The 288,358-nt window shown below is 38.0% G+C and overlaps 3 protein-coding genes, 1 non-coding gene and 1 pseudogene across 8 annotated transcripts; 3 read left to right on the plus strand and 2 right to left on the minus strand.

Annotated features, from left to right (window-relative positions):
• Positions 1-7,605: 7,605 nt before the first annotated feature.
• On the plus strand, positions 7,606-131,274 carry STAT4 (signal transducer and activator of transcription 4). The gene is made up of 25 exons (XM_010379764.2): positions 7,606-7,840; positions 8,154-8,221; positions 10,938-11,066; positions 12,367-12,511; positions 84,535-84,633; positions 87,865-87,957; positions 91,245-91,323; positions 94,557-94,642; positions 96,117-96,268; positions 98,147-98,305; positions 99,254-99,346; positions 102,292-102,351; positions 102,860-102,877; positions 102,968-103,061; positions 106,810-106,854; positions 119,787-119,870; positions 121,618-121,716; positions 124,591-124,726; positions 126,303-126,352; positions 126,845-126,939; positions 127,227-127,363; positions 127,704-127,895; positions 129,335-129,401; positions 129,771-129,879; positions 130,984-131,274. The coding sequence occupies exons 3-25, from the start codon at positions 10,939-10,941 to the stop codon at positions 131,008-131,010; spliced, it is 2,247 nt and encodes a 748-aa protein (XP_010378066.1). The 5' UTR covers positions 7,606-7,840; positions 8,154-8,221; position 10,938; the 3' UTR covers positions 131,011-131,274.
• LOC115893438 lies at positions 37,307-37,413 on the minus strand. The gene has a single exon (XR_004053435.1). It is a non-coding gene; the product is annotated as a U6 spliceosomal RNA (small nuclear RNA).
• A 16,186-nt stretch (positions 131,275-147,460) lies between the features above and the next one.
• Positions 147,461-192,849, plus strand: STAT1 (signal transducer and activator of transcription 1). Its single transcript, XM_010379761.2, has 25 exons — positions 147,461-147,691; positions 148,029-148,180; positions 152,114-152,242; positions 153,001-153,145; positions 154,448-154,546; positions 159,587-159,676; positions 161,043-161,121; positions 162,523-162,614; positions 162,830-162,981; positions 165,614-165,772; positions 170,141-170,233; positions 171,789-171,848; positions 174,384-174,413; positions 174,505-174,598; positions 175,796-175,837; positions 177,055-177,138; positions 177,705-177,803; positions 178,918-179,053; positions 181,073-181,122; positions 181,876-181,970; positions 182,735-182,880; positions 185,322-185,507; positions 186,440-186,515; positions 187,395-187,497; positions 191,282-192,849. Exons 3-25 carry the CDS (start codon positions 152,115-152,117, stop codon positions 191,294-191,296), a joined length of 2,253 nt encoding a protein of 750 aa, XP_010378063.1. The 5' UTR covers positions 147,461-147,691; positions 148,029-148,180; position 152,114; the 3' UTR covers positions 191,297-192,849.
• On the plus strand, positions 166,335-168,693 carry LOC104675287 (annotated as a pseudogene). Its single transcript, XR_004053078.1, has 2 exons — positions 166,335-167,846; positions 168,144-168,693. The product of XR_004053078.1 is annotated as a ras-related protein Rab-1A-like (transcript).
• Positions 192,850-196,967: 4,118 nt separating the features above from the next.
• On the minus strand, positions 196,968-283,766 carry GLS (glutaminase). 4 transcript variants are annotated; one of them, XM_010379756.2, is made up of 18 exons: positions 283,124-283,762; positions 269,161-269,257; positions 268,686-268,807; positions 263,764-263,893; positions 261,778-261,857; positions 258,600-258,763; positions 253,253-253,311; positions 242,481-242,513; positions 242,337-242,395; positions 238,930-238,996; positions 238,318-238,368; positions 235,455-235,631; positions 232,157-232,288; positions 231,096-231,188; positions 209,156-209,217; positions 208,137-208,213; positions 207,978-208,041; positions 196,968-199,681 (listed from the first exon to the last, which is right to left on the minus strand). In XM_010379756.2, exons 1-18 carry the CDS (start codon positions 283,507-283,509, stop codon positions 199,525-199,527), a joined length of 2,010 nt encoding a protein of 669 aa, XP_010378058.1. In that variant the 5' UTR covers positions 283,510-283,762; the 3' UTR covers positions 196,968-199,524. The 4 variants fall into 4 exon arrangements, with proteins under 4 accessions (XP_010378058.1, XP_030771832.1, XP_010378059.1 ...); XM_010379757.2 differs by lacking the exons at positions 196,968-199,681; positions 207,978-208,041; positions 208,137-208,213; positions 209,156-209,217 and adding an exon at positions 227,441-230,006 and having other exon boundaries at positions 283,124-283,766; XM_030915970.1 differs by lacking the exons at positions 196,968-199,681; positions 207,978-208,041; positions 208,137-208,213; positions 209,156-209,217 and adding an exon at positions 229,614-230,065.
• Positions 283,767-288,358: the final 4,592 nt, after the last annotated feature.

Here is a 288,358-nt window from a genome sequence, read left to right on the forward strand (position 1 = left end):
TACTGGGTCTGGACCTGACCTTCTCTAAGCAGGCTGAGCATCACTGTTCTGCATACCTGAATACAGTTCTTTCATCCTTCACTTTTTTTATTAAACTCATCTTCTGGCTTTTTCTGACTACTTCAGTTCATTGTGGTCATTCTTCTGAATTCCTGTGGCATTTACATTTGGCATTGCCATTCAACTGAGCATTATTAATTTCATATGCTTATTTTGTCTTCTCTGCCAATTCAACCCTAAATTATTCTCATTGTGATGTATGAGCTCAGTAAATATTTCATACTGAATTGAATAGATTTCCAACAAGTACAAGCTCTAGCACCTAAAATAGTTTCAGGGGACTTCTGCCTTTGGACATAATAGATTAACAGGGATTAGGGTTGCCAGATAAAAATTCTGGAAGCCCACTGAAATTTGAATTTCAAACAAACTTATACTATAAATATGGGTCATATATATACTGAAAAAACTATTCGTTGTTGTTCTGACATTCAAATTTAACTGGCAGTCTTATTTTGTTTTCTTTTGCTAAATCTGGCAACCCCTCCATAGTGGATTACCCACTTATGTTAAATACACAGCTAAGCAAACAAACACAAACCGTGAAACAATGATTTTTCAGAAATTGACAAAGAGGCAGTGCAAGAGAAGTGAACAAATGAGGCAATCTTTATTATTCTCCTAGCTTACTTTCTAGAGAAAGTTTCCAAGCTCCAGCACAGAAAGAGGAAACTCGAATAGAGCCTGGCATTCTCTCAGAGTTGAGAAGGCAGAGTTGAGAGTTTGGTGAGGCCAACCTGGCCAGAATTTACAGGGCAGAGTACCAGGAAGAAGACTGCAAAAGGCTCCCCTTCATTCTTCAGCTGAGTACTGAATAGTCCATGTTTGCAAAGGAACTACTCAAAGATGAGGGGTGGGGAGGAATCACTAAAGAGGAGTAGGTGGAAAAATTTCTGGAGCTCACACAAGGCTAGGCATAATTTATATTCTCAACAGCCAGAGTGGAAAAAGCTCTTCATACATGATGAAAGCAGAAATTGTTAAATTGGATAAAAAGGCGAGACCCAATTATATGCTACCTACAAGAAATACATTTCAAATATAAATAAATAAGTAAAAAGTAAAAGATGGGGAAAATAATATATCATGCTCACACTAATCATAGAAAGTTGCTGTGGCTATATAAATATAAGATGAAGTAGACGTCAAGAGCAAAAAATATTAACAGGGATAACAAGGGTCATTTCATAAAAGTAAAAGGAAAATCATCAAAAGGACAAAACAATTCTAAATGTTTATGCACTTAATAGCAGAGCTTCAAAATATGTGACATGAAATGTGAAAGGACTGAAAGAAGACAGACAAATCCAGGATTATAGCTGAAGATTTAAATATTCCTCTGATGATACATTGAATAAATGGGAAGAAAATCAGGAATGATATAGAAGACTTGAATAATACTATCAACCAACTTGACCTCACTGAGACTGCAAAAACTCTTCACCCAACAGCAGCAGAGAACACATTCTTTTAAGTGTCCTAAACATTGACCAAAATATTCTCAGCCATAGAACAAGACTCAGTAAATTTTAAATAATTCAAATAACAAAAAAGTATGTTATCTAACCACAATGGAATTAAATTAAAAATGGATATGAGAAAAATATTGGAAAATGATCCATATGTTTGGAAAGCAAAAGTCACAATGCTAATTAATTAATTAATTAAAACCCAAACATCATAAATCAAAGAAGAAATCACAAGGGAAATTTTAAGTAGAATAAATGAAAATTAAAATACAACATATCAAAATTTGTTTGATATAGCTTAAGCAACGGAAAGGAAGAAATATATAGATGCTTATATCAGGAAAGAAGAAAGATCCAATCAATGACCTAGGTTTCTGCCTTAAAATATATAAGACCTGTAATCTCAGCACTTTGGGAGGCTAAGGCAGGCGGATCACAAAGTCAGGCATTTGAGACCAGCCTGCAACATGGTGAAACCCGGTCTCTACTAAAAATACAAAAATTAACTGGGCGTGGTGGTATGTGCCTGCAATCCCAGCTACTTAGGAGGCTGAGGCAGGAGAATCGCTTGAAACTGGGAGGCGGAGGTTGCAGTGAGCCGAGATTGCACCACTGCACTCCAGCCTGGGTGACAATGCAAGACTCCATCTCAAAAGAAAAATATATATATAATATATATATATATAAAATATATAATATATATATAAAATATATATATAAAAGAAAGAAAAGCAAACTGAAACAGAAGTAAATAAAAGAAAATGAAGAGTAGAAGTCAATGAAACAGAAGGCAGAAACACAATAGAAAAAATCCATGAAACCAAAAGTTTGTTCTTTGAGAATATAAATAAAATTGATAAACTTTTAGTACAACTATCCTGGGAGGAAAAAAAGAAGACACAGACTACCAATATCAGAATTGAGAGAGGTGAGATTATTACAGATTTTCTAGCTATTAAAAGAATAACTGGAATAAAAGGGAATTAAAAGAATAACTTGCTAAAAGGGAATATTATAAACAACTTTATGTCTCTAATAACAGCCTAGATGAAATATATAAATACTTTGAAAGACACAAACCGGCAAAGTTCACTCAAGAGAAAATAGGTAACCTAAGTAGTCCTAGATCTAATAAATTGAATTTGTAGTTTAAAAATTTCCCACCAAAAAACTCCATTCAGAGATTACTTCACTGGTGATTTTTTTCAAACATTTAAGGAAGAAATAATACCAATTCTACCCAAGCTTCCGGAAGACATTACAAGAAAAGAAAACTGTAGACAAAGTGTTTCCAGCCCATGGGCTGCATATGGCCCGGGACGACTTTGAGTGCGGCCCAACACAAAAACGTTATGAGATTGTTTTAAAGCTCATCAGCTATTGTTAGCTTTAGTGTATTTTATGTGTGGCCCAAGACAATTCTTCCAATGTGGCCCAGGGAAGTCAAAAGATTGAACCATGCACTGATCCTCTCTTTTTTGGAATTCATGTTTAAGTCATCAAACTTATTTCCTCTATAGCTCTCTGAGCAAGTTATTGCTTTTCTCATAAGAGCAGATAAGAGTTTTAGTAATGCAGAATGGTTATGGGCATTGTTTCTGAGTCAGACAGTCCTGCGTTTGAATCCCAAATCTGTCCTTACCTCTGATTAGCCTCACTAAAGCTCACTAAACCTCTGTCCCCTTATCTGCCAACTGGAGAAAATCTTGATATTTAATCCTGTGGAGTGCTATGAGGATTAACTAAAACAATACATGTGAAGTTCTTGGCACTATGTCTGGCTTGGAGGTATATGAATATGATTTGTAAATTGCAACGCTTCTGAGATGGCAGTAGAGGGAGCAGAGTCATTGGGAACTGGACTTTAGAAAATTAACAAGATTGATATTAAGCCCTTTTACAAGACAATGTTTCTGTTCTGATAGAGCTAGAGCAACGTGCACATAGATGAGTTGACGAGATTCGCACCAGGCCATCTTATCCCAATAATCCTTGCTGTCCCACTCATGTGGCACTAACATATGCAACCAGGGAACTCAACGCATCTTTCTGTGTGTGCATATTGTCTGTCCAACCTCCAACTCCAGCTCACCCCAGTTCCTCAGGACACTTAAGAGAGGAGAGGAGAAGTATGGTGATACCACAAAACTGAAACCAGCAAATGTTTATATTTTTTGTACAAAAATTGGGAGAAGGTGGAGCTGGTCTACTTCTCTTACAGCAGCAAGAGTGATATCCTCTCTCTTCCTCTCTCTGTTTCCCACAAAAGCAGCTCCACTGGGCAGAGTGGGAAAAGCACAGTCAGAACTGATTTTGAATCTACCCTGTCTTCTATTTACGACTGTCAACCTGCCTATCCCACCCGGCCTCTCTTTATCTCCATTTCCGCTCTGTACAGGAAGGTAGCAGAGAAGTTGGAGGGTTAACCTGGTGACTGCCAAAGTTACCCATAACTTGTTTATTATTCTATTATTAACAGCTATTGATTCAGCATTTAACCTGATCCCATTTCTTACATTATATCTTTGACTCTTCCCAGCAATTTCAGGTGGGATATAATATCCCCACTTTTATAGACAGGGAGTTTTGGGGTTAGAGAAGTTAGATAACTTATACAACTTTGTACCGCTAGAAATTGACACACCAGAACTAGAATCTACTTTTCAGAAAGTCTTTAATCTGGGATTTTCTTCTTAGGATGATGCAGCAAAAAAATGAGATATAGGGCTTATCACCAGGGCAACTGGGTGGCTGTTTTAGAAGGGAGACAGGAATCTGTGGGGGCCTTTGAATTTGGAAAACCTTACAGGGGTTTCATTTTACCATTTGGTTTGTTCTTCATTTTACTTCGAATTTCTTTTTTTTTTTTTTTGTCTTTGTCTCTGAGGGACTGACAAGGCCAGGGCCAGTGTAGGGCCAAGAAACTGAGGACCTGCTTATTTAGTTTTGATCCTAAAAAAGAGAAAAACATTGGACATAGAAGTGCCCTTTCTTAGATGTCTTGCTCCACTCATGAAATAGAGAAGGAACACAGAGGTTCAAGGCAGAAGCTTTAACTAAGAAAAAAGTGTGCATTTGGGCAAGTCCCTCAAGATGGACATCTCTGGCTAAACAAGCTACAGTTGGCAGGCATATGGCAAAAAGAGCAATGGTTCTTTAAGTGTTAACACGGATATCCCTGGGAGTGGCTCCCGAGATCTTTTTAGGGCATCTGCAAGGTTAAACTATTTTTATAATAATACTAATACGGTTTTGTCTTTTCACTCCTCTGCTAACATTTGCACCAATGGTACCAGAGCAATGGTGGGTAAAACTGTTGGGGCCTTAGCACAAAACAAGGAACTGGTGCCAAATTATACTAGCAGTTGTATCTTTCACCACCATGCACTTACAATAAAAATTTTAAAATGCCAGTTTGACTTAAGAATGTTTTTGATGAAGCGGTAAAAGTTATTAATTTTATTAAATCTCAGACCTTAAGTACATGTCTTTTTAATATTCTTTGTGATGAAATGGAAAAGGCACATATTAGAGGATGGTGATCATCTCAAGGAAGAGCACTTGCGTGATTGTTTGAGTTGCCAAGATGAGGCTGTCACTTCAAGAAAAACACCTGGCAGTATCTGTTGCCAATAATAAAACTGAGCTTTCAGGCTCTCAAAAATTAGAATTTGGAGAGCTTGTATCCATCATCATGAGCTTGACTGCTTCCCAGTATTTAAACTACTTTACATGATGAGATCAACATTGATATTACATGAATTTCTGAATATTGTATGATGAAATATGTCAGCATTTAGAAAATCTGCATACTTCAGTGGACTAATGTTTTTCAAATGACCAGTGTCTGACATTGCAAAATAATTTGTGGGTAATATTCAAAATATATACAACAAAATATTTGAAGGTAACAGTATACATAAAGTATATTGATAAGATTTCAGATTTCACAATGCAACTAGCCCTTCAGAAACTACCACTCGTTAAGTTTTGATGTGATATCAAAGAAGAAGAATTATTTGAAAAGGTCATTATAATACTCCCCTTTTCCAACTACATAAATGTGTGAGTCCATACTTTCTTCAAATATGTCAACCAGAATAATACTTTGCAGCAGATTAAGTGCAGAAACAGATATGAGAATCCAGCTGTCTTCTCTCAAACCAGACATTAAAGAGATTTCTAAAATGCCACTCTTCTCATTAAGTTTTTCGTGCTGGAAGATATATTTGTTTTTCCTAAAACATGTTTAACACATAGTGGGTTTATTATTGTCATTTTAAAGGAATAAATTAAATACAGATTTTCATTTTTTCTCAGATTTAAGTTTTAACACAGTAAACAAAAATTTCATCCAGAACAGTAATACACAAACATTCCTTGGGTTTGTCAACAATTTTTAAGGGAATAATGGCATCTTGAGAACAAACAGTTTAGGAACTGCTGTCGGAGCCCCAAGGTAAGGCCCTGAAAAGGAAGAAGAGAACAAACTCTCTGTTTTGTACAGCAGGCACTCAACAATTGAATATGATAATGATAAGGACATGTAAAACCAGTGTGACTAACACTATGAGGCAGGAAGTGAAAAGTGCTGAATAAGTGGTCTAAATGTGCACTATCCAACATGGCAGCCACTAGCCACATGTGGCTTGGAATGTGGCTAGTCCTAACTGACATGCCCTGTAAGAGCTAAATACACAGCAGACTTCAGAGATTGAGTATGAAATAAAGAATGCAAAGTATCTTATTAATAATTGTTTATATTGATTATATGCCAAAATGTTAAGATTCTTGTATATACCGGGTTATTTACAATATTAAAATTAATTTTACCTGTGCTTTTTTCCTTTTTAATGTGGCTATGAGAAAATTTGCAATTACATATGTGGCTTGCATTTTATTTCTCTTGGAGAGCACTGGTTTGGACAGGAAGTATGACAAGAGTTTGGAGCAGGGAAACATTGCTGTTGGTTCAGGTCATCGGGAAGTCTTCACTGAGAACTATAGGATTTCACTAAGTAGGTAGGCTCAGGAAGGAATATCCAGTTGAAGAAAGCATCGGTAGTGAAAAATGAGGTTAATCTTGGTAGCTGAGGTGACTGTTTTGGGTCACATTGTGGGCTCTTTATAGGAGAGAAAAGTTTCCTGGATAGGTCGGGACCAAACTGTACAGAACTTAAAGTGCCAAGAATTTGGATTTTTTTTCCTATAGGCAGTGACAGCTTCCCCTGAAGAAAATCAGACTTTGCTTAGTAGCTTATGGACTAGCCTGAAATTGGCACTTTCTCATGTAGGGTCAGAGCAGCATAAACTCCTGGAAACTGCCCACTGAACAAGCAGTGGGGACCAGGCCTACTTAACCAGGAAATTTAGAGTGATATGGGAAGTGTGACTTTGGGTTTATTGACCTGTTTGGGGGTGGGTTGTAAGTTTAAGCACATGATAATAATGTCACCTGTAAGAGAAGAATCCAGAGAGTGTACCTGTGTGATACTGGTCAGGGGAGAGGGAGGCAGGTGTTTTACCTTGGTATATTGCTCTAAGCATGTGTCTAATCAAATTGAGTGACACTTTCTACCTTTCTTTCAGTCTGTCTGCCTTTATTTTACTAATTTTACTTTTTCAAACATTTTTATTGATTTTTTAATACACAGTGGGGTTTTACTGTGTTGCCTGGGCTGGTCTCAAACTCCTGGGCTCAAGGAGTCCTCCCATCTCGGCCTCCCAAAATGCCAGGATTACAGGTGTGAGCCACCACGCCTGCACTTGTCTTTATTTTATTGAACGTTTATAGGGCCCCTACTGTGAATCAAGGAGTTAAGAACTAACTCCAAGGAGATGAAATTAAAAGACCACTGAGGTGGGAAGGGAAACACCTGGGCTCTTATCGGTCTCCATGGCTAACTTATTGAGTCATCCTGGTCATCTCACTGGGTCTCTTTAGATATGAAAGAGGATTTAGCATTAGATGGGACGAAGACTTCCTCCAACTCTGTGATTCTAGAACAGGCTGATGTCACAAAGGGAGAAGAACGCACCCTAACAACCAGGGGCAAGGCCACTCAGGGAGAGTAGGAGGAGGCTGGGCCAGGAAGGGCAGGCACTGGTGGCCTACCCAGGAGTTGGCCCAAACCTCTGGGTCAGGTCACTCTTCTCAGAGTGGGCGGGCCCCGCTGGAATTGGAACCCAGTGAGGTCTACGAGTTTGGTGTTTTAATCCTGGCTACCCACCCCTTCCAGCTCAGGGGTGGCTCACCAGGCTGAGTGGAGTCTTATATAAGGGAGAGAGGAAGCTGAAGAACTGAGTTCCAGGTAAGTAACTTTGCAGCGGATCTCCGATTGTCTAAGGAAACCACTGAAGAAAATGTGCACCCCGCCCCTCCCCTTTCTCCTGGCACTCCTGAGCCACCTGCAGTTGCGGGAGCGGCTGGTAAGGATAAGAGGGACGAGGACGCCCGATGAAGGGGCTCCAGTTTCAGCGTGTTAGCATTTCTAGAATAAAGAGTGGGTGGGAACCGACCCAAGTAAAGTCCCAGAGACTCGAACACTGACGCACAGGAAAGCCTCAAGTGGGAGGAGAAATGCAAATCCCCTACTGACGATGGCGTCAGCGGCCTTCTCCTAGGGACTGTGAGGGGCGCTTCTGACTTGGGACTTGAGCACCGCCTGGGACCTGTGCTGAGAGAGCGCTAGGTAAGTGGCCAGACCACACCTTCTCGCTCCCTCTCGCGAGGAGGACACGCTTATTATGCAGGGTGCTCTGAAGCTTTGCTTTCCCTTGGCGTTTTAACTGTTGCTTCATTTTAACCTGCCTGAGGAGGGTTATTATAGAAGGAAGCGCCCGACTCCACGACCCACAGATGCGCCCTGGTACGGGCTCTCCGCGGAAACCGCCCCGCAGGCCCGCACCACTGTGCCCGGGCGAATCTGCCAGCCGGGGCCGGGGAGCTGCGGCGGCTGCGGAGGTGTGTCCTCGTGGAGGCTGAAAGTGAGCCCCTCTTCACTTTCTTAGCCAGCTTCTCTAGAGCTGTGATGTCTGACTTTAGATTAGCTACCTGGGTTTCAGAAAAAAGCTCGCAGCTACGGCAGCCGGTGACTGTGGCTTTGATGGGCGCGAGTGACATTTTAGGGCAGGTCATCTCCTTTTGCAAGCTACAGGCCACAGAGCCAAAGCGGCACCACCAGCTCACAGACAGTGGGACAAAATGCCCCTTTAGTGGGTTCTTCTAGGAACCGCATGCAAAAAGAACAGACAGGCACTCAGTTTTCAGAAGCAACATACACAGTTTTCACGAGAAAGTAGTCCCTAGACAGTGAAAGCAAACAAACCTGCTGAAGGATGTCTAAAGGCGTTCCCAGAGGCTGCAGTAGAAAATGTCCTAGGACTATGTATTCCTCCTTCTTCCTTTTTTCAGCTTTGAATTCAGCTCTCCGAAAGACTCAGATCTTAGTAGTGATTTTTTTTCGGTGTTTATTTTTATTTTTAAAAATTTTCCTTTTATTTTTATTTGACACACAATTGTAAATATTTATGGAATATAGAGTGATATTTCAATAAATATAAACAATGTGTTATGATCAAAGGATAATCAGCATATCCATCACCTCAAACATTTATCATTACTTTGTGTTGTGGACATTCAAAGTCCTCTTAGCTTTTTGAAAATATACACTGTTACTGTTAACCATATTCATCCTAGTGTTACAGCACTAGAACTTATTCCTCTCATCTACGTGTAAGTTTTAGTTAGAAAATACATTTTCATCCAGATCATAGCAGGGGTTTAACAACAGTATGATCAAAAATTGTAATGCTATTTTCAACTCCTGTTCTCTGTTGTCATTAAAATAAATTGATAGCTAGGACAATGTTGATAGTAGCATGGGAACAAATGTTCCAATTTTGTGCTTTCCAGATGTCTCTCCAACATCTGGAAAGACGAATAGTTCAGGCTCAGGAAACCTCAGATTGCCCCTTAGAAGCCCCACACATTAGGCAGGCGTCATTTCGCCTATTTTATCTTCAAGTTTTTCCTTTTTAAAGTTGACATACTACTTATATCCACCTACTCTATTCATAGCAATGTCAGGAGTGCCACTCATCCTTCATTTAACAAGCATTGATTGAGCATTTACAATATGCTAGAATTGTAAAGTGTAAAGGTTTTCATAAACATAAAGTGATATGCAAATAAAACATTACCTCTTTTCCCACTTGCTTTCTCTTTAGCAAAACATTGGCAACATGTTTTTCTATAAATTTTAAGTCATTTACCAGGAGCTCAGGGAAAAGGTGCTCAAAATGATTCCATTTGAAATCTGAAGAATATGTATATGAAATATATGAAGTTACCCTGGTGTTCTACAGGCAAAAGGAAACCCTAGCCTATCTATGAAATGTGTTGAAATGTTATGGCGATTAATCACGTAAAAGGGGGTTTGGTGTTTTTATTTGACTTAGAATTGCTGACAAAATAATCAAAATTTTGACTTTGGAAAACATGAAATGCTGTAATTTCAAGCAGGCAGTGCCATACTAATTTTCCTAAGTTAGGAAATACTTCTACAGCTTCTAAATTGGCCAGAGTGGAGTTACAAGGGGGAAATGCGTACTTTTGTTTTATGATGGCTGCCAAATAGGTATCAAGTGTGGTTTCTTACTCCTTAAGTAATTTGAGGGTTTAACCACTATCAGATGTTTCTCAGAGACAAAAAGACTACATCCTTTAAGAGCTCTGCCCACCCATAGTGGATCCTCACAGAGAGAAATAAAACACATTCACTGGTTCAGAAATATTTTTAATTAAAAAAAACTGGAGCCCACGAAAATGCGTACATAAAATTCTTCATGAAGCTAAGACATAATTGGACTAGAAGTCAGGAACATAAAGCTGACTCTAGAAGCCAGACAAATCTGAAATAAAGAAAACAGAAATTTGGCAATTTCATATAAAAGAAGCCTTTTGGGGGATTGGTCCTCGCATATAAAGTCTTAGAGGGTTTTAGGAGGTATAGTAAATGTCAAATACATTTCCCTTCAAGTTGCTCCAAGTCTAAGTGTAGAGGGGACAAGAGATAGGGAAAGAGCTTGTTGGTAATAGAAATTCACGTAGATAGCTGTGGGCAGGATGTGGGCTGTTTGGGGGAGCGGGAGCGGGAGTGAAAGCTTCCTGGAGCAGGTGGAACAGGAGTTCATTTTAGAGCAAGGAAGGCTGTACTTTAGGGGCACAGAAAGAAGGCTTCTCCCTTCATTAGGGTTGAATTATGAAAAAAAAAAGTGAAATTTTTGTATCCTTGGATATATTGGAATTCAGTCATAACATTGACTAATTCTAAGGAAAAAAGAAAATATGTACTATAGGGCTATGAACAATATTTTAAAACTCTAATTCTACCCCTTCTTTTATAGCATGTCTCAGTGGAATCAAGTCCAACAGTTAGAAATCAAGTTTTTGGAGCAGGTGGATCAATTCTATGATGACAACTTTCCCATGGAAATTCGGCATCTGTTGGCCCAGTGGATTGAAAATCAAGACTGGTAGGATCAAACATATTTTCCCTAGAAGTTGATGCACAAATGCTTGATGCTCTATCCCTGTGAATTTATTTTATGGTCCACTTTTGACTCAGTAGATGCATTCTTTTCAGATAGAGAACTTTCTCAAGAATTTGAAAAGCCTTCCCAAAGAAAGGGAATCATTGTCCTTTCTGGTTCCATTCATTGTAAATGAAAAATTAATGGTTCTAGTGCTTTGTTTCTCTGTAAACAAAAGCTCAAATAATTTTTCATGTATTAAAAAGAGAAGCAAATCAATTGATTGTTCTGTATCACAGACTGAATGTAAGTCAGTATTTTTTCTCAGTAAGATTAATATTCTTCAAAGCTCTATTCACCTTATACCATTTAATTTTTTTTTTTCATTCGGCCGTCTTTTTTATTGTGGTAAAATACACATGACATAAAATTTACCATTTTTCTTGGTGTACGTTATTATGCAACCATCACCACCATCCATCTGCAGAACTTTTTCATCTTTCCAAACTGAAACTCTGTAATCTTTAAACAGTAACTCCCTAGTCCTCCACCCCCAACCCCTGACAATCACCATTCTATTTTATGTCTCTGTGAATTTGACTACTCTAGGTACTTTATATAATTGGAATCACACAATATTTGTCCTTTTGTAACTGAATTATTTTGCTTAGTGTAATGTTTTCAAAATTCATTCATGTTTAACAGGCATCATATCAGAATTTTCTTCCTTTTTGAAGTTCAATAATATTCCATTGTTTGTATGTATCACATTGTGTTTTATAAATTTATCTGTCAATGGAAATTTGGGTTGTTTAAACCTTTTGGCTATTGCTAATAACTCTGCTAGGAATATTGGTATGCAAATATCTGTTTGAGTCCCTGCTTTTAATTCTTTTGGGTGTATACCCAGATGTGGAATTACTGGATCATATGGCAATTTTATGTTTAATGTTTTGGGTAACTGCCATACAGTTTTCCACAGTGATTGACCATTCTACCTTCCCACCAGCATTGCACAATTTCTCTGTATCCTCACCAACACTTATTTTCTGTTTGTTTTTTTTTTTCCTTTTTGTAATAGCCCCCCTAATGGGTATGAAGAGGTATCTTACTCTGATTTTGACTTGAAATTCCCTAATGATTAGTGATGTTGAGCATCTCTTCATGTTTACAATTTAATGTTTAAAAACTTCTAAATGCTTATCACCATGTAATAGGTTTATTGCTTTAAAATTAGTATGGTAAAAAAGTAGACATTTTACCAAGTTGTTTTCTGTTGTGTAATAATCCTTTTTTTTTTTAGGGAGGCGGCTTCTAACAATGAAACCATGGCAACGATCCTTCTTCAAAACTTGTTAATACAACTAGATGAACAGTTAGGTCGTGTTTCCAAAGAGAAAAACCTACTCTTGATACACAATTTAAAAAGAATTCGGAAAGTCCTTCAGGTGAGAATGCATTCTACTTTTCGAAAATATTTGGATATATGAGTCTTAAATTCAGTTAAAAAATTAAATATGTACCCTTATATTATTTTCAAATGAAATTCAGGGGAAAAAATTGAGTTATCTTACCACTTACAAATTTTTTGCTCAATTTTATTACCCAATATTTTTTCATGAAATGTTGAAAGTAAAATACACTAAAAATGTAGTGTATAAAATACATTACAAGTATGTTGCAGTGGAACTTGCATGTGTCTTGTTTACTAGCTATGATCCAGTTCAACAGTACAGTTTCATGGCTCTCCAGCAGCCCTCCCTTGCCTTTGTCTCCTATGTAACAAGTTAGAGTTAGTATTGTTCTCATTCCTAAATGGGAGCATCATGAGTGAATGTATCCTTCCAGATTTGGTTCAGATCTCACTCTCCTTTAAAAGTGTTCTTTGGTACTCTCTGGTTCACCCAGGCAGAGCCCATCTGTGTGTGTTTCCTCAGCACCAGAACACATCAGTACTGTGGCATTTATATTCGATATTAATATTAGATATTATTGCTATTTCTATGTGTTCAATGTCTCCCCGTATCATGAGTTCCTTGAGGCAAGGACTTTAGTGTTTAACTTTGAATTTCTAGCACCCAACATAAGTCTGGACTTGTGGTAGATAAGCAATGTTTACTGATTAAGGGGTGAGTAAATGAAGTAAGTGAATCAGGGATCTAAAGAATTAAAAGCAGGCTAATATGGAGCTACACCCAGGAGTGCTAATGTAATAAACCCTGACCATGGACTGCTATAATACTTACTGAGTACGTATACAACATATTAGATAACAGAAAAAGTGCTTTGTGCCATTTTTCATGGAGATATTTTTAGAATCCAAAACCTACAATTAACACATTTTTAGAACATTTTAGCTAGACTGTAACAGAAATGTTCTTGGCATAACATTTGTGAGAGGGACAAATCTATTGTTTTTCCTATTGTTGTCTGGATTGCACTGAGCTATCTTTGCCCTTGTAATCCCCTACAAATCTGCAAGACTCTTGACAAGAAACAGGACAATAGCCATATAACAATATGTCAACCAATGAGTGTGGCTGTGTTTCAATAAAAACCAGGAATTTGAATTTCATACAATTTTCATGTGTCAGAAATATTATTTTAAATTGTATGATCTATTTTATTTTTATTCTTTTCCAATCACTCAAAATTATAAAAACCATCCTTAGTCATGGGCCATATGAAAATGGGCAGTGGCCTTTTGACTTGTGGGCCATGGCATGCCAATCCCCATTTTAGGTTTACAGATTAAAGCACTAAGCTAATGAGGCCACTGTTAAATGACTTGTCTCCATGAAAGACAGATTTCTGTTTGCTACCAAAAATCCTGTTTTGTCAGCAATATGCTATTGGCTGCTCTTACACTACAATGGCAGAAGTTGTGATAGAGACAGCATGACCTACACAGCCTAAAATAAAAATATGTGTGCGTATTATACATGTCTAAGTGTGTATATATATATGCCTCATATTCACGTGTGATATATATGTATATCATATTTATATGACCATTTATAGGGAAGTTTGCTAACTCTTAGCCTATTAGTAAAGCGTCTTTAGGTCACTTTGCTAGATAAGCACAGATGGGGAAAATATTAATAGATGATATATGGTCCTTGGAACCAAGAAGCTCTGGGTTAAAAATCTGACCCTCAAGTGTGGCTTTAAGCAAATCACTTTAATCTTCTGCCCTGTATCTTTTAATATAAATAAAGATGATTATTTAGCTTTTGGAATTGTGAGGAAGGCTGGTGTTTTTCTTCTGGCAAGAAGTAGGCATTGAATAAATGATTCTTGTTGTTGTTGGTAGGGAATATAGCAGGATTTCCTTAATGTAAATCAGGGGTAAGTAAACAGCCCATCTTTTGTGCAGGGTGGGAGGATAAGATTGTGAGGGAAGCTTCACTTCTGGCCGGTTATATCAGACGAACCTTGTTAAACCATCACTTCTATCTCATTACGCCGCTGCTCAAATACCTGCAGTTACCCCCAGTCACTCTTCAGCTCAAGCACAAACTCATCTGCGTGTGTCATTGGCCCTCTAGCATCTTTCCTCTTTAGACCTTTCCCAGCAATCTTCCTTGAGCTCCTCCACATCCCTACCTCAGAAAAATAGATCTACTACTTGTTCCTGAACACACCCCACACACTCTTGAATGACTCAGCCTTGTCCATGATGGCCCCATGGCCAGGAATGCTCTTCCATCCCTCTTCCACCAGTCTAGTTACCATCCATCCCTAAAGAATCTACGTAGGTCCCAGTGCAACAAGAAAACCTTCACCACATGCTTTAGTCTGTGTTCTCATCCTCCAACCCTCCAGCGACAACTACAAGGTAAGCATCATCTCCTTGTGTCCCTTTCATCTGTGTTGCACATGTGTCTAACGGGGTCACAGGGTCCTTAAGGGTAAAAGCCTGATCTCCTTTTGTGAACCCCCTCCCTCACCCTCAGTACTCAATATGGTTCTAGTGCACACTAGGAATTCAAAACACAGTTTGGTGAATTAAGATATTTGAGTTGAAAAAAATGCTTGCCCTTTCTTGTGCTTCCATATATATCAATTTTAAAATTCTGCTTATTGCGTATTTGTATTAACAACACAGTAGAAACTAGTAGTAAAAATCATTGTTAGCTATGGTTTTACACCTAAACAAACTTGCATTTTGTGCTTCTTTTTAACCTACTATACTCCTATTAAGTTGTGTGTGTTTTTGGGGGGGAGGGGTGTTATGATGAGTCTTTTTTTAAAAATAAGATCCTCTCTTCCCTACAAAAAAGAAAAAAAAATCCCCATCAAATGACTGTTGACACTATGCTTATCTGGTTTAAATCTTTTCATCCTCTGGAAGTTTAAATACAAACTATCTTGACAACTACAGCAAAAAGGAGTGAATAGTATGATACCTGGGGAACTAAGGGATGTATAAGGTAGATTAATTTTGGTTCTTTGTGGAACAGCTGAGATCTCTAGTTTCAGTATTTTATTATTTATATTACACCTCCTTCCAATAACAATTTGGAATGGCTTGTTATAAAGGACGAAACAAAACCACTTTCCCGAGGGTAAATTCAGGAAGCTCCAAGGTGGAAGTAATAAACACCATCACTCAACTGGCCTTGGCCTATTCAAGGGGAGGCAGACTCACACCCAGGAGCAAGGGTTACTTGAATCCTGGTCCTGCCACTTGCAGTGTGGCCCTGAGTAAGATATTCACACACTCTGGCATCAATTTCCTCAGCAGTGTAAGGGGCAATTACACTGGTACTTTCCTCACAGAAATGATAGGCGTATGGAGAGAATTGATTCTAAAACATACAGCAAGGACCATAGTCTTTTGCTAAAAGTTTGCTAAAAATAAATACGCCCCAGATAATTCAAGAATGTTTTGCTTTAAAAAAATTAACGGACCTTAAACAAATTAATGCAGTTTATTTTTAAGAGTAGTTTTAGGTTTACAGAAAAATTGAGCAGAAAGTGAAGTTCTCATATACTTCCTTCCAAGCTCCACACCCCAGTTTCCCCTAGTATCCATGTCTTGCATTGGTAATACACATTTGTGACAGTTGAAGAACTAATATTGATACATTATTATTAACTTACTTTTCAAGACTACATTAGGATTCACTCCTTGTGTTGTATAATTTTGTGGGTTTTGACAATGCATAATGTCATGTATCTACCATGACAATATCATGCTAGAGAATTTCATGGCCCCTGAAAATCTCCTGTCCTCCACAATATTCATTATTCCCTCCCTTCCCATGGAACCCCCGAACACTACTGATCTTTTTACTCTCTAGATTTTTCTCCCATGTGATAATTCTTTTTTTACTGATATACATATTTATGGGGTACATGAAATATTTTATTCCATGCATAGAATGTGTAATGATTAAGTCAGGGTATTTGGAGTATCCATCATCTTTAGAATTTATCATTTCTATGTTGGAAACATTTCAAGTCCATTCTTCTAGCTACTCTGAAATATACATTACATTGTTGTTAACCATATTAACCCTGCTATAGAATGTTAGAACTTAATCCTTCTATTTAACTGTATGTTTGTACCCATTAACCAGGCTTTTTTCATTTCCCTCCATCCACCTACCCTTCCCAGCCTCTGGTATTTATATTCTACTCTTTACTTCTATGAGATCCACTTCTTTAGCTCCCACATATGAGTGAGAACGTGCAATATTTGTCTTTCTGTGCCTGGCTTATTTTATTTAACATAATGACATCTGGGATGATCCGTGTTGCTGCAAATGACATGATTTTATTCTTTTTTTGGCCAAATAGTATTATATTATATGTGTGTATGTATGTATATTATATATAATATATAATACATATATACATATATATGTATATACATATATAATATGTCTGTATGTGTATATATAATATTTTCTTTATCCATTCTTCCATCAATGGACACTTAGGTTGATTCCAAATCTTTGTTATTGTGAATAGTGCTGCAATAAACATGCAAGTGCAGGCATCTCTTTTATATTCTAATTTTTTTCCTTTGGATAAATAACTAGTAGTGGAATTGCTAGAGCCCACGGTAGTTCTATTTTTAGTTTTTTGAGACATTTCCATACTGGTTGTATTAATTCACACTCCTACCAACAGTGTACAGACTTCCTTTTTCTCTGCTTTGTCACCAGCATGTTATTTTTTGTCTTTTTAAAAATAGCCATTCTAGACTGGGCGTGGTAGCTCACGCCTGTAATCCCAGTACTTTGGGTGGATCACCTGAGGTCAGGAGTTTGAGCCAGCTTGGCCAACATGGCGAAACCCTGTCTTTACTAAAAATACAAAAATTGGCCGGGCGCGGTGGCTCAAGCCTGTAATCCCAGCACTTTGGGAGGCCAAGACGGGCGGATCACGAGGTCAGGAGATCGAGACCATCCTGGCTAATATGGTGAAACCCCGTCTCTACTAAAAAATACAAAAAAATAGCTGGGCGAGGTGGCGGGCGCCTGTAGTCCCAGCTACTCGGGAGGCTGAGGCGGGAGAATGGCGTAAACCCGGGAGGCGGAGCTTGCAGTGAGCTGAGATCCGGCCACTGCACACTCCAGCCTGGGCGACAGAGCGAGACTCCGTCTCAAAACAACAACAACAACAACAACAAAAATTAGCCAGATGTGATGATGCATGCCTGTAATCCCAGCTACTCAGGAGGCTGAGGCAGGAGAATCACTTGAACCCGGGAGATGGAGGCTGCAGTGAGCCGAGATAGTGCCATTGCACTCCAGCCTGGACAACACAGCAAGACTCTGTCTCAAAAAAATATATTCATAGCAATGTCATATATACATATATACAAAATATATACATAGCAATGTGTATATATATCATATATGTATAAAATAACCATTTTAATGGGGGTAAGATGATATCATATTGTGGTTTCAATTTGATGTTGAGCATTTTTTCTTATATCTGTTGACTATTTGTATGTCTTTTAAATTTTTTAATTCTTTTTATTTCAATAGTTTTTGGGGTACAAGTGGTTTTTGGTTACATGGATAAGTTCTTTAGAAGTGATTTCTGAAATTTTAGTGCACCTGTCACCCGAGTAGTGTACACCGTACTCGATATGTAGTCTTTTATCCCTCACTCCCCTCCCAACCTTCCCCCACAAGTCCCCAAGGTCAATTACATCATTTTTATGCCTTTGCATCCTCATAGCTTAGCTCCCACTTGTGAGAACATATGATACTTATTTTTCCATTTATGAGTTACTCCACTTAGAATAATGCCCTCCAGTTTTATCCAGGTTGCTGCAAAAGACATTATTTCATTCCTTTTTACGGCTGAGTAGTATTCCATGGTGTATATATATATACCACATTTTCTTTATTTACTCATTGGTTGATGGTCACTTAGGTTGGTTCCTTACCTCTGCAATTGCGAATTGTACTGCTATAAACATAGTTGTGCATGTGTATTTTTTATATAATGATTTCTTTTCCTTTGGGTAGATACCCAGTAGTGGGACTGCTGGATTAAATGGTAGTTCTTCTTTTCTTTGAGGAATCTCCATACTGTTTTCCATAGTGGTGGTACTAGTTTACATTCCCATCAGCAGTCTAACAGTGTCCCCTTTTCACTACATCCATGCTGTTGTTGACTGTTTGTATATCTTCTTTTGAGAATTGTGTATCCAAGTCCTTTGCCTGCTTTTTGATGGGATTATTTGTTGTTGTTGTTGTTTCCTGGCTGATTTGAGTTCCTTGTAGATTATGGATATGAGTCCTTTGTCAGATACATAGTTTGCAAATATTTTCTCCCACTCTATGGGTTGTCTGTTTACTTGGCTGATTATTTCTTTTGCTGTGCAGAAACTTTTTGGTTTAATTAGGTCCCATCTATTTATCTTTGTTTATGTTGCATTTGCTTTTGGGGTCTTAGCCATGAATTCTTTGCCTAAGCCAATGTCTAGAAGCTTTTTCCAATGTTATCTTCTAGAATTTTTATGGCTTCAGGTCTTACATTTAAGTCTTTGATCCATGTTGAGTTGATTTTTGTATAGGCTGAGGAATCAGTTTCATTCTTCTACATGTGGCTTGCCAGTTTTCCCAGCCCATTTATTAAAGAGGGTGTCTTTTCCCTGATTTATATTTTTCCATGCTTTGTCAAAGATCAGTTGGCTGTAAATATTTGCCTTTGTTTCTGGGTTCTCTATTCTGTTCCATTTGTCTACGTGCCTATTTTTATACCAGTACCATGCTGTTTTGGTAAATATAGCTGTCTAATATAATTTGAAGTTGGGTAATATGATGCCTCCAGATTTGTTCTTTTTGCTTAGTATTGCTTTGGCTATGCAGGTTGTTTCTTAATTTCATATGAATTTTGGATTGTTTTTTCTAAATCTATGAAGAATGATGATGGTATTTTGATGGAAATTGCATTGACTCTGTAGATTGCTTTGGGCAATGTGGTCATTTTCACAATATTGATTCTTCCCATTCATGAGCATGAATTGTGTTTCCATTTGTTTATGTTATATATGCTTGCTTTCAGCAGTATTTTGTATTTTTCTTTGTAGAGATCTTTCACCTCCTTGGTTAGGTATATTCCCAAGCATTAAGCATTTCTTTCTTTCTTTCTCTTTCTTTCTTTCTTTCTCTCTTTCTTTCTCTCTCTTTCTCTCTCTTCCTTCCTTCCTTCCTTTGTTCCTTCCTTCCTTCCTTCTTTCCTTTCTTTTTTTTTTTTTCGCAGCTATTGTAAAAGGGATTGAGTTAGTGATTTGATTCTCAGCTTGGTGGTTATTGGTGTATATCAGAGCTACTGATTTGCATACATTGATTTTGTATCCTGAGAGTTTACTCAATTCCTTTATCAGATTTAAGAGCTTTCTGGATGAGTCTTTAGGGTTTTCTAGGTATACGATTATATCATCAGCAAACAGTGACAATCTGACTTCCTCTTTTCCAATTTGGATGCCTTGTATTTCTTTCTCTTGTTTGATTCCTCTGGCCAGAACTTCCAGTACTATGTTGATTAGAAGTGGGGAAAATGGGCACTCTTGCCTTGTTCCAGTTCTTGGGGGGAATGCGTTCAACTCTTCCCCATTCAGTATAATGTTGGCTGTAGGTTTGTCATATATGACTTTTATTACTTTAAGTTCGTTTTATGCCTATTTTGTTGAGGGTTTTTTATCATAAAGGGATGCTGGATTTTATCAAAGGCTTTTTCTGCACCTATTGAGATGATCATATGGTTTTGTTTCTAATTCTGTTTATGTCATGTATCATATTTATTGACTTTGTGTATGTTAAACTATCCCTGTATTCCTAATATAAAACCCATTTGATCATGATGTATTATCTTTTGATATGCTGTTGGATTTGGTTAGAAAGCATTTTTTTGAGGATTTTTGCATCTATGTTCATCAGAGCTATTGGTCCGGTAGTTTTCTTGTTATACCCTTTCCTGGTTTTGGTATTAGGGTGATACTGGCTTCATAGAATGATTAAGAGAGGATTCCGTCTTTCACTATCTTTTGCAATAGTTTCGGTGGGATTGGTACCAATTCTTTTTTGAATGTCTGATAGAATTCAGCTATGAATCCATCTGGTCGTGGACTTTTTTGTTGGCAATTTTTTTAGACAACTGATTCAATCTTGCTGCTTGCTATTGGTCTGTTCAGGGTTTCTGTTTCTTCCTGATTTAATTTAGGAGGGTTTTATATTTCCAGAAATTTATCTATCTCTTCTAGATTTCCCAGTTTGTGCACATAAAAGTGTTCATAGTAGCCTTAGCTAATCTTTTGTATTTCTGCTGTATTGGCCGTAGTTTCATTTCCCGTTGAGAAATGCGATCTTCTTATTTGGATCTTCTCTCTTCTCTTTTTGGTTAATCTCACTAATGGTCTATCAATTTTATCTTTTCAAATAATATGCTTTTTGTTTCATTTATCTTTTGTATTTTTTTGTTTCAATTTTATTTATTTCTCTGATCTTTGTTATTTCTTTTGTTATGCTGGGTCTGGATTTAGCTTCTTTTCAGTAATGTCTATTCATATTTTTGCCCAATTTTTAATGGGATTTTTTTTTTTAACTATTGAATTGAGTTCCTTTTATATTCTGGATATTACCCTTTTGTCAGATGAGTAGTTCGCAAATATTTTCTCCCATTTAACAGATTGTCTTTTCACTCTGCTGATTGTTTCCTTTGCTGTGCAGAAGCTTTTTAGTTTAATGTAGTTCTATTTATCTATTTTTGTTTTTGTTTTCTGTGCATTTGAGGTCATAAGGTCTTTGCCTAGACCAATGTCCTGAAGCATTTTCCTTATGTTTTCTTGTAGCAGTTTATAATTTTAAGTCTTACGTTTAAATCTTTAATCCATCTTGAGTTGATTTTTATACATGGTGAGAGATAGGGTTCAGTTCCATTCTTTGGCATATGGATATCCAGTTTTCCCACCACTATTTATTGAAGAGGATGTTTTTGCCCCAGTGTAGGTTCCTGGCACCTTTGTCAAAAATTAGTTGGCTGTAAATATGTGGATTTATTTCTGGGTTCTCTATTCTGTTCCATTGGTCTATGTGTCTTTTTATACCAGTAACATGCTGTTTTGGTTACTATAGTCTTGTAATGTACTTTGAAGTCAGGTAGTGTGTTGCCTCCAGCTTTATTCTTTTTGCTCAGATTGCTTTGGCTCTTCAGGCTCTTTTTGGTACCATAAAAATTTTTTTTCTATTTTTCTATTTTGTTTTTCCTATTTCTATTTTGCTTTTTCTATTTCTGTGAAAAACAGCATTGATATTTAATAGGGATTGCTTTGACTCTGTAGATTGCTTTGGGCAGTATAGTCATTTTAATGATATTAATTCTTCCAGTCCATGAGCATAGAGATATCTTTCCATTTGTTTGTGTCCTCTTCATTTTTTTTTTTTTCTTTTTTTTGAGATGGAGTCTTGTTTGTTGCCCAGGCTGGAGTGCCTTGGCACAATCTCAGCTCACTGCAACCTCTACCTCCTGGGTTCAAGCATTTCTCCTGCCTCAGCCTCCCAAGAAGAGTAGCTGGGACTACAGGCACACACCACCTTGCCTGGTTAATGTTTGTATTTTTACTAGAGATGGGGTTTCACCATGTTGGCCAGGTTGGATTATAGACGTGAGCCACCGCACCTGGCCCTCTTCAATTTTTTTAATCAGTGTTTTGTAGTTTTCCTTGTAGAGATCTTTCACTTTCTTTGTTAAATTTATTCCCAGGTATTTTATTTTTTATAGGTATTGTAAATGAGATTGTCGTCTTGATTTCTTTCTCAGCTAATTCATTATCATTGTATGGAAATGCTACTGATTTTTGTATGTTAATTTTGTATCCTGCAACTTTACTGAATCTATTTATCAGACCTAGGAGATTTTTGGTGGACTCTTTAGGATTTTCTAGCATAAAATCATATCATCAGCAAAGAAGGACAATTTTTTGTTGTTGTTTTTTCGATGCAGAGTGTCGCTCTGTCACCCAGACTTGAGTTCATCTTGGCCCACTGCAACCTCCGCATCCCAGGGTCAAGCAATTCTCCTGTGTCAGCCTCCTGAGTAGCTGGGATTACAGGCACATGCCACCACACCCAGCTAACTTTTGTATTTTTAGCAGAGATGGGATTTCACTGTGTAGACCAGGCTGGTCTTGAACTCCTGACCTCAAATGATCTGCCTGCCTCGGCCTCCCAAGGTTCTGGGATTACAAGTGTAAGCCACAACTCCTGGCCAAGAAGGACAATTTGACATCCTCTTTTCCAGTTTGGGTGCCTTTTATGTCCTTCTCTAGCTTAACTGCTCTGGCTGTGACTTCCAGCAATATGTTGAATAGAAGTAGTTGAAAAATGTTCATCCTTGTCTTGTTCCAGCTCTCAGAGAAAACACTTTCAGCTTTTTCTTATTCAGTATCATTTTAGCTGTAGGTTTGTCATGTATGGCCTTTTTATGTTGAAGTATGTTCCTTCTATGCCTCGTTTGTTGAGAGTTTTGGTCATGAAAGACATTGAATTTTACCAAATGTTTTTTCTGTATCTATTGAGATGGTCATATGATTTTTGTTCTTCATTCTGCTGATGTGATTGATCATGTTTACTGATTTGCATATGTTGAACCATCCTTGCATCCCTGGTATAAATCCCACTTGATCACATTGTTTTTTTGTTGTTGTTGTTTGTTTGTTTGTTTTCTGAGATGCTCTCAGATTTGATTTGCTAGTATTTTGTTGACAAATTTTGCATCGGTGTTCATCAGGGATATTGGCCGTAGTTGTCTCTTTGTGTTGTGTCTTTGTCTGGTTTTGGTACCAGGGTAGTGCTGGCATAGAACAAGTTAGGGAGAATTTCTTCCTCTTCAATTTTTTTGGAATGATTTGAGGAGAATTGTTGTTAGTTCTTCTATGAAAGTTTGATAGAATTTGGCAGTAAAAGCCAGGTGTGTTGGCACATGCCTGTAATCCCAGCACTTTGGGAGGCTGAGGCAGGTGATCACCTGAGGTCAGGAGTTTGAGACCAGTCTGGCCAACATGATGAAACCCTGAGGATGTGGAGAAATAGGAACACTTTTACACTGTTGGTGGGACTGTAAACTAGTTCAACCATTGTGGAAGACAGTATGGCGATTCCTCAAGGATCTAGAACCAGAAATACCATTTGACCGAGCCATCCCATTACTAGGTATATACCCAAAGAATTATAAATCATGCTGCTATAAAGTCACATGCACACGTATGTTTATGGCGGCACTATTCACAATAACAAAGACTTGGCACTAACCCAAATTTCCATCAATTATAGACTGGATTAAGAAAATGTGGCACATATACACCATGGAATACTACGCAGCCATAAAAGAGGGTGAGTTCATGTCCTTTGTAGGGACATGGATGAAGCTGGAAACCATCATTCTCAGCAAACTATCACAAGGACAAAAAACCAAACACTACATGTTCTCACTTATAGGTGGGAATTGAACAATGAGAACACTTGGAAACAGGAAGGGGAACATCACACAATGGGGCCTGTCGTGGGGTGGGGAGAAGGGTGAGGGATAGCAGTAGGAGATATACCTAATGTAAATGATGAGTTAATGGGTGCAGCACACCAACATGGCACATGTATACATATGTAACAAGCCTGCACGTTGTGCACATGTACCCTAGAACTTAAGTTAAAAAAAAAAAAGAAGAAGAAGATACACACACACACACACACAAAATTAGCTGGGCATGGTGGTGATCACCTGTAGTCCCAGCTATTCATGAGGAGGAGAGTCACTTGAGCCTGCGAGGCGGAGGTTGCAGTGAGCTGAGATCGCGCCACTGTACTTCAGCCTGGGCTACAGAGTAAGACTCCGTCTCAAACAAACAAACAAAAACAATGACAACAACAAAAAAGAATTCGACAGTAAAGTCATCCAGTCCTGGACTTTGTCAGGAGACTTACTAATTCAATCTCATTACTCATTATTAGTCTGTTTAGATTTTTTTGGTTTTTTTTCCTGATTCACTCTTGCTAGGTTGCCTGAGTCCAGGACTTTATCCATTTCCTCTAGGTTTTCCAGCTCGTTAGCATATTGTTCATAATTGTCTGTGATGATCTTTTATATTTCTGTGATATCAGTTGTAATGTCTCCTTTTTCATTTGTGATTTTATTTATTTGGGTCATCTCTCTTTTTTATGGTTAGTCTAGCAAGTGGTTTATTGATTTTGTTTATCTTTTCAAAACAACTAGTTTTTCATTTTGTTGATCCTTTGTATCTTTTTTTAGTCTCTATTTCATTTATTTCTGCTCTGATCTTTATTAATTCTTTCCTTCCACTAATTTGGGGTTTTGTTCTTTCTTTTCTGGTTACTTGAGGTACATGATTAGATTGTTTATTTGAAATTTTTTATCTTTTTATGTAGGTGTTTATTTCTATAAACCTCCCTTTTAGCACTACTTTTTCATAGATTTGGATATGTTTAAATTTTCATTTGTTTCAAGGAATTTTTTTATTTCCTCCTTAATTTCTTCCTTGATACAGTGATTATCCAGGAGTAGCATGTTGTTTAATTTTCATGTATTTGTACAGTTTCCAAAGTGCCTTTTGCTATTGATTTCTAATTTTATTCTATTGTGGTCCAAGAAGATATCTGATATAATTTTGATTTTTAGAACAATTTTTGAGACTTGTTTTTTGTTCTATGCTCTTGATTGGGTAGTACACTTTGGCTTTGATTCTGAGCGTGTGCTGTAGTGTAGTCTCTGTGTAATTTCTTTGGCTATAAACAGCATCAGTGGTGTCTATGATTTCCTTGATAGCTTAAGGTGCATTTGTTAGTGGAGCCTGTGTTGAAGTTTTTCTGGGCACTGGGACACCAGATGGGCCAGTATTTAGGCCCCAGTGGTGGCAACAGTGGGCTCACCATGTCTGTCCTTGGGACCCAGGGTGGAGTATGCTGGCATCAGTGTTAGCAAGTCCAGATGGGCCAATTATTAAGCCTCTAGGTGGCTTTCGTGAGTGCTGGATATAGCGACAGTAGGCCAGACAGGTATGTGGGTTCTTGGACCCCTGGGCAGGGAGTATGGCATGGGCAATGGCAGTAGAAGTGATGGGACAACCCTTTGCTCCCAAGCAGTCCATGCTGATGTTGGAAGTAGTTGTGATGGGCTGGGAGGGCCAGTCCCCAGGCCTATAGGTAGCACATGTGGGTGGGTGCCAACTGTGGTTGTAGCAGCAGATTGGGTGGGCCCAACCTTAGACTTTGGAAGGATTGCTCAGGTGTGAATGGTGGTGGACTGGGTTGTGTGATCCCCACTTTACAGTTTTGCCTTTTCTAGAATGTCATGCGGTTGGAATCATACAGTCCGTGGCCTTCTTAGACTGGCTTCTTTCACTTGACAAAATGTTTTTAAGGTTCCTTTGTGTCTTGCATGGCTTGATAGCTCATTTCTTTTTGCTGCTGAATAATATTCTTTTCTACAGATGTACCCCAGTTTGTTTATTCATTTTTGGCTATTATGAATAAAGCTGCTATTAGCATTCATAGGGATTTTGTGTAGGAGTAAGTTTTCAACTCATTTGGATAAATATCTAGAAGCATGAGTTCTGAATCATTATTATTGCATTTTCTGTTGCAAACCCCTTTTCCTTATTCACCTTCCATTTTGTCTTTCTCCCTCAGATAGAATGAGTTAGGAAAAATAAAAATAGTGCATATTCATAATTTTTAAAAATTAAAGCAACACAAAAAGTGCAAAGAAGAAAGTGTGAAAAAATAAAAAATCTATGGCCTAGAAATAAACATATTAATATTTGATAGATGTCATTCCAGACATCTCCTTATACATGTATATGTGCAGATGGAAGGTGGAATTGCTGCTGCTGCTCCCACCCCCTGCCACCACCCACTCACACACACACCAGGACCCACTCACACACACACCAGGACCCACTCACACACACACCAGGAACTCTCCATGTCTCTTACCTTACATTGTTTTCCTCCACAGCTTTTATAAACCTTTGACCTCCTCTCTATTTATTTGCCTTTTTCTTGCCATTAGAATATCATCTTCATAAAGGGAGGGATTTTGTTTGGTTTACTGCTATATCCCCAGTGCCTGGACAGTCTGCCTAGACACATACTAGGTGCTCAATAAATAATTTATGAATAAATGAGTACCTACATAGGAATATCAGATCAAAAAAAAGAAATCATATTATTAATAATTAGTTTTAAATAAAATTTTATTTTTATTTGAATTCAATTAAATATTATTTTAAAATATTAAATGTTTCCTTACCATAAGAAATATTTTTTCCCAAAAGAAATACCACTCAAGTTAATTTTTAAAACTATGAAAACCATTAAGAGATGAGATACAGAAACTACATATTTCACTCTTAGATAGTTATCTGTTCACTCCATGCTATTAAATATGAGGAGAAATTAAAGTTCTTAAATTTGCTTCCACTTCCAATTACTATCCCCACCTGCCAATTTTCATCATTTATATTATATTTTGTTAGTTACATTATCCTTGTTTTATCATGGCAATTCCACACATTTCTTTAATTTTGCATATAAGTAGATTCAGTGCTCATCACTACTTATTTCACCATCACGTCTCCATTCCTGAAGTTTCGAATTTTGATTCATTCTGAATTGCCTAGATTTCATCAAGTAGTTTTTCAAGAAGCTCTCAATGGTGCTGTAATCTTTGAGAACGGTGATGCTTATCTGGTACTGTAAAGGACACCCTGACTTGCTATAAAGTTCTTGGTTTACTTTTTCTTTCTCTCAACTATTTGTAGACATTGCTCTATCAATACGGAAGAAGTGTTAGGCCAACCTGCAGTTTTTGTTTACAGTTAGGAGTGATGTTGAAGCTACTTTACAGCCAAGACAGTATGAGCAATAACTAATCAGAAAAGACTACGATTGAACAACTTATTAGCCCAACTGATGCATACCCACTGAATATAAGCTCTGCTTGTAGTGAAAAGTCAAACAGAATAGAAGGATATAATGTGAAGAATGAAAGTCCTTCATTTCTTAAGCAACGTTTCTCTTCGGTTATGTTCCAATTGTAATTTAGTGTGGAATGAATGGCGTGCTTCATGCTGTCTTGTCTTCAGTGAGTAGTTGTAAATCTAGATAACACACCTCCACAGATGTAGAGAATAAACAGGCCTCTAATTTGTTCTAGTCTCCGGGGTTGACTACAGCACAGCTGCCCCTGGATCGACATGGAGAAACCTGTATTCAGAGATCCAAACCTTGCCCCTAGGACTTAACTTCTTCACCTGGGACATTCAGATGATACCAGTTGAGGAAACCAAGATACAGGAATTTAGTACCCATCTATTCCTTCCAATACAAAACATCGGAGAATTCTGGCTTTTGCAAACTGTTGTTGACATTTTATACCCAGATGTTACCATTACCTTTGAAGCCTCTTGTGCCTCCTCCCTGACTCCACTCTGCTCTCTTTCTACCTGGAGCAACCACTGACCTAAAATTTGCATTTGTCATTTTTTTTCTTTTTGTTATCATTTTACCACATAAATTTGTATCCCTAAACAATAAAGTATCTAGGTTTGAAAGCTGCTAAATCCGTGAGATCACACTATATTTCTACTTCAGCAACTTGCTTTCTTCACTCAACATGGTTCCTGACATTCATCCATATGGATATGTGTAGCAGTAGTTTATTCATTTTCATTGCTGCGTAGTATACCATTGGGTGAATTATCACAATTTATTCATTCTACTGTTGATGGGCATTTGTGTTGTTTTCCATATTTCTTCACTATTACAAACAATGTTACTATGAACATTCTTAAGGTGTGTCCCTTGGAGCACATATGTAAGAAATTCACTAGAACATACACCTAGGAGTGGAATTGCTGCATCATGCACTATGTACATCTTTAATTGTATTGCATAATGCCAAATTGTTTTTAAAAAGTGGTTATACCGATTTACACTTTCCTTATAGGGCTAGAGTTCTGACTCAATATTCTCATCCATACTTGTTATGGTCATGGACCATACAATATGGTGGTATAGCCACCTTATTTGCTCATTTTACATTTTATTATTTTTCTAACTTTTTCTAACTTTACTCAGATACTTAATTTTCATCGCTTGCTTAAATAAATGCATTTCCTTTTTGATATTTTTGAGAGGTGATCTTGTATACTTTCATATGTAGTGCTCTCATTGTTCATGTCTAAGTAGTCCATAATTCCAGTTTTGAATTCTATTTCTGGCTAGATAAATTAAAAAACCATTCCACTATAAGCACATAGAAATGCTATATAAATTATAACAGGCTTTTAAATGCATAGATAAGCTTACCACAAATTAAAAGAAATCGTAGAAACAAAAATTAAGAAAAACCTGTAAAACAAAATTTTAGTAGGAGCTGACATGATAGCTTCCATGCATTCTTAGATTTTAGAAATACGGGTCCCCAGCATGATAAATTTAAAAAGCAAACAAACTGCAGGACACTAGCAAGAAAATATTCTAAAAGTAACAGAGGATAATAAATATATTATCTATTTTTAAAAAAGGAGAGGAGATAGACTGAAAGCCAAAACAGTAACAAGTGAGAAGGGAGTAGAATGATTTCTTCACAGAACTACAATACACTATCTATCAAAATTCTATTCCCAGCTAAGTTATAATACAAAATTGAAAGTTCACCACAAGGATACCTTCATGGAAAGAATTCCTAAAGGAAATTAATTAGCACAGAAGCTAAGCATACTTGGCAAAATTTCAAAAAGACCACTAAAACAAGTGGAAATAGACTACATAAGAAATTAAAAGCACAAAATGTCAAAAAAAAACCCCAAATAATATATATTAAATTGACAAAACTCCTCAGTTATAAGACAAATTATTTTTTTTTGTAAGAATGCACCCAAAACATGAAGTAATAAAAGGGTGATGAGGTCAAAGAGATGAGTTGGGGCTGTCTCATAAAGAAACTTGTGGACCTTAATAAGAAATTTGAGACTGTGTGGTGGGAAGCCACTGAGGAGTTTGAGCAAGGGAGTAATATGAACTGATTTTTGTTTTAAAAAGCTCATTCTGGCAGTTGAATGAACTGTTTTGAGTCAAGAAAGAAGCAAGGAGATGTGTTAGAAAATTCCATTGACTTTTTTTTGGAAAGTGACACGTTAAAGTCTTTTTTTATGACCATGGATTTATCACCTCTCCGAATCTTCTCAAAGTTTTTGCTGTATGTATTTTGACACAATGTTGTAAGGGGCAAAAGTAGAAGTTAACATCTTATTGGTGAATTAAAAAAAATTTTTTTTTTTGAATTGAAACTTTTTAAGAGAGATCTTTTCTTTTCTGTTCTTTTTTCAGAGATGGGGTCTTGCTGTGTTGCCCAGGCTGGACATGAACTCCTGGGCTCAAGTGATCCTCCTACCTCAGCCTCCCAAGTAGCCGGGACTTCTGGCATGCACCACCATGCCTGTGTATTGATATTTTTAAAAGTCCATCTAAAGTGTCCTCTTTTGATCCATTTACTGTTTTTTATTTTAAAATTTCATTGCATGCTTTTATTTTTATTATCATTTACTAACTGGTAAATGAATTCATCTCTTCATTTTTATACTTTCTGTGTCATGCTTTACTGGGTATGCCTTTTGTAAATATCATGCAGCAAATTTTATTTAGTCAACAAATATTTAAAGAGCACTCACTATGTTATCAATCACATTTTAAGCATTAGGAAGACATGGAGGAAGTCATGAAGCTCACAGTCGAAAAAGTTCACATTTAATTGCTTCTCAGCCTTTCAGTTAGGAGCTACTGTAAAAAGTTCATGCTTCCTATATTCTGCTTTTTAAATTATGGGAACTTCTTTGGCTATTCCTCAAAACGTAGTGTTAGGAAAGTAGAGGGAAACAGGCATTAGCCATCTTGTCTGATATTAGAAAAATAAAAAATCTCTGTCAGTTAGAGAGCTCTGCCTAGGGTTTTGGTGTTAACTCTGTGGTTAGTAATCTCACTGCCTATGGAATATTTTTCACAAGTCAGGGTGATGACTATTAGTGAGAGTTTTAAACTTGGTGAGTGAGGGGGCATGGGCAAGTGTCACCTGCACCTCACATATTCTACTCTCTGAACCACCATGGCCTATTTCTTAGAGGTCATTTGGATATGGCTGAACGAAAATGTGTTAGAGCTGAAAGCACCTCAAAAATCAAGCCATACGTGAATTCCTTCTTGTTCAGTCTGTAAAAATTGTCTTTTTGGTTCTGAATATCCCACAAAGTGAGATTTTTAATATGACAAGGTAAAGCATTAGAAACACATTTTGCAATGCCAAAGAGGAAAGAAAAGTGGCTTGAAATGCGGAGCTGCTCTGAGTCTGTCAGATCCTCTCCTCTTACTCGTGTTGCTTTCTCAGTTCCCTCCTCTTCCTTCCCCTCTATACACCACATACAAAGAGAATAAAAGAGATGACCTCAACCTGAGACCTGAGAAAAATGTGTAGCCACTTTGTGTTAACTCTCAAGGAGTTCTCAGTTGAGGGATCAATATTCATGCCATTTTGCCACACATGGGTAGCAGTCGATTCATCAATCACTCCACAGTTATTTCTTCAACTCCCCAATGCATACCCTCAAAATCTGTCTCCCTTTAAGATAATAAATACCATGATGTCAATATCACAACACTCATATTTCAAAAGCTTAGAGAACTCTGTGTTGTGCTGTTGAAGATGAAATGTGAATTAATTGTCAAGACTTTGTTTGATGCATAATATGGGATCATGAACACAAGGTGGATGGTGTGCATCACAATTTGTGCATATCACACTAAACTGAAATCCAGTATGATCAATGGAAGACCCCAACCACCTGAAATTTCACTCATGAGTCATTTTATGCATATCCCTCCAAGCCTTTATTTTATCCTAGATTGATCTTCCTCTTGATTAAATCTTCTTTGACAATTTAATACTCAAGTCCATGACGATTCATCCTTTCCCTGATTTTTTTATTTTCTGTAAAGCTTATGCCAGAGCATGGGGCTTCTTTATGCAATAATTACTTTGTGGATGATGAAACGTCATTTTTATTCCAGCGACAGCTTCGATTTCTTAAAAGTAGAGCTCATATAATTTACTTTGGGGTACAATGGCTATCTACTCCACAGATATTTGTTGACTGAATATTGATAACATCATATGGATGTTAACATCAGGATAATATTGACTGACAAAGGCATAAAGTGAAGAGAGCTTAGATAAAATTCTTATGTTGGAAGAGTTTGCTACCTAGAATGGAGACAAAGTGCAAATGAATATTTATGATGTAGTGTGGTAAGCACCGTGGTAGAGGCATGTGCCAATGATAATTCACAGAGTTAGAAACATGTGGGTTGGTTATAAACGCATAGTTCAGGACTCTCTGAAAAGGAGTAGAGGAAAAAGAGTATCTGGTACAGCAAGAGCAAGAACATGACAACGTGAGATTTCCTATCTCACAGACAAGTGAGGCACTTTAAACATTAAAAGGTGATTGAAGACCTTGAATGCCATGCTAAGCAGTTTGAACTTCATAGGGAACCATCAAATGTTTCAATATATTTTTATTGAAAATATATCCAGAGCTGATTTTCTCTCTAGGAAGACCCACCCCTTGTCTGCTGTAGACAAAAGAATATTGGAGAATTCTGACACCGATAGGTTTTTTTTTTTCCTCATTCCAACCTCTGTTCTCCCTCTCATCAAATCATCCAGAGACTGGATGAATTTTACTTACCTAACATAAAAGTTAGCCTCCAGCCTGATCAACATAAGGAGACCCCCATCTCTACAAAAAATTTAAAAATTAGCCGGGCATGGTGGTGTGTGCCTGTAGAATCAGCTACGTAGGAGGGTGAGGTGGAGGCTTACTTGAGCCCAGAAGACAGAGGCTGCAGTGACCTGTGATCATGCCACTGTACTCCAGCCTGGATGACAGAGCCAGAATGTCAAACAAACAGACAAGATTAGCTGTAATATACCAAGATGAGGGGAAACTATTTCATGTGATGGAAAGTCAAGTCCAAGACCTATGTCATCCTGGGTACTTACAGAAGAAGCCCACCCAGTCTGTCCAGGAGCTGGCATGGAAACCCCAGCATGTGAATCTGCTGGCCTGACAGCTGTAACAGAAGCTTGCAGAGAAGCTGCCAACCCAGACGGCAGTCCAGGGGAAAAAAAATGAGATTTCTACAGCCTCTAGTGTGACAACTAACCATACCACTGAGGAAGTGGGCGGGGAGATACAGATGCTGGTAGAGAAAGACGACATGAAGGTGTTCAAAGTCATCTGTTGATTTTTACTATCTATTGCTTCATTGGTTAGGAGCATCATGGTGGTTGTTAAGCAAAATTTGAGCAGATAATCACCAAAAAAGTAGGATAATTGTATCTTTTAACTAACAGTTTTTAGAAAATAGTTTGTCTCCATTTCATGGAGATAAAGACTTGTAAGAAAGCCATCTACACTGTTCTAAAACCATTGTGATTTGGAAACTTTCCAAAGAGATACTTAATCAAAACCAAGACAGCCCAGAAGACTTTTTACCTTAAATAAGCCTCTGACATATTTTAATATAAATTTTGTTAAAGTAGGTTTAATAAGCTAAAAGCATAAAAATGGGAGCAAAAATAAATAGATCTGCTTGAAAACAAGTTCATCGATATAATCCAAATCAGTTCAAAATTAATTTATGTTCAGCTTTAAAACTGTGACTGAAGGGAGTAATGTCAAGTAGATATCTAAACTTAGTAGATCTCTAAATTTAATTTGTAGGCGTTGAACAGCTGCCTTTCATGGGTCCAAACGAATAACTTCAAATGTATCCACTTTAATTTACCGACAAGAAGTTCATGACGTAGGGAAGAAGTTGGTTTTTTCATCAAGTCACCAGGCACTCTCTGACATTTCATTATTGCCTTTCCTAGAGATGACCTGGGGACAAAAGATCTGCTCAACTTAAACCTAACTCTCCCCACACTCCATTTTGGTAATGAGAATCCAGGCCCGACATGGTAACTCACGTCTGTAATCTCAGCACTTTGGGAGGCTGAGGTGGGAGGATCGCTTGAGGCCAGGAGTACAAGACCAGACTGGGCAACATAGTGAGACCCTATCTCCACAAAAAATTAGTTGAGCATGGTAGCGAGCATACACCTGTAGTACTAGCTAGTTGGGTGGCTGAGGTGGTAGGATAACTTAAGCCCTGGAATTTGAGGTTACAGCAAGTTATGATTGCACCACTGTACTCCAGCCTGGGTGACAGAGCAAGGCCCTGTCTCAATAATAATAATAATAAATAATGAGGATCCAGAGCCAATGGCTCAGTAGATAGTCGATTTCCAGTTGTCTATTACCATATGCTGATTGTCTACTTTTGTTAAGAACATAGTGATCTCACCTCCAGTGGGCTCCTAAGTGCACAATGAGGCGTGAAGTTATGCAGGTACCCAAGAGCTGTGTTGGTGCCTAAAAAATGAGAACCTCGTAAATGCCTGTGACATCAATAACCTGCCTGTTTTCTATCATTTAATCTGTGACCTCTGCCTTCAGTAGAAAGATATGGGAATGGGAAGATAATCTGTGTCATATCAAACTTTTTAAAAAAAAACAGCTGCCTTTCACAGCTTACCAGGTTTCCATAATTTATATCTGTCAAGATTTATGTTAGAAATAACTAATATTTCATTGGCTCTCTGTAGCTGAGCAAATCAACTCACCAAATCTTTTCCCCTGGATTCTTATATTTCTATTCCTAACAAATAAAAAGTCTTCCTAGAGGTGGAGATATAAAACTATAGAGACAGAGACTTCTCTGGCAACAGTGTGAAGTATAGAATAGCAGTGGTGAAACTAGAGGCGTGGTGAGCTGTTTAAACATTATGGTCATAGTGCAAGAAAAAGGAAATTAGGATTCTGATCTAGGAAGTGGCACAGGAATGAAGAATATGTGCTGGAATTGTGAGAGAATTTGGTGAAAGAATTGACATGTAATGAGTAAATGTGAGAAAGTGAAAAATAAGAGATGGCTGAGGGTTTCAGCCTGGGTTATTGACATAGATAGACACAGATGTTGATGCACAGTGAAGATTAGGTTTATGGAGGGAGATGGGATAACAAGATGAGTTTGATAAACTCTATGTGATGTACAGTAGGAGGTTATTATAATAGGAAATAACTGGAACTAATGTGTCTACATATTTGCCTGCCTCCTGCATAAGACTGTGAGCTCCTTGAGTGCATTAATCTTTCCTTTCCAGTGCTTAACACAGAGCCCAGCATATGCCAAGGGGGCTCAGTGTCTTCTTTTTTGTTTGTTTGTTTTTTGAGATGGAGTCTCGCTCTGTCGCCAGGCTGGAGTGCAGTGGCACTATCTCGGCTCACTGCAACCTCCTCCTCCTGGGTTCAAGTGTTTCTCCTGCCTCAGCCTCCTGAGTAGCTGGGACTACAGGCACGCACCACCACACCCAGCTAATTTTTGTGTTTTTAGTAGAGACAGGGTTTCACCATGTTGGCCAGGATGGTCTCCATCTGTTGACCTTGCAATCTTGCAGCCTCCGCGTCCCAAGGTGCTGGGATTACACGCATGAGCCAGCGCGCCTGGCCTCAGAGTCTTTTTTAATAAATGAGAAGTTGAGCTAACATTGAAAATATGAATATTGCCTTTTGCAATGCATATTCCTAACTAAATGGATAAAATGTCATGTCATTATTGCAAATTCAGTTTAGATAGAGTTCATAAGGACAATTTAGATTTTAAGATTTTCCTTGCTGAAATCAGCAGTTTCTAAGGATGGAAGGAATTGTTTTTGCAAAGAAGTATACAGATGGTCTCTAACTTAGGATAGTTTGGCTTATGATTTTTCAACTTTATGATGGTGCAAAAGCAATACACACCCAGTAGGAACCATAGTTCAAATTTTGAATTTTGATCATTTCCGGGGCTAGCGATAATACGCAGTACAATATTCTCGCGATGCTGGTCAGTGGCAGCGAGCCCCTGCTCCCAGCTAGCTAAGCAATCATGAGGCTGAACAACCAATACTCTACAGCGTACTGTATTCAATATAGTACGTGAGATATTCAACACTTTATTATGTAATAGGCTTTGTGTTAGACAATTTTGCCCAATGCTAGGCTAATGTGTTTTGAGCATGTTTAAGGTATGATGTTCAATAAGTTAGGTGTGTTAAACACACTTTCAATTTAGAATATTTTCAACTGATGATGGGTTTATTGGGATGTAGCCCCCTCGTGAGTGGAGAAACATCTGTATTTCGAGAATATGCTACATGTGAGAGAAGGTCAAGCCAGAAGCAGGAAGGGTGGAGAAAACCTTTCAGCAGAAGGAAGGAGACACTAAACCTCTGGAAGCTGAAAGAAAAGGTACCCACTCTGGAGAGGAGTAAGGACTGAAGTGAAAGGGAGTCCAAGACACACCTAGAACTAGCCTTCACCTGGAGAGGCGGGGAGGTGGTCTTTCTGAACCACCCCAACTCCCCACGAGCTAAGTCAGGAGCTCTGACACTCTGGACTCCAGGAATACAGAGCATCTTGAAGTTCCTCAAACAAAATGCAGTACAATGACAAAGTGGTTGAGATTCACTTAGAAATTGTATAGGAGAGCTATTTCTTTTCACTGCCCACTCTGTTTCATGAGAAGGTTATACAATCAAACTGAAAGAGGTATAGACTGAGGTCAGTTATTATGTCATATTTTAATACAAGGCACTAAAGTGCGTCACTTTTTGTGCATCACTTTTTAAAGATGCTTTTATTGATGAAAAATAAGCATATGATAAAATACACAAAGTTTAATTGTATAGCTCAATGAATTTTTTATATACATCCATATAACTACCACCAGTTCCAGTTGTAGAAGTCTCTCCCATGCTTTTCCTAGTCAACATCAGTCACAAAGATAACCACTATTCTTATATCACTGTAGATTTGTTTTGGCTGTCTTGAACTTCATATGAGTGAAATTTCACAGAATAATTTTCTGGAGTTAGACTTTTTTCACTCTATGTTATGAGATTTATCTGTATTTTTCTTTGTTTTGTTTTGTTTTTAATTACAGCTAGTATGCCATTGTATAACTGTAGTACAATTTATTTATTCATTCTCATGTGGGTGGATACTTAGACTATTTCCAGTTTTTGCTTATTATGAATGAAACTCGGAAACATTTTTGTTTGTATCGTTTAGTAGTGGGTATAAGCACTCATTTCTTTTGAGCATATTCCCAGAAGTAGAATGGTTGGGTAATAGGGCATTAAGATGTGTGGATTTAGGAGATGCTGCCTCGCAACTTTCCATGGTGGTTGTGGTAATTAACACTGTCACAGAAGTGTGTGAGAGTTCAGTTGCTTTGCTTCCTAGTCAACACATGTTACTGCCAGTCTTTTTTTTTTTTTTTTTTCATTTTTATGAATTCAGGGTGTGTCTAGTAGCAAATCATTGTAATTTTAATTTCCATTATCCTGATGATTAATAATGTTGAGAATCTTATGCTTTAGTGGCCATTTTGATATCCTCTTTATTTTTTAAAATTTTTGTAGGTACATAGTTGGCGTATGTATTTGTGGGGTACATGAGATGTTTTGATACAGGCATGCAGTGTGAAATAAGCACATCATGGAGAATAAGGTATTTCCATCCCCTCAAGCACTTCTCCTCTGAGCTACAAACAAAAAATATGGAATGCTTTACAAATTTGTGTGTCATTCTTGATCAGGGGCCATACTAATCTACTCTGTATCGTTCCAATTTTCATATATGTGCTGCAGAAGCAAGCACTAATATCCTCTTTTTTTAAGTACCTCTTGAATTCTTTTGCCTGTTGATTGATTGATTGATTGATTGAGACAATGTCTTGCTCTGTCACCCATGCTGGAGTGCAGTGGCTCAATCACCACTCACTGCAGTCTCAACTTCCCAGGCTCAAGTCATCCTCCCACCTCAGCCTTCTTATAGCTGGGACCACAGGCCCATGCCACTATAACAAGGCAGGGTCTCCCTATGTTGCCTAGGCTTTTTGACCATTTAAGATGGTTTTGTCTGTCTCTGTTTTATTAATTTTTAATTCTTTATATATTCCAAGTGGGTTTTTGTCAGAATATGTATTGCTGATGTCTTCTACACTGTTCTTTACCTTTTCAGTCTCCTCTACATAGTGTCTTTTCACGAACAACAGTTCTTAGTTTTAATTGAGGTTCAATTTTTTTAATTTTTAAAATGTTACCACTCTTTGTGTCTTTTTTTAAAAGAAATCTTGCTTGCCTTGGATTGTAACATTCTTCTAGGTTTTCTCCTGGGACCTTTAGTGTTTTAATCTTTTACATTTAGGGCTATGATCCATTGGATGCCTTTTATATCTGGAAAGAGATAGGGGTAAAGTAGGCTTTTTCCATGTGGATGCTACACTGGACCTTAGCCAAAAGACTGAGAAGCTATCCATGTGGGTATCTAATTGACCCAGAGCCATTTATTGAAATGACCATCCCTTCCTCATTGTACTGCAATGGTGTTTTTGACATGAATCTGGGGACTTTTATTTATGTGAGTCCCTAGTATGTTAGTCTATTTGTCTCTCCCTGCACCTATAGCACATTATAGATAACTACTATAGATTTGTAGTCTTGATACATGACAGTAAAAGTCTAGAAACCTTGTTCTCCTTCAAAATTGCCTCAATTTTTCTTGATCCTTGGAATTTTCATATAAATATTAGTACTAGCTTGACAATTTCAACAAATAAACTTGCTGGGATTTTCATTGGGATTACACTGAATCTATAGATCATTTTGGGAAAAAATGACATCTTAATAATTTGACTCTTCCAATTCATAAACACAAAACATCTCTTTATTTGTCCAGGTCTTCAGTTTCTCTTAGCAATGCTTTACAGTGCTCTTAGATAAGTCTTTCACATCTTATGGATGTACCATAATTTAACTAACCCTCTGGAAATAGGCATTCCTTTTCCATTTTTACTCCATTCTATCTTTATAAGCACAATGAAATTAAAAACCTCACATGTATTTTAAATTATTTAAAATGCCATAATTGGTATTTGAAACAACTCATTCTCCTCTCCTATATTCTTATCGACCAGCAAGAATTCAAAGGGCAAAGAACAACCCCCAGGGTGTCCCATCCTTCGGTTTTTAAACCACAGCAGAACCACCTCAATCTATTTCCTCTTATTAAAATCTCTAGGGAACAATATTGCGTGAGCAGACTTGGTAGCCTTTCCAAAGCCTTACCAATATGATCAGGAACTTCCTTCTTTTGTCACTTGTGCTGTAAATTAAACACATTTCCCCATTGTTCACTTAGTGAGCAAAAGAATTTATCAATGAATGGAAGAACATTATCTCATCTTTTAAAAAATACTTATTTATACATTAGAAGACAGAAACTGTATTTTGGGGACTATTAATTTCCCAAGTCTATAATGTTTTAACTCTACTAAAAAGCTAGATAAATATAGATTCTAATCTCCAAGTTTGTTGATGAATGAAAGAACATGTACCTGGTAAATGTTCTATGTAAGGCCTTTTGATAAGCAGGTGAACAACTTTGGTTTCAAGTCTTCTCTCAAAGGTGGCCAACTCTAATAAACTATTAGGCATCAAACCACACGAATGCTGAGCTCTGTAGGGGGCTCATCTCTGAGTTCTTATGGGTCGTATCTTTTTGATAATGCAGCTTAGTATCATATTTACTGATTATTAAATAACTTTTTTATTACCAATGTGATACATACCCAACAAAGTTTAGAAAATATAGATGTGCAAAAAGAATCTGTAATTCTATGTTTAACTGAAAACCACTGTGAACATTATAGTGTATTTCCTGCCAATATTAACTTATTTTAAAATTAATACTGTTTTAGAGTCTCCTTCCTAAGCTCTATACATTCACTTAGTCAATATCTTTCCATGCCATTAAATACCCTTTTTAGCATATTTTAATTCACCTATTAATTGGACGTTTATTAATTATTCAGTTTTTCACCAGTTTACACAGGTGAAGTACACGTACCTATTATTAAAATTTCATTCATATTTGTGATTATTTTGTCAGAACCATAGGTCTTAATTCTGTGCGTCAAAACCAGTTGTGTTTGTCTGGGCATCGTGGCTCAAACCTGTCATCCCAGCACTTTGGGAGGCCAGCGTGGGAGGATTACTTGAGGCCAGGAGTTCAAGGCCAGCCTGGGCAACATAGTGAGACCTCATATTTACAAAAAAAAAAAAAAAATAGAAAAACTTAGCCAGGCATGGTGGCATGCACATTTAGTTCCAGCTCCATGAGAAACTGAGGTGGGAGCATCACCTGAGTCCAAGAGTTTGAGGTTGCAGTGAGCTATGATCAAGCCACTGCACTCTAGCCTGGTCTACAGAGTGAGACCCCAACTCATAAAATGATCATAATAATCCAAGTTTAATGTGACAAAGCAATTCCATTTCTAGATAATTATCCTACAGAAATTCTCACATAGATAAAGAAAAGGATATACATTCAAGAATGATCATCGTATTATTGTTCATAATAAAAATGCAAAAATGATCTTAAAAAGTCTATCCTTAAATGTCCACATTGATTAAATAAATTGAAGTATCTCCATGCAACTTATAGCGCTATTAAAAAAATTATATCTGAATATGCTGAAATGGGATAATGACCATATTATGTTATTGAATGAAAAAACACAAAACAATGTCTAGTATGATTACCTGCAGGGAATCAAGGGAGGAAGTGAAAGATGAAGATCTCATCAATTTTTTATTTTTCTGTTACTTGAACTTTTAAAAAATAGGCCCCAATTATATTAGTATTAAAAAACAAACAAACAAATAGGTTCAACAGATTCCCAGAATTCACTCCCAGAATCTCAAAGGAATGGGGCCCAGAGATCTGCAGTTCGTAAAGCTTCACAAATGTTCTAATAAACTGCCAAGGTTGAGACCACAGCCTTAGGATAAATTTCTAAAAGTGGAATTACTATGTCAAAGGGTGTGAAAAATGTTAAGGCTTTTTATAAGAATTGCCAAATTGTCCTTTAGTAACGTGCCAATTCACATTCCCACCAGCAGTGCATAAAATCTCATTCTATCATCAACATGAGTGGTATAAAGTGTTTTAATCTTTGCCAGTTTGATAGATGAAAAATGCCAGGTCTGATTTATTTTGATAGAAACGCTGATTTGTTGCATTTGGTTCTCTTTGGAGGACACTCTGTCCCATCTATCTTCCTGTTGAATGGTGTAGATAGATATATCCTTCTCAGTTCGTGTTTCATTACAAAACTCACTTGGGGAACTTGTTAAAAGTGTAGATTTCCAGCTCCCATTTCCAATTCTGATTGAATAGGTCAAAGGTGGAATTTGGGAATGTGGCTCGGAGAGATAGGATCCAGGGAGTTCACAAAGGAGGGATGCATCCAGGCATCGGAAGAAAAATAAGCAATGGTGGATTTAGGGTCTGGGTATTTTGTATTCTTAGAATCGACTCTTCTCATTGCTTGCAATGCCCTCTGCCCAGGATGCAGTTTCCTACTCCCCCAACCATCCTTCAAGTTGCAGCCCATGTCCTGCTCTATGTGTCATTAAAATCCACATCGAGTTTTCTCTCCTCTGCACTCCCACAGCACTTAGTGTCCGAACAACTCATCCTGACACTTAATCACACGCTGCAATTACTTTAGATAGATGAGAATTGACTTACAGTAATAAAGATAGAGTCTAATGAGAGTTGTAGAAGTATTATTTTAGGACAAGAAGAAATGCTCGAGGATATCTTGGAAGATAATCCTGCAATAAATTACATTTGTGTTGGCACTAAATTAGATGCAATGGCAAGTCTTTGAAATTTGAAGTCAGAACAGCCTTAAGCTATTAGAAACTTGTGCTTCTCTGCTAAAATAAGAGACTACTTTTTATCTTCCAAACTGGCAAAGATGAAAATCCCTTGATACCATTTTTGATTTGTTGTGGGACTGAGCAGCTCAGGTAATTCTAATAATCAGACAAGTTTGGGAAAGAATACCCCACACTCAGTGTTCTCAGCATTGCCTGCTTTATTAGAATCCCTAATGACACATTTGAAAATTAGCCATGCTCGGCCCCACTCCAGAGATTCTGTTCCTACTGGATTTTGTAAAGCTCCCCAGGTGACTGTAAGATGTAACCAAGATTGAGACTGCTCAAAGTAATGCAAAAAGAATCACATGGAGATCTCACATATATTTCATTATTCTTTGCCACTCCAACAGGAGGGATATTTGAGTTGCTTTCTTAGTGGAAGTGATGGATTCCCAAAGATTTATTTACTGCCCACCTCAAGAATCTTGTCATTTCTGAGACATTTGAGTAAATTTACTTTCAGTCATTTATTCATTCAACAAGTATATGTTGGGGAGTTTCTCTGCCAGGAACACTTCTGATGTTGGGATACAACAGAGGCAATAAGACAGAGGTGTCTCCTGCCCATGATGTATGTAATGTACCAAAGAGGACAGTAATTAAATAAGTATTTGCAAGTAGTTATACTGGAGCTGAGTCTTCAGGCAGCCTTCAGTGGTGTCCTGCTTTACCCAAGAAAGTTAAGTGTAATGGACTGTTCCCAAAGCATGCCACCGTTGTCTAAATTTCATGCAATATGCTTTAAAAAAATTCTAAATCTACAAGGTTATTCCTTTTAATTTATTGTATATCATAAGTATAAAAGCACTGTATTATCAAACCAGTTTCCTCTTGTCAGCATCAGTGAACAAAAGGTACGTATGTGATCTTAGCTTCACAATGGGAATGGAAGAGTACCATTGACTCTGTCCATCATGGCCTTTACCAAAGCATTCCATGTCATGAGCAGGGCACAATTCAAGCAAATGAAGTTTTTCTGACAATCCAACACATTCTAAGTTTTTTCTGTGGTCATAATGTTCATTTCAACCAAATGTACCATATGACTAATACCTTACTCCTGCAGGAAGTAAGCAGTAATATAGAATAGATACAGTCTTATCTGGCCTTCTGTGAGTAGCCCTACTTGAATAGTCAGAAAGAGGACCTAGTGTTTAGAATAAGAATACATTTTTGGACTCTTCTCTACGCACCAAATTGAAATGAATATAATCCTGGCATGACATACACAAGAAAATACACAGTTTATTCTTCACTGTCTATGCATTGAGAGAAAGTCAATATTTCTGAGGACTGAGGTCAGGTACCACCTGAATCACCCAGATACTTAATGTAACTTAAGATTCTCGTTGGAAACAAGCTATTGTGATTTTGCTTGTGGGAAGAGCATTCTGTCCAACTGTCACAGGTAACTAAGGACCTGATGAGACACAATGGAAATGGCTTGTCAGCTTTTGCAGAATCTGATAAGATAGCATCAAGACCAAAGCAGATGTTTTCAAAACAGTAGAGTTCTCCAAGGCATTGAAGTGTGGTTGACAGGTTATGTCTTGCACAAATGAACCAGGCAGAGGGACAAGTGGATGATGGAATCCAACCCATACCCCTCTTATGAAGCTATGTCTCCTAGTGTGAGACATCAAGGTTGCTTTATTTCATTGGATCCATTCCTAACCTCCAAAGAATTATTTTCCTCTCTGAGCCTTGAACAATAGCTTTGTTCATCACCAATGAAGCAGACATTTCATGGCTGCTTACATGTCTATGTTTTCTTTTAGCTTGTGAGTTTTTGAGAACAAAGGACCAGGAATCACCTTGACAAACGGGTTCTTGGTGAATGGGTTTTTGATGAAATGAGCTGGAGGTGGAATTATCTCTTTCAACTTTGAATTCCCAATACTCAGCACAGTGTGTGGCATATCACAGACACTCCATAAGTGTTGGGAGAATTGAAAAACAGATACTTTTTTTCTGTTAATAAAAGTAACACATTTTCATATTCATAAAAAAATCAACATACCAAATATAGAGGGAAAAAACAAATTTACCTTTTTAATCACGTAAACTAATGTGCAATTCAGTACATCAGTTCTGGAAACAAAAAAATAACAACAGTAATAATGACAATACACGAAAGTCTGTGAAATTTTGCCTGCGAGGGTAGGAACATACCTTCCCACTGCTTCAACAATACATTATGCGGCTGCTGAGCTGAATTGAAAGCAGAACTCCATCCTCTTCAACATTCATAATTGTTGTCTCTCCACTCCAAAGGCAACCCCCAGCTCTGTAGCCCGTAAAGAAGCATGATCTGTAGCAGTGGTCCTATGGCAAGTGAAATGACTTGGTAGGAGAGCCCCAGTGCTTTGATTATAGTCAAAAGTGACGTCACTTTTGATAGGATGTGTCATGATGGTGTTGTCACTTGAAGTGACTTCATATTTCTAATAAGTGCTCAGCTGAAAAATATGCAGAGAATGGAAAACACAAGTTATGCAACTGAGAGTTGTGACTTCCTGTTAAACTTAACGGAGGAGGTGAGAATAGAACAGTAAGAAAAACGATACTGAAATGCTTATTTTTTAATATATCATTTCTTCTTTTGCTTTCACCACTTTTCTATACTGCACACAAAATGGACCACAGTATCCATTTATTATATACCATATGCATATGGAAAATAACATTTTAGATATGCAAGGGACCTACATAATAATATGTATGCAACAAATAACCAGCAATATTTATTTTTAAGGACATTCTATTCATTTATGGCCTCATTACCATGATTTTGGTAAGACTTCAGGCTATAAATTTTATTCCTTGGCCAACTTTAAAATTATTTTAGCAGTTTAGTATTGAATACTATAACACTTAAGGGTTGAGCTTTTCATTACGTTCACTGGAAATTATTCTTGTCTCTATCACAATTCAGTTAGATACACTAAGTCTAAAAAGCTACCTAAGTTGTAAAACAATTATGGCCCAGATTAAATTATAACAGCAGCTTCCTGTGTATCACATCTTAGATCAGACCACAGTTTTCTTCAGAAACAATGTATTTTAAACATCAGATTTGATCAGCCATAAACTCTAGGGGAACCTCCTATCTGTGGTGGTTGAGCAGAAGGGAGAGGCTTATCAAAAATGATACTTATGTAAACATGTTCTTTATATAAATCACAATCTCTATTCCTGTAACATTTCTATAATGTTCTCTGCTGCTCTTGGGAGTACTCCCTGTACAAAAAGTGTACTTTTAAAAAATAAGGAATTTTCACAGATTTTCTTTATACTGGTTTCCATAATTATTTTTTCTCTATCCTATTTCCCTGCTCCTTTTGCTGAAACTCCAATTTGGAACACTCTTTAAATTTCATCTTTAACCTATTTGACCTTTCTTCCACATGACAACAAAACACAAATTTGGCCCTAGTGGTACCTAATTGCCTTCTTACATCTCCCTGTGAAGCCAAAAGTTTCCCTGAATCTCTTAAACCAATTCAACCTTCTTCAGATTTGACTACCTTGTATACGTTTCTGAGCATTATTTATATCCAGTGCTGTTTCATTCTGTCAAATGCAGCACTTTTCCTTCTCTTCAATCCAATAAATTTGAAAAAGTGCTTTCTCCTGTGTCCCAAGCTCTGAACTATAACCCTGTTGGAACTCTCAAGATCAAAGGAACAACTGTAATATAGGTACTAAGAGACAAGTTCAGATGCAAAGAAGGAAAAAATAGAGATAAAGCTTGTTCAGTGCGACTATTCAGCAGCAGTCAGATCAGGGCCTGGCAGTAATTGCTGTTCAGTCAAATTCGTGGAACAAATAAATGAATGGCACCAGTAATGTCTGCCAGCACTGGCTGTAGTTGTATGGGCAGGATCTTCATAAGCAAAGGTGTGAGCAGGTGTTACAAGTGGGTAACACCATGTATGCAAAGACACAGAGGCAGGAAAGCAATGAGACATGGGGAGCTTAGACCAGCACAACTGATGGGCCCACTTGTCCTACTCATGTGAGTATTCCCAGATGGGCAAGAGCAGCAGAGAACTATGGGAATGCCCTTCCTGCAAGAGAGCAGAGTGAACCGGTAGTACAGTGCAGGGCTAAGAGATTCTTTTTCTTAATATATTTGCTCTATTATAGGACTGAATATTTTATGCTTAATTCTGAGTCATAGAATAATTATTGCTTTCAAGAAATTATCCTGAAAATTCCTTCTATGGTTTGTCCAAAGAGCTCTAGACTTGAAGATAGAGCGTCATTGTTCTGCTTCCAATCTACCATTTGTAACTGGGCGACCTTCCCTTCCCTAGGCTTCAGCGTTCTTCACTGCAGAAATGGAGTAATAATAACACCTCACAAAGTTGTCAAAAATGAGATCATATTTGGGAAAGTAATAACAGTAATAACAAAAGCTTCCTTTTTCTTAGATTGATTCATTGCTTCTTTTGGTTTCATCACTATCCTATACCACATATAGATTGTGCCACAGAACATATTTTAGTAAAAAGTATATATACATACATATACCCATATGTATTCATCCATTTGCATATATGCAGCTTAGAACAATGATGACCATTTACTCTAGATACACTGGTACATACACAGTGCTACTTTCATTACCTCATTATATCCTCACAACAATCCTGGCAGGTATGTAATGTTATTTCCCCCGTTTTACAGATGAGGAAACTGAGGCTTGGAAAGGTCACACTGTTGTCCAAGGTCACATAGCTAGGAAATGAGAGAATTTGGATATGATTTTTTTTTTTAATCCAGAGTCTATGCCCCAAATGCTACATACATGTAGGTAATTTCTCCAAATTTTGTCTTTATATTTCTCCAAAAACATGTAGTTTATGATAATTTCTAACAACCTTAAAGAGGTATAATGATATATAATAAATACATATTTATAGTGCACAATCTGACAAGTTTTGACATAAGTATACACCCATGAAACCATTACTACAATCAAGATAATAAAAATATCCAGCACCCATAAAAGTTTCCTCATGTCCCTTCCTAATCCCTCCCTCCTACCTCTCCGTACTCTGTCTGCCAGCCCCAGGCAGCCATTGATCTGCTATTGTTCACTATAGATTAGGCTGTATTTTCTAGAGTTCATATTAGAATCATACAGTATGCACTCCTTTCTTTTTTTCTAACAGATAGGATCTTTCTCTGTTGCTCAGGCTTGAATGCAGTAATGCAATCAGAGCTCACTGCAGCCTCAAACTCCTGGGTTCAAGCACTCCTCCCACTCAGCCTCCTGAGAGCTGGAACTACAGGAGAGCACCACCATTCCTGGCTAATTTTTTATTTGTTTTTATTTTTCGTAGAGATGGGGTCTCACTATGTTGCCCAGGGTGGTCTCTAACTCCTGGCTTCAAATGATCTTCATGCCTCAGACTCCCAAAGTGTTGGGATTACAGGCATGAGCCATCACACTCAGCCCCATGCAGTTCTTTTCCTTCTTTCACGCTGCATAATTATTTCAAGATTCATCCACATTTTTGCATGAATCAAGTGTTCATTTCTTTTTATTACTGAGTAGTGTCCCATTGTATGGATATACTACAGCTTGTTTATTTATGATCATTTGAAAAAAAAATTATACTCTTAAATATTCAAGAACTGAAAAAGCAAATTATATTCTTAAATTGTTAATATTCTGCTTCTTAATTTACATTGACTTTAAAATTTGTTATGCGTGTCTTCCTAAAATGTTAACTATATCTCTAAATTGAAAAAGAATGGGATAAGAAGTTAAATAGGGCCGGGCGCGGTGGCTCAAGCCTGTAATCCCAGCACTTTGGGAGGCCGAGACGGGCGGATCACGAGGTCAGGAGATCGAGACCATCCTGGCTGACACGGTGAAACCTCGTCTCTACTAAAAAAATACAAAAACTAGCCGGGCGAGGTGGCGGGCGCCTGTAGTCCCAGCTACTGGGGAGGCTGAGGCAGGAGAATGGCGTAAATCCGGGAGGCAGAGCTTGCAGTGAGCTGAGATCCAGCCACTGCACTCCAGCCCGGGCGACAGAGCGAGACTCCGCCTCAAAAAAAAAAAAAAAAAAAAAAAAAGAAGAAGAAGTTAAATAGAAGAGAGGAAAAGGATAAGGCATTGTCCCTCAGATATGACATCACTCCTGTCTTAAATTAATTTTGAAACCTGACTCTTGCATGCATGCATATAAAATCTATATTTTTGCTTTCTATATGTAATATTCTACATTTGAAATTTTATATTTAAAATATAAGTCACTGGCCATGATGGCTCATGCCTGTAATCCTAGCATTTTGGGAGGCTGAAGCAAGTGGATTGCCTGAGTTCAGGAGTTCAAGACCAGCCTGGGCAACATGGTGAAACCTCGTCTCTACTAAAAATACAAAAAAATTAGCTGGGCCTGGTGGCACCCGCCTGTAATCCCAGCAACTCAGGAGGCTGAGGAGGGGAATTGCTTGAACCCAGGAGGTGAAGTCTGCAGTGAACCGAGACTGCACCACTGCACTCCAGGCTGGACGACAAAGGGAGACTTGGTCTCAAAAAACAAACAAAAATTTAAAAATAAAATATAATTCAATGTAGTGCTATAAATTTTAGAAACTCAATGATATGGTACTTCAGTTGTATCAACTGAAATTCATGCATTTTCTCCTTGGCAATATAGTTATAAGTGGCCAATAAATTCTCCACCTTGGATACATGTATACCATGAAACAAAAAGCACTTTAAAGAAAGACAAAAAATCTTTTTCAGACCTTCAGATTGGAATTAATATGACACCCAGCTCCAAATGTTGTGTTAGAGATACCCATGGATGTCAGATAGGCTAGAGTCTGGCTTCCCTCAGCCCATTTCCCTGCCTATAAAATAGGAATACTAGCTATCTTGCAGGGCTACAGTAGATTTTGAATGAGATGATATGTGTGAGCACAGGGCATATAAAAGGCATTTATAAATGTTATTGCCCAGTGCTAGCTCCTCCCATGTCCCCTTTTTTTTTTTTTTTTTTTTTTGAGACGGAGCCTTGCTCTGTCGCCCGGGCTGGAGTGCAGTGGCCGGATCTCAGCTCACTGCAAGCTCCGCCTCCCGAGTTTACGCCATTCTCCTGCCTCAGCCTCCCCAGTAGCTGGGACTACAGGCGCCCGCCACCTCGCCCAGCTAGTTTTTTTCTGTATTTTTAGTAGAGACAGGGTTTCACCGTGTTAGCCAGGATGGTCTCGATCTCCTGACCTCGTGATCCGCCCGTCTCGGCCTCCCAAAGTGCTGGGATTACAGGCTTGAGCCACCGCGCCCGGCCCCATGTCCCTTATTGTTAAGACTTTAGCCTCTCTGGGGAACTTTCATATGCTTCCCAACACTGATCACAGAGCCAGACACATAGCTGAAACCTGAATATTGCTGAATAAAGACCTTTTCTTCCTAGCTCTGGCATCAATGCAAATCTATGTTTGTGCAGACTGAGGAATGGTTTTGTGGTCATGTTTCCATAGGGACATCAAGTATTGTTTCTTCAAGTGGTTGAGGCTGCTGTGTGGCCAGCATCTGATGCAGAGCCCCATGGAAGGTGCAGTGGTTGGATCCTAGGTGGGAGGTGACAACTCATATTGGAAACCAGGAGTTTGCATATTGTGGCCTTTTTCAATGAATGGGGGCCCCTGGGAAACCTAACAGCCTTAAGGCACTGTTTAGACTAGCTAGAGCGTTGATATTCCCTCAAAGGAGGTAATTAGTAAACCAAGTACCATGCAATTGTGAGGTGCCCAAAGAAATTGCCAGTAAGCCCCATCAAGGGACCCTTGGAGACTTGAAGTGCTTAGAAAACTGACCATGTTGAATTAAAAAACAATCACAGAAAACCAACAGTGGGATCCTTTTTGAGGGATAGACTTGGGAAATAATAGAATGAAAACATTCTAAGTGCCACTGGAATAAGAGAAATCTAATGCAAGCTAAAACATTAAAGAAGGATCATTAAAATGTTTAAACTTCTCCCTTCACTATTGAAAGCCTTCTGGAGGGGCTTTGACCTGGTTTGAGTTCCAGGTCGGCCTTTAACGAGGCACATGATCCCAACAAAGCCACCTCATTTCACAAATCCTCAATTTTCCCATGTGTGAACTGGTGAATTCATAGCATCTATGTTTCTGAATTATTTGAAAGGAGACTACCTGAGATAAGAGTGGGAATAGACAAACCAAACACAGAGCCTTGGATGTAGTAGGTGTTCAATAGATACTTGCTGAATGAATGTCTGAAGGAGACATTCTCTTCTTAGCTATCCAAATGGTACTCATCACTCTGGCTTCCCCCCTTGTCTTAAAAAAAAAAAAAAAAACCTGTCATTATATTTTTATAAGTTTCTTTGAAAAGTTGAGAGATTTTTTCACCAAAATGAATAGAATTTCCTTTTGGCCTCTGTTTTTCGCTTGTAGAAATGGAGATAATTCCCCCTGCCTCCTAGTGATGCTGTACGACCCACACGAAATCAGTGAAAGCACTAAACAAACATCTAAAATGCTTCTCTTCTCAGTAGCAGATACACTTACTAGTGCATTGCTAATCCTTACAGTTGTGTGAACAATTCAGATAGTTGGCAAGGGCCTTTGATAAATAGGAAAGTAAATAAAGCTAATAATTTGTAATTTTTCCGGTAGAAACCAAGAGGCTTCTGTTTTTGCCAAGTGGAAAAAAGGTTTGTCACACAAACAGTTTTATTTTTCAGAAAGTGTAGTAGACATGGAAAATTCAATTAAGGAAAACTATTTTGTTAGTGAATCTTATCAAATTTTGAAGGGCATGTATACAGTATTTTAGAAATTTAGGGGGGTTTCCATTAGTGAATAGCACTTGTTTTGGCTGTGACCTTTTAGCTGGTTTAAATCTGTCAGGTCCAACCACAGAATCACGGTCCCAGATCATGCACTTGTTTTCTCCTTTTAACCTATTCATCACCGTTTTGCTGATGTTGACCAAAAGGTTTCCTTTTCTAAGTAAGAAAAATCCATCTGCTTTTAAGCTCTGTATAACTTGCATGCATGAAGTGCTGAAGTGAAATAAGCAATGTTTCACCTGTCCCTTTTCTTTTTCCCCCACCACCACCTCCTCTTCATTTCATATTTGACTTATTTGTCCTGAACACTTCAAAGTCAGTTTCTGAATCTGTTTCTCAATGCATCGTATGTGCAAGTGAAAGAATCTGTTTTCGAAAGGATGTTCATCTTCAATGAACAAGACTGTCACCATCATTAAGTTTATAGTTATAAGGTTTACTTTTTTCTCACTAAGTTCTCTTATTTTCTGTTACTTCTCTGTAAGGTAAACAATGATAATGTCTTTTTTTTTTTTTTTTTGAGATGGAGTTTCAATCTGTTGCCCAGGCTGGAGTGCAGTGTCGCAATCTTGGCTCACTGCAACCTCTACCTCCCGGGTTCAACAGACTCTCCTGTCTTAGCATCCCAAGTAGCTGGGATTACAGATGCCCGCTACCATGTCTGGGAAATTTTTCTATTTTTGGTAGAGATGGGGTTTCGCCACGTTGACCTGGCTGGTCTTGAACTCCTGACCTCTGGTGATCCACCCGCCTAGGCCTCCCAAAGTGCTGGGATTACAGGTGTGAGCCACCGCCCCCGGCCAAGAATGGATAATGTCTTTATTTCATCCTTGGTGTGCTTCAAGGATTATAATAATAGTTTTCAGAGATCATGAAAATTACTCCATTTTGTAAAATATGGGCGTCAATGAAAGAAATGTTCTATAGAAACTTTGGGCCCTTCATCCTATAGAAATGTTGGGACTTCCCATAATAAATACTTGCTGGAAAACTAAAGCTATCATCAAGATTCTCTTCCTGTGACCATACGTTAGGACATCAGGAAGGTATGGTAGTAATCTGGGTTGCAAAAATAAATTATGTCCTGAATGTTTTCACTTGGCCTGTAAACTGACACCATATTTGCTAACCCTACAAACAAAACACTACATCAAAACCAAAAGATGGACACAGAATTTAAGGAAGCCTAATGTTTAACTGTACATGGGTCTGCAGATCAGATACCTGGGGTTAAAACCCTGCCTCAGATTTATTAGCAACACGTTTTTGGGCAAGTTACATAACCCCAGCCTCCCCTGCACCTTGCTCTCTTTATCTTCTGTGTAAAATGGAGATAGTAATAGTATTATGCCCATTACTATAGGGCTGTTGTGGGGACCAAATGACAATTCAATTAGAGCTTAATGTGGTGCCTGACACTCAGAAAGTGCTCAATAAATGTTATTTTATAAATATTTTTCTTTAAGATTGTTAACAGGCAGGAAAATTATAAGGAAGAAATAAAGATGGACTTCGGATTTCAGTCAGTAAACAGGCCTCGAGTGCATATTGAGATCAGCATGCTGGGTTTGACCCTGGGGATAAAATAACTACTATCATACCAAAGACCTCACAAAACAAGGAGGCTCAATCTCTGAAGCTTTTAACCATTTTTCATTTTACTTATCTAACTGGACACTGGGTAAGAAACATCTATATTTCATTTCACGCAACCATACGTTTCTACTGCTGACATTCATGTGTAGAGTACTTGAATTTCATACATGTGTCTATCAAGTCCAAATATCACTTAACTGACAATCCAAATGCATCACCAAGCATGCAACATCTCACCTCCCCAGGCAGCAACATCCTTGTTCAGTTTACTTTATAGTATCCTTCTCACCTAGAGTATTACAGAAATATTTCCTTACGAAAATAGGTTTTCTCCACATACTATAAGATTCCTAACAACAGGATCTGCCCTGATGCTGATAGGGCTCACTCTTACAGGGTTGTGCAGTCTTCCTCTGTCCCTGAAGGCTGTATGTTTACTTTTTCTAAAATGATTTGTTGACTCATGCATATTTTTCCCCAGAGAGCTATTCAAATTGAATACATTTTATTTTATTTTATTTTATTTTATTTTATTTTATTTTATTTTATTTTAATTTATTTTATTTTAGAGATGGAGTCTCACTCTGTCGCCCATGCTGGAGTGCAGTAGCACCATCTCGGCTCACTGCAACCTACACTTTCCAGGTTCAAGCGATTCTCCTGCCTCAGCCTCCCGAGTAGCTGGGACTACAGGCATGTGCCATCATGCCCGGCTAATTTTTTGTATTTTTAGTAGAGACAGGATTTCACCATGTTGGCCAGACTCAAACTCCTGACGTCAGGTGATCTACCTGCCTCAGCATCCCAAAGTGCTGGGATTATAGGCATGAGCCACTGCACCCAGCCTAATTTTTTTTTTCTAAGCAAACACTACACCATGAAACTTAAACAGAATTAGGCATGTGTTTTGATTTGTCTTCTGCCAAGTTGGAAAAGTTCCAAGTACCTAGTGATTTATTTGCCACAAAAGCCACAAAAGCACAAATGAGATCCCAAGGGTTACAGTTTCTTTTGTAACATCTATATTCTGATGGATGCCTAATTTATTTTTAGCATGAGATAAGCTGACAACAGAGCAGAAAAATTAAGAGATAAGGAATTCTAATGACATTTAATTCAACTCTTAATATTACTGATGATTCAGTTGAGGTGATAATGACCTGAACAAAATTCCTTAGTAACAGAAAAGCCACCACAAGGTCCCTCTTCAGCCCCTGCTCTTTCCCCTGTCGTCTTCACAGCAAATTCCAGTGAGGCACCCACAATCTCAGGTCCTCCACAAGGCCCCTGTGCTGATGCCAACACACTCCAGAACTTGGGATTATTTATTTTCTGTTCATATCCATTGGCGAGGATAACTAAATACTAAGAAATCAGGAACAACCTAACTGCCCATGACAGAGAAATGACTTCATAGGTTCATCTGACCAAGCCAGGTACTTCAGTATCAAGAATTTATTTAACGTTGTCTTTTTGAAGACTAATGATGTGGAAATACATTAAGTGAAAACTACGGAATACAAACTTTATCGTGATTTCAAATTTTTAAAACTGGAAGGAAATATATTCAAATGTCACCAATGCTTTAGGGGGAAAATGAAGACTGGCTTTTTATTTTTCTATTTATGCTTTCGCTGTGTTTTATATATTTTATACAGTGGATATGGGTTTTAGTAATCTAAAAGACAATGTAATGTAAAAACCAAATAATACTGGTTAAAATAATCTGCTGTACTCATAACCAATCAGGAGAGAGGAGTCCATAGCTGTAAAGACCACCGTTTTAAAAAGAACAAGCAAACACGTGTACGTTGCCTACTGTATATGTCATCCCTCCATGAATTTGGTGTGGGTAGAACAATGTAAAGGCTTTGGCTTTTATTTTGAAATGAGAAACCATTGGAAGGTTTTGGGTAGAGGAATGGCATGACTCATCTTGGATTTCAATAGGATCACCCTGGCTGCCATGTCGAGAGTAACCTTCTGGTGAGCAAGAGCAAAAGCAGGGAATGAGGAAGATGGTGACAACCTAGGTTACAAGAAGGGTAGTGGTACAAGGGGTGAGAAGAGTTGGATTCCAGCTAGTTATCTATCACAGTGTTAGTCTTTGAAAACTATTTTCCCATGATCTGTTTTTTATTATATGGAGATTTAAATATGTCTTTTATTTTGTATTTTTATCCACAGAACCTGTGATGACTCTAAAAAGCCTTGGGTATAATAGGCCTTCTCCCTGAAAATAATACCAAGTCTGATTATACCTTTCCTTTTAAAACAGCTGCCCCTATTCCAGCAGTTACCCTGTCTCTGTGGAGCCAGATAAGATGGGCCACTGGGACTTTTTTCTGCTCGAGCAGCAGGTGGTCTCAGTCTTAGTCCAGAAGGTCTCAAACACCAGCCAGGACCCATCCTTAATAAAGTTTTTACCAGTTGGTAGCAAAATAAAAGAGTAATAGGATTTTTGCAAAGTCAAAATTCCCTTTAAAGGATCATTCTTTATTCTTTGACAATACATATCCTTTCAAATCATATGGGGAGGAGTGTTTTATGTTTTATAAAATGATGATGATGTATATGGTGGTTGTGGAGCTTTATTTAATATATACTCATTTAGCAAAATCAAAAGTTGACAATTTTATTTCAGCTTCAAAGACTTCTATGGCAGTTTTCTGGTCCATTAAATCTTCAAATTTAAAAACACAGTGTGAGTCTGTATGGCAAAATCTTCTTCACATATGCCTATTGTGAATTTAAATTTTGGTAATTGAACAAAAAATGAACCCTGGTTCTAAAACTTTTAATCTCTAATATTACCTCATCTTCTCCCAGAAAATAAATGTTAGTGAGAAGTAAACACGGGAAAAACTAATTCATTAGTTTAACTTCTTTATTATCAAAGCTTTGTTCAGTTAAAAAAGAGTGTTTTTAAAAATTATACAAGTAATGCAAATTAATTATAAAAAATTTGGAAAATGAAGAAGGACAAAAAGAAAAAAATAATTATCCATAATTCTATTATCCAGATTTGTAACCACTGTTGATACTTTAGTGTATTTTTTCTTGTCTTTTTAAATGTATTAGAGATGAATAGATATATTTTTTTACAAAATGGGGATTATATGGTTATTTCTTTAGTATTTTACATCAAAGAACTATCACAAAGGCCTTGATACCTAGAAAACTTAGCAACCTATTACTCATAGTCTCAAACCTTGGTTGCTCATCAGAAATGTGCAAATGAAGCTACATCTATTTTTAAAGACCAGGGTGATGATAAATATAGATAAGCTAGGGAAAAAACTGTAGATGTCCCATTGTCTGAGCAATTTCCTTCAAGTTAAAATAGAGAATAATAGACATTAAAGATATATTAGTAGCTCAATGAGACTTTTTGAAAGTCAAAGAATTAAAATAATATGAAAAAGGGAAATATAGAAAACCACAAACTGTGTTGTATGTTGAAATAGGGAAAATACTTGTGTATTCTTTTTATTTAATTCTCATGAGAATGAAGAGGACACCATAGATTAAAATCTAATTTGTTTTTCTTGGTAACCATAAATAATGACTGCCATTTTTATAAAATTAAATTATGCTTCACCTTGAAATAGGACCAACTCTATGATTAAGAGAATTTGGACTTTTAAATTTTGCTTTTATGGATTCTGATAAGAGATTTAGCTCCCTGAAGATATCCTTTTTCTGCCACAGTGCCTGGAATTCATGTTCTTGACTTTGGTAATAAGGGCGTCAGGTTTAAAATTGGATATAAAAAGTTCTCCAGACTTCTAGATACAATACATAAGAGGACAAAAAGACAAACACACACAGCATTGAAGTCTAAGATTACTGGGAATTTAAATGCCAGAACATGAGTGAAATCTACATCAATATCAGGCAAGTAAAACTAAGTCAGGAAGTCAACCCCACTTTCCTCTAATGAAACATTGCCTAAAGACACATGCCTGGGACCTAAAAAAAAATTCCACATAACAAGAGACTGGCAAACATATCTTAAAAATTAGAAGAACAGCATTCTTCTGAAAATGATCTACTCCATCTTATGAAGACTTTCCAGGAAAACGTGTGTTTAAAATAGGAGCAGAAAACTAAAAGGAGCAAATGGGTTAAAATGAAAAATTTTAAAGAGTGATAAGAAAAGAGATAGGTTGTGACTAGGATAGGAAAGGATTCTGTGGTGAGAAAGAAAGAAACAGGAGTAGAACTAAATCCATGTTGGGCATAGTTGATACCGTGGAACATGGATGATACATGGATGTCACAGTTAAAGCACATCATGTAGTGATATGAAAGAAAATAGTATATGGAAATGAGATACAGAAGCACCAACACACAGATCACTGATAGAGACAAAAGCAAATGGAAGGAACAAAAATGACAACTGAAAGTATATTTTAGAAGACTTTTCTGAGTTAACAAAGAAAGTCTCTCACTGTCGACTTGAGAGATTCTATTAAAGTATGCTAAATTCCTTATCTTGACATGGAGATTTCAAAAGCTTAACTTTTACTCCAGACAACAACAATTAGGTTTCAATGGCAGTTTCAGGCATTCATGGTGGATTGCGATTGGTGCAAGTGATAATGGTGAAATTGGAGACAGTGCAAGTGGGAATTGTGCATAAAGCAGAGCTCATTCTATTAGCACAGTAGCCCACAGTGGGAGGAGCTTGTAGTGAATGTGAGGTTATCTACCTGGTGACTGTGATAAAAACAAGGTTGTGAACCACTGGGTGCAAAAATACTTTTGATAAATTCAGTGGTAATTGCTATAAGCATAAACAACTATATAAATACCTTCCAAAATAGTAGAGAAGAGCAGAAGAGGAATAGACTATATAGCAAAGGACAAGCAAAGAAAATAATAATAAAAGAAGACAAAGTAAAACCAAATAAACTAAATATAGCTATGCATGTGAGTGGATTAAGTACTCTTGTTAAAAATAAGAAAATTCTCAGCCCATTTATGCCTAGTGTTCCTTTATTGGAACGGTAAGCATGTGGGAGTTATTTGTATCCTACTGCTAAAGGTCATCACCAATGTCTGATTGCCAAAATTCAAAAAATTTCAACCTTAGGCATAAATGGGTTAAAATTAAAACACAGAATTCAACCACATTCTGTTTATAACTAACCACCTAAAATGAGGTATTAGAAGAGTTCAAAAAAAAAAAAATGTTGGGCAAAGACATATCAAACTAATGAAGACAAAAAGAAAATATGGTCACTATATGTTATGTAATAATGATGTAATAATACAATAGAAATGAGATACAGTAGCTGGCATTAATTTAGTACTAAGGACATGTCATATTTCAGTTAATGCTCATGATAACTGTGAGGTTGTTAGATAATGTCAAATTCCAGCCCAAAGGCAATAACCAGAACAAATATTGTAATACTATAAAGTGACCATTTCAAGTGAACACTCATGGGTCAGTATGTGCCAAGTAATATTAACTCAACATATAAAGTAAAAATTATAAATACAAAAAGAAATGACCAGTAGTAGGACACTTTAACACATTTCTCAGTTTTCTGGCATCAAGTATGAAAACCATAAATGAATGAGATATAAATGCTATAATTTAATGAGATTGGGAATTTTTTTTTAGGTCCCAGGCATGTGTCTTTAGGCAATGTTTCATTAGAGGAAAGTGGGGTTGACTTCCTGACTTAGTTTTACTTGCCTGATATTGATGTAGATTTCACTCATGTTCTGGCATTTAAATTCCCAGTAATCTTAGACTTCAATGCTGTGTGTGTTTGTCTTTTTGTCCTCTTATGTATTGTATCCATCTAATCAAGAATATGTCATTGCATTTTGATGGTAAAAGAATTATAAGTAATCTAAACATTAACAGTGGAGAATGTATTAAATTAGACTAGGGCTAAAATATTGTTGGCTTATATAGTGGCCATTCTTTTACTCCTTTTAAACAAAATAAAAAAAATAGTGTGACATTGAAGTATTAATTACCAATTAAATGAAAAAGCAGACACATAATGATACATCGAGTATGCTTTGAATTTTATTTTTAAAGTGTACATAGTGTTTATAAAAATGCACACAGCGATAATAAACCAAATGGGTCCATATAAATTGTTAACATCAGTTATCTCCAGCTCTTGTGATTATGGGTGATTTTTTCTTAGTTATTTTTATCAGTCTTAGTGATTTTGCATTTAAAATTTTTTCTGCAAAGAACATTTTTACTTCCGCAATCAGAGAAAAATATAATTGACCTTTATTTAATGATATGATCTTATGAACATCCCACTTGTTTCTCACCTCTTAGGAGAGAAAGGCAGGGTAGAGATTTGACAGGAGCGGAAATCAAAGCTAAAAGAGGTAAACGTGGCTTTAAAAAAAATGTCATAGTTAATGACAGTACGTGGTCTAAAACTCTTGACTTTGGACCTCCAGTCCTGAGGACTTTCCAGTCCATTTTTCTGGGTAAACCATGTCACCACAAAGGCCTGTTGACATGCTGCTGATTCAAAGTGTCAAATCCATTATCAAGCCTAGAGGTTATAAAATATATAAAGTCACATATTTTATATAATGGGAATATAAAAATTTATGTGTGAATATAAAAATTTACATATTTATACAATCAAATATATAAATATAATTTTTATTCAAGATGATAGGAGAAAGAGGTCAATATATCCGACCAATTAGCTCCAAATGAACAAGGTACTGAGGGGATGAGACAAATACATTTTGATGGAAGCTGGAGGTAGAAATAGTCATGGAAGTCAAAACCATTCAGCAGAAAAGGCTCTGATGCTTGGGGAACAAATCTCACCTATAGGTGCTAGCATCTTTTCCAGAGTGGCCCTGAAAGAAAAGGTCATCTTAAATATAAGCATGATAGTGATTTGCATTTCAGACCAGCCCAAAGACTACTTTGCGGTATGACTCTGTGAACCTGCAGTCAAATCCAGGATTCACAGTTTTGGAAATGGTTCTGGGCCATCCTCATGGTCACAGTTGACTTATAGGTCATTTAGGCACTAACCTATTATTTATCAGCTATTAACAATCCCTTCAGTTTCCATTTCTCTCAGTAGTTGGATGGTATTAATACTTCCACCACATAGTTCAAATAGACTTCAGATGTTTGTTCCATGGAAAATGTACAGGGACACTTTGAAGGTTGCTTCGTAAATGTCAGCAATCATCAGAGAATGGTTTTATTTCTTCAGATTGGAATGATTTTTCCACTTCTTGCTTTAGGAGTTCTAACTTTCTAATTTTTGCACATTATGTAAATGAATTAAAAAATTTTTACCAATGGAATTTTTGTTATGATGAAAATAGCTTTATAATTTCTTTCTGATTGCTTAAATAATGCAAATCTTTGTAAAAAGTCAAATGATAATGAAAAGTCTGAGAGGAAAGAAAAAAAATCCCCTGAAATTCCACCAAAATAAGATAACAACTATTAACATTTTGGTCACCATCTTTTCATACTTTTACTGCATATACACTCTTGTAATTTTCCATAAAGTAGATCATAATATACATGTAGCTTTTTAATTACAAACTTCTTTTTATCCCACTTCTTTTTTCCTTACCTCCATCCACACCACTACCTTCAAAGACATCAGTGTTAACAGTCAAGTGTGCACCTTTCCATATGTGTATCTATGTTTACCTAATTCAATAAAAATGGAAAAGATATAATTTGTGTATATTTTTAAAAATATAATGTGTATATGTGTGTTGTTTATGAAGTTTTATAAATGATGAAATATTTGGTTATTTACAAAAATGAAGTTCTATTATTCATGTCTCTGCTTTCCAAATTTTATATAACAGAAATCCCTTCATTTTAATGATAGGAAATTGTCCATGGTGTGAATGTGTTACAGTTTATTGAACCATCCCTGTCAAGTGAGAAATTACTTCTGGTTCTTCACTATAAACATATTGAAACCAATAATCTTGTACATATATTATTATGGGCCAGTGCTTTTATTTTATTGGATAGATTCCTAGGCATGGACTTGCTATTCAAAAGTATAAGCATTTTAAATTCTGATATTGTGAGATTTATTTCCTAATAGGTTGTAAAATTCACATTTCCACCAGCAAAGTGTACGAGGACCCTCATCCCCATACTTTCATTAACAAAAGATATTATCATTCTTTTTTATTTTTGTCAACCTGACTTTTTGGGAAATACTATCTCTCTTTTTATTTTAAATTTGTTTTTTTCTAACTATTTGGGAGGTGGGGCATTCTTTCCCACATTTATTGGTCATTTGGATGTAATCTTTTGTGAATTTCCCATTCACCTCCTTCTATCAGGCATTTTAAATCAATTTCAAAGGTCTCTTATCTACATTAAAAATATTACTTAAAATAATATTTTATATATTAATCATTCTTTCTTATGAATGACTAGTGTTCTCCTAAGTCTATCATATGTCTTTAGGCTTTATGACATCTTTTCCACACAAAAATATTTAAATGTGGTGAAAGCCCATAATTTTTGTATAGTTTCTAGGGATTCTCTCCTGGCTTAAAAGGTCCCTCAACCCTTAGATGTTTTGTTTTCCTAAATTCTATTCTAAGATTTTTTTTTTTTTAATTATACTTTAAGTTCTAGGGTGCATGTGCACAACGTGCAGGTTTGTTACGTAAGTATACATATTCCATGTTGGTTTGCTGCACCCATTAACTTGTCATTTACATTAGGTATTTCTCCTAAAGCTATCCCTTCCCCTGGCCCCCACCCCATGACCAGCCCCCATGTGTGATGTTCCCTGCCCTGCGTCCAAGTGTTCTCATTGTTCAGTTCCCACCTATGAGAACATGCAGTGTTTGGTTTTCTGTCCTTGCGGTAGTTTGCCCAGAATGAGGGTTTCCAGCTTCATCTATGTCCCTGCAAAGGACATGAACTCATCCTTTTTAATGGCTGCATAGTATTCCATGGTATATATATGCCACATTTTCTTAATCCAGTCTATCATTGATGGACATTTGGGTTGGTTCCAAGTTTTTGCTATTGTTAATGGTGCCACAATAAACATACGTGTGCATGTGTCTTTATAGTACCATGATTTATAATCCTTTGGGTATATACCCAGTAACGGGATCGCTGGGTCAAATGGTATTTCTAGTTCTAGATCCTTGAGGAATCGCCATACTGTCTTCCACAATGGTTGAACTAGTTTACACTCCCACCAACAGTGTAAAAACGTTCCTATTTCTCCACATCCTCTCCAGCATCTGTTGTTTCCTGACTTTTTAATGATCGCCATTCTAACTGGGGTGAGATGGTATCTCATTGTGGTTCTGATTTGCATGTCTCCAATGACTAGTGATGATGAGCATTTTTTCATATGTCTGTTGGCTGCATAAATGTCTTCTTTTGAGAAGTGTCTGTTCATATCCTTTGCCCACTTTTTAATGGGGCTGTTTTTTTTTCCTTGTAAATTTGTTTAAGTTCTTTGTAGATTCTGGATATTAGCCCAAACCTGCATGTTGTGCACATGCACCCTAGAACTTAAAGTATAATTTTTTTAAAAAGATGGGTAGATTGCAAAAATTTTCTCCCATTCTGTAGGTTACCTGTTCACTCTGATGGTAGTGTCTTTTGCAGAAGCTCTTTAGTTTAATGAGATCCCATTTGTCAGTTTTGGCTTTTGTTACCATTGCTTTTGGTGTTTTAGTCATGAAGTCCTTGCCCATGCCTATGTCTTGAATGGTATTGCCTAGGTTTTCTTCTAGGGTTTTTATGGTTTTAGGTCTAACATTTAAGTCTTTAATCCATCTTGAATTAATTTTTGTATAAGGTGTAAGGAAGGGACCAATTTCAGCTTTCTACATATGGGTAGTCAGTTTCCCCAGCACCATTTATTAAATAGGGAATCCTTTCCCCATTTCTTGTTTCTGTCAGGTTTGTCAAAGATCAGATGGTTATAGATGTGTGGAATTATTTCTAAGGCCTCTGTTCTGTTCCATTGGTCTATCTCTTTGCTTTGGTACCAGTACCTTGCTGTTTTGGTTACTGTAACCTTGTAGTATAGTTTGAAGTCAGGTAGTGTGATGCCTCCAGCTTTGTTCCTTTTGCTTAGGATTGTCTTGGCAATGTGGGCTCTTTTTTGGTTCCATAAGAACTTTAAAGTAGTTTTTTCCAATTCTGCGAAGAAAGTAATTGGTAGCTTGATGGGGATGGCATTGAATCTATAAATTACCTTGGGCAGTATGGCCATTTTCACAATATTGGTTCTTCCTATCCATGAACATTGAATGTTCTTTCATTTGTTTGTGTTCTCTTTCATTTTGTTGAGCAGTGGTTTGTATTTTCCCTTGAAGAGGTCCTTCACGTCCGTTGTAAGTTGGATTCCTAGGTATTTTCTTCTCTTTGTAGCAATTGTGAATGGGAGTTCACTCGTGATTTGGCTTTGTTTGTCTGTTACTGATGTATAGGAATGCTTGTGATTTTTGCACATTGATTTTGTATCCTGAGACTTTGCTGAAGTTGCTTATCAGCTTAAGGAGATTTTGGGCTGACATAATGGGGTTTTCCAAATATACAATCATGTTATCTGCAAACAGGGACAATTTGACTTCCTCTTTTCCTAATTGAATCCGCTTTATTTCTTTCTCTTGCCTGTTTGCCCTAGCCAGAACTTCCAACACTGTGTTGAATAGGAGTGCTGAGAGAGGGCATCCTTGTCTTGTGCTGGTTTTCAAAGGGAATGCTTCCAGTTTTTGTCCATTCAATATGATATTGGCTGTGGGTTTGTAATAAATAACTCTTATTATTTTGAGATACATTCCATCAATACCTAGTTTACTGAGAGCTTTTTGCATGAAGGGCTGTTGAATTTTGTTGAAGACCTTTTCTGCATCTTTTGAGATAATCATGTGGTTTTTGTCTTTGGTTCTGTTTATATGATGGATTATGTTTATTGATTTGCATATGTTGAACCATCCTTTCGTCCTAGGGATGAAGCTGACTCGATCGTGGTGGATAAGCTTTTTGATGTGCTGCTGGATTTGGTTTGCCGGTAGTTTATTGAGGATGTTCGCATCAATATTCATCAGAAATATTGATCTAAAATTCTCTTTTTTTGTTGTGTCTCTGCCAGGCTTTGGTATCAGGGTGATGCTGGCCTCATAAAATGAGTTAGGGAGGATTCCCTCTTTTTCTATTGATTGGAATAGTTTCAGAAGGAATGGTACCATCTCCTCTTTGTACCTCTGGTAGAATTTGGCTGTGAATCCGTCTGGTCCTGGGCATTTTTTGGTTGGTAGGCTATTAATTATCTCCTTGATTTCAGAGTCTGTTATTGGTCTATTCAGGGATTCAACTTCTTCCTGGTTTAGTCTTGGGAGAGCGTATGTGTCCAGGAATGTATCCATTTCTTCTAGATTTTCTAGTTCATTTGTGTTGAGGCGTTTATAGTATTCTCTGACGGCAGTTCGTATTTCTGTGGGATTTGTGGTAATATCCCCTTTATCATTTTTTATTGCTTCTGTTTGATTTTTCTCTCTTTTCTTATATATTCGTCTTGCTAGCAGTCTATCAATTTTGTTGATCTTTTCAAAAAACCAGCTCCTGGATTCATTTATTTTTTGAAGTATTTTTTTTTGTCTCTATCTCCTTCAGTTCTGCTCTGATCTTAGTTATTTCTTGCCTTCTGCTAGCTTTTTAATTTGTATGCTCTAGTTTCTCTAGTTCTTTTAATTACGATGTTAGGGTGTTGATTTTTAGATCTTTCCTGCTTTCTCTTGTGGGTATTTAGTGCTATAAATTTCCCTGTACACACTGCTTTAAATGTGTCCCAGAGATTCTGGAAGGTTGTGTCTTTGTTCTCACTGGTTTCAAAGAACATCTTTATTTCTGCCTTCATTTCATTATTTACCCAGTATCCATTCAGGAGCAGGTTTTTCAGTTTCCATGCAGTTGTGTGGTTTTGAGTGAGTTTCTTAGTCCTGAGTTTTAATTTGATTGCACTGTGGTCTAAGAGATAGTTTGTTGTGATTTCTGTTCTTTTACATTTGCTGAGGAATGTTTTACTTCCAGCTATGTAGTCAATTTTGGAATAAGTGCGATGTGGTGCTGAGAAGAATGTATATTCTGTTGATTTGGGGTGGAGAGTTCTGTACATGTCTATTAGGTCTGCTTGTTGCAGAGCTGAGTTCAGTTCCTGGATATCCTTGTTAACCTTCTGTCTATTTGATCTGTCTAATATTGACAGTTGGGTGTTAAAGTCTCCCATTACTATTGTGTGGGAGTCTAAGTCTCTTTGTAGGTCTCTAAGGACTTGCTTTATGAATGTGGGCGCTCCTGTATTGGGTGCATATATATTCAGGATAGTTAGCTTTTCTTGTTGAATTGATCCCTTTACCATTAGGTAATGCCCTTCTTTGTCTCTTTTGATCTTTGTTGGGTTAAAGTCTGTTTTAGCAGAGACTAGGATTGCAACCCCTGCTTCTTTTTCTTTCCATTTGCTTGGTAGATCTTCCTCCATCCCTTTATTTTGAACCTATATGTGTCTCTGCACATGAGATGGGTCTCCTGAATACAGCACACTGATGGGTCTTGACTCTATCCAATTTGCTAGTCTGTGTCTTTTAATTGGGGCATTTAGCCCGTTTACATTTAAGGTTAATATTGTAACGTGTGAATTTGATCCTGTTATTATGATGCTTGCTGGTTACTTTGCCTGTTAGTTGATGCAGTTTCTTCCTAGCATCAATGGTCTTTACAATTTGGCATGTTTTTGCTTTGGCTGGTACCAGTTGTTCCTTTCCATGTTTAGTACTTCCTTCAGGAGCTCTTGTAAGGCAGGTCTGGTAGTGACAAAATATCTCAGCATTTGCTTTTCTGTAAAGGATTTTATTTCTCCTTCACTTATGAAGCTTAGTTTGGCTGAATATGAAATTCTGGGTTGAAGAATGTTGAATATTGGCCTCCACTCTCTTCTGACTTGTGGAGTTTCTGCCAAGAGATCCACTGTTAGTCTGATGGGCTTCCCTTTGTGTGTAACCCGACCTTTTTCTCTGGCTGCCCTTAACATTTTTTCCTCCATTTCAACCATACTAAATCTGACAAGTATGTGTCTTGGGGTTGCTCTTGTCAAGGAGTATCTTCGTGGTGTTCTCTGTATTTCCTGAATTTGAATGTTGGCCTGCCTTGCTAGGTTGAGGAAGTTCTCCTGGATAATATTCTGAAGAGTGTTTCCCAACTTGGTTTCATTCTCATCGTCACTTTCAGGCACACCAATCAAACGTTGATTTGGTCTTTTCACAGAGTCCCATATTTCTTGGAGGCTTTGTTCATTTCTTTTTACTCTTTTTTCTCTAAACTTCTCTTCTCGCTTTATTTCATTAATTTGATCTTCAATCATTGATACCCTTTCTTCCACTTGATCGAATCAGCTATTGAAGCTTGTGCTTGCATCACGTAGTTCTCGTGCCATGGTTTTCAGCTCCATCAGGTCGTTTAAGGTCTTCTCTACACTGTTTATTCTAGTTAGCCATTCATCTAATCTTCTTTCAAGGCTTTTAGCTTCCTTGCGATGGGTTCGAACATCCTCCTTTAGCTCGAAGAAGTTTGTTATTACTGACCTTCTGAAGCCTACTTCTGTCAGCTCATCAAAGTCATTCTCCATCCAGGTTTGTTCTGTTGCTGGCAAGGAGCTGTGATCCTTTGGAGGAGAAGAGGCACTCTGGGTTTTAGAATTCTCAGCTTTTGTGCTCTTGTTTCTACGCTTTGTGGTTTTATCTACTTTTGGTCTTTGATGTTGGTGACCTACTGATGGAGTTTTTGTGTGGATGTCCTTTTTGTTGATGTTGATGCTATTCCTTTCTGTTTATTAGTTTTCCATCTCACAGTCAGGTCCCTCAGCTGCAGGTCTGCTGGAGTTTCCTGGAGGTCCACTCCAGACCCTGTTTGTGTGGGTATCACCAGTGGAAAAGCTGCAGAACAGCAAATATTGCTGCCTGATCCTTCCTCTGGAAACTTCATCCCAGAAGGGCACCCACCTGTATTAGGGTGTCTCCTGGTTAGGCTACATGGAGGTTAGGGACCCACTTGAGGAGGCAGTCTGTCCATTCTCAGAGCTCAAACACTGTGCTGGGAGAACCACTGCTCTCTTCAGAGCTGTCAGACAGGGTCATTCAAGTCTGCAGAGGTTTCTGCTGCCTTTTGTTCAACTATGCCCTGCCCCTAGAGGTGGGGTCTACAGAGGCAGCAAGTCTTGCAGAGCTACAGTGGGCTCTGCCCAGTTCAAGCTTCCCTGGCCACTTTGTTTACCTACTCAAGCCTCAGCAATGGCAGATGCTCCTCCCCCTGCCAGGCTGCTGCCTTACGGGTGGATCTCAGACTGCTGCGCTAGCAGTGAGCGAGGCTCTGTGGGTATGGGACCCACCAAGCCAGGTTCAAGATATAATCTCCTGGTGTGCCAGTTGCTAAGACTGTTGGAAAAGTGCAGTATTTGGGTGGGAGTGTCCTGATTTTCCAGGTACAGTCTGTCATGGCTTTCTTTGGCTAAGAAAGTGAAATCCCCCGACCCCTTGCACTTCCTGGGTGAGGCAATGACCCGCCCTGCTTTGTCTCACCCTCCGTGGGCTGCACCCACTGTCCAACCAGTCCCAGTGAGATGAACCAGGTACCTCAGTTGGACATGCAGAAATTACTGTCTTCTATGTCAATCATGCTGGGAGCTGCAGACTGGAGCTATTCCTATTCAGCCATCTTGGAACCTCTAAGATTTTTTAAAATTTAAAAACTTTAAAAATAACATGGAATTCTTTTTTTTTTTTTTTAACTGTAGCATATTCACACCATGTACCATTTCCTACCATTAAAATGAAGGGATTTCTGTTATGTAAAATTTGGAAAGCAGAGACATGAATAATAAAATTTCATTTTTTTTGAGACAGAGTCTTGCTCTGTCACCCAGGCTGTAGTGCAGTGACATGATCTCAGCTCACTGCAACCTCTGCCTCCTGGATTCAAATGATTTTCCTGCATTGGCCTCCTGAGTATCTGGGACTACAGGCACATGCCACCATGCCTGGCTAATTTTTGTATTTTTAGTAGAGACAGGGTTTCACCATGTTGGTCAGGCTGGTCTCTAACTCCTGACCTCGTAATCTGCCCATCTAGGCTTCCCAACGTGCTGGGATTACAGGCATGAGCCACAGCACCTGGCCTTCTATATGGAATTCTTTATGTAAGGATCCAACTTTTTCTTCTGGATTGACAATTATACAAGCAAGATTTTAAAAAAATAAGCACTTTCTTGCTGAACTGAAAAACCACCTTCTCATATATTAATTTTCTTATTTATTATTTTATTCCACAACTCTCTATTATGCTCTGCTAATCTAGTTATATGTCATTATTACTGGATACAATGACTTTATAGTATATTCCAGTATATTATAAGACAAGTTCCCCTCCCTCCAGCTTGGAGACAATGAACTTGGTGGCTAATTGGTTAAAAGTAAGTCCATTCTGGAGTCAAAGTGAATACAGGCTTAAAGTTACTTAACAGTTCTTTATCTGTTTACCTAGCTGTATACTCAGGATGACAGCATTTATCATAGACAGTTGTGAGATTTCATTAAATGAAACTAAACAGAGCAGTTAGAAAATTCCCTGACAGGTTTCAAGCAGTAAGAAGTTAGCCTTTGTGATTGTCATAGCTGTCGTCAGACATTTTCTCTGACATATGAACTTTAAGATCACTTCATTGACTCTTTCCTTCAACACCAAACCCTCCAAAAGTTAGGACTCTAACTTTAATTGCATTAAATACACGTATTCATTTTGAGACAAGTAATATTTTTATAATAACAAGTCTCTCACATTTAGAATTTATGTTTTTAATGTGTGTCTTCTCAGATTTTAAAGTTTTCAGTGTGACCCTAGTTTAATTTAATTCATGTAAGACCTGTATCTCCTTTGTTAAATTCATTCCTATGTTTTTAAAGTTATTTTTCTTATTTTGAATCTATTTTATATTTCTTATTTTCTATTTCTAGCTCTAGATGGTTATTGCCAATGTAGAGAAAATCATGTCATCTTGTATATTCATTCTAGAATTTTTATGAGTCTCTTTTTTTCCATAAATACAATTTTATCATCAGCAAGAGAGATATGTGCATACCCCCTTTACCAATACTTACATTTACTATTTCATTTTCTTGTACTTACAATCTCGTCTAAACACTTTCTAATGATGATGAGATATCTGTTGTTGTCACAGAGTAAAGGGTAAAGGGTGACTAAATGATCCTACAGGATATAAGTGAAAGACAAGCTCCCTTTACCATACAGGGTCTGTCTGACCATGCAGTGAGCAAGTGATGCAAACATCACACCCATGAAGGGCCAACCCTCATGATTCAATTTTCCTTAAGGCAGCCTCACTACCAATGATACTGGTCAACTAGGGGGAAGATCCCATCCAGCCTTCAAGAAGCAAAATTGCCATCTCCAGGGGTATTTCATACCCTGCTGTCCGCTTCCAACTAATCTCAAGACTCTAGTTTCATATCTTTATTGCTAACTAGGGATAAAATAACTAATAAAAACTCCAAAAAGATTTAGAGACAGATCTTTACCAACACAGAGATTGAATACTATGCTTTTTATATTTTTCTTTCAGTTAGGAGGGGATTATTATAGTTTATTCACCCTCTCATTTGATCATTCAACTAGCATTTGTGAGGTACTTACGAGGTGACAGCTATTTCAAGATTGGTCTTAAAGCAGACCAATTCCTGCTTTTGAAAGATGCAGAGTGTAGCTAGGAAATCAGATATAGATTTAAATATGAGACCAGGCACAGTGGCTCATTCCTGTAATCCCAGCACTTTGGGAGGCTGAGGTGGGTGGATCGCAAGGTCAGGAGATTGAGACCATCCTGGCTAACACGGTGAAACCCCAACTCTACTAAAAATAAAAAAATTAGCTGGGCATGGTGATGGGCGCCTATAGTCCCAGCTACTCAGGAGGCTGAGGCAGGAGAATGGTGTGAACCCAGGAGGCAGACTTTGCAGTGAGCAGAGATCGTGCCACTGCACTCCAGCCTGGGGGACAGAAGTGAGACTCCATCTCAAACAAACAAACAAACAAAGTAGTAGTTTAAAAATAAATAAGGTAAGACAAGCTATATATACCTGCAACTAATTTTTATCTAGTTTAAGATAGATGTATTATTATTATTATTATTATTATTATAAATAATAATAGGGCATTGTTAATTTAGATCCATCAACAGTCTATGCCGTACCTTTCTTTTATCAAGAAAATCTTTGCGGTGATGAGAGAATTTAAAGCTAACTTTGAGTGAGGAGGCAAACAACGTCATTTGAATTCATTCATTTCTGTTGAGAGGAATAGCATAAAGAGGGCATATGAGAAGTGAAACTTTTTAGTAAGGCAATTTCAGAAAATAAAAAGGATTTGTTTTTTAGAGCAATCTTAGGTTTACAGAAAAATTGACCAAAAAGTACAGAGAATACTTTCCCATATACTCCCTTAGTCTCCTTCTCACACCCCTCACCATACAGTTTCTCCTATATCTTACATTAGTGTGATGTACTTGTTACAATTTTATATTATTACAATATTATATTATTGTTAACTAAAGTCCCATAATTTACATTAGGGCTTACTCTATGTTCTATGTGTTTTATCAAATGTGTAATATCATGTATCCAGCATCATAGTATTATACAGAATAGTTTCATAGACCTAGAAATCCCCTGTGCTCCACCTAGTCATCCTCCACTCCTTCTTTCTTCTAACTCCTGGCAGCCACTGACTTTTTTACTGTCTCCATAGTTTGACTTTTCCATAATATCATCTAGTTGGAACCATACAATATGTAGCCTTTTCACATTGGCTGCTTTTACTTGGTAATATGCATCTAAATTTCATCTGTATCTTTTCCTGACTTGATAGCTCATTTCCTGTTGGTGCTGAATAATATTCTATCATCTAGAAGCACCGCAGTGTATCTATTCACCTATTTGAGGATATCTTGGTTGCTTCAAATTTCAGCAATTGTAAATGAAGCTGCTATAAACACCCATGTGCAGGTTTTCATGTGGAAATGAGTTTTCAACTCCTTTAGATAAATACCAAGGGGTGTAACTGCTGGATCATATTACAAGAGCATGTTTAGTTTTATAACAAACTGCCAAACTGTTTTTGAAAATGGCTGTATTATTTTTCATTCCCACGAGCAACAAATGAAAGTTCCTGTTGCTCCATATCCTCATCAACATTTGGTGTGGTCAGTGTTCTGGAGTTTGATTGTTCTGATAGATGCATTGCAGTATCTCCTTGCCATTTTAAGTATGTATTTTCCTGACCACATACAATGTGGAGCATCTTTTCATATGCCTATTTTTCATCTATATATCTTTGATGAGATGTCTATTATGGTATTTGGCCCATTTTTAAATTGGGTTTGTTTTCTTGATTTCTAAAAATATTTTGGATAATAATTCATTATCGGATATGTTTTTTTGCAAATATTCTCTCCTAGCCTCTGACTTTCATTTTCGTTTCTTAACAGTGTCTTTCACATAGCAGAAATTTTTCAGCTAATCAGTCTGTTGTTTCATGAATTTTACCTTCAGTGTTGTGTCTAAAAAGTCATCACTAAATCCAAGGTCATCTAGATTCTTTTCTACGTTATCTTCTAAGACTTTTATAGTTTTGCACTTTACATTTAAGTCTGTGGTTCACTTTGAGTTAATTTCACTTATTTTGGGGGGAGGTGAAAGGTCAGTGTCTAGATTCACTTTTTGCATATCCAGCTGAATATCCAGCTATTCCAGCACCACTTGTTGAAAAGACTACCTTTGCTCTGTTGTGTTGCATTTGTCCCTTTGTCAAAAGTCAGTTAAGTACATTTATGCGGATCCATTTCAGAACTGTCTATTCTGTTCTATTGATCTATCTGTCCATTCTTTTACCCGTACCACACTGTCTTGATTACTATAGGTTTATACTAAGCCCTAAAGTTGAGTAGAGTCACTTCAACTTTCGTTTTCTCTTTCAATATCATTGCTATCTGGCTCTTTAGCCTCTCCACATAAACTTTAAAATTAGTTTGTCATTATCCACAAAATAACTTGCTAGGATTTTGATTGGAATCTGTAGATAATTTCATTGAATCTATAGATAAGTGGGGAATAACTGACATCTTGACAATACAGTCTTTATTCTGCTTATTTCTGTCTAAAGTGAATATGAAATATCTTTTCATTTATTTAGTTCTTCTTTGATTTCTTTCATTAGTCTTATAATTGTCCTTACATATCTTATACAGATATTGTTAGATTTATACCTAAGTATTTCATTTTTTGTGCTAATATAAGTAGCATTGTGCTTTCGATTTCAAATTCTAATGATTTGTTCCCGTTCGATAGGAAAACAATTGACTTTTGTGTATTAATGATACAGTCTATAACCTTACTCTAGTGGCTTATTAGTTCCAGGAGGCTTTTTTGTTGTTGTTTTCTTTGGGATTTTTTCTATATAGACAATCACTGTGTCTGTGGACACACGTGGACAATTAACCTGTAAACAAAGAACATCTTATTACATCCTTCCCTATTTGTATACCATTTATTTACTTTTCTTAGCTTATTGTATTAAGCTACCACTTGCAATATGATGTTGAATAGGAGTGGTGAGTTCACTTACCTTGCCTTGTTCTTGGTCTTAGCAGAAAAGCACGTAGTTTCTCACCATTAAGTATATTACCTGTAGATTTTTTTTCATCCAGTTGAGAAATTTTCACTATTCCTAGTATACTCAGAGTTTTTATCATGCAAGTCAATCACTTTTTAAAACCTATTAGACTAGCCATTCTATTTTAAGCAGTTTTAAGACAACTAGTTCAGCTCTTCAATTTAGTGGGTTTGTTTTTTTCACTGTAGACATAGCCTTTTGATTCTGGTGAGAAAAGATTAGGTAGAAGCCATTAAGAAAAATTACATATGCAGAATAAAGAGAAGGAAATAAGAAGCTGAATGGAGACTGTGCTGTGTTATAGAAACTGGCCAGTGATGTTGTTGTTATTTTTTAAATAGACAAAAAGGCATACAAATTTATTTAGCATGTATACAAGGGACTCTAAGATTAAAGACCCAATTCCCAAGGAGTTATAGAAATGTATATACACCATCCTGAGGCCACAGGAAAGAATACAGACTCAGAGCATGGCCACAATTAGGTAAATTAGGTTTAGTGGCAAGACTGGCTGAGAAAGGAAGAAACTTGGCTAGCAAAGGTGGCCTTGTTGTGTAAATGAAGCCTCCCTCAGAGTAGATGGTAAATGTTTCATTTCAGATTTTTAAAGGCCTCAGACTCTTACTCTGTCCTGGATGAGGTGATGGGATGGAAAGGGGAGGGAGCATGGTTGCATTAATGGAGATTCTCTACAGATGCAAATTTTTCCCACAAAAGACAGTTTTGCAATGCCACTTCTGTTTGCTGACTAAGCTGCAACCATTTTAAAATACATCAAAGAAATATATTTGGGAGTAAAATATTTTAATTTCCTTCAGTCCCCACTTTGAAACTTAAAACAGGTTTCATGCATTAAAAGGCAAGCTGATAGCTTTGGAGAGATTTAGGTTTAAGAGGTTGTTAGCCGGGCGCGGTGGCTCAAGCCTGTAATCCCAGCACTTTGGGAGGCCGAGACGGGCGGATCAAAAAGGTCAGGAGATCGAGACCATCCTGGCTAACACGGTGAAACCCCGTCTCTACTAAAAATACAAAAAAAAAACTAGCCGGGCGAGGTGGCGGCGCCTGTAGTCCCAGCTACTCGGGAGGCTGAGGCAGGAGAATGGCGTGAACCCGGGAGGCAGAGCTTGTAGTGAGCTGAGATCTGGCCACTGCACTCCAGCCTGGGTGACAGAGCGAGACTCCGTCTCAAAAAAAAAAAAAAAAAAAAATAAGAGGTTGTTAAATGGAGATAGACAATGGAGTGAAAGACAAATTGGGACAAATAGAAAAGAGCAAATTTAAATATATTGTCCCATATCTTCTTTAATCAGTATATTAGTCCTGAGAATAGATTAATTCAGTTAAACATTTGTGTCACATTCCAGGAGGTGGCATTGCAGATAGGTGGCATTGCAGATGGGTTAGGCTTCTACATATGATGTAGACAATCGGATCCCTAATAAGAGGCATTTCTATAGAAACATAAGAAAAACAAAGGTTAATGTCAGGAGCAATCAGTCTATATACTAGTTTTCTAGAGTCTCGGAGGCATTTTCAGATTGCCACTGCAATCCAGATTTTTCTGGATTGTAGTCCAAACCAGGTGTTCAAGTGAACTTTCTGAGAAGTCCAAGCATGAGCAGGCAGATACAAAGGTTGTTAAAATAACAGTTGCTGTTATTTTCTCCTGAGGTTTAAATTGCCTAGCTTCAGTTTGAAAAGCTTTTAAGAAAAGCAGTTTTAATTTCTAGCAATTTCAAGTCAGAAACATGGGAGAAAAAAATTGAAAATATTAATTTGGAGACATATAGCCAGGAGAAAAATTCAGAATTAAATCTAAATCGTAGCCAATAGTAAAAACTGAAAAAGAATAGACAAGGCGACAATCTGACAACAAGTATGCTATAGTTTCTTTTGAAACATAATTTTTCTCTTTCCAATCCCCCAATTTTACTAAAGACAACATCATAGCAGGAGTAATTTATTTGCACAGTAAGTTTTAGTTTAATTATACTTGATCTGATTGTTTGCATAAAATGCATTGAGAGGCCGGGCGCGGTGGCTCAAGCCTGTAATCCCAGCACTTTGGGAGGCCGAGACGGCAGATCACGAGGTCAGGAGATCGAGACCATCCTGGCTAACAGGGTGAAACCCCGTCTCTACTAAAAAATACAAAAAACTAGCCGGGCGTGGTGGTGGGCGCCTGTAGTCCCAGCTACTCGGGAGGCTGAGGCAGGAGAATGGTGTAAACCTGGGAGGCGGAGCTTGCAGTGAGCTGAGATCTGGACACTGCACTCCAGCCCGGGCGACAGAACAAGACTCCGTCTCAAAAAAAAAAAAAAAAAAAAAAAAAAAAATGCATTGAGAATAATTATTTGCTATACAGGCTCTTTTTAAAATTGGCTTTGCTGGAACTTTTATTTAAAAATAAGGACTCTCAAATTAGACCTTTTAAAAGCCTCAAGCCCAGCCAAGGATTTATCTATGCCTGCAGAAAGTCATATGAATTGGGTGAATTCCTCTCTTCTTGAGGTCCTATGGGGCTCGTGGGCCTGTCAGAAAGTGACAGTCTTTACTTACCACAGGTCAAGAACCCTGTGAAGGACAAGATACAAGACCAGTTTTTCCAAAGGGCTTTTGTGGGCTCTGTACATCAATCCCAATTCCTCAAAGCCATCTGTTCACATCTGAAAATATCATTGCAATCAAAGACTTGGTAAAATAACCAGTGTCTTCAGTGTGTGCTTTTACAGAAGAAAAGAGATTATTATTGAACTTATGAAAATAAGTATTGCCATAAATTAAGAATACTCACAAATAGTTTCCAAATTCTGGGAAAAGAAATATGTTTCAAATTTTGCTTACAAGAATATACTTTACTCACTTGTTAAAAGCTGTAAATAGTTCAAATGGAGAAAAGGTTTTCTTGAATTTGAAAAACAAAAAAAGAATCAGTAATGTTTTAAACAAAAAAGGTAATACAATTATGTAAATCTTCTATTAGTTCAGTCTATGCAATTAATTTCTCTTCTGCTTGATATTGGGTCAGCAATTCTCATGAACACATCAGTTCTCCTGGAGAGTCCTGGAAGTTTTCTCTCTATTCCAATGGCACAGTCTACAAAGTTATCAGAAACCTGCATTCAACAGCACCTGTCAGAATCCCGAGCTGACTTTGAACCAATTTTGAAAGGATCAACGTAAAACAATTGTTTGTGGATGACAAAAGTCTTAGAACATCCACAGTTAAAGACACAATTGCCAAGGAAATTTGGTTATTTCTGTGGCTTTAACAATTTAACATAATAATTATAATTACAACTGATAACATAGGCATATCATAATCATAAGAATCTCATACAATTTGGAACACATACTAATGTAAATATAACCCAAAGAAAGTTAAACACTATTTTATATTTGGGAGTGTTTCTTACATGACTTTAACATATCAAGTAAGCTCAATATGTCTGTCTTGGACTTCTGAAAAGTTAGTTTTAGGACAAAAGACTGAATTTAGAATTTGATTTTGAATTGTCAAATATGAAAGGTTTTAAAACTTCATATCACAAATAGGATCACAGGTCACTATAAAATAAGTCATTTCTTTAGCCAAAATGATAATTCAAATATTTCAAAAGAGCAGAAAGCTTTACTCTTTAGCAGAAAGGAGACTCACTTTCCCAAATAATAAAATCTAATAAAGATAGCATGAGGCCAGCAAAATCTTTCTCTCTCCCATTTTTTTTGAAGTTTACTCAAAAGATAAAAATATTTTACTATTTTCTAATATTACACAAAAATCTTGTTTGAAAACAGTAGAGAAAAACTACTTTTTTACCTTTGTATCGTATATTACTAATGCTAAAGCTATTTTTAATATAACCTTATGAATAAATCAGTTAATCAGTTGAACCATAAGGTAAGATTTTCATAAAGAGTAGATCAATGCTCCAAGAAAACCCTGTGATTCTAACACAAAGGCCTAGATTCTGGCCCTACATCAATATGCTTTTTATTTTAATGTTTAATTTATTTAAAAACTTTAAAAGTCCATTTAAATTTTAACTAACTTGCTCACATATAGAATTTTTTTATAAGATTAATTTTTCTCAAACCTTTCACAACTTGTTTAAACCTTCAGTTTTCTCCTTTTTTCTTGTCTTTTTTTAAAATTTTTAAATTTTTTTTTTTTTTTTTTGGAGGTGGAGTCTTGCTCTGTCGCCCAGGCTGGAGTGCTGTGGTGTGATCTGGGCTCACTGCAAGCTCCACTGCGTCCTGGGGTCACGCCATTCTCCTGCCTCATCCTCCCAAGTAGCTGGGACTACAGGTGCCTGCCACCACGACTGGCTAATTTTTTTCTATTTTTTTCAGTAGAGATGGGGTTTCACCATGTTAGCCAGGATGGTTGCGATCTGCTGACTTTGTGATCCACCCACCTTGGCTTCCCAAAGTGCTGGGATTACAGGCATAAGCCACTGTGCCCGGCCCAGTTTTCTCCTTTTTTTACTTAAAGCAATCCTTAAACACTTTTTAACTAGACAAAATTAATTTTCCTTTAATAAAAACCACCTTCCCATGCCTTCTTGTAACTTTATGAAAAATACATTTTATCTTTTTATGTACTTTGTATTTAGTAGTTTTAATTATATGTATTAATTGTAATGTTAATTCTTAATAACTAATTTTTAGTGAAAAAATTAGAAGGTAAGCAATTTTAATTATGTACTAGGTACAGAGCCCAGAGCAAAGAACCATGCGTAGAACTAGGCTTCATTGTTTCCTAATGGCTCAAATCTAAGAATATAAGTTTATAGATAGGTTAAGCAAGTGTTGAAACAAAGTTCTTTTTTTTTTTTTTTTTTTTTTTTTTTAGATGGAATCTTGCTCCGTCACCCAGGCTGGAGTGCAATGGCGTGATCTTGGCTCACTGCAACCTCTGCCTCCTGAGTTCAAGTGATTCTCTTGCCTTAGCCTCCTAAGTAGCTGGGATTACAGTCACGCACCACCATGCCCAGCTAATTTTTATATTTTTAGTAGATACAGGGTTTCACCTTGTTGGTCAGGCTGGTCTCGAACTCCTGACCTCGTGATCCGCCTGCCTCGGACTCCCAAAGTGCTGGGATTACAGGCGTGAGCCGCCACACCCGGCCACAAAGTTCTATATCTTAAAACACCTATCAGAGACTAATTTAGACCAAATGTCTAAAGTCTGAAAACATTGCTATTTTATTTTAGCAATAATTTTAAAACTGTTTTTTTTCATCAAAGGTTACTAAAATCATGTGAACTTGAAAGGCACTTGGGCTTATTTACTTAATTTATGAGTAAGTCAGTTTGATACCCACACAGGCCTGTGAGTTTGACATTGGTGAGGAAAAAGGATAAAAATGATTCAACAGCAGTATTTGTGAGGCAAAGGGAGAGAGGGCTAGTTGGCAACCAGAAGTACACAGTAGGTTGCACATTTCCAATTCAAAAATGTAAATGAAAACATTTTACTCTGTAAATGGAGACAAATGCTTCATATCCCAGAGACACCCCAAAGAATAAATATCTACATTTGAGAGAAGTATGGTTGTAGGTAGTTTTAATAAAATAAGAAGTCAAAAAGTTCTTCAATTGGGGTTAGGAGAAGAGCTGGTACAGCAGAGGTGGGACTGTCCTGTTCACATCTTCTTGGCCTTATCATTTTAGTTTAGTCAAGTAGAAATCCAACTGCCAGTATCCCATCTTTTTTCATCGCTAATGAGAGATGACAAGAGCTGATGTGAAAATACTCCAGTTCCCAAAGTCCTTGAGTAGATAACTCTGTCACATATTCCATACTAACTTCAAGGATTCTCAGCCCATCTTAGCAAATGGCTAATAGCACACCCTTACTGGCTCCCTTCTCTTCTTCATCTCACTTGATTACTCCCATAACTGTTTTGTGGGACCAACTCCCACTTAAGTGACTTGCACTGGAATCCTTGTCTTAAGGTCAGTTTCTGAAGAAACCCAAGCTAGGACAGTTGTTGGTTGTGTCTTTCCTCAGAATTCTATATCCCCTTTGGTCACTATTGTCTCCTGTCTCAGGCACTCTAGAAAATTCTCCCTTTATTTGACCTGGGACCTATCATTCTCACCCTGCCGTTGCCAGGTCACTGCAATCAGAGCACATCATCTGATAAATCCTTCACAATACAGAGGAAATTTGTTAAAAGTGGTATTAACTCTCCAAATGTGTTTACATTTTTAAGAGGACCATTGGGAAAAGAACTCAGGGTGAATTCCTAATTGTGAAGTTTCAGGCTCCGTGTCGCCTGTATAAAGATTATTTTGAACAGGCCTTCTCACATCCATCACTTCTGACTCTGGAACTTTTGGACCATTTGGAAGAAAAAGAGCAGATAAACTAGTTACTCTTTAATGACAAGTCGAATTTGGAAATTAGGTAGAAAGGCAGTGGAAGGGGAATTTGAAGGAAAGCCAAGAAATTTAGCATAAAGTAGCAAAAAGAATAAATAGCGTGTTCATGGATTCTGTGACACTTTTCTCCAGATTTTAACATCTCCACATTTTAACATCTTTAAAATCTCTGAAATAGAATGCATAGTATAATCAATAACACCTCTTAATTGCTGTTGCCATGTGTCAATCACAGCATCGTTGTCATTGCCTGTGATGTGAAACTGGGTCAAAGCTATCATGTTGTTGTCACTTCAATTGAATTATGTGCACTGTTGGTGCAACATATGTTGATCTTAATTGCTGTTTAAAATGTCATCAAAATATAACACTATAATTTAGGATTGAAACAAATAATTATTATGTATGCAGAAAGGGATGGGAACAAATCAGCAGGGTACAAATTTGGTATTTGTGAAGCAACCATTTGTCATTAGATGGATGACCCTAAATTTCCAGTTTTCTTGGAAAGCAACAACAAAATGCTTTATAGGATGTAAGAAAGGAAGATGCTCACAAGTAGATAAAGTTACATTATATTTTGTTACTGAAATTCATGCAAAAATAGATTGCCTGTCATACACAAAGCAACAGTGGCAAGAGAAATTGCCAAATTCCTCATAATAGATGAAAGAAATATCAGCACAATAAGACCCTGGAATGAATGATTCATGCATTGCATAGTATTATCATTAAGATGTACAACATCAATTTATCAGAAACATCCTGCTGACTGAACAGAGTACACTTAACTTCCAGCATGATGCAAGGGAGGAAAAATGATAATATGTGTTTAATTAAAGAGGTAATGCTAGGGATGAGGGAGTGGTTTTCCTTGGCAAGACTTAAAATCATACTGCCTATACGAATGGAACTTTAAGGAGTCCAAGATTGTGAATTTGGGGTATCAAAAGCAACATATTGCTCTGATCTTATGTCTTAACTGCTGATTGCTGAAGTCGCCACCATATTTAATTTGTGTAACTGTAAAACAATGTCTAAGAATAAGAACTTTATGTGGGCAAAGGATATGAACAGACACTTCTCAAAAGAAGATATTTATGCAACCAACAAACATACGAAAAAACGCTCATCATCACTGGTCATTAGAGAGATGCAAATCAAAACCACAATGAGATACCATCTCACGCCAGTTAGAATGGCGATCATTAAAAAGTCAGGAAACAACAGATGCTGGAGAGGATGTGGAGAGATAGGAACGCTTTTACACTGTTGGTGGGAGTGTAAATTAGTTCAACCACTGTGGAAGACAGTATAGCGATTCCTCAAGGATGTGGAACCAGAAATACCACTTGACCCAGCAATCCCATTACTGGGTTTATACCCAAAGGATTATAAATTATTTTACTCTACAGACACATGCACACATGTTTATTGCAGCACTGTTCACAGTAGCAAAGGCTTGGAACCAACCCAAATGCCTATCAATGATAGACTCAATAAAGAAAATGTGGCACATATACACCATGGAATACTATTCAGTCATAAAAAAAGGATGAGTTCCTGTCCTTTGCGGGGACATGGATGAATCTGGAAACCATCATTCTCAGCAAACGAACACAAGAACAGAAAACCAAACACCGCATGTTCTCACTCATAAGTGGGAGTTGCACAATGAGAACACATGGACACAGATAAGGGAACATCACATACCAGGGCCTGTCAGGGGGTGGAGGCCTAGGGAAGGGATAGCATTAGGAGAAATACCTAATATAGATGACAGGTTGATGGGTGCAGCAAACCATTATAGCACATGTATACCTGTGCAACAAACCTGCACATGTATCCCAGAACTTAAAGTATAATAAAAAAAATTTTTTTAAAGAACTTTTTCAAAGGTATTATTAAGAGTGAACCACAATAGTGGATGGATAATGACTATGGTGACAGAAGACTGATTAGAAGTCTTCTGGAATAGACATCTGAGAATCTACCATATATTCTGGTTCTCAATGATTCCATGGACATTTGCCTGAAAAGTTAAATAAGAATCTCATCTATTAGTGATGTGGTTGTTAATCATGATAGTATGACTAGACTATTACAACTCTTTAATGTTTCAGTCAACAAACCATTTAACCATATGTAGAAAAAATATGATTCCTGGTTCTTGTCTGAAACCTTCTACCGATAAATTTTGGAGAGATCAAGAAAGTGCCAGCATCAAAACTTATAAAATGAAGATAATAATTATGCACACTCTACAGAAATATGCATTGCTGACATTCTTGATGGCCCAGAAGACATTATTTTGTGGAAAAATATGGGTGCCAAAAACTCTAAATTTAAAAGAGATTCAGAAAAATTGAACTCTGAAGTGAAGCAGTTTTAGGAAGACATTAGCCAATTTATTACACATATGTTTCCCCTTTAATATATGTACACAATACTGACACATTAGTAAATATATATATGTTGAAATAAATCAAGAATTTTACCAATAAAGATAAAATAAAATTCTAAGTGATAAAAAGCATTGTGTTATACTTTGTTTTTTTGTTTCAAGGCAAAAAGCATTACTAGAGATAAAGGTCAGTGCAAGGTAATAAAAGATTTCATTGATCACTCATATATAAAAGTCTAAATGTGTATGACAGTAGCACAAGAAGAAAAATTCACAGAGTAGATTTTAACATATGTTTTTCAATAACTGCAAAAATCTATCAGGCAAAGAAAATCAGCAAGGATGCAGAAATTTGAACAAAACAATTAACAAACATGGTTTAATAAACCTGTATGAAACATTTGTACCCAACAACTGCAAAATGCATATTCTTTACAAGCTCACATGAAACATTTACAAAATGTTAATATACTGGGTCATAAAACAAGTCTCAACAAATTTAAAGTGATTGAAGTCATTTGGAACATGTATTCTGATTAAAATTAAATTATTCTAAAAATCTGTAAAAAAAAGATAAATAGAAAATCCCTATGTTTAGAAATTAACCAATACATTTCTAAATAAGTCACCTTAGGACAAAGATGAAATCTTGATAGAAGTTAGATGATTGAAAAGGAGGAAAATTCTATCAATATCCACACAATATATGATTTGTGTATACAGAAAATTCAAAAGAATCTACAGATATAATTTTAGAGTTAATAAGAGATGTTACAAAAGTATTAGAATCAGAGTTTAGCAAGGTTGCTGGATTCAAAATCAATATACAAAAGTTAATTATACTTCTATATAACAGCAAAACCAATGAGGAAAAAGGTATTTATTCTAGGATCAAAAAATACCAACTAAATAGAAATAAACCTAGTGAAACATGTATAAGATTGTAATGTTTAATACAGAAACATTAAAGAATACACAAATAGATAAGAACACAAGTATAAAGATGCCAAATCTCCCTAAATCTTACCTAAAGATTTAGTGTCATTCAAATTCTCAACTAGGGTGTGCATGTGTGTGTGTGTGTGACTTGACAAGCTCATTCTAAAATGTATACAGAAATACAAAGAAGACCTATTCTACTTGACATCAAGACTTACTATAGAGTTGTAGTAAAAAACATAAAAAGATTATCTATTGATGAAGCAGAGATAGAACCATAAGATGGAATGGAGTCCAGAAACAAGCCCACCCACAAAGGAACACTTGATTTATGACAGAGCTGGCCCAGCAGAGCAGTGGTAAAAGAATAAGATGTTCAGTAAATGTTATTGGAATTTGGTAGACATATGAAAAAAATGAAAGAAAACTCTCATTATTAACAAGCTCCCAGTTAATTACAGTCAATGGTGCAAAACCACAAAGAAAAATCTCCATGCCTGCAGCTTACAGAAATATTTATTAAATCATAAGAAGCATAAAGTTTAATAAATGATTTATTAAAATTTAAAACCTCTTCATTGACACTAGAAGATAGGAAAAAGATAAGCCATAGAGTAGAAGGTATTTGCAATAAATTTGCATGAGAAACTGATACACTACCAAAAATGAGCAGTTTCTCTTTCTCTGGCATGCTTCTTCCTTCCTCCCACTAACACACACTTAAGCGTTTGTTTTGTTGTTATTTTGAGGTTCACGTACTTAGTAACTGCTGAAAGGTGAATATGAGTATGTCTTTGATACTTACGAAAATAGAAGTGCTCATTTGTTACTGAATCTATAATAATCAATTTTCCATAAGATGTTTTTGTTCATACATTTAAGTGAGGGACTTAGGAAAAATGCAAAAGGAAAGTGAAAAGATATCCTGGATGAAAACTACAGTGATTCCTGGCTCTTAACAAAGAAGAAAAAGTGAGTAATTTAACCTCATGAAGTATAGGGGAAACTGAATCTGAAAAGGAAGGTAGAAGAAGTTCAAGTAAGAAAGGAAAATGAAAAAAATGTACAACACAACTGAGAAATGTTGAAAGGTAGTATCTGAATGATTGGCATAGAAATATTCCTGCAACAGTGAGAAAAACAGGCAAATAATGGTAATTCTTGGGTTCTTAGAGAAACTCTAAGAACTCAGAAGGATCCTAATCTTGGATGGCAAGAGTTTTCAAGTTTACATGAATAACAGAGCCACCAAATTAGCCCTAGGAGAAGCCCTTTATTTTTAACAATGGAATAATATTAAAATAAATTGAGAAAAATGAGAAAACATAGCTTTTCTTGGAGAGTTGAATATAGGTTACATGAAAAAATAATACATGGGAAAATTAACATCAGGAACAAATTCTAACTAGAGAGAATCTGAAATTGTCGACATGCAGAAATGAAAAAATGGTATCCCCACTTCATAAATAGGATCATTTTTATTTCTTTACCTTCTGAGTTTCCATTTATTTTTGTTTTTTTCATTTGGAGACTTCTGATTTAAAGAGAAAAAAGAGTTTGGAAGACTGTAAAATATGTAAGAGCAGGAATTCAGATAGTTGGTGTTTACTCTGGTTTTACAAATAGAAGTGGTAATTAACATATATCATTTAATAAAACAAATAGAAGTGGTAATTAACATACATCATTTAATAAAATTGTGGCAGCAGTCAAAGTCAAAAAAAAGTTTACAACCAATAGCCTTATTTTTTCCCTAGAAAAATCTTCTAGTTTGTATCTGTATAATCTATTTTTGATAATTTTCCACATTGTGGATTTTTGTTTTATTTTTTCTGCTGCTAACCTTTTGGTCATTTCATAAATATTAGCACCAGCTTCAGGGAGGAGGCTGAGGGAAACTAAATAAATGCATTTTTACTGTGCTTCCTGTTAATCCTACCCTGGAAAAAGTCCAGTAACAAAAAAATTTAATATTATTGACTAAAATGATGGTGTTGTTCAGATTACTTCTATACATTAAGGTTAGAAAACTCAGACGCCTACATAGGCCTTGCAGGTAAGGTAAATGAGTGCTTGGGACACTCATTGGTGGGCACTATGGCAACCCTGGGTAGTACATACTTTCTCCAAAGGGATTCCAGTATTTTAATTTGCACAAAGTAACTGATGACTGAATTAGGCTCACAGGCTGCCAGTTTACAGTATCTGCATCATTAACCTTGGTAATAAAAGATGCATATGCTTAGATGTCATAAAAATATAGTTGCTGAAACAATGTATGATATAGTTTCACTCTAGTGTACTAATGCAGTTACGAGCTAGTTGACACAAACAGTACCAAATAGGGACAGAAACAAATGCTTTAAGCAAACCATGACACATAATTAACAAGTGAAAATTTGAGACCATCTGGTTCATGATAATTTATAGGAAAGTAACTTTTATGTAAAACCTGCCCAAACTTTGGGAGGCTGAGGCAGATGGATCACCTGAGTTCGGGAGTTCGAGACCAGCCTGACCAACACGGAGAAACCCCGTCTCTACTAAAAATACAAAATTAGCTGGGCATAGTGGTGCATCCCTGTAGTCCCAGCTACTCGGAAGCCTGAGGCAGGAGAATAGCTTGAACCCGGGAGGTGGAGGCTACAGTGAACCGAGATTGCGCCGTTGCACTCCAGCCTGGGCAACAAGAGTGAAACTCCATCTCAAAAAAAAAAAAAAATAAATAAACCTGCCCAAAACTTAAAGTAAACTGACCCTCCTAAGTGTGTGTTCAGATCTTTCCTCAACAGGTGCTCAAGAACCATTTTTCATTGTTGCAAGTTATTTTTGAGGACAAAGAGATAAATACGCTCTCTTTAGGGGTCTATGTTTACAATATGAGTTTCTGTAACTTTCTAATGGAACAGATTATTGGAACAAATCCCAAATAATTTCACATATTTATTGGGAGATTGTTGTTGTTTTTCAAGAGGTGATTTTTCTTATGATGCATACATTTAAGCTTTATGTTAGTTATTTTTGCTCATTGTTTTTTTTCAGGGAAAATTTCATGGAAATCCAATGCATGTAGCTGTGGTTATTTCAAACTGTTTAAGGGAAGAGAGGAGAATATTGGCTGCAGCCAACATGCCTGTCCAGGTAATATTTTCTGACCTTGTGATCTTGTTATCACCTTTAACTTAATTTTTCTGAAACAGAAATTCTTATCTTTGGCAGGGTACAGTGGCTCACATCTGTAATCCCAATACTTTGGGAGGCCAAGGTGGGAGGATCATTTGAAGCCTAGAGTTTGAGAGCAGCCTGGCCAATGTAGCAAGACCCTGTCTCCAAAAAAAAAAATTAAAAATTAGCTGGATATACTGGCACATGCCTATAGTCCTAGCTCTGTGGGGACTGAGATAGGAGGATCACTTGAGCCCAGCAGTTCAAGGTTGCAGTGAGCTATGTTCACACCATGGACTCCAACCTGGGTGACAGAGCAAGACTCTGTGTCTTTAAAACAAAAGAAAGAAACAAAGACAGAAAGAAAGACAGAAAGAAAAGAAAGAGAGAGAGAGAGAGAGAGAGAGAGAGAGAGAGAGAGAGAGAGAGAGAGAGAGAGAAAGAAAGAAAGAAAGAAAGAAAGAAAGAAAGAAAGAAAGAAAGAAAGAAAGAAAGAAAGAAAGAAAGAAAGAAAGAAAGAAAGAAAGATTTTTAAAGAATCTTTTCCAGCTTCTTTTGCTTATGTTAGTGGTGCCACCATCCTTCTAGTCACTTGCAATCAAGGTCTTAGTATCATCTTTGCATAGTGTCTTTTCTCCACCCCCATTCTAAGACAGTTACCCTGTCTTTCCAGAGTGTATGACTGGAATCTTATCTATACATCCTTTCCTGTTTGTACTGGCCACGCTCTGTTCCAGGGTCCTACAATATTAGCCTAGGAATATAGTAATCACCTCCAAGCTGAATTCCTGTCATTCCTACTCTGCCTCTTCCTGTATGTTCTGGTCTTGCTCTACACCTGTTAGTAGCTTCCATTTCTTACCTCACAGTGTAAACCAGTCCGTGAGCAGGAATTTTGTCTTACAGAAGTTCCATGAATACTTGCTTGTTAATTGTGTGAATGTACTTTACCCTAACATAGTTTAGATTATATTTTATTTCATTTTCCTGGGTGAATTCAGAGTCCCCACTAAAGACAAGTAGAAGAATCAATGCAGTCTGTAATGAATATTTTTTTCAGTTAATCCTTACAAAAGGAAAGGGTATGTAATTAATTTTCCAAGTGACATCCTCCATAATTTAGTAAATCATACCATCATACCATTATATTTATTTTTGAAAGTCTAACAAAAATATCTTTTTTTTTTTTTTTTTTTTTTTTTTTTGAGACAGAGTCTTGCTCTGTCACTCAGGTTAGAGTACAGTGGCATGATCTCGGCTCACTGCACCCTCCGCCTCCCAGGTTCAAGCAATTCTCTTGCCTTAACCTCGCAGGTAACTGGGATTACAGGCACCCGCTACCACGCCTGGCTAATTTTTGTATTTTTAGTAGAGACAGATTTCACTACATTGCCAAGGTTGGTCTTGAACTCCTGACCTCAAGTGATCCCGCCTTGGGCTCCCACAGTGCTGGGATTACAGGTGTGAGCTACCACCCCCAGCCAAAAGTATCTGTTATTTAACTCTTTAAAAATTCTCATGTTTAGTTATTGTCAGGTTATGGCTGTTTTGGGAGGACTTTGAAGTTTTGACAACTTTATTTTTTAGATGAAGAAGGATGGTATCTTTTTATTTAATTTTAAAACTATAGTAAGTTTCTAAAGTACATATAGTTTGATTCAGTGTCTTTGGGGTAAAAATTAAGATACTTTTACAAATATATGTTATTCTCACATGTGTTCTCAGCTGTCCTTTTCTGAACCCTTCTTATCTCTAGTTATTCGTCTGTGCACGTGTGTGTGTGAGCGCATGTTCTCTTCAAATGTAAGATATCAGTCAAAATGTTTGTTTGAGTATATGCTTATCAAAGTCACTCTGAAAATAATTTGCCAGTACCACATACTACCACAAAAGAAGTACTGGTTATTCGATTTCAACTAGGTAGACAAATAATGGGGGCTGATGAGACAAAGAGAATTTTAGAAAGGCTTTACCAATTGGAAGAGTGTGGTATAATTGAAGAACTTCTGATCGAGAGTCAAGGACATGGGTTCTACTTGAGGTTACTGCACTGAATTTGCTGTGGATTTTAGTTATCAACCTTTCTAACCATGGCTCCCCACCCAACTTAAGATGAAGGGGCTGCTTACATCTCTAACTCTCACCTCTAATATTTATAGAACTTTTTATCTAAGGAACACACCTAGTATCAGATTATTAGAGTAGCTAAGAGGTTCTGCTTGGAGAAACTGTCTTTTTGCTTAACCAGGCTAACATTTTTGTTTTCTTTCATAAACTCCCTTTGTTCTACAGTAAAAACAAATCTCATCCCAGCAGATTCAACATCCCCAATTCTAAATTTAGGCCCAATTTAATGCAGTTTCGTTATATCATTTTAAAAATTACGTGTATTGGTTTTATACAATTTCAAAAGTTATATAGATGTTATAGAGAATTAGAGACAAAATTTTTAAAATCATCAAATTATCTGTAATTTCACTATTCAGAGAGAACACATTGCTAAGATTTTGGTGTATATATTCTTCCAGTCACATATACTTGAGTTTACATATCTATACATCTGTCCATGTATTTGCGAATGCATTTATACATACATGCATATACATGTTCAAGCAATAGAGATCATATATTTATATTTATATTTATATTTATATTTATATATGGTGGGTTCATTTGTTCGTTTCTTTATTTGAGACGAAGTCTCACGTTGTCACCCAGGCTGGAGTGCAGTGGCATGATCTTAGCTCACTGCCTCCCGAGTTCACCCCTCCGCCTCCCGGGTTCAAGTGATTCTCCTGTCTCAGCCTCCCAAGTAGCTGGGACTATAGGTGCACATCACCACACCCGGCTAATTTTTTTTTCTTTTTATTTTAGTAGAGACAGGGTTTCACCATGTTGACCAGGCTGGTCTCAAACTCCTGAGCTTAGGCAATCCACCCGCCTCGGCCTCCCGAAGTGCTAGGATTATAGGCATGAGCCACCGCGCCCATCCTATATATGATGTTTTTATAATCTGCTCTAGTCTTCAAATTTTAACACTTTAAATTTTATGTTATTAAATACTTTTTTACAGCATGATTTTTTTAATGACGATAGAGCATCCATATCACATGGATCCAGATCTCAGTTCGAATTGTATGCTGTATGTATTGCATTCGTCATAAACCTTTTCAAAACCAGTGAAATTTCAGGACGTTCTTTTTCCAGGGGCCTCTGGAGAAATCCTTACAAAGTTCTTCAGTTTCAGAAAGACAGAGGAACGTGGAGCACAAAGTGGCTGCCATTAAAAACAGTGTGCAGGTAAGTGATCTTACACAGATACCTAGAAAGGCTAGCTGCTGTCCCCATATAACTATGCACCATTCTCCCATGTGCCCAAAGTTAGTGTATATACAAATCATAGGGCAATTTGTTAATAAGATAAATATCTCTCACATACTATGTTTATATGAGAATATTTCTTTATGGGTGACATTTTAACTTCAACTTGAACTTCTTTGATATGGGGCTATTCAGGTTATCTGTTTCTTCTTGAATGAACTTTGGTAATTTGTGTTTTTCAAGAAACTTGTCCGTTTGATCTAAGTTGTTTTATTGGCATAAAGTTATTCATAATGTTTATTTTCATTTGAATATCTGTAGAATCTGTAGTAATGTCACATCTCTCATTTAATATTGATAAATTTTTTCTCTTTTTTCCATAATCAGTCTATCTAAAGATTTATCAGTTTTATTGATCTAGTGAAGATGTCTTGAATAAGACTTTCTGCCATGTTGTATATAAAATAGGATGTTAATTTCCTTTCCAAAACTTACATAGCATTCATTTCCTTGCCATTTATAAAAATAATAATTCCATCAAAATAAATAAACTATAAATATTTAAAGATCAACTGTCCCATATATTATCTGAATAGTAGGAAGAGGGTTTAAATTTATTTTCAGACTTCTGATTTAGTGATCCTCCATAACAAGTAAAACATGAATGCAAAAGTCTGGGCTTACACTGTTGTGAGAAGGAATCAGACAGACCTAGGACAAAATACCTTGGCACATTATAATGTCAAAACCAAGGGCTCTACTCACTCTGCAAGTGTGTAAAGGCAGGAGATTATTATTTTACTGTAGTAAGAATACTTAAGCACATTAATAAAGTGCACAGATGGATTTTGCATCCAGCACAAATTCCTTTTAAAATCCTGAGGAGTAGGATGCGGCAGATGACCACATTTTTTGGAGCCCCGAGCAGATCTTTACCAGGCCTGTACATAGATTCCCAGCTGCTATGAGTATTGACAGCTAATGACTTCGCTACAGAATTGACTCTACAGGAAGACTTTGGCTGCCTTCAGACAATGACTGAGTGACACGGGGTTGTGGGGAGAGAGGCCAGACCCCTTTCCTCAAGTTGGGGTTAACCTGTGGTGCAGGTTATGCTCCTGGGTTTCTCAAACCAAAGTTAGACCTAAGTGATGACCACATGCTCACTTAGCTCCATCCCCTTCCTTTTCTCTCTCTTGTACGTCCTTTCTGCCAAGAGGACTCCTTCAACAAATCCCTTGAACCTGATCCCTGTCCCAGGTGCTGATTCCAGGAAGCCTGGTCTGACTTTTAGGCAAAGCAATGCTTTCCAATCAATGTAATTCCCCCACTTATGCCATAACTTCGGTTTCTCTGTGGAATGTTTGGAATGTAGCTCTCAGATCATTCAGAGAGCTTTTGAAGGTTGTTGCTGGGTATTTTAACCTTTTGCAATTACTGATGACAATATACTCTAGAAGAACCTTAATTACTTACCATAGCATTGACTTTTCAGAGATCTGGCATTGGTTTCATACACTTTTCATTGGAAGATTTTGCAAGATACTGCCTTCTTTTGGCTTTTAATTAATTTTGAGATCAAAAGATGGAACCACAGTATATCTCTGCTTTAAAGCTATCATATTTTATTTTGGTACATTTTCTCGTGCATGTAGGTTCCATGAGTTTAGTAGCTCAGAGCCTTCCATGGGACTTTGTTCTGCAGAAACTTAGCATCAAAGTGAAATGCCACAAGTGGTATTGGGGTATAGTGAAAGGAAAGAGTAAAGACCGAAGCTAAACTAGACTAGATTTGAATTCTAGCTTGAGTATGTATTATTGTATGACTTTGGACCTCAGTTTCCTCACGTGAAAAATGGAAATAGTTTACTTTGCAGGTTGCTGAAAGGATAATCTATGTAAGGTATAGGCACAGCACAGGTTGCTCAAAACTGGTAGCTGTTATTACTATGGGTGGGTAGATAGTATATCATGTAGTCAATAGCTACTACTTTGTTTCTTTTCTAAGGTTTATAAATATGGAGAATGTCATTAAGAGAATGAGATAACAGGGATTAGAAGAGTAATAATGGCTACTGCTTATGAAGCATATATTTGGTACCAGGCACTGTTTTAAGCAGTCGAACTAATGTAATCCTTATAACAACTCCTTGAGGTAGATACTGTTATCCTTCTTCCTCCCACCCCCACACCCCTTTTTACAGGCAAAGAAGCTAAAATGCAAAGACATTTGCCCAAGTCCATGCAACTAAAAAGTCACAGAGTTGGGTCATTCAGACTGTCTTCCTCCAAATTCTATACTTTTTGTAACCAATAATTTAAAATTTGGATTAAATTTAATTCTGATTAAAATTTAAAATTTGTGATGAATGCATTGTTGTGGTAGATATATGCTTCCTTAGAGAAGACTTCTTGGAATAGGCAGGCAGTAGAAAGTTTGACTTTTCTAAGAAGAAAAGGAAGTACAGTAGTCCGAATCTAGGAAGCGCAGTGGGTCTATCTTTGGTTAAGGGTGGGGTCAGGGTTAGACTGCTGGACTTCCCACAAACTTCTCACTGAGACCTAAGTGACCTTGGACAAGTGAGTTACTTCACATCTCGTGGCCTCTGCTTCTTCCTCTATAAAAGTGAGGATAACCTACTTCATGGGTGTTGTGAGGACTAAAGGAGATAATACATAAAAGCCTTTAGCCCAGATCTTGACATTTACTATTATATCTGAGCAGGAAAACATCACCAGGTTTGGGGAAAAGTAAAGTAAAAATCTCAAAGACAGAATAACAGGAGACACAGTAGAAGCATAGGCATATTTAAGGAAATATAAAGAAAAATATTTAAGCTGAATTGTCATAAACTACAGCATATTTAAATGAAGATTTCAGCAAAAAGTGATCATTGATACATTAGTACAGAGTTACATGAAATACCCACGAGTTCTAAAAGGGCAAAAATATTCATATTCTCCAATTAAAAAAAGATTATATGCATAGCATCATTTGGAAGTAATTAAGAAATGAACAAGTAGACGCTGAAAGACTTCCAGGCAAATAGAAAGAGAGAATAGCTGGAAGGGCAGGTTCAATCTGGTTCTTCTAGCATTATCCAACTTTCATATGAATTAGCTCTTTAGAAGCGTGGGTTCATTATGGTCTTTGGTTGCTGTTGGAGACTGGAAGCACCAAGCAGTTTTTTAAAATACTTATGATGTTGTTTGATTGACGTGCTTAATTGTAACAGCAGAGTGAGGATGTTTTCTTTTGTGAAAAGATGACAGAACAAGATACTAAATACTTAGAAGACCTGCAAGACGAATTTGACTACAGGTATAAAACAATTCAGACAATGGGTAAGTTTTTGTTTTTTCTGTAATTATGCCTAGAGACAAAAAGGCATCTTGAGTAGAGTTTTTTCACTGACAGAGTTGAAAAATTTGATCTACTTCCTTAGGTGAGCCTAGGGAAATACAGAGAGTATTTTCTTGTTTTGCTTCTTCCTTCTCTCTGCATATAAATATGTGTGTGCGTGAGTGTTTAAGTGTGTGTGTGTGTGTATCCGTGCATATCCAACTAATTCCAAGTAAATTACCAATCAATGCAACATAAATTTCATACTGCATGAGGAATTACCCCTACTTCAGCATAGGTCTCTAAAAGATAAAAACCTTCTCCTATAGAATTAAAATATAATTATCACAGAAACAAAAGTAATAATAATTGCCTAACATGATCAGAAAATTACAAGTAGTATTTTAATAATATAATTTTCTAAGATTATAAAATAGAAATGTGTTTCACAGAAGAAAGCATAAAATATAGGCAAAAGCACTAAAAAAATCTGATGAAATCTCACTATCCACAGATAAATACTGTCAAAATATATTTCCTTCCAGTGTTTTCTCTGTATGTTCACATACATACACATCTATGTATTTATTTTCAAAAAATGAAATCATATTGTATATAATTTTGTGTACTGCATTTAACATTTTAAGTATTTTCTCATGTCAAAAAGTCTCCAAAAACATAATTTTAATAATTGCATAAATGTCAAAATGTAAGGTCACTGCAATTTATTTTACTATTTTTTCTGTGGTTTAACACTGAAATTGTTTACAACTAGGTGTTTCTTAAAATGAAGGGGAAGAGAATATTTACAAGACCTAAGATTTACAAATAATAATAGAAAAACAGTTTAAAGTATGTTGCAATTAATGGAACAATTGGCAAGATTCTAGGTCTAGTTTAGTTGATGGAATTGTGCTGATGTTAATTTACTTGTTTTGATCATTGTGCTTACTATGTTTATGTAAGAGAATAGAAGAAACTAAGTGAAGGATATATGACAACTCTATGCTATTTGTGCAACTTTTTTGTAGCTCTAAAATTATTTCAAAATAATTCAAAAAAGTAAATCAGATACAAACTTTCCATTTACAGAATCATCTTTGACTATTAAAATGTTGGCCTAAAATGTATCTTGAAGGAAATATGAATGATTGTGGTCAAACATAACTTTTCTTACATGAAGATGAGGTGTTTTGGGTTCTTCTCCTGATATGCTTAAGATGCCTTGACTTCCAGGAAATATTATTCAAAATGTTCACAATTATTTGTACATACAACTTTTCCATTCAGAAGAAATGGCACAAACTTGGGTTTCATTATCAAAGGGGGAGTTCATGACCCTAAAAGGGTTTAGAACAACTGTAAATGTAATCAAGTGATGTTCATTGAAGGCAGCCTTATTCCAAATTTTATATGCAAACTACTAATTTTAAAAATTAGATTATTTTGAACTTAATTTGTTATTATTTGAGTCACTTTTTCAGTGCTTCATGTCCATTATGAATTAAAATGATTATTTTTATCACCTAAATCCACAAATATTTATTTTGTTTGTCCCATCCTGTTATAAGTGAAAAGAAAAATACAAGGGAAACAAGTTACTATATCCTTGGTGAAGATGGGAAAGGTTAGCTAAAGAAGTTTTCAGTTGCCAAAATGCTACATAAGCAAGATTTTGCTATGTATGGGATCTAGGAGTTGGTAAATTTGTGAGTCATTACAACCAGAAATGAGTTCCTAGAGATTAGTCCTGTTTTGTAGAGAAATTTGCCCCAGTGTTGTTCTGGGACCTCTTTTTCACAATTACACAAGTCAAATCAGCATTCCCAGTCCCCATTTTTCATGAACATGAATGATTGGTATAAACAGTCATTTGCCATTGTAGGAGCAAAAAGGGAACCTTCCCCCTTCACCCTCTGAAGGTTCATTGAATATGCACTAATAAAATGTAGATCGATAGGAGAAAAAGGCATGCAAATTAATTTAACATGCACAGCATGGGAGAATAGCAGGAGAATGGTTACCCAGTAATCCAGTGGGGTACAGATGTTGATATGCCCTTCTTCATAAGGGAAAGGGAGGTTGGAAATATAGAAGCAAATGATTTTTAAAGTTAATGAATGGACCCAATGCTCAGACAGTGGTTAGTAAATAATACTCTTGAAGAATTGACTGGAACCTGAGAACAAACAATGGTTTGGGAAAAAGTTTGGGCTCTAGGTGTGGTGTTTAATTTTCAGACTTTTCCTCTGTTTTATGAGTTTTACGTTTCTGTGATTAATGAAATTTCAGGGAAGGGATCCAAGGCAATTGTGTTCCTCTTAGGGGTCCATTTTCTAGGTAGATCAGGGAGCTTCCGAGCACTTCATGTGTGCTGTGGAGAGACAGAGGATTGAGAGAGACCTTGAGGCTGCTGCTTTAGTTCCATTATTTTGGGGTGTCATTTTCTGAGCCCCATCACTATGTCATTATAGACTTTATAGTCTAATGTTCAAATTAAATAATATAATGTTTATTTATTGTATGTATCCCCATGTAAAAAAGGATAAATCTTTTTTTTCAGTCAGATATTTTTCTAAGTTACAACTCTGGCCCACTGCTAGTTTTATGATGAGGCTAGCGCATTTTGGGGAAAAAAAGAAAAAAAAGTGGGGGAAAGTAAAGAACTTAGTCTTTTATTAGTTCATGAGACTAGGTAGATAAGACTGTAACTCTATCAGGCAGTTTCTCATAAAACCTGCATATGAACCAGAGCAGGGAGGGGTAGGTGAAGGCAACAGAGAGTCAAATATGATTTAATCAGGGGCACAAAGGGTGATCCCCGCCTTCCTTACTTTTACCAAATAACCAAGTATATAATTAATGTGGAGGTATCCAGTAAGGAATCCATTACAGCAACTTTATCTCCTCTGTCCACCACCAAAACAAAACAAAACAAAACAAAACAAAACAAAACAAAACAAAACAAAACAAGACACCAAGTGCAGAATGGTCTTTCCTAAAGGTCTGTAAAATAAAGAGGTCCTTTTTTTCATGCTTGGATGTAATTCTTCCTGGCAAAATGAGCAGACAGAGACTTCCAAGCTCACCTCTAGTGAACCCAATTAGTCTCTTACCACATAAGTTCTCTGGGCCAGGGCTGTTTTAGGGTGGTGGATTGAGGCTGACTTGACTTTCAGGAATAGAGAGCTTTGACTTGGCGAGGACTCTTAATCTGATCTCTTTACCTTTGCAGATCAGAGTGACAAGAATAGCGCCATGATGAATCAGGAAGTTTTGACACTGCAGGAAATGCTTAACAGCCTCGATTTCAAGAGAAAGGTTAGTGAAGAATTTTAATTTGGGCTTTTGACTATTTTTCTCCTTTTCTCTAAACTTAGACTAACTGAAAAGAATCAAGCTGTCAGATTTTATCATTTCCATTTACTGAATGAAAAAATGGCAAGGTTTCTAGGAACAGTCCCATGCTGTTTGCCATGCTTCTCTTCATGAGTTTACAACGCTGGACCTCTTTAGAGACTATTTATCTTGCTTATGTGATACATTTACTATAGTGAACATTAATTTCAGGGTGGAACTTTTACATGATTTTTATTTGTCATTATTTTAGACATGGCTGTTTTAGTTTATGTACTTAATATGCTGAGATGGGTTCCACTGCACATATATAATTAAAATAGCATTTTATGACTGCTAAAATCTTATTGGAAAAATAAATGTTCTAGTTTCTACTCTGAGAAATGATGTAGTATTAAGCAATTTCCTAGATTTCAAAATAGTTCATTGACAACTGAACATATTCCATCTAACTTCTTCCAAGGAGAGCAAGAACTTTTTTTCTGGTTTAATTAAATATTTTTAAGGAGGGGAAACATCTCTATTTCACTTTTCTACCTATCTTGAAAAATAAATGCAATTGAAATTTAACCAGTCACTAATAAATCAGTAGTTCATTTCTAAAAGCTCGGCTCAATTTTTTGTGCAGGAATTTGTGTGAGCACAAACAAGTACAACATTTATTTTTACCCTAAATTAATTATAAACTTAGTTATATATCAGATTTTAAGTATGCAAGTAGTTAATTCAAGAAAAAGTTAATGTTTTTATGCATAATAAATCTATGCTATGTATTTTTATGCATGACATTTTATTCTACTTTAGAAATAACATTTTAAAAAGAGAAGGAACATTGACGATAATTCAGTTCATTCAATTGGTTGTATAAATGAGAATATACCAAGTTTCAGCAAAATTAAATACTTTGCTCACATTCATATAGCTTACAATAATGCCAGAAGAGAAATTCATATCTTCTACCCCCTAGACCTTTGAAAGTTATAATTCTCCATTATGCCTTCCAAAACCCAGAAAAAGTCCTAATAAAAATTAACATAGAAAGGCTCAAATTTTAGTCAGCTCATTTTAATATAAATGGATAACCATCTTTATTTAAAAATAAATTAAATATATAAATATCCTTTTAATAAGCAACTATACAGTTTTGTGACTACAAGATTCAATATCATTGCCACAGGAGTTACAAATTCAATATATTTATACTGAAACACATGAAGAGAATGTTAAACTGTGGCCATTCTTCTTTTCTCATGACATCTTTTATTGTCAATAATTTAATTGTTTGAAAAGGCCTGTCAAATAGAAGCTAGTATTTAGTAAAATGTTTGGTCAAAATTTTAACCAAGCCCTTGTCTACCAGGTCAAATAGTTTTGTAAATTGAATTCTAAGTGACTTATTTCTTATGAAACTCTCTTCAGTAGTCCCCTTTGTTTTTAGGAGGCTCTCAGTAAAATGACCCAAATCATCTATGAGACGGACCTGTTAATGAACAACATGCTCATAGAAGAGCTGCAAGACTGGAAGCGGCGGCAGCAAATCGCCTGCATCGGAGGTCCACTCCACAATGGGCTCGACCAGCTTCAGAACTGGTAAAACGAATTGACTGCAGTTTCTAGTGAAAACCACAGGAAATACAAAACTTCAGTGTCACTCAGCCAGAGAATGCAGGTTTAGACTGCAACATCAGTTCATTCAGCTTACTGATGGCTTATTAGCACCTGAGAAATCTACAGTTGAAAACAAGTAGTATAAGTGTTCTTAGTTTTCATTCTCATGGGGAAATCGAAGAAAGCATCTATTGAATGCTGAATTTTCACATGCAAGATATCAATCTTAAAAGACTCAAATAAATTTGGAAACTGGCAATATACTTTCTTTAAGGACAGAATAAAGAAGTACTAGTTTCAAAATCTTGAAAATAGATATCTCAACTTTTAAATGTTAGTTTTGTGTTTTCAACATAGTGATTTCTTTCGTCAAAGATGTTGGTCAAGGATAGAAAATTTCAGTTAGGAAGAATAAGTTCAAGAGATCCATTGTACATCATGGTGACTGTAGTTAATAACAATTTATTGTATACTTGAAAATTACTAAGAAAGTAGATTTTAAGAGCTCTTACCACAGAAAAGTAAGTATGTGAGGTAATAATGCATGTTATTCAGCTTGACGTAACTATTCAACAATGTTTACATACATCAAATATATACAATACCACAAATATATACAATTTTTATGTGTCAGTTTTTAAGTCACAAATGGTTAATACAACCCGGCATTCTGGATCTGTGTACGCACACATGCAATGAAATGTAGATAACTACCCTTTGCACTAGAAGATTAAAATGTTCATAGGGTTTTCCATGTCATAAATGCAAAATAAAACTATTTGACTGAAGGAACAATTGGAAAATATGAAAAAGAAAGAAACTGTTCAGTTAAAATCTAAAATTGGTTCCTAAGAGAACAAGTCAATACAATGGAATATGTAGTAACTGGGGACCCCCTCACTAAAAGCTCTGCCCTGCCAGGCCTACTTGTCAAGAAATGTAAGGAGTTTGACTCATTTTAAAACATTGATTTTCCTTGGGAAGACACTTTGATTCTCCAAGTCACTGTACTCTGTTGTGAAAACAACAATAAAGGGAGCAATAAAGATCTTAACTGATAATGGAGCTCATACCAAAAATCAGCAGGGATTCAACCACTCTTGCCATAGTCTTATATGTGGAATACTTTAAGTAGAAAGAGTTGCTGTATGGCGAGGTGGACTTTCCAAGTCTGATAAGATGTTCTGTCTCCTGTAGTTGGAAGTCCCTTCCGTGTCTATTTCAATCTTACTCTTTCCTAGGCTTCTGGCCCACACCGCCACCTCCATTTCTGAGGTGAGATCACTGCATAATGAATAAAATTCCAAGCAGTTATCAGGGGCAAGCATTTCTAAATATACCTTACTCTAAAGAGATCATTGATCACTTTTGGCTAATACTTAGGACTTGTAAAAATATATATTGTGGGGGAAGATCGGTTTCATATGATTTTCTTTCAGTATGCTTACATAAGAAAACATTAACCATAGCGTGTTTTTTATGGCTTTAAATTTGCTCTTTTTTTGCCCTTTAGTGATTGCCACATTTTTAACATATATATGCTTAATAAGCTTAAACAAAGAACAATTAAAAGGGATTTGGTTCCAGATGTTGATACAATTTCATAAATGATGACATATATAATTGAAGGTTTAAATGAGAAAACATTGAAAATATTTAACATATGCATATTCAAGAAAAAAATGGGTTAGGAAAATAAAAATAAAGAAGTGTTACTAACCTAAATAAAATTAAGTGATTCATTTAATTAATTTAATAATTACTTAATAATTTAACATTTATTAGCTATGACCCATTGTTACAATCCTTTTTATTATTAAGTGGAAAAACTATCTTTGATTTTCATTTGCTGTTCAATAGCTTTACACTATTGGCAGAAAGTCTTTTCCAACTCAGAAGACAATTGGAGAAACTAGAAGAGCAATCTACCAAAATGACATATGAAGGTGATCCCATTCCAGTGCAAAGAACTCACATGGTAGAGAGAGTCACCTTCTTGATCTACAACCTTTTCAAGAAGTAAGTGAAGTGCTATCAATGGCATCTTCCATTCTGTGAAGTAAGAACACCCTGCCTAAGGTTTTGGTGTTTAGGTGGAAGAGTGGCAGGGGAAGTATTCAACAACAAGCCTCAGGGAGAAGTGAATAGAACCCCAGAAAGTTTCAGAAACCACATTTCTACTCTTCACTATTTATTCATCAACACTTCTCTCACCAACTGGCTCAGTTTTCCACAAGCTAAGTCATGTCACTCACCTACAGCTCAGTTTTCACATTTTAGAAAAAGTTTCAAGGGTTTTTTCTTATGTGCATATCCATGAAACAAAGGATGGAGAACATTTTCATGTTTATAAGCTAATCTAAACAAAAAAATACTGACATGTACCGGAAATCCTAATATTTAGTCCAAAAAAAAGTCATGAAATTTATTTTTGGCCAGGCATGGTGGCTCACTCTGTAATCCCAGCACCTTGGGAGGCTGAGGCAAGGGGTTGCTTGAGCTCAGGAGTTGTAGACCAGCCTGGACAATATAAAAAGACACCTGTCTCTACAAAAAATAAAAAAACTTATCCAGGCATGGTGGCACATGCCTATAGTCCTAGATACTCAAGAGGCCAAGGCAGGAGTATCACTTGCGCCCAGGAAGTTGAGGCTGCAGTGAGCTATGATCATGCCACCACACTTTAGCCCAGGCAACAGAGGGAGACCCTTCTCAAAAGAAAAAAAATTACTAAATGGACTGGGGCTTTTATTCATGGCTCAATTATAACAATTAAGATTCATTTACTGCTGTTAAATGATTTATAAAAAGTCATTGTAAAGATCTGAGTTTAATTGGGGGTTTGAGTATCTTCTAAGTGTAGAAAATTTGGACTTTATGAGTGGATAGCATCCTGTTCCTCTGTGGTTTTCAGTCTCAATATTCTCAATGTTTTCACATGACGTGCTTTATTTCCTTTTCATCTAGCTCATTTGTGGTTGAGCGACAGCCATGTATGCCAACCCACCCTCAGAGGCCGTTGGTACTTAAAACCCTGATTCAGTTCACTGTAAAACTAAGGTAGGCAAAACATCTATGATTTCGTGTGTTTGTGGAGCTATAGTCTCTGGATAATCAAGGCCAATTTCTCTAATTGTGGCTTGCATTCAGCTGTTCTTTATTGAACCATCTGCTGTGTGCCCAGCTCTGAGCTTTGGGAAATACCCACAGAAATGTGAAGATGAGAGCCCTGCTTGTCAAGAGCATGACAGTGCAGATGAGGACGTAAAAGTATGGAATCATAAAATCAGGCACAATTAAATTAATTGCTGAAAAGGTTGACTTGAGAAAAGACTGGAGAGATTGGGAGGGGGAGGAGGATTGTAGGAGAGTGGGAATACAGAAATAATGGCTTCCTAGGTCTGTCTGGTAATCGTGGGGAGCAGGGAGAGACAGAATTGAGAGGACAGATTGGGGACAGATTCCGGAAGGCTTTGAATATCCTATCCAGGAAACATAGTGGCGCATTCATCTCCTGAGATTACCCAGTAACTGGCTTACTGGATTTTCCGCAAAAACTTCCAATACCACAGTTTTCCATATATCCCTACTGTGTACCTGATTTAAAGACATAACTTTTGTGTTACTGTTGCTTTCTCTGTGAATTTGATCCTTTCTATTAGCATGAGCAATCAAAACTTATAGTTTTCCCTAATGATGCTGAGAACAATGAGTTTGACTTCTTACTTTCAAAGATTCTCATCATGCCTGAAACTCCAAGAACTAAAGCTTTAAATGCCTAATCACTAGGTCACCTCTGAAAAGCTGAAACCACAGACTAACGGTGTCAAGAGGTGGTGATGCCATGGTACAGAGCAGTTTAGGGTTCTATGATAGGGTTGCTGATCACATATCACTATTAGAATTCCATTTTTAAAGAGAAGGCATTTGTCTTCAGTTTGCATTTTTAAGACACCATTAACATTCTGAATCAGTTTCTTTGTGTGAATTTTGCACCAAGATTTAAGAACTGAAAACAAAAGGCCGAGGCTAGGTTCCTTTTAAAATTGCACTGTTGGCCAGGTATGGTGGCTCATGCCTATGATCCCAGCACTTGGGGAGGCTGAGGAAGGCAGATCACCTGAGGTCAGGAGTTCAAGACCGGCCTGGCCAACATGGCAATACCCCATCTCTACTAAAAATAGAAAAATTAGCTGAGCATGTTGGTGCATGCCTGTAATCCCAGCTACTTGGGAGGCTGAAGCACAAGAATCGCTTGAACCCAGGAGGCAGGGGTTGCAGTGAGCCAAGATTGTACCACTGCACTCCAGCCTGGGCAACAACAGCGAGACTCCATCTCAAAAAATAAAATAGAATAATAAAGTAAAATTTAAAAATAGGCATTCTTATCAAAAGTTGTTCCTTCCTCATTCCCACATCTCTATATAACTCGGAGGAGAGTGAACTAGGATGGAGAAGTGGTGGACATTCTACTTTTCCTTGAAACACTCCTATAGATGATATAGTAAGTCTAAGATGCTCTCTGGGACAAAAGGGGAGAAGAGTAGGGATTGCCTAGCAAAAAATTCTAACTCTGAATCAGCACCACTTGCATATTGTGTGAACTGATTGCCAGAGGCATAGAACATTAGCCACTGGTGGTAGGCTCTGTCTTCCTCTTGTACCTGTTAAGTCCCCCTCCTCCTCCTCTGCACCCTATTCCCCACCGTCTTGATAGGTGATCCTTTACTCAAGGTTTTCCTAAAACCCCTCTTTGCCATACCGTTGCATTCTCCTGTTTCAAAGGGAAAAATGACCTTGAAGGGGAAGAATGACTCCATGGGACTTGTCAGCATCTTGCAGTAAATCAAATCCTTCCTGAAGTAGTATAAAAAGGAAGGTGGAGAGGAAAAACATCTGGCTTTGTTTTATGTGACTATGCCCCCTTCTCACCATTCACTACTAATCACTGCATACTCAACATATTCCAAACCCTAAACCAATCTTGTGCCTTGTACAGGACTTTTAAAGAGCCTTTGCAACATTCTACCCACCCTTTTGTTTGGGCTGCCCATGAGCTATGATTTCATTTCTCTAATGCCAGTGAGTTGCTTGTCACCATATTCTCTATATTCCATTTGTGTGCCTGGACTCCCTCCTTTTACATAGAGCCACGTCCACTTTTCTCCCTTCTGCAGTCTTTGCTACATCAGTTCTCTGGTACCTAAGGGTATACTGGGTAAATATTAGGAGCTCAATGCATGCTGAGTGAATGAGCAAAGTTTAGGATGAGGGCATGAGTAAATGAATGAATGTGTGAGGGATCGAATGACTATCTCTGAAACTGCACTGAACCCACAGGTAGGTTACATCACAGGACAGAAATCTGAGGAGCTAGAGAAAGCAAAAGAATAAAGGATGGGCTGACGCCAGAAGGAATTAAAGGAATTTTTGCACTGAACTTCAATTACTTGTTCATTTGAAGTTTGGGTTTTTTATGAACATTTTTGCTGTTACTTAAATATAGTGTTTTGAAAGATTTCAAATGTATTTGAGTTGGGATTTTCCATATTTTACTAGAGTTCTGTCTTAGTATGTTCACCATAAAACACTTATCATTAAAGCTTACAAAGTTTTTTTTTTTTTTTTTGGTAATATGAGGATAAAATGAAGCCATACAACAAGGTTTTTATATCTATACATTTAACCCACATTTAGGCTTTAACCAAAATATATAGCTTTTTTTTCTGACCTCGCCAATGTATTATCTAGCAAACATCAACTGAAGCAATATGGAAACAGTTCCAAGTGTTTGCCAATAATGCTATTAAGTGACTGATGTCAACATTAGTAACATGGCAAACTAAAAAGGCATTGTACATTTTTAAAACACAAACTGTAGATTATGTGAGGTTTATTTGTATGCATATTTCATAAGTATATTTGAATGTTTAAATATAAAAAAGGGTTTTTAAACACTTTTGATTTTTATCTTTGATTATTTTTTTATTGATATCTCTTTCCAGGCTATTAATAAAATTGCCAGAACTAAACTGTCAGGTAAAGGTTAAAGCATCAATTGACAAGTAAGTTTTCTAATTTCATTTTGAATTGTAATTCAAAATGTAAGACTTTTAAAAATGAATGGCCCTTATTTTATAGAATAATTTTGAACTTTTAAATTTACTTCTCTAACATTATATAATGAATGTACTTCAAATATTTGACTTTGAAGTTCAAACATTTAACAAAACTCAATGGTATCTTAAATTTAAAATTTTACTATAAAACCTTGAAATCAATTTTATATACTATCCTTTAAAGTATCATAGAGACCAGGTGCGGTGGCTCACACCTGTAATTCCAGCTACTCAGGAGGCTGAGGCAGGAGAATCGCTTGAACCCAGGGGGCAGAGGTTGTAGTGAGCCAAGGTTGTACCACTGCACTCCAGCCTGGGCGACAGAGCGAGACTCTGTCTCAAAATAAATAAATAAATAAATTAATTAATTAATTAATTTAAAAAAATAAAGTATAGGAAGTTATTCCTACATCTATTAAATAGCTTATTTTAAAGAATTTTCTTGGTTTTACAGGAATGTTTCAACTCTAAGGTAAGACATTTACTTTGTGGAATCTTTCTTGCTGCTCTTGTAAATATATTTTACCTGAGACCATGTAAATAGCTAAGATTTCCTCTCCAGCAACCGAAGATTTGTACTTTGTGGAACTAATGTCAAAGCCATGTCTATTGAAGAATCTTCCAATGGGAGTCTCTCGGTAGAATTTCGACATTTGGTAAGTTTGACAGTAAAGTTACACAGGTTTTTTTCCCGAAAATCAGAGATATCTTTACTAATAGGCCTTATAATTCAGTATATTTTGTGCTTAAACATTTCTTATTTGAAATTAGGAACCGGTCGGGCACGGTGACTCATGCCTGTAATCCCAGCATTTTGGGAGGCCAAGGCGGGCGGATCACGAGGTCAGGAGTTCTAACCAGCCTGGCCAACATAGTGAAACCCCGTCTCTACTAAAAATACAAAAAATTAGCCAGACGTGGTGGTAGGCACCTCCAGCTACTCTGGAGGTTGAGGCAGGAGAATCGCTTGAACTCGGGAGACGGAGGTTGCAGTGAGCTGAGATCGTGCCATTGCACTCCAGCCCAGGCGACAGTGCAAGACTCTGTCTCAAAAAAGAAAAAAAGAAAAGAAATTAGGAACCATATTGAGAAATAAAACATGCCATCAGTGAAGAATTAAAATGGTAGAAAGAGCACTGAACCTTAACTTAGAAGGTCTGAGTTCTAAACAATGAAGACAGAGTACCTAAGTATACATAGTAGTTGGTCAGTAGATTTTGCTGGTAAGGACAGAGATAATCTGTCTTAAAATAGAGAGGTGTTACACAATGGAATATTATTCAGCCATTGAAAGAATGAAATTGTGTCATATGCAGCAACATGGATGGAACTATTATGAAATAAGTCAGGCACGGAAAGATAAATATTGCATGTTCTCAGTCATGTGGGAACTAAAAAAGTAGATCTCTTGAAGGCAGACAGTTGGAGGTGGTTACCAGAGGCTAGGAAAGGAAGCAGGGCGGGGGAATAAGAGAAAGATGGTTAATGGATACAAAGATACAGTTAGAAGGAATAAATTATGATTTTCAATAGTGTAGAAGGGGCTGGGCACAGTGGCTCACGCCCCTGTAATCCCAGCACTGTGGGAGGCTGAGGCGGGCGGATCACCTGTGGTCAGGAGTTTGAGATCAGCATGGCCAACATGGTGAAACCCTGTCTCTACTAAAAATACAAATATTAGCCCTGCGTGGTGGCAACCGCCTGTAATCCCAGCTACTCAGGAAGCTGAGGCAGGAGAATCACTTGAACCCAAGAGGTGGAGTTTGCAGTGAGCTGAGATTGCGCCACTGCATTCCAGCCTGTATGACAGAGCAAGACTCAGTCTCCAAAAAAATAATAATAATAATGTAGAAGGGAACAATAATTTATTGTATATTTTCAAATAGCAGGAAGAGAAGAATTGTAATGGTCCTACCACAAAGAAAAGATAAATTAGGTTATAGATATCCCAATTACCCTGATTTGATCATTACACACTGTATACATGTATCAAAATATGCATACCACAAAAATGCGTACAATTATGATATACAAATACAAAAGTATAAAGGCACACACACATACATGCAATAATGGGTAGGCATTCCTGGTTTCATTTTTACATCTCTAATAACCTTGTCTGGCTAAAAGTGCTTTCATTTTAGGAGGCTAGCTTGGGGAAATAGGATGTTCCTGGGTATAGCAGCTGTACACAGTTCACCTTGGCATGTCTGGAAAGCTCTGACCCAGCCTCATCCTGTTGCTTCTTGCTTTTACCACTTCCTCTTGACCTAGAGTTATCTTTCTGCCTTCTTTCTAATTCTTTGCATAGTTCTTAGATCCCCAAAGACCTATTTTTCTCGCCAGAAACCATGTTCCTCCTTCTGCTTATTAACATTTAGCAATTGCCTCACTGAATGTTTGGGCACCACTGAATATGCCTCAAAAAGTCTACTTTCTAAAAGATAAAATGTAGGTTAACAGAAAGATATCTGCATACAGAAATTTATTCTGACTTTTGTTTTTGTTTTTGTTTGGTTTTTAGTATTGAGGAGTATGTGTTTTTTTTTTTAATTGAATCCTTCCTGTGTGAACTGCCAAGTAAATAAAATGTAATAAAGAATAATGTATTATAGACACCCTGGTAACTAGCACTCTTTTTTGTTAGGCTCAATTCCTACCCTCCAGGAACTTTCAACAAGGGGCCAGGTTTAGTAATAAGTAAAGTAGGAAGAGCCCTTAACTTAGAAACGTCTGTCTCCCAAAAAAGTCACATGGAAAAGGAAGGACAAGGAACACACCAACAATCAGGTCTTTATTTCAGCAGGTACAATATATAAAATAACAAAACCTCAGTTTTTACAGTGCTCTTTCGCTCTTGCAAAGCATTTTCACATTGCTTATCTCATGCATAATAACTTTAATTGCTTTTTAATACAAAAATAAATATAGAAAATAAAAATCGGCCAGGCGCCTTGGCTCACGCCTGTAATCCCAACACTTTGGGAGGCCGAGGCAGGTGGATCACAAGGTCAAGATATTGAGACCATCCTGGCTAACACAGTGAAACCCCGTCTCTACTAAAAATACAGAAAATTGGCCTGGCGCAGTGACTCACGCCTGTGATCCCAGCACTTTGGGAGGCCGAGGTAGGCGGATCACGAAGTCAGGAGACCGAAACCATCCTGGCTAACATGGTGAAACCCCGTCTCTACTAAAAATACAAAAAAAAAAAAAAATTAGCCAGGCATGGTGGCGGGCGCTTGTAGTCCCAGCTACTTGGGAGACTGAGGCAGGAGAATGGGATGAACCCGGGAGGCAGAGCTTGCAGTGAGCCGAGATTGCACCACTGCACTCCAGCCTGGATGACAGTGAGAGACTCCCTTTCAAAAAAAAAAAAAAAAAAAAATCAAAATTTTAAAAATTGTCACCTATAACTCCACCACTTTGCAATGCTATTAACATCTTCATTTTTACAATTTCATTCTTTTTTCTTTTTCTTTTTCTTTCTTTCTTTCTTTTTTTTTTTTTTTTTTTTTTTGAGACGGAGTCTTGCTCTGTCGCCCGGGCTGGAGTGCAGTGGCCGGATCTCAGCTCACTGCAAGCTCCGCCTCCCGGGTTTACGCCATTCTCCTGCCTCAGCCTCCTGAGTAGCTGGGACTACAGGCGCCCGCCACCTCGCCCGGCTAGTTTTTTGTATTTTTAGTAGAGACGGGGTTTCACCGTGTTAGCCAGGATGGTCTCGATCTCCTGACCTCGTGATCCACCCGTCTCGGCCTCCCAAAGTGCTGAGATTACAGGGTTGAGCCACCGCGCCCGGCCTCTTTTTTCTAAAATATTTATATGTATGTATTTTTAAAGTGGGATCAAATAATACACACTACATAATTTGTTTTCTGCCTCTTTTTTTCATTCAGTAATCTGTATCAATGCACATTTATTTTGTGTCAGTAAGTCTTCTTCCCCTGTAATGTCATTTAGTAGCTTACTGTGCTGTATGGTACACACTGCCCTATAGTTTATTTTTCTAGTCTTCTCCGTTAGACTTGGTTTCTCAGGGATTGGGAATCATCACCTACAGCATAGCTAAAATGATGCTTTCCAGGTGCAAAGGAGTGCTTATGAATTCTGCAAGTTCCCAGCATGATTTCATTTTTTCAAAATGTTGGCTGAAAGCTAAAGTCTTAGTGATATGCCAACTCAAGTTTCTAAAGTGGCACCCCATGGGATGAGACAGGAAGTTCCTCTCTGTCAAATCTGGGCAGTTGTGTCAGGTTTCAATGAGTTTGAAAACATGTTGCTGTTCTAGAAGTCAAAACTGTGGCCAAGAAAATGACTGCAACCAACTTAATTTAAGGTACGACCAACTTAATATGTAGCTGATAATGCTTTTTCATCTAAATATTGTTGTTTTCTTTTACAAAGCAACCAAAGGAAATGAAGTCCAGTGCTGGAGGTAAAGGAAATGAGGTAGGAAATGTTTTCTCCTACAGAATTTTTCTGGGAATAGATCTTATAATATCTTATTTTTACAAAGCTTTTAAACTGCTTGACTTCATATAAAATCAAATTCATGTTTTTCTGATTATAGATGTAAAGCTTGATAATTGCAGACAATATGAGGAAGTTTTTTTAAAAAGAGAAAATAAAAATAACATATAATAACACCCTCCAAAGAAAATAACTATTAACATCTGGGTATACATCATTCTAGTCTTTATGTATATATTATTTTAAAAATATATGATACTCATTGCTTCATAGCCTGCTGTTTTTCACATAGCAAAGTATCTTTTTTTTTTTGAGAAGGGTCTTTCTCTGTTGCCCAGGCTGGAGTGCAGTGGTGAGATCTTGGTTCACTGCAGCCTCCGCCTCCCAGGCTCAAGTGAACCTCCTACCTCAGCCTTGTGAATAGCTGGGACTATAGACGTGTGCCACCATACCTGGCTAGTTTTTGTATTTTTTGTAGAGACAGAATCCCACCATGTTTCCCAGGCTGGTCTTGAACCGCTTGGCTCAAGTGACCCACCCACCTTAGCCTCCCAAAGTGCTGGGATTATAGGCGTGAGCCACTGTGCCCAGCCTGGAGAACAGTTTTCCATAATTTTAAATACTCTTGGAGAACATGATTTAAATTGCTTACGTGACATTACATTTTATAGGTATGCCATAGTTTCTTTAGTCAGTCCATTATTAAGAAATATCTTTGTCATTCTTCATTTTCGTTTACTCATTTTCTCACATATGTGAAGTCAGGCTAAAAAATTATGATATGTGGGGCAAAAGACAACCCTATTATTTTGAGATACCAATTACCTTGCTCTCTAATGTTTGCATTTCACTAGACAAATTGAATGAAAGAACAAACTGATGCAGTCTGAGTACTCACATTTGAGTTAGTTGACGATAGAGTAGTCAAATCATGAATGGGACATGACCTTGGAGAACATCTATTGAGTTGACCTCGAAACTAAGGCATAAGTCAATGACCTATATATTTGGAACTAGAAAACCTGGGTTTGAGTACCTGCTCTGCCAGGGCCTGAAAATGTGATGTTTGACAAATGATCTGATGAAGAAATAGTGCATTTTTTTTCCTCTAAGAGATCAGGAAAGTCATGCTCAACAGCCCTGCTCAGAGGTGCTGCAGGTGTAAAACCACCTACGTGATGCGATTTTGAAGCAGTGAGGTTTATTTCTGAGGTGGTTCATATGGATCCAAACTCTTGGTTTTATAATTACAGCTCCCATGAAAAAGATCTTTGAATTGTTTGGAAGAAAAGCACTTTATAAATCCAGCATCCAATGACATTCAATTTATCACACCCCACAAAACCATAAAGATCCATCACAAAAGATTTAATGCCCTACCATTTTGCCCTCCAAGAATTCTTCATTCCCTTAATTGTGTCTTAAAGATCATTTACCAAACATCATAGCCTCAGTGAAGACAAGCTCAGTTTTCCAGGGTAGAACTGCTGTTCAGGGCAGAGCTCCCTAAGCAGGTCTCTGCAGTCAAAGAAATCACAAGAGCAGAGATTTGGGGTTTAAGGAGATTCTAGTAAAACAAATGAGTGGGAGACATTCTTCTCAACTTATAGAAACCTATAAAGGTTTTCTAAACTTCCTAGTTAAACATTGGCACACTTTAAATAAATGCTCATTTCACACATCTCCTTGGAATTCTGGCCAGAGTAGCAACATTTCATTCAACTTGACATCCCTGAGTATTATTTATGAATCTGAACAGACTAAGCATCATTATCCTGAACTTTTCTTAAGTAAAGCAAATTGAATAAATCCAAATAGCTCAACTCTTGTAGTATATTGTGATCTTTATGAATGTAAAATGAAAATCTTCCCTTGAATTTCCCGAGACAGAAATCTAAGTAAATCATCTTCCAATGTAGAAAAACCAACCACTGTCTTGTTAACACTGTCTAGTTATATTGCCTTCAATTTATTTCCTCTTATTTTCTGATGAATAGCAAAATCATACAGTCATATCGGAATGATTTTATTTCTTCCCTTTTTTTTCAGGTTTGCCGAATCGGGTTAATTTTATTTTAAGCTATTCTTTGAGCTCCACCTGTTGGTAGAATTTTAGTATGACTCCTAGGTACATTTAAAACAAGTCACAGTTTGAACCGTATCTTAATGTGCGGCAGTAACAATTGACTAGTCACGAAGGAAGATAAGCCGGGAATTGGGGGCTTGGCCATTCAGTAAGGATGATCACACGAAGGTTAGGAAAGAGTGAGGAAAGAATGGGCAATAAAGTGAAGTTCATAAAGTCATGAGGCCAGGGATGGTGGTCACAAATTTCAGGAAAACAGGAAGCTAGGATATCGTAACCTCGTTTTCAAGTTTCAGAAAGTTGCATTTGCTTATCTGTGAGCACCTGTAGCAGGAGTTCACAGCCTGCTAAGAATGTCTTCAACAATCCTCTTGTGGCATTTACTATATACTGGACACTAAGAGCTTCACTAATACTGATTTCTGTAACTCTTACAATAAGACTGTGAAGTAGGGACTATTAGCCTCATACTTATTTCAGTTATGGAAACTGAGGCAAAGAGTGGTCACACAGCTTACTCAAGATTGCGGGGGCAGTTGATGGCAGGGCCAAGATAAAGCCGTGGCAGTCTGACCCAGTGTCCCTGCTCCTGGCCCCTCTGCTATGCTGCCTGTGGGTCGCAGAACCTTCCCTGGGAGAGGCGAGCTGGTTGGCACTCCTCCTGCCCCGTCGCCTCACCCTATCTGTCTCACAGAGTGCACCTCACCCACCTGCTCAGAAATCATGGCTGTCTCACACCATAATTTAAAATAATGCTTCCTCAGAAAATGTTGTTGACCTCTCTCGTCTACTGTGTCTCCTTTTGCACTTGTGTCGTGCCTCGGTGGGATAGTGGAGATAGCAGTGTTGGTTTCTGCCTCTTCGGGCAATCTGAGCTTGCACAAGCCACTTAACCTCTCTAACTCCCAGTTTCCTTTTCTACAAAATGGTGCTAATGTTAACCTACACTTCTAAGGGTTGTTATGAGGCCTTAACGAGCTGTGTGTGAGTCAGTGGTAGTGGGCTGTGTAGATGTTGGTGATGGTATTTACAGATCAGCCTCCTCTGGAGGGAGCAGGTGTCTACACAGATGGGAAAACTGGGCTCTAAAATGTGGTACCTAACTTCAGACAACTGCCGATCTTTCTCCTTCTCTGCTCACCTGCCAATTGCTCTGCTGGAGATGTGGTCCCTTTCAGGGGACTCTGGGCACTTCCCTCTTCCACGTCCAGGTCCCTGAAACCTCAGGTCACCATTTGTGTATGCCCCTTTATGGGATTTCATGTCTGGGATTCCTGCTACCACTCAATTGCCCTTCACCTCCATCACACACACACACACATACACACACACACACACACAATTTTGGGTCCTTCCATTCTAGTTTTGTGGTTGCAAGAGTTTGTATCAGATAGTTATTAGATGATTGACAACGGACAAAGATGTCATAAATTATAGTTTCCCTAAGTTGCCATTCCAAACCTCCCTAGAATTGCAGCAGTCTGTGACTGTTTGAGATTACCCAAGAAAAGCTGACCTGTCAGGACGCACAGGGGCTCCTGGCTTTAGGACTGGGTGAAAGGAGGAAGTTGTACAAGACCTATTCTCTTTGAAAACCCAAAGATGCCAAAGAGGTACCCCAGGAACCCCATTCGCCCTTGGGGTTGGGGAAATGTGGAGCTCTGGCTCCCTCACGCCTGTTTCTATCAAGGCAGCTTTATTTTATGTATTTACTGATGGAAACTCTGGTGGGAAGTTTACTTTCAAGAATATGTACCAAGGTCAAAAAAAAAAAAACTATTTGGACTCATTGGACTAGACAATCTCTGAAGTTCCTTTGACTAAGATTCTTTAATCCTCAGAAATGCAACATAGGGTAGGAGCTTTAGATTTTTCAAAATGAATTTAATTTTAAGAATTTGCTTTGGAATTTCACAACATTCCTTGAGGAATCTGTAGACACACTATCATAAAATCAACTTCAGCAATCACTGCCTTTCTCTCAACTATGTTCTCTCCTGGGAAGAGTCAATGCAAATAAACGATTTCATCACCTAGAAAGTGGCCAGATTTTGAGGCCATCAGTCTGTCCCTGTAAAATAAACATTCACAGGAAGCAACCTTTCCCTGGAGGTCCTTATCTAGCCGGGAGCCAGCTAAAGAGTGATTATTGAAATGTGAAAACTGTTTGACTAGAGAAGCTGGAATTGCAGTCTCTTCAGTTTGCTCTTTGTCAGTGGGCTTTAACTGATAAATGACAGTTTTAGCCACAGACTGAGGTGTTAGGTAATTTTGTTTATGTGGTGGAAAGTCATGAAGCACAATGAAGCTATTAGCAAAGCCTGGATGACTTGAGTTTCATTTAACAAAATAGCCAAACAGATGTTCTTTCAAGGTTCAGTGTTCTCAAACACAGACACACTACTCACACCCCAGCTAGCCCAGGTATTTGCATAGCAAGTTGATTTCTCACTGAACTAATTTGAAGAGTTGCAACACTTTTTTGAGGGAGAAATTGTACAAAAATATTACTAAAACCTTAGACTTTGTAGAATGCAGCAGAGGGCTTTATGAGCTAAGCAGTGTTGTCATTTTACATTCCTGTCTTCTGATTCTGTGATTAAAAGCTATCTCTCATGTGATTGGACCACTGAGAAGACTGAGAAGACCACTCTCTTCTCATTGTTTCCCATGATCTAACCCAGTGTCTAGCACATAATAGGTGCTCAATAAATATTCACTAAATGAAAGGGTTATTTTAATTGTTTCTATTCCACATAGTTTTCTGTAGGGGGCGTTACAACAAATTATGGATTGTTAAGAGATAAGCAAGAAATTTGGATGAAAATCACCCTTTATCCCAGTCCTATTTTTCTTAGCAGAGGTTTCTGTCAAGTTAAAAGCTATTATCATTTGTTGGCCGGGCGTGGTGGCTCATGCCTGTAATCCCAGCACTTTGGGAGGCCGAGGCAGGTGGATCACGAGGTCAGAAGATTGAGATCATCCTGGCTAACAGGTTGAATCCCGTCTCTACTAAAAAATAAAAAATTAGCCAGGTGTGGTGGTGGGCCCCTGTAGTCCCAGCTACTTGGGAGGCTGAGGCAGGAGAATGGCGTGAACTCAGGAGGCGGAGCTTGCAGTGAGCTGAAATCACGCCACTGCACTGCAGCCTGAGCAACAGAGCGAGACTGTCTCAAAACAAAAAACAAAAAAAACTATTACCATTTGTTAATATATTCTAGGTTTCCAAGGTATATTATTAGACAGTAAGCAGAAGAAACAGAGAAGAATATGGTGACATCCACCTACCTTTCATTGTACTTTTTTTTCCAAGTGGAGCCCTGGTTAAGTGGGTTGTCCGGTTTTCTAGTTTCTTAGCAGATTTTTCAATGGGCATTTTTCTTTAGAAGTATAATACAGTCAATCCAGCTATTATATTCAGTGCCATATAATGTAATGTACCATATAATGTAAATATCATTAATATGGATATTTTGTATCTGTAATCATCTTAGATGATTAGGATGGCTTTGATACAAACATTAATGGTGCATCTTTTTTTTTTTTTTTTTTTGAGATGGAGTTTCTCACTCTTGTTGCCTAGGCTGGAGTGCAGCACTGCAACCTCCGCCTCCAGGGTTCAAGCAATTCTCCTGTGTCAGCCGCCTGAGTAGCTGGCATTGCAAGCACACACCACCATGCCCAGCTAATTGTTTGCATTTTTTTTAGTAGAGACGGTGTTTCACCATGTTGGCCAGGCTGGTCTTGAACTGCTGACCTCAGATGATCTGCCTGCCTCTACCTTCCAAAGTGCTGGGATTACAGGTGTGAGCCACCGTGCCAGGCCCTAATGCATCTTATATATGATGTTTTTCCATTCTGTGAGGATGGAACCTGTGAATGAGAGACTGAATAGTATCTCTAGCTTAGACCACACTGATGAAATAATGAAGACTATGACAGTCATGCAAGCTGTGAAAATTAATAATGCTTTCTTTGGTCAGAGCATCTTTCCTCCAGTCTTGCATATAGTAGGTCAGCTTCCTTGCTGGATTTTGTTCTAAATGTGCCTCACAATTGCATCAGGGATTTAAAGTAAACATTAGAAATTATTTTGAATCACTGAGAAAATAATCACCCTCTCACCACCCACATTTCAGTTCAGTAAAGTACTGTATAAAGCGTAAAGACTTTTTCCAAAGCTAATGGACGACCCTGAGTGTCACTGCTCTGTCTGTGGAGTCCTGGTTTCTCACACTTTTAAGACCCTGATATTTGGTGGTGAACACACAGGTTCCATAACTCAAAGAGCTGAGGAAGCTATTCGTACTGAATGATCATATGTATATTTATGCATAGAAATTAAACTATATAGGCCAGGCGTGGTGGCTCACGCTTGTAATCCCAGCATTTTGGGAGGCCGAAATGGGCAGATCACTTGAGCTCAGTAGTTCAAGACCAGCCTGGCCAATATGGTGAAACCCTGTCCCTACTAAAAATACAAAAAATAGCTGGGCATAATGGCGCATGCCTGTAGTCCCAGCTACTCAGGAGGCTGAGGCAGGAGAATCACTTGAACCTGGGAGGTGGAGGTTGCAGTGAGCCAAGTTCATGCCACTGCACTCTAGCCTGGGTGACAGAGCGAAACTCTGTCTCAAAAAGAAAAAGAGAAATTAAACTATAGAGGCTGGAATGTGAGAGCAATGGGACCTGTAAGAGGAAAACACTAAACTTTTTTCTACTGTTACTCTCCATGCCTCCCTTCTGGTCACCTAAATGTGTGTGGGAATTTCTCTCCACTAACAACCAGTTCTCCAGCAGATGCAAACTGGGTGTCCTACAATTTAACCCAATTCTAACACTCTTTACCTTAACCCACAGGCTAAGGGCTTAGTCCCACAAGACTGTCCCCGATTCAGATGCCCATCGCAAGTCCCAGGTTGTGATCTGCACTTCTGACCAACCAGCAATAAATTGAGGGTTCCCACAATTCCCTCTTCAGGTTCAATGAGTTTGTTAAAGCAGGTCACAAAACTCCAGGGGAACATTTTACTTATATTTACTGGTTTACTATCAAGGATATTACACAGAATACAGATGAACAGCCAAATGGAAGAGATGCATGGGGCAAGGCATGGAGAAGGGGTGTGGAGCTCCCATGCCCTGTCCAGGTGCGCCACCCTCCTATCACCTCCATGTCTTCAGCAACCTAGAAGCTTCCCAAAATCTGTTCTTTGAGGTTTTTATGGAAGCTTCATTACATACAGTTCATCACAAAGTTGATCGCCATTGCCATTGTGGATGAATTCAACTTCCAATCCCTCTCCCCTTCCCAGAGGTCAGGGAGTGGGGTAAAAGTTCCAACTGTCTAATCACATGATTGGTTCCCCTAGCAACCAAGCCTCATCCTGAGGCTATTTAGAAGCCCACCAAGAGACACTTCATTAGAATAGAAAATGCCAGAAAATTCACCCAGAAAATTCCAGGAATTTAGGTGCTCTGTGTCAGACAATCCCATCACTAAGAAAATTACAAAGATCTTAGGAACCTGTGTCAGGAACCAGGGTCAAAGACCAAATTTTTAGAACAGAAGACTCACCTAACATCTCCATCTAGAAAGGTCTTAGGAGCTCTGTCTCAGTAACCAGATGCAGGGACCAAATATAGATTTCTTATTATATCACAATATCATAGCATCTCAGCTCCAAAAGTTTTCCTTCAGTCATCCTCCAGCTGCAGTCCTCCCTACAAAGAAAGTCTTCTGTGGGTTTAAGGCAATGTGCTCACCCAGAATCCAGGACCCCAGAATTCCCAGCCCAGAAGACCTGAAGCCCCCACTTCCAGGGCTTGTGTAGGCCTCTCCAAGTCTACTCTCCCAAGCACAGATGACACCATCAGTGCAAACATGTCTAGACACATGACACACTGGTCATGCAAGGCCCTTCACAGAGGTAGAAGCAAAAGGGACAGGCAATGGCCCAAGATGGCTGTGCTATCTTTACCCATGCCACCATGTTCCAGTAAGACTTTGAGGAGCTAAAACCCGGCCAATTAGGTTATGTGAGGGATTTGTCAAGGCAGGAGGCTAGACCATATGTTAACAGTTTGTTAACTTGATTGATAATGGTTAAATGTTTTTACATATAGTATTGGATCTCTGTGCACTTGCCTGAGGCCTCTCAAATGTTCTGCACCACTGAACTCAGAGATAATGTGAAAGGCACCCCTTAGTGAACATGAAGTGGAAGTTGTAGATTCTTCAGTGTTTTGTATAGTGTAAGCATCCCCTCCCTAGAGGGCAGTGAGATTTTCTATTGTTCAAAAATACACCTTCTTGGTGCCTACACTCAAGACAACTAGTCCGTCTCAAGCTCAATCAAAGAAAGAGCAACTTATTTTAACATAAAGGGGCTGGAGAAGAGGAACTGGCTGTTTGATGTGTTGACGTGCTGGGAGTACTTTTAGGGTGGCTTAGGGATTTTTAAGCAGGATTTTGATTAAACATAACTTTCTACTAACCTAGTAAAAAGTGATTCCACCCTAGTCAATGTAACTACCTGCAGGCAATGTAAAGTATCACAAAGATCTACTTCCTTCTCAATAACAAATCCTAAATGTAGCATTCTCATTATCAAGGAAGTCTTCTCACATAATCACAGAATTGTTGTTCATATCATCACATTAGACTGTTTTTATTATTTCAGATTTCAAATGCAAACAGGATTCTGACTTATTAATGCATACTTAGTGTTGATCTTCCTTTCTTTTCAGGTGACCCTGCCACCTCCAACTGCCCACCATGACTTTTCTGGTGTAAATAATCCTACATGTTCACATGTTCCCAGGGCTCATTTTATAAATTGTTGAAGCTTTGTATCTCCAAATTTTCCACCTCCCTTTTGAGATTAAACACAATGAGGATACACACATTGAGAATTATTCCTCTCGAATTTCACCCAGGACTCTTGTTAAAAGGCAGAATCTGATTCAGTAAGCCTGGAATGAGGTCAGAGTTCCTGTTTTTCTTACAAGCTTTTAGGTGATGGCAATACTGCTGGGTCCTTTTTTACCTACTATAAAATTTCACCAGGGACTAACTGCAATTTCCTGCTTCTTTCTATGTCAAACTCCTACCCAGAGGTAATCACTTTTTGAGCTGTAAATATCATGCCAATACTGATATCTCTTGATTTTTTAAAATTTTATGTGTCTAACTTCTGATTTTCTATAAAAGATTAAGCTATGTCTTTCTTATAACATGTCTCCATACATAGAAATTCTCCCCCATCTTCACAATATCATTATATAATACATTTTCATTTACTCAATGTATTCAATGTTTACCTTATTATGATTATATAAAAATTGTTAACAGCTAAGCCATATAGCATACTATGATTGTATTTCCATTCTTGTATTACTTTTAGTTTTTTCTGGATTTAATAGTTTCCCTGAGTTTTTGATTTGATTAATTTATGTACCTGTCACTAATTAAGCCCCAAACTTTCCATCAGAACAAGAAAACTCCTTACAATTTGGTCAAACATGTCAATCTATAAGTTCCTTTCTTCTTTTTTTCTTGGCAACATTGCTCTGGGAGCCCTCCATCTTCTGGCTCCAGTCCTGGCTACTTGCCCTCTGATCCTATTGTGCAATTGTGGGGTTGTGGTTTTTTGTTTTTTGTTTTGTTTGTTTTTGAAACTCCCTTTCACCGTTATCCTAGGGAGTCCCACCCACTTCTCCTGGCTGGGTTCATGTCTTCCTCTTTCTTAGGTTACTGTCTCCTTTTTATTAGAGAGACTCTTTCAGTAGTTTCCAAAGAAAAAGTACTAAGGAGCCAAATTTCCAGAGGACTTGCATATCTGAAAACGTTTTTCCCATTCATAGTTGACTGACAGTTTGGCTGGATATAGAATTCTGGGTTAGAAATCATTTTTCCTCTGAATTCTTAAAGCACTATTCTATTGTCTTCTACTTATCTTGTATTCTGATTCTTAATCATTTATAAATGCCTTTTCTTTCCTGCACTCCTGAAACTTTTAAACTGGTTTCCTGCAATTTTACAGGAATGAGTTTCAGTTCGGCTGTTCATTTATTTGTTGTGCCAGCCATTCACGGGTCCTTCCAATTTGAACACTCACGTCCTTTAGTTTGAGAAGTTTTGTCGTATTCTTCATTTTTATAGACTATTGAAAACACATAAAAACATAAAGAATAATAGCATGAACACCCATCAAACAGCTTAAAAATTCAAACTTTGCAAATATAGTTGAAGACACCCGGTACCCCACCCCCCACCCTTTAATCCTTTTCCTCCCTGTACCCACCCACCCCCCAAAAACCACTGTCTTGAATTTTGATGTTTATTGTTCTCAAGAATGCCTTTATACTTTTTCTGTGAATGAATATGTTTCTATATACTTTATATTATTCTGTATTATAAATTCGGATTTTACATAAATGGCATCCTTATATATATATTTTATCACAACTTGCTTTTCTTGCTCAACAAAATATTTTCTGAGACTCATACCTACATTGATTCATGTTGCTGTGGATCATTTATTCCAATGCTGTATAGTTTTTTTGCTCTATAAATATACACAGTATAGCTAGCTATTCTCCTATTGATGAATCATTTTATCATTATAAGCAGTTCTACTATAAACATTCTTCAATTAACATTCTTCTACGTGTCTTTTTTTTAATATGAGTGTAAAAAATCTTTGACTTACATATATTTGGTAGCAGATGGGTCAGAATCAGATGATTCAACAAGAATTGTTATGTATAGGTAATATGCATCTTCTACCTTTCTAGATACTGAGGAATTGTTCCCCAAAGTGATTGTAGCAATTGCATAAGTGGTGTAAGAGTTACAATTTGTTTATGTCTTTGATATTTTCTCTGCTCCATTTTCTCTGTTCTCTTTCTGGAACTTGTGTTAGTTTGTTGTTGCAGTTCATGTATAATTCTTTATTTGCTATCTTTTCTATACTATTTTTGACATCTTTGTGGGGTTTTTTTGTTTGTTTTACATTCTGGGAAATTTCCTCTACTCTATGTCCAATCTTTTTACTGACTTGTCTATTTCTCTTATTATATTTTAAGTGGTTTTGTTCTTTTTAAGTGGTTCTTTATTATTTTCGGAATGTTTCTTACAATAATATTCTATTCTTGTTTCACTGATATAATATTTGTTTTATATAGTTTTTAAAAAGTGTTTTAATGTACATTTTCAAATATATACAGAAATAGAGGGAAAATACAATGAATGGATTTAAGCATCACCTAACTTCAACAATACATACATTTTTCCTGGAGTTCTCAAATTCTAGATAGTACAGTATAATGTAGATACTTCAGCAGGAATCTTTAGAATATAAGAAATGTTTAAACCTAACCAAACTACCCTTATCGCAAAAAACAAAATAACATTTTTTAAATCCTTACTTAATAAAATCCTATTTTTTGTTCAAATTCCTCCATTGTCTCAAAAAAGGCCTTTTGACAGTTGGTTTGTTCAAATCAGTGTCTAAGCACTATCTTCCCATTACAAATGGTTGAGGCCCCTTCAACATGCCATATATTTATTGAATAAACTGAGCTGAATACAGTAAACTGTTTTCACTGTTTTTTTACTCTTCTTCTTCCTTTTTTTTTTTTTTTTTTTACATTTTGCTTTTCCTCTGAGTTTTTTGTTTTTGCATTCTCATTTCATGTGAGAGGATTTGTCAAATGCCTGATGATCATTAGCTTGCTGTTAATAATTAAGAGAAGGGCACTGAAAAACTGCCTGAAAACTCTATGTGCATGTTGGGAACTGTAGACTTAGGGTGATTATTAGAATCTGGCTGTTTTGATGGGTTGCTGGGGGACGGTGGTGGGTGTAGAAGGCAGCATCTGTATGTTACCTCCCTTGGTCTGGCAAACTTCCCAGATACCTTTCCAGGAGCTTTTAAGCCTGGCTGTAGGTGTCAGAGAAGGGGCAAGCATGAGCTTAACTGTAAATTTTAACAGGACCTTCCTCTCTTTAGCATACACAGCATCTAACCCCTGACTGCAGCTTGACCTTGTTCCCAGAATGTAGAGAGCCTCTCTAATTACTCTGACACATCTGCTCTAAAGAGCAAACCTCCCTCCTGTGCCCAGGTCTGGAGGGGTGGAGACTTCACTGCCTGAGCTGGGGCTCTTACAGCACATCCTGGTCTGCAGTCTTCTTTTCTGCAGCCTCAGGGTGCTCAGTGCTTTCAATCCCTGGGTTCTTTCTTCTACCCTCACTCTACACTCCCCTACTTTTCACTCAGGGATCTAGATTACAGTTTTACTTTATTGGAAAGTGAATAAAACTCCAGTTATTATCTTATTGGAGTGTCTGGAGGGAACAGAGGAAAATACGTATACTCCACCTACCATGTTAAACCAGAAGAAGGTCTTGCATTCTTTTTGGACAGATTCATTGTGACACTAAGACTTGTATCTGTATACTTATGCATATATAGATTGCTTTTATTAACATTTGGTAACTTGAAAGGACCAATTTTCAAATATTAAAATAAGGAACAACTTGTCTAAATTTCAACTGAAAAAAACTATGCTAGAATTTTTAAAGCCAGAAATTGTCTTGTTTTGAAGACTTAAAAGCATTCTGTTTGGGGAAATGAAGATTTTCCAAACTGTATATAACTTTTAAATCAATAAGAGGGAATGTTCAATAATAGAGATGGCTTGGGGGCATGTACTTTATTAATTTATTAATAAATATATTAATTTATATAGAAACAAGTCTTCTATTAGATAGTGAGTATGCATTTGTGAGGTAACAATTTATTTCTTTCTCCCTTAGGGCTGTCACATGGTGACTGAAGAACTTCATTCCATAACCTTTGAAACACAGATCTGCCTCTATGGTCTGACCATAGATTTGGAGGTAGGTGTTTCAAGAACGTACACCATTTACTCATGGTATTTGCAGGAATTGATCAGCATTAATAGATGTAAGTTTGGTTTTTTCTAGGTTTTAGTACATTCCCTATTCATTACTTTTGTTTTAATTTAGAAAATCAATATGTCAAATATTCACTAGTTAACATAATATTTTGGTTAAATATATATGATAAAAGCTTGTGGGTAACTGGGTGCTGTGACTCACACCTGTAATGCCAGCACTTTGGTAGGCCAAGGTGGGTGGATTGCTTGAGCCCCGGAATTTGAGACCAGCCTGGGCAACAGTGCAAAACCCCCCATCTCTACTAAAAATACAAAAGTTTGCTGGGTGTCGTGGCACATGCCTGTAGTCCCAGCTACTCAGGAGGCAGAGGCAGGAGGATCGATTGAGCCCAGGAGGTGGAGGCTGCAGTGAGTGGTGATCATGCCACTGCACTCCAGCCTGGGTGACAGAGTGAGACCCAGTCTCAAAAAAATAAATAAATAAAAAATAAAATAAAATAAAAAGTTCAAGGGTATTATGAACTTTATATACATTAAATAATTTGTTGCTCAGGTTCTTCTTTGTTTGGTTTTCTGGGATTTCCTGAGTCATGGAAAGTCTAAAGAGGAATAAGTATCCTTGAACTTATGTCATGTAGTGATTTTTTTTTTGTAGTAATATATTTTCAAAAATTTAACTTGTACATAAAAGCTCACAGAAGGAAGATTTCTCTAACATAATGAACAAAGACAAATAATAGAAACATTACAGTACGTTGCTTTGATCCTCATAAAACAATCACCACTAAACTCAAAGAAAGAATAAAGAAACTTTTGGGATTAAATTGAGCATTAATTGACTATGTGCTCCTTGAGGGCAGAACACTATGAATGAACGAGTGCATGAATGAACAAACACAATCTCACACACCCTGAATATGATCCTATTGTAGAGTATATTCTTTTAGAATTCTGCCTTTGCTCTTTTATCTTAATGATGGTAATATGTTTTTAAAATATTTCATAAATTCCTTCCTCATCTCCTTTCCCTAAACCTCTGTTTTTATGAGTTGTTAAATTTCCTCAAATGGGTATTTTACCATCTATAGGAATCTGATGTCTGTTGTTGGGGAAAGACTACTATAAGTTGATTAGCTTCCCAGGCTAATTTGTAAAAGCCTGTTTATTTCATAAAGTAGAAAACCACAGTACCAAGAATACTAAATTGAGTTAGTTCTGTAACAATAGCACAGACGGCTGTATCACCCATAGCTTACGTCTCCTACTTTTACAATAGAAACCGCCCACTTCCAGTGTTTACATTAATTAGGTGTTAGGTCATAATTTGAAGATACTGATTCATTCCAGAGAAAAACTTAAAATAGATTCTTTAACTTATAAAGAAGATTGTTGCTAATTCAATAGACTCTCTAATATATTGCACTTGAGGCAGCAAGTGACATTTAAAAAGTATAAATGTGTCCATGATGTCAGGGGAGACACTGGGAAGCTGCCTGACTGGGCACTGTGAAAGGATTCCTGTTCTTTCCTCTCTGTGCCCTTACCCATGCATGCTCAGAAAGTTCCATGGCCTTCACAAGTCATTTCAGTGACCAGGGCAGCATGGACATCAGGACTGGAGGCGTGGGACTGGCTTGTGATTGGCCCTTTACAGGCAAGGGTCAAGCATAAGATGAATGTAAGGTGGGACTACCTGTAATAACTATGCTTTTTTCCCCCCAAACCAGACCAGCTCATTGCCTGTGGTGATGATTTCCAATGTCAGTCAATTACCTAATGCTTGGGCATCCATCATTTGGTACAACGTGTCAACCAACGATTCCCAGGTAGACTCTATTTCTACCTCACCTTCTTTAATTCTATTCGATTTGTTTTATTGCCAAGAAACACGTCTGCATCAAAACATGTGTGTGCCAGTGGGGTGTGGGGTGAGAGTTGCTTTATTTCTAGTTCTGTGTTTCCTCTCATGTCATATTTAAAGCAGTATGTTCTGATGTATGTGGTTCCTAAGAGAGTTCTGCTAGCAAAAGTAACAGACAGGTATTTATTATTTCTGAGGGTCTGGTCAGCTCCCAACTATGTACGTACCAGAGAGTTCCAGGGCCATTCTATGTCTCTGTTAACTAAGCTGAAGGAAACTTCTTACCTCCTCAGCTGCTCTGGTCCCACCTTGTCCATATAGTCTCTTCTATGAAGGTAGAGAATTGGTCTCCAAGTAAGTAATTAGAATATTCATCAATCTTGCCCAATTGTATTCTGACAGCACGCATTTTCAAGTCGATTGCAGATTTCATCCATCCTAGGCTCAAGCTGGGATTTAATGCCATCTGGTGGTTGTAACACTGGCCCAAACTTGGCCTCAAGTCACAAAGCAAGCCGTGAATAGATGCTCTTATAAGACAACCAGGGAAGGGAGTGGCAAAAAAGATGAGTCAGCACTTCCCCTTGCACCTCTCCTTCAAAACTTCAGTGTGTTATCCTGGAAACCACTAAGGTCTAGAGAAAATAGGTCAGATGTAAATAACAACATTTCTTCTTAATTCAGAGCAAATGTTCCCTCCAAAGGGAAGAATTCTTCTACTTTAGATCCCAGTAGTAAGAACAAGATCATAATGAATCAGCTTAGTGTTCTTTCCCTTTGATTCAATGTTTCTAATAAGGAAATGACTCAGCCCTACTCCTTCTCCTCCTCAAGTGCCCTAGCATCTGAGACAAATTAACTGCGGAGAGGAAGACTGTGCAGGGTGCCCCGAAAAGAGCAGAACTTATCAGAGAAATTGCCTGGTCTTTAAGGTGAAGGACAGCCAATGCCCCTGAGATTAAATGCTGATCCCCATTAGATCAACACTTGTTCAGCTTTCTTCCAGCTCCAGGGAGTAGGAGTGATGGGATACTTCTCCGTCCTCCAGCCTCACAGAGCAGTGCTGCACTTAGCTTTCTTCAGCAACCTCCTTCTGTAAGAAAGTCACCAAAATCGTCACACTCATCATCCCAAATTTACATGGCTCTAGGATGAGAATCTAGAACTATAGGTAACATACAGCTCCTAAAACACAGATTCACAGCCTAGTTCCAGAACCAGTCTGAACAACTAATCCTGGTTTCTCCTCTTAATTCTATCCTGCTTTGAAACCTAAGCCCTTAGGCCTTGATTGTATTCTGTGCTTTCTGGTCACTTTTCCAGGCACCACTCTCAGGTTCACAAAAAACCATCTCCCTAGAAATTCTTTCTCTTCATTCCTCCTCTTCCTGTTGCCCATTCCTTGTTGGATGCTGTGTCCTCTTTTATTCCCACCTTCTGAAATCTCTTGAATTGGTTCTTTTTCTTGATTAATCTAAGCCCAGTTTAGCTCATGTTCACAACAGCCTTCTCCAGGCACCGCATTGGATTTCTGAATTCTTCCTTTCCTCTTCTTGAAACACCTTTCTCGAGTTTCACACATCTGTTTTCCAGTAATCTGGGACAGAGTCTTATGTTTCACTATTGTTGACCCAGTTTCTGGCACAATCTCGTTTGTAGTCGATCACACAGAATATTCTCTTATTTAGCTTGGCACAGTGGTGCACACCTGTAGTTTCAGCTACTTGAGAGACAGAGGCAAGAGAATTTCTTGAGCCCAGGAGTTTAAGTCCATCTATAGGATGGACAACACAGCAAGATCATTTCTCTGTTTTGTTTTGTTTTGTTTACGTAGAGCAAATAAGAAAAGGCTACTATGGTGTCCATAAAACAGGTATTTGAGGTTAATCATAATATTGTAGGGTCACCTTCCCTAGCCTGGGACTTTACGGTTTCTAGCACTTTGGGATGATTGGTCTGGTCAAGGTAAAACTTGTGCCAACCCCATGATAAACCAATTAAATAATGTAAGTTTTGTTTAGGATGAATATTGTTTTAGAAAAGAGTATCTGTCAAATTGTTGGACAGTGTTAAGTACTTGCATGAGTCGACTGATACGGAAAAGTTCAAGAGATGTCAAGTGATGCTTCTGAAGAAAGATGGAGCTCTGATTATATTATACTCAAAGAACAGGGAGACCTTTAGGAAAAGACGACGTCAGCCTTAAGAACAACAGAGATGAGATGATATTTTATATTTACTTAGGTTGGCCAAAAGACTTTAAATTAGGAATCCTATATATTGAATTACAGCGTCATAAGCGTAATTGTTATTAGTGGTGAATGTGTATGGATCTGCAGCAACCTCAATTCTTGCCTCAGAAGAAAGAATTCAACTGAGGAGTATAGGACAGAAGGAGTGACCAAGGCAAGCTTCAGAGCAGGAGTGAAAGTTTATTAAAAAGCTTTAAAACAGTAAAAGAAGGAAGGAAAGGAAAGTACAACTTGGAAGAGGGCCAAGCGGGCAACTTGAGAAGCCAAGTGTGCAGCTTGACCTCTTGATTTGGGCTTGGCATTCTTCAGGGGTCTTGTGTTACTTCTCCCCACTCCTGAGATCTTACTGGGAAGATGCTGAGCAGTTTTAGGTGTTTTCTATTAGAACACTGTCTTTCCCTGGCACCAGCTGTGACCAATTATGACTTTAGAGAAACAGTTAACAACTGCCTGACCATCACCTAATGGTCACCCAACACTCCTAGTATGTGTGTGGTGAGACGGGGAGACCTCTCTTGCCCTGCTCATACCTCACTAGCTACCCACTGTAAGATAATTAACAAATCATCATCATGATTCTATTTCAGAACTTGGTTTTCTTTAATAATCCCCCAACTGCCACATTGAGTCAACTACTGGAGGTGATGAGCTGGCAGTTTTCATCGTACGTTGGTCGTGGCCTTAATTCAGATCAACTCAATATGCTGGCAGAGAAGCTTACAGGTGAGAGCCGGTAGACAGACAGGATTCGCCTCTGTTTTTGGTACTCAAGCATTTTAAATAACCAGGACGCTATTACTACTATTAATTATGATGATCATCATAATTTATTCAATGCCTACTATATTGCCAGGCACAGAGCTAAGTGTTATATTATTTTTAATCCTCGGGAAAGTCCTGCAAGGCTCACCTTATTCTATCAATTTTATAAATGACTGTATTGGAGTGCAGAAGTCAAGTGACTTGCCACAGCTGCATGGCTAGTACACAGCAGAACCAAGCCACAGGCCAGACCTGTCCAGGTCTAAAGCCCCTCCCTGTCTATTCCCCACCCCAGTCTCCAGGGTATATTTCCACTAAATAGGATGTGAAGCCTTAATGGTGCCCCATATGATCGTTCATATGAATGTCTCAACTGACATAAACCAACTGGAAAATGACTGATTCCTTCACTAGGTCTAGGAAATGTAATAGAAATTTTAAACCACCTGGGCAATACTTAATTCTGCATACCAAGAAAGTTTCAGCTTTGACTGAGATTTCTAAAGTTTGCAAAATAGAGTCATTGGTACAACATGTACCAACTAGTAATCCAAACTTTTTCTAAAAAATCTCTAAGAAAGCTGTATTTTGACGAGTCAGGGTTTAACATATTTAACACCAAAAAAAAGAGTTAAAATTAGATCTATATGCATTTCTAGTTAAATTAGGGCCAAAGATCCATTTGTGCAGCAGAAGTAGAATCATGTGTGATTTAAGCTTGACTCACATGGTGCTGGGATGCTTGCCACTTCCACCTACTCTTGGATCAATGGGTACTTAAATAAATTAGGATTTCGGAAAACATCACAAAATTTACTTAATGGAAATACATGTTTTGATCCTTATTTAATTCATAAGCAGCAATAGTAGGCATTCAATAAATATTTGTTAGAGTGAGTAAAGCTTTTAAGCATGTAGTATAGATAGCAACCATATCCTTTCAGACCTTTATCAAATTATTCTTATGAGTATAATTCCCTTAAAAATTTAGATGAAAACTCTTGTGTCCTTTCACTGCTCCAGATCAAAACAGCCAATGGCTACTTATTGTCTAATAGATTTCTAGTCCATTCTTTCCATCTTAATAGGCAACATTCTTGGTAATCTAGCTACACCTAACTTACACATATTTGTTTTATAATGCTCATTTACCAACATTAGGTAGCTCTTCCTGTCTCCAGTATAAGCCATGTCCATGTCCATCATGCCTTATCCTATATTACTCTTGCTCTCTGGCGTGGCCTCCTTTGTCTCCTCTGACAATTTATATTCTACCCATCCAGATCCTAGATACCCACCTGCTTTCTAAAGCCATTGTTAGCTCCTCCACCAAAAAGCTTATTTTCTAGATAATAAACTTCTTAGGAGCAAGGATGATGTCTTATATTTGTACTGTACCTAGCACTCAGTACATTGTAAACCCATAACAGGTGCTTAAGAAATGCTTGAAAGGGAAGAGGAAAAATATCTAAATTGAGCACAAAATTGAAGCATCTCATTGTCGAATGAAAAATCTCATTCTTTTCTTTCATTTCAGTCCAATCTAGCTACAGTGATGGTCACCTCACCTGGGCCAAGTTCTGCAAGGTACAAATGGTCAGGGAAACATCATTTAGATACATTTTTTTTAATACAATGTTCCTAAGTCTATATTACTACCTGGGGTTTTGAGAAATTCCCAGATAAGAATTTTTTTTTTTTTTTTTTTGAGAGGGAGTCTCGCTCTGTCGCCTCCCGGGTTCATGCCATTCTCCTGCCTCAGCCTCCCAAGTAGCTGGGACTACAGGCACTCACCACCATGCCCAGCTAATTTTTTTGGTGTTTTTAGCAGAGACGTGGTTTCACCGTGTTAACCAGGATGGTCTCGATCTCCTGACCTGGCGATCTGCCCACCTCGGCCTCCCAAAGTGCTGGGATTACAGGCGTGAGCCACCATGCCCAGCCAAGAATATTTTTTAAAGAAACTAAGGTGTTGTCCAGTTTCAGGATATTATTTTGTTGAAAAATTGAACTTAAATTATTATATCAACATTATTACTTAAATAACCATTGTCTTAATGTGCTTGTTTATTCCTATAGGAACACTTACCTGGTAAATCATTTACCTTTTGGACATGGCTTGAAGCAATATTGGATCTAATTAAGAAACACATTCTTCCCCTTTGGATTGATGGGTAAGTTATAGGCTATATTTTTCATATGAATGAATTATGTTCTTTTTTTTGTTGTTATTGGTTTTCTTCTACTTCTTTTTCTCTTAGGCATGTTTAGTACCATAGAAAAAAATAGTTGCAATTTCTTATTCGTGCAGTATCACTATGTATATTAATCTATATATGAGTATTTCAGGTAAGAATGACTTTTGATCACACTCAAAACAAACTGTAGGTCTGCTCTTTGTAAATGCAATAAGTGAAAATCCAATAATGATCAGAAAAAATCATGCATGTTCTATTTTTAGGTATGTCATGGGCTTTGTTAGCAAAGAGAAAGAACGGCTCTTGCTAAAGGATAAAATGCCTGGCACCTTTTTATTAAGATTCAGTGAAAGCCATCTCGGAGGAATAACTTTCACCTGGGTGGACCATTCTGAAAATGGTATATACTCACTAATGTTTGTTCTTGTGAAATTAGTTTTCTTAAATTTAGTTACTGGGATTTCAGTTTTTGGAAGTGTATGGTGTGTTGATCTGTTTGTGATGTATTCAGTGAGCTTGAATATTAGTAGTTGCAGTTGTCTCAGAACAGGGTACCTATGAATTCCAAAAAGTCTATCATATGCACAATCTATACTGTCCAGGCAGCAGAAGGTCTGACATTGAAGTGACATGAACTGACAAGTCACTCCAGTGGCATGAAGATAATGTGGGCAGGGAAAAACTGGTCACAAGGAATGTGTACAGGAACCTGTGTATTTCTCCAATTTCTGTTTTTCAAGGGGAAGTGAGATTCCACTCTGTAGAACCCTACAATAAAGGCCGGTTGTCTGCTCTGCCATTCGCTGACATCCTGCGAGACTACAAAGTTATTATGGCTGAAAACATTCCTGAAAACCCTCTGAAGTACCTATACCCTGACATTCCCAAAGACAAAGCCTTTGGTAAACACTACAGCTCTCAGCCTTGCGAAGGTTAGGTTTTTCTGTTTTTGTTTTTGTTTTTTTCCTTAAGATTTTGGAAAATAACCTCATATTGGAGCAAAGTAAATGATAAATGAAGTTCCTCTTTTTGTTGACTCTGATTTGTGTAGATCTAAGGGCATATGGAGGTCAAAGCCTTAGAAATGAAGTGGTATGTCAGCAGCTCCTGAAAAGGGACCACTGGGCTTTCTAACACTAGCAGAGTAATAAGCAGCTGCAACTAAACTTCACCATGGCCATGGGGGCCTCTCAAGGCCACTCTGAGAGCTTCAGTTTTCTCCTTTGTAAGACAGAAGTGGTGCAGACTTCATGTCTATGACTGGGGGAAAGGAAAAGAAAGAGGGGGTAATGATGAGAAGCTTTTAATAGTAAAACAAGTCTGTATATTGCAAAGGAACCCCAGGGTTTATAAGTTTTATATTTGCAACCATACTTTAGTTTTACAACTCAGGGTATTTGTTCGTTTGCCAAGGAGGGACCTGTGGATCTGTGCTTCATCCTCTCCCTCCCCCACTCACCCAGCCTACCTTTCCTGGTTGTATCCTAAGGGCCTAGAACAATGTCTGGCCAAAACAGGCATTCAGTAAATATTTGTTGAATACATAAAAGAAAATTCGTTAAATTGCTATGTAATTTTAAGGTACGTTCATCATTCTGTTTCTTTAATGGAAGTGTATACAATCCATAGAAATCTTCATCTGTAGCACTAAATCTTTGGGCCCCATCATGCAGAATATTCTACAGTTGTCATTCACAGACTCGCAGCCACCTGACTTCATGCTCTCTGAAATAAACAAAAATGCAAAAGAAGAGAAAAGCAAACAAACCTGTGACATTTCAGTGACTTTCAACAACTGATCGAATGAAATAACAAATATCAATGCAACAAATTAGGGTTGGAAAATTGGAACAAATACTAGTTCAACATGGTATACCAGAGAAGTTTGGGGAATTTTTCCAAGGTGAGGTTTGCATATGACTGTTACTACAGCACAATGATACTTTCGGGAACACTGATGTCTGTACTTCAAAAACATTTGCAATCATAAGGTTCTGACTGGTGTCCATTTAAATGAAAAGAACTGGGTTATTATATCCTCTAAAACATGACTCAATCAGTCCTTATAATCAAACATAAATGAAACGTAGAAGACAGGTAATACAGCTGATTCTCAATTTTTCCCATACAGTTTAGAGGCATTAATATACGAAGTCAGATTAGGCCTGCCAAGAGATTTGTTTTTCTCTTCTTGCACATTTTATGCTTATCTAATAGATTGTGTCCCCTATTTAACGGAACATTTTTGTGTATCACCGAACAACTGTATTATCTCTCTTCCTCTTATTAATATTTTTCTAGACTCTTTTTTCCCCAGTTTTATTGATAATATTGACATTTTTTCCCCAACATTGTGCCTTCTTTTTTCCAGTTTCAAGACCAACAGAAAGGGGTGACAAAGGTTACGTTCCTTCCGTTTTTATCCCCATCTCAACAATGTGAGTAATCTTAGTCACATGTAAAATATTTTTTATAAAAAGCTTTCCTATAGGAGATTTAAAAGTAGAGCAGAGTACACATAACTGAGAGCAAAGCATTGTCATGTGCAATGTCTCATTTCCTTTTATACATAAAGCTAGGCTTTAGGGCACACTTACCACAATCTATTGTGACTAAAATTAAAAAATTCCCCTTATAATGCCATATATTCCATAGCAAGTTGAATGTTCTGATATGAAATGATGAATCAGATAACTCAGTGTCACAAATAGATGAAGCCCTAGAAATGAGTTCCTGACACAGTAAGTCACTGTGAGCTATTATTATTTTCTAATCCTTGTCCATATTGACCTTGTTATCTCTTTAAGCCGAAGTGATTCAATGGAGCCACATTCTCCATCAGACCTTCTTCCCATGTCTCCAAGTGTGTATGCGGTGCTGAGAGAAAACCTGAGTCCCACAACAATCGAAACTGCAGTATGTTCCCTTTATTTTCCATTGCTGGTCAAAGGCATTTCCAATGATGCAAAGGTGGTGTGGGAATCAAAGGGGCTGAAATACTCCTGGGTAGGGAGAAAACATATTTTTTGGAACAAATTCATGAGCATGACACAAAAGGTGTCTGGATGGTCCTGCGTGTTGCTGATCTTATAGGTATTGAAAGCAGACACCTTCACTTACTTAAACTGCTTTACATTCTTTTCACCAGAAACCACCAGAGGGCAAAATATTCCTATACCCTATTCAAGCACATTACCCCTACTGGCACCACGGGCCCACTCATTCTCCAACACTCTTTACTTTAATAAACAGCATTTACTGGTCAATATTTATAAACCTAGTATACTATCTAGTTTACTAGTTACTTACTATCTAGTAAACCCAGTTTGCTATCTTACAGTGCAAACATCACACATTGCAAATTGTCTTGATTATGGCTTACATTTCTAGAACCGGGAGCTTCATCAAGTAATATATGAATAATAGTCAATGGCATAATAATGCTCTCCTTTTTGAGAACTGAGTCATAATCTTTAATGCAATAATGTTATTTGAGATGAATCCTATTCACTCTTATCCACCAATACTGTCAATGGGTTCAAACCCCCAATTTACATGAAAGTGAACATACATCAGAATAATATAATAGAAACTTGGAGGGATCCTAAGCCTCAAAACATTTTTATCTGGCTAGCTTTTAATTCTTCTCTTGAAGATTTCCATAGATGAAAAATTCACTTTCCTTTGATAGCTTATTCCAATGTTAGTTCCCTTAAATCATCAAGTTATTTATGTCTAACTGAACATTTGCTACATTTTGCACCCATTTCCTCATTATATTTTTGGTGGATAAACAGGCCTTTTTCTTAAAACAGTTTTCTGTGTCCTTGAAAGGTACCTTTTATTTTAGACTGATCAACCCCTATTACTTTTGCAAATACTTAGTTGAAGTATTTTAACTAGGTAATAGAAAAATTATGGAGTAATCTGTAGAAAAGAGGATGTTTATTTACACAAGAAATAGTGATTTATTTGCAAACCAATAGTTTCCTCAAAGATTATTTTCATTTTTAATTTTAGATGAAGTCTCCTTATTCTGCTGAATGACAGGATAAACTCTGACACACCAAGAAAGGAAGCAAATGAAAAACTTTAAAGACTGTTCTTTGCCCAACGACCACATTTTATTTCTTCAGCTTTGTAAATACCGGGTTCTAGGAAATGTTTGACATCTGAAGCTCTCTTCACACTGTCATGGCACTCCCCAGTTGGGAGTGTTGTGATTGAAATGCTTGAAACCAAAGCTTCAGATAAACGTGCAAGATAAGACAACTTTCAGAAACCAGTGTTAATAACAATATTAACAGAAGACTCGCTTGCCTGTGTTTGGTTTATTTCTGATTTTGTCTCTCTGGTGTTACTTATGACTTTAGCTAGAAGATGCAAGTGTTAATGTTTCACGGTAGGTCAAGAATAGCAAAGTCACACCTACACCTCAGCAAGAAGGCCTGAAGGAAAAGACAAACAAGCCAATCTACTGTATGATGAGTGCTAGCAGGCACAGTGATCACAGTAGATCCAAGAGGAAAGTCATGATGCGACATTAGCAGAAATTCACAGGGCATCCAGGGTTGAATTAGGAAGCCTCCTGAGTGCCATGTCAATATTATCCCAACTATGGGATTCAACAGCTGCTGGTACCACAGGAGGAGGGATCCAGAGTCATTCCTGGTGGTATCTTGGGCAAACTGCAATGATTTTACAGGTATTGTAAGCAGACACATGGGTTAAAAAAATAATACTTTAAAAAAACTCATGAAATGAGGACTAGGAGGATGAAATGAAGACTAGGAGAATAACAACTCTGGCCTTGGGTGACTGATTTTATTCATAGGTTGCTCATTCTTCATCTTTAGAAGAGGTTAGACTATGTGGGTTCTATGATCTTTCCCAGCTCTAATAGTCTCTCTGGTCCCATGAATCCAACCTGAGACTGGGGAAAGAGGTTTAGGATGAGAAGTTCCATTCCTTCAATTTGCTCTAGCAAAGAGGAAGGGCAGTTGGTTTCCTGGATAGTAATGTATGTGAATTGCAAGTCTGTTTTGGTCATTGCCTCACCCTTACTGGATGTTGAGTGGTGCCATTGCCCAGCTGCTGTCCTTAGTAATAGCATGGAGCCCTCCAATGCTCAAGACCTTGAGAACTCTCTATGCCTGCTGAGCCCTGGGGATGCTGCTGAGTCAGTTGAGGAAATAATGCTACTGAAGCATCTGCCATGACCAGCTGCAGAAAAATCCAGAACCAGGTTACAAGGTGAACCATGACTGCAGAGTCAGAGATGGCAGCCCCCTCTGAAGGGCTCTTATTTGATTCCTTCTGCCCACCTCCTGTCCTCCAGGCAAACCAAACAGGCAGAGGCTAATGTTTAATGCAAAAGAGTTCAAAGGAAAAAAAGCTTTTAGTATAACCTGCCCTTTCCCTTAGAGAGATTCCATCTGAGCAATCTCATCCCACCCACATGTGCCCAACTGGCTCCTAGATTGTTCCTATGGAACAAACTCTCCACCTGCCCCAAGGCCAGTTCCTTTACTCTTTTGTGAACTCCTAAATGCTTTTAGGGTAGAGGCATTTGTTTGATGGAAGGGTGCATCTAACTGGAGGTGCGTCCTCCCAGTCTCTACTTCTCTCCACAAAACCCGGTTTTCTAAAATTGGCCTGATGCATATGTATCAACTGGGAGCAGAATTGGATGAAATAATTTAAACTGGAGCATGACTATTACAGTTTTATCTTTAAAGAAATAATTTCCTACCAGGAAATGCTTTTAAACAATTGGATTTTGACAAAAAAGATTGCAGAAGCTCTTTGCTCCCTGGAATTTATCAGAAGTACAATGGACTCCTACCTATTTCATAGAAGTTTTAAAAAGTTTGTCAATATAGAGCCTAGTAGCAGAATGCTAAGGTTTTCTATGTGATCACAGTCATCACTGTTATTTGGTGGTAGAAAATTAAGGACATCTGTAGTTCACTTTCTATAATATGGACAATGGCCATGTTGTAAAAGTTCAATAAGTGGCTATTTTTATTTAGATTCAGAAAATCAAAATTAAATTAGTGACCCCAGAGTTAAGAGTTATTTCCCAAGATTGTGAATCTTGTACTCCAAAACTCATTTTTGTGGGGGTGTCTTATTTCATTTTGTGTTGCTATAAAGGAATACCTGAGGCTGGGTAATTCATAAAGAGGGTTATTTGGTTTTGCAGAGTGCACAAGAAGCATGGTACCTGCATCTGCATGTGAGGCCCTTAAGCTGCTTCTACTCATGGCAGAAGGCAAAGGGAAGCCGGTGCATGTAGAAATCATGTGGCAAGAAGGGAAGCAAGAGACAGAGAGTGGGGAGGTGCCAGGCTTTTTATAACAACCAGCTCTTATAAGAACCAACAGAGTAAGAATTTATTCATGCCCCCCACCATGTGAAGGTATTAATCTATTCATGAGTCCACCCTCATGTCTCAAACACTTGCCATTAGGTCTCACCTCTAACATTGGGATCAAATTTCAACATGTGATTTGGGGAGACAAACATCCAAACCATAGCATTGCTCCTCTGGCCCCCCCAAAACTCATGTCTTCCTCATGTTGCAAAACATAATCATCCCTTTTCAATAGTTCCCAAAGTCTTAACTTGTTCCAGCATCAACTTGAAAATCCAAAGTCCCATCTGAGATTCAAGGCGAATTAACTGTAAAATCAAAAACAAATTGTTTCCTTCCAAGATACAATGGTGGTACATGTTTTGGATAAACAGTCCCATCCCAAAAGGGAGGAGAAATCATTAAAAAAAAAAAAAAAAAAAAGGAGTAACAGCCCCCATCAAGTCCAAAACCCGGCAGGACAGATGTTAAATTTTAAAGCTCCAAAATAATCCTTGACTCCATGTCTTGTATCCTGGGTACACTGGTATGAGGAGTGGGCTCCCACGGTCTCAAGCAGCCCTACTCCCAAGGCCACTGGCTGCTCTCACAGGTTGGAGCTGAATGCCCGTGGCTTTTCCAGGCTGAGGTTGCACACTGCTCATGACTATAATTCTTGGGTCCTTGCAGCAGCAGCCCCAATCCCATGGCTCCACTAGGCGTTACCCCAGGGAGGACTCTCTGTGTTGCCTCTGCCCCCGCAGCAGATTTCTGCCTGGGCATCCAGGCTTTCCTATACATCCTCTGAAATCTAAGTGGAAGCTGCCAAGCCTCCATGACTTTTACATTCTGAGTACATGCAGACTTAATACTGTGTAGACACCAGCAAGGCTTATGGCTTATGCCTTCCAGAGCTATGACATGACTCATACCTGGGGCCACTGAGGCCATGTGAGCCATGGCTGTGCCATCTGGAGTGGTGGGGATACAGGAGCAGTCTCTAGGCCTGTCCTCCACCCAAACCATTCTGTCATCCGAGGATTCTGGGCCTGTGATGGAGGGGTCAGCCTCAAAGTTTTCTGAAATGCCTTCAGGGCCTTCTTCTCATCATCTTGACTAATAACTCCTGGCTCTGGTTCAGTCACACTAATCTCTTTAGCAATGGTTGCTCTGTAGCACCCTCAAATTCCTCAAACCCTTGGATTCCTTGCCTAAAAATGCTTTCCTTCTCTATCACATGGCCAGGCTATGAAATTTCCAAATTTTTACACTTTGCTTCCCTTTTAATTATAAATTCCACTTTTTAGTCATTCCTTAGCTCCCATAATTTAGCATAGGCTTTTAAAAGTAGCCACATCACTTCTTGAGTACTTTGCTGCTTAGCAATTTCTTCTGCCAGATACCCCAGGTCATCATTCTTAAGTTCAGCCTTCTACAAAGCCATAGGGCCTGGACACAATGCTACTGTTTATCAAGGGCGACCTTTGCTCCAGTTTTCAGTAAGTTCCTCATTTCCATCTGAGACCTCCTCAGGTGACCTTTGTTGTCTGTATTTCTATCAGCACTTTGGTCACAACCACTAAATCAATCTCTTAAGAAGTTCCAGCCGGGCGCGGTGGCTCACACCTGTAATCCCAGCACTTTGGGAGGCCGAGACAGGTGCATCATGAGGTCAGGAGATGGAGACTATCCTGGCCAACATGGTGAAACACTGTCTCTACTAAAAAATACAAAAATTAGCCAGACATGGTGGCCCACGGCTGTAGTCTCAGCTGCTTGGGAGTCTGAGGCAGGAGGATGACTTGAACCCGGGAGGCAGAGGTTGCAGTGAGCCAAAATCGTGCCACTGAACTCTAGCCTGGCAACAGAGTGAGATTCTGTCTGAAAAAAAAAAACAAAACAAAAGAAGTTCCAAACTTCTGAGTCCTCCAAACTCTTCCAAACCTCTGCGTATTACTCAGTTTCAAGCCACTTTCACATTTGCAAGTATCCTTAATGCAACCCCCAGTCCTCGGTACTAATTTTCTCTGTTAGTCTGTGTTGTGTTACTCTAAAGGAATACCTAAGGCTGCGTAATTTATAAACAATAGAGCTTTATTTCGCTCATGGTTCTGCAGGCTGTACAAGAAGCCTGGCACTGGTACCTGCATCTGACGAAGGCCTTAGGCTGCTTCTAGTTATGGAGGAAGGGGAAGGGAAGCTGGGATATGCAGAGATCACACGGTGAGAGAGGAAGCAAGAGGGAGTGGGGAAGGCACCTGGTTTTCTTTAGCAACCAGCACTGTCAGAAACTAATAGAGTAAGAAATCACCTCCCCGACACCCAGAGGGTGCTAATCTATTCATGAGAGATCTGCCTCCATGACCCGAACACCTCCCATTAGGTCCCACCTCCAACCTCCAACATTGGGATCAAATTTCAACCTGAGCTTTGGAGGGACAAACATCCAAACCATAAAAGAGGGCAATGAGGTTTTGTCAGGGGAGTCCTGGGATACCTGTTTAGTTCAAGATGAGATGTGCCACATGAGCAGGAAATGCATTGGGAAGGGAATTTGGACCACATTTTGGCCAAATCTTACCCAGAATATTTTTTTCTGCCAAGAATGACTTAGTCAATTCAGGCTGCTATAACAAAGTACCACAGACTGGGTGGCTTTTAAAACAGATTATTTCTCACAGTTCTCAGGGCTGGGAGTCTAAAATCAGGATGCCAGTATGGTCTAGTTCTGGTGAGAGCCCTCTTCCGGGTTGCAGACTGTCAATTTCTCATTGTATCACATGGTAGAAAGACAGCTAGAGAGATCTCCAAAGTCTCTTTTATAAGGGCACTAATCCCATTCCTGAGGGCTCAGCTTCATGACCTAATCACCTCCCTGAAGCTCCACCTCCTACTACCATCACTTTGGGGACTAGCAATTCAACATATGAATTTTCAGAGGGGAACACAAACATTCAGTCCATAACAAACTAGTTGCAAATAAGCAGCATTTAATGAAACTGAGATAAAACATAGACTTAGTTTCAAAATAATAATCACATTTTCACTTCTCCTTTCACCCATCCCAGATCAATCACAGATATATATTTTGCTAATGACTTTTCAAATTTATTTTAAAGAATCACTTTAACGAATTGTTCTGATTATCAATGCCTTCATCTGTAATAAATGCTGAAAGAAGGCAACTAGCCAATGAATTTCATCAAAATCTAAGGTGTCAAGAACCCCACCCCATCAAAGAATCATAAAGAATGAATATACCTCTGGCAAATTCAAGGGATTTTTCTTTACTTCATACGGTTTGGGAGACCCATGCAATTCTCCACAGTAAAAGAAACAGAATTAAAGGTCAAGCCATCTGAGTACTCTGCTCTAGCAGTAGACAGACGGTCTACACTTAGCATTTGGCCTCTCTGCGCACATGCTCCAATTTCTGACACAGAGTAAAGATATCTTTTTTTCCAAATTGACCCGGAACATTTACTGACTTTATTGATGCACTTTTTAAAGTCTGGCTTATTGGCATATAATTTACATACAGTAAAACTCACCCTTTTGGGTGTGTCAGCCTATGAATTCTGACAAACTCATATAGTTGTGTAACCACCACTATAAGACAGAAGATTTCTACCAGAGCACTCACAAAGAGGATGCCACAAAAGCATGGGGAAGGACATTCTCTCTTTCCTTACAGTAAATATAAGAAACAATTTCATGCAGCTTCATATGTAGACAGAGGGCTCTACTTAAATTGGATAATTTCACTCCCTAAAAAGTTTTGAATCGCTCATGATGCTCTGCATTAGCAGTTCTTGTCTGGGGTGTACGGACAGAATTCAAAGGGCTCATGAATTTAGATGGCAAAAGTTACAGTTTTATTTCTACTAACTTCTAACTATAGTTAATTTCCTTCAATTATATGGGCAGCAAACCATAACCCATACTATATTTATATCATATTATAATTATTAAAGTCATCTCTAAATATCGTTTATGCAAAGCATGATTTTGAAATTGCATTAATTGGACCCACTGCTAAATCCTATTATTTAATGCCATTAGTAAATAAGCACATGGTCAGGTGCAGTGGCTCACGCCTATAATTCCAACACTTTAGGAGGCTGAGGTGGGAGGATCACTTGAGCCTCAGGGCTTAAGACCAGTCCAGGAAACACGGGGGGGGAGACCCCATCTCTACTATATATATATATTTTTTTTTTTTATTTATTTTTATTTTTTTAACTAGCCAGGTGTGGTGGTATGCACCTGTGGTCCCAGCTACTCCAGAGGCTGAGGTGGGAGGATCATGCAGGAGGTCTCGGCTGCAACCAACTGTGCTCATGCCACTTCACTCCAGCCTGGGTGACAGAGTGAGACTCTGTCTCAAAAAGAGAGAAAAAAGAATCATTTATATTACTATATCACAAAGTTGGCTTTAATATATCACAAAGTCGGCCTGATACCAGTATTTCAATGTAATTGGTTTTCTTTTGAATCTTATGCATCTTATCTTATTCAACTAAAAACATTATTTTTTGAAAAACTTACAGGTTTCATCAGACTGCCAAAGAGGTCCATGGCACAAAAACTAGATAAGAATCCCAGCTTTGGACAAAGACGACAATTCTCAGCAGATCTTTCCAAAGGCACGTATTATTTAGTCCCCTTTTAGTCTTCAACTCATCTCTCATTACTCCTCCCCAACAGCTTCTTATCCACCAAAACATCTGCACACAAGACTGACTGAACTACTTTCAGCTTCTTTGATGGCCCATGTTCTCTCTGCTTCCCCTGCCACATCCTCTCAATTCTCCAAACCCATCCCATATACCCCTGCACCTGGATAATGTTCCCACATTTTTCAGGCTCTGGAAAGCCTTCCTGCCAAACACGCACACATACACACACACACGTGTGTGTGTGCGTGGCTCAGATCATGCCAGCTTCCTCCATAGCGTCCTCTACATCCCCAGCGCAGTGCTTATCACCTTTGGTGTAAATGACTATCATCTATTTTCCTCAATAGCCTCCAAGCAAGCTCTCTATGTACAGGGACCAAGACAGCCCTGCTCACGGTCATATTCCTGGAATCTAGTACAATCTGGCCCTGAATAAATATTTATTAACGATTTGGTGTTTAAACACATCAAGAAGGGTCATTAGTTCCTTCCTTTCCTTTGCTCCTTGGGCTGCCTGCAAAACTAAACTGGAATTCTCTTCATAACAGCTCCAAACTCTAAGATCATGAAACAGCTCCCAATGTTATGCTTCATCCTGATTAACCAAAACACACTTGCTTTTGATCACAGAGAGGACATCCTCTCTACCTCACCCTGAACTTCCAATAGACATTGTCTAGAATTACACTGTTTATCAGCTTGCTCTAACTTCCCTTTGATTCTAGGTATTATCTCATGCACGTCTAACATCCTAGACATCCACCTAGTCACAGATGAACCAAGTGTTCCTGCAATTTCCCCTAAACTCTCCATTACACTCAAGGACATTACTACTTCTGCCCCTAGTAAAAGTCCTCCACAATACTCTTATGTCAGGCTCGACAGTCATCCTCTTAGACGTCTCACAGACTGCTGCAGACAGAAAGAACTCTGCCATCCAGAGAGGGCAGGGAGAGGGGAGAGGTTGGAAGGGGTGTGGAGTAGAGCTCTCATTAAAAATCCTTTAGGGAAGTTTTTGGGGCTATGCACGCTCATTATTCTCTTCCCCCTTCAATTGTGGCACGACAGGTCTTAGAGCCAATGCTGAGATCTGAACAGCTGAATTAACCTGTGATTCCTGATCCCAGTGTTGGTCAGTGACGTTCATTTATTCATTCATTCAAAACATACTTTTGAAATATTTGAAAATGCCTGTATCGGGCATTGCTTTGCTTAACCAGGGTTTCTGAACCACAAGACACAGAAAGTGATTTGCTTGACGATTTTCTCAGTTCTCCCAGGGATGGCATACAGTGACATTCTAGACATACAGGAGAGCAGGGAATTCATTACACACATAGATATCCTGGGGGATTAGACTGCATTGTCTGGTGGAATCCTGGATGGAAAAGGCTGTAACACAGAACAAAGTCCCTCCTGTTGTGAACTTATACGGTGGTGAGGAGAGATGAAAACAGACAGATAATAAACAGGGACAGGTTTAGCAAGTGTTATGAGGATTGCAAGTGTGATATAGTCACTGGAAGAAGCAATCAATGAGGGTGTCTTTGAGGAGATGATGACTGAGCTGAGACCTAGAGAATGTGAAGGAGGCAGTCCATTAACACTGCCAGGAAAACAGCATCCCAAAAGACCAGTGTATGTATGCATAGGACTCAGGTAGGTAAAAACCTGGGGTATCTGAGGCACAGAAAGAGGCCAAGGGGATGGAGGGGAGTCTCGTGAAGTATGGGGAGAGTGAGATAAGATGAGTAAGAGGGGCAGGTGAGCCCAAATTGGCGGGCCCTATAGGGAACGCTAAGGATCCTGGATTTTATTGCAAATGCAACAGGAAGCCAGCAGAGGCTTTTAAACAGGTGAGTGGTGTTATAAAATTTGTTTCTTCATTTAAGTGAGCATCAAACAAGGTTCCTATACAAGAAATGCCCCCAGATTCCCCACCTAGGTCTGGCTTCCACAGGGCAGGCACTCAGAAGGGGCTCCATGTTTGGCTTCATGCTCTCCTGCTGCCTTCTTGAAATTCTTCATTCGTTTTGAGTAAAGGACCCCACATTTTCATTTAGCAATGGGCCCTCCCTGCAAATTACATAGCTGGTCCTGTGTTGTTCTAACAGGGGAAAATAAACGTCTGTTTGCATAGCAGGACTCTGTACCTTAGGGTCTTGTTTGTGTGCAACCATTGCGGGAGCTGGTCCTCACTCTCACAAGAGGCTGGAGGTTGGGGCCCAATGAGGTAGGCCGTTTCACACACTGGAGGTTCTAGGTGGGTGCCCAGTTCATCCTAAGATGGCAGAGCCCCTTAAGAGTAGGCGAGCAGAGCCCAAAGAAACCCAGTCTCGTGCCTCCTAGAACCATTGAGTAAGTCACAGACATTACACAAAACTATGTTTCCTGGGCCAGCCGAACTTTCGAAATCATTGTCCAGTGAATCATTGTCTACGGACGCCTATAGAAACTGCCAACCCCCGACCTCTGGTTCTACGACAGGCAACCAGGCTGGCCGAGAGTCAGATCTTACCAGACAGAACAAGATCTTAGTGCAATTGCAAACTGTGTAGATAGCGAAGTGAGGCAGGTGAAAGAGACCTTTTCAGGACAAGGAAAGAAATGGTGGAAGTGGAAGGGTAAGGTTTCCAGCACCTCAGGTGCAGAAATCAGGACACGTTTCCCTCCCTCCCTTTAAGGTGAAATGGCAGCCATCCGCGCCTCCGTCTTCGGTCGTGTGCAGGGCTAACACTCGCGCGTGCGAGGCCGCGTGGACCGGCCTCTCTGGGATCCCGTCCAGCAAGCCGATCTGCAGCCCCAAGCCTAGTGTGCAAGCAACGGGTCCGCCGCCCCGCGGAAACCGCTGGGAGGAAGCCGGATGCCGGAAAGCCCCGCTGCGCCTGCGTACTGCTCCCGCAGGCTCTGACTTTCGCTTTTCGGTTTCCTCTCAATCCCACTCCTTCTCGCTCCCCGGCAGTTTCCCCGAAAGCACGTGGGGCGGCTCTTCCCAGCAGTGGCGTCCCTCCCGCCGCGCGCGCCGGGCAGCTGTTTCCGAAGCGGTTCAAACTGCACAGCGCAAAGCCAAGGGCCTGGGCAGGCGTAGGCTGCTCTCCCTGCGTTCGGAAAGCTAGGGCTCCAAAGCATTTCTGAGCGGTTTTTGAACACGAATGTGATACTGCTCATGGTAAACATTAAAAATAAATTATATAGACGTAATATACTACCCAGAAACATTAGCATTTTAGAATATTTTTCCTTTTTCCCTCTGTTTCCGTTTATTTACATTTCTATATATTATTACAATAATAGGATAATACTGTCTACGTTTTCTGTCATTTTATTTAATTTTATACGTGGATATTTTCCAATGTGAAATTAAATAGTCTTTGAAAGCCTAACTTTGATATTCTACTATATGAATTGTGCTTTAACTGTCAGTTGGAAAATTCGGTTTCTGATTTTTCACTATTATAAGTGAAGCTGCTATGAACATCATTCTGCATAAAGCTTACATCTATATCTGATCACTTCCTTATAGCAGATTTCTGTAAGTTCAAGAAACTTCTAAAAAAATGATTGTGTTCCCTACATTATAATCATCAATAGAATTCTGGTCGAGGTGTTATTTTTCCTTCATGTAAAGAACACAGCTTGCTTGCATATGGCCATTTTCCTAAAAGTATTCATAGCTTTCCTTCATATTGGGATGAAATATGTCATGTACATATTGCAGTTTTGTTCAAACCATGATATGCATCCCTGCATTTTAATCAGCTACTATCTAGGAGGCCTCTTGTGCTTATTAACTGGGAAGAAGATACACACACCAAGACAGGTGAGTGACTGTACAAAACCCAAATCCAGAGAACTACAAGAAATGATAGAAATCTTTTATTTCAATTCTATTATATTACAGATGAACAAATACAGTTTACACTGATGAAGTGACATTCACAGTATAATAGCAAGCCTGACAGAAAGGAGGAAAGGTGAAGAGGCATTGACTGGAATTTTTAGAAATTCCTACTATCAGATATTTAGCTTATAACATTATTGCAAACATTGGGGACATACAGCTGAAATACAAAATGGTAGCTGGAAGGAGAGGGAAAGTAAAAACATATTACTATAGATTGGTTCATCAGATTTGCAGCTGTCATTTTGAAATAGATCAAGGCTGTAAAGAAAGCACAGAGCCGGGCGCGGTGGCTCAAGCCTGTAATCCCAGCACTTTGGGAGGCCGAGACGGGCGGATCATGAGGTCAGGAGATTGAGACCATCCTGGCTAACACTGTGAAATCCCGTCTCTACTAAAAAATACAAAAAAACTAGCCGGGCGAGGTGGCGGGTGCCCGGGCGAGGTGGCGGGTGCCTGTAGTCCCAGCTACTCGGGAGGCTGAGGCAGGAGAATGGCGTAAACCCGGGAGGCGGAGCTTGCAGTGAGCTGGGATCCAGCCACTGCACTCCAGCCTGGGCGACAAAAGCAAGACTCCGTCTCAAAAAAAAAAAAAAAAAAAAAAAAAAAAGCACAGAGCCAGTAAGTTTTTTTATAGGAATGTGGTAAGGACACAGATAAAGCATTCCTTGAGGATGAGAGACTCCAGGAGAAATTCCCATGGTTGGGAAGGGCAATGGACCTGTTCCACTTAATTAAGTTCCACTTACTTAATTGTTTTAGAATTTAGTTGTAGGATGTTTTGCTTCATTTCATAAATTCTTTATGAGTGATCTATTGCTACATAACAGACCAAACTATTCCCAGAACTTTGGTAAAGCATCATTTATCAGTGCTTGTGAGTCTAGGGTATGCTGGGGAGTTCAGTTCACCTGGGTCAGGCCCCCACTTTATCTTGCCTGGGTTCTCTCATAAATCTGAGGTCTAAACTTGAACAACTGCTGTGATTCAACTGTGGTCTGTGTGGTCTCTCATGCTCCTGCAGGCTAGCCGGACTTCTCATGGAGGCTGGGCAGGGTTCTGAGAGCAGAGTGTATAGGGCCTCTTGAAGCCTAGACTCTAAATGTCACAATGTCACGTCTGCGGCAGGGTAGGGAAATAATAGAGCAGAGAATAATGTGGACATTATTGAAAATAATTTATCAGGAGAGCCTTCTTAATTTCAATTTCATATAATGAGAACTATATAACTGATATCTTTTTGCCTTGGTTTGCAGGCTGCACTAGTTATTGTAGATATTTCTGCTATAAGTTGCTTTAAATGCTTTGTGCAACAAGCAGATGTAACTAAGTAAATACAACTGAATGATTTGGGTATAAAAGAAACGGTGAGTGAAGACTAGGAATGATACTGTCCTTTCTCCAAGCAAAATAGAGTTCCTCCAAATGGGAAGTATGGAGTAGTTCTTAAGTCTTTCTACTGTAACATCATGTGAATTTATGAGTTACTCACGTGACTTCACTTCAGTTACTGATCATATGATGTAGTTTCTGGATTCTTCACTGTCCTTGACTCTCCTTTGTCTGTACACCAGTTCAGAGATGAAAAACAGTAAATTTCACCTTACCTGTTGCTTCTGATTGATTGCTGGTGACGAAGTGTACCCTGTCATTTGTTGCTCTTTTAAATCCAATAAAAGTAGTTGCATTTATTGTTTTAAATGTTATCAGTTGACCGGAGGCTGAGGCAGGAGAATCGCTTGAACCCAGGAGTGGGAAGTTGCAGTGAGCCAAGATCGTGCCACTGCACTCCAGCCTGGGCGACAGAGTGAGACCTGGTCTCAAAAAAAAAAAAGTATTATCCAGTTGAGACCAGACACATTGCTTCACACCTGTAATCCCAGCACTTTGGGAGGTCGAGGCAGACAGATCACCCGATGCCAGGAGTGTAAGACCAGTCTGGCCAACATGGCAAAACCCTGACTCTACTAAAAATACAAAAAATTAGCCGGGCTTGGTGACGCAGGCCTGTAATCCCAGCTACTTGGGAGGCTGAGGAACGAGAATCACTTGAACTCAGGAGGCGGCGGTTGCAGTGAGTCAAGATTGCACCAATGCACTCCAGCCTGGCCGACAGAGCGAGACTGTGTCATCAATACATACATACATACATATATAGTATCCAGTTGGTTTCAGACCAGCAGCAGTCCGTTGGAATATTTAGATAATTTATAATTTTGATTTAGCGTGGGTACCTGAGGCATGCTGTCTCTTAGCAGAGGGAAGGAGCACATAAGAACAAGTTGATTACAAAGAACATGCAGTTTCAGGTCAGATGGTCTATATATCACAACTGTCCATATTCCTTTGGAACAAGTCACATGGCCAAGGTCAGAGTTACAGCACACAGAGAGGTATACTCTACCCTTAGTGAACCATGGCAAGGGGTAGGAAGGGACAGAAGAGATTTGAAAATAATGTAGTCTACAGACATAGTGTTAGCTGTTTTTTCTAGTTTTGTGTCTTTTGCAAATTTGACATTGTTGATATAGAGACACAGCTTTCCAAGCTGACTGTTACAAGGCAACCATCACACATATGTATCTGTCAAATTATGGATTTCTAGGTTTTTGTTTGGCTTTGGTTTGATTGCTTTTTGAAGCAGTCAATATGTTATACAGTAAGAAAATATAAATAGTTTATCCTTCAGGAACACTGAATCTTGGAGACATAAGGATTGGACACTTCAAAAACCATAATATTAGGAAGTGTATAGTTATTGTCCAAATAAATAGAGACACATATATTATTAGGTCATTCAGAGACCCCAGATTAATTGCTATAGGTTGAAGTGGTTCTAGAAAGAGAATATAGTATTTGGGCTGGGCTTTAACAGGTGGATAAGAATTTGGTAAGTGAAGAGAGTAAGGGGCAAGACTTGCCATTCAGTATGTACAAAGGGGCAGAAATCAGGAAATTAAAAGCATGGGGGGAGTGTTGGAGCTAGGCGAGGTTAGTTGGGAAATGGGACAATGACAGGAAAGGATGGAAAGAAGGAAAGAGACATTTTGTGGAGGATCCAGACTAGCAGACAACATTTGTGTTGACCATACGTGCAAGGAGAGTTGTTAAGGCTTTTGAGCAGGGAATGACTACATCAATGCAGTATTTTAAGGAATTTAGTTTGGCAAATATAGTGAAGGAGAAAGAGACTAGAAAAAGGTAGTATACCTAGAGATTAGCATAGCATTCCAATTCTCAAGTGATGAAGGCCTATGGTAGGATATTGTCATGGATGCTAAAACAAAGGGGGGTAAGGAAGGAAGCATCCATAGATCTTGATGATCCAAATTGGGATTTGGAGTGCCAAATAATCCTATTTGCAGATATTAGGATTATTTAATTCCTTCATGAATATTGAAGCTAATATCTGTGCAAGTTTTATAGTACCAGAAAAAAATATTTTTAACGTGTAATCTACCATTCCTAGAGTCAGCTTGTGATATGGTTTGGCTGTGTCCCCACCCAAATCTCATCTTGAATGGTAACTCCCACAATTCCCACCTGTCATGGGAGGAAACTGGTGGGAGGTGATTAAATTATAGGGGCGAGACTTTCCTGCACTGTTTTTGTGATAGTGAATGAGTCTCACGGAGCTGATCATTTTTAAAAAGGGAGCTTCCCTGCACAAGCTCTCTCTCTGCCTGCCGCCATCCATGAAAGATGTGACTTGTTCCTCCTTGCCTTCTGTCGATTGTGGGCCTCCCCAGCCATGTGGAACTGTAAGTCCATTAAACCTCTTTATTTTGTAAATTGCCCAGTCTCAGGTCTTTATTAGCAGTGTTAAAAACGGATTATTACAGCTTTTTTCAGAGAACAGTAAAACATTGTCTTGGTCCTTGGGTAAGAGCAGAAGGGACCTTTTTGGTGCCCTGGCATCTCTTTGCAGAGAAGGCTGTTTTCACTGCTAACTTGCTTTGTGAGGGTGCATCTGTGACAAGAAGAACAAGTAGATGTGCAAAGAATAAAAAAAAAACCTCACACACACGCACATATAGGCATATCCATAGGAAATTATTCAGATCCTTCTCCTACCCCAAAGTGCCTAATTATTCAAGGTTTGACTCAAATCCCGTCTACTTGAAGGAACCAATTGATTTTATGAGCATGTAGTCTAAGAAGATTTAGTTTGTCTGGCTTCATTAGTGCCTACCTGGAGAAGTGACATTTGAGCTGAGATTTTAAACTAAGATCTAAAAGATGAGTTAGCCAGCAAAGAGTTGGGTGAAGCAGATGTTAGCTCAAGGGGTTTTCCAAATAGTCGCTGGTGAGAAGTCCATGAGTTTGGGGAGTTTGGGTTATTTGCAGTACTAAATGCTGAAGTAAGCAAAGCAGACTGGCATATTATGGGGTTGGAGAAAGAGATAGAGAAACCAGGGTTTTATAGTATGTATTAAGAAACTCAATTTTATAAAAGCAAAGAAAAGCCATGGAAGGATTTTCAGGTTGGCAAATGACATGATCTGCTTTTCAGTTAAAAAAACAAAACAAAACAAAACAAAAAACACTCAAACTCTTGTATGGAGAATGGATTAAAAGGGAGCTAAGGGCTGAAGAGAGGCAGCCATTCGGGAATCTACTGCAGTAATGGGAAAGAGAGAAAAGGGAGGCAGCAGAAAGAAGAGATGGACCAGAGTAAATGAGACTTGAGAAATATTTAGGAGGAAGAATAATAAGGTTTGAGGATCAGGTGTTGAGAGGTGAGGGAGAAGGCAATGTCAAAGGTGAATCCTAGGTATCTGACATGTGCCATTTCTAGAAAAAGGGCAAGTTTGAGGAGAAAGATGAGTTTGGTTCTGAACATAGTTTGTAGAGGTCACTGCACATACAAGTGGAGAAGCAAGTGGGGGTTGTAGGTGTGAAGCTCAGAGGAGAGATGTGGACAGGATAAGCATTTAGGACCCCTCCATCTAGAAAGAAATTGAAGTTGTGGGTGAGGTCATCACAGCACAGCCTTTAGGAGAAGCCCAGGTAAAGAAGCTGAGGAACGTCTGGACCCTGACAACCTTAACATATAATGGTTTGACAGTGGAGGTGGAGACAATGTAGAAAGAATGCCAAAGAGGCAGGAAGAAGCAAGGAGGATGTGTTATAATCATGACCAAGGAAGAAACGTGTTTCAAGAACAAAGACGTCAACTGTGCCCAATGCTTCCGAGCTGTCAAGTAAAGTGAGGACAACGGAAAAGCGTCCCCTGGGTTTAGCAATATGGAGGTCAGTTGCTAAAAGGAGCTTCTAGAATGACGACGTTGCCAAATCTGTCCTCTGCCTGGATTCTCAATGATGAAGCTAATACAGAGACCTCCAAGTTTGGGCTTCTGCAAACATAGCACGTCCTTTTGGTCGTTCTCTAAGATATGTAAACAGAACTCCAGTACCTAGCGTGGCAACACGGAACCCGGCTGCAGGTCACCCACCCAGCGGCCCTGCCCCAAGCCGGAGGAAACACCCAGAGCGCGAGGGAGCAGCGGCCCGCAGAGGGAGGCGGTGGCGCCCGCGGAACAGCCGCGTCTAATTGGCTGAGCGCGGAGTCGCCCGGTGATTGGTGGGGGCGGAAGGGGGCCGGGCGCCGGCGCTGCCTTTTCTTCTTCCCGGTAGTTTCGCTTTCCAGCGCAGAGTCTGCGGAGGGGCTCGGCTGCACCGGGGGACCGGGCCTGGCAGACCCCAAACCGAGCAGAGGCGGCCCGGCACGCCCGGGAGAGGCTGCACCGCCGCCCCCCCCCCCGCCTAGCCCTTCCGGATCCTGCGCGCAGAGTGAGTGGCTGTGAGGTTCCGGGTGCCGGGGGTGGGACGCGCCGGGACAGAGTCCTCGGGCCGTGCAGTTGGACGCCGGGCGAGGGCGGGTCGTCTGTGCTGACCTGCGAATCCGTGACCCAGAGAACGTGTCCCGAGTATCCCAAGTGCGAGGAGTGCCCCTTGTTCTCGGAGATGGCACTGCTCAGCACGATTGCCCTTGCCAGTCGTGCTCTGGCAGTAAAGAGGACTTGTGAAATAGAATTTTCCTCTAGAAGGCACTGCACCTTCCCATTTACCCTCACTTTCTCCCGTTTCCACCCCTCTTACCATCAGTCACGTTTTCTTCTTTTCGCAGAAAGTTTAATTTGCTGTATGCCATCCTCGAGAGCTGTCTAGGTTAACATTCGCACTCTGCATGCAACCTCGACAGTCTTGGCACCTAACGTGCTGTGTGTAGCTGCTCCTTTGATTGAATCCCCAGGCCCTTGTTGGGGCACAAGGTGGCAGGTCAGTAAATGTTCATGGGATCACGTGAATGAGTACATGGCTTCGGAATCTTAATTATGTTTCTATGTTTAAAGATGGAAGGACTTAATGTCTTCCTAGAGTTTAAAAGTGATGTTTAGTTTTTGCAGACCCCCTACCCTCAAAATAATATAATTACTCTTTTTTTTTTTTTTTTTTTTTTTTTTTTTTTTTTTTTTTTTTTTTGAGACGGAGTCTTGCTCTGCCACCCAGGCTGGAGTGCAGTGGCCGGATCTCAGCTCACTGCAAGCTGCGCCTCCCGGGTTTATGCCATTCTCCTGCCTCAGCCTCCCGAGTAGCTGGGACTACAGGCGCCCGCCTCGTCGCCCGGCTAGTTTTTTGTATTTTTAAGTAGAGACAGGGTTTCACCGTATTAGCCAGGATGGTCTCGATCTCCTGACCTCGTGATCCGCCCGTCTCGGCCTCCCAAAGTGCTGGGATTACAGGCTTGAGCCACCGCGCCCGGCCTTATAATTACTCTTAAAAAAAAATTTCTGAAAAGTTCTGGGGTAGGTATGCAGAGGTGTCGTTGATTGTGCTTTGAATGTTGTTTGTATAGATAGGGAGTTGTTTTCATAGAACGGAAATAGGACTTGAGCCTCCAGCACAGTCCATTGTGCAACCATTGCTAAATGAGGATGCTGGACTCAAACTTGTGAGATCATAATATGGTTTGCTTTTTAGTTTCTAATTCCATCTGAAATATACACAATTTGAATTCAACAAACTGTTTTGAGCACATAGTATAGGCAGCGCACTGTCCAAGGTCCATAAGATGTTAAAAAGGAAAATAACCCCACTACTCCACCCCCACCACACCTCACCCACCTTCCCCTGCGGGGGCTCTGGAAGCATCACAGAGCTTTACAAGGAAAACTGGAACTGATGCTCTAATAGAGGTACAGAATTCAGTGAGACACGAGTCAAAGAAAGCTTAATTGTGAGTAAGTCTCAGACAACTTTATGAAAGAAGGGACTTTTGTACATAGCTTTGAATGCTGTGGGATTTAGAGATGCAAAAATTCGTGGAGAGGCTGTTCCAAGGGCGAGTAGCTGGAGCAAAGCAGAAGTGTTGGGCACCGTTGAAAAACAGTAAATGATTTGGTGACTGGGTTGCTTTGTTGATAGATGAAGATGGGGTGGGTTGGAAATCCGCCTAGGAATGGACAAATCATAGGATTTTTGCACAGGAGATTGATGTGGTCCAATCTGTGTGCAGCAGAGGCTGGATTGGGAAGGTAGAATGTTGGAGACAGGAAGGCAGCAGGTCTTGGGGTGGAGCGGAGAGAATCAACCCTAAATCTGGGATTTGAGCTAGGTGATTGGGAGATGGCCATGCCACTCTCTGAGTTGGTAACAGGTTTTGTGACTTGGTAACAGGTTCTGTGAGAGGATGAGACTGACTCCAAATTTGTGAACATGAGCTTATTTATTTATTTATTTATTTATTTTTTTAGAGACGGAGTCTCGCTCTGTCGCCCAGGCTGAAGTACAGTGGCGCGATCTCGGCTCACTGCACCCTTCGCCTCCTGGGTTCAAGCAGTTCCCCTGCCTCAGCCTCCTGAGTAGCTGGGACTACAGGTGCACGCCTAATTTTTTAGGCTAAAAAATTAGCCATGCCCGGCTAATTTTTTTTGTATTTTACTAGAGACAAGTTTTCACCATGGTGCCCAGGCTGGTCTTGAACTCCTGAGCTCAGGCAATCCGCCCACCTTGGCCTCCAAAGTGCTAGGATTACAGGCGTGAGCCACCTTGCCCGCCCAAACATGAGTTTATTAATTCACCTCTTCTGTGCCAGGTGCTACATATGTACTAGCTCATCCAGCCTTAACAACCAACTGTGGCAGGGTGTGGAAGCTCACGCCTGTAATCCCAGCACTTTGGGAGGCTGAGGTGGAAGAATTGCCTGAGGTCAGGTGTTTGAGACCAGCCTCAGAAACATAACAAGAGGCTGTCTCTGCAGAAAATTTAAAAATTAGCCAGGCATCTTGGCTCATGTTTATTGTATTAGTCTGTTCTCATGCTGCTATAAAGAACTGCCTGAGACTAGGTAATTTATAAAGAAAAGAGGTTTAATTGACTCACAGTTCTGCATGGCAGAAGGCATCTCTTCACAGGGCAGCAGGAGAGAGTGGATGCAAGCAGGGGAAATGCCAGACGCTTGTAAAACCATCAGATGTCATGAGGCTCACTCATTATCACGAGAACAGCATTGGGGAAACTGCCCCCATGATTCAGTTACCTCCACTGGTCCCTCCCTTAATATGTGGGAATTATATTACAATTCGAGGTGAGATTTGGATGGGGACGTAGAACCAAACCATATCACTTGCAGTCTGAGCTCACTAGGAGGCTGAGGTGGGAGGATTGCTCTAGTCCAGGGGTTGGAGGCTGCACTGAACTATAATCCTGCCACTGCGCTCCAGCCTGGATGACAGAGCAAGTTCCTGTCTACTACACACACACACACACACACACACACACACACACACACACACACACAGCGCCACCTTGTTGATAGGGGAGTAAGTTACCTGGGTTCACTTGGCTAATAAGAGATGTTGCAGCTCCCATTGGCTGACAGTCCAGCATATCTGCTTTAGGCACATCCTTATTAGTTACCAAGCAGGAAGGGAGAGAGCCACAGATTTTTCCGCTCAGGTAAAATAAAATTGAACTGAAAAAAATCAAATTGCTACAGCAGGAGTGCCAAGGGGCTGGGCTTGGGTCCATTTCTACTGGTATATATGATGATAACTAGCTTTATAGTCCAGACATTTCCTCATGCTCCTTTGGAGAGACATTTTTGGACTAGGCATGACTTCATGCCTTCGTGCATGTACTTGGCTACAAGTATGCACAAATACTCTTCCATGCCCTACTTGAAAATCCAGACCCCTTCCCCAGAGGTCTGGCAGGGCAAGATTCACTTGTGTCCACTCTGCATATCGCCAGCTGTGTGCTGATATAAATCCTAAGTTACATGGTCATGGAAGACTTTCCGTTTTCCTAATGGATTTTAGGACTTCCTTATATCAATTTTTTGTTGTGATTTTTAATCTTTAGGATAACTATATAAAAATGGACTTAACAGTTTTCCAAAGAGATAAGTGTTACTTTATCCTTTTAAATTACATTTAATGGTGTTGTTTTAATATTTACAAATCATTACTTCTTTATGCCAGATTTATTGTTTGTAGTAGGCAAAGAGGAAAATATATCTTTCTAAATGTGTATAACAAAAATACTGAATTTTACCATATGAATCATAAATATAGCAGTTTAGAAATATTTGAGTTAAATTACAAATGTACTGTGATTTGTAGGAGAGCATTTTGGGAGAGTCATGTGATTTGTCTTAAAGCAGGTCTAATTAAAATAATGTTTTTCATATGTTTATTTGATAAAATCACAAATTCATTTTAAAGGCATATTTATTGAATACCTACTATGTGGTTGACATTGTTCTGGGGATACACCAGTGCACAAAATCCTCCACCAACATCCATCCCTTCAGGTGGGGAAACCAGACAGTAATCAAAATAAAAAATGTGGTAGGTCAGATGGTCGTGTAAGTACTATGAAGAAAAATAAACCAAGGAAGAGAAAGAGCATGTTTCCAGGGTGGGAGGTGGTTGCAGTTTAAATAAGGAGGCCAGAGAAGGCTGCCCTGGTATGTGGACAACAAGCAAAGACCTGAAGTTGTGTTTTGTGGAGGAGAAAACAAGTTGATCCCCAAAGTCAATTAAAAAGAGGCTTTAGACTATAAATGCCATTTAAATAAAATATTTCTGGGACAAACTATGTTTTGGATTAAGCAAGATATTTAAGAGTACAACCTGATGCCAAGAAGGCTTTCTTTGAAGCTATGGTTTCCATATACATGGAAAGAATGTATATTCTTTTTCTTTATAGGATGTCTCAGTGGTATGAACTTCAGCAGCTTGACTCAAAATTCCTGGAGCAGGTTCACCAGCTTTATGATGACAGTTTTCCCATGGAAATCAGACAATACCTGGCACAGTGGTTAGAAAAGCAAGACTGGTAAGGAAAATTCACTAGATAGAAGAAGAAGTTTACATCTTAAAAATACTTGTTGATTAAGTGACTTGGGGCCATGTTTACTGGAAGGTGAATTCCATCAATGGCCACTGGGATAATTTGTTGTAGATAAGTTTATTGATTTAAAAAAATGACATGTGTCTCAACAAAGTTAAGTATATTAGTCATTAAGCACTTTTATGTAGTTTTGTCAAATTTAATTTATGATAGATACTCCTAAATGCTTTGGACAAGTTAGATAATGCTGACACCAATTAGTTTCCAACTTAGGATCCAGACTATAGAAAGAAGTAACTTAAAAGAAATAAAGCCAAATTAATGGTTAAACATTGATTAGAAATATGAAGAAGGTAGTAAAATTGAGGGGATTTTTTTTAACTGGTAAGTATTCTACTTTAAAATGTATTATTTGCTAGTTGAAATATTTTAAACGTCCTGAAAGTATTTGGCATAGAAAGTGAGGGGTCCCCTGTTGACTTTTCCCCCTCCAGAGATAGTCACTGTGAATAGTGTCATGCACAATCTCTTAGAGCTCTAGAATTGTTCGTGCTGATTGCACATAAGAGAAATACCACATAAACTACTGCTAAAAGCAATATCAGTTTCAGAAGAAGAAAATAAACCTAAGAAAATACTTAAATTGTTTTTAATAATTTCAGTAAGGAAACCAACATTTGTTTTGTCTGTTTTACGTAGACATTTAGTTCTAGAATGAAATGTGTAAATGTTAAATCTCCTAGGGAGCACGCTGCCAATGATGTTTCATTTGCCACCATCCGTTTTCATGACCTCCTTTCACAGCTGGATGATCAATATAGTCGCTTTTCTTTGGAGAATAACTTCTTGCTACAGCATAACATAAGGAAAAGCAAGCGTAATCTTCAGGTATGACCTGGATTTTGTATTTTAGTTGAAATGTTCTCATGTTGATGGAAGGCAGTTTTCTTCATTCAGCAAATACAATTGAGCACACACTTCATGGTATTTAGAGAAGTAACAGAGACTAAACAACTCCATTTATATTATTTATAGCATCAGTAAATATAGCATAAGTAAAATAAGATATCAATTCATTTTATAAACACAGAAGGAATTTTCAGGGTTAAATGTATCAACTCTTAGGTGTCAGTAATTCTGAGAAAAATGTGATGCTATAATCTTGTTTTACTAAAAACAGTCAATATTTAAACCAAAGAAAAGGGGCTGCATTTTAAGAGCAGTGATCTATGGTAGTATATTAAAGCTCCAGGGAACGTTAGTAGTTAGGTTCAGGTCCTTGCTATGCAAATGAGGAATAAGTCCAGAAAGGTTTGACTTTCACTTGAGGAAGGGGTGACTTCAGGAACTAGACTCCACCTTGCCTTGCTTCTGGTGGAGTTAGCCTCTCCTGGAAGAAAAGGTCAAAGAAAGATCCAGACATGAGAGAACATGCTACAGAGTTTTAGGAGTTCTTCAAATGTACTCCGAGCATGCCCTTGGCCTGGCTATCATATTTATGTCCTGTAATAACAGAACTTTTCTGTTTTAATGGAGGTGAAAGCTATCATTTTCTTCTTTCATACAATACAACTGAACTTTTCAACTTAGGTAATTGGAAGTTTTTTTTTTTTTTCCTTTGTGAATGTATTTATAATTTTATATACCAGTGAGTGGGGAAATCAAATTAACTTTACAGAAATTTGCTCTCATACAGACCTTGCATGAATGCACCTGTATAAAGAGCCATTATTGCCAGTGTTTTGCAAACTAGCTTTGACAATGGCAACAGAAAAACCTAAATTAATATCTTTGATCTGGTTCAAAACTTAGACCAACAGATGCATTCATTGAGGAATGCCATGTATAGTTTTTATATCATTTGCATTGTCTTGGGATCCTAACAGAAGATAATTGGCCTCAAGAAATATGGAAAGATATTAAAGTAAAAATATTATATGAACCATATGTGAAAATACTTGTTTACTCCAAAAGTACTTTAGGTACCTGCACTTAGAAAGTTAAAGCAATTTTTGTCATAATTTGTGAAAGAAATATTTTGATTTTAACAAACATAGCTTATATAGAATTTAATAGATGAGAGATGAGGTTTTCTCAGAGAATGTAAACAAATTCATATCCACTTACAATACACAATAATGTAAACATTCTGCATTTTAATTTATTTTTGTTCTAACCCCTCAAATTTAGGATAATTTTCAGGAAGACCCAATCCAGATGTCTATGATCATTTACAACTGTCTGAAGGAAGAAAGGAAAATTCTGGAAAATGCCCAGAGATTTAATCAGGTACTTTTTTCTCATTGAACACAAAAATTGTAATAAATTAAAAATGTATTCATTCATCAATATACTATTGGGGCCCATGTCAAAGCAATGGTGAATGTCTCTAATTTTATAGCCCCAAGAAGTGGGAGAATTAGATTTAGAGATTTTATAGAACCAGGCTTTAGGAAAGATCCTAATCTAATGGAATTAAGTTCTAACGAGGAGAGAGACAACATATAAACAAGATACTTTCGGGTAGCATAAAGTGCTGAGAAGATAACATGCTGAGTTCATGGTGTGGCTGGGAGTAGGGTTGTTCCTTTAGACCAGAGTCAAGAAAGGCCTCTGAGTTGCTGGCGCAGGAATGGAAGCAGACAAATAGTGAGTTCTTGCAGCTGTCCAAGGGAGAGGCAGTGGAAGTTTGCACTCAGTAGAATCAGTGGAGGTAGGAAGAGGTGGACAGATTCAGGTTATGCTTTGGATGTGGTGCCAGTATAGAAGGATCCTTATATTGAAGGATTAGATGCAGGAGTGAGCAGAAAGTCAAGGATGGCTCTACAGCAGCTACTAGAACCCTTTGAAAACTGATAATGCTGTTCACAGAGCTGGGAAGGCAAGGAGCAGGCAGGGGCAGGAGTTTTGTAGGACACAGTAGGTTTGTGGAGAGAAGAGGCTGATGGGAAAATCAAGGGCTTTGTTTTGAGCAAGATCAAGATACCTATTAAATATTCAAGACATCAAACAGTCAATGAGTCAGAGTTGTACTAGTATCAAGATTTTTGATCATTGTTTTATTAATCCTAATACAAACCTTCCTAGCTGTCAGGGTTCAGCAGAGTTTTGAAGTTGCTATGGCATTTAGTATTCCTTTCTTGAGCAGTGGGGTGGTGACAACAAGCCAACAATCCAATGTTATGGATTGTTCTGGAGGAGCCCATTCCTATATGGATGCCAGGGGACACAGTATGCGTCCCGTGTGCATTTCACCAACAAATAACTACCAAAGTGAACTGTGCGACAGTGGAGAGGGAGACAGTTTAAGTGTGGTGGAAGATGCCATTCTCCACGCACTGCCTGAGCATTTGTCCCAGTCTGTAGACATGCTGAGATGGGAAATTATTGTTCCCATTATTTTTGTTTTAGTGTAAGAGCTTTTAGAAAATAGATTTAAGAGAATATTGTGCTATCCACACTCTAGTAGACTATAAATGTTTCGTGTGCTGTCTTACAGCACACTAAGTTTTTTTCTTTCTTGATTTATTTGTGGTGAATAAACTAATTGCGTGTCTGGACAAAAATTTAGGTCCATAGGGTTTGAAGGGATAGGGAGAATATCTTTCAGGTGGGAGGGAAAGACATGAGGTGGATTCTAAGCTTCCCTTTGCTGTTCCATCTTTGTGTTCTTAAGGACTAATGGTTACCGTATGCTGAGTGCTTATCATGTTGCAGGCCCTGTGCTAAGCACTTTATAAACATTATTTCGTTTGAGTAAATACTTTCAAAACTGTCACTGAAGGTAGGTGTTCTTATCCCCATTTTAAAGATGAGAAAACTAAGGTTTAGAGGTCAGGTACTTTGCTCAGGGCCACAGAGTTAATGAGAAGTAGGTTTGGAATTTAAACCCAGTATTGTCCAACTCTAAAACTAGCTCACTGGAGAAGTCGCTCTTCAGTTTTCTAATCTGTGGGATGGGATGTGAGGGCTTTCTGGCTGGAACTTCTCACACCCATGAAGTGCCTATTCCCTTACTTGGACTACTGCTCATTCCATTGAAAAGGACCCCCTTCCTGAGCAGAAGACTTTGTTTGATCTCAGGCCTGTGAGTAACCAAGTTCCCATCCAGATAAGGTCTCTAGAGGTACAGTAGTGAAATGAGAAAGTAAGAGTCAATGACAGCTGAAGTCCCTTCCAACTTCAATGTTTGACATTCCTGTGGTTTCAGTACTCCTGGTTTCTTAGAAAGTTAAAAAGTTAAGGACTCACTATGAAAGTGGTTTCAGTACTAAAGTGTACAGGAGCAGCCAAGCATCTGCTTAGCAGAAGATGGGAGCAGGGTGGAGGGAAGCAGGGAGGGATGAGAGGAAGGAGTAAGAGAATACCAAGGGTTTGAGTGACTTGGAGGGACTACTGCCCAAGTTGGAAGCAGGAAGTTTCTTAGGCCCTGCCACAGTCACCAGGTTTTTCCACCAAGCATCTCCCAGCAAGTCAGTAGAAAGGAGATGTAGAAGCTGGGAATATAGCGGCTCTCTTATAGTCGTTGTTTATATCCCTGTTCTCTAAACCGAGCCTTGATCATTTGGGAGGAGGCCTGGGAAGTCAGAATTCTCCAGTGGCCTAGTCCCTCTCCCTAGGTGTAGTATCCCAGCTGTTACAAAGCCCACAGGACACGGTGCCCACGTCCTGCTGGCTTAGAAGTTGTATTAGTCTGCTCTTGCATGGCTATAAAGAAATACCTGAGACTGGGTAATTTATAAGAGAAGAGATTTAATTGACTTACAGTTCTGCAGGCTGTACAGGAAGCATGGTGCTGGCATCTGCTCAGTTTCTGGGGAGGCCTCAGGAAACTTACAGTCATAGCAGAAGGTGAAGGGGAAGCACACGCATCACATGGCCAGAGCAGGAGGAAGCCGGGGAGAGGTGCTCTACACTTAACCAGATCTCATGAAAACTCATGATCACGAGGATAGTATCAAGAGGATGGTGCTAAACTATTCATGAGAAACCGTCCCCATGATCCAGTCCCCACCAGGCCCCACCTCCAACACTGGGGATTACAATTCATGAGATTTGGGCGGGGACACGGATCCAAACCATATCAGAATTAGACAACAGCAGAGATTTCCCTGCACAGGCAGAAAGCTGTATGGAACTTCTTAAAGTGACAACTCATCCCGACCGCCCAGAGAAACTCCTTTTGTTACTTAGTGATACGTGGCACCTTGGACTTACAGAGGATACCAATAACGTTCATGTATTTCTAATACGCACTTTAGAGCTGATGCAATTCACATGCTTTGAACTTCTACTATTGGAGAATATATAACATGAAGGAAAACTTCCTCTGAAGAGAGAATAACTTTGATGATGTATGCCTGACAAAGATAAAACAAAAAATTGTGGACCAATTTTACTTACGAGTATCAATATAAAAGTCCCCAATAAGATATTAGGGATCAGAAGTAAATACTACATTAAGAAAAGACATGACCAAATATGATTTATTATAGGTCACAAGGGTAGACCATGACTGGGCAACCTATTAATGCAATTCACTGAATTAATAGCTACAAGGAGAAAAAAGCATTTACTTCCTTCCACAGAAGCTGAGAAGACCTGACAGAATTCAATGCTCATTTCTGATGAAAACATTGAATACGATAGGAATTAATGGATACCTCTTTAACATACAAAAATATGTATCTCTCCATTCTAGAGACAGTAACTTACTTAACTAGGAAAACTCCAGTAAGTCAGAAACAGCAAGGATGCTGTGTTTCCACTGCTATTTAGCATCGTATTGGTGGTATTGGCCAATGCAATTAGACAAGAGAAAACCACTAGAAGCATAAGAATTAAAAATAGCATCATAAAGATATTAGCTCTCCCTGAGTTTGCTTGTAATTTTAATGTGATTCTAATAAAAATACCAACAAGTTGTTTTCTGGAGCTATACAAATTGGTTCTGAAATTTATAAAAAATAAACATGCAAGAATAGCAAGGCAACTTCTGAACAAGTAGAGCAATGAAATGGGACTGGCCCTACTAGATAGACTATAAATCCTCTATAGTCCAATATCCTTCAAGGGTTCAGACTTATGAATAAACAGGCCAATGGGAAAGAAGAGAAAAATCTAGAAGGAAACCCATGTGCATATGGAAATTTATGTGATACAGCTGGCAGCTCAGAGCACTGGGGAAAATAATGGACTTTTCAGTCAATGTTGTTAAGACAAATGGAAAGCTAATTGGAAAAAAAGTGAAAGCAAAAAGTGGGCCCATACTTCACACTGATCATGAGAACAGACAAATGTATCAGCGATCTAAAAGTTAAAAAGTAAAAGAAGGAAACCTTGCGAGTGCTAGGGAAAAAAAAATGAATGAATGCTGTAATGTCAATAGGGAAAGGCTTTCTAGTATAAGGAAAATTCCAGGCATAAAGAAGAAAAGATTGATACAGTCGAATATGTAAAAACACCCCCATAGAATCTGTGCTGTATAGGGCACTGTGTAAGAAAGGTTGACAAACGCAGTTTTTGCTGTGTGGGAGATTTAACTCTAAGGAAAATAACATCTTTCTAGAATTTAATCTCTAGGAGAACAGGGACCACTAGTTACCACTCTAACACCTGAGCCTAGAACATTGCCTAACATTTACTTAGTACCTAGTAAGTATGTGCAGGGTACATCTGGTGTATGAAGCAAGTAGACCCTGTCACTTCTGAGTGTTCTGATTATCAAAAGTAGGACTGAATACTCCTGGGCAAGTCTGGGTTTATATTCATTATTGACTTTACAGTAGCAGATTTTCATTGATGGCCTTAATGGAATGCTTTCATATTTCAGTATACCTCTGGATCACCCAGGATTGTCTTAAAATAGGCTTTTCTGATTCCATAATTATACTAGCCCTTGAGATTTTCCAACACCTAGATTTTCCATCCTAGGTGGTGAGATGCTGCTGGTCTGAGGACCACACTTTGAATCAGAAAACTTTACGATAAATAAGGACAGGGTTAATAAGAATAATCTTGTGTACAGTATTTGAGAAACCTTGAACTAAATTCCAGTGTGGTACCATGTGACTGTATGAATTAATGGAAACTCCCAGAAATACTGTTTATTTTAGACATGAATTGAACCTAGTTTTTTTGTAGCCTTGTTAACAGTTTGCCAGCATTTTCCAGGGCCTTGGGAAAAATTTCATACTGACACATAAACGGGAAGCATGTAGTACATGTCAGAAGGTCTGGAAGGCAGGTGGGGACTTGACTTTGGAGTGTAACCAGCAAGTACACACCCTGAAGAAAATGATGGCTGTAATCACGCCCTTCCCATTACAGGCCCAGTCGGGGAATATTCAGAGCACAGTGATGTTAGACAAACAGAAAGAGCTTGACAGTAAAGTCAGAAATGTGAAGGACAAGGTTATGGTGAGTATTGAGTAAACACATACATTCATTCTGAAACTTTCTGTGGGGAAAAAAGGTTTCAATCGCTTGGGGTATAAACCTAGTAACTGAGTTCAGTCTTTTAAGTAGTTGGGAAGAAAAATTTTGCAGAAGTCTCAAGCTATAAGTAAACAAATTGGTAAAATCAATGACCAGATAGACTTTTTGAATGGCCTCTTAAAACTGCTAAACATTGAGTTTATCTTTTTCTTCCCTGAAAGATCATGCAGTAAATGTTGACTTTTCCCAGTACCCAGTAAATGAGATGTTGCTGCTCTAAATGGGCCTTTATGTCCACATCTCTCAAATCACAGTGCCCCAGGATAAACATGGCCCATCTTTCCCAATCATCTGTTCTATCCTAAGACTTGGAAGAAGAGCAAAAATACATTTTATTGAAAGAAATTTGGATACATTTCTGATTAAGACATCCACAGTGATTTTAGGATAAAACTTCCAAGTCAATTTATGGAAGAAGAGGGCTGCTCTGGCGCCCTCGATGGCCCGCATTTACTCCTATCCACTGTTAGGGCTGGTGCGGGGAGAGGTTGAGGAGTTCTTTTTCACACAAGCCTGTGTTTGTGGAAAAGGCCTTCCAGCTTAGGGGTTTGGTCCTCTGTGGATCTCTGGGTAACACCCATATGGCCTTGACTATATACTTCAGACAGCATCTTTCAAAACTCTACATTCTTTGGAGCAACTTTATCCTGTGGTCTCCTAGGGAAGCATTTCATTAAAGTAGAAACCGAGTGAGCCCAGTCCAGAAATAGCCATGGAAACCCAGAGAAGAATATGTGGAAATGTGACCAAATCCCAAACAAATGAGGCTCATTTGTAGAATGCACATACAATTTATTGTCCAGGTGGAGATGCATTTGAGCTGCCAAGAGGGCACTGTTTGTAATTATAGCAAGTATGAAACCAGGTCTATCCCAGTAAAGCAGAGATGTATGGTCACTTTACTTATTTGGAAGGAATGAGGAAATTTTCTATGAGCTTTTTCCCCCACTGCTGTGGGCTTCACAATGGAGTTTTTAAATCATATCTCAGAGGTAGTCTCAAAATGATGAGGAAGAATCAAAATTTAGGTGCTGGAACCAGGTTAAGGACATACAAATCAGTTTGAGAATTATTGTATGTTTGCTTTTTTAAAAGTGTTATTACATACTTATTAATGAAATAGAAATTATTTCATGTGTATGTTTAGAACTCTCCAAATCAGATCTCTTTTTGAGGGAGCTGGAATTGTTTTCACGTTTCTCTGGGTTTCATAGAAGCAATACTCTGTTGCCTAAAGTATTTGGAAGTTGCTGATCAGTAGAAAACATGTTTACATCTTTATTTGTAGTGTATAGAGCATGAAATCAAGAGCCTGGAAGATTTACAAGATGAATATGACTTCAAATGCAAAACCTTGCAGAACAGAGGTAAGGGTTCACAACTGAAGTGGTGCCCATTGGCTGTGATTTTTTTCTGTTCACACTACGTAACGAAGATGATTACTACTTTCTATTTGCCGAGTATTTTATGACTCTGAATTCTTCCTTGATAACCCAGGCCAGGGTTTCTTAACATCCAATACCGTTGACATTCTGGGCTAGATAATTTGTTGTGGGGGCTGTCCTGGCATTGTAGAATGTTTAGCAGCATCCCTGACTTATACCCACCAGGTGCCAGTAGCACTACCCAGGAGCCCTCACTAGTGACAATCAAAACTGTCTCCAGAGATTGCCAAAAGTCCCCTAGGGGTCAGTGACCCCTACTTGATAACCACTGGTTATGTGTTACTCACCTTATTTATTGCGCCTAGCCCACTGACTGACACAGAGTGATAGATATGTGGAGTTCCCCTGCCCTAATATCTCAAGTTTCTTCAAACATGGCAGGTCCACATGTGTACACTGCAGATGAGCTCAGTATTTTTCTCATGTTTTAAAGCAGTTTTACTCTATTTTGTTACTGTTGATGTTTTTAATGAGAGTAGCAACAGAAAAGAACTCAAGAATGTGCATTGTGTGGAACATGTAAGGCACTGCCGTTGCTGTATTCATCATCTGGGGTATAGCATGGTTCACAGGCAGAGATTATCAGTATGATTTAGGTAAAAAGTATGAGAGGTAGCAACTTCAGCTACCACTTCCTAATCATTTACTGCTCTTTGAAAGCTACAGATAACGCTTTGTATACATTTTTTTTTTTTTTTTTTTTTTTTGAGACGGAGTCTTGCTCTGTCGCCCAGACTGGAGTGCAGTGGCCAGATCTCAGCTCACTGCAAGCTCCGCCTCCCGGGTTTACGCCATTCTCCTGCCTCAGCCTCCCGAGTAGCCGGGACTACAGGCGCCCGCCACCTCGCCCGGCTAGTTTTTGTATTTTTAGTAGAGATGGGGTTTCACCGTGTTAGCCAGGATGGTCTCGATCTCCTGACCTCGTGATCCGCCCGTCTCGGCCTCCCAAAGTGCTGGGATTACAGGCTTGAGCCACCGCGCCCGGCCCCTTGAGCCACCGCGCCCGGACCTACATTTTTTACCTGAAGTTTTGAATTCTGTTATTTACATTTATTTAGGTAATTACCTGACGGTGTCTTCAGTGGCAGATACTACTATGTCCGATTTACATGGGTCACTGAAAACAAGTATTTTGTTTCAGTTTGCCTAGTTGTTATACTTAGGACTTTTTTTATGTTTAATAAAGACTGAAGAAAGCCAAACTTTGACCTGTCACTGGGCAGCATTTGTGTCATCTTTATCCTATATATATATGAATCTTGGCTTTTGTTGGTTTTGTCTTCTTTATATAAATATATTTACTGGCTGTCTCTCAATTTATAGAACACGAGACCAATGGTGTGGCAAAGAGTGATCAGAAACAAGAACAGCTGTTACTCAAGAAGATGTATTTAATGCTTGACAATAAAAGAAAGGTAGTTATTTACTTTCCAGAGTAGCATGCCGCTTTTGTTATAGACTGTAAATAATGGAATCAAAATTTAGAAGAGAAGAAAAATTATTTTTATAACCACCTGGCTTAGAGCCCCAGTTGAGAATGAAATGATACTTGCTTTTCTTTTAAAAAATGTTTTAAAATTCAGTGATTAAAAATGAATTTATTTTACTTTGTTTCTTCCACTGCCTTTAGGAAGTAGTTCACAAAATAATCGAGTTGTTGAATGTCACTGAACTTACCCAGAATGCCCTGATTAATGATGAACTAGTGGAGTGGAAGCGGAGACAGCAGAGCGCCTGTATTGGGGGGCCGCCCAATGCTTGCCTGGATCAGCTGCAGAACTGGTAAGATTCTCCAAAGCGGAAAACTGGCAGCTGACTGGCTAACCACATAAACTCATAAATGCACCTTTGAGCTGTGTTAGTTGAATGGACCCTGTTAAAATGTTGGTATAGAGTTTGACATAGTCCAGCTTCTGCTTACCCTGGAAACACTCACTTGGAAAGCACAGTGTTATTCACGACTCTTGCCACGTTCAGCCATGTCTGCTTGGTTTGGATCACTCCTGTACCACGGGATGTGTCGTTTGACTGTACAAAACATCAGTGACATGGTCATTATAGAACACATTTAACAACTTGACTCCTAATGTTTCATTTAAAACAAGATAGCTTGAGGCATTTTTCTAGGCTTACAGAATAGTTTGTTAGGAACCATTCATTCAGTCATCTATCCAGTAATACTTATTAAATGCCTACTGTGTGCCAGGCACTGTAGGACCTGGGCACACAAGGATGAATGATTCTTGGCCCTTGCCAATAAGGAGTTCTCAGTGTGGAAGGGAGATGTAGACATGGTAATAATTCTGTGCAGTAAAAGTTTCCAGGTGCTCTAGCAAAAGGCCATCAGAGTTCTGTGGAGGACAAAGGAAAGCATCTCCAGGGAAGGTTTCATAGAGGAAGTGGCCTTGTGCTGACTCAAAAGTGACTAGGGTTACTCCATGTAGATCAAGGGGAAGTGCTTTCCAGCACAGAGCACAGGATGTACAAAGGCACACACGTGGGAGCCTGAAGGGACTGTATTGGGTGGCGGGAGAGTGGGGTGTCAGGGGAGACGGGAAGGAAAGTGGACCTGGTGGGAGATGCTGGAGCCTGATGGTGCAGGTTCTCAGCACCATGCTAGGAATGCGGGCCGTATGCAGCTGTCCTGCTGAGCCAAGGCAGGCTTTTTTCTTAAGCAGGAGATGTATTTCTCTGATCTTTGATTTAGAAAGGGTGCTCTGGCCACATCCTGGAGGATAGGTTAGAGACAGACCAGTTGGAATACTGTTAGCATATTAGTGTGGTCCAGGTGAGGGGCAACAGGAGCTGAACTTGGGATCACAGAGTGAACATGAGGGAAGGTGGCCTGGGACAATTGCTAAGGGTCCAAGGACCAGAGATCTCACGAGGTTATTTTCTATATTGCCAGTTTTTTAAAAATCACAATTGATATTCAGCCATTTATTTTTATTCTGTGAATTGCCTGTAGGTACCCCAGATTTCTTGTGGGTTAGAGCAGAGCTTCTGAGCCCAGTGTGCCCCATGTGCCTTGAGGGATACTGACACCCCTAAGCCCTTCAGGTGGCCAGGGAGGCCTTGGGGTGTCTAGAGCCCCCTAGTGGTCCTCTTAGACCACAGGAGCCTCTTGTAGGGACACACATGCCATCTAGTTTTCCCACTGTGCTGTCTAAGGATTGTCATTTTCTCGGTGTGCAAGCAGAGTTGGGGACACTGGTTTAGCATCACCTCTGGAACTCAGCCAGCCATTACCCTGCCTGCTCCTTTCCTGATGAAGGGCTGCTGTCCCAGGGCTTTGAACTGGAATCGAGTAAAATCAGAAAGTGAAGTACTTTTCCCAGGGAGAAGACACTTTTAAAAGGTTTTCTTCTGTCATTGCTGCAAGCGAATAAAACTGCGTTTCCCCAGCCTGTGTTACTGTTAGCAGTGACTGTAAGGAAGGAAGACGAAGAGCAATCACTAGGTTTACTCACTGGCTTTCTATTTTTGGGGTCTAGATGAGGATATTGCCTTCTCCTTTCAGTTGAGTAAAGCCAGAATCATCTTTCCTTCCTCTCTTCCTGTCCCCGGCCTTGCCTCCCCTCTCTGTGTCTCTTCCTGCCCCTCTGGTCCACATCTCTGACTGGTCCTGCCGAGACACTGCTTGCTGATGCCACTCTCTTCACAGAACCTGCAGTGGCTCCTCGTTGCCTCTTGCATCACCTGGAAGCATCTGCTTTGCTGTTTTCCCTGCCTCTGGCCTCCTCTTTGCCCTGCGCCAGTCACAGATCACCTAGAAGCCCTGCCCCGACCCATCTCTCCTTACATAGGCCTCAGTGGTGTGCAGAAGTTTTTGATCTAGGCTGTACTCAGTGCATGTTAGTTTTACTCCTCAAATAACAAAGCTTCTGCTGCTGCCACAAGCCTTCTTCCCTTTGTTTTTCCCTAGAGCGCAGAGCGTGGTATCCTAGGTGGCATTTTGTGATGCATATAACCACTTGTTGATTTCCATGTGATATGGTTTGGCTGTGTCCCCACCCAAATCTTACCTTGAATTGTAATAATCCCTATGTGTCAAGGGCAGGACCAGGTGGAGATAATGGAATCATGGGGGTGGTTCCCCCAATACTGTTCTCATGGTAGTAAGTCTCATAAGATCTGATGGTTTTATAAGTGGGAGTTTCCCTCCACAAGCTCTCTTGCCTGCCACCATTTAAGATGTGACTTTGCTCCTCATTTGCCTTCTGCCATGATTGTGGGGCCTCCCCAGCCATGTGGAACTATGTGTCAATTGAACCCCTTTCCTTTATAAATTCCCCAGTCTCGGGTATGTCTTTATTAGCAGCATGAGAGTGGACTAATATACCATGATTCCCTTTAATTCAGGCTGCTTCTGGACCGTTTCTCATAGAGACATCTGTGTCTTGTGTCTTCCCAGGTTCACCATAGTTGCAGAGAGTCTGCAGCAAGTTCGGCAGCAGCTTAAAAAGCTGGAGGAATTGGAACAGAAATACACGTACGAACATGACCCTATCACAAAAAACAAACAAGTGTTATGGGACCGTACCTTCAGTCTTTTCCAGCAGCTCATTCAGAGGTAACTCAAGGAACATTTATTTGTACCTTCTGTAATCAGTCTATACAGAGGAACATTTGACCGTAATTCAGATGATTTACAAGGGTTTAATAGGATATATACACACATGTATGTATCATATGTACATATATGTATATAACATATATGTAATATATGTATATATATGATGTGTGTATATGTATATATAATATACATGTGTATATGTGTGAGTGTGTATGTGTGTGTGTGTGTGTATATACACACACATATTTTGAGATGGATTCTTGCTCTGTCACCCAAGCTGGAGTGCAGTGGCATGATCTCAGCTCACTGCAACCTCCACCTCCTGGGTTCAAGCAATCCTCCTGCCTCAGCCTCCCAAGTGCCTGGGACTATAGGCACATGCCACCCCACCCGGCTAATTTTTTTAGTAGAGACGGGGTTTCGCCATGTTGGCCAGGCTGGTCTCCAACTCCTGACCTCAGGTGATCCGCCAGCCTCGGCCTCCCAAAGTGCTGGGATTACAGGCGTGAGCCACTGTGCCTGGCCTAAAATTTTTTAATGACAATGACTCTTCCTGAATTATCTGGTTATGTCAATGGTTCTTCACTCTTGTGACCACCTAGGCTGGAAGCTGTAGTAACCTTCCACTCCTGCTTCCCCTTTGGCCGAGTCTCCGCCATGACGCTAGCATGCCTCACCTCCTCCCCACCCCTCCTCATGTCTCAGGCTCTCAAGTCCTCCTTTCTGGACTCTTCCTCAGCCTCCCCACCAGTCCTCCTTCCCAGTCGTTCCTCCCTCCCTGTGACCAATGCTGTCCCAGAGCAGACTTCTATTCTGGTTCCTCATCACCAGCTGATCCAAGTGAAGCCCCTCAACTGGGCATTCACGGCCCCCCTTCTGCAGCCTGGACCCAGCTGACCACTCCACGCTTCACGTCCACACACACCCCTTTCTAGGCAAACTTGACCTCTTGCTGATTCCTATAGGGGCCATGCCGCACGCTTGCTTCTCTGTGGCTCTCCTGAGGATACTTCCTCTTCCTCAGAACCTTCTTTTCTTGTACCTGCTTTCAAAATTGTATCATCCCGAAAGCTTCACCTTGTATCTCATCATTTAATCTTCCCAGATTTCCCAAACACGTGTTGTCTCCCTTCCTGGCCTCCAGTCACCCTTTGTTCCTCTCCTTCTCTGCCTTTTGTTATATAGTTGTTATGCATTTCTTTATATTTGTTGAATATCAAGGTTCTGGAAGGCAGAGACATGCCTCTGTTACCCTTTTCCCCCAGCAGGACCTAGCGCAGTGCCTTGTGAACAGTAGGTGCTCTAGACACACTTAGTAGATAGATAAATGTCACTGAGTGGAAAAAAAGGGTTCATATTGCAAGTTTTTTTTTCTTTAATGCAAACTTGACATGATAAAAATATACTTGATTTTGGGTGGAAGCAATAGCTGAGTGGCAGCGGCTGCTGATTGTGTTCTAGGGGAGAGAGTAGGGGAAGACGTTTGCTTTCCCAGAACAGCCTATCTCATTCCTTTCCTTCAGTTACCCATAGCGCAGAGAGTCAGAGCGGCAGTTGTAGCAGCAAGGGTGGCTGTGGCAGTGGTGGCAGCTACAGTGACATGTCCAGCATGAATCCCAAATATGATTATTTATTCAAATTACTTCTGATTGGCGACTCTGGGGCTGGAAGGTCTTGCCTCCTTCGTAGGTTTGCAGATGATACATATACGGAAAGCTACATCAGCACAGTTGGTGTGGATTTCAAAATAAGAACTATAGAGTTAGATGGGAAAACAATCAAGCTTCAAATATGGAACACAGCAGAACAGGAAAGATTTCGAAAAGTCATCTCCAGTTATTACAGAGGAGCCAGGGGCATCCTGGTTGTGTATGATGTGACAGATCAAGAGTCCTTGAATAATATTAAACAGTGACTGCAGAAAATAGATCATTATCCCAGTGAAAACATCAACAGATTGTTGGTAGGGAACAAGTGTGATCTGACCACAAAGAAAGTAGTAGACTACACAACAGCAAAGGAATTTGCTGATTCCCTTGGAATTCTGTTTTTGGAAACAAGTGCTAAGAATGCAACAAGGCCGGGCGCGGTGGCTCATGCCTGTAATCCCAGCACTTTGGGAGGCTGAGGTGGGTGGATCACCTGAAGTCAGGAGTTCGAGAGCAGCCTGGCCAACATGATGAAACCCCGTCTCTTCTAAAAATACAAAAATTAGCTGAGCATAGTGGCAGACACCTGTAATCCCAGCTACTCAGGAGGCTGAGGCAGGAGAATCGCTTGAACCTAGGTGGTGGAGGTTGCAGTGAGCCGAGATTACGCCATTGCACTCCAACCTGGGAGACAGAGCAAGAATCTGTCTCAAAAAAAGAAAAAAAAAGAAAATGCAATGAATGTAGAACAATCTTCCATGATGATGGCAGCTGAGATTAAAAAGCTAATGGGTCCTGGAATAACAGCTAGTCGTGCTGAGAAGCCCAGTGTTAAAATTCAGAGCACTCTGGTCAAGCATCAGGTGGAGGTTCCTGCTAAAATTTGCCTCCGTCCTTTTCTCACAGTAATGAATTTGCAATCTGAACCCAAGTGAAAAACCATTGTCTGAATTATACTGTATGTAGCTGTACTACAACAGATTCTTACCATCTCCACAGAGGTCAGAGATTGTAAATGGTCATTACTGACTTTCTTTTTATTCTCTTGACTCAAAACAGCTAACTTCATTTTCAGAACTGTTTTTAAACCTTTGTGTGCTGGTTTATAAAATAATGTATTTTCCTGATAGCAGACTGTTTTCTCGTGGTTGGTTAGACTGTATTTTGTTTTGATGTTTATATTGGCGTGTTTAGATGTCAGGTCTAGTCTTCTGAAGACGAAGTTCAGCTGTTTTGTATCAAACAGCACAAGCAGTGTCTGTCACTTTCCATGCGTAAAGTTTAGTGAGATGTTATGTGTAAGATCTGATTTGCTGGTTCTTCCTTGTACAGTTATAAATGGAAAGATTATACTGTCTGATTAATAGCTTCTTGATACTCTGCATATAATTTGTGGCTGCAGAATATTGTAATTTGTTGCATACTGTGTAACAAAACAACTGAAGATATGTTTAATAAATATTGTACTTATTGGAAGTAATATTTTTAAAAAATGTACTCCTGACTAACATGGTGAAACCCCATCTCTACTAAAAATACAAAAAAAAAAATTAGCTGGGCATGGTGGCAGGCACCTGTAGCCCCAGTTACTCAGGAGGCTGAGGCAGGAGAATGGTGTGAACCAGGGAGGCGGAGCTTGTAGTGATCACACCACTGAGCTCCAGCCTGGGCAACAGAGTGAGACTCCATCTAAAAAAAAAAATATTTGCTTGGTTCCCTATGGCTAATATTCAAACAAGAAGTCCTGTGTGTTGAGTTTTTTTAAATTTAAAAACATTACTTGTACTTTGAGTGCACATTTTATTCTTAATTCTGACATGTAAATGAACATAATTAAATATGGGGTTTTTATTTTTTATTTTTATTTTTTGAGGCAGGGCCTCACTCTGTCATCCAGGCTGGAGTGCAGTGGTGTGATCATGGCTCACTTCAGCCTCCACCTCCTGGATTCAAGTGACCTTCCCACTTCAGCCCTCTAGTAGTTGGGGCTAATTAGCCATGCCTGGCTAATTTATTTATTTATTTATTTTTTCAGACGGAGTCTGGCTCTGTCGCCCGGGCTGGAGTGCAGTGGCCGGATCTCAGCTCACTGCAAGCTCCACCTCCCGGGTTTACACCATTCTCCTGCCTCAGCCTCCCGAGTAGCTGGGACTACAGGCGCCCGCCACCTCGCCCGGCTAGTTTTTTGTATTTTTTAGTAGAGACGGGGTTTCACTGTGTTAGCCAGGATGGTCTCGATCTCCTGACCTCGTGATCCGCCCGTCTCGGCCTCCCAAAGTGCTGGGATTACAGGCTTGAGCCACCGCACCCGGCACCTGGCTAATTTTTTAAAAAAAATTGTAAAGATAAGGTCTCACTATGTTGCCTAGGCTGGTCTTGAACTCCTGGGATCAAGCAATCCTACCATCTCAGCCTCTTAAAGTGCTGGGATTACACATATGAGCCACTGTGCCTAGCCTTCATCGTATAAGTTTGTTTCAATGTAATAGTTTCATAGATCATTACGATTATTCTGTTTCTGTTAAGTCCTTGTTAGGTTTTGGGATTTCTTTACTAATTAGAAAATATCAGTTTGTTCATCCAACTTGTCAGAATCTTTCAAACTGTTTTTTAGGTTGTACTCTCTAACCCCCTTTTTTCTTTCGGGAAAATCATTGTGACTGCCTCAACCTTAATGGAAATGCTAACTTATCTATCCTTTGCTGGGGATTTGCAGCTCGTTTGTGGTGGAAAGACAGCCCTGCATGCCAACGCACCCTCAGAGGCCGCTGGTCTTGAAGACAGGGGTCCAGTTCACTGTGAAGTTGAGGTAACAAGGGAAAGATGGCATCCCATACATTGTCCTGTCATGTAGTTTGTACCCCTAGTTTCCTTTTATAGAAACTGTTATTTAGGGTGCTTTTGAGGAAATAATTTTTCAGGAGGCATTTTAATATGAACGCTTACTGAGAATATCTGAGAGTTTTTTATTAATATACTCATAGTAGAAATGTAACCTATATATATATATGTACACACTCCTGATTTTTTTTCAATCATAAATGTAATGCATGTTCACAGGAAAACAGAATTCCAAATTGCAGAAATGTGTGTAATAGAGAGTGAAAGTTCGCGGCTGCCTCACCCCTCTTGGGCATAGGCTTATAACCTGAGCCTTATGAACCCCAGAAACTGTATGAATGTGGATTTATAATATGTACATTTTTCTGATGAATGGATTTATAGCTTTCATCAGATTCTCAAAGCAGTCCGTGATATAAATATCTGTGGACCACCACAGTAAATGACCTAGTGTCTGTCCTCCCAGGATTTTGTCCTTGTCTGCACAAATACATATTTCATACAGAAACACACACGCACAAATATGACATAATGTTTCCTTTTTAAAACATTAGGATTCCATGTCTACACAAATATTTCATATAGAGACACACACACAAATATGACATATTTCTTTTTTAAAAAACTCAAGAGTAGGCTACATACATTGTTTTGTAGCCTTTCTCCTTGATAATAATTGTAGAAGTGTTTCCAGGAACATGTGGCCTTACTTTCTTCTATTGAATGGCCGCATTGCCTTAAGCATTCTTCTTATGATGAGTAGCTAGACGCTGAAGAACTGAACTGACCTTCAGAGTTGGACCGGGTCCTTTTCTGGGGTGTTACTGATTTAAGTCAGTGGTTAACCCTCCCTGGCTGGTAGTATACAATGCCACACTCAAGCCCTCGTGGAATTCTAGAACTCGCAGCTGGAAGGGACAGTAGAAATCTGATCCCATCCACCTGCTCCACTGAACGGAGCAGACAGAGCCCTGGGGTCTCCTTCCCAAAGTCTCCAGCTCAGTGGAGCACAGGCACACACTCTCACCTGCCCTCCATCTTTCCACACTACCCTGGGGTGACTGTAGATGGGACACTATTTTTTCTGATTATGGGCAATGGTTTTTATTGTCTCCCAAAAGGACAAAGATTAGATACAAGTTTCAGTAGAAAGTAACGTTTGCTATTTTTCACCCATATAAATTGGCCAAAGATCAAAATTGTGATGAAACCCAATATTGGCGGCAAGGTTATAGAGGGAAACAGCTACCCTCATTAACTTTTGGTGGGAATGTAAACTCAGGGCTGCATTCTGTCAGAATTAGTGTTACAATTTTTCCTAAGCAATTCCACAGCTAGGAATTTATTCTTACAAATACACTTACACAAATTTAAGTAGATCTACAAAACTGTCAGTTTTCTTGTTGGTAATGCCCTAAAACTGGGGGAGAGTGGTTTATCTAAACGTTAATAGGGAATTGGCATAATAAATAAATGGTAACAGATAATGTTTTTTAAGTAATGGCTTTTATTTATCTTTCCAGACTGTTGGTGAAATTGCAAGAGCTGAATTATAATTTGAAAGTCAAGGTCTTATTTGATAAGTAAGATATCTTTAATATTATGTAACATACATGTAGTACTGAAATGTTGATTTTGTTACTCAAGCACAGACTCCTGCACTAGATAAGCAGATTCACTAGCTGTGGAAGGGTCTACACTGGGTGGAAGTTTGCCTCCCTAGGGCCCCAGGGCTGAACCCAGAGTCCTGCCAATGCTGCATATGAGCAGAGACTCCTAGTCAGATCCACCAGGGCCGTCACAAATGATCCCAGCAGATTTAAGTCAGCAGCTCCCTTGGTGGATGTTGGGAGCTTCCCCTGGAGCTGTTACCAACATTCCTGAGCCTTTTTAGACTATAACTGAACAAGAGAGTGAGTGTCTCTTTATGCATATGAGATGGTAATCAGCAAGTTTCAAAGTGGCTGGACTTGGCATGCCACCCCTTCCTTCTAGCTCAGCCCCAGAGGAGAGGCCCCTGATCCAACCTGAGGCCGAACATCCAGGCTGCCGTGACTCTGTGGTCATTTGGGGGTTTTTTCTGGAGTGAGATCAGCAGCATCTTGGGGAGACTATGTGGAGCCTGTGGGATTCACCCTTGTCTCTTCTGGGCAGTGGGAACCCAGGAATGGGCATCTCTCATGGGAGTCCAAGTGGAGCAGCCCCATTCTATTTTGCCCTGAGACCCTAGACCTGGACTGGCACTGACTTGGGTACTCTCATTAAGAAACGAGATGGCTCCTCCCACCCCTCCCATATTTAATGTTTTTGTTAGCTTGTGTCACATACTGGTGTGGCAAGTTTCAAAAGTGATTTATGATCATTCAAATCATTTTCCTCTGGCTTTTTGCTTGTTACCACTCCTATAAGAATATTCTTCCTTGTAGCATGGTCTGTGCCTTGTCTTCATGCCATCATCTTTGGTATATCAGTTAGCTTTTGCTCCCTAACAAACCACTCTCAAAACTTAGTGGCTAGGCCAGGTGCAGTGGCTCACACCTGTAATCCCAGCACTTTGGGAGGCCGAGGCAGGCAGATCACATAAGCCAGAGTTTGAGACCAGCCTGGCCAACATGGCGAAACCCCGTCTCTACAAAAAATGCAAAAAATTAGCCAGGTGTGGTGGTGTGTACCTGTAATCCCTGCTACTTGGGAGGCTGAGGCACGAGAATCGCTTGAACCTGAGAGGCGGAGGTTGCAGTGAGCTGAGATCATGCCACTGCACTCCAGTCTGGGTGATGGAATGAGACTGTCAAAAAAAAAAAAAAAAAAAACAACGTAGTGGCTAAAACCTCAAAAACTCATTTCTCATATTCTGTGAGTTGTAGGTCGTCCTGGTCTGGGCTAGTGTGGTTGGAGCCAGGTGCTCTAGCAAGGCCTTATTACGTGACTGGGACTCAGCTGGGATAACCAGGTCCTTCTTCAAGCATCTCAAAAAGGCTAGCCTGGGCTTTTCCCACGGTGACAGTGTTCCAAGTGAACAAGGCCTGTGAGTGCTAGCCTTGGAACGTGTATAGCATCACTCCCTTCCATCCAGTTGCTAAAAGCAAATCAAGGCCAGCTGAGATTCGGGGGACAGGGAAATACTTCCTACTTTCTAAAGGGAAGAAGCACAAGGGTCGTGTGGCCGTTGCAGTTTACCGTCCTCTGCGTCAGCTCAGCAACTCTCAGCTGCTTCAGGCCCCTGTGTCTTTTCTGTCGGTTCCAGCTGACTATCTTCTTAGCTTTGAAAAGTCAGCCTTTATCATACTATTCCTTTTATTTTAAATTCTTTTTTTTCCAAACAGGAAAATAGGTCCCTCCCGTAGCTAATGGTGATTGTCATTCGCAAAAGCATTAAACTTCTGGTTGAGATTGGAAAGGAAGGTGAACTAATAGATCTGTGAGTGAGCCCATGATTTCTAGTCTACCTCTAGGACACTCATGGATACATGATTTGGCCAGAACATGACAAAGTAATCACTGGATATAAAAGTGCAAAGTCTTTCAAAATTTCAACCTCAGACTTTAAACTCAAACTTCCCACTTACCCCAGATAACTGACTCTTCTGGTACTTTCATGAGAGCATTAAAGATCATAGAGAATAAAAATGAGGTTTAAATGGTCACATTGGCAGTCCTCTGAGCTTTGTGACAACTGGGCAGTGCTGTCTGCTGGATCCCCAGTGCTTAGTGCAGGCCCTTGCCGCAAGTAGCTGCCCAATAAACAATAACGATAGCTTACATTTGTTGAAGGTGTACTGGTGCTGGTGCTTACATTTATTGAGGGTGTACTGGTGAGGAATTAACTAGTTTATTCCTCACGATGTCCCGTATGTTGGCACTGTTAGTATGTTGTGCAAATGAACAACGTGAGGCCCAGACCATTTATTTGCCCAAGGTCATTCAGTGATACTTGCCAGACCTAATATGGGTAGATTGAAGCAGGGAGTGAATGAAAGGCCGCAAACCCACAGGTGTAGATTTATTTTTTATTTATCATTCACTTAACACTCTTATGTTCTTATACTCATAATTTTGTTTAAGCTTATTTCATATTTTAAATACACATATATGATTATATATATATTTTTTTGCAGAGATGTGAATGAGAGAAATACAGTAAAAGGGTATGTGATGTACTTTATGCTACACTGTGCTATATTTTTATTTGTTTAATAGTTGGAAGACTTTTCAGCATTTCTTTCCTATATTGTATAGATTTAGGAAGTTCAACATTTTGGGCACGCACACAAAGGTGATGAACATGGAGGAGTCCACCAATGGCAGTCTGGCGGCTGAATTTCGGCACCTGGTAGGGACATGAGTTTCCTGTCTTTATATTGTCTCTGGTTTCTTAGGACTTTTGACAATAGAGCGACCCTTTTTGGCACGTTTGCCATGTGGAGGACGCCCCCTGCTGGGGTTTGCAGACTTTGTGGCTGGTGACTTCCTGTCACCAGCACTTGGGGCATTTTGGTTTCTCCTCCTCATCCCATGTCTGTTCGCTCCATTTTCTGGGCTGTATCACTCACAGTAAAAACATTTTATGAGCCTGTGTTTACGTAAATGATTTGCACTTGCTGCCTGCATGATCCCCACAGTCACTCACTGTAGACGCTTGCAGTTTTCTCAAAGGTTATGGCTCCCGTGTCCTGACTGTGATTTCCCCCACCCTCCAAGTGTGGTCCCGTACTCCAAGGTTCACTCCTCAGCCCGTGTTCCCCTTCCTGGCGGCCCCGCCCACAGCCCCTGCCTCTACGGCAGCCTGACTCTACCACCTTCTCTCCAGGGCAGTAGAGCTCATTCCCCAGGCAGTAGAGACCCAGCGGGGTGCTCTATATGGGCTGTACCATCTTTCCTCCTCTGTGAACACAGGGGCTGCCAACTGTTGTGAGGCTCTGTGGGTGCTGAGTCCAAAGCTCTCCTTGGGCTCAGAACCTGCAGGAGGTTAAAGGCATCCTTTTTCACTAGAGACCACTTTGTGATCCAGCAAGCCTCCTAGCTAGGAAGCTCTACCTGACTTGAAAGCTTTAGCCCAACTCAGCTGCCTGAGGGTATTCAGAGCCGCCCTCAGGGCCCCAGCCTGGTCCCTTGGCAGCTCAGGGATTGATGTCCACTTGAGGGCAGTTGGACCTGGAGTCACTGGGCCCAGCCTGGAGGACTCTGCTGAGGGAAAGGGGAGGGTGAAGCTGTCCCTTGAGCCTCAGGGCATGAAACAGCTAACGAAGGTGCACGGGGAATCATTCAGGGAAAGTTTGAACACAGGAGAGGAGCTGGTGGCGATTCCAAGAGATCCCTCCAGACTGGTGTCTGCACCATCAGGCCTCTGGGGAAACGTGCTTCTGCTCATGGATCCAGAATGAGGGCCATTTTGTCCCATGTTCTGCATTCTAAAGATAATGTCATGTCTGTCATTCTTTCTAGTCCTAACTTTGTTCTCATTTGTAAATGAAGATAGCAACTTTGACCATTACCATGGTGTTTAATAAGACAATTGTTTGTTTTATAGCAATTGAAAGAACAGAAAAATGCTGGCACCAGAACGAATGAGGTGAGAGTCTCTTTATGTTGTGAATGGGCCCAAATCAGGCAGGTCTGTCTAGAAAGGGCAGGTCAGTTGGTGGCTGGGGACACCTCACAGAGGAGTTCAGACCCAGCAGGGAAGAGCAGCAAATGAGCTGGGTACTTGGTATATCTGTGACAACAGTAAAAACACCACATTTGTACTTTACTATTGTCAAACGATTTTGCACACAAATTCATTAGACACTCAGTGGAGTAGCTATTGTGGGCTTTTGTATTCTTCGCATCTTACGGGTGAAGAAATTGAGTCACAGGAAGTTTGCAGGATTTAGCTAAGGGTGCACAGAGAGTTACTGTCAGAGTTGGAACGAGAGGCCACTTTGATGACTGCCTTGCTATGTGCCAAGAGGGCTTTTTGGCCATGGCATCCCCTACCAGAAGCATTGCCTTTGCATCAGTTTCCTTCCTACAACGTGATCCTTAAGGAGTTGGGTTTGTGATGCATTCAGAAATGAACTATGGACAAAGGATGAAATATCTGGAGTTGTTTTGGTTTAGAACATTTTCGTCCTTTATGCACACACAGCGTGCAGTCGTTCCACACCAGGACCAGTGGAGGTCACATGGAGCAGCGGGACAAACACAGGCCCAGGCAGTGCAAAGATGCCTTCTAGCCCTGGTGTGCACCTGAACTATGTTTTGACCTCCCTGGGTCTAGCAGTTGTACCTCTCTAGTTCTAAGTTGTGAGGTTCACATGAGGTAATGTCTATGAAGGCACTTTGAAATCTGTCCATTTCTACCGAAACCAAGACACCTTGTGACCTACCAAGTTGATGTGAATCAGCCCTTCCGGTAGGCAGTAGACAATCCCAAGTGTGCACTTACTCGCAGCCCTCTCACCTCTTCCCCACCCATCTGCATTGAGATGTGCAGCCACACTGGGCAGGCAGACAGCTGAGGGTTGAGAAGCCTTAGGTCACAAAGCCATTAGTTGCTCTTTCCCCATTGACATTTATTGCTCTGAATCTATAATCCTTACCATAACTTCAGGCACTTATCTTTCAGAGCACACTGATACTCAGAATTATTAAATCTGGGAGGGATTCAATATTGAGTCTTCAGACTTCCTGCTGGTTGGGTCCAGGATCTCTGTGGCCTGTTGCAATGTTAATTGGGCTTTTGAAAGTTTCAGGATCTGTGAATAAGTGGTTATATTCTTTTCAGCTTTCCTTTTCTCTTCCAAGGGTCCTCTCATCGTTACTGAAGAGCTTCACTCCCTTAGTTTTGAAACCCAATTGTGCCAGCCTGGTTTGGTAATTGACCTCGAGGTAAGACTTTCATGGTCCCGAGGTGGAAAACTTCATTATTTTTACTTTTAATTGTTACGTGTATTTTTATTTCTCAGTTTTCGTTTTAGAGGTATTTACCTAATTGTTTTAAAAATTATCTTTTTCAGCTAATACTACCTTAACCTTAATTTATGGTCCAGAAAGCTAGAGAATTGAATTAACCTTCAAATTCTATAACTTAAATGTTCCAGTTGAGATAGCTGATGTTAATTTTTTTTACAGTAAGCATTGGGACTTATTTATTTTGCTCTGCCCTCCCTCCACATTTTATGTTTTCATTGTGACAATTTTCATCTTCTCATATTGCATACCCCTTAATTAGTTATTGTAGCTATTACTATTTTTAGGGACTTATTTCTTAACTGAAAGATACATCAAAGACAAATTAAACTGGACAAAAGAACAGAACTTAACATTTCTCATTTTCAAGTATTAAATATGTACAAATTTACAAATAATCCCCTGCTTTTAGTTGAGGCTAAGCAGTTATCTGAAGGTGACATTTCTGTGATTCAGATGATTTCAAGGTCTTTGTCATCCTTTAGACGACCTCTCTGCCCGTTGTGGTGATCTCCAACGTCAGCCAGCTCCCGAGCGGTTGGGCCTCCATCCTTTGGTACAACATGCTGGTGGCGGAACCCAGGGTATGGAAAATACATTTGCTTTGGTCCCAGGGTTAAGCAGACCCCATGCTCTCGCTGCTGCATCTCTGAAATAGCCCCAGTGGCCAGTTGTTGAGGGAGAAGTGACAAAGCTTCCGTGGTATTTCTAAGGCTTTTGAGTAAATCTGGGAATGTGAAGCATGTATATGTGTTTGAAGTGAGAATTATGATTTTTCTCCCATGTGAGTAAGCTAGGGCAGTTAGTGATTCCATACCACTTTATCATTATTATTTTTAAAATGTACACATCTACTAAACAAGCATGCTCCATTCTTAGAGTGTGGATACTTACTGTTAATTAATTATAGTCAATTATCATTATTCGAACTAGTTATGTTTTTTGAAGTTACCAGGAACACTTAATTAGCAAATAATGAATTGTTGCTCCTAAGGGAACTACAAGGCTAGGTTCCTTCAAGCCTCTGGTCACATCATTTTTGTCACCCCATCAATGCATAACATGGTTTATGTGTGTTTCTGTTTAAAGACACCTTATCTAATATACTTGTTGAGGCATTAACATTACACCTATGGTCAGGATTACTGGGTAACTCATGCCTGAGTGAAGCTTGCCTCACGCATGTATTTTCTCCATAAGGCACATCCCAGCATTCACGTGCTTAGGAACAGTAGACCACACTGTGGCGCTATGCTTGGGCACCATTTTAAACAGTGATCACCAACAGCAGTCACAAAATGCAAAAACATGGCACTAAATAGGCTTCAAAAAGGACACGTTTTTCTTATGAGAGCTGAAACAGGAAGCGAGTGTCATTTTGTTTGGCTTTAGTTGGAAACATAAGTGTTAAGAGACTCGAATTCTTTGCTTTTGTGTGCATGGGTGTATCTTCAGATGACCCCAGAGACGCCATGTGCTTAGATTTTGGAGTTACAAGTAAATTTTAGTGAGTAAACAAGTTCACAAATGTGCATCTGTAAATAATGAAAATTGACTGTATTTCTCTTCCCCTACTGTGAAAGCACCTGTGTGTCATATAAACTAGAATTGAACTTTGGGATGGACATATGTTTTAGTGCCACACTTGTGACTGGTGTGTCTGTAGTAACCCTTAGATTTTGGGTGTTTTCTCTCTAGAATCTGTCCTTCTTCCTGAATCCACCATGTGCACGTTGGGCTCAGCTTTCAGAAGTGCTGAGTTGGCAGTTTTCCTCTGTCACCAAAAGAGGTCTCAATGTGGACCAGCTGAACATGTTGGGAGAGAAGCTTCTTGGTATATGCATATTAACTTGTTACGTTTATAAAAATTGAAATTCATACAAATACCTCTCTAATTGCTTTTTCCCGTCTGCTATTTTGTTAAAGGCAAAAAACTATTAAAATCTGTCAGCTTTTCAAGCTATAGTTTATTATAGCTAAGTGAGAATCATATATCACCTTAGAAAGAAATATGGACCTGATAACATTTAAATGAATCCTTTCCTCATTGTCTCATATTAAGATTTCTGGGATGGATTCCCAAGGGAAAGTTTTATGAATTATGTAAAATATATTATTTGTGACTGAAATAAGTTCCTGGATGAGAAAGATGAAGGCCTATTAACCATTAATCTGGGGGAGAAGAAGGAAGTCCCTGACATGATAAGAATAAAGTCCTGGGGCCTGCCCACTGCAGCAGAAACCCAGGGCCCTTGACTCAGGTGGGCCCAGGTGGCAGGGGATGCTGTCCCCATAGGAGGGTGCCTCTTTTGATCTGCAGTTTTGCCTGATTGGGCAGAGTCTAGACAGTGGTAGATATTTCTCTATCAGTGTTTAATGTGAGTGCATTTATTAGTCCTTCATACTAAACAAATCAAAGATCCACTGGTCTCAAGGTCTGATCTTTCGGTGAGTGGGGCTATCTGAACTGTTTCTTTAAAACTCCATGGACAGCTTGTATCCCGATTTGCTTTCTGTAGAGCAGCATTGCATTTACTCCAAACAGCAGTAGGCTCTTCCTCACCCAGTGGCTTTCAACAGTGCCTTCTCTTGGCTGTGCAGCTGTCACAGTGGTGATCTTGTGCTGTTTAATACAAGTATAAAATCCCCTTATTCCATTTCTTTATTTGGCGAGAGTTAAGAAGGATATCTTTTCTTTTTTTTTTTTTTTTTTTTTGAGGCGGAGTCTCGCTCTGTTGCCCGGACTAGAGTGCAGTGGCCAGATCTCAGCTCACTGCAAGCTCCGCCTCCCGGGTTTACGCCATTCTCCTGCCTCAGCCTCCCGAGTAGCTGGGACTACAGGCGCCCGCCACCTCGCCCGGCTAGTTTTTGTATTTTTAGTAGAGATGGGGTTTCACCATATTAGCCAGGATGGTCTCGATCTCCTGACCTCGTGATCCGCCCGTCTCGGCCTCCCAAAGTGCTGGGATTACAGGCTTGAGCCACCGCGCCCGGCCGGATATCTTTTCTAACTGAAATGGCTTATTTGTAGTTCCCTTTGAAGACAGATGATGGGCTTACCACCTCTTCTCACCCGGGCTGCTTTAATTTGTGTAGCTGATAACCCCTGGGCTTCTTCCTCTCATTTATCTCACTTTGCTTTTGATTTGCATCAGACTTCCTGAGCCCGTGTCCTATTTGGAGGAGAACTGAGGGAAATGCATAAATAATGTCTAAAATAAACTTGTGAAGTCAAGTATCAGTTACATTGAAGATCTAGGGGTGATCTTGGGCACAGATTGAACTTTGAAAAAAATTCTCTAGGGTGCTTGGGAGGGGGCTCTGCTGAGCAGCAGAGGAAGGCAGTGGGAAGAGGCATTGGATAGGGAGGCTTCTCTTGGAGGCCCAGCAGAGCACCTTTGATTTAGTGCAAAAGGCAACGTCAGCTGATGGTCGTGGAAGGAAGTGTAACATGAACAGGACATTAAAAGGACTGTCCTCTCTTTAGAGGAGAGGGAGGGAAAAGGGGGGCTGGGGAGGGAGAGAGCAGATGGTAAGGCTTTGTGATGTTTCCACTTTCCCTAAAAACTCTCATATCGTGGTGCCCAGGAATCTGCCATCCATTCCTTCCTGCCATTAAACTCAAACCAACATACACATATTTTACACCATTTAAATTCCACCCTTTTATAGCACGTATTATAATTGCTCAGTTAATTTGGCATTAAGGTATCCAAAAATGTCAACTGAGTACATAAAATCTTTGTTGGGTGTTTGGCTCTTTTCCTTAAGAGCACATACAGGAGCCATCCATCCAACCAAAGCTTTAGAATCAGTTTCTGTTTGCTGAAAAATCTGGTTTTTATTTGTTTAGGTCCTAACGCCAGCCCCGATGGTCTCATTCCGTGGACGAGGTTTTGTAAGGTGAGGACTGTCTGGGTTTTATGCTCTCTGAGTCCTTTTTGCTCTCGGTCGAGGTTCTCATATTTCTTGCTGTGACAGTTACTTAACTGTTTGCTTATTTTGGCCTGTTCTTCTCTGGCCAAGGAGCCCCCCGGGCAAGTTGTTTACTTTTCTTCAGTGCAGGAGGTTGGTCTCCGAGCAGGAGTCTGACAGGAAGCACCTGCCTGAGTGATAACATTCTTTCATATCTGAAATGAGGCTTCTGTTCACTCACACTGGACCCCTGCCCAGCAGTATTTTAGCCATTTCTGTGTGAAATGTATGTTCTAGGCTGGGTGGCGCAGCCTGACCAGCCAGACGAGTTTAATGGCCTGCTCGAGCAGAGGGGCCCACTGTGGGGAACATTTAGAATCTGCTGGGGTCACCAGACAGTGTGGACCAGCTTGCACTGCTGGATTTTGCTAGCATAGGGCAGCTTGTGTTTCCGTGATTCACGCCGGAGGTCACCCCCGGGCTGGCTTGCTACTCTTTGGAAAGGGAAGCAGAGCCCGGCCCAGGGAAATGGAGAGCTCTGGAGAGCTCCTGGTCTGAATGCTGATAACAGCAGGGAGGGAACTTGATATTCCCTGCCAAGGGAGGAATCCCATTGCTGTGCTGAATGGGATAGTTGCATCTTTGGCACCTGGGGAGTCTTTACAAATGATGGTGGGAGGGACCATGGTAAGTCCTGTTTTTAGATTTTTGTTCATAATGTGTGCATTTGTATACTTTCAGGAAAATATAAATGATAAAAATTTTCCCTTCTGGCTTTGGATTGAAAGCATCCTAGAACTCATTAAAAAACACCTGCTTCCTCTCTGGAATGATGGGTAAGGGCCACTGCTAGATGTATTTTGAAACATATTTTTAGTGCTGCGAGGTTGAGACAAGGCCTGAGTCCAGCTTCAGTATTTGACTAGGCGTGTGTGAATCTCACGGAGGTGCGCATTTCCAGGCTGTCTGTTCAGGGCTTTGGGAGAGTAGAACTTCATAACATTAACCTTACACATTCTTAGTACATATATATGTCTTGGCAAAGCTAAATTGAAAACAACAACTCTGAGTACCATTCATGCATTCATTCACTCAACAAAAATGTTTTGAGCACCTACTATGTGGCCCCTAGGAAGGAAGAAAAACCCTTTTAACTGGGTAAATCATTCCTATCTTGGCTTATTGCAGGGATCCGCTGATATTTCAACAAAAGTTTTAACTTGATCAGACGGGCTAGAATATGAAAATATATTGCCTAGGTCTTCCTCTCCAGTAAAAAAGATGTGTAAATTCAGACATTCTCGTGGCCTTTAGAATAATCAAGGAACAATAAAAGGCTCAATCCCACACATGTTTGTTGAGCATCTGTAGCATCCTACTGACACATGTTCATACTTCTTTTTTTAAAAAAACCTTACTATATACATGTTTAAGTGAAATGCTTCCTTAAGTGACAACTCAATAGATTTTAAAATAGTCTACGTTTTTTACCGTAGGTTCTTTTCTCACATTCCAGCCATTTTCTTGGTTTGTAGGTTAGCATGAAAATGGAAATCATGATTGAACTAAAAGCCTCTCCGTCCGTCTCTTTGATATCCAGGTGCATCATGGGCTTCATCAGCAAGGAGCGAGAGCGCGCCCTGTTGAAGGACCAGCAGCCAGGGACCTTCCTGCTGCGGTTCAGTGAGAGCTCCCGGGAAGGGGCCATCACATTCACATGGGTGGAGCGGTCCCAGAACGGAGGCGGTGAGTGGGAGTTTGAGCACACAGTCCCACCATTCCACGTGTGTGAAGTTCCTCTTCATCGCCGCCAGTCAGCTCATACAGAAAGTGTGTTTGGGACATGAAATTGCAGATCTTATACTTACCCCAAATGAGCACCCCTTTAGGATTTAATAAACCACCACAAATATCTGTGGTTCACTCTCTGGAACATATTGTGGAAATGATGGTTTTGAAAAGACAAGGCCAGTTCCTTCCTTTGCATCAGGTTCGTTATCTGCAGATCAAGGATATGAGTCAATATAATCTGCAACCCATTCTTGGAAGGAATCACATTTCCCACAGGAGTAAGCGTCCAGATTCTCTTAGGGTCATCCTAGAGAAGAGTGCAGATGAGGACAGGCTTCAGGAGAAGACTTCATACACATCATTAGCCAGGGAGTTGATGCAGGGCCTGTTGGGATGAGTGGCAGCCTCTACCTTGCCTTCAAACAGAGCAGCTGCAAATTTATCTTTATCATATATTGGGTTTCTATCTAATCAAATGAGTACATGGCTAAAAGACTCCAGAAACCTTGGTGTTATGAAGCATGTTTCTGAGAATGAAGCTCAACAGCATAAATGAAAAAATCATAAAGACCAACTGATGACTTTTCACTGTTGTTTAGAGTTTGGTCTGTTTGAAGGGCAGGAGGAAAAACTGATTTGTTTCAGTAATTTTTTTGTTGTTGTTGTTGTTGTTGAGACAGTCTCGCTTTGTCGCCCACGCTGGAGTGCAGTGGCCGGATCTCAGCTCACTGCAAGCTCCGCCTCCCAAGTTTATGCCATTCTCCTGCCTCAGCCTCCCAAGTAGCTGGGACTACAGGCGCCCGCCACCTCGCCCAGCTAGGTTTTTGGTTTTTTTTTTAGTAGAGATGGGGTTTCACCGTGTTAGCCAGGATGGTCTTGATTTCCTGACCTCGTGATCCGCCCGTCTTGGCGTCCCAAAGTGCTGGGATTACAGGCTTGAGCCACCACGCCCAGCCTGTTTCAGTAATTTTTATACTTTCAGTGGGTAGACACAAAATGGAATATTCTTCTTGTTCTATTTATTTTTCTGAAATATTCCTCTTCTCCTGTTTTTCTGGAATACTCTTTTTCTATTTGTTTTTCTGCCATACTCTTCTTGTTCTGTTTGTTTTTCTGGAATACTCTTGCTCTATTTGTTTTTCTGGAATATATTCTATTTTTGTGGAATACTCTTGTTCTATTTATTTTTCTGGAATACTCTTGTTCTGTTTATTTTTCTGGAATACTCTTCTTGTTTATTTTTCTGGAATTCTCTTGCTCTATTTGTTTTTCTGGAATATATTCTATTTTTGTGGAATACTCTTGTTCTATTTATTTTTCTGGAATACTTTTGTTTTGTTTGTTTTTCTGGAATACTCTTCTTGTTCTATTTATTTTTCTGGAATATCCTTCTTGTTCTATTTATTTTTCTGGAATATCTTCTTATATTTATTTTTCTGGAATACTCTTCTTTCTTGTTCTATTTATTTTTCTGGAATACTCTTCTTGTTCTATTTGTTTTTCTGGAATACTCTTCTTGTTCTGTTTTTCTTCTGAGGAAAAAGCAGGGGGGCTGAGACAAGAGTCTGGCATGGGCAGTAGTCGTTGGAACCTACCCTTTTCCTCTTATCCTGTTCCCTTCCTGAACCAGCCGAGAGACAGAGCTAGCAGACCAAGCAGAGATGAAGAAAACCCTTGGCAACCAGGAAAGGTCAAGCAGGACAGTACCAGCCAAGAAGGGTTAGGATGGCAGCATAGTCTCATGTTCCACAGCAGGCTCCCCAGAGCACCTGAACCGTGGCCTCTGGAAGGTGGACACCCAAAGGGAGATTCTGTATCAGCTAGGAAGAAGGATCTGAATTTGGTGTGGGAATAAGAATGGGAGTAAATTAAACCACGGTTTATTACATTAAGGGTTACAGGGAAATGTAGCAAATAGGATCTTTTTTTAATTTCAAAGTGTTTTCTATATATCATCATTTATTTTAATACAAAATTAGATTTTTCAATATGAAAAGAAAAACAGAAAGTGAGTTTATCTTTAGTAATTTAAATCTATGGCTTAAGCCAAGATGACCCACTTAGTAGTGAGTTATTTATGTGCCTATGGGCAGCACATCGTTGAAGATGCAGGCTTTTAAAGGTTTTTAGTAAATCTTTTTTGCCCAGATTTATAAATCTAAGCAAATAATGGCAAATAGAATGTTATTGAGAATAATACCTCCCTTTATTTTCTCTGAGACAGTATTGTAATTTATTTAGAAATAAAGCAGTCTACTATATGTGTTGTAATGCTTAGATTGGGATTAGTTCTTATGAGGTTCACTCAAATCCATCAACTCTGCAGTGTTTTCTTTCTCTGTCCTCTTTCATTTTGGGATATTCTATGGGATTCACTTAGCTTTTTTCCTTTTTAGAACCTTACTTCCATGCGGTTGAACCCTACACGAAGAAAGAACTTTCTGCTGTTACTTTCCCTGACATCATTCGCAATTACAAAGTCATGGCTGCTGAGAATATTCCTGAGAATCCCCTGAAGTATTTGTATCCAAATATTGACAAAGACCATGCCTTTGGAAAGTATTACTCCAGGCCAAAGGAAGGTAAGTGGGGCAAGCAGGTGGTAACAGCGTGGCACAGTCCTTCCTGATGAGGGGGTGGTTATTCTCAAACTCCACCCATGTGGTGTTTTGCTTTTGAATTGGTAAGAGTAGGCTTTCAAAAGATGGTATAAACTCAGTGCAGGTGAAACATAATGCATTATTTGGCCTGATACAGCTAGTAAAAAATGAATGGACAATTTCCTATTTTAGGAATGTTGGAAAAGTCCATTGCTGGTCTTTCGTATTTGTTACTATCACTGTTTCCACATGAAAAGGGGTAAAGAATAAGGAACTGTGGCCAACCAATGGAAGGCATCTTGCTCACGTTAAAGTTGAGGAAACTGAGGCCTGGGAGAAGTGAAGTGGTTCATTTAGGGTGGCCCAATTACTTACTAGATCCTATTTTTTTAAGATAATTATTAAGAGGAGGCCTCATCTGAGAACACAGGTCTCTTGCTTCTCAGTTGTCAATGAATTGCATTTGAGAAAGTTCAAATTAGACCTGTTTTGTTTGGAACACACCAACAAAGCTGTTTTTCAGAATCAGAAATCTCAATATTAGGACAATTACTTTGGAATGAAGATGCCCCCAGCTTACCTTGACAGCTATGAAGATTCATTAGCCAGGCTAATGCCAATAAACTAGATAGAACTTTGCATATTTTGGGCTCCAACTTCTTGTAAGAATTCAAGTTGTGTAAAGAGAAAGCTCCTAGCTAGTGTCCTGCTAGTGTCTGCCCTTTTCTTCTCATTGCCTATGCATTCCCACTAGAATTTTAGGTGACTCGGGCAGGGAGGTTATAGCCCCATAAAGTTTTAGGATGCTAGGCTGCCTAGAAACACAGTAGAACTTTAATCCCCCCGAAAAGTTGATGTTCTATTCTGAAGTAATTTCTGTTGATGGAAAGCGTACACAATGTGTTTATTTCTAGCACCGGAGCCAATGGAACTTGATGGCCCTAAAGGAACTGGATATATCAAGACTGAATTGATTTCTGTGTCTGAAGTGTAAGTGAACACAGAAGAGTGACATGTTTACAAACCTCAAGCCAGCCTTGCTTCTGGCTGGGGCCTGTTGAAGATGCTTGTATTTTACTTTTCCATTGTAATTGCTATCGCCATCACAGCTGAACTTGTTGAGATCCCCGTGTTACTGCCTATCAGCATTTTACTACCTTAAAAAAAAAAAAAAAGCCAAAAACAAAATTTGTATTTAAGGTACATAAATTTTCCCAAAACTGATACCCTTTGAAAAAGTATAAATAAAATGAGCAAAAATTGATCAGAGTGGGAAAGTAGTTCTTTTCAATCTAGAAAAGGCCAAAGTAATGATTGAGATACATTGTCTCCACTTGCTTTGATTTTGTTGTTTCATTTTATAAAAGGTAGAAAAAATTTTGGAAATGTCATTGTCAGTTATTTGGCCTGCAGCACTGTCTTGGGGTGAATGGATGTAGCCTTCATGTAAAAACACTGTGTGGAGCAGCTTTATCTGCATTCAAACCTCCAGGTAGGGATGAGGGACTCCCCAGACATTTCTCTGGTGCTTTTCTGTCCAGGGTAAGCCTCGAGGCATTGTCATCTCAGGGTAGTGCACCGCACACGCTCACACCTAGGCTTACCCAGGCAGAAGCGGCGCAGATTCCAGTCTGGCTATTGCTCATCACATCCCTGGAGTGTGAAACGTTTCCCAAGGGGCTGGGCTGGGGACATGAGCCTCCCATGAGCTGTACTTTTGCAAATGTATTTTACAAGTGTATGCACTTACCCAAAATAAAAATATAACGTGATAATTCAATTACAGACAAAAGATAAAGTGTGTAAGTATGCACTAGTGCTTTCATCACTCAGATGTTGACATTGCTCTTTCCTTTTTCCCCATTTTAGTCACCCTTCTAGACTTCAGACCACAGACAACCTGCTCCCCATGTCTCCTGAGGAGTTTGACGAGGTGTCTCGGATAGTGGGCTCTGTAGAATTCGACAGTATGGTGAGTACCATGGCTGGCCTGTGTGTAGCTGTCAGTAAGTGTGTGTGCTCAGAGGCAGGGAGGGCACCATGGCAGATCCTGGGCCTGTCTGTAGGAGGGAGCCCTGGCAGAGCCAAGGAGAGTGCAGTGCTCAGATGAGCCATGACAAGTTGGAGCTGCTAGATTTAAACCACCTACATCATCAGCGGGATTTTTATTCCTGGCATTCAGCACCTTCCAAAAAACAAGTGATGTTTCTAATATTCAGGTTTCCTCCTCTCCCCTTTAAAGTTGCCATGTAGAAATTTCATATATTGTGGAACTAAGATTTCTTTGATAAGCAAATATTTTTCTTCAGTATGTGATTTCATCACTGTGTCTAGGGGAGGGAGAGTTGTTTTTAGAAAGGGAGAGACTAATGGTTGGTAGTTACAATAATTAGAGAGAATTATACTTTAGCAGCAATGAGGTTACTTCGTCTGCTTTATATTTGAGAGCTAATTTGTACAACTAGCTCCTGGGGCTGTGAAGGACTTGCCAAGAGTAGAAGGTTCAAGGAGTGAAATAGTTAATGAGATTCGTGATAGAAATGGGGACATGATGTCCACAAAAGAGAGCATCTTCCTTTGGGGGGGTGTTTTTTAGTATATCAACTAGTATTGTTTGCCTTTCAGCCTAAAATCCTTCCTCTTAAAGATTTTGCTTGCTTGGCTGGATTTTTGCTGATGCTATTTAATTTTAAGCTCTTTTCCACATGGAGCTATTCCAGCTCATTTTTTAAAATTTATTTAATGCTTCCAAAAAATATCCTGAGTTATTACTGGCCTTTCTTCCTTACTGTATACCTGGTGCCTGGCAAAAAGTAGGTGCTTAACAAAGAGAGGAAGGCAGGGAGGGGAAAGGTGAGTGAGAATGAGAGGGCGTCACTCTTCAGATATTTGGAGAATGCATTGATAAGGCTTCAGTAAGATTTGCCTGGATTGAAGTTTCTCATGTGCAGTTTTTTGACTTTTTCCCTCACCTTAAGCATGGGCTACAATCATTAGGGATTGTACTTTCTTACACCTTTCTGATTGTTGTTGACGAAATAGCCATTCAGAAAAACACTTAGCTATTATGGCAGCAAAATAGTTTCATTCCTATTGGCAAGTGTAAAATGAACCTTTTCTGTGTGTAAGAAGGATCCTGCTACAATGTAGCTCCCAACACTGCTATAAAGGTATAAAGGGCTTTATAGGCCTGGCACAACAGTGGAATACATATAAAGCCCTATTCAGAAAATATGTTATATCACAGGAACCGTAAAATGGGGGGATTTTTTACACCTCCTTTGTTGTTCCTGAGCAAATTACATCATCATCACCACCACCACCATTAATAGATGACATTAAGCACTTACAGTATACCATGTACTTCACAGGTAGTAACTCATTCAGTCCTCACAGCCACCTTCTGAGTTAGGTATTATTATTTTTCCTACTTTGACAGATGTGGGAACAGAACCTCTCCTCCCCACACAGCCCCTTCTATGTAACTTGACTAAGATCAAGCAGTTAGTAAATGGTAGAAAGAATATTTGAATCTACCTAGTGAGTCTCTACTGCATGCTTTTGTCCAGTATCCTGGGAAGCCTCCCACAAAAAGCTAATCTTTGCCCCATTCAAAACATGTACCCTGAAGAAACTGTTTGTACAGGATTGGGTTTATTCTGTTATTAAAACAAAGGCATCATGGCCTTTGGGTGAGAGGCCTGTGTGTGTTTGGGATTTGGCTATCAGCATTCCATCTCTGTCATCACCATTATTGAGAAAATAGATGGATTGGTTCCCTCTCTGCAGTCCTGTGGAGCAGTTGGACTGCTCTCTGTTTTCTCAGGATGATACTGTGAGAGCAATTTAAATATGCTAAGCACATGTCAGGAAACAGTTTTGTGGTCCTGTTTGTGGGCTATGGCCCGCCGAAGCCATTCCATTCCATTTCAGATGATTTCATTTATTTCATTTGTAGAATAAAATAAATCCATTTCACACACACACACACACCCCCTCTACACACCACTAAAGTCTCCCATTAAACCCATAGAAGATTTAAAAGAGCTAAAAGGGCTATAATTTAAAAATAAAATAAAATAAAATAAAGAGTTCATAATTTAGGCACGGCACTGGTTAGACAGAAGTTGAATCAGTTTCTAAACTGGGTTGACTCCACAATGGTTTGCTGGCCTGCCCCTTGGCCATGACTTCCATCCAGCATCTACTCTTATAATCAGGGTGTATACTCTGAAACAGAAGCAGCTCTTCCCAAGCTGGCTGTCTTCTGCCAAGTCTGGAGGTTGCAGCTCTGAAAGAGGGTGGCACCAGGGGCGAACGCCTGGTGCAGCCTCAGGAGCAGTAGGACCATAGGCTCCTGAGGAAATTGTCCAGGAGAGCCAGAGCACCAGTGTTTTCTGCAGTATGACTTAGGTATTTGTTTAGTCTGGATTTCCTATGTAATCAGTGTTTTCCTCTGGGACTAGAATAGAACCAGTCTACTCTCCAAGAGGCCTTTAGCCAAAGCTCATAATGATGGGACTAGCTATTAATTGTCTACTACTTTCTGTCTACCATATTGAACATTTTACATATACCATCTAATTTAACAAGCCTGTCTGCTAGGTACTATTAATCCCCTTTTGACAGATGAAGACTTTGAGATTTAGAGAGGTTAAGTCACTTGCCCTGGTCACACAGTGACAGGATCTGAATCCAGGTTTCCTCTCTTCCTCTATCTATCTATCTCCCCCTCCCTCCCTCTCTTTACCCCTGTAGTCCACCTTATTAAGCACACATTTGAAACATGAGCCGGACTGAAACATAGGGGCAACACTTTCACTGTGCTTTTCAATCCAAAATAATTTTCCTAAGAGCCCACTATGTACCATACACTATTGAGCACTTGGGATTAAAAAAAGTTCTCCAGAGGCTTTCCAGTCTAGTGCCATGTGTCTCAGTCTTGGTGCTACTGGTATTTGGGGCTGCAGAATTATTTGTGGGGGATTGGCAGGAGGGCTTTCCTGTGCTTCATAGGAGGTTCAGCAGCACCTCTGGCTTCTACCAAATAGATACCAGTAAGCACATGCACCCTCACAGCCAGATGGGACAATCAGAAATGTCTTCAGACATTGCCAGGGGACAGAATCATCCTCAATTGAAAGCATCTGGTCTAAGGGGAAACACCAGTGTGGAAGTCAGACAGGAAGTCACTGGCAGGCTAGTATCCTTTGGATGAACAATTTACTTACTATAAGTTGTCCTGGTCAAGGCAGCTGGGCAGAAGGCACTGGTGGGGAAGGTGAAGGGGTTCTTAGTAATTCTGCTTCTTTAGCCTGTACCTGAAACACAGTCACTGATTTTACCCACTGAGTGACCTTTAGAGGAAATGTATCATTTCCCTCTCCTTCCTCACTCCCTCTGGCATATGGCTCAGCATTTCCACACCCTTGTTTCACATGAGCAGATTTGACACGTTGCTCTGTCCCCAGACTTGCATAACAGCAAAAAGCTTTATGCAGTCTGGATGGATTCACAAAATTAAGCCAGTGGGCAACAGAGTAATAATCCAGCAGCTTAGGTGATATAAAAGGTCTTGATTAGCCCAGAATAATAGATAGTACATGCTGAAGGCCCTCTCATTCCATGGTATTTATTTGCCATTGCAAGTCTCTTCCTACTACTTCATTCTAGAATAGACAAGCAATGTTTAATGTATGAATCTGCATTTCACAAGATCAGTGTAATAAACTTAACCACATTTTGTCTTTTTACAGATGAACGCAGTATAGAACATGAATTTTTTTCATCTTCTCTGGCAACAGTTTTCCTTCTCATCTGTGATTCCCTCCTGCTACTCTGTTCCTTCACATCCTGTGTTTCTAGGGAAATGAAAGGCTCGCAAATTCGCTGCAACCTGTTGATAGCAAGTGAATTTTTCTCTAACTCAGAAACATCAGTTACTCTGAAGGGCATCATGCATCTTACTGAAGGTAAAATTGAAAGGCATACTCTGAAGAGTGGGTTTCACAAGTGAAAAACATCCAGATACACCCAAAGTATCAGGACGGGAATGAGGGTCCTTTGGGAAGAGAAGCTGAGCAACATCTAGCAAATGTTATGCATAAAGTCAGTGCTCAACTGTTAATAGGTTGTTGGATAAATCAATGGTTATTTAGGGAACTGCTTGACGCAGGAACGGTAAATTTCTGTGGGAGAATTCTTACGTGTTCTCTTTGCTTTAAGTGTGACTGGCAGTTTTCCATTGGTTTACCTGTGAAATAGTTCAAAGCCAAGTTTATATACAATTATATCAGTTCTCTTTCAAAGGTAGCCATCACGCATCTGGTAGGGGGAAAATGTTGTGTATTTTATTACATCTTTCACATTGGCTATTTAAAGACAAAGACAAATTCTGTCTCTTGAGAGAATATTAGCTTTACTGTTGTTATGGCTTAATGACACTGGCTACTATCAATTGAAGGATGTACATTCCAAATTCACAAGTTGTGTTTGATATCCAAAGCTGAATACATTCTGCTTTCATCTTGGTCACATACAATTATTTTTACAGTTCTACCAAGGGAGTTAGGCTATTCACAACCACTCATTCAAAAGTTGAAATTAATCATAGATGTAGATAAACTCAGAAATTGAATTCATGTTTCTTAAATGGGCTACTTTGTCTTTTTTGTAATTAGGGTGGTGTTTAGTCTATTAGCCACAAAACTGGGAAAGGAGTAGAAAAAGTAGTAACTGACAACTTGAATCATTAACCAGAGATAATATGAGAATAAGATCATTTCAAAACTCATTTCCTATGTAACTGCATTGAGAACTGCATGTATTTCGCTGATATATGTGTTTTTCTGACAATTACATTTGTGAATGGTTCCATTATCTTTCCTGTGCTTTTTCCAGACACTTTTTTGAATGGATGATGTTTTGTGAAGTATACTGTATTTTTTACCTTTTTCCTTCCTAATCACTGACACAAAAAGTAGATTAAGAGATGGGTTTGACAAGGTTCTTCCCTTTCACATACTGCTATGTGGCTGTACCTTGTTTTTCCACTGTTGCTACCGCAACTATATTATCGTGCAAATGCTGTATTTTTCTTTGGTGGAGATAAAGTTTTCTTGAGTTTTGTTTTAAAATTAAAGCTAAAGTATCTGTATTGCATTAAATATAATATGCACACAGTGCTTTCTGTGGCACTGCACACAATCTGAGACCTCCTCTCTCAGTTTTTATATAGATGGTGAGAACCTAAGTTTCAGTTGCCTTTTACAATTGAAATGACTAAAAAACAAAGAAGACAACATTAAAACAGTATTGTTTCTAATTGCTGAGGTTTAGCTGTCACTTCTTTTTGCCCTTTGGGAATTTGGCATGGTTTCATTTTACTGCACTAGCCAAGAGACTTTACTTTTAAGAAGTATTAAAATTCTAAAATTCTGTTAATCTCTTAATAGTATTTAATATAAATATTCTTAAAATTACTGACATTATGAATTAGTTTGATGCTTTTCTCATGTACCTCAATCCTTATTTTAAAATAAGATTAATAACACTCTTTTCCTAAATGTTGTCCTTACCTGCCCTACGCATACTCAGAATTGCTATGGCAGATTAAGATATGTCAATGGGCCAGGCACGGTGGCTCAAGCCTGTAATCCCAGCACTTTGGGAGGCCGAGACGGGCGGATCACAAGGTCAGGAGATCGAGACCATCCTGGCTAACCCGGTGAAACCCCGTCTCTACTAAAAAAATACAAAAAAAAGCTAGCCGGGCGAGGTGGCGGGGGCCTATAGTCCCAGCTACTTGGGAGGCTGAGGCAGGAGAATGGCATGAACACGAAAGGTGGAGCTTGCAGTGAGCTGAGATCTGGCCACTGCACTCCAGTTTGGGCGACAGAGCGAGACTCCGTCTCAAAAAAAAAAAAAGAAAAATATGTCAATGGAAGAGGTCAGAAGAGTAATATTATTGGAAAGAGCTGTAATAGGTGCCATAAAAAGCAAACAAACAAACAAAAGTACTTTGGTTCTTTGCAACCACAGCTGTCTCCAAATATACAAATGATTCAGCACTTACTTTAAAATGAATCTGGGTATTGCTAATACCCCCAAATTAGCAGTTTTTAATTTTAAAATACATGAGAAATGGGACTTTGTCTTGTCTCCAAAGCAGTCATCTAAAATCTACACCCCCATGATTAGATGAGTTATTACTGAGAAGTTATTGTACCCACACAAAAAGCTGCCATTTTTTCCCAAAGATGTCAAAAGCTAGAAAGCCAGGGCTTCTCAAAGTAAACTACACTGTGTACTGGGAAAAAAAACAGTAAGAAGAGGCATAATCACCAAGTTAGACATAGTCTGGCAAATTGTATTTAGCTGTTATCATGGAATAGTGTTATTCCCTGATAATGCTGGCATCATAACCAGAATGATTATTCTCATCTCCGTATCTGTCGTTATTTACAAAGGAAATACAAGGAAATACAAAGGTTATTTATAGTGAACACTGAGAGTGGTCTCTCTCCAAGGAGTAAAGTAAATATGCCCTGGCTACCTAGTGTAAGTTTGTATTCTTACCTAATTAACCATTATAAGAAATCATGCCGGGCGCGGTGGCTGAAGCCTGTAATCCCAGCACTTTGGGAGGCCGAGACGGGCGGATCACGAGGTCAGGAGATCGAGACCATCCTGGCTAACAGGGTGAAACCCCGTCTCTACTAAAAAATACAAAAAACTAGCCGGGCGAGGTGGTGGGCGCCTGTAGTCCCCGCTACTCGGAGGCTGAGGCAGGAGAATGGCGTGAACCCAGGAGGCGGAGCTTGCAGTGAGCTGAGAACCGGCCACTGCACTCCAGCCCGGGCGACAGAGCGAGACTCCGTCTCAAAAAAAAAAAAAAAAAAGAAATCATTGAGTAGATCCTAACTTAAGGGATATTTGTGTGTTTGAATATTTCTCGTGTGGTGTTTGTAAGTTTGAAAAGTGTTTTATAAGCATAGAGCTTATGTGTGTTACTGAGGACAAATGTCTAATTTTAAAGGAAAGAGAGTTTTCTGAGATGGCATGAAATGAGTGAAATCTATTTATTGCCTGAAAGCTGAAGTGGAATATGAAGGCAAATCTTTCTAAACAGAGCAATCCTGTCACTGACTAACCCAGGAAAGGACAGGAAAAAGCTAGAAAGTGTTTTGAAAATTATTTTACTTACCTTTTGAATTGGGACATTAACAAAGTAAGGACCATTTATGTGAGTGGCTTCCTTTGGTTAGTTATGATTCATTCATTAATTAATTTGTCAAATTTATATAGAGCACCTGCCATGAGCCAGGCATTATACTAGATGTTTGGGAAACATTGGTAAACAAAAGCAAAGATCCCTGCTTTTATGGAACTGAAGATGTTCCGAGACACCGGATTGTACATTCTAGTGCAATCACCTTATTAAAACAAGGTTTTATGATACAAACAGCCAGAAGCTACAAATAATGTAAATGTTATATTTAAAAAATACAATTTCAAAGAAATGACATTTAAACCAGTTTTAGGAAAGCTGAAGAGAAACAATATTGTTTTTAGAGCTTTTTGAGATGAGCTTATCTCTCTCTTAAATGATAATCCTCAGCTTCCAAGTTTTCGTGAACTCACTTTGGGTTTTGTGTTTGCTATACTCACTAAGAAATTAAATACCTTGCTTGATTTATTGTAAAAAGGAAAAAACAACAACAGAGCCGGGCTTAAGCAGTCTAAAACTTATTTATTAACGTTATCTTGAGTCTACAGAGAACATAAAGCTTTCTAAGAGGTAGAAAGCTGTCAAATACCTATTATCAAACTGAATTCTCCTGTAATATTTTGTAAAGCTATTATAACACCTTAATACCTGTCAGTGTCTGTTTGTAGCCTTTCCACATTTCTTGTACATAATTGAAACAGTCTTGATATTCTTTTACCATTGGGACTGCTTGTCAGACACACTTCATAGCAGCCTTTTTACTGGCTATTTGGAAAGGAAGCAAGGGGTACAGTGGGGGCACACACAGGCCTGGAGTCTGGTTCATTCTCCAGAAGAGAAATAAATGCCCCTAGTCTCTGCCTTTAATACCTTCCGTCCAGTTGTTTTGCTGTATCTCATGCCTCCTTTTTAAAAAACTGCCTTAATTTTCTAATATTTTCCATCGCCAAACACATATAATCTAGTGAATCACATAATTTCCTTTCATAACTATAAGATTATCCTTTCCCAAAAAGCCTTTTTATAAGTGCCACCTAACACATTCATGGGCTGCTTCCCTCGGCCATCTGGTGTACGATTTATGCATTTACTCATTTTACTATGAAGATTAGCAAGTAAAATTAGGAAGGTTACCCCAACTCCTAAAAAAGTCCTACAAAAATAAAATGATCTTGTATCAAGAATAAAAATAACTATTCACTATTTAGGATTATTCACACATTTGTTGTGCCTGCACTGACGTCCTGCTCCTATCCATGGATGTATATATGTATAGCTGAAGTTGACTATATGTTGCAGGACTTTCTGTTGTAGCATTTATGCCTCTTCCTAAAACTCCGCAGAGGAGAGGCCTTAGCTAATAGGAGACAGTGCATATGAATAAGCTAATATGCATATTCTATCCATACCTGGGCATAATCAGTGTTGTGGGACATAGAACAACAGCGCAGGACTAAGAGTTCTGTATCACAGCCCACTCTTGGGTCTCAGCTTCATCTATAAAAGAATGAGTTAGATTAGAGAATTTCTGATGTCTCTTCTAATCATTGTGGTAACCCCACTTGTCACCTTGCATAGTACCTGGCTCATCGCAGTTCTAAAATGCCGGTAATGCAGTGACTCTTCTAGCAAAGTAACTTACTTTGTGACAGATAACTCTGATAAATGAAAATTTAACAGTCATGGCATTCATGTACTTTCTGTATGGTTGGAAAACTATACACTAACCCCTGGCCTGAAAGGAAAGAGTGTTCTGAAGACCAGGGATTTCTGGCATTGGAAGCGAATGCTATTCTCACACAGAATAAATCAGGAGCTGAGGTTTACTGGCTGATCACACTCAGATTCTAGTGTTGCAGTACTAGGTTCAACTCTCTAAATAAATTTTAAGGCTTTGTGAAAATGACCTCTCATTCAAGAGTATGTTTAATGGTTCCATTCAACAAGTATTTACTGAGCACTTCCTAACTGTAAAAGGATAGTGTTTGCATTTCGGGGACTAGAGACATGCCTGCACATCCCTCACCTTCAAAGATGAACTACACACAGGATTCTTGTCCTAGTCATTGTGGTAACCCCATCTGACACCTTGCGTAGTACCTAGCTTTATAGCAGGCATTAGAAATGGATTGGAACCCAACCAGACATGGTCTGTATGCTCAGTGGAGTTCCTGGCCCTTAAATGTTTTAAGAAAATTCATTTTTTCACACAGTTTTTTTTTGATACATATATTTATTATGCTGTAAAAAGCAACACTACCTGATTGCATTTAAAATAAATGTTTCCCAATTTCAGAATACTTACAACTTGTAGTTTTAAGATTAGATTCACTTTGGGAGGTTTTAGAAGCAAATACATTCATAGCTGTGTAATCCCCAGGAAGAATCTAAATCTGACATCAGGTCATTCAGTCCCTGCCAGACAGACAACAGCATCAAATGGTCAATAGCTAATCCAGCTCTGCAGCTAAAGGGCAGTGTCGGGCAGCAGTGGGGTATAGCTTATTACCAAAGATGAGACCAGCAAAAACAACAATGTATATAAAGCTATAACATGACCATATAGAGCTCTCATGATACAGAAAAAGCACATGTACTAAAGCCAAAACAAAAAGATCTTTGGAGTTTACTGACGGCAGCAGTTAATAGCACAGTCAACAGCATTTAAATCAAATATATTATTACCAGCCAACAGCAAACAGCCCGAGCAGGAATCGGCACATAGTCATAAATAACATCGGGGTAAATAAGGGCACATTTAATTAAACAACAAAGATTTTACAGAATGGTTTTGATCTGAAAAGAGATGAAAACTCTCTTTGTTCCCAAATAATGGTTAGAACCTCTTTTTATTATAGAAAAGCCTCAAAATCATTGGTAATCTTCAAGTCACACAATTGAACTGTCTTAATGTTTCATTTTAGTCACACAAAGCATGCTGCTGTTTGAGCAAAGTTATCTCAATTGATTTCAATTAAAACATGTCTACCCTGTAATACCTCTGGGGATAATGCTGCTCCTGTGCAGCATCTTGCAAATGCTACCTGTCTCCATGGCTTGACACATCCATGGGATAGGAAACTGCCCACTCACCATCCTCCCCACGGAAGCTCAAGCGTGGGAACAGCTTTGGGCCTGGTGCAGCTAAGGAACATTGGCTGTGGTTTCACCAAAGGAGGTGCCATCTAGGTAATGGGAGGGCAGTGGCTGGAGCCACTGGCTTAGACTGGAAGTGAAAATGAACGCACCTGGAGGCTGCTGGAGTAAGGTGCCATCAGGCATGGTAAAGCGTAGAAGCAGCAGTGTGTGCTCATAGAAAAAAAAAAAAAGGAAAAGGAAATTACTGTATGTGGCAACAACTAACATTCATGTACTTGAGCTCATTTCACTAAACACAGCTTCAGAGAAGTCCATTTGTGTGCATGTGTGTGTGTGCAATATCAGAAATCCTCACTAACATGCCACTTTATCTCGAGGTATGACAGGATAAAATGTATGTGTAATTCCTAGGAAATCCTGTTCTATCAGTTTTTTGAAGCCCCTTTTACCCACTTTCCAAATGAATCCTGAATTACCAACCCAAGACAAAGAAAATTATAGGTCACAATTTAAAATGAAATGGCCTTTTTCTTATTATTAAACTACAGAGCCCACCAAGAATTACACAATAGAAAATCACAAGAAATCTGGAATGATCCAATGGTCCCCCAAGGAGGACAAATCTCTTGGTGCAGACTCTTAATGACAGGCTTGGAAACAAATGTTAGTTGTAGCAGTTCCCATACTTTCAGAATAACTTTGGTAGCTTAGAGCATTTCTGAATTTATCTTTACCCTAGAAGCTAAAAAAAAATCTTAAAGAGCTGTGGTTGCATATCCCTTCGTTTTTTAGACTGATAAACTTGACTAATTTATACTTAGTAATTTTGTCTCTGGTTCATCTTCTGTAGACAAATGGCAAAGTTCTGATGCCAGAAATAGGAGGCATTTTCTGACTTACTATGGAAAACATAAAAACTGCATAGTATGCCAGCACTCAGTTTCTCAGCTGAAGGAAAGAGGCAGAGAGCTAAATGTCTGAGAAGAGAGGCTGGACTAAGGGGATATAGAAAAAGGAAAATTTTTCAAAAGTATTATAACTACATTCACACATATGTTTTGGTCACCAAACATATCTTAAACAGATTCCCTGATAAAGTCTAATCAGAATTGGTCTATCTTACTAACAGTTGTTAACGATTATAGTTTTTTTAAGAGTCACATCGTGAAGCTAGGGTGAGAGAGAGACACTTTAAACACACAACCATAAGTGCATATAGTTGTTCAAACACTCAAACTAAATTTGTATTTGAAGTCTTGAAAATCACACTATTTGCTTCTAAAGGCAACCTTGACCCATTTGGACAGACTGTACAACACAGCTTAATTTATAAATGCATATCAGCAGATCATCACCATAAATTGAAAATTCACAAAACAAATAAATCATGGAAGACCACACAATTAAGCTAGCATTGGTAACTATTTCTTTTACATCAAATTATACAATGCACGAGGTAATATTGCTCACATTATGGAGGGAGACTGTTTTATTTCTATTTTTTCCCAAAGAGATCAGATTTGTCCTGTGCGCACAATGAAGACAACTCCAGTAACACTGAAATGACAAATGTAAAATATACATCACTACCAGATAGAAATACACACGGTCTTCATAATCATTTTCCACAATTAAATAGGTAAGTGATTTAAATCTTGGGATTTGAGACCATTACAACAATCCATCAAGATTCTTATGGACGGTTTGATTTTCCTTCCCGTTGTCAGAATCTCCTTGAGGTGTGTACTGGACTTGGTATTCTTGGAGAATTTTAAATACATCATGGTGTCCAAAGTGCAGTGCTTCATCCATGGGAGTGTTATTCCACCTAAACACGTAGCACAGCATGGACAGGGTCATTAGGTAATTTCTGTTCAAAGATGATCACCCCACATTCCCAGATTTTAAATGCAGGTTAAATGGCCAAATTTAGCCATTTTAGCAATTTTACAAATAAAAATTAATAATAGAAATGCAGAAAGGGATGTATAATTCAAAAAGTAGTCTCCAAAACAAGTTGGGATATGGAGAGGAAGAGAAAAAGATCTGTGAAAGGATCCTGTTTACACATCCAAGTGCTTATGGAGGGAGCTTTTTAAGGAAAGTCCTTGTGTTGACAGATATTATAGACTGCTCTAGGGTTCCAGAATTTTAGCTTCATGAAAAGCCCAAAGTATCTCTTTTAAAATAAAAAGTTCAAAGAAAATTCAGGTATATAACATCCATCACTCTAGCCTTTGACAGAAAATTTGTGTTTGTGTCAATTCAAAGCCACAGTAAGTCTCAGAAGTCTAGAAATAACCATGACCTCATTATGTCCAAAAACACATTGGAGGAGCAAGATTGGCCCCAGAGGAATTGATATTTTTATCACCTCTGGTAAGGTTGGGAACCCATGGACTCAATCGGACCACTACACCAGCAGAAGAACAACTCCCCTTTCCATACTAGTAACTCCCCCTTTCCATGCTTCTGAGGCTGTGCTGTTTAGAGTGATGTCGATGAAAATTCGAGGATACGAAAAAATGAAGAGTTGCCAGAAGTGGTAAGTCTTTTGCAAGAGGAGACAGAACTACATAAGTCACAGCCCTATTCAATGACAGGGTATGATAGGTAGTTCCCTTACACTTTACAAACTGTGAAGCCTATCTTCCTACCCTCTCTCTCTCTCCCTACTTACGTTACAAAATTCTCCATGGCTGCTAATCTCTCTTTCTTCATCCATGTGCCACTGTCACCACCTTCCTAGTTTCACTTCTTCCTGTTTCCTTCTTTCCTTTCCATCTCTGTCCTGAACTTTTTACCCGCTTAGTGGAGTCACAATATGGAAACAAAGGTTTTTAAAACAGTCTCATTTTTTAATATATTTGAGTAAATTTTGGTAGCCTGTTTTTAAAATCGGGTAAGTAAAACTTTACATGTATCTTTCTATTTCTAAAAAAAAAAAAAAAAAAAACAGCTGAATGAAGTGACTTTGAATAGGCCTTCATTAGTTTAGGAAGTCAGTGGCTTGAAACACTTTTGAGTCATCCTCTATAGTATGTAATTATCTGTCTTTCTGGAAAAATGGAATGTCAACTGCGTGTTACCTTTTTTACAACTCTTCTTCTGTGAATTAATGAAAAATATAAACGTTAAAGAATACACTCATTTCAGCCACGCACAGTGGCTCATGCCTGCAATCTTATCACTTTGGGAGGCCGAGGTGGGCGCATCACTTGAGGCCAGGAGTTCAAGACCAGAATGGCCAACATGGCGAAACCCCTCTCTATTAAAAATACAAAAATTAGCTAGGCGTGGTAGCACACGCCTGTAATTCCAGCTACTCAGGTGGCTAAGGCAGGAGAATTGCTTGAACCTGGGAGGTGGAGGTTGCAGTGAACAAGATCACGCCACTGCCCTCCAGCCTGGGTGACAGAGCAAGACTCTATCTCAAGAATACCCAAATTTTGCTCAAACCTATTTTATAATTTAAGGTGACACTGATTCTATGAAATAGAGAAAAAGATTTGCTGAATGCCTAGTTATCAAGTTACTTACTTAGCTCACTTTTTCTTATCAGATGGGCACATCTGCTTTAATATTCCTAGAGGCCAATTTAGGGCAAAAAAAATTAATACTTACATATACAGAGCACAGTAATATTTCCAACATGTATTACATAGTGTTTTAGTTGGGATTATAAACACAGGAGGAAAATGCTCTTCAATTTCTTGCTCTAGAAAGCTGCGATGGGTATTAAAATTTGGGGAAAGGGAAGAATGTCACCCTAACATGAGGTTTTAGAATACTGCCAACAAAGGTCATTTTAATCATGGTGCTTTTTTACAACTATAGGAATAAAGTTAGATAACCAAAGTGTTAGCACACTTACAAAATTGCTAACATTTGTCAGACACTGACATAAGTTTTCTGCATTTCTTGCAAGCTAAGAGCTGAACCAACAAAACCCAAGCCCTAATTTTAAAAAAGATAGCTGGCCAGGCTCAATGGCTCACACCTGTAATCCCAACACTTTGGGAGGCTGAGGTGGGAGGGCTGCTTGAGCCCAGGAGTTGGAGACCAGCCTGGGCAACATAGTAAGACTGCCTCTACAAAAAAATAAATTAAATAAATTAGCCAGGCATGGTGGCGTGTGCCTGTGATTGCTGCTACTCAGGAGGTTGAGGTGGGAGGATCGCTTGAGCCTAGGAAGTTAAGGCTGCAGCGAACTATTATCATGCCACTTGCACTTCAGCCTGAGTGGCAAGGCAAGATCCAGGCTCAAAAAAAAAAAAAAAAAAAAAAAAAAGCTAAAGCTTAATAAACAGAAAGGCAAAATAGCTAAAGTGTAATCAGTTTGCTCCAAACTTAATACAGCTCCCAGTTCTCAAATGAATCCAAACTCCTAATACATATCAAACCACCATCAAGTATGTTTTTTATCCCATTCTAAACTTTTATTCTCATTACTTGCTGACTCATCCACTCCAGTACATAATTTCCAAGGATATGAATCTAGAGTTTACTGTACATGTATATGTGTAAGCTGCGTTCTTATCCCTTCTCTGACCACTTTGTTGACAGCATTTGCTGCAGGATGAATAGCAGTTTGCTATGTCGACCAGGAGAGAAAGAAGAGGAACAGAAGGTATTCTAGGCATATTTTTCTCATGACAGATAGAATGCCCTTCTTTTCATTCCGTGCCTTCAATCTCGTCTCTTCCCCAAAGCACTGATTAAAATGTAACTTCCATGAAGCCTTCTAAAACTGATTCCAACCAAATGCAGAAATTTCAACAAACTCCAATATATTCATTTTAGAGTTAACAAGTTTTCTTACACATTTTAGCTTGTTTAGAAGCCTTCCCATTTTGTATGTCTCAATATTGTGAGCAAGTTTGTATGCTGATAAAATTCACATTATTATTAAAAACAAAATCTGGCTGTATAAATGTCGAATCACTGTCCTCACCAATCACTGGCTTCTTTGCAAATCTTAAGAGAGAACATTCAGTGTTAATTATCATCTTAAAATTTATGCTTCTCTAAAGGTTTATCTTATCTACCCTGTGTTGTTAAAAACCCCATGAGGGGTACCAACAACTGCAAAAACATACAAAATTGTAAAGACCATCAACACTATGAAGAAACTGCATCAACTAAAGGGCAAAATAACCAGCTAGCATCATAATGACAGGATCAAATTCACACATAACAATATTAGCCTTAAATATAAATGGGCTAAATGTCCCAATTAAAAGACACAGAATGGCAAATTGGATAGAGTCAAGATCCATTGGTCTGCCATATTCAGGAGACCCATCTCATGTGCAAAGACACACATAGGTTCAAAATAAAGGGATGGAGGAATATTTACCAAGCAAATGGAAAGCAAAAAAAAAAGCAGGGTTGCAATCCTAGTCTCTGATAAAACAGACTTTAAACCAACAAAGATCAAAAGAGACAAAGAAGGCCATTACATAATGGTAAAGGGATCACTGCAACAAGAAGAGCTAACTATCCTAAATATATATATATCCAATACAGGAGCAACCAGGTTCATAAAGCAAGTTCTTAGAGACCTACAAAGAGACTCAGACTCCCACACACTAATAGTGGGAGACTTTAACACCCCACTGTCAATATTAGATCAACGAGACAGAAAATTAACAAGGATATTCAGGACTTGAACTCAGCTCTGGACCAAGCGGACCTAATAGACATCTACAGAACTGTCCACCCCAAATCATTAAAATATACATTCTTCTCAGCACCACATCGTACTTATTCTAAAATTGACCACATAATTGGAAGTAAAACGCTCCTCAGCAAATGCAAAAGAACAAAAATCATAACAAACAGCCTTTCAGACCACAGTGCAAGCAAATTAGAACTCAGGATTAAGAAACTCACTCAAAACCACACAACTACATGAAAACTGAATAACCTGCTCCTAAATGACTACTGGGTAAATAACGAAATGAAGACAGAAATAAGTAAGTTCTTTGATACCAATGAGACAAAGACAACGTACCAGAATCTCTGGGATACAGCTAAAGCAGTGTTTTAGAGGGAAATTTATAGCACTAAATGCCCACAAGAGTAAGCAGGAAAGATCTAAAATTGACACCCTAACATCACAATTAAAAGAGCTAGAGAAACAAGAGCAAACAAATTCAAAAGCTAGCAGAAGACAAGAAATAACTAAGAGCAGAACTGAAGGAGATAGAGACACGAAAAACCCTTTAAAAAATCAATGAATCTAGGAGCTGGTTTTTTGAAAAGATCAACAAATTAGACAGACCGCTAGCAAGACTAATAAAGAAGAGAGAAGAATCAAATAGACACAATAAAAAATGATAAAGGGGATATCACCACTGATCCCACAGAAATACAAACTACCATCAGAGAATACTACAAACACCTCTACGCAAATAAACTAGAAAATCTAGAAGAAATGGATAAACTCCTGGACACATATACCCTCCCAAGTCTAAACCAGGAAGAAGTCAAATCCCTGAATAGACCAATAACAATTTCTGAAATGGAGGCAGTAATTAATAGTCTACCAACTGAAAAAAGTCCAGGACCAGACGGATTCACAGCCGAATTCTACCAGAAGTACAAAGAGAAGCTACTACCATTCCTTCTGAATCTATTCCAAAAAATAGAAAAAGAAGGAATCCTCCCTAACTCCTTTTATGAGGCCAGCATCATCTTGATACCAAAACCTGGCAAAGACACAACAAAAAAAAGAAAATTTCAGGTCAAAATCCCTGATGAACATTGATGCGAAAATCCTCAATAAAATACTGGTAAACTGAATCCAGCAGCACATCGAAAAGCTTATCTAACCACAATCAAGTTGGCTTCCTCCCTGGGATGCAAGGCTGGTTCAACATATGCAAATCAATAAACGTAATCCATCACATAAACAGAACCAATGAGAAAAACCACGATTATCTCAATAGATGCAGAAAATGCCTTCGACAAAATTCAACACGTCTTCATGCTAAAAACTCTCAATAAACTAGGTATTGATGGAACGTATCTGAAAATAGTAAGAGCTATTTATGACAAACCCACAGCCAATATCATACTGAATGGGCAACAAACTGGAAGCATTCCCTTTGAAAACCGGCACAAGACAAGGATGCCCTCTGTGACCACTCCTATTCAACACAGTATTAGAAGTTCTGGCTAGGGCAATCAGGCAAGAGAAAGAAATAAAGGGGCCGGGTGCAGTGGCTCACGCCTGTAATCCCAGCACTTTGGGAGGCCAAGGCGGGCAGATTGCCTGAGGTCAGGAGTTCAAGATCAGCCTGGCCAACATGGTGAAACCCCGTCTCTACTAAAAATACAAAAATTAGCTGGCCATGGTGGACACCCACCTGTAATCCCAGCTACTCAGGAGGCTGAGGCAGGAGAATTGCTGAGCGTGGGAGATGGAGGTTGCAGTGAGCTGAGATTTTGCCACTGTACTCCAGCCTAGCTGACAGAGCAAGACTCTGTCTCAAAAAAAAGAAAAAAGAAAAAAGAAAGAAAGGTATTCAAATAGGAAGAGAGGAAGTCAAATTGTCTCTGTTTGCAGATGACATGATTGTATATTTAGAAAACTCCATTGTCTCAGCCCCAAATCTCCTTAAGTTGATACGCAACTTCAGCAAAGTCTCAAGATACAAAATCAATGTGCAGAAATCACAAGCATTCCTATACACCAATAATAGACAAACAGAGAGCCAAATCATGAGTGAACTCCTATTCGCAACTGCTACAAAGAGAATAAAATACCTAGGAATCCAACTTACAAGGGATGTGAAGGACCTCTTCAAGGAGAACTACAAACCACTGCTGAAGGAAATAAAGAGAGGACACAAACAAATGGAAAAAACATTCCATCCTCATGGATAGGAAGAATCAATATAGTGAAAATGGCCACACACCCAAAGTAATTTATAGATTCTATGCTATCCCCATCAAGCTACCATGGACTTTCTTCACAGAATTAGAAAAAAATACTTTAAATTTCATATGGAACCAAAAGAGAGCCCACATAGCCAAGACGATCTTAAGCAAAAAGAAGAAAGCTGAAGGCATCACACTACCAGACTTCAAACTATATTACAAGGCTACAGTAACCAAAACAGTATGGTGCTGATACCAAAATAGATATATAGACCAGTGGAAAAGAAATGAGGCCTCAGAAATAACGGCACACATCTACAACCATCTGATCTTTGACAAACCTGACAAAAACAAGCAATTGGGAAAGGTGTTGGGAAAACTGGCTAGCCATATGCAGAAAACTGAACCTGGACCCCTTCCTTACACCTTATACAAAAATTAACTCAAGATGGATGAAAGACTTAAACATAAGACCTAAAACCATAAAAACCCTAGAAGAAAACCTAGGCAATACCATTCAGGACATACGCATGGGCAAAGACGTCATGACCAAAACACCAAAAGCAATGGCAACAAAAGCCAAAATTGACAAATGGGATCTAATTAAACTAAAGAGCTTCTGCAGAGCAAAAGAAGCTATCATCAGGGTGAACAGGCAACCTACAGAATGGGAGAAAATTTTTGTGATCTATCTGATAAAGGGCTAATATCCAGAATCTACAAGGAAGTTAAGCAAATTTACAAGAAAAAAACAACCCCATCAAAAAGTGGGTGAAGGATATGAACAGACACTTCTCAAAAGAAGACATTTATGCAGCCAACAAACATGTGAAAAAAATCTCATCATCACTGGTCATTAGAGAAATGCAAATCAAAACCACAATGAGATACCATCTCATGCCAGTTAGAATGGTGATCATTAAAAAGTCAGGAAACAACAGATGCTGGAGAGGATGTGGAGAGATAGGAACGCTTTTAAACTGTTGGTGGGAGTGTAAATTAGTTCAACCATTGTGGAAGACAGTGTGGTGATTCCTCAAGGATCTAAAACCAGAAATACCATTTCACCCAGCAATCCCATTAGTGGGTATATACCCAAAGGATTATAAATCATTCTACTATAGGCCGGGCGCGGTGGCTCAAGCCTGTAATCCCAGCACTTTGGGAGGCCGAGACGGGCGGATCACGAGGTCAGGAGATCAAGACCATCCTAGCTAACATGGTGAAACCCCGTCTCTACTAAAAAATACAAAAAACTAGCCGGGCGAGGTGGCGGATGCCTGTAGTCCCAGCTACTCGGGAGGCTGAGGCAGGAGAATGGCGTAAACCCGGGAGGCGGAGCTTGCAGTGAGCTGAGATCCGGCCACTGCACTCCAGCCCGGGCAACAGAGCAAAAAAAACTCCGTCTCAAAAAAAAAAAAAAAAAAAAAAATCATTCTACTATAAAGACACATGCACACATATGTTTATTGTTCACAATAGCAAAGACTTGGAACTAACCCAAATGACCACTGATGATATACTGGATAAAGAAAATGTGGCACATATACATCATGGAATACTATGCAGTCATAAAAAAGGATAAGTTCATGTCCTTTGCAGGGGCATGGATGAAGCTGGAAACCATCATTCTCAGCAAACTAACACAAGAACAGAAAACCAAACACTGCATGTTCTCCCTCATAAGTGGGAGTTGAACAATGAGAACACATGGACACAGGGAGGGGAACATCACACACCGGGGCCTGTTGGGGGGGTCGGGGCTAAGGGAGGGATAGCATTAGGAGAAACACCTAATGTAGATGAAGGGTTGATGGGTGCAGCAAACCACCATGGCACGTGTATACCTATGTAACAAACCTGCACGTTCTGCGCATGTATCCCAGAACTTTAAGTATAATTAAAAAAAAAAAAATGTTTAACTCCATGAGGATAAAATTCCAATTCTCTCTTCCCAAATGCAAAAAAAAAAAAACAACAAATTGTTTTGTTCATACAGTGTATTGACTGATAGTCAAACTAACCTGAAAATTTCTAAATAAGACACCATTCTTAGATAAGAAACAGAATATGGGAGACAGAATTACCTATGTAGTAAATACAAGGTTTATTGCCTTTTTAAGATATCATAGCAGGTTCAAGAATGTATTTGTAGTTTTAAATATTATAATCACTTGAATATTACAGTCCTGCATAATAAAATACTGACATATTTAGAAGGTAACATAAGTGCTCACCTGTCCTTGGGGAAAGGGTTTACTTTGCAGGCTTCCAGCAAAAATTTAACAACTTCAACATGACCTAAATCATCCCACCCCCAAAAACAAGAGCAGATTTTAGTACTAAGTAGAAATTAAATCTGGAAAGAAAATAGATAGGAGTAGTTCCTGTATTACCCTCTGCAGCAGCTACATGCAGTGCTGTTCTAGAATCATAGTCCCGCTGTTCCATGTCCATAGCTGACAAAGCAAATCTGAAAATGTGTAAGCACAGCTATTTATTATATATAAAGCAAATTTAATTCACACTTGTAACATTCACTCCATCAGTTCATTTAAGGCCCTGTCAGACAGGTGCCATCCTTCATCAGGCTCATTAATGGGAACTACCAACCTTATTGACCAGTATACAGGTGTTTTGGGTAAATGCCACTTCACCTCTCTTCCTCAGCATTGCTTTTTTTAGGTAAGATTAAATGTTAAACATCTCTCACAGAATTAAACTTTATTACATTACTGTTCAAAACTCAAGAATTATGGCACAACTGTACCAAGGTTTATGTCTCAGAAGGGCAAGAAACTAATCCCTATAATAAAGTTGTATGTTTTTACTAGGACTCCCATTCTTAAACATTTCACAGTCTACTAGTACTCGTCAGACTTTAAGACAAGGGGGGAAGCACAGACATTTTTCCACTTTGAAAATCAGTTGTTTGAGGTATTAATGGGAGAAAACAAAAGGAAAAAGAAAACAAGTTACAACTCTATACAAAAGACCTTAGGTATACAGCAGTATATGGCCTTACTAGTCCTGATGATCTGCCAGACACCAAACCCCCTAGCTGCTTACCCCCCCCCCCCCCACACACACACACCAAAGACTGGGAATGGAGGGTAGACAGGGAGTGAGAAGGCACTGTCCAGTTCCAGTAAGCCACTGATACTAATTAGCCAGATTAGCTGAACAGTTACTACCTGGGGAAACAGAGATACCGTCTTTTTTATAGGAGGCAGAAAAGGACAAGATTGGAAAGCAGGCCACAGACACTGGAAGTGCCTATTTAATAAAAATTTTGTTGGGGTCATTTTTATCAAAGGGAAAGAGAAGTGAGACTTTAACCTTAAAATGGCTGCTCGCCCAGAAGCAACTTCATAAATATCTGTAAAATGCATGCTAATCCATCCTATAAACATACCTTCGAAGTGCAGACACATCTCCAGTATATGCAGCAAACAAAAGATTTATCACTGACTTTACCTGTGAAGAAAAGAAAGTTTAGGCATCCATAGGAGAAAACAAACACATACAACATCCACCTGTCACTGGTAAGTGATTTCCATGTGCTTTGAACACGTCACCTGAGTCATGTGCAAGAAGTTATCTCAAGGACACTTCCATAGCCAAAAGAACCCACATGTGTGATATTTTCTTCTTTTAACAGTGGATTGTGAGGGAAAATTCAATAATAAAGATAAGATACATGAGGGAAGGAATGGAATAATATCACTTGGCACAAAAGAATGGAATTTTGTGAAACTCATATAGTTGGAGCAACTGAAAATTGTTTAGAAGCCTTCCCATTTTGTATGTCTCAATATTGTAAGGAAGTTTGTATGCTGATACAATTCACATTATTAAAAATTAAATCATGCTATATAAATGCCTAATCCCTGCCAACAATCACTATCCTCACCAATCACTGGCTTCTTTGCAAATCTTAAGAGAGAACATTCAGTGTTAACTGTCATCTTAAACTTTACTTCACTGGAAAGACAGCCTTCAGTTCAATGCCCAGGTGGTACAAATTGGGTCATTCTCAGAACTTACGACACTGCTGTGTTTAAAAGGTTTCTCAGCTCCAAAATATTAAGTCACCTCTATGAAGTGCTCCAAGATTTCAAAGTGTATCTACCTTTGACAGTTACCCACTTTCCTTTTCTTTTCTTTTCTTTTTTTTTTTTAATTGAGACGGAGTCTTTGTTCTGTCGCCCAGGCTGGAATGCAGTGGCGCGATCTCGGCTCACTGCAAGCTCCGCCTCCCGGGTTTAGGCCATTCTCCTGCCTCAGCCTCCCGAGTAGCTGGGACTACAGACGCCCGCCACATCGCCCGGCTAATATTTTGTGTATTTAGTAGAGACGGGGTTTCACCGTGTTGGCCAGGATGGTCTCGATCTCCTGACCTCGTGATCCGCCCGTCTCGGCCCCCCAAAGTGCTGGGATTACAGGCTTGAGCCACCGCACCTGGCCTCACTTTCCTTTTCTTATAGTTAAGAGGAAAAGTCTAGTTATCTGAAAAGCCATTGGATTTTGGTCTGCTTTCATAAAGACTTTATCAGTCCCTATCTATGAGAAATTATTGATCACAGAATATTTGTAAATACTTCATAAATTCCCCCATTTTGTCTTACACTTTGCAACTTCAACATTCATATTGATGACTCAACTGATGCTGCACTCATTGGTAGAAAACAAGTTTAACTGGAGGAATGGAAAGTTACCCAGCTCTCCACCAACAATGCCACATCCCTGAACTGTGCTTCAAGATCTTAAACCCGGACATTCTCCCTTTCCAGTATGGCTTCCCCCTTCCAAAACCCATGAACTTTCCAAATTAACTGGAACTGACCATTGCTGCAGTTCTCTAATTCAGCATTTTCAAAGTGTAATTTGCAGAAACTAGTCCATAAGATGGTCCATGAAAATAAGGATCCTGTGGCTGGATATGATCTTAAAATATTAAATCCCCCTCTTGGAGATTCATGAGCATATGAAAGGCTCTGTAAAGGTCTACAGTACAGGAACCTAACTAGCTGAGCACATCCCCAAAATACTACTATTACTATTTGTGTTGATATCACTTCAAAAAACTTTACCTTTAGTCCTTTAGCTTCCCTCCCAACCATCCTTTTCCACTCCTGCCCAGAGTCCAGAACAGTTTTCTCAATGGGGAATGGGGGTGGAACAAAGAACTAAAGAGTATCACCCAGAATGTTCTAAAAGCATACATAAACATCTCTCCCATTTCTTGTTGTCCCACTCCTACACCTCAATCTGATACATTTTAGGGAAAGGAGGTAAATGCATAGAGTTTGTTTTTTATAGAGATGGGGGTCTCACTATGTTGCCCAGGCTGGTCTTGAACTCCTGGTTTTAAGCAGTCCTTCTGCCTTGCCCTCCCAAACTGTTGGGATTACAGGCAGGAGCCACCATGCTCAGCCCATAATTTTGTTTAAAGTCTCCAGGTGACTTTGATATGCACTCTTCTGGGTTATAAACCACTGTTTCAGATGCCCTTCATGTCTTTCTTTTTTAGTGGGGTCACCTCTGAATTCTCAATTCCCTTTTTGCTCTTGGGCCATAGATTACTGACTGGATATTATGGACTATTCTCCATATTTCCACCTGGTCTCTCATTACTGCTTGACAATTTTTTTTCTTGTTGGTTCCCGCCATACTTTCTTCAGGCCTTTAATACCAGCAGAGACCCCTAAAAACAGACAGAAGATCCTAACTACAACTTTGTTGAAAAGACAAAAAACTGTTTTCATTGCTCAAAGTAAAAAGTTTCATATTTGAGACTCACTTTTTATCCATTCCTTCAAACACTTATCCTCCAGATGCCCTGCTCTTGTTCCCTCACGGATCCCCTTTGTTTCTAGCATCTTTAACTTTTCCTCCTTCATTGGTTCCCTCAGTTTACCTTAAAACAGACGCAATTTCATCCTATTTTAAAAAGCCAACACTTGACCTATTGTTCTCCCTTCAGCACGTATTTCCTGAAAGTATATTTTTAATTCCCTGAAAATTACCTTCACATTCATTGTTACCTCTAAATAGTGCTCTCCAAACCTCCAGCAGCTTCCTAAGCCCCGATTCCTTCAGATCTCCCCAGCACCCTCCACCCTCTCACGACTTGCCTTCCATGCTGCTCCATCACCCTGATCTTCCTCCTGTTTGCTGCTTTGCAGATTCATTAACCACTTTCCACTGCCAAATACTCTTCCCAAGGCAGTCCAATCTTCTTGTTTTTCAATATAATGTCCTTCAAAGGATTCATCTATTCCTCTGGGCAGACTGACTGCCCCATCTTTAATCTAAATCTTTGCTTCTAAGCTCCAGTCCTACAGCTCCACCTGATAGTCATTTCAAACTCAAAAACAGCAATAGCCCTGCCGGCTTCCTACCCTGGCTCCAGTTCACAACCGTCTGCCTACTTGACATTGCTTCCAGGACTTTTAATTGGCATCTCAGACTTATACCCAAAATGGAATTTGCTTTGCTGTGTCTTCTGCCACTCACAGTCAGCTCCTCTTCTAGTTCCCCCCGTTTGGGGATGACACTACAATTCATCCACTTGCTCAGGCCACAAACTCAGGAGTCATCCAGTGCTGCTGCATTCACTTATACAGGTTGAGTCCTTCACAAGGATGCCTGGCCACAGGACCAACATGGGTTACCAGCCCACACTCTTCCCACCAAGGTGTCCTAGCACCCAGGTACATGTCCTAGGAGGAAGGGAGCTTCTTTACCCAGTGGTGCTGAGAAGTGGTGCTTCTGCTTCTGGTCAGAGACAGAATTAGCTTTTTCTAATTCAGACAAATTCACCATACAGACCGTGGGGGTGTATTCCTTGATTCTATTTCTCTCACAGTCCACATCTAGCTCATCAATAAATCCTCTTCGCTTTACCTGCAAAATATGTTTGGAATCCTATCACTTCTCACCACCTCTAGCATTGTTGCCTTAGGCCTCATCTTGAGTCACCACCTTATCACCTCTGCTGCCAGAGGGATCTTTTAAAAATATCAAGGAACTCCCGTGCCTTTCCATCATATCTAAAATTAAACTCTTTACCATGGCTTTCAGGACCCTAAAGGCTCTATTCCTGGTTAACATTGCACGTATCACTCCTACCAGTCTTCCCTTTCCAGCTCTACTCCAGCCAGAATGTCTTGCTGGTCTCAGGCACTCAAGGCCTACAACTGGTTGCTAAAGATGCTGTTTCCCCAGGGAGTCAGAAGGCCCCCCCCCCCCCCACCTCTCCCTCCCTTTGGGTAGGTCTCCACTCTACCCAAAGTTCTCTCAAGACTAAAATACTCCCTTCTTTTCATCACTGCCTTATCCCTTACCTTGCTTTTCCCCTTCATATATATATATATATAGTAAACTATACAGTTTTTAACTATATTTGTTATATATAATTATATGTAACTATATATAAAGTATATATATTTTTATATATACTTGTTTTCTTTCTCTCTCATTAAATGTAGGCTCCATGTGGTGGGCAGAGACCACTTGTCTTTCTGTTCCCCACCGTCAACTCAGTGTCTATCACACATAATAGGTGCTCATTAAGTATCTATTGACTAAGTGAATATTCTCCCTCAAAGCATCAAATACTCAATTTTGGGTATTAAATTGTAAAGTTAATTCCTCTATCAGCCCCCAACCCTGTTTTGTTTGTTGTTGTTTTTTTTTTTTTTTTTTTTTTGACAAGGTCTCACTCTGTCACCCAGGCTGGAGTGCAGTGGCAGGATCGCCTCCTCAGTTCAAGTGATTCTCCCACCTCAGCTTCTGGAGTAGCTGGGATTACAGGCACGTGGCACCACTAATCTAATTTTTGTAGTTTTTGGTAGAGACGGGGTTTCAGGTTGGCCAGGCTGGTCCCAAACTCCCAACCTCAAACGATCCGCCTGCCTCAGCCTCCCAAAGTGTTGGGATTGTAGGTTTGAGCCCCTGTGCCTAGCCCATCTCCCTTAACTTTTACATCTTTGAGTATCATTACAAGATTTATTCAATCGTAACTGGTGCCTCTGCTTCCAGTCTTTCTTCCACCCTCCAAAACCTCTCCGCATACTTCTAATCATATTCTCAAAACATTGCTCTAATCACTAAATGTTTCTAAAGCAGGGGAGTTATCAAGAAACCCAAAATCATTTCTGATAACGTTTAAGTTCTTTGGCCTTGTATTCAAGGTTCTTCAGTCCAGCTAACTTAGCTTTTCTTCTCAACCTCAATAGAGCAAAATTGGCCTGTCTTACTGCCCTTGTTTTTGTCTTGGTGTCTATGCTCTTTAAGAACACCCATATTCCTAATCAAATCCTTCCCTTCCCTCAAAGACTAGCCTGAAAGTCCCTTCCTTGCTGCCAGTTTTCCCCAGGCCATCCCAGCCCAGCATTCATTATCTATGTAGCTTATTGCCAGCTGCACACACAGTGCCCTGTGACAGCAAGTGGCAGGGGCAGTCAATTAGATACCTCCACTCCCACCACAACCCTGGATCTACCTCCTGCTTCTTCCCACAGTGCATACTATTCTCCTGAAATCATTTTCCCCACCCATTTCTCATGGATATATTATTCTTACCCATTCCTGTGAACTCTGCTCCAATCTCTTAAATCAAAAGTAATCTCTGTCTACCTTTGCCACACTATGGCACTGTAACACACGACCACATGGAGCATTTGTGTGTCTTACTTCCCCCACCACTAAGAAAAATCCAGATTCCCCTGTATATACTATTAATATAGTAATTACCCATAGTTCTTACTTTTAAAACTATGTTGGTACTTCTAAGCAATAAAGCCTCATCTGTTTCCATGACTGGATATAAGAACTACACATTCCCTTTTAAATTTCTGAATTTAGACCATGCTAGTCTGAAGAGATTTTATTATAGTATGTGTGTAGCACTTAGTCACTTAATTATTCAATATTTCAAATGTTCTAAAAGTCCATTTCTTATTAATAAAGCCCAAAATAGAACATTTTAGAATTTACTTGGTTTATTCAGGGTATATTGTTATTCACAAGCATGAGAAAAAAAATTAGGAAACTTTAATATACAAAGGCTTTGTAAGTAACCAGAGAGAAAAAACATTAGCTTGCCTTAACAAAAATTATTAAAGACTAACATGGAAGTTTGGTATTCTTCCCATGAAAACAAAAGGCTAGCTGTGGAGCTGAATTTAGCCCAAACCAGAAGATAAGTGCTTGAACACAGAGTGAGTGTAATTCTCTCCGAAACAAAAAAGCACTAGGAGGCAGCCCATGCACAGGCACTATTTAAAAGCAAAACCACAAATGCCTCTTCTTTCTAGCATCAACAGCCCCCTATACTTTTAAGTTTACATAAATTATGAAATGAGCTGTGGGCAGAATGCCACGAAAGAAAATGAAACTAGTCTAACACTTCTGAGACAAGAGATGGAGTATGTCGTTTAGGGATAGTCTGCTTCCTGGTCTGTTCAAGAGTGCCACGAATATTTCCAACTAAGCTGACACACCCTCTGGAATGCCTATCATGGCAAACAAACTGAAGGAGAGGGGCACTCTAGAGGATCACTCATCCACCTCCACACCAATTCTTGCAAAGGATGTAGGTGTGCTAACCATTGATTGGAGCTCATTCCCCTACATCCCCACTGGATACTTGAGTTGATTTTAAAATACCTGTCAAGGAGGCCAAGATCCAGAAAATAATGGGTTAACAGTAAATGCCAGAGGCATGGAAGCTGTGTTTTGATAAATAATCCCTTCATACAAAGAAACAGACTATACACAGCCACAATAATAGCTATTAAATTAAGGGCTCTATGTTTAATGTGTGCCTCCCCATGGCAAAGAGACACTGCACTTGGGGAGATACCCATTAAAATTTATAAATTAAATGTTAACAGTTTCCCCTTCATCTTGTAGATTTTCCAGCACTGCTGCATTTTTCTTATCAAGTCTTTTTGTCAGAACCTGCCCGAACCAGACAATCTTATCTTAGTTTATTTGTACAAAGTCATGACAACAGTGGGACAAAAAAAATGTTACAGTTCATGTAAGTTCACTTAACACTGGCATGTTTGGCATAGCAAATCTCACTTTTTTCCAAAACAGCTAGAAGCAGGTGGGGAGTGTATCAGTTTTACACATCTAAAACATGGCATTCCCAAGTCTTTAATCCTATCATTATCCTATTCAGTTTGAGCTTGTTTAAAAGTTGAGTTGTGTGAGTTCTGTAAATGCCCTAATAATTCTGTACTTATGAGTAAGTAGCAATTATTAGAATTACATACTCACATTACTCTGTATTTATATAGTGGACGACCCTAAAACATTCAACATTTTAAACAGTTACAGTTGTTTTTAAAAATTCCTGACAGGCTGGTTGTAAAATATGTTGATAGATATGTTTATTACTAACACTGAGATTAAGGACCCTGGCTCAAGGTCACATAGCATATGAATTAGTGATGGAGCTTGAGTAGAACTCAGGTATCTGGATTCCCAATTCTGTACAACTAGACCATGACGACGTGAGTCCTTAATAGATCTCAGATTGTTATCCAAAGCACAGAAGGAAATCAACAGATTAAACATCAATTCAGCTCTAATCCATAAAAGTTCTTTACTAAATATTGGAAGGAAGCCTGGATAGGACTAAAGCGAGAGGGGAGAAAAGGAAGAAAGGGAGAAGATGGAGGGAGGGGGAGATGCAGGAAAAACTGATTCACTGGTTTTACACTTTACTTCAATTATTTAATTTCTAACTCTATTACCAACTGCCAAACCAAAATGTCCTTTGTTTTTCATCTTTAGTTTGTCTTCATATAAACATGAATTCAGCCTGTTTGGAACTGCTTTAATGAGAAAAAAAAAAAAAGCAGGTAACTGAAAAAACATCCTTCTGTTTCTACCGCCTCTAGTTTGACATAAGCTGCTCTCATTTCCAGCTCACCACAGTATCTCTTGTCATGGAACAGATACTTTGCTTCATCTGTTAAATAAACCATCATGACTCCAGATCCAATTTTGTTTTAAAGGCTTCACTCCAACTTGGCTGATTATAGTCTTGAAATGAAAATAAGCTTTCAGCCCGCTTTTATATTTTCTTAAGGTCAAATTGAAACATACTACCTATTATACAGTGGCTAAAGAAAAATTTTAAGTTGCCATCATATGTAAACTAATCACCTTGCCCAAGGGTAAAAATAAACCTGTGTAATGTGTATGTGTAATGTGTACCTCAAAGATATTTCCTCTTTCCTTTACTACTGAGCTTACTTAATATTTGTAAGGATGTGTAAAAAAAAATTATAGTACTTTTATAATTAGACAGTCTGAGTATGAGGCCACATATTCCTAAGCTTTCCAAAGATTTACTGAGACACAGTTATTAATATACTATATATAGACAAAACTAATCCAAACTGATATGATTCAGAGGGTTGGGGAAAAAATCCTTTATAGGAATAGCAATTTCCAATTCATGCCCATATTTCCAGACTTACACAAATGCAGGAGATTCTCATATACTAATTTCAATAGAAAGGAATAAATCAAATAGTAAATTTTACTATAAAGGGAAGAAGCTCTGTTTTACAGAAATTTCACTTTAAAAATACAACCTCAAAATGGTAGCTCCAAGAACTGCATTCTGTTCTCGAATTTGCTAATAAACTCCCTTAAAAACATACAATTTTCAAATTTTTTTTTTTTTGAGACAGTTCTCGCTCTGTTGCCTAGACTGGAGTGCCATGGTGAATATGGCTCACTGCAGCCTTGACCTCCCAAGCTCAAGTGATCCTCCCAACTCAGCCTCCTAAATAGCTGTGACCACAAGCATGTGCCACCAAACCCAGCTGATTTCTTCGTTTTTCGTAGAGATGGGGTCTCACTATGTTGTCCAGGCTGGTCTCAAACTACTGGGCTCAAGCAATTCTCCTGACAGCCTCCCAAAATGCTGGGATTACGTGTGTGAGCCACAATGCGTAGCCTCAAAATTTTTCAATGACTAGTTTAATCTGAAATAATTTCACTCATTTGTAAACGAAAAAGTCATAATCATGTCAAAAAATCTGACAACCTATGAAGACAAAAAATTAAAGATTATGTATTACTTACAACGAAATAGTTAATATGAAGCACCTACTCTCTTGACTCAGCTAAGTGCTCCAAATATTATTTCTGTTATTAAAGGATAAGAAACATTTAAATAACTTAAGCAAGGTATCAGAGCTGCTAAGTGGGAGAACAAGGGCTCAAACCCAGTCTGGAAGATGCCAGGGCCAGTGCTTGCAACTACTAACTATCTACTGGGCCAAGCGATTTCCTAACAAAACCTGGGATTTCTTCAATAATACAATACCAAGACAGAAATATGTTGTGATAGGAAATCAGAAAATAACAACAAAGAAACAACTTATAGAAAATCAGAGATATTCATTTTATATTGAGGTGCTACCCAAAGGTGTTTAAATGAAGAGAAAATGAAAGAACAAAAGAAATAATTCAATTTGATATATCAATATCACAAACGACAAATAGAAAACATTAAGATATTACCTTTATTCTTTGCAATTAAATCTTTAAAAATCAAATGTGAGTTGGGCGAATGTGAATAAAAGCAAATACAACTGCTATGTCACTGGCAGCAAATAAGTAACTTCTTTTCTCAGTGGCATATTATTCCAGTAAACACCAATGAATGGTCTAAAAAGATACCGATGAGGTCATAAGCATCCCTCTTTATATACCCAATTATAAAAGTAGCTAACAATATATCTGTGTGTGGTCTGAAAACAGCACTCCTAATCAATAAGTAGAAGAAAAACAGCAATGAGCAAGGACAAAGACAGCTACTCCTCTAAAGAACAAAACTGCAGACCTTAAGCATATTTGTATTGCACAGACGACTATCAAAGTTTCTCATTCACTATATTTCTGGTCTTCTCCCACTATTATACAAACAAGTATTTGTAAAAGTTCATGAACATTAGTGAATATTACATTAGTATGTTAGGATAGAGGACAAGGTGCCACATTTCTGGAATGATAAAGTGCGACATTTAAAAAACAAGTACATAAAACCCAAAAAAGTCAAAGAAGTTAAAAGTGAAGACAAGACAGGAAGAGAAGAAATTCATCACCACATATTAAAAAAAAAAAAAAAAAAAAAAAAAAAAATCCGGGCCATTGGAATCAAAATATTCTTACAAAGACACCATCTTCTGTAAATTAAAAATAAATAAACACAAACAAGGTCCCTGAGAACAGATGGGGTTCTCTTCCTGCTGTGAAACAAAGCAGTTTTAGCATTCATACAGGAAGAATTATGGTTTCAATTCAGAGTTTAAGGTCCTATTCCTTAGCATGCCTCAAATCCTACTATAACAAAGCCGGGTACATGGATGAGTTTTCTAGTTATTCCAACCTACAACACTAACACAATCTTTATTAATTGCTTTAATGTTAGAAAAGAAATCCCTCATTTTCACTGGTCTCCAGAGAGCCTTACTTAACTCCCTATATTCTTCAATGTCTATTTCACATTTCTATTGGTAAACATTCAACATGTGTGCTTTATGGAGCATACACACAGAAAAGATGTAATAACAGTATGTTTCTCTAATGCTGTAACTTTTCAAAGCACTTTCATAGCCATTTTATTATTCAAATTACATAGCAAGCTCCTCCAACATATAATACAGAAAACTGCTGGAGAAAGGGGTGTTTTTAAGACACTACAAAATAAAGCAATTGTTCTATCTAAAAAAAATTTAGAAAGGACATGTAAATATAAAGCCCTCATCTTACTAAATTATCTATGCTTTCATACAGTTCAATGCTCCAAACTCCTTAAAATACTCTTTCCTTGACTCCTGATATTACACTATGCTGGATTTTCTCTTCTCTGGCCACCTCTCCCTAGTGGAAGCCTCTCCTACTCTCTTAAAATGAGGGTTTCTTAGGGTTCTGTCTTTGATACACTTTTCTTATCACTTTATACTATCGCCTTAAGCAATCTCACACACCACCCCAACTTCAAATACTACTCTTCATACTGACCATTCAAAAAATTATAGCTCCAACTACACTACTCTCCTAAGTTTTAGGCCTAAATCTGACTGCTTAGTCAACATCACTACTTAGATATCTCACAAATCTCAAACATTAGCTAGCTTCTACACACTGATAGTTGTCTATCCGTTATCCACTACCCATCCCTTCCATACTAATAGAATCTCTATTTGTGAAAGGTAGTATTGTGTCCAATTAAGAACACTTTCCCAGATTCCCTTGCAGTTAGTCTGGTCAATGAGCATTAGGTGAGTTTCCAGTAAAGCTTCTTCCTTTAGATTTAGGTATCGCTCTTTTCTCTTTTTTTTTCTCCCACTTTGGCCATACAGGTGAGGTTAAAGATGAAACAGCCACCTTGCAACTCTAAGTTGATAGGCATGATTTCTAAGATCAACACACTAAGGCTTGTGTAACAGAAGTTTACCTTACTGATGGCACTAGTCCTGGTTGGTTCCCCTGATAGTCCCTGAGACTTTTTGTTATATTAGAAAAATAACCCCCAGATGTTTAAAGCACTGTCAATCAACCTGATATCCACAATCAAACAGATCCTTGTTACAATAGCCAAAATTAAACTAATTTCTTCTCATACTCCCAAGGTTTGCTTTTCCAGTATTCTCCATCTTAGTTAATGCAGCAGCTTTGGCCCTGTTGCTCATACTAAAAACCTGGTAGCCAACTTGCTATCTCACTCTTTTTCACCCACCGAAAACCATCACCAAGTGCTGCCAATCCTATTTCTTAAACACATCTCTTATTTACCTACTTCTCTCACCTCTAGCCCAAGCCACCAATACATCTCGAGTCCAAAACCTCAACTTTCTCTCTTTAATCCATTCTCCACAGAGCGGTATTTACAAACCAAATCATTCTCTCCCCTTTTTAAAAGCCTTCAAAGTTTCACACTGAACTCTGAATAAAGTCCAAAATTCTTAATATGGTATATAAGACCTTTTACAAATGTCTCCCAAACTGTGTCCTGAGGACAACCTACAGCAGAAGCACCTGGGGTGCACATTAAACATTTAGATTTTTGAATCAAACGGTAGGACTGGGCCCCAGGAAGCTAGCTGTATTTTAAAATTAAGACACTCTAACAATTCTGATGTACATCGAAATATGAGAAGGCCCACTCTACATAATATGGTCCCATCTCTAAGAGTCATCCACGGCCAATCTCCATCCACCTCACCTCACTCTTCTTTCAGTGCATTTGCCTTCTTTTCCTTTCTCAAATGTGCTAAACTCCTTCCTGTTCTGGGGACTTCAAGTCAGACTAGCCTATTAACGCTATTCCGTATTTCCTCTGACTCCTTCAAAACTTACATACTGTATTACCTTCCAGTGAAAACCAACTATATTTAATCACCCGGACAAAACAAGGTCTTCTTATTGTACCCTCTCCTAGCATTTTTTTACTTTTCTATCATTTATTATCATTATATTTAATGAAATATTTTTTAAAGAAATGAAACATTAAAGATACAGTTAACCACGCTCTCTGCATCCATTCCCTTCCCTCCCAGCAGTACGCTTTATCTAAAGATTGGTGTTCATGTTCTTATAGTTTTATTAGTAACTACATTGTATATTTGTGTCTCATAAAGTCTGCTATAGATGTACAAAAATAGCATATAGCATATAACATTTTGCACCTCACTTATTTTGTAACATTTAAAATGAATTAGATCTACATGCATCAGTATTAACAAATCATATTACCATTTCAGTTATTTTCAGTATTTATTCAGTATCTGTATCCCCGATTAATTGCAAACACAAGTTGGATCATACTTGTCTCATTAACCACTCACTGCAAATCCTAAACACCTCACAGTTTCTAGCACATATAAGGCAAGAAATAAACATTCGTTGACTAAGAATCTATCAGTGAATAATAAAGCACAGGAATAATGATAAGGTTGATTTATATAGATCTGAACTGCTCAAATTTAATTAGCTAAATATCTTGAACTAATTCTGTTTGTGTGCTGTTTGAACAAAAACTAGTGAAATGCTGAGGGGGATGGTAATCCTTTTAGCTCTTACTTGGTAAAAAAAAAAAAGACCTAAAGAAAATAATTTTAAAGGTTATACATTTTCATTTATATAGAGAGATCTAATCTTGGATATTAGTTGGGTACCAGAAATGAAGAGAAGAAAAAAACACGAGAGGAGAACAAAATTCCTGCTATATAGAAGGCATTTAAAAAAAAAAAAAAAAAAACAAAAAAAACAGAAGTTTGCTATGTAAAATAGGGATTGAAAATATTGAAATGGAAACCAGGAAGCCAGAAGAATCCTGGACTTCAGCCACTTTCTTACAGTCACACAAGTGGGAAAGCAACTTCATGAAAGAATGAGTTATCTGACTACAAATTTACACTTATTACAAAAGCAATTCTAGAAGAGAAGTAGAGCAATTTCAAGTGGGTAAGTTTACAATAAAACTGCTAACTTGCCAGAATAAGGGTGTTCAGATAGGTGGAAGTTTTTTTGGTTATCCTTTAACAGAATTGTTTCTTCATAGTCCAGTAAAAAGAGACATTAAGGCAGAAATATTTTATTGGTATGATTAAAGAGGATTAATAGTATTAGTCACCATGGAATGTTAACAAAATCATTTGTCCTGTAATTTCACCAGATGTCAATGAAGTTTCATTGTGCAGAAGATGTAACATTTATTCATCTCAATTCAAATATTCATCTCAAACAGTATTATTTAGTTCATTCTTTATTTACATTATAAATCTTGTGCATAGACCTGGATCAATGATGCATATACTTCAAGGATCTAAGTAAAATAATAAATAAAGAATAAGCTATATTATACTGAAGAAGAGAAGTTTGGACTTTTACATTTCATGTGTGGTTTTCTTTTTAACTTTTTAAAGAAAATTAAACTACAATGGCAAATGTCAGCATCAAAAGATTTGAAAGTGAACACATATAAAGATGTGGAATTAAAAACCCATTTCCTGAGTAACTTTGATATAATTTTTTTAATTACCTCATTTTGGCCCAAATTATGATATGAAAGAATAAAAAATGGAATACTTGAAATTTAAATAATATATTCTGAATTTTTCAACTAAAATCTTTAATTTGGAATGACTGTGAGGAAGAACAAAACAATAGAACTTGGGTGGAATTCAATTAACAATTTATACCATGGTTTTAGATATCATTAATCTCATTTAACAGAAGAAAGTCAAGCCTTAAGGATTAAGTTTTAAGCTGTCCTCTCAAAAGAATCTTTGTAAATTGCCCCTTTGTGATGATTTGTGAAAGGCACATATAAAATAACAAAAAGTTATAATTCTAATCTAGATCTAAAAAAAGTTCAGCAAGAAACTGATTATCATAATTGAAATTTCAATTTTACAATAAAATGGTTCAAATGTGAGTATATTTGCGTAACTGATACTAATATTTCATCATTTTTATTCTGGAATGCATAATATGAAAGCAAGCAGACTTTATATTGAATGAGTTTATACTGAAACTTGTGGGGAGAAGAGCTACTCAGGCAGTTTAAATTTTCAGAATTAAGAAACCAATACTATAATATTTGGAGAGCAACAATATTTAAGTTTTAACATTTTAAATAATAAGTCAACAAAGCCTTTCAAAAAGTAACATATTTCAATAACTCAATATACACCAGTCCTTCATAAATATTAGAACTCCAGAACTATGAAATGGAGATTGATACTGAAGACAATATGTACTATAGACAGAGTAAATAAGCAAACAAATTAGGAACCTTGGGGGCCACTCACAGATCCAAATGTCTAAAATAAACAAGGGAAATAGCTAGACATTTTGCATGTTTTTGAAGAGCTAACATGCAAAGAAAAAAAATTTTCTTAAGAAACCATTTGTTTAGAACTTGAATAGTCTTTTATTTATTTAAAATCTTTTTACTTATATATTTAATCTAACCTCAAAGGAATTTATTTTAAAAAGCCAGTGGTGTAACATTTATTTTTAGTTACATTTCTGCTACATTTTCTTTCTTTCAAAGGTTGCAGGGTAATGTTTTATTTTTAGAACTACTATACAACTTTAACATTTACTTTTAACTTTACTAATTTTTAACAACTGGGACATAAGACTGCTTACTAGAAAAATACAATTAGTTTTAATAAATGCTGATGGTACCATCTGCCAAATAACTTATAGTCACATTAACTACCGCCAATTATGATTCTCTTATTAAAACTAAACCACAAACAAACTCCATCCTAACAAAACACACAACAGACCAACTCCCTCAAAAGAGAAAAAAATCTAAATATGCTAATAGAAAAAGCAAAGTGCTAGGAAACCCGGAAAAGGGCGCCTGAGTGGGGTGGGAGTTTGTACCAGATAACATTTAAGATTACTTTCAAATCCAAATCTGTGATTCTAAAAAATATGTAAGATTATGGTAAATAAAAGTACATCAAAATTCTAGAAAGGTTGGACTATTTTTTAAAAATAAAAGAAAACCTTCAGCTGTTTACAGAATATAAATTTAATTATAGCTCAAGATTCCAAATATAATTGCTGGGCAGAGGAGATCTTCATTATATAAACAAAAATCACCAGAAATACAATATGAAAACAGAAATTCAAAAACTATTTTGGGTAAGAATTTTTTCTTTCAAAAGGTAAGCCTTCCAAATAGATAATTTTAATTATCTGTGGTTTTAAGGACTGAAAGCATTTCAGCAAGGTAAATAGCTAATGAAAAAATATCATTATTTTTAATCATACTACATATAGAAAAATCATATCCTCAGATATTGAAATATGGCTTAAAAATAAATAAATTGTTCTTTGCCATTGAGATGTGGTATACAATTTTTCTTAAAAAAATTCTATAATTAGTAAATGAGATTTAGAGTTAAAAGTATAGTAGGAATGTTCCAAGATTAACCGACAGAAGCAGTTGGCACCAGCTCACCCATTTCTAATACTTCCTTTTGAGGACAAGATCATACTTTTTTTTTTTTTAAAGCAATACATACTGGTTTTCAATAGTAAGTATTCTGTAATTTATTGTTGAATGAAATTTTAAAAACCACAGATTCTGCCAAAAAAGCAATGCAATCCAAGTGCTAATTAGTATCCTATTCATTTTGGTGAAGGGTTAATGGTTCAGGAAGCCAATATGAAAGCTTTTTATGAAAACAGGTTTTCTATACATGGCATATTTTAAAAATCTCTATTAGCTACAACTTACAAAAATTACTAAAGTAGATCTACAATCTACAAAATAGAAACAGTAAACAAAGTCAACTTAAATTCTCTTCCTCTCCTATGTTCACAAAATAGAAACAGAAAACATTTTAAGACCATAGTAACAGAATCACTTCGTTAAATAAGCATTTATAATCAGTCTACTTAACAGACTATTTTAAAAATAAGTACCTTTTCTATTACTATTTAAAAAGTTAAGAATTCTAAGAAACATCATGTCTTGCCCGCTCTGTTTCATGCTGGATAAATATTGCCTCAGATCCTCTTAGAGTAGTTTTCTAAATTTCTCCAAGTCATGTGCATTTTATGGTATTCAGATTAATAAACTACTGGCTGGAGGTTGGGGTATAAAATAAAAGAACTTCCCCCAACCCAATTAAATTCCTTCCATTTCTAAGCAATGTAAGAAACAAAGGTTTTTAACTTTGTTACAATTTGAAATAAAAGAAAAATAGTTGAACCTGGATATACTTGAGTTTATGTTTATGTATAATTGTACCCTTGAACTACATGATAGAGAAAAGACCGAGTAAGGTAAAGTCCATTCTCAATAAATCTAAGTGAAAATCTGAGCGTAAGGCCATGATGCATGGTAACAAATTTCCATTTATGCTACATCTCCAATATCTGGTTTTGGTTTTATTACACAATGCAAATATAACATTTAATCCAAAATGGTAGAGAAAGAATTGAGAAGAAATCACACATTAAGTATACTGATCATATACCTTTAAAAAATGCTTTCTAGCATTTTCAAGGCCATCTAGGAGAAAAACCAAAATTTTTACAAATGAATAGTAAAACAGATTCTTAAAACTAAAAATTGTACCACAGTGAACTAAATAAAACTATTCCATAAACTGCTCAACATGAGAAGTGCACTACTTCTTTTAAGTCAAAAACAATTTTAAAAATACAATCCTTCCTTATAATAAATTTTGGAAAGTGCTTTAAAGTCAGATTCCACATGAAATCTAATATTCTTGGTTTCACTTTTCCAGAGTTCCCCCAATATTGTTACTATTCTCTTACCCTGGCAGTACTGGTAGTGAATGGGAGTGGTAACAGAAACCACAAATCTTTAGTCAAATTGAAGAAGTCAAATGGTAAAGTATGTTATACTTCACCAATTCTAGGGCAGCAAAAATTTTAGGGGTTCTTTTGTGCCAAAGCTTGGAACAGGAATAGATCAATGAATAATTTATACATAATATACAATGTGAAAAGAACTGCTTGTCATTTTCAGAATATGAATGGGTAGATTAAGGTATATAGATAAGGAAATGATATATATGTATGCACAAACATACATATGCACAAACATATGCAACCCATACATTATATATAAATTATCAGGATATAGGCTGACATAACAGTGTATTTCAGCAGTTCTTTCCACATAAACATATGCCTATTAAATATACACTGTCAGATCAAGATCACCGGGCATTTTAAGTCTCCTCTCTCTTTGCTTCAAATGAATTTTTTTAAAAAGTCTTCAAAAGCAAGTAATCATAAACTGTTACATATATTGAATATATTATTATACTGGAACTCCTTATTAACTAATTCTAAAAGAACTTCCTTTAAAAATCTCACAGATTAATACAAATTCATGTAAACAACAATATTTTCCCTTTCAAATGGTTTTAAAACTTCTACAATATATTCAGGAAATCTCCAGAATATGAATGGCAGATTTAATTAAACATAAAAATATAAAGTACTACATTTGACCTACAGTACATGGAGCCTCTATAATTTCTACTATAATTTGGATCATGCTGTACAAATATACAAAATTCCTTCTGAAAATGTAATCCCCTCAGAAACCAGTTAAGGTGAATTTCTATATCATTGTCATTCTGTTTAATATAAATTCTACCAAGATTAACATTTTTATTCTAAAGCAATATAATGATACTCTTCATTTGGTTTAGCAATGTTTTTCCTATTATTTAGGCAACAACAGATAAAATGAGAGTTACATAGTGAATAATAACAATATTCCTCCTTGGAAAGCAGAAATAACCTACAAATAGGGTTGCATTTTTTTTTAAGTTACCAAATGGAAAAACAACCAAAAAAATTGAGAGAAAAGTTTTTATTCAAATACTTCGAGTACAACCAATAGGAAAAGTCCTCCTCCCAAAAAAACCACTGATGCTATATTGCATTTTAAAAAATCAAATAAAGCCCTTTTGAGTACTTCTAGTTTACTTTGAGGCAGCTTCAGAATAGCAAACACTTTAACAGTATCTTCATAAAGAATTATTTTTTCTAAGTTAAAATCCCAACTGTATTTGTACCTAAAATGTTGAAGTTGCTTTGATTAAAAAAAAAAAAAAACAAAAAACAAACAAAAAAAAAAACAATAAAATCAGCTTAAAATAAATTTATTGTACAATATAAAATGTAGGCATACTGGAAAATAAAGGTACATTATTAAATATACAAAGCAAACAAAAGAAAGCTAAACAACACAAATGTTTTCATCCAAACACTAAGATAAAATGCACAACATTTATGCTAAAAACAAAGTACTTCAAGAACAATATGCATTTCAAATGAAATGTTAATGATGCCAAAAAATAAAAAGAAAGAAAAAAGAAAATCAAATATGCTACATTGTAAATGCTTGAATATCAAGAATCAATAATGGCATAAAACAAACCCAATAATAATGGGTACTTTCAAGAACTCTGTTTAAAAAGGTGTTAAGAATACTGAAAGAATCAAAATATGTCCTTAAAACTGGCAAAGTTTTTTCTTTTTTAAGTTTGAGAGCCTATTCACAGTATCTTATCTCTTCTTCCATTTACACTTTTCTATAAAAATTTCTGGATGCTCATTCTTAACATTTTCTAAACACAGTAGCTTAGATAACAGTACTTCATGTTTAAGTATGCATTTAAGCATTACCAACACCAAAATAGTAAGTGCCACAAATTAACAACCTAATTTTGAAATCTATACGGCTATGTATGCAATATGAAAACTAAATCTTCATTTTATAAAGTGAAACCAATTTCTGAATGAAATGGTAAAATGTAACAATTTAGATCATAGGGGAAACCACAATGCCTTTTTTACAACTAAGGCATTTGGTTGCCCAAACTACAAATGGCCCTGGTGCAACTAACACAAATATGCAGTAAGACCTTGAGAAGCATCCAGTTAGGATATGCATCTGAACATTCAAAGAACATTCAAGTAAGCATAAAATCCTGGGGAAAATCCTCTACAACTTAAAATATAATTATTTAAATTTATAAATTTAATACTTAAGTTAGCCCAAAAGGCTTTTGGCCAGCACCTCTGGGAGGGAATTTCTTTTCTTAATATCACAGTTCCCAAACTCAAGACATTAAGATCAAGATTTTCTATCTTTATTTGCACTAGTATCTAAAATACTCAGTGACATCTTTTTTGTTACACTATGTTTACTTTTACAGACTTTCCATTACCACATACACCATCATGCTAAGAAGTCACCAAGTTTTTCTTCTAATCCCCCACTAAAATAAACAGATTTCAACAAACTTGAAACTGTAGGGGAACTACGGGGAAAACCAGAGGGGTATATAGAAGAAGGAAGAAGTGTGAATAGGTCCTATAGAATTTTACAATCACTTTGCCAAGACAACTTTAAATACTATGAATAATTACTTGAAATCAGGTTGTGTAGAATCTATAGTTCTCTTAAAAACAAGTTTTGATTCTCAATATTGCATTTTTATTACCAAACAAAAGGATTTAGATCTAACATATTTTAGTAGCATACTTACTACCTGCAGACTAAATTCATTTCTCAAGTACTCTAAAAGAGTTCAAATAGAACAAACTTTATGAGATGCTATAACTTATAACAAAAGAAATATTAGCATTTATAAAATTATTAGGATAATAAAATTTTAAAAGCTAAAAACCAAAATTTGCCATTCATATTTAAATATAACATAGAAAAAGTTATGTGGATAATATGAAAATAAAATTGTTTAGGTGAACAATTCACTTGAAGACACTCACTGTTTCTCCTTCTGAGTAACTAACCATTATAGCTTTTTATCAATGAAATGTTATTATCTCACATCTGAAATTCTTTGGCTGGAATGTTTTAGTAACATAAGACACTCCTGTATATAACAATTCTGACAGAACAGAGGAGTTGCAAAATAAAAAAGGTATATTTTAAAACATTTGATAAAATTTTAAATAAATTTTTAAAAATGTAAAGCCAATCTATCACTAAAAATGGCATAAATGTAAACGCAAGCTAATTTTATCCACTGCTATTTTAAATAAAATAATTTGGGGTTCATTATTTTGCCTTTTTAGTTTTGTATTTAGCATAGAAGTACTTTCTGTTGCCACTACAGACATCAAGTTAGTTTTAAAAATGGAAAGGAAAAAACAAAATGCAGCAAAAGTTATGAGTTTAATTTGTGAATTTTAGAACTAAGAATTACAATTTTCTGTTACTATTGTCAAATGGGATTATCTGACCACATAGTTAACATTTTAATTACATCAAGAAAAATTTAAATTTTTCCTTTTTGTATTTTTAAAAATAAAGCAAATTTATGTACTTGTGAATATTTTTTAAAGTCCAACAAATGCACTTCTTAATCTACTGTCTTTATACAAAGATTAAAAGGAAAAAAAAAAGCTTTATGGCTCCAGCACCCAAGATTGAGAACAAAAAATACCTCAAATAAATATTTATAACTTGCAAAAAAAAAGCTAAAGGTGTTTGAAAGCTTAAATGAAGAAACATTCTGAAACTAGAACCCATTTCTTTAGCTTTTCTCTCCCAGACTTTCCATTCTATATACTACAGTTGTAGAGATGTCCTCATTTGACTCAGGTGACACTTTTTTCCATACTGTCTCTTTTAAAGCAAGTTCTTGTTGGAGACTTTCATAGTCCAATGGTCCAAAGGAATGCTAGTTGTTCAAGCAACATACATAATTTATTAGTGCACTTGAGTGAAGAAAGGTCCAAGCTATAAAATGGTATTTTTCAATGAACATTATTAAAATGTTAACATTTTAAACCACCACCTCTGACATTTTGCTTCATGTTACTCAGGTCGACTCCCACGGAAGTTTCTATTCTGTTGGTTTTGCATAATTCTTACATAGTAACAGAAATTAATTTGATAAAAACTAACAAAAATGTAGTTTTTAGCACTACAGAAAATGTACTTACTATATATTAAAAATATTTTCTACTTACAAGTTCTTCATATTATATTGAGGTCTAATTAGGTAATTTTACTACAAACATTTTCAATATGGTACGCAAAGAAACTGAATCAAAACTCTCAACACAAGCCCCTTGGTGCAGTGAAAAACTATATAAAATATAGACCAAAAAAGTTAAGTCCTGACTCTTAATACTACTTCTAAAAAAGGAATATATGTGTACAATAGTATGAAGCCAAATACATTGATAAAAAAAAAAAAATAGGACCGTAAGATTATTAGGAATACTGCATTAAACACGGTGGAAAAAAATATTTCATCTACAGTGACCTAACAAAACTTTTGAGGCTTCATATGGTCTCTCGCTAATATGATAATCCTTTTCCATTTACATATCCATCTACACAGTATGCAAGGAATTAAAACAAACTTCAATTTAGGACTGACAAATATTAAAACAATGCTTTATAGCATGTAGCACGTTTCAATGTCTTTTTTTTCTTTTTTAAACAGAATCAATTCTAAAAATCTTGCTTAAAATAGTGGAAAATGGAAGGGGAAAACCCTGACACTAGGCTAACCAGTTTCAATTTAAGTAACAAAACAGTAATATTTAAATATCTATATCTATTAACTATCTATTAAGCAATATTTAAATATCTTATACTGGTGATCCCGGATTAAAATGTCAACAATTTGTTTACACTCATTTATGAATAGCAAAGACCCGAGGCCACTAACAAACTAAGATTTTATTTATACAGGCAAATATCACTTTTTCTCTTCTTATAAATTTTATATAATTATCTAAATAAGAATTTTGCTTACCCTTTGATCACCACCTTCTCTTCGAGGATCAAGTTTTTTTGCAAAGTGTCTCAAATTATCATAGTTATGGAAATTACACAGAGAAACAAGATCCTGTAAACAGTTATACAGAACAGGTATAAGAAATTGGCTATTCATTGGTTATGTATATCCATATTTTAACAAACTCTGCTTATATAGTCCAGCTTAGAAATCATTACTACATGCTAATAAAGTAGTATAATGCATCAATAAGAGAACTAAAATCAGAGTAAGATATGGATACAAGTTTTAAGGGCACTGCCTATTAACATGAACCTAGGTCTCAGCCAATCAAATCATCTTTCACCTTCTACAAAATAGGGTTTATAACCGGCCCCATGAAAGAATCCTTCTATCAAATAAGTGTAAAGCAACACTAAAATATAAGTAAGTACTCTGGTTACAATCTACTATACTTTATATGCAATCCAATGTCATACTCTAGTTTTTGTAAAATATAAAAGACTGGAAAATAAAACAAGTTTGAGTATGGCACTCAATATGAACTCTGGAAAGTAATAAATGTAAATAAAACTAGAAGCTCAAACATTAGCAGGAAGTAGGTAACAACAAAATACAGAACTATCAAGAGCAGTTAACACTTTAAAAACTGTTTAATCTTTTTTTAATTTTCAGTGCTTATTTCCTCAAAAAAATGTTTAAAGGTAGTCAATGGATAAAGATATTTAAAAATGCAGATTAAAGATAAACCAAAATAATTCTTAAGATATACTGGCTTTTAAATTACTTCTCCAAGTTTAATATCTTTTGCTGAGCTTTTGAAAATTGATACTAATTCTAACCATGAAAATTAAAATATTAGCATCTAACAAATATAATCTGTGGGAATAATTAAATGGGAGCTGTCTGACAGAGGCAACTTGAAGCTCCTCTGGGAGTATTTCCACAGCTATCTATTAACTGGCACACTATAGGTGGAAGGCCAAGAGTTAATGAACTATGGAAAATAGGTTACAAAAAAGAATCATTGGATGGCTCAACTTGTATCATCATTATTCTCATTAAGAAAATATGCTTACGTGACAAAAGTGAATTCCCTTAACACTGTTGCCCATCTTATCCAGAGGAGGAGACCAGCACATCATACCCATAACATTGGGGACAACTAAAAGAATGCCTCCAGCAACTCCAGATTTTGCAGGAAGACCAACCTAAAAATAATTCAGTAAAAGAGTATTCAGGTAAAAATTTTAAAATAAGAAATGTTATGTTCAACAATAGGGAAATTGGGGCTGGGCACCGTGGCTCACTCCTGTAATCTCAGCACTTTGGGAGGCCAAGGCAAGCAGATCACTTGAGCCCAGGAGTTGGAGGCTAGACTGGGTAACACAGGGAGATCTCATCTCTACAAAAAATAGCAAGACACAGAGGTGCACACCAGTAGTCACAGCTACTCTGGAGGATGAGGTGAGAGGATCACATGGCCTCAGGAGGTCAAGGCTACAATGAGCCATGATCACACCACCGCACTCCAGCCTGGGTGACAGAGCAAGATCCAGTTTCAAAAAAAAAACAAATTGGGAAATCGGTTTAAAAATTAAAAATTATCTCCTGACCTCGTGATCCTCCCGCCTCAGCCTCCCAAAATGTGCACCTGTAGTCCCAGCTACTCGGGAGGCTGAGGCAGGAGAATGGTGTGAACCTGGGAGGCAGAGCCTGCAGTGAGCTGAGATGGCACCACTGCACTCCAGCCTGGGCAAGAGAGTGAGACTCCCTCTCAAAAAATAAAAATAAAAATAAAATATTATACATATACACACATACTATAGAATTTCAACATTAAAAATATTGTAGATAAATTTTTATCAACATGTTTATAAAAGTTATAAAACTGGGTGCAGTGGCTCATGCCTGTAATCCCAGCACTTTGGGAGGCTCAGGTGGGCAGATCACCTAAGGTCAGGGGTTCGAGACCACCCTGGCCAACATAGCAAAACCCCTTCTCCACAAAAAATACAAAAATTAGCCGTGTGTGGTGGCAGGCACCTGTAATCCCAGCTACTCGGGAGGCTGAGGCAGGAGAATCACTTGAACCTGGGAGGCAGAGGTTGCAGTGAGCCAAGATCGCACCACTGCACTCCAGCCTGGGTGACGGAGCAAGACTCCATCTCAAAAAAAAAAAAAGTTACAAAACAGTTTGGGATAGATATGAATATAGAAAAATTGTTTAAAGATACACTCTAAGGAATTATAGCAGTTACATCTAAATTGTGAGGCTATGGATGCTTTCATTCTTTCTGACTATATTTTCTAATTGTTCTAAAATAAATGTATTGTTTTTAAATATAACAAATTATTTTCTAAATATTTTACAATTAGAAAACAATAAAAAGTTATATATTCTTAAAAGATTTTCTAAAATGGTAATTTAAATTACTCCTCAAAAAATTTAAGTTATATTAGCAAAACTTGACAAATGATAAAAAAAAAAAATTAATGTCATTAGGGCAGTGTTCATTAACTACTTACTAACATTCAGTTAGTAAATACCTCTGGATAGAAGTATACTAATAAGGCCGGGCGCAGTGGCTTGTGCCTGTAATCCTAGCACTTTGGGAGGCCGAGGCAGGCAGATCATGAGATCAAGAGATAGATACCGTCTCAGCCAATATGGTGAAACCCTGTCTCTAGTAAAAAATACAAAAAATAGCTGGGTGTGGTGATGGGCGCCTGTAATCCCAACTACTCGGGAGGCTGAGACAGAAGAATTGCTTGAACCCAGAACACGGAGGTTGCAGTGAGCCGAGATCACGCCACTGCACTCCAGCCTGGGTGACAGAGTGAGACTCCGTCTCAAAATAAGTAAATAAATAAATAAACAAATAAACAAAAATAAAAGAAGTATACCAATAAAGTACTTTTACACAAAACTAAACAAAACAAGCAGACAGAAAAAAAAAAAAAACACCTGAATTGGATCTACAAATTTATAGGAAATACAAGGGACAATGGAACAGAGGTAATCAGCAACGTACAGACAGTAGAAAAGTGTATAGACTAAATGACCCAGTTTTTCCGACCAAACAAGAAAAAAAGAGACTGGTCAAAAGAAGACCAATAGATTAAAAAAAAAAAAAAAGGGACACACAACCCAATCACAATGTATGCGCCTCATTTGTATCCCAAGTCAAACAAACTATAAAATAATATAACTAGGCCGGTGCAGTGACTCACGCCTGTAATCCCAACAATTTGGGAGGCTGAAGCAGGTGGATTACTTGAGGTCAGGAGTTCGAGAACAGACTGGCCAACATGGCAAAACCCCATCTCTACTAAAAATACAAAAATTAGCCGGGTGTGGTGGCAGGCGCCTGTAATCCCAGCTACTCAGGAGGTTGAGGCAGGAGAATCACTGGAACTCAGGAGGCAGAGGCTGCAGTGAGCTGAGATCATGCCACTGCACTCCGGCCTGGGCAACAAAGTCAGACTCTGTCTCCAAAAAAAAAAAAAAAGAAAAGAAATAATAATTTACAAGATAATCCAGGAAATCTGAACACTGACTAAATATTTTGATGATATTCAATTTAATATTGATATTAATAATGATATTAAAGTTTTGACATGTAATATTTAATTATTATATGTAAAAATTATATTATTGTTATGTTTCGTTAAGGGTCCTTATTTAGAATTATATGCTGAAATATGACAAGGATGGGGAAACAGATGCACATACAGATGAAACAAGATTGGTCATGTATTCATAATTATTGAAGCTGAGTGATGGATAACATTAAATGCATCTCTCTCTCTCTCTCTCGTTTTACATGTTTGAAAATTTCCAAAACAAAAAAAGCTTTTAGAATGGCATTATGACTTGACATGAGCAGAATTAAACAAGAAAAGTCAATACACTTTAGAAGTGGCAAATGCACAACAGAGCTTAAAGCAGTACATTTTTGTTAAGTTTTAACTTTAATATACTTTTAGTCATTAAAACATCTATGGCTGTAACCAAAGATGTGAAACGTCACGTCTTTGCAAACTTTCTGAACTTAAAGAATTCTTAAGATACATAATCATCATAATGCTAAACATTAACAACTAAAAGTAAAGAAAGACTGTACTAACCTTATACACTGGATTGCCTTAAAAGCAGAAGGAATGAGGTTCTACAAATCAAACTTCCAAGTTCTTAAGAATCTCTGGTAGACCTTAGCTCTATTCCTTACTAATCTTGTAACAAATTAACGTTAAAAACAAGCCTCTCAAAAATTAATATACAGCTTTAGAAGCAAAGTTCAAACTGCATTTTTTCAAAGAACCAGTTCAGACTAGTTTCTTGCCAGAGAAAATTAAGATAAAACAATTACTTACATGGAAAGCAAACTGCCCTGAGAAGTCATACATGCCACAGGAATGCATCAAACTCAAAGTATTTCGAACTGCTTCAGGGCTCAGTACTCTTTCACCAGTAATTGGGCAGAAACCACCATTAGCCAGTGTCGCAGCCATCACACTGGCTGATTCACAAGTCACTTCAATGGAGCACAGCTAACATAAAGAAAAAGCAGAATTCTCATATTACTTTTAATATTACTGTTCACTTCTAAGATAATCTATTTTATTTGGTATTTCATACAGATCTGAAATATTGCTTCCAAAGAGATTACTTTAATATAAACTTGAGGACATTCTAAAGATTTTAATTGACCAAAGTCCTACCCCCTTTTAAGGTTTACCCTGATTTGGCCAAAGATACTCAGTCTTTTAATGGCAGAACTAGACTAGGAAGTGCCAGCCTCTAAACACTAAGATTTGTTATTATCCCATGTGATATTCAAATCTGCTTAAATATTAATACTTTCTGTGGAATACACAAGCATAATTACTTTTAACTCAACAACAAAAAAAATGAGCCATGAAATATTTTTAAGATAAAGCACCATACATGAGGATTATGACAGTGTCTACATAAGAAATCATCATTTAAAAAAAAATGCTAAAGTGCCTGACATTTCACCCATAACAAAGCTCAGTATCCCCATTTATATGGTAACAGGCAAAGGACAAAGGGGAAGAAAAAAAATAAAGCAGCTCTGTCTCAGATGCTCTGTAAGCCTAAACCAGAATGTTATCCTTTAGACCACTTATTAATATTTATTTGATATTTACTATGGGTGCTAAATATACCCTCTAGGATGAAATCTTTGCATTTAAATACAATCAAAATAATGAAAATAGTTCACCATACCAAACCCAAAGTTACCCATAAAATGAAAATAAATGTTTCCACGTTTTATTTTTAGCTAATAGTAAGCAAAATTGGAATGAGATGGGGTCAAAAAAGAAAGTAGACAGGAGAAGAATGGGTTCTCAACTTGTAAATTTGCCTCAGCCATACTCCAAGATCTACAAGAGGCACAAAGAGGTTTGGAAATAGCAAGGAGGAAAACTAAGTATAGTGAATTAGAACACTGTGTGTTTAACTTTGACTAGATTGCCTATTTGTATCAAAAATCTCTTCCCTATTTCTCAAAAACGACAGAATTGACTTACAATACTGCCCGAGAGCAAAGACGTGTGATAAGGTCGACTTAATCATGCAAGGCTTTCTGAATTCCAATGATCATTTCCTAATGTATACTTAACATTAATTGGAATTTTGTTTGTCATAAGGCAGTACATTATTAATTTGCCCAATGCTAACTTGGGTACTCTCCTGCAAATCTCAATGGTCGTTCAATTTGATGCAGCCCTTCTCCAAAAAAGTCAGTATCACTTCTATGGCCGTTTCTTGATTTTTGCCATGAAGTACAGAAATGTCACATTATAGTAGATTCTATAACAGCCAAATTTAAATATGTATTCCAAAGGAAAAGAAGCTTATGGAAAAAATTCATACAGACCAGGAAAAAATAAAGGCTAGTTTCAAAGGAATTTCACATATCATCTCATGTTATCTTCTACATAATATGGCAAGAGAGGTCAGGCATATGCTACAGATAAGGAAACTAGGGATCCAGTAACTAAAATTAAGTCACATGGCTAATAAGTCACTGGGCTAGACCTTAAATTTTATATTGATGGTCTGGATTCCCAGTTTACGCTTTTCACATTGGGCAGATGAAAAGCTGCAACCTGGACATCTATCAAAATCTAACTCATTATCAACCTCACTTACATATTCTCTAAGATTACTGAAAGGTTAAAATTAAGGAACCTTTAAAAGTAAAGACAGGCAAATGTAAAGTGAACTAGAAATTAACAATAATGTAGCCTCCTATGTGGCTTCACATTACAGTCCCATCAGTGGCACCAACTGTGTTTAATCTGCAAGAATAAATTGAACTGAAAATGTGGGTGAGAGATATTCTAAATTGAGTTCTATACCACAGCCCACTGTGTATAACATGGTCCCTCTTGCCCAGTCCCACCCCCTCAATATTGAGAGCTACTCTAACTTAGAAGAAAGCCCGACATACGACCTGCAGAAATGAACTAGCACCAGTTAAGACAGGATAGAGTAGTAACAAAGAAATTACAAGATACCAAGTCAGCTGAGACACCGACGCTTTTTAAAGCTTAATAAGAGCCCTCTGATTATTTAAAAAAAAAAAAAAAAAAGACTTTTCCCAAACAAAATGTAAAAGCTACAAAAAATTTAGAGTTCAGTTTATAATTAGGAGTGTCAATTTCTGGGAGTGTACATTATTTTTGACAATTCTTCAATATGTTTACAGGAAAAATTGTCCCTATTACATTTTGAGGCATGATATTTTAGGCAACATGGACATAAGACTGCCTTTTATGAAGACATTTTTTAAAGTCAATGAAAAATGTATTTTCTCATGGCCTAGAACCAAGATTTCTGAGACACCTATATTTTGCATAATGTGACACATCCATTTACTTATTTTGAGACGGAGTCTCACTCTGTCACCAGGCTGGAATGCAGTGGCGCAATCTCAGCTCACTGCAACCTCAGCCTTCCAGGTTCAAGCAATTCTCCTGCCTCAGCCTCCCGAGTAGCTGGGACTACAGGCACACACCACCACACCCAACTAATTTTTGTATTTTTAGTAGAGATGGGGTTTCACCATGTTGGCCAGGATGGTCTCGATCTCTTGACCTCATGATCCGTCCACCTTGGCCTCCCAAAGTGCTGGGATTACAGGCGTGAGCCACTGTGCCCAGCCAACACATCCATTTATATATACAATTTATATAATTAAATTACCTGGAAGTAGAAGTCTAATATACCAACCATGTCTGTGCCTTCTGGAAAACACTGAAAAAATAGAAAGGCAATTAAAAATTCAGGCACACAGGAATGCACATAAGTAGAGAAATACACGAAAAATTTCAAATGTACACAAGTGTTTCATTTCAATTAATAAAATAGCATGTAACTTCTAAAAGAGTATAAACATGAAACAAAAAAGCAAAATTTTATCACATCATTTAAGTTTTTAGATAATAGTTTAACTGACAATGATAAAATGATTCTCGATGTATAAATGAAGTTACTAGACCAGCCACTTAAAAAAATCAAGAGTAGTTAACACTAATCAGGTATTATTATGCTTTTGAAAAATTAGACTAAACCTCAAACAAAATTTGTATTAATAAATAAAATTAGTCAAATATTTAAATACTGCCAGATACAAATCAATGTAATAATAACATTAACAATTTGATAATACTGACTCAAGAGCACTCTGCAAAAACTTCTGCACCTTAAATAGTAATAGGTAGTTGCTTAAAGGCTATTGTTGAATTCTTAGCATACATCTTCAGGTATTTTATTAAATGAAAGAATAATTTGAAAGGGAAACAAAAATTTAAAAACCTTCTTTTCTTTTAAGTAATATCCTATTGCAAAATTTCGATCTCCACTTTCTCTTTCAGACTGAAACCTGGAAGAAGAAAAAAACAAGAAAATTTGCTCTATGTACTTTCTTTAAAAGTGTGATTGTTCATAATTTCATTTGTATAGCAATGTACAGCATGAAGAATACTGAACTAAGATTTAGGACTACAGAGTTCCAATTAATTCTGTCAACAGGCTATTTGTGTAGCTTTGGACAAGTCATTTAAGTGGTAATTCTTTCAATCTTCATTTTCTTGGCTATAAAATGACTGAAATGAATCAGGCCCATTCAAGTCTTCATATTTTGTAAACAAAAAGGCTAATTTTAAAATTCTCAAATCTTCTACCATTAAAATACACTGAAAAACTGCAGAATCCTCTGGCTACCCAAAAGTACAATAAAAGTCCATTTTAATTGACATAATCAGGGAACTTGACATAATCATGGAATTTTCACTGAGAGTGGGAAACACAAAATGGATCTTGCAGGACTCAATGGACTAACACATTTCAGGGTACATCGAGACCATCGAGGCCTAGGCACTGGCAAATTCCATGCAGCATGAACAGTTAGAAAAGTATATGGACAGGGCTCCACTGAAGAACGGCAAATATTCTGATGTAACCAGGAAACAGCACATGGAGAAGTGGGGGAAAACATCAAACAAAGGAAGGAGACTGGGACCAAATTATCAAAATCAATAATGCCGAATAATGTAACAGCTCCTTACTACCCACAAAACAAAAGCCTGAGGGCTTTCAAACAAGTTACCTAATCAGATCTACATTTTAGAAAGATAACTGACATCAGTTTGAAAAAGGGGAAAAAGCAGCGATGACTGATCTATTAAGAGAATACTGTAATGAGAGCTACAAAAGCCTGAATTTAGGCAGCTGGGATAGGAATAAAAGGAGAGGTATGATCAAACATGCAAGTAGTTGGATAATCTTCCAACCTGATAAGGAAAAGGAGAGACAGAGTAAAGACTGATACAAAGCCTGAATTTCTAACATAGCCTGAGAGGATGATAATATTAACTGACACAGGGATCTATCTGTAGAGCAAAGAGCAGTTTGGAAAGAAAGAATGAGTTTTGATTTAGACAGATTTAATTTGCATCATATTTGAGAATTACCCTACAAGTCTAAAAGGCTGCCGATTAATAGAGGAACTGTGGGTAATGTTCTTTATATCTCTGAGGTGGACAGCCCCTTCTAATTGTCCATTTTAACATTTCAAACTCTTATCAATTTGCCATACTTTAAAAAAAAAATCAACATAGTTTAGATAAATGACTAGTCAGCAATTACCAAAGTGACTGACACATAGTTCTTCAACACTATCTCAACTGCCTATTATCTGCCAGATAACATGCATACAGAAATGAACTAGAAGACACAACATTCCATCTAGGTCTTAAGGAGGGCAGAGTCTAATGGTAATTATGGGGCAAAGAGAGACATGTAATAAGTCTGATAAAATATGGTAATAGGAGAGCACAGAAAAGAGCCAAGTTGAGATTCATGGAATACTTCCTGGAAAAGATACTTAAGCTGATGAATTAATGTTGGGAAGGCATGCAACCTTACAATGTTTACCCCTGAAATGCAAAGCAAGAAGTGCAAAATAAGAATAAAATAGTAGTATACATGCTAAAACATAATAATATTACAATAATGTTTAACAGAATAATGTTTCTAATGACAAGGAACCAATCAGACAAATACAAAATGGGAAACATCCACCATACGGCCTGCTGCCTGTTTTTATAAAGTTTTTCAGAACACAGCCTCGTATTGTCTATGGCTGCTTTTCTACTAAACAGCAGAACTGAGAAGTTACAATACAGACAGTATGGTCCATAAACATAAATTATTTACTGTCTGGTCCTTCAAAGAAAAAGTCAGCAACCCCTGGTCTATAAAACAAGCAGCCTGCACTCTTTAAAAATAAAAGCCCATGGCTGGGCGCGGTGGCTCATGCCTGTAATCGTAGTACTTTGCGAGGCTGAGACGGGCGGATCACAAGGTCAGGAGATTGAGACCATCTTGGTTCACATGGTAAAACCCCGTCTCTACTAAAAATACAAAAAAATTAGCTGGGCGCAGAGGCGGGCATCTGTAGTCCCAGCTACTCGGGAGGCCGAGGCAGGAGAACGTGTGAACCCAGGAGGCAGAGCTTGCAGTGAGCCGAGACCGCGCCACTGCTCTCTGGCCTGGGCAACAGAGCGAGACTCCGTCTCAAAAAATAAATAAATAAATAAATAAAAGCCCATATAAAAATTTTTAAAATCAAAGATCTAGAGCAGAGGGACTGTTCTAAGTAAAAAGACAAAACAGACATCGTAATAAATACAATGTAAGAACCTTGATTTGTTCCTGAATCTAAAAAATAATAATAAAAGTTGTCAAGACACTTGGGGAAGAGATGGGAACATTTACATATTGATTAATGTCATGATATTTTAAAATTAACATTAATGTTCTTACATGTGTTAATGATATTGTGGTTATGTAGGAGAATGTCCTTATTCTTAGACTGTTTGTGCTTTCTTATTCAAGGGTGAGGTATCATGATGTCTACAACTTAATTTGAAATGGTTTAGGGAAAAAAAATCTATGTACATACATATTTACATATTTGTATTCAGAGGTATACATACATATTTTTATCTATCTAAAGAGACGGAGGTTGAGAAAAAGCAAGTAAGAGAAAATATTAGAAAATATAGGCCGGGCGCGGCTCAAGCCTGTAATCCCAGCACTTTCGGAGGCCAAGACGGGCGGATCACGAGGTCAGGAGATCGAGACCATCCTGGCTAACATGGTGAAACCCCGTCTCTACTAAAAAATACAAAAAACTAGCCGGGCGAGGTGGCGGGCGCTTGTAGTCCCAGCTACTCGGGAGGCTGAGGCAGGAGAATGGTGGGAACCGGGAGGCAGAGCTTGCAGTGAGCTGAGATCCGGTCACTGCACTCCAGCCTGGGTGACAGAGCGAGACTCCGTCTCCAAAAAAAAAAAATATATATATAAGTAAAATATAAGTAAAAGATTTATTTTTTCAACTTTTCTATAGACTGACAAATTTTAAAATAAAAAATTGGGGTAAAAATCCAGATAGCCTGGAACAGAAATAGAAGAGAGGTAAAACAGGTATTATAAGCAAAGATAAAATTGAATAAGCACCAGTAATTTGACATAAACTTGGGGTCTCTTCTGATTGTATGATTACCTATAAGAAATTTGTCAAAACTATTTAATGTATTTTTAAGTGTTTCTGTCAGGTAATTTAGAAATTATTCATTTCCCTCTAATGAAAAGAGAGCAGATCAATTCTAAATACAATGTGTGTTTTTACGTAACAAAACAGCATTTAAAACACTCACGTCGCATTACTGAATCCAACATATTCATTACCAGCCATCTTATTCAAAAACTGCATGACCTATAAACCAAAATTAGGAATTAGTAATCAAAAAACAAATATATAGAAAATGTGGCATGAAAACTGAATGACATGTTGCACTTACATAGTCAAATTTTTCAGCATTATTTACTCCTTGCTGCAAAAAGATAAGAGACATAAATATGTTAATATAGGTACCACCAGAGTTAAGTTTCAAGCTAATATCAAAATTTCAAACAGCTACCGTTATAATATACTGCATTAGTATTTTTAAATCTAGGAAATAGTTCTAAAGTAATTTAACATTTATATAAACTTTTTTACATGTTATTTAATACCCATATGTTGTCGAGATGCATCAGAAATACAAAGGGAATGCTTTATTTTAAGTATATCTTTACCCAACCCAAAGTTACAGAAATTTAACTACAAGTTACCATGAAATTCCCTTATCTTTCATGACAGTACATAATTTTGCTAAAATGTGTTACTTAATCTTGTATTTTAAAAAACTTAAAATAAAGTTTCACCCTTCGAAAAGAATTAAGTATATATAAAATATTTCAATTAAGAAAAATCTATTTGTATTTTATTAAATCTTTTATTATTAGAGTTAGAAAAATGAGTTATGCTGCAAAACTAATCTTTTATAATTCCAGTATATGCAAACATTCTGGTTACATTTTACTACTGTGGAGAAAGCTCTATTCTTAATAGCTCTCAATTGTTATAATAATATTTGAACTAAAAAAAATTATATTTCACAGTCTAAAAAATTAGCTTCTATTGTATTTAGCATTATGCCAATTCAGAGTATGGAAGATGTATTGTTTCATCACTTTCATTTCTGACATGTTATCTACTGCAAATGTCAATAGGAAAAACCTATGTAACGTAGATCAGTTCAAGTAGCCAAATGGTTTCATTTTACCTCGGCGAAGTTTACAAAGCAGTAAGTTGTAGATCTGAAATCAAACGTATTAATTGGTGATATGCACCCAAAAGAAACAATACATCTCTAATTTCTAAAATAGGCTTAAAATAAAATAATTTGACAACTAAAGTTTTTAAAACACATTTTTTTTTTTTACTTTACCCTCAAAAAAATCCAAAACATTATACTTTAAAATATTATGGGAGGAAAACCTGTATCAGAGAATTATTTAATTGAATAAAGCCAGGTTCATTCTTTATAAGAGGATTAGAGTGTGGCTGACAATATGTGAAAACCTACAAATCAACTTATTTAAGAAAGATGTGCAATCACATTTATACAATCAGTAGCCAGAAGGAACACCATACTATCTCATCAAAATTAGGCATTAACAAAACTTCAACAAGATTAAGGATAATTTAGTTACAGCCATATTGTAATCACTAACTGTGTATTTTCTCTAAAGTATCCTTTGACATAATTTTTTCTTTCCTTATAATATACCAGAAATCAAAATGTAGAAATGTAACTCCAAAGCTGTTCAATGAAAAATAATTAAAAGAAGAAATTACCAACTTCATTGAACTGTTGCAGTTGTCAAAATATTCCATAGATCCTAATGCTGTAAAATATGTAACAACATTTAAACCACAAAAACCTTGGTAACCTTAGAAAAAGCACAAAAAAACAACTCTTTTGGAAACGGATGTCAGCATTTGCATTGGGATGTCATATGGATAATTACTGGTTAAACAATCAATGTAAAATAAACAAGTTACGATGAACTTTCATTCTGTGAACTAAACTGTACCCTACAAAAACTCTTACAAGTTGTCTTCATTGGGCTGTCATGTTTAATATACAAAAATAAAAACCATTCAACTCTAGACTATGGTCACATAATTGGTCTATTTTGTGACTTTACTAAATTAAAGCACAATTAAGTTTTGCTCTTACGTTGTTTTTAAGAAACAACTGGTATTTACCAATGTCTAGCATTATACAGTATAACATTTTGGGTACTCAACATTCTCTAGACAGATTATGTAAATAGAGCAAAACAAAATACAGGCATACCTCATTTTATTGAGCTTCTTCGTTGTGTTTCAAGATACGCATTTTTTAAGAAATTGAAGGTTTGTGATAACCCTGCATCAAGTAAATCTACTGGCACCATTTTTCCAACAGTATGTGCTCATTTTACATCTCTGTGTCACATTTTGATAATTATTACATGTCTTATGGGTATCTGTGATCAGTCATTTTTGCTTACTATTATACTTGTTTTGGGGTGCCACAAGCCATGTCCATGTAAAATGGTAAACTTAACCTATAAACGTTGTATATGTTCTGACTGCTTCACTGATTGTCCATTCCCATCTCTCTCCCTCTTCTTGGGACCGCCTATTTCTAGACTCAACAATACTGAAAACAGGCCAATTAATAACCCTACTATGGCCTCTAAACGTTCAAGTGAAAGGAAGAGTTGTACAACTCTCACTTTCAAAAAGCCAGAATGATTACTAAGCTTAGTAAGAAAGGCATGTTGAAAGTCAAAACAGACCAAAAGTTGAGCCTCTTGCACCAAACAGTTAGCCAAGTTGTAAATGCAAAATTTCCTTTGCATTTCTTGAAGTTCTTCAAGGTAATTAAAAACGCTACTTCAGTGAACACATGAATGATGGAAAGCAAAACAGCATAACCAGTAACATCGAGAAAGTTTGTGTGGCCTGGATTAAAAAAAAAAAAAAAATCACACTAGCTACAATATCCCTTAGGCCAAGGCCTAATTCAGAACGAAGCCCTAACTCTCTTCAATTCTATAAAGGCTGAGAGAAGTGAGGAAGCTGCAGAAATGGGTTTGCAGCTAGCAGAGGTTGATTAATGAGGTTTAAGGAAAGAAGCCATCTCCATAACATAAAAGAACAAGGTGAAACAACAGCAAGCACTGATGCACAAGGTGCAAGTTATCCAGAAGATCTACCTAACTTCAGTGATGAAAGTGACTACACTAACAACAGATTTTAAATGTAGATGAAACAGCCTTTCATTGAAAGATGACATCTATGACTTTCATAGCCAAAGAGAAGAAGTTAATGTCTGGTTTCAGAGGATAGCCTGACTTGTTAGGGGCTAAGGCAGCTTGTAACCTTAAGTTGAAGCCAATGCTCATTCATCATTCCAAAAATCCTAGAGTCCTTAAGAATTAAGCTAAATCTACCCTGCCTGGGCTTATAACAAAGCCTGGATTGGACCACATCGGTTTACAACATTGTTTACTGAATATTTTAAGCCCACTGTTGAAACCTACGGCTCAAAAAAAGATTTTGTTTTTAATAGAGATGGGAGTCTCACTATATTGAGCAGACTGGTCTTGAACTCCTTGGCTCAAGCAATCCTCTTACCTCAACCTCCCAAAGTGCTGAGATTACAGGTGTGAGCCACCAAGACCAGCCAGAAAAAAAAAAAAAAAAAAATTTCTTTCAAAATATTACTGTTCACTAACAACACACCTGGTCACCCAAGAGTTCTGATGGAGATGTACAAGGAGCATAATGTTGTTTTCATGCCTGCTAACACAGCATCCATTCTGTGGGATCAAGGAGTAATTTCAACTTTCAAGTCTTACTATTTAAGAAACACTGTTCATAAGGCAATAGCTGCAATAACAGTGATTTGTCTGATAGATCTGGGCAAAGTAAATTGAAAATCTTCTGGAAAAGATTCACCATTCTAAATGTCATTAAGAACTTTCATGATCATAGGTGGTCGAAATATCAGCATTAACAGGAGTTCAAATGAAGTTGATTCCAATCCTCATGGATGACTGAGGAGTCCAAGCAGAGGAAGTAACTACACATGTGATGGAAATATCAAGAGAACTAGAATTGAAAGTAGGGCCTAAAGATATGACTGAATTGCTGCAATCTCATGATAAAACTTGAACGCATGAGGAGTTGCTTCTCATGGGTGAACTAAGAAAGTGGTTTCTTGAGATGAAAACTACTTCTGGTAAAGATGCTCTGAATATCATTGAAATACAACAAAGGATTGAGAACATTCCATAAACTTAGTTCATAAAGCAGCGGCAGGGTTTTGGAGGATTGACTCCAATTTTGTAAGAAGCTCTACTCTGAATAAAATGCTGTCAAAGAGCATTGCGTGCTACAGAGAAATCTTTCATAAAAGGAAGAATCAATTGATGTGGCAACTTTATTGTTGTCTTATTTTAAGAAATTGCCACAGCCACCCCAATCTTCAGCAACCACCACCCTTATCAGTCAGTAATCATCAACATCAAGACAAGACCTTCCACCAGCAAAAAGATTAGAACTCACTGAAGGCTCAGATGCTCCTTAGCATTTCTTACCTATAAAATTTTTTTTTACTTAAGGTATTCACACTGGTATTTTTTTTTTTAGATGCAATACTACTGCACACTTACTAGATTACAGTATAAACACAACTTTTGTATACATTGGTTAATAAAAAAATTAGTATGACGTGCTTTTTTGCAATCTTCACTTTAGTTAGGTGATCTGCAATATCTCTGAGGTATGCCTGTATTGAATAAGTGCATTGACTAAAGAATGTTTCTCCCCAAAACTTCTCCCATTTAAATGTAAAGGCATTTGATTATTATTTGTTCATATAATTTACCCTGGAAATGGCATTTAACTTAAGTCAATAAAATATATCTGCTTGTGTATCTCTTGGAAAGACTTCATGTACCCCAAGGATTGATGAGATCTAATAATCATTAACATGTCACATTAATTCTGAAAAAGTTACAGTAAAACGTTTATTTGCAAAGCTCTTAGGAAAAGCACATGCCTACATATACAAAAGAGAGTAAACCACCCCCAATGCAAAATCAAAACTAAAAATGATAAAAACCCATTCTCTTCATCATTATGGAGTAGTAGGGTGAGCTGGGTGGAGAAACAGATGTTAACAAAAATAAAAGCTGGGCATGCATATATGAGAGCTGGTCATACTCGTCTATTTTATATATGTTTGAATTTTTTCACAATAAAAAATTAAAGGAAAAATATTTATTTGCTAATAATTTCCCACACTAATTTGCAAGATTTTCCTTTTGAGTATTTTTCTTTCCCATTTGAAACACTCATTGATTTTTAGTTCATGTATCAGTGGATCTCTTCTATTGCTAGAATGAACTCAGGACTAATTCTCTTCCTATTTTTAATTTTTACAGATGTGTGAATTGAGAAACTTTGCTTATAATAGATAAGTACACTGAAATTTTAAAAGTTTTATTATAGCAGTGTTACTCAGTTCTTTACATGCCTCCAGCTCATTACATGCCAAAAGTCATACAGTACTCTATCCTCAAAAATTATGCTAATGCTCTTATTTACCGACAACTTACTCAGATTCTCTTTCGATTTTGTTGAAACCAAAGAACTGGAAACAACCTAGTATACAACAGGACTTATTACCAGTCATTACAATGGTTCACCTTCCTTAACAACACTGACTCTAATATTTCAAAATGTCCTCTTTTGCTGGTGGGCTGAGGTTTTTACAACCTGAAGCTGTGCACTGTACTAAAATTTGAAAGACATGAGAACTATGTCTTTCTTTTGGAAAATAGGAGGACACCTGGACTAAAGGCAGATTAATTTTTTTAAAGGTGCATATAGAAACAGATTTTGAAACTGACTTATCTTAAAACTATCAATGCCCCTTTATTCCTTGGAAAGAATTCCAAGTATGGAATCCAAAGATATGTTTATCCCAGTTTGAAGATCACTGTATGAGCATTATTAGATATTGTATTATTTTTGAAAAAGTTATAATCATTTGTAGTAAATAGAGTAGAAACATTTTTAAAATAAACCAAATTGGAAGAAATATACTTATCAAAATTTCTAATCCACTCACCAAATGATTTTAAAAAAACAAACCCATATGGGTTGTTTGAAAAGGGTAACCAGATACTGATACTAGAAAACTATACAAATTTTTCCGTAAATATGCCTGTCAAGTTACAGAATTTACATTCCTTTGAAGAATACTATATAAATGAAAATTTGATAAAGCACCACTGAGTTTTAACGTTATCTATTAAAAAATTAATGTAACTATATTGCAGTGTTGTTATACAGTTTTTTACAACATATTTATGAATTGATTCATGTATTATACTTTACAACACAGATGAAAAATACTGTTAACAAGGACATCTGTCAATAAATTTAATACTAAAATGGCTCATTTAAAGTCAATGCATCAATCAGAGTTATTTTGTAAGTATCGCACTTGATTCCATTCATAAAGTATGGAGGTGCAAGCCAATTAAAAATTAGACATCACAGAGGAAAAGGCAAAAAGAGGTAACTAAAAATGATTTTATGAAATATTCTTAATTTAATCTTACGATTGAAAATGGTTTAAAGCTAAAGAGTATTGGGAAAATAAAAAATAAGACACTCCGGGTAAAAAAGAATGTTTTTCTAGATCTAGTATTTTCATAGATTAACCCTAAAAATAAAGTTAACAAAACAATTTTTAGTTGACAATAAATGCTCTACCTTTCACTTAAACAAAAAAAGCTAAAGCATACACTGATATAAACGTGAAGTACATAAACCAATATAATCCTGTCTTCTGAAAGTTGCCAGTCCAAGGCATCATGCATTACTCTCAGAGTCACAAACCACTCTTATAAGCAAACCATGTCTTATAAGCATACCTAACAGGCTATTGCTAACACGACCAAATTGAACATTACATACACATTAACTAAGCTTGTCTTGATTTTCAATGAGTACGATTACAAATTGTTTAAAGAAAAAAAACCCTAATTTTTAAAATTCAAAAATACTTTTGATTAAAAAGAAAACTGAGCTTCTTTAAATGACAAAAACTGGAAACTACCACTAGAATGAGGCATGCCAAGTAGAGTGGCTCATGCCTGTCATCCCAGCATTTCGGGAGGCCAAACTGGGAGGATCACGTTAGGCCAGGAGTTGGGGACCAGCCTGGGCAACATGGCAAGACCCCATCTTTATAAAGAATTAGCCCTGCATGGTGGCATGTGCCTGTGGTCTCAGCTATTCTGGAGCCTGAGGTGGCAGGATCACTTGAGCACAGGAGTTTGAGGCTGCAGTGGGCTATGACTATACCACTGCACTTAGACTGGGCAACAGACAGACACCTTGTCTCTAAAAAACAAAAAACTCTAAGAGGTAAAAACACAGAAGACAGTGTAACTTTTACTATTCCTAACATGAAAAAGCATGTGTGGCAATTATTTTGCAGTATGTTGTCCTCATTTTCCTATCTTAAGTTACCACCAGATCTTAACTTTTAAACTAAAACTAGGTGAAATTTTTACCAGTGAAAAGACAAAAAATAAAAATGTAAGGATACTGCTATGTCGTATAAAAATAAATGTTTCTTTCAAATTTATTTTTATTCTTTCCTTTTAATCAAGCAATCACACATTATCACCATCCCAAATAAAACAGATTACAACAAAAAGTATTGCTTTAAAGTTAGTAGCTACCACAGAGAAGAAGAGAGGCAGTATAGTACCCTTATGATTTTAAAAATTATGTGCATTTTAAGTATAAAATTACATTTGTTTTTAAAAAGGTATTTACCTATATAGCTTTGTTTAAAATTTTAAATATTGTAGTTTTCCTATAAGCTTAGTAGTTAAGAATTTATGCAACAGGCTCCTTCTGTCCAAATTCTCCTTTTTTCCACAATCTGCTAATCCTTTTGAACATTTGCTCTGCCTCTTCCCCCATTTCCTGAGGATCACCACCAATCCTACAAGGAAAAAATATCAATACTACAAAATTATGAAATCAAGAGTCTTACTAAAGACTCTACTTAATTTTGGGGTGGGGAAGTAACATGAAGAAAATGATTTTAATGGCACCATGATAAATTCCTGAATTTTGAAAGAAAAAAAAATCACAAATAGTCTTAAGGTCATCAATTAAAAGAGCTAAAAACAGAATTCACCTCTAGTAGCCATGGTGAAGTATCCGTGGCTTTGGGTACTCAGATGCAAGCACCTTGGAAAAGGGCCTGTTTCTTTACTGACTAATGTCCAAAGAATGACTACATAACATTTGCTATCAAATGAGATACAACCTTTAAACCAATAAATTGCTATTGTTTGAACCAGTTCAAATTAAGAAAATAGTACTTCTGCATTTTGGACAATATAACTATGCTAATTAAAATTAAAGATGTCATCAAGAGAAATAGCAAACACCTAGGTTAAATATGGCAGAGTGAATTGTATTAACAGCAAATTGAATATCAGGAGATTTAGTTCAAGTCCAATTCTACTGCTGTTACAACCTTGCCAGGTTCTCAGCTTCCTCAGTTATATAAAATAAGAGAACTGCGTTTGACAATGTTTAAGCCCTTTTGGCTATGGTTTTATTACCTAAATTTCAAACCAATACCAATTTATAAATACAATGTGATCATACAATTTGCAGAGATCACATTATAGATATTTATATGAATTTAATCCTTTCCCTAAAAGATTCTAAGAAAAATATTACACATTATGGGGCATTCAATTTTACATAGGGTTACATTAGGCTTTCCTCTCCAAGATTTGTATGAACTTCACTTAAAAGAAAAAAAAAAAGCACTTGAGAAACACATGCTAAAAACAAAACAAAAACTCAGGAGAAAGTGACCTTAAATATAAACCATATCCTGAAGCCTCATTTCCAACTTTGCCAATAGATTTAAATTTTTATGAAAACTACTGATCAAATTTGTAGGTACAAGATGACTCAATTAAATTTTTGCGGCCGGGCACGGTGGCTCAAGCCTGTAATCCCAGCACTTTGGGAGCCCGAGACGGGTGGATCACGAGGTCAGGAGATCGAGACCATCCTGGCTAACAGGGTGAAACCCCGTCTCTACTAAAAAATACAAAAAACTAGCCGGGCGAGGTGGCGGGCGTCTGTAGTCCCAGCTACTCAGGAGGCTGAGGCAGGAGAATGGCGTAAACCCGGGAGGCGGAACTTGCAGCCAGCCAAGATCCGGCCACTGCACTCCAGCCTGGGAAACAGAGCAAGATTCCGTCTCAAAAAAAAAAAAAAAAAATTTTTTGCATTGTTGAACACTGAACCACACTTATGTTGTACACATCTTTTAACTTTGTTTCTAATCGCTCATACTACAATGTAACTCAATATACAGTTTATGGCTCATGACTAAACATGGCAAGTGAAACTAATGAAATGATAGTGTGATATGATAACCAGATATGCAATTCCCACATGCAGCATTTCGGTGTAGTCTGTTAAACCCATGAATCATTAAATGAAAGATTTTTAACTATGTGCAGTTAAGGAAGTCTTCTATTAATTATTTACATAAACCCCTTTTTGAGACTATGCGTACTGTATGTTCATTTCTCTCCGGTTTAAGAGTTCTTAAACTAGGATCCATGGATCAGCCTCCAAGAGTAGTGAACACCTGGAAGTTTACGTAAAATTATAGTATGTGGATATTTTTCTGGGAAGAAACAATTTTGGTGTTTTTCTCATCAAGCATTATAGTAACTTTCCTTATTTCTAATTTAAGTTACTTGTTCAAATCTAAGCAATTATTAATGAGGCTTTTCTCTCATCACAGCATTTACTGATTTTCTTATAAGGATCCATTTACTTTTGCATATCCCATACTACGAAGTAAGCTACCTAAAGGTGGGCCTGTGCCTTGCAAATAATCGCATTTTCAAGTTTCTTTCACCTCAAACTGACAGCTTTCTCCATAGCCTATTACAATTAGTTACATTTTAAAAACACTAAGCTATAATATCTACTTCATTAGAGTTATAAGAATCAAATGGGCCAATACTTTCAAAGAATTTGCCTTGAAGTAACAAGTAAACACATAGATTCTTAAGATAACTAGCCTTCTATTTTTAAAGCTTTTTCTCACAGATATAAAACTCATAAAAGAAAGGATTTCTAGTATACAAATTAGATGAAGTTTTGTGAACTGGGCCAAGGGTATAATTTATACTCAAATATCCTTCATGTAACCAGGGTACCTCATCCACAGTAAAGCATTTACAAAGCCATGTAGTTATGCTTTCCTCTAACTTGGAATAGATAGGCACAGATTTACCAAAAAAGTATACAAATGTTCCAAACATAAATAAAATTTATTTAAATATAAATAAAATTTATAATTAGAAATTAAAAATCTGAAACATCTAAAATCGTGATGATTTGAAAATCTATTACACAAGAACCATTTTCAAATACTTATTTTAAAATACTAGATCTTCCAATTATTAAGGCAAACCAAACACTAAAAAAAAAAAAACCCTCACAATGCAAATTTCAAAGCATAAGAAAATATAACTTAATAATTGGAATAAGCCTTATTTAATTGTTTTAATTATGGCATGATTTAAGTAAAACCAAATGAAACAAGTTCCAATAAAAATTGTGATTTCAGCTCATGAGAGTATCAAAGACTTGAGAAAATTTGAGGGTAAACGTAGTTTAAGTACTAGAACATTTGTTCCTACATATACTAATAACAAATATACAGTAAAATGCCTTTAATTCTACTTGTAACTGTTTATTCTAGGAGAGTCAAAAGGAAACGAAAGGAAAATTACTGAAACTTAAAAAAAAAATTTTTTTAAAAACCCTCTATGCTTTTCTTCAGCAGACTTTAAATATTTTCCAGATCTTCAAGTCAAGAGTAAATAATTGTTGGAATTTATAATGAGTCATCTGTTTTTAATTTTGCCTTGAAATGACTACATCATTCATTTTGAAATAAAGATCCTAACTCTATACCATAAGACAATTTCTTAACACCAAGAGAAAATTTTTCACGATTCTACATAAATAATCCCAGAATCATCTTTATGCCTTAGCTATTAAAAAAATAAAAGTTTACTAGGTTAAAATGCAACATCAACATTTTACCTTTATTAGTGAAGTCACAACAATTGCTCCAGCATTTACCATAGGATTATGTGGTTTATCTGTAAAATATAAAAGCAATACCATTATTTCAAATACTTAAGCACTTGAGTAATATTACTATATTAAAAATAACCTTGGAAAAAGCACAGCTCACGTAAACTCAACTTTGCTTTTTTCTAAGTGCTTTATTTTTATCTTTATATACAAGCACATACACAGAAGGATTTAAAAACACAAACAAGTGATTTACATAGAATAATAAAATTGTAAGGGATTTTTTTTTAAGAGCCAAAGTTTCAGACTATCACCCAGGCTGAAGTGCAGTGGCATAATCATGGCTCACTGAAGCCTTGACCTCCCAGGCTCAAGTGATCCTCCAGCCTCAGACTCCGAAGAAGCCGGGACCACAGGTACAGACCACACCTGGCTAATGTTTTATTTTCTGCAGAGACAGGATCTCCCTATGTTGCCCAGGCTGGACTCAAACTCCAGGACTCAAGCAACCCTCCCGCCCTGGCCTCCCAAAGTGCTGGGATTATAGGCATGAGCCACCATGCACAGCCTATAGGGGATATTTTTAGGTTTTCTCTATTTCCTGACAATGGAGGTATATTTGTATTTCTTTTTTTTTTTTTTTTTTTTTTTTTTGAGACAGAGTCTCGCTCTGCCGCCCAGGCTGGAGTGCAGTGGCCAGATCTCAGCTCACTGCAAGCTCCGCCTCCCTCCGCCTCTGCCATTCTCCTGCCTCAGCCTCCCGAGTAGCTGGGACTACAGGTGCCCACCACCTCGCCCGGCTAATTTTTTTTTGTATTTTTTAGTAGAGACGGGGTTTCACCGTGTTCGCCAGGATGGTCTCAATCTCCTGACCTCGTGATCCGCCCGCCTCGGCCTCCCAAAGTGCTGGGATTACAGGCTTGAGCCACCGCGCCCGGCTATTTGTATTTCTTATATAACTTTAAAGTTACTTAAAACTTTATATTCTTCCAAACTCCTATTTCTTCTCCTAATTCTTACAATAAATAAGAATGTAAAAACTCAACTGATTATATTCTCATTCACTGCATGACACAAACACCAAAAACAAAACTGTTGGGGACAGTGAAAACATCTATTTACAAGCAAACCTCAATGTCTTAACTTATCTACCTGGTGGTTACCAGAAGTGGGGGAGGGGGGGAGAAGGGATTGCCAGACATTGGCCAAAGGATACATAATTTCAGTTACACAGGAGAAATAAGTTCGAGAGATCTATTTTATAACATGATGTAGTTAATAACAAGTATTATATGTACTTGAAAATTGTCAAGAAAGCATACTTTGTCTTCTAATTACAAATAAATATATGAAGTATGTTACTTTGATTTATCCATTCCACAATGCATATGTATTTCAAATCACTATGTTGTATACCATATACACAATTTTTATCCGTCAATTAAAAGTAAGTAAATAAAAAGAAAAAAATTATACATTTTGGGTGTATTCATAATGCCCAGTTCCAAAAGTTAAAATAAAATCTTTGTGTTATATCTGATCATTACAATCAAGATTTGCCTATTCCAAATTATACTAAGAGAAGTTTGATTTTTCTGAGAACACATAAAATGAGAACACTTGCTGTTCCAGAAGAATACTATGTGGCATGAGGGGGCCAAAACCTAAAAATGTTCCAAATATTATCCACCTGAAAGAAAAGCCCATGTGGAGAGAAAAGAAGAATTTAGAAATCAGATTGTGTTAAATTACTTTATACTTTTATTTGTATGGATGTTCATTATCTGTCATTTCAGAGCTTTTGACGTTATCAGGCTTAGACTCTACAGTCCTAGAAGGCTGCTAATCTATGTATTCCAAACGGTATCACATAAATGTGAGTATTAAATATTTTCCAAATGATAAACACTCTGCAAATGCTACATAAACTACACTCAAGATGTTTAAAGAACACTAAATCATTTTACAGCATGACAGCCCAATTTTCAGACATACGTAATTGCTCACTCTGCCTTTGGCTCAAAAGCCAGACATCTGAACATCTGGAAACCCACCAGAGAGAATGTAACACAACACCAGCCTAACTGCAGTATAAAACCTCGGTCTAAGACCTATGACCGTGAAATTTTCTTGTATCCTGCTCTGTTTTAAGGTAAGATGGAGATGATGGGTTTAATTTTGGATTTTTAATTTAAAAATATTTATGAATGGCAGAGATAACCTATGACACTAATAAAGGCTATCATTTAAAGTAATGAGATACCAGAGCATGTTATACTAACAAAATGGACATGGGTGACACCTGAAATTTATGGACATGTTTTAAACTATAATGCAAAAAAACTGATCAATTTTAACAAGTATTTATTTTCCCCAAAGGCAATAAAATACACAGCATTCTTTCATATTATATCAAAAGCAGCTTTTCAAGCTGCTAAGCATATGAACTTTGCAAGGGTTTTGTTCACAGGTGAGGCTGAGTCAAAGTTTGCTAATACATATACTAAAGAACAAAAAATATTAAAGAAGGTTTCCAATTTAATTTGGATATTTATATTTTAGGTATTATACTGGAATTTTACAGTGCCAAGTAAAAACTGGAGTTAAAGAAACTCAATTATCTGACATTACACACATTTACAATATATTCTCTAGATATAGAGAAAATATTCTCTATCTGGTTGGGATATATACGGTTGCGAAGAATGTGCAGTGCCCATTGTGGATGGCTGGAAAAAATGTGCAGTGCCCTCTCACATTCTCCCCAACCATCCTAAATTCATCCTATCAATTCAGACCTGTCATCCTCATGTAAATTAACTCAACTCCTCTTCTTTCTCAATCCTCCATACATATAATCAGCACATACATTTTGGCACCTGTCAATTACATACTTGTAAGATAATACAACTAACAATATTCAATGCTTAAGTATGTCTTCTCCCATCATGTATTAGAAGTATGTAACTGTCTTCTGTATCCTGTAGTCAGAAAAGTTATTCCAAGAACCAAAGCCCATGTACCCTCCAGAGCTGTTAACAATACAGACAAGGAAAGCTATATAAATAATTTGTTGATTAACCTGATCACTCTAAGGTAGAAAAAGAAGACTTCCCTGGGAGATGGTAGTTTGCAAAACTGACATTTCCATAAAGTAACTTGTTTGCTCACTGATAATGATAAAAGATATCAGTCACCTCCTACCAAAACTTTCTATGCTGCAAACATTTTAAAACTACTGTTACTGCCGGGCGCGGTGGCTCACGTCTGTAATCCCAGCACTCTGGGAGGCTGAGGCGGGCAGATCACCTGAGGTTGGGAGTTCGCGACCAGCCTGACCAACATGGAGAAACCCCATCTCTACTAAAACTACAAAATTAGCCAGGGTGGTGGCGCATGCCTGTAATCCCAGCTACTCGGGAGGTTGAGGCAGCAGAATCGCTTGAACCTAGGAGGCAGAGGTTGCGGTGAGTCGAGATCGTGCCATTGTACTCCAGCCTAGGCAACAAAAGTGAAACTCTGTCTCAAAAACAAACAAATTAAAAATAACTACTGTTACAAAAAACTACTACAATTTCTCTATGCACTATATCCCTATTAGTCTTAATAAATCATCACAATCTTACAAAGCTAGTATAACATTAATATTTTTATTTTTTAAAAATTTATTTTAGATACACACATATGTACATATACACACAAAAAGTGTATGGTTTCACCAAAAATTTACCCTTGCAATTTTAAATATGAACAAGATCTTCAAATTGTTTTTGCTGGGGCTAAACTAAATCAGGATTCAAGAGCACAGGCTCTAGTAAGAATTCAGGAAGGTGTAATATAGTAAAGCCTGTATTTACCGTTACTTTCAAGACTCATGGTGTTGGCTCAGGCTTAGAAAACGTCTATGAATATCGAGGCAAAATCTCTTGTTAAACTTTATGTTTCATTCTTATTATAAACAATTCTAAATTCCTGATTTCTTATTTTTTCTTATATAGAATACAGTATCAATAATTCATGATTTCTAAAACCATAAATATACATGGCAAAAAAATTCATTACTTGTTCTGTTAAGTTCATTTGCTCCAAGCCCATTTTATTTGCTTTTGTTTCTGAAATCTTCTAAACATTCAAATTACTATATTTGTTTTCTTTTTCTTAAGTATCTTCCTCAAAATCAATCAATTCACTAGACACATCTATTCTCCTTTGTTGTTCATGGAAAGTATTAAATTTTTCTTTTAAAATCTTTGATATTTTTAGAATAACAGTATCAATTCTTTCAATATTAAATCTAAATGTCAATGAGCTTAGTAAATAAAGTGCTTCTGCATATGATGTCCTTATCAAAGTTGTTAATTTATGGTAATGTCTATAAAACCAAATGTAGCATCAGAATAAAAAGGTTATGGTAAAATGGGAAAGAAAATGTAATTGCTCTCAAAATAAATAGGATGAGAAACATAAGAAAATATCAGTCTTACGACTTCATCTTACAAACTAATAAAATAATGAGTATAAGGCACATTTCATTTTTTATACAGCAGAAAGAAAAAAGTATGTAAAAGTGTATCTCTCACAGCCATTACTACAACCTACACTCTCACTTTCTTCAATTCTGTATCTTAACTCATCAATCAGAAACACAGCATATGCTTAAAAGATTAAAAAACAGAAACCAAACCATGGGAATAGTTTAACCTAGTTTGCACTCAGCTAAATGATGTTTAGACTTAAAATCTCTATCAGATCAAACTAACTACTTTTGTCCTCCCCTTTTCTTTTGAATTCCTGTAAAGCAATAAGATTTGTTATTCAAGCATTAAACACAAAACATTTCTTTCAAATTTTTTAATGTTATTAAGGAGAAAAAGTAAAAACACTCACTAAAAAAAACATTATCCTCACTATCTCAACCAGGGCCACAATAAAACTTTCAAGTACTATATACAACATATATTAAAGTAGAGAGAATAATATACAAACACCCATATACCTATCATTTAGCTGCAAAAATTACCAACATGTAGTAATAATCACACCCAGCACTCCCAGCTGCCTTAACTAAATTATTTTAAAGCAAATCTCAGGCATTTTGAGATTTCACTCTATTTCCCTAAAGGTGGTTATGAAGAGAAGTTCATATTCTCCCTAGCCCACTTCCCAGTGGCATGAGATGCCTAAAATAATCATTTTTAAAAGCAGGTAATGAAACTCTCTCAATGGATGGTATAGAAATCACATGACAAATATTAATACTTTTAATTTTAATCAAAAAATGTTTAAAATGACTTAGATTTACATAGGAAAATGAGACATTTCTTTTTTCAACCAATGTTCATGTAATTCTTACCATCTTCATTCAAAAATAGTTTGTTGAATCTTAGTCCACTCGGCTCTTTTCCAACATATCGATGCACATATTCAGTTCCAAGATCATTAACAGCAATGGCATATTTCAAAGGTTTTACACAGGACTGAAGACAGAAGGGAACTTTGGTATCTCCAATAGAATGCCTATTTAAAAGGAGATTTTAAAAAATAACATCAACTGGGAAAAAAATGTAAACTGCATAGTTGGAATTATTCTTTTTACATGTTAATTCCAATTCCAACAAAAATTTTCCCATAATTCAATCACAAGTTTATGTCAAAATCAGAGAATAAATTTAAGTACAGTCATCCTTTGATATATGTGGGGATGGATTCCAGGAATCTCTGTGACACCAAACTCCATGGACACTCAAGTAAGTCCCTTATATAAAGTGATATAGCATTTGAATAAAACCTACACACATCTTCCCATGTGTTTTAAATCATCTCTAGATTACTTATAATACCAAATACAACGTAAATGCCATATAAACAGCTGTACTGTATTATTTAGGGAATAATGATCCATGTATCCATGGGTGCAGATCCCATGGATACAGAATTGACCTATGTTTAAGAGAAATACTGTGAAAAAAAGCAAAAGCATAAAAGTATTCACGTAACAAAATAATGGTTTTAAAGTAGGTAATAAATACGTAATGTGGAAATTTTCCTCTGAGGGCAAGAGAGTAAGAGCACGCTCCTCCTTACTCCCACGTGTATTCAATCACATAAAATAAACTAGCCCTTTTAGAAATTATTCACCTTTTTTTTTCAACTCATAGCTGTAAGCTGTGACTAAACCATGATTAAAAAGTTAAACAGAGCTCAGTTTAGATTCAACACTATTTTCTGAGACCCTGTTTACAAATGCCTCATCTTACAAGCCACATCCACTCACAATCCTGGCCCCATTAACCAGTTTTATAAATCTGACAGAGCTGGCACTAAGTTCAGTAGGCAGTCATCATTACCATGGAGATAAATAACAGAACAAAAAGAAAGCTTTATATTACCATCAAACTGAGAAGTACTTGAAGTAGAGAAAAGATTTGGGAATGAAAAAGTTCTGGCCAACCCAATTATAATGTAAGCTTCACAAAGGCAGAGATCTTTGATTTACTTACGGATATATCCCAAGTTCCCTGAACAATGTCCCAACACATCACAGGCATTCATTCATAGTGAAAGTCATTCATAGTTAAACTAGGCACTATATTAATAACCACCCGAAGCAGAGGGTGACAGAGACATCAGAGGTCAAACAGGAATGCATACCCACCTCACTTCTGAGTGTACTATAGAATATAAATACATATGTATAAATACCAAAAGAATATTTTTCCTATCAAATTTATTCATCGGTAACTATAACCTTAAACTATATAGTTATACTATGTAAGATTATAATTTCAAACTTGACAATCATTCTAAAAAATGATTAAAAGCTTATCTTATTACCTTTGGATTTAAAAATACATATGTTCTAGTTCTGAAGTCAACTTTCTGAATTCTCTAGGTAAAAAAACTAAGAGACACAGAGAACGTTTAAAAAGAGAAAAATCATATTCAATATTACATGATAATAATTTCCTTCAAATTCAAAGACTTCCATTTCTTGATATACTATTTCCTAAAATGCAAGAATAGGAATACCATTCCCTACTGGAATTTGCTTCATGGTTAAAGCCACCATGTCTTTTCATTTCATTGTGTCCCTTCATAGCACACAACATTTAATTCAACACATGGTGACTGCTCAGTACATTTTACAGACCCAAATGATGATAAAAGCATATAATAATGTAAGAAAAAACAGACTAGAAGTTAAGAGACCCAGGTGTTCATTTCACCTTTGCCAATATCATGTCAACTATGGGCCTCAGATTCCTTACTTTCAAAATTAATGGGCTAACCCATATATTTTTTATTGTAAGTACTTGAGGATAATTAGTAAAAAAAAAAAAAAATTAAAATCACCTAAAATGAAGGTCCTTAAGAGTCACAAATTTTTGGCTGGGGGCAGAGGCTTATGCCTACCAAGGCAGGAAGATTGCTTGAGGCCAAGAGTTCAAAACTAGCCTGGGCAACATAAAAGATCAAATTTTCATAAATGGAAAAAAAGTTTTTAATTGCAACATTATCTTGAAAAGTAAAATCTAAAATTACTAGGTTAAATGACTTTTGGTAGTTTTAACAAAATTTAGGTAAAATTACAACTCTGATATAAACTTTTCAAGCTGTATTCACTTACAAGTTGTACATCTTATGTAAGTTGTATTTTAATAAAACAGAAATACTTTAACAAAAAAACAAAAAACAAAGGAATACATCTCTGAGCTAAGTCTTTAAATGAGTGAAAAAAGAATACTGATTTTTCTCTTTGGCATAATTTTCTGATAAAACCAAATTATAAGGTGATAATAATCTTTATGTCTAATTCCCAGCACAATGAACAGGGTCATTCTTGAAAAAATATTCTAGAACTTTACCATTTTCCAAGGGCCTCTCTTAATTCTTTGATTTTTAAATCAAATCATTCTCTTTAAAGTGCCCTCACATCACTATCCTTTTTATAATTCTGCAAGTTCCTCATCTGTCAGCAGCTGTGCCTGCAATGTAAGCAATTTCCAAATGCTGCTTTCATGGACTTCATGAAATCCTACATGTTTTCAACTGACTTTTAACTTTGCAAATGAACCAATGAATAATGGGATACGTTATGTTGCACTGTCTTAATTCTCATGCTAATTATATCAGGAACACAAGGAACAAAGACTATGACAGATGGGTAACCAATGTTAAGCTGAGAAATAGGGACTAATTTTATTACTGGTCAGTTCATTAGAGAATAGTGTCATGTTTTGACAAGTCTGCTTTTCTGAAACAAACTGGTAACTGCAGGTATTTGAATAATACTCAAAAAGTGAGACTACAACTGTGACTAAAATAGATATCTCATAAAACTTAATATAATGTTACTGTTTCAGTTGAGTTTTTAAAACTTAAACTAAAATCTAAATTTACCTTCTGAAATTATGTCCTGTTAGGAAATTAGTCAATTTCCGCTATAAAAGATGATCTTCTCCATGTCATTCTCACCATTATACAAAAGTTAAGGCTTAGAGGTGGTTTTCATGAATTTGAAATACACTTACCTCTGTCCATCTACTGTACAAACAGACACACCCCACAAATCAGGACTGAATTTGGCCAGTTGAGGAATATAATCTGCAACCTATCCAAAAGATTGGAAAGAAATGAATAGAAATAATATTGGCAAACAATATATTTTCTTCCACCAATAAATTTCTTATCTCATTTACCTTCTACCAATGACTATTTTACAACACTCAGTGGCTTTGTAGTCTTATCTTCTATAACAATGCTCATGAAAACTAAAGGCAAAACAGAATTGAGAATTATGAGATCTAAAGTGACTTCTCTCAGTCTCTATTATTTATTGTTTTCCAATGCATTCTTTCTTTCTAATGCATTCTTTCTCTCCCATGTTTAGTAGGAGAGTCTAGCAGAGGAACTTGGACTGTCTTTTTTTGTTTGTTTTTTAAGCAGGAAAAAAGTAAAAAATTTATTTAATCAGGGTCATGGGTGCTAGTAGGGTTTCACTAAGACATTAGGAATCAAGTACTTAAAAATAAGTAATAAGTATTTACACTGAAGTTGTTACACAGTTGAATCTTAAACATGGACTTAAACTTCAAAGAGTGCATTTATATGCAGATTCTTTTCTGCCTCTGCCACCCCCAAGACACAAGACCAATCCCTCCTCTTCTTCTTCAGTCTAAACACGAAGATGATGACAATGAAGACTTTCAAGGTGATCCATTTCCACTTAATAAGTAGTAAACATATTTTCCTTATATCTTCTCAATACCATTTTCTATCCTCTCACTTTATTGTAAGAATACGGTACATAGGCCGGGCGCGGTGGCTCATGCCTGTAATCCCAGCACTTTGGGAGGCCGAGGCGGGCAGATCACAACGTCAGGAGCTCGAGACCATCCCGGCTAACACAGTGAAACCCTGTCTCTACTAAAACCAGAAAAAATAGCCGGGCGTGATGGCAGGCGCCTGTAGTCCCAGCTGCTCTGGAGGCTGAGGCAGGAGAATGGCGTGATCCTGAGAGGCGGGGCTTGCAGTGAGCCGAGATTGTGCCACTGCACTCCAGCCTGGTCAACAGCCAGACTCCGTCTCAAAAAAAAAAAAAAGAATACGGTATATAATAAATATACAAAATGTGTTAATGGACTATTTATGTTATTGGTAAGGTTTGTAACAGTAGTTACAAGTAGTTAAATTTTAAGGGAGTCAAAAGTTATACTAAGATTTCTGACTGCGTGTGGGGTTGGCATCCTTAACCCCTGCTTTGTTCCAGGGCCAACTGGATTATACTAAAGCTACCCAAAGTTAAAAGAAAACAAAAACTTTCTATATGAAAATCAAATAGTCCCTAGTATTACTTAGAGGATTTTAAAAACTAGAAACATTTCATTTAATATGGCAGGATATCAGATCTGCAGAAATTCTGAATAAGGTTCTTTAAATTAATTAAAATTTTAAAATCCATCACCATCATCTGAAAATAAAAAAATCTTACTCGATTTCTCTTTAGCCAGAATAACAAAGTTAAACATTTAAAATATTGTAAAAACACTAAATCCAGTGGCTTCACTTAACTTAAATTTCTTTTTTTTTTTTTTTTTTTTGAGACGGAGTCTCGCTCTGTCGCCCGGGCTGGAGTGCAGTGGCCGGATCTCAGCTCACTGCAAGCTCCGCCTCCCGGGTTTACGCCATTCTCCTGCCTCAGCCTCCCGAGTAGCTGGGACTACAGGCGCCCGCCACCTCACCCGGCTAGTTTTTTGTATTTTTTAGTAGAGACGGGGTTTCACCATGTTAGCCAGGATGGTCTCGATCTTCTGACCTCGTGATCCGCCCGTCTCGGCCTCCCAAAGCGCTGGGATTACAGGCTTGAGCCACCGCGCCCGGCCAACTTAAATTTCTTAAGCAAAGCTAAAGTGTTTTCTTTAGCAAAACGCAACTACACAATTTACTCTCTAGACCTCAAATTGAGCTGAATGTATTAAGTGATTGGGTTATGAAAATATGTACATCAAAAGCATTACCTTTCCTCCAGACTGCTTTTTAGCACTTTCATATAACTCATCAATGTGTGAGGTAAAAGACATAAAGTCAGGAATGACAAACTTTCTTCTAAAGGCTTGTGTCAACAAAACAATGTTGCTCTGAACACATCTGTGGAATGTAAGAAAAATAATTAATCAACTGGGTGCCTTTCAAATATTAGAACTTGGTAATAATAGTAATAATTAGGATACTGTTTAAATAATAAATTTATCATTTTATACGACTAAACTCCATAAATTTTGCTTTCTATATTATTTTCTTTCCTTCTAGCAGGCTTTCAAGTAGTTGCTTATAAGCTGTTCAACATGTAAGAGAAATAATCTGGATGTGCCTAAAATTGTGTCAAAAACTAAAAGACAAGGCGTTCCACCAGGTTTAAGTATTAAGACCATCTGAAACAAGCTTCTTACTCAGAGTTGGTAAACATTCAGCATGATGACATCTGGTTAACAAAATTCAACTGCCATGGTTGAGATCTTGTTTATTTATCAAGTAATCTCAGAAATACATCTCTTAGTTCTTCTATAGCTATTACTGGCATTTCATTTAAAAATTAAACATTTTGCATTTTAACATATTTTTCCTTAATTATATCAACTGTTTAGTCAGATTAATTTACCTCTTAAATGTCTGTTGAAATGCTTGTAAAAATAATGTATAATTTGAAAAAAAATTTCATATGTAGTATAATAAATTTTATATTACTTGAGTCACCAAAAATGTTATATTACAATATTCTATTTAATATATGTAAATACAATGCAGAATAAAAATGTTTCACTGTTAAAAAAGTACTTTAAAAACATAGTAAACCAAGTGGATGGGAGAGCATGACATTCTAAAATCTAATAATTTGAATTGTATTCTGCTTTTTGCTAAAAAGAATAAGCCAGAAAATCAGTATATTAATGTAGCCTTTAAAAAGTTTCGCAAATAGATTACAGCCAATCGTATATTCTGAGCTTCTTAAGTCTCTATAATACAGTAATAGAATATTTAACTAATATTTAATTAATAAAGGAAGACTTGCTAACCACGGTGTTAAGCCATAATACCAACAGTAACAAACCTTAAGAGTAAGATACTCTCAGTATTTCTTGTTTAGTCTGTAGTAAATGAGAAATTTTTAAATCTCAATATTTTAATTCAGGTTGTTCTAGATAAAACCAAATTAAAGTTAAAAGCCAAGTTTCACAGTTTATGAATAAGAATTCAGAATAATATAAACTCATTTGTTCAATATAAAATTAACACACAGTTCAAAAATAAAATCCTAATAGAAATGACCATTGTTTCAGTCATAAGTATCCCCCTATTGACATTAAAAAATTATAGTCCTAATTTCCATAAATTATATATTACTAACACGCTAGAGCTAAGAAATATTTACTTCAATAAACAATCATTTTCAGATAGTTTCAATGTTAATCTCAAAAATGTTACCACTGTCTTAATATTTTTAATGTTTCAAAAAGCTTCTAAAATCCAACTTGCAAGTATCAGAGTTGCAAGAGATATACATCAAACACCACCTTTCTCAGAGGAAAGAAAAATAGAATTCCTGATCTTAAACCAGTATTTATATCTACAACAAATCAAATATACTTCTTCATTTTTCAATAAGTTATAAATGAAAAAATGAGAGCTGCTGAACAAATTTAAATTATTATTATTATTATTTTTTTTTTTTTTTTTTTTTTGAGACAGAGTCTTGCTCTGTCACCTGGGCTGGAGCGCAGTGGCCGGATCTCAACTCACTGCAAGCTCCGCCTCCCATTCTCCTGCCTCAGCCTCCCAAGTAGCTGGGACTACAGGGGCCCGCCACCTCGCGCGGCTAGTTTTTTGTATTTTTTTAGTAGAGACAGGGTTTCACCGGGTTAGCCAGGATGGTCTCGATCTCCTGACCTTGTGATCCGCCCGCCTCGGCCTCCCAAAGTGCTGGGATTACAGGCTTGAGCCACCGTGCCCGGCCCACAAATTTAAATTATTAACCTACCACCATTTAACTATTTTCATCAGCACCTTTAAAAGGATTTATAATTAACAAAATTATACACTCAGTGAAACTTATGAATGTTCTGCTGTAGTAGAAGGTGCTGGGCCTTCACTGGTAAATTAACAGGTGACAAAGCCAATCTTGCCTCTCAGGAGAGTATCTAACTGCATACTGATCACCATTCCAAACAGCAAGGTTTTTCTTGGGAGTTATTTTAATATAGATACCATGAGTCTAACTAGGAAATTAGAAGTCATATAAAACGAACTCTGAGGAGGTGCTTATGCTTTTCAGCAAGTTATATCTATCTCTGTCCTTTGTTCAGTTTTCTTATCTGTAAGCCGGGAATAATCATTTTCTTTCCTTAAGTGTTTATAACTAAAAACGAATGAAATGCACAATGATTTACAAGACACTTCTCACCAATAATTTTTCATTTGTAAAATAACATAATAAATATGAAATCTTTAAGAAAATCAAACACAAATGAAAGGCTACCATTCACTTTCTTGCAAAACAAAAAGATCAAAAAATTATGATCATACAAAGAAACAGTTCTAACACCTATAAAGTTAAAAATGCATGAATAAATAAAGGATTAGTTTTCAACACAAATATTTTTACTTCTATTAGTTTTAAGGTTTACTAGCATTAAAAACAATTGACTATCAAGCTGGGTACAGGCAGTCTCCAACTTTCAAACAGGTTATACTCCAAAAGTATACTTAGAATGTATTTTTCCAAGTTAAAAAAAGTCACACATAATAGTTGTTTCTCAGATTACCGAAAAAGTCTAAAAATATTAATCTACAATATATTTTAGGTAAAATATTAACACATTGCTTCAACCAAACCTATGCAACTTTATAAATTATTTCTCTGGTGAAAAATGAATCCCATGTTTTAACATCTCCTCCCCAACTGCATGGAAGGGAGAAGTTTATTTCGGGCAACACTAACTAGATAACTCCTTATATGTGAAAACAAAGAAAAGAACATCTCTGAAGCAATCATCTTTCCAGGTGACTGAAAACTATTAAAAGGTTAATAGTTGGAGGTTTTGAACTACCTCATTCTAAGAATAAAGAGAGAAATAATTATGCCTATAGACTTGTACTTTTCTACCGGTTGCTCTTATAGACCATAAAACATTTGTCAAGTTAGAAACTGCCTGTATTACAAGCATAGATTTTTAAAAATTGGATTAGTGTTTAAAACAATAGTAATTACTATCTCTTAATATAATTGCAGGTAGAAAATTAAATGTTTGCAGTTCCCTGGCTTAATAATCAAAGGATTTAAATTGTTTTTAATTTCATATTTAAACACAGCAACATGTTTATAAAACATAAATATCTTTTCAAGTATTAAAAACGTGTAACTTTGGGAGGCTGAGGTGGGTGGATCACCTGAGGTCAGGAGTTTGAGACCAGCCTGGCCAACATGGTGAAACCCTGTCTCACTAAAAATACAAAAAAACCAGGCGGGCACCTGTAATCCCAGCAACTTGGGAAGCTGAGGGGGGAGAATCACTTAAATCCGGAGGCAGAGGTTGCAGTGAACCAAGATCATGTCACTGCACTCCAGCCTGGGCGACAGTGAGACTCCGTCTCAAAAAAAAAAAAAAAAAGCGTAAAATACTGCTTCCACTTAAAATTCCAAAGCAGTTCCCTCACTGATTATCAACAGATCTACCTATCATTACTCTAACAACTTCATTCACAGACACAACAAAATAATGCCCGCAGAAAGCACTTTAATCAGAATATTGTGCAGATAGCTCATGAACACGAAAAATAATCCTTACTGCAAAGACACAAATAAATTTAGAAATGATGTTTTTCTGTCTCTTAAAAAGCAGGTTCTGGAGAGTCAAAATTCCTAACACCAACTGCAACACAGACCTAAAGTCTACACTTTAAGGTCAGCTAACAGAACCAAGAACCTCCTGGTGAAAAGATAAGAATCCCAAGCTGTCAGCAGTGCTTCACAGCACGCCAGGAAACTTCAGAGAACCACAGTTAAATACTTGTACCTTCAGATGACTTAATACTCCAGGAGATATCTAGAACAAATCACCCAACCCCCCCCCCAAAAATAAAACAAAAATAAATACATCCATACATAACAAACTTTCAAAGTAGATGTAGAAATTTTTTGAATCCAAGTCCGGAAAAAGCCAATGTCTTATAGTAGTATTTACAGTTTTATACTAGTTTCGACTTAAACAGTAGGAGTTTAAAACACTATTTGATTCTTTGGGATCCATTACACACATGTCCATTAAATCTTTAACTAATCAAACTAATAGAAACACATTAATGAAGATAAATAACAAATATATGCAAATACAGGACCATCTTAAGGCTTTAATCTCCAAAGTTGCCTTTAGTTCTTTACTGTTTTGAAGAAAATGAAAATAGCCAAAAGCCTATGGATTAATATGTCTGAAGAGAGAAGCAGACAATGCAGATATGTAAATGTGAGGAATACAGGTCTGTCTGAAGCCCTCTCATTTTATGATGTCACCTAAATCACCTTGTGGAAAAGAACTAGAGACCGTGCTGAGAAAGCCTGAAAGTCATGCAGATGAACTAGGGATCAATATAAGCAATGACAGGACAAAGGATGTGCTCTACTCAAACTGAATGCAATCTCCAAGTACTGCAAACTGGAAACATCAGTGGCTAAATTTCCTTAGAACAGATTTAAAGAAAGAATACTCTTAGCCTGGTGTATTATAGAACCTAATGTGCACCAAGTTTTTCAAACAAATGATGTTTATAAATCCCCTTTTTCCATTACACAGGAAGCAGTGGCCTTCAAAGATGCAATTTTGTTTTAAAAGCAGAATCACCGTATAGCATAGCAAATCACCATTAAAGGTTTGGCAGAAACTTTTACTTTTTAAAAAGATCTTTGTCTAGCATGACACCATCTGACGTTGTTTGAAGAGTTAATCTTAACATATCCATACACTCTTTCAACCTGGGATCAGACGTTCGCAATCCTGTAGATTTGAGTGCCTGTTTTTAAAAAAATAAGAGTTTGTAAATATATAGTGCAAATAACGTATATGTTTATACCAACTATAAGATTTTACTCTTGTATATAAAAACTTCTACCCAACACTTGAACATGAATATGGCATCTTAGTGTCACACTATTACCCACTTTCTGGACAAGTTTCTCATTGTTTCTTTCTTTTTCTTTCACTGATTACCTTGAAATGAGCATGATAAAAATTTGAAAACATAATAAGAGAAATAGTGTCAGTCAGAATCTACATGTCAGACGACCTTTAAGACCGTATTTCAATAATACTGTATATATTATTACTGATTTTTTTAAGTTAAGATAGAAAACTATAAAAACTTACTGTAATAAATTTATGAACGGGTATTTTCTCTTGTCCTTCCGCAATTGTATAGAACAGCAAATCTTCCAAGCTAGGTAACAGACCCTGTTTTATTTTACTAAAGAGGTAGAAAGAATACAAAATTAATCTTTGTATGAACATTCTAATGGATTTTAACTAAATCCATTGTTAAATAACCATTGAACTAGACTACAGCTGAGCTGATATACCCAAGACTACAGTCATAATAAAAGTTGATTTGCCAAAATCAAATCAGTACCACTATAAACCACACTGAAAAACAAGTTAAAAAAAAAAAAGAAAGAAAATCATTAACACATATTTTTTAATCCCAGGTTTTGAAACCCTGATCATCAACTCTAGTTGTGCTAATGCCCAGCCATCCCTTATGGTGATGCCTTCCTATACAGCCCAGTACAATCACCCAGTACAAATTACAGAGCTCAGCAAACGTTCCGATAAGACTCAACACTGTTCAGTTGTTTTGGGGGTTTTCTAAACATGATGACTATATTTACATATTATTCAAATAGTTAACTTGATTATAAAATCTGGGAGAGATAGCAATTAACTATTGGACAGTAGTTAAGATCAAGTGCACAAGTTCTTGAATCCTGGCTGTAATACTATAGTTGTATAACCTTGGGTAAATTAATTAACCTTTCTGTGATCCAGTTTCCTCATTTGAGAAAGGGGATAATAGTGCCTCCCTCATGGGGTTGTGGTGAGGATCAGTTGGTTCAATACATTCAGTATCTTTAGAACATGCCTGGCAGAGAGTAAGACCCCACTGACAGTAGTTGTAGTTATTATTTCTAAAGTGATCTAGGTTTACATATCCTCGTCAGCCCTTTGCATCGATTCAACCAACACAGATAAAAAATATTCAGAAAAAAAAAACATACATTCAAAAGATAGTATAAGACCTATGTACATAGCATTTACATTTTATTAGGTATTGTAAGCAATCTAGAGATGATTTAAAATATAGGGGAGGGTATATGTAGGTTATAGGCAAATATTATGCCATTTTACATAAGAGACTTGAGCAGTGGGGGTCCTGGAACCAATCTCTTAACATATACAGAAGGACAAGGCAAGACTGTATACATCAAATTCTACAAATCATAAAGACTATTAAAAGAAAAATGTTACCAATAAATATGCTTTAAAAATCTTAATTAACTAGTGTAACACTAAGATGCTATGATTAACCAAACTTTTAAACAATGAATGTCACACAAATGTTTTTTAAAAACTAACATATAGCTTTATCATTAAAATATTTAATGACATATCCTGATATACAATTATTCCCTGAAACTGTTTTTGCTCTTAGACAGCTTTAAAAAATACATTTGGAGCCGGGCGCGGTGGCTCATGCCTGTAATTCCAGCACTTTGGGAGGCTGAGGCAGGAGGATGCTTGAGGTCAGGAGTTCAAGATCAGCCTGGCCAACATGGTGAAACCCCACCTCTACAAAAAATAGAAAAATTAGACAGGTGTTGTGGCAGGCGCCTGAATCCCGGCTACTTGGGAGGCTGAGGCAGGAGAATGGCTTGAACCCGTGAGGCAGAGGTTGCAGTGAGTCAAGATCGTGCCACCGCACTCCAGCCTGGGTGACAGAGTGAGACTCTATCTCCAAAAAAAATACATTTGGGATGTTTTAGTAATAATAACTACAATATATTGATCACTTATTTATGTTCTACACACTGTGCTAAGTGTTTTACAAGCATTCTAACTTAATCCTCCAAGGATCTTACGACAGAGGTACTATTGTTATCCAAAATATAGTGTAATTTCTGGTACATACTGGAAGCTCAACAAATTTGTTATTTGTTCAAAAAAATGAGTACCTCTATTCCCATTTCACAGATTAGGAGAGGCTCAGAGGTTAAGTAGCTTTCCAAGGTTACACAATGGCAAAGATGGATTTTTCTGACTCCAAACTACTAGTACGCTATACTGGCTCTCTAACTTACTAGCTTGTTATTACTTTTATAAGGTACAAACAAGTTTTCTCAGTCTTACCCTGATCTAATACCATTAAACACAGCTTAACAATACTCACTACCTAACATTTAAAGAAAAACTGAACCAGCTGTCAAAAAATCAGTGGATAATAAAACACCAATTATTTACAGCAAATGGTTGGTCAAATACACTTCAGATAGTGGTAGTTTATCACTTTAAAAAACTGCAGAATAAGCTTTCTATGTATTTATCACACCAGTAAATGGTATTTGCTTTGCCTAAAAGCTATGTAAATAATGTAAAATATACACTTTTTTAGCCTTTGGCTAAAAAATTAAAATGACCGTGTTATCGCCATAGCTAGCAAAAAAAGATAAATGTTTACTTGCTTTTAAATGAGAAACTAATTTTTATCTATAGAGGAAAGAATTTAAGCCAGCCCTAAAAAATAAGCTCACAAAATAAGCTGTCAAAACTGATAAAAAGAAATTACTACCTATCTCAGCATTTGAAACCTCAGATTTTGATCTGAGAATGATCTAGAGAACAAGCATATTCAAATATTCTCCAACTCTCTACAAGGCAGAAACTACTCAAGATCATTCATGCCTTACCCCCCCCCCTTTTCTCTCCCTAAATTAATTCTTTCTGGTAATTCTTCACAATAATGTATTTTTCACTAAAATTCAAAAGCTAAAAACTATAGCTTTCAGTAACTATATAGTAACTAGGAAATCCTTGAGAAAAGTATTTAAGTTTTAATGACAAATAGGATTAATCGTCTTTCTAATCTTATCATCAACAATTATGAATAACCCAAATGAATCCTCCAGATTCCCCTGGAGAGAAAAACATAAAATGGTTATGATATTCAGCAATTCAAATAGGATATAACAGAAGATAATCTGAATGAAAATCCTTATTTCTCACCTTTTTACTTCTTCTCCAACTTATACTCTCTCTCTCTCATTTCCTTTCTAATTTCTGCCTTTAAGATCATTTTACCATCATATTATTTCTTTTATTATCCATTCCTTCCCCTACTTTAGCCTGACAAAATAACTGTCTTAAAAAATAATTTAATGAAAAAGAAGAAAAATCCCAAGTATTTATGCCATGTATGACATCATGTTAGACATCATTTACAGTCTAGAAGAAGTAGGAGACATGTACATAAAATGAAGATTTACAGGAATGGATCTATGACATCCAGACTTTGGAAAACTACTTCACTGTGGTCTAATAAGGTCAAGCTTTTTTTAGATGAGGTGGAATTTGAGCTAAACCTGAAAGATGGGTAAAAGCTGGAAGCATGGCAACAGAAAAGGATTTCTGGCAAACAGACCAAAGGGATGAAAGTAAGCATTTATTTAGTATTTATAAAGAACAAAAAACAGCTAGAGCACAGAATGTGTGAATTAAGGTGCTTGTTTCTACCTAAAAGCTATTATATGAATACTTAGTTTTTTAGTGTTGAGAATATATATATATATACACATTCTGCTAAATGAGGAGACTACCTTCCAAAAACTACATTATGTTTAAATACGGGGCCAACTTCTGCAACATGAAAAGAGGAACCGTCTTTGCTTAACCCCACTGACCAAATTAGTTTCCCCATACCAAAAGGGGAATTCATATTCCTCAGTCTGGTATGCAGTTCTCTATAAATTAGCTTTACACGATTTATTCCTAACTTATTCCTTATAATTCCCCAATGTAACTGACTAGACTCATTGACCCGTAAATAAGTGCTGCTATCTCATCTTTACTTTTTTTTTAATCTATCATCCTTCTGTTTAAAACCATCCTCTCCCTAAATCTTTAAGCCACCAATGATCATTTCAATTGTTGCACAGGACTTTGCCCCCACAAGATTCTCTATACTCTTTAGCATTCTCTGGTATCACTAAGTATTGTCATTTTCTTGTATCACTTATTACATGCCAAGCAATAGCGATAAAGATCCCTAAAGTAAGGTTGCGGTCTAGGAGAAATATGACTAAAGCCATGTGGCAAATACTATGGTAGAAGTGTTTTTCAAAAAGTATCATATTAGCAAATACAGATGAAGTATTTAATTTTGCCTTTATGGGTAGGGGAAATCAAGAAGGTTTCTAATCTGTAATTAGGAGCAACAAGGCAAACTCATCTTCATCAGTTCAAAAATCTTATAAATAAAAAACTATCAAATGAAGAAAATTTTTTTTAAAAATCCTTACTAAGATCTACAAAATGAACAGAGGAAAATAATTGAAACCAACTGTACAGTCTTATTTTGTTAAATAACATTTCATATCACCCAACCGCCCCAAACTATAAAGCTTGAAGGCTGGGGTCAAGTCTTTCTTAATTTTTTTTTTTTTCCCCGCATAACTCTTAAAACACATAGTATAGTATGGTAAACCTATGAGACAATGAAAAACTATCTTTTCTTTTCAAGTGGGATTTTTAAAAAATGAGGCCTAATAACACAATACAACTATGCCTTCGTTTAAGAATAATGATCCTTCAGATGATATTTAGGGTTGTTTTAAAATCAGTGTATCATTTTGAATTTATAGTGAGCTGACTGATAACAACTGTCTACCAACACCAGCAAATTGGCAGATTAATAAACCTATTAGATGGAAAGTTGAATTGATGGTGGCTGACCACATAATAAAATAGTATATTAGAATGAATGTTAAGTCTAACAAATTGACAAATTCTACTTATCATCCAAGTGATTTTGCCCCAAGGTGGAATTTAAAAATAAAAACTTACATCTTTTAAGGCTTTACTGCTAAAAAAGGACTCTCACTTTCTATCATATTAAAACCCTATGATGTAAATTAGGGTGGGTTAATTGTACCCAATGTATAGATAGAGTCCTAGAAGAGTGTGGCAGCATGCAGCTACAGTCCCAGCTACTTTGGAGACTGAGGCAAGAGGACTGCTTCAACCCAGGAGTTCAAGGCTGCAGTGAGCTATAATGGCACCAATGCACTCCAGCCTGGGTGACACTGTGAGATTCCATTTCTGAAAAAAATTTTTTTAATTTAAAATTTTTAATTTAAAAAAATATTTTTTTTAAGAGTATCAAAGTCAAGCAGCATGTCCAATGTCACATAAATCTTAAGTGGCTGGATCAGAGTTAGTCCTATAAAGCTCATCCTTTGTTCCCAGTTCCAGACTCTTCCTGCTCAGCCACCTCATGCTCTCAGTGGTTAGCACTCTATTTTAGGAAGAATATCTGTAATTCTTGAACAATAATAAATTTCTAACCAAAATGCAAATAAGAGAACTAAATTGGTCTGCCTTGATAAAACTGCATCCTGTCAAAGCAAAGATGAGATTATAGTCAATTAGGGCTGCTGTTTTGACTAGACTTTATAGCAGAAATTCATTTGAAAGCACACCAAAGTAAAAAGCACAAAAGCCACTTTATGTAAGAAAATGGTCAGGCTGTCCCTGTCAGTTCACGGTAATCTGTCCGTACGTTTGTACGACTTCAGAAGGTTAACCCAAAAGGCAGTCTGGCTGTCTCAGGTGGGAAGACTATGATCTGGAGAGATCAAGTCTATATAATAACCAACTCTGTTAGTTTTTCCAATAACTCATTTCTTCAGCCAAGTATCCTTTAATAAATCAGTTTAGATGGAATAATACAGATACTATAAGAATTCTATCACTGCAATCACTCTGATACCACTATAGATGACTTGTTCAGAATAACTAAAATACATAGGTAGTTAATGAAAGACTTCAGCCACACATAAGGAAAAATGAAACAGCTATAAAAACAGAATGGGCTGCCTTCTAAGGGAGTGAACTCCCTTGTGAAGGCCGTATTCAGGAAGAGATGAATAACAACCTATAGGGAGTATGTAACAGAAGAGAAGAAAGCAGCAGCTGGGGAGAAAGGTTTGTAAGATCTCTTATAATACTGAATCTAAAAAAATTAATTATATAAATTGAATTAATTTGCTGCTAATAGACAAAAAAAGAAAAATCAAAACAAGTCCTAATATTGTCTGAACTTGTTTAGGTCATTTAATATCTGTGGGCAGCTTATATAATATGTAAAATGAGCTGGAATTAAATGTTCTTTAAAGTTACTTCCAAGCCTAATTCTCAGTTTCTGAGTTGCTAAAAATAGATGTCCTCCAAATCACTACATTAAAGTGAGATCACAAATTTTATTCACTCACGACTTACATACTTTTATTTTACACATTAGCATATTCATCTAGGTCCTAAAACTAACAGAAGTACTTAATGTCACTGAACTAGGGAACTTAAAAACGGTTAAAATGGTAAATTTTATGTTATGTATATTTTATCACAATTTTTTGAAAAAGCTAAGCAGAACTGAATACAGAAGGTGAGAGTGAAGGATTGCTAAAGTGGAAACATGAGGAACAGTCAAACGATACAAGATACAAAAATCCACAAAAGAACAAACCTACCCTTAAGAGTACTGGTTAAAGCAGATCCAATCAAGACATGAGAGAACTTACCAATAAATATATTTTAGTGCAGGGGTAGGCAAACTACAGCAGGAGCCTCCTCTTTTTGTAAATAAAGTCTTATTGGAAGACTGCCACATCCATGTACCTATTTTTTGTGGCTATTTTGCTACCACTGAGTAGTTGTAGTAGTAACTAGAGAACCCCAAAAGCCAAAAATATTTACTATTTGGCCTTTCAGGGAAAGTGTGCCAGCACTTGTCTTACAGCACCACTGTATTACAGTGCAGTATAATAATGCTTCCTTAAAATGCACATAAGTTGAACAAGAAATGTTAAACTCTACTCATTACAATGTTTTAATATGGCAGAGAAATATGTAACATTTACTAGAGAGACTTATATCAAGAATAGTTATAAATTTTTAAAGTTTGATGTTTGACGGTACCAGTGAATATGACTGGACAACGCTGATAAACAGGAGCTGTACAAATTCATACATAACCTATTTTCATACTTTTCTTTCAGTGTAATGGTGCTTACTATTCTTATACAACCAGAATCAGGATATTAGAGTAGAAGAGGAGGCAGTAGAGATTTACAAGTTCAAAATTTAACAGATGTGGTTCCTTTGATTTTCAAAACTATGGAATGTTTTTTACTGTTTTGGATGTTTCCCACTCATAATGGGGGGCAAATCTTAAAAGTATCAAAAGGAGGCAGGAAAAACAATGCCGTTCTCATAACAATGTCATTTTGGCTTATTTCCTTCTATTACTTTTTCTGAGCTTTTTAAAACAGCTTGAGATCATACTGCAAAGAAAATTCTGTATTCTAACTTTTGGCCTAACATTACCTTACATCCCAAAAAGTATCTGCAAACATTTTAAATGACTAAATAAGAGACTCTCATATGAATGTACCATAATTTACTTAGCTATCCCACTAATGTTGAACATGAGTTTTTCTCTAGTATGCATAACACTGTATCAAAAATATTAGGAAATAAATCTTTCCAACACTTGTTTATTTTGTGAACTTAGATTCCTAAAAAGGTATGAATGCTTTTTAAGTTCCTCATAGAGCTTAAAAATTGCTCTTTAAAAAGTTTACAATCCCATCAAAAATTGAAGGACGTGGCTATGTCACTCAAAATATCCTCATCAAGAAGACAATTTTAAAAATCTTTTTTAGAAGCCTGTACCAGAAATTAACAGGCAAAAATATATTTCTGAAAGCTATCAGTTTTATTCATTATGCAGCATCTACAATTCCATGTTTTGAAAGTAATGCTTTTACTATAAACATTTCTTTATAATGAATGTTACGTATCAAGCAGAGGACACTTCCAAACGGAAGTCAAGGTACATTAACATTTTGCTTCTACTACTTTGCAGGAGGTCAGAACATCACTAAGTGCAGTGATCACGCGTAAGTAATGTGTTTCATAACCAAAGCAATTTTACCCCTGAGTAGATTTCAGGGTAAAACTGTAGTAGCAGTATCTCTATGTGAAAGCTATGTACCTCACTTAGAAATATCAGTAAATGAGGCCGGGCGCGGTGGCTCAAGCCTGTAATCCCAGCACTTTGGGAGGCCGAGACGGTTGGATCACGAGGTCAGGAGATCCAGACCATCCTGGCTAACATGGTGAAACCCCGTCTCTACTAAAAAATACAAAAAACTAGCCGGGCGAGGTGGCGGGCGCCTGTAGTCCCAGCTGCTCGGGAGGCTGAGACAGGAGATTGGCGTAAACCCGGGAGGCGGAGCTTGCAGTGAGCTGAGATCCGGCCACTGCACTCCCGCCTGGGCGACAGAGCAAGACTCCGTCTCAAAAAAAAAAAAAAAAAAAAAGAAATATCAGTAATTAGTAACTATTTTTGTAAATACATCTGTTCACTCAGCTTTCTTAAGCATTTCTCTTACTAGCAAATGACTTAAAGGTGAAAAGGCACAGACAGGTAACTGTAAAATATAATCTTAATTTATATAAGATTTAACATGATTGAGCTCCCTCACACAAATTCTATAATTAGGCTTTCAGTTTATATAGTCATAATTTTTCTTCATTTCAAATATCATGAGAAGGAAGTAGTGCAGCCTTTTACTATGAGCTTTTTTTTTTTTTTTTTTTTGAAATAGAGTCTCACTCTGTCTCCCAGGCTAGAGTGCAGTGGCACGACCTCGGCTCACTGCAACCTCCACCTCCTGGGTTCAAGCGATTCTCCTGCCTCAGCCTCCTGAGTAGCTGGGATTACAGACGCCCGCCACCACGCCTGGCTAATTTTTGTATTTTTAGTAGAGACAGGGTTTCACCAGGTTGGCCAGGCTGGTCTTGAGCTCCTAACCTCAAGTGATCCACCTGCCTTGGCCTCCCAAAGTGCTGGGATTACGGGCATGAGCCACCACGCCCAGCCTGATTTCTTTTAAATAACTTTTTAAAACTCAAAGAAACCCACAAACACCTTCAGCAAATTTCTTTCGAGGTGACACTTATCTTTGGACCAAAAGAGTGCCACCCCTCCCTTTTAACTGGCCTACATATTGCTTCATAAAAAAGGCTGAATTCTATTTGGTAGTCATTTCATGGATAAGGTAGGCAGACTTCTCTATAAAAGAGTAAGGTCTGGAAACATGCAGCTAAAACTCAAGATTAAACCCCTCAGAATCTAATTCTTGCTCTTTCAGTGAATTTCATCCAAAATTAATAAAATTATAAATCAACAGCTTGAGTTTGTTAATTACAGATCATGAACAAAGTTATCAATGACTAACTGAAGCACATTTCAATATAAATATTAGGCCACAAAAATGTTATGACATACAGTTATTGATACCTTTATCACTCGCTTTTATAAAAACAAAAAACTGGGCTGGGTGCGGTGGCTCATGCCTGTAATCCCAGCAATTTGGGAGACCGAAGCAGGTAGATCACAAGGTCAGAAGGTCGAGACCATCCTAGCTAACATGGTGAACTCCCATCTCATTAAAAATACAAAAAAATTAGCCGGGTGTGGTGGCACGTGCCTGTAGTCCCAGCTACATGGGAGGCTGAGGCAGGAGAACCACTTGAACCGGAAGGCAGAGGTTGCAGTGAGCTGAGATCGCACCACTGCACTCCAACCTGGGTGACAGAGCAAGACTCCATCTCAAATATAAATAAATAAAAATAAAATAAAAAAACAAAAAACTAAAACTCACTGATAATCATCAACTAGAAAAAAAAATTAATAATGAAGAAATCAAAAATAACTAAGGAAAAAATTAAACATACTTTCCAACTTGATTTTAGTTTAAGTGAATTGTAAATGTTAACTTTTAAAATAAAAAAAATGCAATACTGAAGGATCATAAAAACACATGCCAAGGTTTTGTCATTCAATTCTAAAACTTAGTATTTATATCTGCCACATACTAACTCAACTTCCTTACTAGTATTGTTCAATCTACCCAATTCAATGTTTGCTGAAATTCATAAGCGTTTCATCTTACTTTGAAATTCAATTTTCAGGCTGGGCACGGTGGCTCACACCTGTAATCCCAGCACATTGGGAGGCCAAAGAGGGCAGATCATCTGAGGTCAGGAGTTCGAGACCTCCCCAGCCAAAATGGTGAAACCCCATCTCTACTAAAAACACAAAAATTAGCCAGGTGTGGTGGCGGGCGCCTGTAATCCCAGCTACTCAGGAGGCTGAGGCTGGAGAATCGCTTGAATCCGGGAGGCAGAGGTCGCAGTGAACCAAGATCGTGCCACTGCACTCCAGCCTGGGTGACAGAGTGAGACTCCATCTCAAAAAAAAAAAAAAAAAAAAAATTCAATTTTCATAGTATACCTCGATGATTTTCTTTGCCCTTCATTTTCCATTTACTAAATATATGAACTATCAAAACATAAAGCTGAACTATCGAAACATAAATCTATACTATCTAAAGATAGCTGAAATCATTTTTGCTTGCACTTTCACTTTTAAATACAAATATATTTTAAAGTATGCTTATTTGTGTAATTACAAATATTTCTGAATGCCATGACTTCATGTAGATGTGCAAACATCCAACTACCACCTCACAGGTATGCAGTTTTTAACAGAAACTACCAAACTGCCCTCCAAAGTAACTAAGCTAATAATTTATACTTCTACTAGCAATGCAAGAGTTCCTACTTCCCAATCATTTGATTTAATATCTGCCAATCTGACAAGGGGAAACTGACCTCATTGCTGCTTTAACAGAATACTTTCAATATTGCATCCTGTATGAATTATCTATTTTCCAACAGCATACATATGCTGGTATTTTTCCAGCCCAATTTCTGTTATGTTTCTGTTTTCCTTTCTCATTAAAAAATAAATGTCCAAATAAAAAAACTTAATAATGCCCCTGTACCTCTATCCCTCTGACTCTTCCTAGGGACCCTTCACTAAGACAGGATATATACTTCTGGACTTTAAGGAAATAAGTATAACCAGCTTGACAGAGAAAAGTATGATAAAAATGCCCATATGGGCAAGTGCTGGCATAAACCATAACATAGTTTGTGACTTTAATATAATGCTCATTCCAGTTCCTGTTGGTTTTCTGGAAGTAGAGTGATATTTTCAAATTAAAACTCTAAAATTAATCTCATAACAGCATGCAAAATAGGTTGAATTAGAGAAAAGAATATTGGGGTACAGACTTAAAATTTGAAGTCATCAGATATGTGGTGACAAATGTAAGAACAGAGCTTTAGATTAAGGGATGAAGTATTACCTACACAAAGATGAGCGTCAAAGCTGAAAGAAGGGATATGCTGTTGACAAGGCAGACAAGTGGGTAAGGGGCAAAGGCCTCAGCCTCAGGGTTTACCAGTCAGGAAATCCAAAAAGAATTAGGAAAGAAGAGAGAACATTTTTGAAAATGAAGAGAGACAAGCAAAGTTGGTTTTCAAGATGACAGAATGAACCATAACAAAATTAAATAAGATCACTATAGAGAAAACTGAGCAAAGATCATTACATTTTTCTATATGATATTAAAATGTTCCTATCCTAAACTACACTAAAGTTGTGTAATGGAAACAGCATAGTCTAAGGTGACATTAGTTCAGAGTTTATGGAAAAAAGGTAAGGTAACTTGCTTATATCCCACCTCCTTCCAGAATATAAAGTAAATAAAATATAAAGTCAGGACCAAGGAAAGGAAGAAACGCAAATATCTCAGCCATGTGAACTGATGAAATTGGTGTCGTTAAGCATCAAAGTTACTCTGAACTTATTTATCAACAGAGCAAAAGGTAAACAGTGCAACTCACATAGTTTCATATAAGACAGATGTACAGCAATTTCTCAAGATAAACATTTTTATGGAAACTAAAAACATTAAAAACCTTAATGTGCAAGCCTGAAATTCAAAGGTCAATCTCTTTAACAGGCTTTACAATAATGAAGCAGCAATTTTTTCTCATTTATTTAATAAATAGTTATGTGTCATTTAACACACGCCAAATACTGTTCTAAGCCTTTTACAAAATGTTAATTTAATTTTCTCATGGTTATTTCTTAATACTACTACATAAAATCTGGCACAGTCCTGAGTGAGTGCTAGCATACCAGGTGGACTGCTGATTGAGGGATGACCTATGCTTTGGAGGCTAAGCACTAGAAAGGATAACAGGATCAACTGGGAGCTTATCTCCCAGGATAAGAGAAATGTTTGTCACATAAAGGCAAAATGAAAGGAGCCAAAGGAGGAAAGCTACATTTGGAAACCAGATCATTCAGGAAATAGAAACTTTAACTAATTAAAATACTTTCTTCACAACCTTGAGGCCATTGCTAAAAGGTGACTTTTATTAAGAAGGCAATGAAACCAGAAACTTCTGGACAAGTAAATCACAGAAGTTCAATTTCCTATTTGACAAGTGGGAAAAAAAGAGAGGCACTAAAGCCACTGCAGAGACACAGACCTGAAGACATAATTTTACTAGAAAGCAGTTCCCATCCTGTAGCCTTTAAGATTAACTTTTAAATGGTAGTGACTGCATTTTACAATTCTGTAACTTGGGCACTTATATGTAAACTCGTTACTTGCTTGGTAAACCTGATGATGTTAAAGTTAAAGTGAGTCCCAGATGAGATTAAATATCATTCTAGTCCCTAAAACATGAGAGAAGCACAAATTTAACAGGAGTATAGCTTTTTAGAACTTGAAAAGATTTAAGTCATCTAACCTAAGATATTAAATAACCTGTCCATGCTCAGGACGCTATTTTGTGGCACAAAACCAACATCACAAAATACCACAAATTTCGCCCTTCATCAAGTGATTTTTTCAAATAATCTTTTTCAGTATGGGAGAAGAACTTCAGGAAAGTTTTTGGAAGGCCCCAACTTCAATTACAGGAAAACATCAAGCAGGCGTGAGATTGAAATTATAAGAATGTTCTCACTTTCAGTTTGACTCTAGAGCTGGAACTCTAGAGCTGGAAATAGCAGCAGAAATAAAAGGGAAGCAAAACAGGTTAGCGTGTCAGCGTACAAAGCCAGACAAACAGGTATAATGAAAGCAGCCCGGTAAATTTTTACCCATTTTCGGAAAATAAAGTGGTCCATTTGTATTACCTAAGACTAAAATATTTAGGAGACTGCTTTGCATATTGTTTAAGAAAAACCAATTTTGCTTTAAGACTAAACTACTGTGCTGTAAACATACAGGATGAGTCAACATCCTATCACAACTAAGTAGCAACCTACTTAACTCAGATTTTTCACTGAGTTCGTGTATTATGTCACATTTCATCTTGGCTATTTAACTTTTATTCCTAAAAATCTCCCCATCTCACGGAAGACCTGACAGGCCAAAGCTGGTCCCTAATGCAAACAGGTGGTCTATACTGTGTGCCCCATCTTCGCGGCCACATGATCCGATTCCTCCTAATCTCACTTCTGAAACATTGTTTCCGGTGCCCCAGATGGCTCTACACGTGCCTAATGTAGCCACTCCAGAAATATAAAGAGCTCTCTGTCACATCTGGTTTCCAACGGGATGGTGGCAGAAAGCAAGGGAGGGCAGGCAAAGCGGAAACGAGCCAGGAAAGGCGACAAGTCAGGAAGGTAAAGGCTCTGCTGAACGCCCAACTCCTAAATGTCACTCGGTGGAGATGTTCGTGCGGCATCGCCCACGAATGGCTGGGGCGGGCGGCCAGGCGCTGCAGCCGCGAGCCAGGGAGCTGAGCACGCGGCGCGGGCAGGGGAGCGGCCTCTCTTGCGCTGGGACGCCAGGCGAGCCCATCAGGCCCCACAGCGGCCCCACCCGGGCGACCCCAGCCGGGGGCGGAGAAGGGAAGTGGGAGCCTGGCGGAGGGACCCGGGCGGGGAAGGCTCGGGCGGGGCCGGGCCTAATCACATGGCGCAGACGGCGCAGGCCGCCCGGCACCTCTTTCTTTCTCTTTTCTAGAACCTCGGTTCCTATCCCGCCCCACCGCAGGTCCCCACACACCCCGAGCCTGGGCCCCGAGCGGAATGAGGCCTCCTGCGCCTCGCGGAGACACTCACTTTTCACCTGAGGCCACCAGCTCTTTGCCCTCGCTGTTGCCAAACGCGTCCGTCTCCCCGGGGCCGTCCTTGGGGCCGGGCGCCGCCGGGGCAGCGGGTGGCGACACCCCGGGCTGCGGATGCGTGCTCCCCTTGCCCAGCTCCTGCAAGATCTCGGAGGGAGAGCTGGACAGGCCCCGCGCAAGGGGCCCCGCGGGCCAGCCGCCCCCGCCCCACCACGGGTGGAGTCGCGCGGCGGCAGCTGGGCCCGCGACCGGCCGTCCCCCGCTTCGGGGACGCCAGCACAGGGTGACCAGGGGCTGTGCCCGCCGCAGAGTCGCGCTCACGCCGGCTGGCGACCGCAGGAGCAGGTCCCGCAGCATCGCCGAGCCTCGCAGCCGCATCATACCGCCGGGTCCGTCAGCGGCCGCTCAACAGGGGAGGATGCTCCGGGCGTGGGCTGCCGCTTTCCTCGGGGAACGTGGTCTGTGAGATGACAAGAGGAAAGGGCAGCGACGTGGGTGTGGTTCTGGCTCGGACTCCCGCAGCGGATGCGGGTGTTGCTGCCGTTGCTCCTGCTGCTGCTGCTGCTGCTGCTGCTGCTGCTGCTGGTCCTTAGGATCGCCGCGACCGGTTCTCTTCACAACGCCTAAGGCTCTGCACTGAGGCTAAAGCGCAGGGGAGGGCTAGAGACATTCGGCGCTCGCCGACGACCCGCCCCTTTCGCCCGCTCCGATTGGCTGAAATCCTCGACCTCTCTTTTGATTGGCGATTAGGGCGGTCAAATTTCTCTCGGCTCTGGGTGCGCGGAGAGTAGGGCGGGGGATTGGTGGGGGGCGGGGAGAGGAGTCAAACTGACGTGTGCAGCGGATGAGCCAGGCCAGGCTCGTCAGTAGCCGCTTTCTGCGCGCCGTGCCACCTCCAAGGCTAGCCTAGTTGGGTACTAGGAGCTCTGGGTTCTCGCATTTATGAAGCGATGGGCTCCTCAGCTCCGGGGATTCGAGCTGTTGGGGAGATTCATGGGTGAGAGCCCCCGCAGCCGAGGGCTGTGAGGTCAGCAGGTTTGGCAGGGCTGAGTCTGGCCGAGCTGTCGGAACTCGACCGGTCCCAGCTCGCATCTGGCTCCCAGGTCAGGGCGTCTGGCGAGTCCTCCGAGAGCAGCCCCGGACGAGCTTCATCCCTCTCCCAAATGTAACATTTGCTTGAAACTTTCCATGATTGGCTACTACCCAGACGTGAAATGTTTTGGAAAAAATGAGCACAATCCTTTCAGCTATGTGACTTAAGCCAATGGAGGGTGGAGGTGGGGGGAGGACGACGAATGGGGGGGGATGCGGAATCCAGAAAACGACAGCTTTTTTAAAAATTAATTTTTAAATGTACACCGATACTTCAAAAATAGTTTTGAATAGCAATGACTCCGTTAACGCTAGTTGGCTTGAAAGCAAAATTGTAGATACTTTTCTATTTTAAAAACTGCTTCACTGTTTTTAAAATAGAAGCATTGGAATACGAGTTCTCTAAGTTATTTCAGCATCACTTTATCCATTTATCCTTTTGGACCTGTGGAAAAAGAGCCAAGAACCTGATAAACTGAGTTCCCTGAGCCTACATACACATTCCATTCCAGGACAAAAAAATGTTTTTAGACGATTTCCTGAAACAATTAGGTTTAAAAGGTGTAGATCCACAGAGTTTAGTAAGATGTTTTGGGGGATGGTGTGTCGTTATTGTGTTGTGTGTGTGCCTTTTGAGAAAGGGTCTCACTGTCGCCCAGGCTGGAGTGCAGTGGAGTGATCACGGCTCAATGCAGCCTTGAACTCAGGGGCCCCGGTGATCCTCCCACCTCAGCCATCACCTGCTAATTTTTTTTTTTTTTTTTTTTTTTTGGTAGAGATGGGGTTTCACCAGGTTGCCCAGGCTGGTTTCAAGGGATCCGCACCCCCTGAGCCTCCCAAATTGCTGGGATTACAGACGTGAGCCACCGCGCCCAGCCTGATGAGATGATTTTATGAAACTAGAAGGTGTATGTCAGGTGCGTCATTAATTGATCACTGGATTTAGTAATCTAATGAACTGTAAAATATTTTAATAGATTAGTAATTAGGAAATCTGGCTGTACCCACAGGTTATGTGACCTTTGGCATGTTACAGCCTTGCTGTGTTTTAAGTTTTTTTTTTTTTTTTCTGTCTGCTGTTTAACCAGAAGAACATGGAAAAAACTATCATGTGTAAAACATACAGTCACCTTTTTTATTAAAAAAAAAAAAAAAAAAAAAGCAGTTAGGACAATGGCAAACTACTTAGATGGCTTTTATTACTAATGTTATTTGTCCAAAAATGTTGATGAATCCAAGTAATGATATATTCAGGAATAGAGACATCAAGTTTCAGAGGAAAGGTAACAAATATTACCCCTGCCTAACCCTGACTTGTTAATGACTTGCAAACTTTAATATTGTCCAATATCTTAGCTGCAATTAGTTATCAATTTTAACTGCCTCCTTTTTCTCAATAACACGAAGCAACTGACAATCCAGTTACTATTTTCCTCTCAGTTTTTCCCTTAATTTCTCTGAGTTTCTTATGAAAATTATTTTAGATATTTAAAGGTTTAAACGCTTTATAGTACACTTAACAAATAAGAAAGCTAACCTAGTAATAGATTATTTTCTAGAATTTCTAGTTTCTAGAGTTTTATTTTTTGGTAGTTTCTAGACTTTCTGCTTTTGGGGAGAATGGACAGATATTACTCCCAAAATCTGGAAGAATTGAGTTCACTGAAATTTAACCCCTTGTTTGAGAAGGCTAATGAAAAGGTTATAGACAGCCGAGAAACTATTCTAAATTGAATAAAAATGTGACTCAATACTTTCATTTGATTATTTTCTTCATCTTATATAATTTTTTAATCTTTTTTTTTTTTTTTTTTTTTTTTTTTTTTTTTTTTTTTTTGAGACGGAGTCTTGCTCTGCCACCCAGGCTGGAGTGCAGTGGCCGGATCTCAGCTCACTGCAAGCTCCGCCTCCCGGGTTTACGCCATTCTCCTGCCTCAGCCTCCCAAGTAGCTGGGACTACAGGCGCCCGCCTCGTCGCCCGGCTAGTTTTTTGTATTTTTAAGTAGAGACAGGGTTTCACCGTATTAGCCAGGATGGTCTCGATCTCCTGACCTCGTGATCCGCCCGTCTCGGCCTCCCAAAGTGCTGGGATTACAGGCTTGAGCCACCGCGCCCGGCCAATTTTTTAATCTTTAAAGATATTTTTATTCTACAACTTTGTAACCATTACACAACTTTGGAGTTTCAGTTATGTTAAAATGAATCATATCATCACGTAAAATAAACTCATGTAATCATCATGTAAAACATGTATGTATAAAAATATTTGTATACATACAATAAGTAGTCCACCAAAATATCTGCAAATAGAAAAAGGCTCTCCACATTAACTATGGTTGAGTTGTCAAATCTACTCTTAGACTTCCTTTTTGCTTCTAAGTGCAGCTACACTACAAAGAGTTGCTGTCCCATAGCCATCATGAGGTAATCAACCATGAAAGGGAATAGTTGGAATTTATGCACTTTGTTCCTATTCTAACTTGAAGAAGGGCTCCTCTGCTTCTGTGTTCCTGAGCTTCTCTGTTCTGTCGAAAATTACAAAAGGCTAATGTTTCAAGATCATAATAAAATCCATATATAGGCTGGGCACAGTGGACTCATGCTGTAAATCCCAGCACTTTGGGAGGCTGAGGCGAGCAGATACCAAGGTCCGGAGATTGAGACCATCCTGGCTAAGACGGTGAAACCCCGCCCCTACAACAAATACAACAATTAGCTGGATGTGGTGGCATGCACCTGTAATCCCAGCCACTCGGGAGGCTGAGGCAAGAGAATCCCTGGAACTTGGAAGGCCGAGGTTGCAGTGAACTGAGACCACGCCACTGCACTCCAGCCTGGCAATGGAGCAATACTACATCTCAAAAAAATAAATAAAATAAAATAAAAAGTGTAAAATATATATATATTTCCAGGTTGTGCCTTCACAAAAACTTATTTATTATTTGTTGACCTAGAACTAAAAAGCAAGCAATTCTCCTTTGACTAACAGCTTAAAAGAATTGCCTAAGCCTTTTTTTGAAATTCTTCTGTTTGGAGAATAGAGCAAGGTTCAGGAAACCTCTAAACAAGTTTCTGCTACTACTTCCCTTTCTTCTGTTGGTTTCCTGCTTTAACTGGCCAACTTCCTAGCCTCATTGATAAGCCCTGCCAAACATGGCTTATTTTTCCAGTACTGAATATAGATGTGTACTAAAGTAAGTACGGTAAATCCTTCATATATAAAAAGGGGATAATATGGCCAGGCAAGGTGGCTCACACCTGTAATCCCAGCACTTTGGGAAGCCGAGGCAGGTGGATCACCTGAGGTTAGGAGTTCAAGACCAACCTCACCAACATGGTGAAACCCCGTCTCTATTAAAAATACAAAAAATTGGCCAGGCATGGTAGTACATGCCTGTAATCCCAGCTACTCGGGAGGCTGAGGCAGGAGAATCGCTTGAACACGGGAGGCAGAGGTTGCAGTGAGCCGAGATCTAGCCATTGCACTCAAGCCTGGGCTACGAGAGCAAGACTGCATCTCAAAAAAAAAAAAAAGGATAATATTGGTACTTATAGGTTTGTCATGTGGAATAAATAAACAACACATATAAAGCACCTAGAATATGACAGTAGCACTCTGTGTTATAGCTATTATTATCAAACCATGGGTGAATAAAGTTTGACATGCAATATGATCAGTTTTTACATTTATTATTGAAAAGCCAAACAGGATTGTTTTAAACCATCTAATAATAAAATATCATTTAAGGGGAACCTAGAACCTAGAGATAATTTACTTCATTTATAGAAAATAAACCAGTAATTTTCGAAGTATCTTAAAATAGAAAAAGACAAAGACAGATTAAGAAAAACTGGGCTCAGTGCCCAAAGTAACAGCTATTCACAAATAGCTTAAAAAAAAAAAAAAAAAAAAATTCCAGAGAAGGAAGAATCGCTAAGAAAACAGGCCTCAAATATACATGTCATATACAAATACCTTAACATTTAGCAATTAAATCTAAAAATGTATCATTTGCCATCTATGTAAATGAAAATATACCTCTGTTCAGTGTGACCTCATATAAAATGACAACAGATTTTCATCAAATTTGAGCAGCATATCTAAATGATCTGCCTTAAAATACTAACTATATGAAGT

This window comes from Rhinopithecus roxellana, chromosome 14 (assembly GCF_007565055.1).
Source record: "Rhinopithecus roxellana isolate Shanxi Qingling chromosome 14, ASM756505v1, whole genome shotgun sequence".
Classification (NCBI taxonomy): domain Eukaryota; kingdom Metazoa; phylum Chordata; class Mammalia; order Primates; family Cercopithecidae; genus Rhinopithecus; species Rhinopithecus roxellana.

What these genes read in the sequence shown, in the direction of transcription:
- STAT1 (XM_010379761.2), top strand. Translation starts at nt 152,115, where the DNA reads ATGTCTCAGTGGTATGAACTTCAGCAGCTTGACTCAAAATTCCTGGAG. An exon ending in AAAGCAAGCGTAATCTTCAG is followed by an intron (nt 153,146 to 154,447) that starts GTATGACCTGGA and finishes CCTCAAATTTAG; the next exon opens with GATAATTTTCAGGAAGACCC. An exon ending in GTTGGGAGAGAAGCTTCTTG is followed by an intron (nt 179,054 to 181,072) that starts GTATATGCATAT and finishes TTATTTGTTTAG; the next exon opens with GTCCTAACGCCAGCCCCGAT.
- GLS (XM_010379756.2), bottom strand. Translation starts at nt 283,509, where the DNA reads ATGATGCGGCTGCGAGGCTCGGCGATGCTGCGGGACCTGCTCCTGCGG. An exon ending in AAAAGCAGTCTGGAGGAAAG is followed by an intron (nt 261,858 to 263,763) that starts GTAATGCTTTTG and finishes TCTTTTGGATAG; the next exon opens with GTTGCAGATTATATTCCTCA. An exon ending in ACTATTTTTGAATGAAGATG is followed by an intron (nt 253,312 to 258,599) that starts GTAAGAATTACA and finishes TATATTTTACAG; the next exon opens with ATAAACCACATAATCCTATG.
- STAT4 (XM_010379764.2), top strand. Translation starts at nt 10,939, where the DNA reads ATGTCTCAGTGGAATCAAGTCCAACAGTTAGAAATCAAGTTTTTGGAG. An exon ending in CCATTAAAAACAGTGTGCAG is followed by an intron (nt 87,958 to 91,244) that starts GTAAGTGATCTT and finishes TTTTGTGAAAAG; the next exon opens with ATGACAGAACAAGATACTAA. An exon ending in TTTATCCCCATCTCAACAAT is followed by an intron (nt 129,402 to 129,770) that starts GTGAGTAATCTT and finishes TATCTCTTTAAG; the next exon opens with CCGAAGTGATTCAATGGAGC.